Raw genomic sequence first — 230,562 nt, forward strand, 5'->3', positions numbered from 1 at the left:
GTAGCTGTTGCTGCTGCTACAAAAACCCAGCTCAGATACATCTATATTCACTAACATGGGTGAAGGGCCCCTACAGCTCTGAGTTTCAAGCTCCCCTTAATATATCATCTCTCTCTGTGGTGAAAGAAGGTAAGCGGGCTCACAGCAGTATTTTTCCTTATTTTATACTAAAGTTCAACAGCAGAAGAGGAGAAAGACCTCATATAGCCCTGACACACTTCATCACCCTCTGCAGTTCAATATATACACCGTAAACGCCTCACTGACTCTCTGAACGTTTTCCCTCTCAAATATATTCACATTCTGCATATTGCGTATTATAAAGCGCTATTTGAAATAGAGTTGGGTATAAAGGATTATTCTAACTTCAGACACACCCTTCCCTCTCATATTTTGGGTAACGTGTTTCCTGAATATAATCTCTGATCTGTGATTGTGAAATTATTCAGTGGAAGGGGATTATGAAGTTTAATCTTAACAGGGATTTTCACGGTGAAAAAATAAATTATTTTCCCTCCTTAGTTCATCAATGTAAAATGATTTGAGAGGATTTGCCACCTCGGAGTGAGACGGGTATGAATGTACATCTTCAACACTACAGAGACACACGGAGGCATCACTTCCTTTTCTCTCTCTGTGTTACTGTGATTATTTCCTGCTCTGTTGCTCTGTGCGCCTCATCAGTCAAAGCGAGGACGGATCCACCGCTGTGGACGCCTCACACGACCGTTCGCTCGGTTTGTTATGCGATCTGTCTTCAGCCATCATCGGGGGCTGTTTTTAAATGTCTTCCTCGACGGTAAATGAACAACACATTCATAACACAGCCTTAATAACTAATAGCAAAAATTATGCAGATTTTAACAAGGAATGAAATGATGTGTCCATCATGCGAACGTGTAATAGTGTTAAATAATTCACAGGCAGTAATAAAGAGGGGGACGTTCTGTACAGCAGGAATGAAATGCTCCCGAGGATGATTGATCTGTTTTTAAGCCTTTAACAGAACACATAACAACACGCCTCCTCTTTTTTTATATACCAGTCGACTTTTTAATCCGTCTTAAACCCCTCACAGCCCGTAATTATCATGATACACTGTACAAGATTAATAATTGGCTTAAACAAAAGTGTTTGATTTAATGTTTTGGCCATCAAATATTTTCTCTTTACTGAAGCGGATTTACAACCCAGAACTGATAACAAGAATTCATGAAGGTTGATACCAAATTATTATTCGAATACTGATTCTGCTGCCACAATGCCAGAGGTGAAAATCAATGTCATCTTTTATTATTCCATCTCTCTTATCATATTCGCTTTCAGAGCGGAGAAACAATCCTTTCTCTACTCCGTCCACGGTCCCAGAGCATCGTCAACGCTGAATGTATCCTGAGATTGTAGATACTGGATGTTACATTTTCTCTGGTCCAGACTCGTCAGAGCCGCATGGCCGCTATCCACATCTCCAGCTGACTCCCACAGGTTTGTTTCAGGCCCTGGCTGAGTTTGAAGCGATCTCTCTGGGGAACAGTGAGATTATTCTACAGCTGCGTACGCCCTCCCCTCCTGAGGAGCAACACAGTGCCTCTTCACGATGTCGAAAGATAACCTTCGTGTATCTGGGGAGCACACCAGAGGACTGCTCTGCAGATTGTCCTCGGTTGTATCTCCTGATCATACCTTCCTGTATCAGATAACCAGGCCGGTAAAACTCCCAGCAGAGACAGATTTTTTGCTAAAGTCACCTGGTCTGGACTTATCTCCGCTGGACCTGAGAATTTCTGGCCTTAATCTAAAACCAGAATCAGCACGGCTGCATAATCTCAGAGCCATTCTCAACGCAGAGTCAAAGACACGTCTCTAAAGAGCCCCCGGAGGAGATTCAGCAGGTGAAAATCCTGCTCCTCAGAGGGAAGTGTTGAATTTGATTCAGCAGGGTAAGTAGGTAGGACACACTCGCTGCATATTGAATTTCTCCAAGAATGTTAGATATAAAGAGACAAGAGAAGATAGAAAGGGTATAATTTTACTGAGATGGGAAAGGGGCTGGGTTTGTTGACCAAGCTCTTTTTTTTCCCTCCGATATCTATCCGGATTTTCTCTATAATCCTGTCTTTCAATTTAGGGCCACAATCCTGTGTTCACTGAGGTAAACAACCTGGCCAGCCACAATTTCCTCTCTGTAGCTTGTTACACCCACCCCTGTCATGTCCCCGCACGGATGGATGCATGAGAAGATTCATTTGGTCTGCATAGAAATGTCCCCAAACTTAAATTCAAGCTGTCAACAACACAGGAGGAAATGTTTTCAAACTTGTTTTTCATATAGTTATCTTGAGTCCTTAAAGCCCAATAACACCAACACAATCCTTATAGACCAGACATAATCCTAAACGCATGAATTAAGACGCCACTCCATGTAGATTTACTCAAGAGTCTGGATGCACAGTTAAGAACCAGGGCAGCACAGAGCTTCATTGGAACGCTGTTTTGTGGGTTAAAGAGTCACAAAATGTGCAGACAGAACGTATATCTGAAACAAAAAGTTTGTCCAGCAACAATAATGACTATTACATACAACTTCTGCTCATACAGTAACAACTTAAGTACGACAACTTATTTGTCTTCAGACACTTACAGAACTAAATCGTTGTACCACATGTATATTGCCTAATTAGAAGAATTTTACCACTCCGCCACACCACTTTTAGTTTTCATCGCTACCTCCAGCAGCTGGTTAGCTTAGCTTAGCTCAAAGACCAGAAACGGCTTGAAGCGCTTTCCGGCACCGTGCTAGGTGGCAGCCTGTTGCAGCAGCTCCCGTTGTGTGTTATTTTTCTTCAAACTTTTTTTTTTTTTGTGTGTGTGTTTTATTTATTTTCTCCTGTGCTGTATTCGCTTTGATAACCTGCTGCTGTAACGCCACAATTTTCCAGTTTGGGATCAATGAAGTACATCTATCTATTAGGGATAGACCGATTATCAGCGCCGATATTCGGCATTTTGACGCATATCATTTTAAAAAAATTTTTTTTAAATCTGACGGCCGATAAGAGTTCATTTCTTTGCAAATTTTATTTAACTTTGTTTTATTTACTTTATAAAACTTCAGGAAGATTTTCAGTTAACTTTATAAGAGATGCTGCTGACCCTGGGAACTCCCTGCACTTTTTGTTTGTTTGTTTAATAAACATATGCTTAAAGGCATTTAAACAAAGTTAAGTGTTGGAGTTTGTATTATTCAAAATTTTGACGCCAATATTTTAATTTTTACTGCAAATGAATATCGGCTCCAAATATCGGTTATCGGCCTCCTTCACTACTAATAATCGGAATCGGTATCGGCCTTGAAAAAAACATATCGGTCTATCTCTACTATCTATCTATCTATCTATCTTCTGCTGCACAAGGTTAACAAAATCTGCCCACTAGCACTACTCAGGTTCAGAGCTGAACATTTGAACTTGTTTAATTCATAAACAAGACTAGGTCAAAACCTAGTATGTGGCTGACCGCATCACAACTCTCTCTATGGCTGTGAAAGTACCGTCACTCACTCACTCAGTCAGTCACATACAGACCATGTGTAGGGCTGACCCCGGCGGTCAGCCAAAAATAGTGTAAACATATAAACTAGATGCGTTGTGGTTTTATTGATGGTTATGTGCTGGACCTCTTGGCAGGATGCACTTACCTCCTTGAGATTTGCTACCTGGCAACCCGCACAGCATATAGACAGTCCAGCACTCGGGCTGAGTTATCACCAATCACAGATAAAGAGCCACTCAGGTATCCCAGTTGTAAATCACTGTGTGGATTTCTATAAAATGTCACCAGTTTAGTGTCATATTCATAAGCACTGCTCATTAAGAAAGCAAAAGTATCAAGATAACAATAAAACAATGTTAAGTATGATTGTTTTTAATAGTTTAATGGGCCTGTAATCCAGCACCCCAAAAAACAGAGTACAAAATGTCCTAGGCAAAACAGAGAAATATTAAATTCCACAGACACAGGGCGGCCTGTGTTCATACATGCAGTGACTGTGTTTGCACATTTATAAAACAGGGACAAACACTTGGCTTTAGTTGGCAGTTATGATAAGTAGATATGCTAAGGTAAGCCAGGTCAGCACAATTACATCTAACTTGTGTATTCTGGCAGAGCGAGACACTGTGGGTGGGGAGTTTTCTGTCAGTATGAATTATACACAACGTGGTTACAACATGAAGACCCCCAGCTCATTCAGGATCCATGTAAACAGCTGGGAAATGTTCCTTTACAGCCGGCGGGTTCATCCAACATTCCTCTGAAACGATATCCAGTGGTATTTTGTTTATCACTTCATTTATCAGAAATTGCAACAGCTCCTGAATGAGATAGTGTTCAGACGCCTCAGGGTCAGCCACGTAACAACAAACAACACGTTACTGATGAGAAGGTTAGCCTGAGGGAGTAGCATCAATGTAGCTTCAAACGATCAACCTCCACCGTTTGTCTTGTGATACTGCGGATCAGAAATGAAGTAAAGTCAGGTTGGCTTTCAGTAATCACCTCCTGACTTCAGGTTGTTTTCTCTGAATAGACCTCAGACGTTCCCGCGGGAACTCGGTGGGAGTGGGGCGGGGCTCGCCGGGTGAAAGCTTGGCGACTGTAGCGGACTGCTTTGGGGTCACCTTTGTAATGGAAAATAATAAGGAATTTAAATCACACGTCTATTCAGCTTGTGCAGCCTTCACCCTGCATTTGATATTTTCTGTTGTCTTCCTGCTATTTCCACCAGAGCGTATGAAAGCTTTGCTCGTTCCAGCTCGACATTCAGGCTGAAGTAAATTGCAGGTGATGGTGGTTCTCAGCTAAATGCTGTGAGCTGCACTTATGTGGATGAAATAGGACTGTATGTACCATTACATTTTGCATAGTTATCTTTTGTGTAGTTACAGCAAAAAGTAGCTCTTGTGTTTAACTATATAGTTATATAACTATATACTAATTATACCGTAAAATAACTTTTGATAGCTACTTATTTTAATGCTTAACCATTATGCATATCTTATTATTGAATGTAGTAGCAGATGATTGAAGAACACTGTCAAATACAAAGACAAGGTTAGAAATTTCCGGACCCTCTTTTGTACTTGTCAAAGTCCCCATATAACCGCTAGCAAAGTGCTATTTGAGTACAAATATTGACGTGTTTCCTGTAAAAATCTGAACGCTAGAAGGGACTTATTTGAGTATGGAATGGAAGCCAATAGCACCCAAGTGTTTTACCAAGCCTAACCCGCCGTCCCCTGTCAAATATATAAAAAAAATACACAGAGACAACTCCTACTACCTTGCGATGGAAATGCTATTATACACCAGGCTAACGTTACCATCCTCTTGTTGAATCAAGGAGAAATGCGCTGATCAACATGTGATTCTGCTCTTATGTAATGAAAAACAGAGCCGATAAAACTCGACATCTCCATCTGTATTTCCGCCTGCCTCAGTTTGTGTGTGCAAGTTGGTATGGCTGCTTTTCTCTACTGGCTCTGTGTTAATACACATCTGACAGATATGGGGAATACGTATATGATTTGAAAAACACATAAACACGGTGATACTGTCAAGTAAAAACAATCAATTGTCCCCAGAGAGATTTGGAACTTTTATCATGTGGGAAGAAAATCCAGAGGTAAGCAAGCATGGGATGCCAACCCATTAGCTAGCTAGCGTTCCTGCAGTCTAAACGCTAACTGGCAGGATTTATAGTCAGGGAAGAGTGACTTAAAGAGCAGCTCCAGTCATGTTTTAGGACATATAAAATGCTCTGCTGGAAATAATAAATTTTCTGATGTGTTTTTTTCTGCAAAATACATTTAATTACCTTGTAAAAATCCTCCAAAGGCATCTCCTCCTTAAAAATTTCCCAATCTGCACAGTCCCCGCCCACTATTCAAACTGCCCCATCCGTTACACGCCTGTAGCTCACCTTCGACTCTGCTTATCAAACTCGCAAAGCTGAATGCTTGTTTTGATTTTTCTCTTTTGCTAGTGGACGTATCAGAATGGTAATGTTATTTATATATTGCTCTCTAACTTGTTGCTGTGTTACTGTTAGAAACGCAACGGCACAAATACTTGTTAAAACGTAGCTAGCTTGAAATTTAGTAATTAGTAGTAGTAACGTTACGTTAGCAGTCAGTAGTGAGTTTACAAAAATTACGATGACGGTTACAGCTGGCTCGCTCATCACCAAAGTGGTTGCCATAGGTTGCACATAATTATATGCATAGCATCACCCCGTCTATAAACGAGATTGGCTCCTTAGGTTTGTGACATCACAAACCCTGCCAATCTGAAAACGTGTTGTTCAGCCTGTCCTTGGTCCACTGCAGTTTAAAAGCAGACAGGCCCAGCCATGGAGATGACTGCTGATGTTGTCCCTGATATGTCTTGTAGCACATGGAAAACACCACATGGAGATGTTTACAAGGTTAAACACTTGGAGGGGGGCTTTAAAACGTGATGGAAATTTGCATGTTGGAAAGAAATTTTCATCCAATATTTTGTGACAGGCAGGGTAGAGATAAAGCCGAGGTTATTATGAGTCTTTTCACTGGTGTGTGTTAACCTTAAAATGAAAAAGGACTAAAACATTATAGAGGACAATTTATCAAACTCTGCCTTATTCATCAGTGTAGTTCAGAAAGACCACGGCTGGCTCATATTAATTCCTTTTTCTTTTCTATTCATTCTGGTTTTATTTGTGTGGCTTATTTCCTCACGCGGTACAACAGAAGTGGCTGAAAGAGAAAGACGAGACATTTTCTACATTAACTTCCATGTTTGAACTGATAATGAGTGTTTGGTTGAGTTTGGTTTCCTGTAGTGCCAACAAAAAAGCTATTAAAAGCATTCCGCAGAAACGACAGAGCCAGAGAAACACAGGTGAGGTAAGGTCTTAGTGGATGATTAACAGGGAATGAGAAAAGGAAAATTGATGACAGACTTCGACTGATAGCTGAAATGGACAGGAACTTATAAAGAAAGAGGGGAAGCGGCAAATGATAATGGAAGAAATGAGAATCTGAGACTGGTTGTATTAAATTAATTTGGACAGGAACAGTGTGCGGATGTTTCTGTGACGGCTGATGAGCCTGCTGCTATAGATAGCTGCCTGGGTGAATACCTGGTATGCACTGAAGCCACAGTCCTCTCGCTCTGTCTCCTCCTCAGGCAGGCCTTAGTCTGGCATTACACTGCTGTCAACTCAGACTCACACATAAGAGGAGCATTCTCAGGGGTCAAACACCAGGCAGAGTCGCCTGTCAGACACCAACAGGGAGCGTCACCATGACACGACGAGAGAGAGCAGCAGGTAATCTGCTCGGGGATCTGCACGGCTAAATGCCAGGTGACAAAGTCGAGAGGAATCCATCCATGTTTGAGCAGCATTTGTGCTTTCAGTGTGTGTGAATGTTGGAAGAGATTTTCCCTTAAGAATACTATTACAAAAGTTAAAAAAAAAAGTAAGATTTTTTTTGTTTGTGATTTTGCCTTTATTGATGGGACAGCTGGAGAGAGAGAGAGAGAGAGGAAATATGGGGAGAAGAGAGTGGTGAATGACGCTCCGTCAAGGACTGTAGCCTCTTTAAACGAGGCCTTTCTACCCACGAAGCTAAACTTGCGCCCCATCTTTACATTTTTAAGAATTATCTTTTGCACTTTGCAAAGTATTTAGACATTCTTATGAGCATAGACTGTATTTTAATGGACGAACCCCCTTGACATCATCCATTGATGTCAGGACTGCGTATATGACGCCTCCAGATCCACATTGGGCAGCTACCATGTTGTTTTTCCGGAGACAGAAGTGACCATATTTAGCTTGAGGGTGTCGCCTGAGAGGAGCGACAGGTTGGCAAATGCCACATTATCAAGGTACACCTGTAGCTGATTCATTAGCTGGCAAGTGAGCTAGTTAACCTTTGGGTTTCCCACAGAATGACAATCTCTGGTGGGAGAGCGGCGGATTTACATGCAGGGGTCGACAATGAGCACAATTTTCAACTGGCACTCCGGGCCAGTAAGTTTACAAATTCACTGGCCCTGCTATTAAAACCACTGGCCCTGAAATAATTTATTTTGATATTATTTTAACGTCAAATTTTGTTTCTCTGTAAGGGTTCTCATTAATGAATATGTGTTCAATTGTGGAACTATTATAAACTCATAAAAATAGACCAAAATAATCATATGGGTGTAAAGAGGCTTCTTTTACCGCTCTTGGTTCAGCAACTCTGACACCAGCATGACTAAGTAGTAATAGATTGATTGAGTGTGTTACCTACCATTACTGACACTGTTCAAATGTATGTTTAATTAGCGTGATCAGCCCGTGAGAGTAACTTTTTGAAACAAAATCTTACCGTCTCCTACTTCCTGTAGCTGTTAAACGTAAACAGTCCGCGGCACGTCCGCTCTGTCAACGGTCTGTTTATATAGCCACAGCGCTAACGTGCACCGGGACGAGGTGCCGCTGATAACGGGAGCGTGCATGTTTACAGTTTACAGACAGGTGACTGACACACAGACTCTGCATGTACAGCGGCCAGTTTACTCTGTGCTCTCTTTAAAAGCTGCACTATGTGATCAGATGGACTTTTCCTGTTGTTCTATATGTGGGAAACTCTGCCATGGGTGTTTAGTGGCTCATGAGCGTTGGGGGAAGTAAATCTCCCTCGCGTGTGTATGAAAACTAAAACGTCTGTGTTTATACTCGTCCGCGGTAGCTTGCTAACGTCAATTAGCGTGTTCTAGAATGACAGCTGATCTGTCGCGAGTGCAGCGAGTAGCGTGTAACGTGTTGTTGACAGCAGTAGGCAATCGGACTGAGATTACCACGGGGTTCTGCGTAGAAAGTAATTCGTCCCGTTCATCAGAACTGTGAATCTTGGGAGGGCTACTATATTGTGTACATTGTGGGCTTGTAGGTCCTACTGGCACACCGGGCCAGTTAAATGGTTGATCTACTGGCCCGGGGGGTTACAAACATACCGTCGGGCCAGTGCTTATGTCGAGCCCTGACATGTACCTAGTAATTTACAAGAGCCACTACAGTCTGCCATCTTCTTTACAAGGAAAAGTTCACTGAGGTTAAGGACTGAAGTAGCCGAGATGACACCTAGAAGACAGCAAAAATGGCCCACCTGTCATTCAAACAACCACACCACCAATTATGCATAACTTTAAGCCTCAATATTATTAAACGGGTGAGTTATTAAAAATTGACACCCCAAACAGTTGTCATGACTACAGAAATTGACCAAATCTTTTTGTGTACCAGGCTGTAAATGTCATCGATTTTGGATCCAGCCTCTAGTGGATAATGGAGGAACTGCAGTTTTTTGCACTTCTGCATTGGCTTACTTTTCAGCCCTGAAGGCTGCTTCTTGCTAATGACACGTTGAAAACCAAAGCCACATTTACATGGAAGTATTCGGCCCTCAGAGGAAAAGCCATCATAATTGAAAAGCCAGTCACATCTAGAATGAGTTCTGTTATCGTAAAGGGCAACATGTATGATGTGCTTTAGTTTTTTTTTTTATTGTTATCTAATCTTACAGCAGGACTCAATCATGTTCCACCTGCTGAAAATATCGCAGCTCAAAAGGGGATCAGCCGTTTTTAACTGCAACAATAAAAGCTAAAGGTTAAAGCGTTAGCCCTCTATCCAGAGAGCCAGGATGGAAGAGTATCTTGTTTATTCCCTGCTGGTATTCACAGAGAATTCAAAGCCTCTGGTATATCTGATAATTTGCCCTTTTCTCTTCTCCTGCCATTTGGCCCCATCCTTCTTGGCTGTCTTATCTCTGACAGAAAGGACTAGCACTCTCTCTCGCCATCTTACACCTTCAATCTTCTAGCTGCGACCTTCAGACAGAATCTCCATCAGCTCAAAGGCATGAACTATGTGCAAAATACCATTCGTTTTCAAAAACGAACAATGGACAAGGTAGTCTTACGTATTGATGTGCACAGGTTGAACATTTTCGTATTTTCTAGAGCTGAGTTCGAGTTTGAGGAAATAAATACATCAACTAAGTCTTGTTTTGGAATTGAATGGGTGGACATTGTCTCGCATATTGTCAGACAACAATATGGCTTCTGAGAATGTTGGCGTCCAGTATAGCCGGTGGTAATTCTGCCTGTACCAAATGTATTGGCAATGCATCCAATAGTTCATGTTTTAAACTTTGGTGCTCCTAACCACCAACCATTGTTATCCCAAGAGCCAACCCAATTGTATTACTTATATCAAGCTGTGCTGAAATCAAGCAACAGACAAAAGTTACATACTACCGTGTGCTTGAAGCTTTCAAAGAGAACTTGCCAGAGTGAAAGAGAAAAAGATTTCAGAGAGAGAAAGAAGGAGTCTGGTGGTCAGAGCCTTTGTGTTGTGTGTTATCAGGAGTCCGGAGAGTGCACATTCTCTTTCATCGTCTCACCTCCTCAGAAAGAGCAGGAAGAATGGAGATTTGGGGAACAATAACCGGCTCTTGCTGAATAATACAAAAGCGGAGAGGTCAGGTCAGGCAAGACTTTTAGTTAAGATCGAGTTGGAGTTGGAGGTCGGATCTGCAAAAAGGATCCTGCTGTTTAACTAAGTCAGAGAGACGACACCTCAGGGCAGCGGGTTTGACTGCCTTGATAAAGCCACAGTAACAGTCAAACATGCTATCACACATTAACTGCTGCATAAAGGTACTATACAGTTTGTGCAGGTGTAAGAAAGCCTGCACTGACGTTAGTCTATTGAATGTTCGCAAAAAGACATTAACATTCAACATTTAACATTCAATGATTTGAAAACAGTTTTTGAGTAAAATTAATGAATGCAACATTGAATTTGACTGTTAAAACTTCGAGAGAGAGAAAGGCCAAGTTCCAACAATGCTGTGATGACACCAACATTGCACATCTAGTAGGAAAGTGAAAGAATTAATTCTTTTCAACAGTATGTTTTTGTCAGCGTAACAAAGAACTGATAATGTCCTTTCCAGAAAAAGAGGCTGTTACATTTGCGGCATTAGTCAGCCAGAACCTGCAGGAAGGACAAGGTTATCTGTAGAATCACACGTTCCCAAAACACCAACTCTATAAAACAGTATTAACTCTCATTAGAAACAACTCGAGGGCACACGTTTTGTAGTTGACTTTGTCAAGGTTGTGATGGGAAGCTGTTAAAAGTTGTATTTCCTGCTGCTTGTGCGAGGATCTTGATTTGTCCACAGAAACTATGAACTCTCCATTTAGTGCAAATATTTAATTGTGTACCTTTCCATTCTCTTGCCATAAGCAATCAAGCATTGCCGTTAAACAAATAAATCACTGTTGCTTGCTAATGAATCCATTAGAATGCAACAGTAAAACCAGTAACACCTCAGGCCATGTGTGTGTTAGGAAGGATGATTAGTACTGATTTTGTACTGTACTAGAGAACGAGCTGCCGCAGCACTGCTCTGCCTTCAATATAATTAAGGGATAATGGTACAACAGTAATGTCTTACAAGCCAATAATGGTGGCCTTAAGTCGATAATAATTGATGTGGGAGTCACCTCATTAATGACTGAGGCTAAACCTGATGGTGGCTTTGTCTTGGAGAAAGTCAAGGCGGCAGACTTCTTTCAGAGTGAACAACATTTTAATGTACTGTAGACTGTCTGCTTATAAATCATGTACAGCACTTGTTCTGCATTGTAAATATCAATTTAGTGAAGAGATCATATCTGTTAGCGAGAGTTTGATTTGAAGACTGATACAGCTTACATGTTTAAAGTTAATACAACGCAAGCTAGCTAAGTTTAGCTTGAAGGCTGGAAACTTCTGGACAAAGCTAGCCTAGCTATCTGATTTGTTAGCCAAGAAATAGTCCGGCACACATATCTCCATAACATTTTTACTGTTTTTTGTATGAATATAAACATGTTAAGGTTTAATTTGTTGGCTTTATAGGTTCTGGTAGATGGATTTTGTTACCTTTTGATCGAGCCAGTCTAGCTTTTTACTATCTTTGTGCTAAGATAAGCTAACGGTAGCTTCATATTTAGCATATGCACATATGGGTGGTTTAAATTCTCTCATCTAATGCTTGAAAGTGAACTAGTCTTTAACCTTAAATATTAAAGTTTCTATTTTATTTACATTTAAGTTAAGAAATATATTTTACACAGAAGAACATTTAAAGTATCAGGACTGTTTATTCAAGTCTCCAAACTCAACCAGAAACCAGAAAATCAGTCAACCAGAAAATTATAACTTTTTAAATTATAAATTAAAGAGAACCGTTAGCTGTGCTCAGCAGGTACGACTCAGCTGTTGCACAAATAGTTTCACTGTCTCGAAACTTTTGAGGTAATTTTTCATGCACTGGTAAACAGGTTTATAATGTGGAGATGCATTATTCACAATGCTTGTAAGTCATCCAAATGTTGGTGCAGTCTCACCTCCTCACACTGAAACAAATGCTGTAAATTCTTGCAACATGATATCAAATATAACCATTCAACCAACGACAATTACCCCAGAAGCAGGACTCCTACGAACTTGCATTTGCATACTAATGCACCATGTGATTTTTGGCCGAGGCAACCAAGAGGAACCATCATTTAATGATTGCAGTTTGACATATTGTGTGGTTCTGCAGAACTCACTAATCCTCAGCATTGTAATTGTTGGAGGCACACAGGGTTGCCAGAGCATGGAAAGGACCTGATTAGCTCTCACCTTACACCAGTCAGCTCTGTTCACATGCATTTCATAGCCCTTTTGGAAATGCCTTCTCATTAGCTACACAGGAGACCTGAGGTGCTATCCCTCCATTTGAGCTGCTTATTTAACTCCTGAAGGGCCTCGTCCTCTTCAACGTAACGCCGCGGCTGCTTTAAACATAAACAAAGAACTTCTAATTGTAACAAAGCAGATCAAGCAGATCATTTGCCCCGCGGGTTATTTTTAATTGTTTTAGGGACGGATAAGATTATTTGCTGACGACATACTGTCATTAAACCTTCAGCCGACTCTACAATGGGGAGTCACCAAATAATTATCCATGGTAGGAAAATGTGTGAAACTTTCCTCGTGCTTCAGCTTCTCAAAAGGCACAACTAATGTGACTTGTAGATCGTATCCGTCCACTACCTATACCGCTGACCCTCAGGGGGGGCTGGAGCCTATCCCAGCTATCATTGGGCGAGAGGCGGGGTACACCCTGGACTGATCGCCAGTCAATCATAGCGCTGTCGATCGATTCAAATATTTAATCGCGATTAATCGCATGGTTGTCCATAGTTAACTCGTGATTAATCGCAAATTAATTTTTTACCCTTTGTAAATGTACCTTAAAGAGATATTTTTTCAAGTTTTTAATCCTCTTATCAACATGAGAATGGACAAATATGCTTCCTTTATGTATGTGTATTATTACTGCAACATTCCAAAACAATTACAAAAACTGTCCAGAATATTCTACAGAATAGCCTCAAAGGTACTGCACGCTCGAAAAATATGCTTAAAGCATAACATGGCAATCATCACATGAATCCTGTGAGAAGCACATCACATGTAGACTTACTCAGTCTGGATTACCCTCTTTCTAGGTGCTTATTTCTTCCTTCCACAGCCTACTTGTAATCTCTTCTTCACCTTAATTCACGTTTTAATTCACAAACTACTTTAATCTGATCACTTTGCTTTGCTTCAGTCCCCCCAACACACCTGCACCTCTGCTCTCTGCACAGCTGCTGGCCCTGCCCCCTCTTTGTGTCTGTCTCTCTGTCTGCTGTGTTGACTGTCCTTATCAGCATTCTGTTTAAGTCACAAAATTTAAATATTTTCTCTTGCAATTCAGTTCTCACAGCACGTGAGCCACGTGTGCAGGAGGGACTTTATTAATGACGAAGCAATCAAAAAGATCGATTGTTAAAGAATTTCATCTGCATCTTTTATAAGCTTTATAAACGGCGACAATCAATGCATTTACCATAGGGACATACGGAGATATACAGTCGGAGTGTTTACATTGCGTTACAGAACTGCATATGATTGTGTGCGGACAGAGATCCTGATGTCCTATGACTCCTGTGCTCTTCCTCAACTACGAGAGCGGGCAAACCACCGTTCATTTGGAGCGTGGTCGTTTAATTGCACAGAAATCTGAAGCCGCAGCGGCGCCACAGCAAAATGTATGTAGCGGAAACACTGCGGGTGGTAACTCAGTTCACATTGACAGTAAATACAAATAACTTTTGTGTTGTCCAGAGAACCATCTAGCAGGGCTTTGAGGCTGAACCTGCCATTTAAAAGTTTGTTTCTGCATGCTATCCACAACATTGCGGCTGCATCGCTTCCTGATTTCTCAAACTACGGGGCGGGCGGAGGGTCATAATAATAGAACGCACGTGCATGAATCGCGCGTTAAAATAATTAGTAGCGTTAAAGTGAATGTGCATTAATGCATTATTAACATTGTCAACTTTGACAGCCCTAGTTTTAATGCAAGCTGCAACCTCCCGGACTGAAAAAATGAGGCCAACATGAAAGTGCCAACAACTGCAGTTCCTTGAGTCTCCACTTGAGGCTGTTTCTAAAAGCGAATCAACATCCATTTGGCCCCATAAGGCTCCAGTGAATTCTAGTGTAGCGGGTAACGTGTCTGAGCTCTCCATGCCTGGCTTGTTCAGTGTTTGTCATACAGTGAGGGATTGATTGGCGGCTGGTGCATAGGAGAAACTTTTAGATGATGTCACAGTCGTATGTCAATTATTTATACAGTCTGTGTATAAATGACACTCATTCTGAGAAAGGAACGCCTTTTCACGAGAATCTGTCCTTGTTCGACCCCATCAATTGTCAGAAAGAATAGTTTAATTGCTTTTGAAAAAAACACAAATTAAAATGCTATTTCTGACCTTTCTAACTTGTTGGTGCTGCTGCAAAGGTCTTTTCTGACTCACCACACCGTCATCTGTACTGTTAGCCCGATCCATGATGAATGTGAGACTGCTCCGACTTTCTCTGAGTGCCACTGCTTGTCAGCCTAAATGGTCAGGAAATATAAGGCCGCTGATAGAGCCTGAGATTGCTCCTCTGAATGGCCACATTAACGCAGTGAACCCACAGACACATAGTGGAGCAGGCGGTGAAACTGCATCGTATCCTTTGTAGTTATTGGTGAAAGGGCAGCCATCTTTGTCATCTCAATGTCTTTATCCACATGAAATAATAATGTCCCCGCTGCGGCGCGTTGGATGGAAATATCCAGAGGATGCAGACTGAGCTGTCACAAAGCTAAGCAACTCTAACTATGCTGCTCACAACACAGAACAACAGGAAGAAGGGATTAAAGCAGACCACTGACTGCTCTTGGTGTATAGATTAACAACAAGATGCTGCTTTGTGTGCATGTGTGTTTATTGTCTTTTGAAGCAGAGACGGACTGTAAATCATACGACTGTGAAAGAATTTTGTGTCAGCGATTTCCAGCCATTAGACGGCCTTTGACTGTTCAATAATAGATAAGGCTTAATGGCTTCTTTGCTGCTGCTCCTGGCTGTGTCTGACATGTAGTGAGATAATGAATGTAAAAGAATGCCGGGGACACGGGTCACATGGTTAACATCCTATTTTTGTGCTGAAAATGTCCCCTTATTTCCTGGTATGCTTTGTCTACCACCTGTCTGTGTTTCAGCCTGTCTGTGTGTTTCACCTGAAGGACAATTCACACACAGAGGAGGTTTGACTACTACCTGTCTGTGTGTGCAACATTTATAGTGTATTTTATAGAGCTCAATATACAGATAATCAATGAGTTAAAATCTGAACCTGGAGCAGCTTTTAGCTAAGCTAAGAAAGCAGCAGCCTCATTTGAAATGTACATTTTTCTGGGGCTCAAACTTTGATAAACCACCAAGGCCATGTCTACACGTACACGGGTATTATTGAAAACCTTCATTATAAAAAAAGTACGGTTATAAAAAAATACCTGTCCAAACGACAAGACAAAAACACAACAGAAACGCTGTCATGAGAATGCCACACCAACAAGTGGCGATATGACCCAGTCATGCAAAGAAGAAGAATCGTGGCCAGTCAAAAGTCTGAAAATCTAAAATCTATCCTGACGCCTTTGTTCCTCAGTATAGTAGACGAGTAACTGTATATATATGTGTAAACATGTAAAAAGTCCTGTTAAGCATCACTGTTTTTGTCACGTCCGTCATTTTGCAAGAAATGTCGCGTCATTTGTGACGCTTCACAAAGGAGATAACGGCGAACAGCTCAACGGCACGAGCCAAAAAGCTGTTTACCCCGTCTACACGTCTCAGCGGAAACAGAGTTTCTAAAAGTCTTCACCCTGGCCGGAGTTCTACAAAAGATCCGTTTTCAGTGAGCTAAAACAGCGTTTGTGTGGACAAAGGGCCAAAACACAGAGAAAAATATATGTTTGAAAAATACCTGTGTACCTGTGGACATGGCCTAAGGCTTAGATGAAGTATTTCCCAGTGTCTATTCATTTCATAAACAATAAAAATATAAGTAGGCCGACAGCAATGCAGTAATATTAATCCCTCCACATGCATCTTAAAAATTTTAAAGCAACAAAAAGTCCAAATATTGCTCAAATCAAAAAACACCATGGGGCCTTGGACCACTCTTTGAGGATTACTGCCCTAGGGGACCATTTATGAATAGTCAGAACCATCAATATTCACAAAGAAGAACGGAGAGTGTAGCCAGAGGCCAAGACATCCGTGCTTAGCCCGACTAGAAACTCTGGGATTACATGACTGCCTCTTTTGCTCTTCACACAGGCTGTTTTCCTGAATACAGCCAAAGCCTGCTGAAATGCAAGTGGGCACAACTTGACTACAAGTGGAAACCAGAATGCTTCTGACACCAAAAATCCAACACCTTGAGATTTTGCTTTCATATGCAGAATCACACACACACCTACATCTCTGCTTTCTGCACACAGCAGCTTACAAAGTCGCCCAGTAAGTCAAACAGCGTTTTGAATGTATTCACCCGGGTCTCCGTTTCTCAGCAGCAGGTGAGTCGCGTGAGGACGTACCGTATAAAAACGTTCAATGTGGTGTTGCTTTTACAAGCTTGTAAAACGGGCATAAGTAGGTCCGTATTAAACCGACAGTCACAAGAAGGACGCACCTGAGGATGTCTAGGTGTGTGTGTTTCTCTGCAGAGCATGTGTGTATCCCTATTTTGTGACGGATACACAAGGGGTAGAGAGCGAGGAGAGATGGTGCGCTATGCAGTCAATCGCCGATTGCATCGTTCTCATGTTTACAAAGGTACAGTGGACGACTGTAAGCCAGGGGCCAGAATGGAGTGTGATTAATCTGCATTTATTTTTTCTTTGATGAATTAATTGACATTAACGTGTTATTTTTGACAGGCCTAGTAATAATATATGCTTCTAAACAATGCTTAATTTGACTGGACTCCTAAGAAGGTTACAACAGTGGCAGATTGAAAGTCTCCTTTAGGCTCGGAGCTTATTTTCTCCTCCAGATAAACCCGGATATCTCAGCTCTGAAACCAGGAAGAGTCTCCCTTTTATCACTTCCACCCGGCCCATGACTGCCACTGGCGTGTTTGGACCAATCTGAAAGGAGTTACAACGCCGGGCACAGACTCAGATAAGAACTGCAGTGAGCAAATCATTCCGAGCCACCTTATACCTGCTCCCTTCACAGCACAAGAACACACACTCTGATTTACTGTAAATACCTCCCTCAGCCACAGACAAACAGTGTGGTGACAGCTCTGCTTAGACTCTGAGCTGACAGCAGATCCCTGTCATGAAATCCAGGTGGACGGACAGCTTTGCAAACAGTCGGTGTGTGACATGTTCATATAAAAATACCCTCTTGTGTCGGTGTCACTTTACCTGCATGTAAGTGCAGAGTTTATTTAATTCACAGCTGACATGTTGACTTGTCACAGGTGTTACTAATGACATTAACAATGTCTCTGTTCTATACAGGTGTAGCAGTAAGCAATGACAGTTTGACAGTGAGCCAGTGTGCACAATACCAGGACTCTTAAACTGCTAAATGGAACCCAGCCATCATTCTTTTTATTATTATAAACAGCATCTTTTTTCTGCTGTGATGTGTCGCCATGTCTCGGTAAGTTCTCTTAACTTCCCAGTTTATTTGTCATCAAAACCTCAGGACTCTGACCACAGAGACCTGAGTGTGTTTAAGTTTAGACATCATAAGCACTTTAGTTAGGGTTGGAGTTAAAGCGTTACTTGAAGCTTTCCGTTTCATTCTCTTTACCGTTTATCGCCAATAGAGGAGCTAATCACAAAAACACTTCTCCTTTTTTTTTAAGATTATTTTTTTGGCTTTTTGCCTTTATTCGATAGGAAAGCTGAAGAGAGACAGGAAATGTTTGGAGTAGAGCGTGGGGGCTGACATGTACAAATGATCGGCAGACCGGGAGTCGAGCCTGCGATCAGTGCGACAAGGACTGTGGCCTCTGTATATGGGGCGCCTGCTCTACCGACTGAGCTAAACCAGCGCCCCACACTTCCCCTTTTTAACCAGATGTCTACGGTTGACTCCCACGGTTGTAATTCTGGATTTTCCTCGCTATCCTTTTTAGACTGTTTGCCTTCATCTGAGCGTCAAATTTGGCCATAGTAGATTACTGTTTACTCGCAACACTTGCAGAGACCGGAAAAGGCAGCCGCTTAGCTCCGCCTACCAGTGGTGTAGTCTAGTTTTATTGTAGTGGGATTTTTCCCCGCCCAGCCTCATGCACACCCGTCCCGAAGCGACCCCCCACCACGCTTATTAACGCATACAGTATGCATCCACACATAATTGAGAACACATTGAAAGACTGAATATTTGTATATTATATGTCCATTATTATCATTATTAATTATAAACATAAGACTTTAAGAGGGAGTGGTGTAGCAGTACTAACACCAAATATTCACACCATGGCTAACAAATGCATGAAGAGCAGACAAAAAGAGACAAATGTTTCACTCTTTCAATAGCTCTGATAACTAGTGATATCTAACATATCATATAGTAATTGAATTGTGTAAATGTCTGAAATTAATGCACCTTTAAGATGACCATGAATTAACTGTCCTCTCATTTGCATATACTAATTGACTTCATTCATTTCAATTGTTTATACTCACTTTGCATGTTGGCTGATATTTACCAAACTTTCTGTTTCTCCACTCTAACCAAGGATGCTTTTAAATTCCTGGGACTGACTCTCTCTCCACAGGTTGCATTCTGTTGACACACACACAGAGAGAGACACACACACACACCAACAACAGCATCAGCATCTCCTCCCTTCTCCCGCATTCATTCATCAACCAAACTAAACATGAGAGAAGTTAGCTCGCTCTCGATGCAACTCTATATACCAAACAATCCCTGCTGTTACAGTAACGTTAGCATAACTTAAATGCGACTTCCACTCAACAGGTACGACGACAGCATCACTATCACTATCACTTAACGTTATGGTAGCATCAGCCTTACAACAGGTATCAGGCTCCCTTTCTGTACTTTCCGAAACGTTAGCAGTTTCACCCAGAGCGGCAGTAGCTTCAGGGCCAGCGGACTTACGAGTCTGAGTTTGCTTTCATTTCACATCTCTGTGGTGATTCTACACATTAAGGTTAGCTGATTTTAAACGTGATACGCTACATAGCTACTGACGAGCCAGAGAAATCACCGCCAAGCATCTGTGTTGTTTCCTTGGTAGCGTAAGGTGACGTCATGTCACAGTTGATGGAAACCCACATGGTCCAAAAGTCCGCGCATCGTAACACAGACAGAGCACACAAAGTGAATTTTATGAATGAAAACTTGTCGTTACGTATCCTTGAGCATTTTAAGTGGGTGTAATCTGGGACCTTTCCTAGTGGGTATACGGCATATACCTGCGTATCACGTAGACTACACCACTGCCGCCTACCGTCTCTGGCAGAACCAACCACTGCTGGCTGATGGAAAACGCGTCACTAACCGAGCGCCGCTTGTAATTTTTTCCACGAATGTCGCTGCAGACACCCAGGCCATAATAATACTATATACTGCAAATGCAAAGGCTTTCATCAGTGGGCCATAGGCTCAATCACCACTGTATTACCTCATTCAGCGATAGATAGTGACTCAACAGACATTTATTTACATGAAAATCTTCGAAATGATATCTTTAAGGTACATTTTAGCCAAGTTCTTCTGTTGACTGCAGACTTTTTCAATATTTAACCAAGAACAGAATCTCTCCCCAAGAGTGTTTGACTACTTTGTTGCTGCAGTTGGAGAATAAATAAAACATAGTTAACTTTTTAATGATGGTATCAAAACAATTTTGTCACACAGAAGTTATTATTAAGAAAAATTTCTAACAAATATGCATAAAAAAATGTAGAACTTGCTCGAGCAACTTGTAGAATCTGTGTGGATAATTGTAGCCTTTCTACCAATAAGGAGACAATTGAACATACAGTCCCTCCAGAATTTTGTCAGCTCTTTCTTTGATTGTTGCAGCCTAAAATGCCTGGTTTCGCGGCAGCTGTTTTTTTTCTGTGCAACACATTACACATCCTCTGTGAGCGACTGACACAAACGCTTCAATAAAGCCGTCTATTGGCTGAGCCAGGTGTTTCTCTTCTGATATAGCTTCTGGTCGATCTCCGAGAAGAGACGCGAAATATAATGTGTGAAAAGCTAAAGTAAATGACCATTAAATGTGCATTTCTCTCAGAGTGTGTACATTATAATGCAATCATAATGTACTGTAATGTATTCACTCTGTTCTACTCTTTATTTCAGCTGCTGCTGGTGTAAGAGACTGGCATTACTATGTCACTGTATAAACACTCTGGGATCAGCGTGACAAACATCAGTAACAGTCTCTAGTTGGTGGAAAGTTTGGAACAAAGTCTCTGATTGGTCAATAGCCTCAACAAAAAGCATCAGGAAGTGGCTACGTGGAAGGCTAACAGTTTTCAACATGAAAACATGGATAAATAATCACAAGAGGACATCGAGTGTTGGATTTATATTTATGGATTCACTGGATTGAGTCTCCATAAAGACCCTGTAGTTGGAGGCCGGATTAGGTAGCTCATGAAAGTGCAATGATCACACAGGAGCCTCGTGAGAATGGCACAGCTGTCTACTTCACAGCAAAGCTTCACTAGCGTCTCTAGCATGTAGCGCTCCAAAGATATCAAAGAAACGGTAAAAGACGCTCTGATGTTTATACAACATTGCAGACCTAGAAGAAGTGGGTGTGGCGATGTAAAGGACTTCACACGCGTGGGGAAATGGGATGATTGGTAAAAGTTGCAGTGATTGTCTAAAATTCCAAGGTCGGGAAAAATGTGCGGCGACTTCCTGGAGGGACTGGTCATACTGTGCTAAGAATATCATTAAGGTTTTAAAGGATGATCTTTAAGCGTACTAGGTCTGAAATTAGTTTTGGCTCTGTGTTGTGAACAGATGGAATAATAACTTGTTCTCAAATAACCCAAACTTACAGTGTTTTCTAAATGTCCCAATACTCAGCAGCGATTGACACAAGCTCTGTGCCTCATCGATTTCCCTGCATTTCCCTCTCTCTGTGTGTACCTGTGATAAGACAGGAGCTTGTTAAACATGGCCGACATTAGTCGGGAGCTCTGCGCTGAGATTGAGGTGAGGAAGTATAAACAGATCTGTGTTAATGGCTCCGTCCCTCGGGGTCCGCTGAGCGCTGACGTGCCGAGATAGCTGCAGACCTTTCCCCATCCTCCTGGAACAACGCTCGGGGAAAATTAGAGGCAGATTATTGATGAGCGGTTTTCCTAGCTGAGAGTTTATTCAGTGCGACCACAGGCACGTTCAGGTTATTTTATCACTGACTGTGTAGTGAACAGACTTTACAACCAAAACATGTCAACTAAAAAATACATTAAGACTTTCTTCCGTTAAACCTTGGGATTAAAATTGTGTGGCGTTATCATTCAAAGGGTTTTACAGAGTGTTCACAAACATTACAAACTGCATTTCTTCAGTACTGATTAGAAAAGAAGAGAAAATACAAGCTTTACCTTCAAACATAAATCCAGGTATTTTCATCACAAGCTTTGTTTTCCTATTTTTTTCCCATCCTGACATTTTAATATATTCAAAACATCTGCATTCACAGCTCAGTACACTGCTCTAAAATAAGCTCCAATAACTGAAAGGTGTATATAAGAAACCTTTTCATCACGGCATTAACTGTTTGCACGACACGTCAGTCGCCTGTTACTCACACATTTCATACGGTGTCAGATGTCACTTCATTTTTATTAAAGGGTCTTTATTAAAGAGAATCAGAAGGTGTAAAGTGCTAACGTGATTTTATTTAGCAGCTCGTGTGAGAATGTGATATGACAAGAACATGACATCAGTGTTTTCTTCACTTCACAGTTAATACTGTATGTTTTATGACTTTGATAACTAAAAGCAGCATAAGAAAGGACACATTGTTTTACTTTCACTGTGTTTTTGGGTTCATTTCTCAAAGGTTGATGAGGCCTTGTATTTCCACAAAGTGTTTCTTACAGTTCTACAATGAAGTGATGTTTTTGATTAAATCCAAATCCAGGATCAAGAGGTTAAAAAACAAACGTCTTCAAAGGTGTAAACTGACTGGCTCTGTTTTTGGCAGTGCTGGTTTGTCAAACACTTTGGTCTGTTTTGAAGTATCTGAAATAAGTATTGCACCGATTGTATTTTGTGGTATTTAAAGGTCCTGTGAGGGACTAGGTTTGTGTTATATTTGGCGACACCTGTGGACAAATGGCTTGGTCTGACACCGCCTTCCCCTGTGTCAGCAGTAACTGGCATTAAAAATAACCTTATAAAAATAATCCATCTTATTCCTAATGGTGACGTTTGCTTTTGTACGTCACATAGAGGCATGAGAATGAATCGCAGTCTCTTTTATGATTAAAACTCATCACAAAAGGTTTCAGTTTCCACGAGCAGTTGGATTTAAGTCAAGCGTATCAACAACTGGTCGGATTGCCATGAAATTTGGTACAACCATTCATGATCCCCTATCGATGAATTCCAATAATTATAACTGTTAGTGCCCCTTTACTTTTCACGTAGTGCCAATCTCCATGGCAAAGTGGTAGCTTGTTAAAATGAAATCACCATCAGTCAAGGCTGTCATTTCTGTTCACTTGTGCTTAGCTTATTTTAGCATGCTAAACAAAGATTGTAAACATGATATACCAGGCCCCCCTCCTCTGGAACAATCTACCAGTCAAGGTCCGGGAGGCAGACACCCTCTCTTCTTTTAAGAGTAGACTTAAAACTTTCCTCTTTGATAAAGCTTATAGTTAGGGCTGGCTCAGGCTTGGACTAGCCCATAGTTATGCTGCTATAGGTTTAGACTGCCGGGGGGATCTGACACACCGAGCTCCTCTCTCTCTCTCGCTCTTTCTCTCTCTCTCTGTGTTTCTCTGTCTCTCTCTCCCTCCCTCTCCTCTCCCTTGTTCATGTAACAAGGACATATGTTGTTGTTGCTCTCTTTGCCTGTCTCTATCCTGCATCTCCTTCTATCCCATTATTCGGCCCATCCAGTCGAGGCAGACGGCTGTTCAACATGAGTCTGGTTCTGCTCGAGGTTTCTGCCTGTTTAAAGGAAGTTTTTCTGCCAATGTGCCGAATATTGCTAAGTGCTACTCATGGTGATTCATGTTGGGCCTCTCTTTAAATAACAAAACAAAGAGTCGGTCTAGACCTGCTCTTTCTGTAAAGGGTCTAGAGATAACTCTGGTTATGATTTGGCGCCAGACAAATAAAATTTGATTTGATTTGATTTGATATACCTGCTTAACATTAGCATGTTAGCATTGTGGTCGTGGTCATGTTTGCGTGCTGATGTTAGCATGTAGCTTGAAGCAGAACTGTCACAGAGCATGGCTCTGCTCTGTTTCCTTCACTCTCCTGTGCTCTTTGTTATGCTGAGCTTTTCTTCACTAACATGTTACTATAGAAATAATTGACATAAAAATTATAATACTCTTCTAATGCTACTTTTTTGATGTCTGTCATAACATAATGATTACCTGTAATTACTGGCTGCTCAGTCATTAGAAAGGCATCTTGACATCTGCCTGACAAACCCCCCCATCCTCACGAGTTCACTCAATTATGTCATCTCTACTTTGTCCAGTGGAAATCACAACCTGAGAGCGAAAAAACAATGTCCCGGCAGAGAAGAAGAAATTGCCACAAAAATCCATAGATCCACTTATAGTTAATGAGTACTCGAGGGGCACGGCGCACCTGTGCAACAGTGGGAGGAAACGTGTGAGGAATGGAAGAAGTTAAGATATTGGAAAGTAGGAAGAAAAAAAAACATTGCCGGATACACTGACGGTCTCTGTGGACGCTCCGCCGACAGCTGAACACGTGTGATAAGGAGTCAGCCGGGAAACGGCAGCAGAAAGAGAGGAACGAAGAAAAGGACGAGGGGAAGAGAGAGAGGGGGAGGTGCTCTGGAGCGTGATGCTGCTGTGATAGCAAACATGATATGATTCAATATTAACTCAAACAACAAGTAGAGCTTTGACTTGAAACCCAGGGGGGACATTTATATTTAGAATACGGTAAACATCTTGTCTGGTGTTTAATTAACTCAATTAAAAGGACAATTTGACCTTTGACCCCACATTTTTGGGGTTGAAGCAAAATAAGCTTTCTTCATGAAACGAGAGAAGGGGGAGGAACAGTGAGAGTTGACACTTTGTCCATAACAAATGGCTCTAAAAGTAATATTTTCCTTTTGCAGTTTTAGATACATGCTGGTCCACTGTGTGTGTGTGTGTGTGTGTGTGTCTATTTTAAGCATACATGGCTGCATTGGGAGTCAAATTGCTCCCGTTGTCAGTTAGCTCCTCTGCTCATTAAAGCACAGTTCCTGGACTTGTGCTCGTATCAGATTCAGCCATCAGGGTTTTAACAGAAATCACATTAATCCGCTCCTCCCTGGTGACCTGTTAGCACTTCCTTCAAATCTGGTGCCTTAACATAAATTTTAACCCTACATGACCAAGCGAGCAGCACCAAGTCGCCTCTGTTATTAGTATTCCAATGGCGTCGCTGCACCAAGGAGGATTACTGACTCTTTACTAATAACTCTTTATATTTGTAGTTCACACAATGCTGTAGTTTTGTTCTGACGGGTCTATCCGAAGGCAGGAAGTAAACAACATCCACAAAGTCGGCCCACAGGACTTCAATGTGGCTGCTGAGATTAGAATGCAAATTAATTTGAAAGGGCTTTTTGTTGTTCGCTCCCAATCTTCACCTGAAAAACTAAAACAGGTTTCTGGAGGTCTGCTCTATCTGTCCCCCGATGCTTCTAAAGGTGCACAACAACATTTTAATTGACTGGGTAAATTGTTACATTCGGCACAGGAAAGGGTCAGTTAATTTGAATATTTCTTCCTTTTGGGACCTCCGTAGAGTAATTTGTGCACAGGTGACTCAAAGTATCAAGCTGAACATCCAAATAATACTCTCTTTCCAGTAAGCACAGCAGCTGTCTGCGTCACTATGAAATAAACAAGAGCACAAGGAAAACATCCGGACCTGGCGCTCACGTCGATGACATCACAGACGATGTTGCACTCCAGTGTTCCCGTCTGACTCGGAGTGTTTTGATCCTCAACTCTTCCTGAGCTGCTTTGTTTTCATTAAGCTTTTCCCTGTGCTAGCTATTTTCACAGCTGCTCTGTTTTCCTGCAGCTCGGTGGCCGGCTGACACAGAAGAATGAGCCGTCTCGAAGAAATTACCTCGGATTGGCTCCATGGGAAGAAAAACTCTGTAAAAGCAGGAACAAAAGGAGTCCTTGCAGTTTACTTCAAAACGAGATATCATAATCCTGCACGGTGAATGAGAGAGACAGAGACATTCTACCTTTTCTTTTTCTCTTCCTCTTGCAGAGAAGGCCTCTGTGAGTCTTAATAGAAGTTAATGATGTCTGTTTCCAAACAGCAGTCCATTTGATCACCTCCAGCCCTGATTATCTCGCAGTCTTTTCATGTACCTGCCAATATCCTGTCTGCTGGCGTGTCCTCTGACAGCGCGGCTTGTCAATAGGACCAACAGGGGGGGACAGGACTATTTCTAGAAGACCGGGTCTCACAAGGCTGCAAAGAGATTGAAAGTTGGATCCATCCATGTACCACCTTGGGCCCGCACATATGTCAGCATGTCAGCACCATGAAGTTAACATACTTTCTCTAGATAAGAGATTCAGGAGTAAGAGACGATCAGTGTTTGCTGCACAAAAACACGCGATGTGTGAATATCAAGCAGGGTAAAGCTTTTTCGGTTAAATCCTTTAACAAATAATTGTCTGTTTATCTCCACTGGTGATCTGCAATTTGCAAACAATGTTCTGCTTTGATTCAGCAGGTTGTTTACATTTAGATCATGTTGTAAAGACTCTCACTACATTGTGAAAATGATCATTCTGCTGGTTTAGAACAATGTTAAACTTGATTGCACAACATCCTTCATTAAAAAATGTCCCCTCAAAAGCTTAGGTAAATACTTGTCCAGGTTCGATGAGTCACTTAAAAATCACGAGTAGCAGCTCTAAAGACTGGAAATTGAGGGAAACGTCCTTCATTTGTTCAAAGTTTCTACATTCAAACTGAAATATCAAATTATCCTTTTAAGCCTGTGTTTGATCCGAATCAAAGTCCAGTTTGGTTTGTGTTCACACAGCAGCTTTTACCAGTGGACCTAATGTTTTGATGCGCGAGGACGCTGCTTTCTGATTGGTCATAATTTCCACGTGGGAAACCTCTCTGCAGTAACTTACTATTAACCGACATTGTTCCACAGTTTGATCACTTCTCCTTTAGTTTTTCACTGAACAGTTTGACCACCTCTGTATTCTTGTGCGTTTCCACAAGCATTTGTGAAATTGTTTGGTCGGCCCAGATTTCTATTAGAGCCCTCACCTGGTCGCTCCCCCACGGTTGTCCTCTAATCATCTTGCTGCCTGGCTGCATGGCTCTCTGCAAGTGTCAACATCTGTTACAATGACAATGCAGTTTTTTGGGTCTACTTTAAAATAATAATCTTGAAGGTTTTCATTTAAATAAATGTCTGTTAAGTCACTATCACCGAATGAATAACACAATGGTGATTGAGCCCAGCGCCCACTGATGAAAGCCTTTGCATTTGCAGTATATAGTACAATTACGGCCATTAGGGGGCGCCCAAGACACCGAAACTGAAATCTTCAAGATTGTCAGTTTAAGTCTGATTTTGTTCTCACCAAAATTGGACCGGACCATGGTTCATTTAGAAACGGACCGAGTCCCGTCTTGTCTGGCGGACCATGGTGCGGTGGTTTGTTCCGCACCAAACATTAGGATGCTTTTTCTCACCTGTCCAAATGAACTTTGGGTGTAATTTCAGAAAGTCCGGACCAAAGCTGTCAGGTCTGAATGCACCCTTAATATACATTTTATCCAACTTCCAGGGGGTCAGATATGGGCTCCTGTTTATAAGGGCCTGTAATCTGATGTCGAACATCAAGGTGGGACTGTAAATCCTCGATTTCCTCACCTCCAGGTTCAGACCTCTTTCTTTCCCACTCATTGAGCCGCTCACTCCGTTCTGCCCTTGAACGTGACATTTATCCGTCTCCCGAACAAAGAAAACAGAGGGGAACATTAATCAGGAGGTGTTCGTGATGGCGCCGAACATGATGTCTCAGGTGTGAGAGCATTTCAGGCCCCATAGGTCTGACTTGATTAAATTTGGCCAGATGATGCATTCTGGCACTGCTGGGAAATCAGAAACCTGTTGCAGATTACACGGAGTGGCTTAATGGGGACCTGGAAATGTGTGATTTTAGAGAGTTAAGCTCATCCACTATACTTGACATAGGCTATTAATCGCTACATATCCAATCAGAAAAGATTAGTGGTGGATTGGTTGCTTTATTAAAGTCGTATCTTAGAAAATCGGGTCCATCAATCAGGTTTCTTCACTGTTTTAAGAAAAGCAAACCCTGTGTGTGTCAGTGAACTATGATAGAAGGTGTAATTAAACATTTTGATAAAAGCCTAAAGGTCATTCAGAAGGGGAAGGCGAAACAGTAGAAATAAGTGGATGTTTCCTGAAGTCACTTCAGTATTTGAACCAACAGGGCACCACCATATGTGACAGCAAGTACAGTGTTTGCCTTGGAAACTGCCTCCGTACGAGGGGAAGCGCCGTGGAAGCGATGAATAATACAAGGATTAATTATTTCTCACCCATAACACCAAGGGAGAATCCCCATATGGAGTTTTCAGCGAGTGAATTACACTCACAGATGTTTCAGCATCTGGTTGATCCTTTTGGCATTTGCCAAGGCAGGATTCATCACTGAGGGGGGCTGCGCGCACTCTTTCCCCTCGTTTATGCATGCACAATTAGGCACTTCAAAGGTCGAGCACTTAAGTCTGCACGTAAGCTAAATAAGCGCCTGAGGAGACCGCCTTCAGCTGGCTGTTAATACATACTGTTTACTGATTGGCTGCCAATCACATCACTCATACAGTAGGATCAAGGCGGCTTAATTTAACTTTGTCGGTTCTGTTTGTGATAAATAAGCAGAGTAAACTTCAACTCCTTTTTGTGCTTTGGTGGACAGAAAGTGCAGTCCAACGCTGGCCCATGAGTGAGCGTGGAAAGAGCAGTTCTTCTGGCCAATGGGAGGGCAGGAGACAAACTTGGACGCTTGAAAGGGAATTGCACAAGGATTGAAAATGACTGTGTTTAGACATAAATCAAAAACACACCGATAGTTAAGACGGGCAGCGGAGACGTGCTGCAGGAGTGAACACTAGTTTTTTTTTAATGGATGTTTTGACACTTAATTTACAACATGAAAACTTGTCCATTTTGCAATCCATTACAGCTGCTGTCAACCGAACCTGACTACAGCCTCAAATCTTCGAGGAGGACCAAATTACAAACTTTGATGTCTGAAGCATCCCTAAAATGAAAAACAAAATATCATCAGCTTTAATCATTCAAACTAAACACAAACAAAAACATGTCTATTCCAGAGCACACATGCAGGTGAATAAGCCTGAGAAGGTTCATATTCACTCTCACTATCCTCTCCATCTTATTGCCTTTATCAGAGCACTGTCAGACAGAGAGGGAGGAAGCATTTCAATGAGACGGAACGTGTCAAATTTAAGGATTCAGTGCGTGACCGCTCAGTTTTACGCTGGATTCGACAACTCTGACATGCCGAGCAGAACGGATAGATGAGGGTACAGAAGTCAAGAATGGCAGGATATGATGCTTTAAAGCAACACAGATTGTTTCCTTTCTTGTCTTTGGCTGGGAGATGCCTCACAGAGACAACAATGTTAGGAGCATGGTGTGAGGACGCCACAGCCAGCCAGGCTTCAACACATGGTCATGTTTTAACATAAAACAGTTTGTTGTGTTTGGTCCATTTGAGTTTATAATTCATATATGTGCACTAGGTAACATAACCTACATAAAGAGGCAGTTCAGAAACATTCATAATATCAAGAAAATATTATCAACCCCTAATATTGGTAATGATCTGCAGCACAGTGAACGTGTTGGGTTATTAACCGTAGCTGCGAAACCCAGCATGGATTAAGAAGTAATCCTTCTCCCATCACATCATTTAGACTTAATCTGAAACCATTTTCTTACACTTCCCGGGCTCAGCAGACCATGACTTCCTTTAGCTTGTGCAAATGAATTTCTCCATCACTTCAAAGGCGGTCTGCCACAGCGAGAGCTGCACTTTGCAACAGTTGTAGCCTGCCAGCATCAACAAGTTCAGTTAGAGGCTTACTCACACCCCGCGGTGATTCTCGGAGGAAACTTGTAAGCATTTTGAACTGTTTTGCTCTCCATGACTCTTAAATACACGACTGGTAAAGTGGCTGGAAAGAAGTTAAACAATACGCGGCTCCTTCTGTTTGTTGCAACAGAAAAACTATTTCCATACTTACTGTGGATGCTTATTTAACCACAGTTACACTGAGGAGTTTACTGAAAAGTCTCTGATCATTTTGGAGGCTGGATGTTTGTTAATATGCATCGGAAGTTTTAATAACATGAGAAATTATAATGACAATTAAAACTTTAGTGATTTTATTCAGTTCAGTCAATATCAATCAAACTGAATTGCGTGTAAAGTGAAAGCACCACAGAGCCTGACTCTAGGGGCTGAACTGTGAGACTACAAAGGTGATTAATGGATTAATGTTGCACTGCCTTACGTATGAACCTGGTCAGCACAGTTTTCAAAGGGATGACTCTTTGCTTTGTCCTGTTGTCCATTATATTAGATGTGTTTATTTTACATTCCAACCTCTTAACGCTAAGGATGAAAATATGTTTACTCTTTTTGATCCCTTAAGAGGTCCTTGAAGAAAGGAAGAGACAGAATGCACGTCCTTGGAAACAGAAGAAAGAATTGCATCCCTAATCTATGGTATGTGACGGTTCATTTGTTCCTCTCAGTGTTTGGCACTGAGATGTTTTTCTCCATGGCAAACATTCACATCTGTTTTGACCCCTACTTTTCAGTCCTAAAACTGCCGTATGTCTCTCGAGCTTTGCGTTCTTGCACGGGACAATTTACCGCTCGGAATTCAGTGTAATTTGTGAAGAATGTAAATCCCTGATTTCTAAGAAAAGATCACAAAAGCAGACTTCATGTTTCTTGCCAGCAACTGGCAGTTCTGGCTGACGCCACCGGCTGATTGTACCAGCTGCAGCTAACTGGCTAATTAAGCTAACGTTAGCTTCAGTGGTTGGTTTTAAATGCCGTCTCTGGCTGACTTTTAAGTGTTTCCAGCTTACTTACTTTAAAACCAGCATCCTGTTAAGAGGCCGTAAATATGTGCATGATGTCTACATACGAGGGCTGTCACATATGAAATCTGACCTTTGACCCCCTCAACAGAGCATTTGATTAATTATTTTGGGTGTCACATTAAATGAATTCAAACTTCCTTTTTATTGATCCTAATGTAAACCTTTCCAAAACTACATCTGCTCACCTGCTTTCCCTCAAGAGAGTGAGGGGAGGATGCCCACTAATTATTGATTACAGATGCCGTAGTTCTCTTTGACCTGTGTAGGCCGCCAGGTTTAGTCAATGTGTGGCAAACTTTATTTAAGTTTATTCCAAAACTACTACTAAAGTTATTATTATAGTTCTGATTCATGGTGTGGACCACCTTTTTACCTCTAGGTGTTGGAGCTTGGTGCTACCGTTAGCTGTTACCTGTCAAGAAAGAACAGGGCAACCTCTGCATCGCTCGTCAGCCCCTTACACTCCCACTCGTCTGATCCCTCTTCTCATTTAGGGCTCTCTTTTTTCTCTTCCATGGTCCTCCTTCTTTTTGCTCCTTTAGCAGTATATGCCGTTGTCGCCAAAGGAGACACAGGACATTAACCGCAAGTTGCTGACTCAACCTCTGCATGCACGCTGCTGACACAAGTCACGTGGAAGCCGGATGACGCTAGTTCGTACTGTGTCGCTGTGATTGGCTAGTCACGCGGAAGGCTAACCCTGATTGGTTGTTTGATTCAGACCGGACACATTTTTTCACAAATGAAATACAAAGGGGCGGGCACTCACAGTCACAGATCAGCAATCAACATCATTTCAATGTGTAATTGTTAGTGAAATGCAATGATCAAAATGTGTTATTTCAACCAAATTCTTTTGAAGTAATGTTGCCGACTGTAGCTTTAGGTGTAGCAGAGCTTACAAAGAATGCATTTGTTACTCTACTGATATGTCCTTCGTGTAGGTGTTATGTTTCAGCTGGTTTGTTTGTTTGTTTGTGAATGTGTTTTGTTGTTATGTGTCTTTTGTTACAGACCCATGACCACAGCATCGGCACGTTGAGAAATCCAAAGCTTGACGGGCACCATTGGTTACTCTTGCTAGGCCATGATGGAACAACAACTGTTTGGTGGAGTGGTTTCATCAAAACACCAGCGTCATAATTAACATTAAAACACCAACTGTGTGATTATCATTGAGAAGATATCAGCTCCATTACTCCCCCAGGATTACTTTTCTTTGTTATTAATAAAAACTATAATGATGAGGTAGCACTTACAGACAGTAAATATTCAGTCACAGGCAGATTAGAGACATTTCCCATTGGGCGAACAGCATTTGAATAATTGATTATCTTTTGTTACTGTGTAATTAAAGTGAAGTTATACAAAATGAGAGTGTTTTAATTCAAAGTGCTTGCTCCTTTGTTTGAAAAGCCTTTTTATTTTATGGCACAAACACATTAAAAAAGAGCTGGAGTCGACAAATTACATGGTTTTCATCAGATCTGCTTCCCCCTCGGGCATCAGTAAAAATCTGCGAGGGAAACCTGGAGTTGTGCGGTGTAATGTAATAGGCACAATTACATTGTGTTCTGATGTGTTTTTTGGTCTGTTCAGCGAAATTACTTCACCGCGGCCATCTGTTTGCTCTTTGTCTGTTTTTCTCTCTTTCCTACTCTGTGTCATCAAGAGCGGCTAATCACAAAGCTGAGATGTGGACAGAAAAATACAACATGCAATTCAACAGAATAAACACTGCTGGAGCTGCTTGTGTCTGTGAATGTGAAGTGCCCTGAGACATCCCGTTATTTCAGAATCCCCCAGCTTCAGGTAAGAGTACGAGATGGTGACAAGTGAAGCGGACTAAAAGTTCTTGTCGAAGGATTACCTAAATCAACTGTAAAGTACACCACACCTTCATATTGAGCTGTAAAAGGAGAGTTTGGAAATCAGCGCTTAATAATACAGCCTCTTGTTTTAAATATTCATCATCTAAGTTTAAGAACTTAAGTCCTCCTACCTTCTGGACCTAAATAACAATAAGAACAACAAAACTTTGGAAGACTGTAATGAGCTCCCTCGGTGCCTGAACAATCCATACAGTGTATTAAACACAAATGTGTGAGATGCAAGCGGTGTCTGCAGAGAATTATTACCTGAGTCTGCAGCTGCTTTCTCTTTTACAGAGCTGGACTCTGTTTCAGGTCAAACAAGTGTTTAATATAACAATATTAACTCAGCTCCTGTGAGGAGTTTTAGCTGGTTTTAAAACAAACTGGATTTAATACTGATGCCTCCACATGACCTGCAAGAGCAAACGTGCTGCCACCGTGTTGGTGTCAGACAAAGCGGTTAACAGCGCCCTGCCCAAACAGCCTTTATTTGTATTTTGTGTCCACTAATGTCGGGCTTTTGTTTTTGTGCTGGCAGAGCCCACAACCTCCATTTCAGAGCTCTTCTCACCAGCGCTTACTGTTGCTAGGTTACGAAAGTTGTATCGCGGCCCTTCCACTTCCCTCGGTAGTGATCGTTAAGTCTGTTTTATTTGCTCTGTGTGCTTAATATTTGATTTTATTCAAGTACATTTGACAAAGAAAATGTAAAAACACTGAAAAGGAACCGTGTGCTGGCATTAGCAGCAGCTCAACACCAGAAAATGGTTCCCTCAAAAAAAACGATAGGATTAGCTTCTCCTCCGCCACTGTTATCGATAAAGTTGATATCAGAAGTCCCGCCCTTTCTTGATTTTTATTGGTCGGTGAGGGAGAAGAGTCCCAGTGCCGACTCAACTCCTATTGGATGGAGAGTTCCTAGTTGTGATGAATATGTGAACAGATTCTTTCCATAACAATATGTTTATATAGATAATTGAATAGACACATTCTCACATGATTTCAAGCAAGACAAGTAACTTTTACTGTAAAGTGGTTGCTGCAGTCACACGTGGAAGTTACAGGACAATGGTGACCTGAATTACCTTTCATTTTCAGGTTTCTCTTAAGTCAGTTACATGATTTATTTAGGTGATGAAACCATATAAATGTGACAAGTTATATGCAAAATGTTAAAAAATAGTGTATCTGTAGCAGGAGTTAAGAATAGTCATGAAGTCAAGCAATGTTACATAAAATTAAAGTTGCGTTAGTGTTACGATTTCAGATTAAACCAAAAGGTGAGGACCCAGAAGCAGACTTAGGTTATAAGGTTTAATTAAATAAAAGGCAAAAATGCACAAACAAAATCTAAACTCCAACAAAAGAAAATCAAAAGACACAGCAAAAAACTTGGAAACAGGTAATCCAAGGGAACACAAGGAGCCACGGGGAAATCAGGGGAGGCACGAAGATAATCCAAAGAAGGCACGAGGGACAAAATCACAGCAGGAAGGTCAAAGACATAGACTCAACTCCAACAGGATGGACGACAATGAACTGGCACAGAAGGGTAGGAACACAGAGACTAAATACACACAGGGTAATCAGGGACAGGTGAGACTAATTAACACAGGTGAACACAATGAGGGCAGGGCACACAATCTGAAAGGTGGGAAACAGAACAAAGGAGGGAAGTAACACAAGACATGACATACAAGGGGCGAGAACTACAAAATAAAACAGGAAACACAAGAAACCAAACGCAGGACTACAAAGTAAAACAGGAAATTCTCTATAAAATGCACAACTAAACCAAACTAAACCAACACAGGAAAACGATATACTAAATACAAAACTAAACGATGAGAACTCATGACAAAAGACAAAGTGACCAGGTAAAACAGCAAACAATATCTGAACCCCCGAAACACAAATCAAAAACAAAACTAAACTACAAAACTCGTGACAGTTAGCTGCTCTATCAGAAGTCACAGCAGATGAAAAAGCTTTGGCTACAAACCCTTTAGTGTACTGACTTAATTAAGGCTTTTTATGGCTCATGTTGAACTTTTATTTTCTAGAAAAAGGACTGTTATTTTTTAAAAGACACATGCTTTTCATCATGCAGAATAACAGGTGAAACTAAACGTGACTCTGGGGCAGCGGTCTCGCAGTCAAGCAGAGTTCTGCTACGTTTTCTTTCTGGTTTCATTTTTTCTCTAATAAGTCAAAAAGCTGAATTTAAATTGGAAAACGCACTACAGGAATCTTTTGAATCAAAGCACATTATCTTGTTGAGCAGCTTCCTACTCAGTGAGAGATCTTTTCAGTAACTTAACCTTTTTGCTACTTTGGCTGTAAGGTAGTTAATGAATCATCCTCGGATGATAACTTAACCCAGCAGGAAAAAAATGCTTCTATTTCTGTCAGTTGCTCATTTTTCAGACTGTGGTGTGTGTTGTTGTGTAGTTTGTGTGTGTGCATATGTAATTGTGTGTGTGTGCACATAATTACTATACTTGTGCAGGTCTGTGTGTGAAAGCCTCCTGCCTGAAAATTGTACGTGTGTGTGTATTTACTGATCATTCTCAGAGGGTTCTGTAGAAATATAATGATTGCATGGCCAGGAGAGATAATATTATCTAGGTTGTCCAAAAGACCAGGCGATGTCACTTGGTGGGATAAGTGTGAGCCAGCCAACTGAAAAGAGGTCCATTATTGGCAGCCGAGGATTTCTGATGATGTTTGTGGAAGCTATTATAACGCAGAAATTGAAAGCTAAGGGCTCAATGCAGAGTGCTCTCTACCAGCTCCGGCTGTTTATGTAAAGCACTCCCCCAAGGATAGATAGCCATGCTGGAGAGGGGAGGAAGAAAGAACAGGAGGCAGAGATGTGCTTCACTTTGCAATATATGATTTCAATAAATACGACATCCTCCAACCTGATTTAAAACACTCCCAGAGTGAGATATGACCTGCTACCGCTGATGGCAAATCTGTCACTTGTTTATTCTCAATGTAGATCCTTTGTTTCCAGTGGCCGTGGCTTTTGTAAATTTTGACTCCTCCTCTGCTCTCTGCTTTGTTCGAACCACTTCAACAAAAATCTGCGTCTCAACCATAGACTGTACAAATAATGGACGTACCCCAACGTCACCCACTGGTTTCTCGACGGCATAAATGAAGCCGAAATATGGCCGCCACCATGTTGGTTTTCAAGAGCAAAGTGACCATATTTGGATGAGAGGGTGGTGCTGGAGAGGAGCGAGGGGTTGGCAACAGTCTGTGTCTGAGGCTGATCCATTAGCTCGTGAATGAGCTAGTTTAACTTTCTCAAAGAGAAAGACTGACCAAAGTTCTTTATTTATTCTACTGAAGAAGTAGCTGACACGCCGCTCGCTCGCGGGTGAGCGCCACGTACCGGGAAACGTGAAATAACCGATCTTTTCATCACTACGGCCCACCGTAATCTCTCTCAGGGAAAAGCCAACAACAATTTTTTTTGATTGTGACATTGAAAGAAAAAAAAGACATAAATACAAAAAACAAAATATAAAAACAATAGCATGGAAAGGTTACGATGAAAAGCTTACAACTCCTGACTCCTGTGCACTGGCTGACAAAGAAATACTTGTATGATAAACCCTGTTAGATAATGTTGGCAGGTTTAGACTCTAGCTCGAATACATTTGGTGTTGAATTATTTAAAAGAAATGCTACATTTCCAATGCAAATATACAACCTCATTATTCAGGAATAGCAAGAAAACATATATGTATGGCCTCATACTTCTATTTATACTTGAATAAAAGTCCTAGAACATTTTGCGAGCCGATTCAGCGGTACCAGACGGGATTCAGAAACTGGTGGGGATTTGTACGCTGACTTCAGCTACTTTGTTTTCATCTCGAATCTCAGCAGATTCAATTCATTTGCATTTAATTAATTTGTACAAAACACACCTGTTTTTCTCCATGGCAGAATATTCACTCTTGATGTCCTGTCTCTTCTCTACCATATGTATCATGACAGCATCCGTACGTGTGAGAATGTGGACGTAACGAGAAGAGGAGTCATGTGAAAGAAGAAGCAGTCTGTGTTTTTCCACTTGGAGAAAGGTGGAACTGCACACTTCGGAGTATAACAGCTCATGGGGCTGAGGAAGTAGCCTATATAAGTACAATACTGCCTTAATACGGTACAAGGACGTGATCCTTCAGCAGCTTCACCCCAGGGAACATTTACAGTTTTATTCAATAGGGCCGAACACCACTGCTGGGCATTAACTCCTGCCTTTGTAGTGCTTTTCCCCTGCACCACCCAGGTGCACCACCCGGGTGCCTTTACTGACTTTAGCAACTCTGCCTCAGGATAAAAAGGAGCACATTTGTACCTTCAAAACTACTTCACACTTTTACCGTTTATAAAAGGTATGTGTCAGGCACATTTTATGCCTGTTAGGGGGCATTTGTGAAAAGTATGCATTCAGAATATTCCCGTTTGGTTTCTGGCAAAGTAAAAAGCACTTCCTCTCATCTTTCCACTTCTCTTTACTGTACGTTTGCCTCACATCTGAAATTTCAACCCCTTCAGGCAGTGTGGTTATACATTACACGGGCGGACATTATAGCTTGTTACTGCTCAGTCGGGTTCTTCTATTGCTTTGAGGGAAGATTTGTGGCTTTAATCTTTTGCAGGCCGGACACACATTGACGGCACTCATGCATGGATAAAAAAAAAAAAGTAAAATTCCCACAAGATCTCACACTCATTCATATTCCTACAACCTCTAGGAAGAAGGGTATTAGTCACTCGGACACTGAAAGGCATGAATAAATACAGCTATGGGTGAATGGGTCCGAGGCTAAAGAGACAGACAGCAGTTTAACATCTCTCTGCCTCAGGTCAGCGTAAAAGGGCTTGGACGGAGGGACACCTTGAAGTAGCGTAGGACATATGAAAATCTGTATATTTTGTCATCTTAAACTCTGCTGCTTTAAAGGATTAAGTCTCTCAGTATCGTCCTCCTGCTCTGTGTAAGAATGATATGCATTCAACTTGAAGGCCTAAACAGGATGTGGATTAGCTAGAGGAAATGGTTAACAAGGAAGACGAAAGTATGGGTGCATCGTTACTTTTCAGCTTCTAGATCCAATTTATCCCCTAAAATGTATCATTTCAACCTTGAAAGTGCGTCCCATGAAAAGGAAAGTAAAGTGGGAGGCACTCGGGCATGAAGGAGACATGCACAGAATGCATACACATGTGTATAGAGGAACACATGCTTCATCATTTACACTACTTGCATGTGGACGGTGCAGTGTGAAGGTCTCTTTTATGCTCATTGTGTGTTTTTAAGGCCATGGGTCATTGTCTCTGAATGTCGTTTGCCGGGAATTTTTATAACACTGTCGGTCAACCCCATAAGCTCCAGGGAGGAGGCTGGGAGGAAGAACTCATCTTTGTATTAAAGCTATAAATAAAATCATTGGACTTGTGATATTGTTTCAAACCTCTGGGCTGCTTGCTCACCATGCTGCTGTGAAGGACAATTTCCTGGCTGTGACAGGTGTAAAAGGATTGTTGTGGACCCTCTAGCATTCTCGCAGAAGCTCTCTGGACGCGGGCTACCGACCAACTGGACCAACTGTGACTGAGACTTTGGCCTCAGATCAGGTTTGTCATCTCATCTGAGAGAGCATGGAGTCCGTTGTACTAACACTCAGAGTTAAGCAGCCCTGCAGCTCTGAGCCACAAGCAAACATGGTGATAAAATACAGTAACTGGGCAGAGTTCCTCAGCATACCAAAGCAGGTCAGCTACCAGCTGCTTTCTAGCCTTCAAGCATTTAGCTTTGTTGCTACCCACTTGATAAGGCCTCCAGTTTTAACATGTGCCTAAGAATATCAAGTGACTGGAAAATACTAGATTGAAACTTCATTATTCATAACCATGTGTTGGCTCCAGGAATAGGTAGACATTACACATTTCGACAAATATGAGTGAGAAGATACCACCAGCAGCTAGCTGCTAGCTTAGCTTACTGTAGCACAAAGACAGAGAAACAGAGAGTGACAATGCTACATATTGTTTGGAACGCTGGTATTTTTAAAGATGACACAAAATATGTTTATTTTAAAAAGATAAAACAAATTACAATCAATCTTTAAATGTGGTTGTAGGCAAAGTTTGTCATCTTTGGCTACAGCAGGGCTAGCTGTTTGCTGTCTGCAAATTTAAGCTAGCTTCAAAATCACATGTTTCCTTCAATTTAAGTAATTTCAAGTTACTACATATTAGATTGTAACTACATGATTTATAATCATGTGTTTGTTACAAGGAATAGTTAGACATTTTCAGAATACACTTAATTTTGTCTTCCCAAAAGTTAGGTTAGAAAAAAGATACCAAAGCTACCAGCAGCAGCCAGCTAGCTAAATTTACCTTGACACAAACACAGACAAACAGAGTGTTACACTGAAACGCATTGGTAGTTTTAGAGATGACACCAGAAAAGTTTAAATATAAACAGATAAGAAATTATTATCATTACGGTGGTTGTTGGCAGATTTTGTTAGCTTTGGCTAAAACTAAAACGGTCTGCAAGTTAAGCTAACTGACTGCTTCATAGTCACATTCTTCCTTCAATTTAAGAAAGAATTTAAATTGATCGGAATATACTAGCTTAAACTACATTATTTATAAACCTGTGTTCGCTCAAAGGGACAGTTAGACATTTTCTAAAGAACACTTGTTTGTTGTCTTGCTGAGAGCTAGGTGGAGAGACACCAAGCTGCCACCAGAAGCCGGCTAGCTGAGCTTACGTTAACACAGAGACAGAGCAACAGAGAGTGACACAGCAACATGTTGTTATGAACAGTGTTTTTTTAAGCTAATGTTAAACAGATAAAAAATTATAACCCATAATGTTTAAAGGTGATTGTAGGCATAATGTCTTTGTATTGGTTAGAGCCAGGTTAGCTATTTGTTGTCTTTAAGCTAAGTTAAGCTAAGTGGCTTCTTCATAGTTATCAAGAGATGAGGCTCATTTTCCCTAAATGTTAATGTCAATAACAAGCCAAGACATTGACAGTGATTTAAATGTAGCTCTAGTGTTCAGTCAGGAAGACTATATTGTGCATGCTTCTATTGTTCATAGTACCATTCTGCTCACACTCCCCTCGCGCATGCTCACTTTTATTTTCCTGCACTCATCAGCTGTTCTCATCACCCAGTCACATCTGTCCAATAGCACTGCAGCATAATGTCGCTGTCTTTTTAAATATGTCTTTTCTCTCCCTCTAGTTCATTCATGGCGTCCTTATGTGCGACCCTCCACCTCCCCATCACCGCCCAGTCTGCATCATCAACTCATCATTTAATCTGCCTCAGATGACATCATCAGCCACCACCAGTGTCTGGCCTCCATGGGGGGATAAATCTTGTGGCCACTTAGGGCCGACACCCTTCAATCACCATGTCTACCCGTAGAGTCCAAACGCCAAAGACTTCTGACCATGATTCATTATCATATCATCGTAAAATAAATGTTATTCTTAACTTCATTTACTGGTCTCTCCTGACTGAAACATGGCTGTCGTCTGTAACAGGCAGGAGGGTGTTCTGGATGGATCAGCAGCCACCATGTGGATCAACACTTGCCTTCCAAGCTGAGGACCCGGCTTCAACACCAGACAAGATTACAGGGGGATGTCTGTCTCTTGCAAGCACTTCCCATCAGCCCACTCTCCTCTTTCTGAAAAGGACTGTCTTCAGGTAAACTGTTCTTCAGAGTGTGATTGAGCCAGAATCACTGTACCACTTTTCTGTGTCAGCTCCATTCACTGCTCAGACATGTGAGCGTGATTGCTGTCTTTAAAAAAAATAGGAGGAAAATACAGTTTTTTTCTTGGTCATTATATTTTAACAGCGTGGTTTTAATTCAACACCATTGAGGAGAAGAGAGAGCATATGCTTTAGGAGCAGGATACTTTAAAATGTATGTGGTCTCTACTTGCAGCCACTTGTCCCTTTTAAGCATGAGGAACACCTGGGTACTCAACACCAGAATAGAGCAGACTGCTTGAGGATGAGGAAACTCAGATTCAACAGATGGATAGCTTCTCTTCTCACAGCATCCAGAGCAGATGGTGCATAACATCCACTCAAGGACTTTAACTTCAGCCCAGGTGGAGCACCAAACGGCCTGGATTTCATGTCAGTTTTTCTCTGAAAGTTTCCTTGGCTATTTGTTTGGTTAAACTTGTCTCCAATTCCTAAAATGTATTCACTTTGATGTTCAGACATTTGCACCACAGAGTCTCTAACGCTCTGTTTCTATGATGCTTTATTCAGAGGACTAATGGGTTGAGTCTATAGGGCCCACAAGCACAGGCGGCTGTGGGTGGTAAAACCAGAAAGATCAATGGATTTTAACATTTATGCTGTTCCTGTTAATTATACCCCGATCCTAATGGAGGTTTTGTTGGCACAGTCATAACAAGAGTTGTTTATGTCTTTGGTGAAGGGTCATTACAGAGGCCCCGGTAGGAGATCTATCCCTTTTTAATTATCTCTCCATTTGTAAAGTCCCGGTCACATAAGCGCTGCATCATGCTGTCAGCTGCACTGTTGAACTCTATGAGGATAGAGCAAGGTTAATGATATTATTATTGCAAGGTTTTAATATACCGAGTTAAATCTTGTCGAAAGGGGAGAAAAACTAAAATCCTTAGTCATTATATCTTCAGGATTATTCAAACTGCTTAACTCCTCACTGACAAACAACACATTTTAACTTGAATACCTAAAATAGTTTATCTTCTGTTTAACTTTTACTTTGCATATCCATTGACATCATCAATATTTTTACTTCCAATGAGAAAAAGATCTGTTATTCTACATCAGGTGTATGTGCATGTAGTCATTCTCCATCAAGGACAGATGGAGTAAGACTAAATACTACCAGCGTGCTTTTCAGCGTGACAATCATCCGTCTCCCTTTCTTCATTTTAATAAAGAAAAAATCACACTTTAGTAATTTTTTTTATGAAAAAAGCAATCGCAGCTGCAATTAGAGTTTCTAGGAATCCTTAATGGGATTTGATTCTGACGCCTTCAAATTCAAACCCACGCACTATTCTTTCAAAATAAATGAAATCTTTGTCACATGAATAGCCAATTAAATCTGCGTGATCAAAATAAAAGATTATCTTGGAAGTCGGGCTGAAATGAAAGCGCCCGTGTTGATTTCCCTTCAGACTTCTGAGAAGCACAAAAGAGCATTTACAAGTCATGCTGAGAGACGATTTTTGAGTAAAGCTAAAAGCTCCCCTGTCAGGAGCACGTAGCTCCGTGTGGTGTTAAGTGCCTCTTTCGAGTTTATTAAAACAGTTTGAGCCTTAATCATGAGCACAAAAACCCACAAAGTTAGTTTAATGAGACAAAATCCATTGTGCAGTGTGACTGTCAAGTATATTGTAGCATATATAATGGTGATAAATATACTGTTGGTCAAACAATGGAAACTAAAACATACACTTTTATAAAGATCTTTTTTTTCACAGTGGACATTTTGCCATGTCAGAGCAGGAGAGGCCCAGGTGTCATTAATAACATTAATTAGGGGCATTTTGCATGCTGGCCCGTCTTGTAAGGCTTACTGAGCCACCTGAATAGAACCAAGCCATCGTTAATTAACGTTATTAGTTACACCTGTGCTTTCCTTGTAATGGCAAGTCAAAATGTCGACAGTGAAAAGGGTCCATTTGCCATTTAAACAATTTCCTCACCTTGTTAAGCACTGCTAATACTCTGCAGGCTTACAGGGTTCTGTCTAAAGCTATTGACAGATGTGTGGGTTCTTGAATTATGATGGTGGTAATGAGAGCAAATACGTAAAACTGCTCGTATTTAACGATGCATTTATGTCTTGTTGTTCCTACAGTCTGTTTGGTGGAAGAAAACCACCACCGTCACATTTTCAACAGTTTAATAATACATGAGGCTGCTGAAAGTGACCAACAAGCACTACTCTAACACCAGTGTCATGGATGTAACACAGTTACAGCATGTTGCATCATACTCTAACCTCCTGTCTCGACCTTTCAGGTGATCTGTGATTTTATTCGCTCACTCGAACGTCGGCACCAAACACTGTCTCTGTAATTTGTGGCAGTTACAGGCCATCAGCTCCTCCACAGACCTGTGGATGTTGTTTTGGTTCCTGCAGTGATACAATGTTTATTTCATTTTTCTTGTAGTGTTGTTGCTGTGTCATCCCAACCAAATTAAAGTGCATGAATTTTTAAACAGCAGAGCTCGCTCGCTTGCCTTTGCCTGGAACAGAATCCTTTTTGCTCCACTTGGGAGTTTTGTGTTGCCTTCGACGCTCTCTGAAAGGTTATGTACCACACTTTTCTTTTTGGGGGCACAGCGGGCACCTTTAGTTGCCACTCTGCTGTCATGTCTAGTCAGAAATTACAAACAAGGCAGTAGTAATAGCTAGTTTCTTGTTGTTCACCCTTCTACCCCGGGGATAACTGTGTTACTGTGTAGCAATCTACGACGCCAGGACTCTGAAATGTCTCTCCATCGTGCTCTGTGTGGAGGAACTGCATTTCTGCAGCTCAGATTGAGTTCAAGCCCTCGGACCACATGCAATGATTCAGGCCAGCTCTTTATATTTCCCTCTGAAATGAGGAGCCTGTGTGACTGACAGGGTGGTAATGGTAAATGGATCAAAGCGGAGATGTTGTCTGTTCAGACTAAAGGAAACCGCCGCTGTACCCGTATATTTTCTGACAGCTAAAACACATACTCTCTGGCCTTCAGCATGTGCTCACAAATGGCAGAGATCAAGCTATTTAATAATAGTCATATGCACAGGTGAACAGCTACACGTAATACATTTTCCATCTGGATACCATTTGAATATTTCTTCGACCAAATTGACTGTCAGAGCAATTCTGACAATAACTGCCAACTTCTTCCAGCAGTATTGTGAGCAAATGATGAAGGTACAGCAGCTTTATGTGTGCACGAGCTTTGCTTGCCTTCACAATATTCTGGAAACAATTATTCCCATCACAAAGACCAAAATCTGGACAAATATTGATCAAATCATCATAATTATTGTGCGTAATTTCAGTGTTCACCACTGTACAACGTACACATTTACATTTATCTGGTTGATTAAGAATCGTAACATTAGGTTAATCAATACAACATGTTTAAGGAGGAGGATAAGCTCTGTTTTCTAAAAATTAAGTGTATTTATACAACTCATTTCTAACAGCAAATACGCTTGAGGGAAACTTAACGCTGACAGAATAACACTTTTATTGACATAATGCAGAATGTTGCATTATGCAAGTTGAAAGTTTAAGCAGAACTAATCAGTTTATGTACAACTTATTTCGTACATTTTCTGCCAGAATTGGCAATCATGCATTACACTATCCACTCACAGTGACTACAGCTTTATTAAACTTCTTAATGGTAAGGTTTGATACAGGAAAAAGTCAGCAGTGACTGAAAATAAACAGTTTTTAATAAACAAGAAATATGTTGATCTTTCCCCAAACCAAACTGTTTTTGTTCTCGAAACAGAAACACAAACCAGCTTGTGGAGCATAACTGTATAAAAAGATGGACGACATGACAGCTCCCTTAAAGTGAAGCCAAACCCTCTCTGTCGCCCTCTGTTTAATTAATTATTTGATGTTTTATAAAGGATGATTGACAGCTCTGTTGACAAATACGGCTCCTGCAGACGATCTGTTCTGGATTAGCAGAGTAGAGGAGGAACGATGAGAGGAGACGTGACTAAAACAATCACTACAGTCATTGAAGTTTACATACCTGTGAATGTTAACCTCATGCCAACACAAGAAGCTGTTCTGATGTTAAATACGCCGACATGCGGGATCTTTGCTGGGGGGTTTTTTCGCTAAGTTCAGTGTGTGTTTTGGTTAGCGGAAGTGGCTACCGTGGCTCCACCCGCCGATCTCTACTGCGCATTCTCCGGCTCCAAATGACGTCACCATCGCAAAATGGCAGCAGCTGTCATGGGGGCTATTTTGGCATCAATTTCTTACAATGAGAGCAGATGGAGACGCGTCGTCCATCTATATACAGTCATTGGTGTGGATGTGAAACTGGCGTTCTGGTGAGATGGTCCTTATCTGCCTGAACCTCCCCTTTTTCACTCCATCACAAAACACCACAATATACTGTAGAATTCACTTTATAAACTATGTCTGTGAACACACATCAAGACAGAAATGACTTTGTCACTACAACGCACTTATAGGACAGCCGTTTACTAACATACAAACGTATTTTATAAGGAGACAAGGTTGTAAAAACAGGAACAGGAAAAAGGAGATTATAAGGGATGCCATCAAGGTATTATCAAGTTTGACCCTCTCGTAACCCGAGGATAACGTCTGCATTACTTAATATTTGCACCCTATGCATGCACCCCAACATAAATGTGTGAGAACAGTTTAAGAAATACTGTCAGTGTTTTGAAGGATTGTACCTACCAGGACTTCACCCCGAGGAGACACTGTTGCTGTCACAACTCACAGCAAGATTTATCGGCAGCTCAGTGAGCGGGTGTATGATTCCCTCACACCTCTCTCCTGACTCAGGGGTCACTGACAGTGACTTATGCGAGAGGAGACAGAAGTGTCATCGGGAAAATATGTGTGTCAGCTCACATCAGGTCTGTTCTGCTCCCGAGGAACCTGATCACATCTGAAACAGAAAGAAATCCCCGACAGTGATGCTATGATACCTCCGAAACCTGCAGGGCTACTACAAATATGTATTTTTTAAAGGTAAGTAAGACCAAAACAAAGGATAAACTCCCGCGTATTTCTTACTTTATATACATTTATATCTATATCTATGTGTCCTTCATTTAAGATAATTTTTTTTTGTATTCCTAAGCAGCCATTTTACTTCACAAATGTCTCTGCAGGTTATGTTTTATCGGCATCTTAAGGCTCATGAAGATTATTTTAATGATCAACAGCTCTGACCTTAGACGCACGCAACAAGTATATCATTTTCATCAGTGTGTTCATGTTTACTGAGGACCACCCTATTTGTTGGTGCTGCTACACCTGTTCCTGCAGCTTTCAGTCAGAATAGCAGCTGATTTAACTGTCTATTATTATTTTACAATGGTTCTTGATTGCAGTCTGGCGGAGACAAAAACAGGCTTTTCTGTGTTTTTAATGTTTCCAGGCGACTTGTCATAAAAGGACCAGGCTTATTAAAGCAGTAGTAGCCTGGTCAAATGCACATGATGGCTGCATAATGATATCGTGTTGAGGCTTAACTCAGGCCAAAGCCGCAGGCCCCAGTAAAAAAGTCAACATCCTCAGTACTTGATGATGCATATAAAACACACAGGACAGGAGAAAAAGATAGTTTCTTATATCGTAGTGTAAAGCGGGAACGTCACAGCTAGTAAGACCAAACTTGTTTGATGCACCTTAAAAACAAAAAAGGTTTAGCAGCTTAGCCTACACACATAGACAAACAGATCACTTCCATGCTGTACTGTTTGTAATTTCAGAGTTTCACTTTTAATATCTTAAGAGAAGGCTAAAGACTTTTAGTTTAATGACTAGCTAAAGCCACTAACTTGAAAGGGTTTTTGGAGTCAAGACTTCCCCAATTCAATGAAGCACACCCAAGCAGCTAACATTGATACACTATCATCCAGGACCGACTAGCATGCAGTTGGAAAATTACAAAATTGATGAATAATGGGTTGTTCCCCTTTAGCTAACCTGTATTAAAACAGTGTACCAAATAAAATGCTGCTTGTCCTCAGACGTATTAATAGGCAAGGTTACTGCAGACCTTCTTTAGCTTGCTAACTGGACAAGCTAATGTTTTTAGCTTATGTATGCAGAAATACAAACTGTTTGCGCTGTTCCTCACACTTTTCCTCTTGTTTCCTGGTTTAAAAAAGGTCAAAAAATGACAGAAGCATCCAAAATCAGACTTTACTTTGAAGATTAGCTAATGTGTCAGCTAACTTAACATTATATGTAGTAGGAGTTTTTGGAATCAAAACTGCCACAATTTATTAAAGCAGACCCAATCCACTAACATTAGCCTACACTCTAACTAGCATCCGTGACTGGATCGCAAAATTTGTAACCTAAATAAACAGCATAGTTACCCAATGAAATGCTGCCTGACCCCAGAACTAACAAAGGGGAAGACTATTGCACATGGTTTTTAGCTAGTTATATTGACAAGCTAACATTTTTAGCTTATGTAGGCAGAAAAAAACAAACTGTTTGCGCTGCTCCTCACGCTTTTTCTCTCGTTTCCTGGTTTCAAAAAAGGTACAAAAATGACTTATCAGACTATAAGGATGAAGACTAGCGTGTGTTAGCTAATGTAACATTATATCTAGTAGGGGTCTTTGGAATCAAAAAGTCCCCAAATGAAGCAGACCCGAACCGCAAAGATTAGCCTACGCTCTAACATCCATGACCAGCTCTTAAAAAGTTGTAAAACACACATTTGATGTCTGGCTTTTAATGCATAACCTGTAACCTGAATAAACAGTGTAGATACCTAAATGAAATGCTGCCTGACCTCGGAAGAAACAATGAGGTAGGTTTTTGCAGGTGGTTTTTAGTTTGTTAACTGGACAAGCTAACGTTTTTAGCTTCTGTAGGCAGAAATACAAACTGTCTGAGCTGTTCCTCCCACTTTACCTCTTGTGTTTCCTGGTCTTAAAAAGGCTAAATAAAGACACAGCCATCTAAAATCAGCATATTGCTCTTGTGTGCTTCCCGACAAAGACTATGGAGGGGTTTAGCATTCATTTAGCAGCCAATTGAAAATCGTCCAAGCATCTTAAATGGCTAAGTAAATGTCCATACAGATACCCACACATGCTGTCTGTGGTTGCGCTCAGTAGCATTGACCGCAGACTGCATTAGAGCTCTGCAGTGCATCTAAAATTACACGTCCGTGTCTGCATTGGTATTCCATTATTGCAAAATCTTTTGTGTTTGTATCGCACAGCGTGATGGTTTGCGTTTGTGTTGACAAAAGGAAATGATGGGGTGCAATGTTTACAGAAAGCTTGGCTTACATCAGGAGGGGGGTTAACCGACAGCTGAGGAAGACTTGGGTCAGCTTCTAACAGTGCTGCACTGCTGTGGTGGAAAACACAAAAATGACCTTTACATGAGATTTCACATGCTCATATTGTCCCTAACAACAACATTCATAATCAATAAGATATCATCTTTCGGATCCTGTTTGTCTTAAAGCTTGTGCACTGTGTAGGCCTGTGTAGCCTTTGAAACCCATCACAGTGTTCCCATATGAATGCATCCCGCGCAGGAGAGTACACCCAGACTCTAGGCCAGAGATAAATCCTACTCATTTCCTGTGTTGACAGTCTGAGGCTGCTTCCTTGACTTGGTAAAATTAACGGTCCAGAACGTTATTTTCCCATCCAATATGCCGCCATCAATCATCCTGTGTGCCTTCATCACTTTCAAAAATTATGTGTCACTGTTTTTCTACAAAAGGCAAAGCAACAAATTTAGTCAGCAGGCAAAGGAGTGATGATAAAATGCACAAGTTTGAGGGGAAAATGAGTGGGAAGAAAAACTTCAGGGTGACAAGTATGAATTTGTGCCCGTACAGGGATGAAGATGTACTGCACAGCAATCAGTTCTGGGAAGTTAGGAGGCTTTAATGAGAGTGTCAGGAAGTTACCGCAGGATGAATGCTGCTCAGAAATTAGCTTGCACGTACCGACCCTGAAGTTAGAGGTCACAGGTTTCATCTGATCAACACCCCGACATGAGTAACCTCAGGATGTGACTGCAGCACAGCGTGTTCTGTGACTTACCAAGAAAAGACCAAAATGTTGACCTCTCAGAAGGGATGAAGTGCTTGTAAAGAGAGCGCTATTCATACTTCATCTGTTATATAAAGTCTCACTGGCAAGTATTTATAATTTAAAAAACTTGATCCTGGCAGAAGACACCAAAAGCTGCTCATTTCTCAAAAAGGAGACATAAAACTAAAATGGACTTTATTTGGGTTTTAGGCAAACATGGAGGACACAAACACGATATTTTCATCGTGATATCAAACAACAAATAGAAATATTTCTATGGGAAATGTTAGCCAGAGCTGCACTTTAAGATTACAAGTCAAGGTAATAAAAGTTTGAATTAAATATGATTCCTGTTTGGCAGCTTAATAGACAGAGAAGAAGGTATATTATAACTGCAGGCTGCGACTACTCCTGCGTAAAGTATGGAGTTTCATTGCAGAGCGGGAAATTGCAAGTGCCAGGGAACAGAAGTGAATGACATCAAGGAGGACGGGATGGTACGGGAGCATGTAAAGCGCATCCTCATTTCCCTGCTAGGCTGATGCTCTTTCACTCCCTGATCACAGCACAGCAAGGGCTGATGGGAGAGCGGATGGGTGGTGGGGGGGAATGTGATTTGAGGGCATCAAGTAGCGGAACTGACAGAGACGGATTCACTGCGGCCCAAGCATGGAATTGCTTTTCCTTTCCCCTGGAACTGAGCTGGAAGTGCCTGCGGCTGCAAACAATCTCTAAGCAGCAGCCTTCACAAAGCCCGAGAGCCAGAACCATGAAGGCTCCGAGGCAGGTGAGGAAACGCTGAACTATTTAGACGAGAAAAAAAAAAAAAAAAAAAACAGGTGGCGAAAAATAACTAAGCGCAAGCTCAGGTTTTTTGAAACTGTTGCGTCAACAGAAAGTCCTAATTTTAATATATTGTACGTCTCTTCTTTCACTATATTTGTGCGCAGGTGTCTGTGCAGAGAGAGTGTGACTGTCTCTGAGTGTGTGCGCACACAAACCGCTGTTGTGTGTGAGTGTGTTGTTGTCAAGTTGCACAGCTAATTACGCGGGCGTTGCCGAGCTCTAGGAAGGAAAACTTTAGCAGACAGGGGAGTGTTTCACTCTCTCAGCGTGACACGAAGACGAAGGTGAACTATTCAATTTACACCTTAACCCGAGCCGAGGTCTGTGTGGACTTCTGAGGAGTTTAAATCAGGTAATCCTGCTCCTGACAAATAGGAAAGCCAAGGTTCACAGCTGCTATTATGTGGCCTAATAGAAGTATCATATCTTTACCATAGTCACAGCTATCATCATGAATTAACACTCCATCTACATGCCTCAATAAACTGCAAGAGAGCGATGTAACAATGAAAAACATCATTAGAAGGCATTAGTAGAGAAAATAAAAGCACAGATTAATCTCATTTGAATTCACTGTGACAAATAGTTCCTTCTAATGACCCAACTGTTGGATCAGACGGAGCCCCTGTTGTTTCACCTCTAATGGTGCATGTCTGAGAGGAGATGAGGCATTGTCACACTCAGATCCTCGTCCTCACACAACCCTCTATCCATACTTTCCATCACTCACTCACTCCCCTCCACTCACAGACAACCTACAATCTCTCACATGCGGTCGATGTTGTCAACATGTCTGACAAGGTAAAAGCAGGTTGTGGAAACCAATCAGCATATTGAGCCCCGGTCAGTCGAAACCCACTGAACATGTTGGAGGCTTTCACCCCGTAAACTGACAGAAGCTGAACCCAGTTTGCTCCCAGTGGGACCGTGGACAGGCAGTCATGTGTGAGAAAGACGGACAGACACACACGGAGAATAATCCTGAGCCTCTGCCTCTGTTGTCCAACACGACTCAAAGTGTTTGTGCGGAGGGAAGACTATTACAGCCACCTGACAAGAACCAGACATGAAACTGAGTTTGACGTCACTGACAAATAATAGTTATGTAATCGTTTAATTGGTCTTTTATGCTTTTATTAGAGTTGGAGGACAGCATATAGTGTAGGAAACAAGGGCGGAGACAGTGCGGACGACACACGGCAGAGGGACGAGGGTGGAAGTCGAGCCGCATTGAGGACTGTCATCTCTATAGGTTTGTGAGATTTAACCGCTGAGCTAAACCAGCCCCTAATTTTGCACTAATAGTGGATAAATCCAAAGATAAGTAGGACCCTCTCATGTTGAAAGGACAATATAGGATTGTAGGATGTCCTTATCAACTGACCAAAAGACGAGAGGTGTTCGGATACCCATACCCGTATTGGAAATGCATCCGATACTACCTAAGCATCATGATCGAGTTTCTACGAGTCCGTCAGTGTGCACTGATCCAAAACCGTAATTTATAATCCTCAAATCAATTTTTTTTCTTTGCCGCTCCAAAACAGTAGCCTTCATAGCAAACTGCACTGTGCTGCCAACATAGTTGTATTATGGCTGCCACTGTTTAAGAGAAGAACAAGAAGAAGAAGAGATACTTTAGTAATCCCAGAGGAGAAACTCAATTTGTTCACTTTTAGTACATACTACACACACAAAGGCCCAAATTACACACATGCACCAACAGGAAGCAATGGACATGCGTTAGTGGAGAGATGTCAGAGTGAGGGGACATGCGCCCCAAGTAGTCGGGGATTTGGTGTCTTGCTCGACAGTGCCCAGGAAAGGAACTGGCACCTCTCCAGCGACCAGCCCCCATTCACCGCTTGGTCCGTAACGGGACTTGAACCGGCCTACCTCCGGTTCCCAAGCCAAGTCCCTGCAGACTGAGTTGGTATGATGGCAAACAACAACAGTATGGCGCTAGGTGAGAATGTAACATTAGTCAAAGCTACACTAAATAAAGCAAGTTCAAATTCATGGTCATGCTTTAGTGGACACAGCAGGTTCGAGGGGTTGCAAGCCATGTCTAGCTAATGTTAGCATAGCTTCTTAAAAGTGCTCTACTTGTCTTTATGTTCGCATTCCTCTTTTTTTAACCTCATACTTGAGGTTAATGGGAGCTGAATTAAACGCAGCAGTCTATTACTCGTGAGAGAGACGTGTCAAACAAATCTTTTTCACACTGTTCTGTTTATTCTTAGATTTTCTTTCTTAGTTATGAGTGTCAAACAGCAAAATAAAAGAAAGTTCCTTGTCGCGCATTCTCTGAGCCAGGCAATACAAAATGGTAGCAATCATATCACATCCAACCAGGGTTACTAGTATAAAGCTGCATAATCAGTAATCAGTATCGACCAATTCTTAAATTTAGCTATCGGTATCAAGAAGGAAAAAATTGTTTGGCAACATGTCGACTAAAGACACAGCATTTCTTACCTGGGTAAATAAACTGTGAGAGGACAAGAGAAGAAGAAAAGCTGCCTTCAAGGGACAATGATAAGAGGATCACACAACTAGCTTTTCTTCCATCTATAATGCAAGCATACATTTGCCCATTTGTGGTACTTACAATCAGTAGTTGTTACTTTAGAGACACATGTCAAGCTCAATGCCAGGTGCAGCTCGGGTCAATGTTTTTCCCATCTTTCTTCTCATTTCAGCAGATTACCATCAAACACCACGTTATGAATGCCACAGGGCATCACTGAACTCTTTAAATAACAATGCTAAAGCATAAAGAGCAAGTCCAGTTCACACCAAGGAGAGGACTTTTTTTTTTTATGATGTTTTCCTCCCTCTCTCTTCAACCACTCGACAATCAAAGTTAACAGTGAAGAAGCTGCTCTTCAAACAGAAGTGACAACACACAACAGATGCGTGTTACGCTGCCAGTATGACTGATTTGTGCCAGATTGCGGAGTCCTGTTAATGTAATCATGTGACAGGTGCAGAGTAAACTGGCTCTAACAGTGGGTAGCGTGAACGTGGCCCTCCTGAGAAGGCTGTTCTCCCATCTTTGAGTGACACAACAACATCAAAAACACAACCCCACAAAGTGTGTCGTGACCCCGTCGACCCGGTCACACGACACAGCAGACAAGCTGACAGGAGGGCAGACGAGATCTCCGCTCCGCAGACGCTTCAAGCAGCTGTCACAGACTCCCACGTCCACCAGCCTCCTCACCTGACACCGAACAGGGAGAGAAAAGAAGAGGACAAAGGAGCTTAAAAGGAACGAGGGAGCGAGGGCTGATAAAGAGGATGTTTACAAAAAGGGAAACAGATACAGGGTGGAAGAAAAGTGAGGAGACGTGAAAAAAGAAATGCAGGAAATTGCAAGAGCAGGAGTGAAATTGATAATAGGCTGCAAAGAAAAAAAGTAGCGAGACAGTAAAATCTAGGGAAAATAGGGCCATGAATTATTCTGTTGTTATCCTGTCTGACAGCACTCTCCAAAGACTTTTTTTTTTCCACACAAGGAGGTATTCTTCCGGTACAGACGAGCAGCCCGACCTGTGCGATGAAATATTAAAGAGTTCACATCTGCATGCATGTATATCCAAGGGCCCGGCCTACATGACATGACAGCATAATCCCCGGTGCTCTGTGGTCCAGGCACAGAATTAAATGGAAAAGAGATGAAGAGAAATGGCTCCTTCCTCCCTCTAATTATGTTTGAAGGTTGTGAAAGAGCCGAACATGACACTGACAGCTGCTGTCTCCGGGCAAGAGACAAGACTCTTAAACCCAGAGACCAATTTGTAGCCAAGTCAGTCAGTCTCGCTGACCTGCATGTGGATACGTTAAAGTAAAACCAGTTTGTCTCACTGAGGTGGCGAAAAGGTCAGCCAAGTACGCCAATTTTTAATAAATTAGATGCAGAATGAAGCAAATACTCGCAGAAAAGTATAAAAAATAAAGTATAAAATAAAAAATTTGCAATTTCCTATTTGCCAGACAACTAGCAGAAATTCAAAGAAGTCACTGCTCCTAGCTAAAAGAAAATAGTCCCAGTACAACAACCCCTTCTACTGCAATGTGTTGTTTTTACACTTCCAATTTTTGTACTCACTAAGCGAACCAAATATAAAGTGTTCCATTTAGTGAACTTGGGGTTTTTGGTATGTAGCTACTGTTTGTTACGGTTGAACAAAGGCAGGGTAGCCCTTTATTGCTAACCTAATAGCTCCAGCTACATGTTTCCTGTGCGTGGTATCAATCTTCTTATCCAACTCTCGACAAGCTAGCAAATAAGCGTATTCCCAAGAATACAAAAGAACTCACATTTAGGCTTCCTTACTCAACGAGCTCCTCGTGTGGTTACATTTAACATTTAATTACATTTCATCTTTTGAAGTGCTTTTGTGAGCCTCGTCTTTAAACCATACACACATTAAAAGTAGTTAGGCTAAAGCTAAAGCTAACACAGTCTGTCCACAAACAGAACATCACAAGGAAACCATAAAGTGTTGTTGTTAGTGAACTTGGGGGGTTTTGGTTGGTACATTTTATTACGGTTGAACAAAGGCAGGCTAGCTCTTTATTCCTATTTTCTGTCTGTATGCTAACCTAAGCTAATGGCTCATGCTACTTGCTTCCTGTGTATGGTATCAATGTTTTTATCCAACTTTAGACAAGTTAGTAAATAAGCGTATTCCCAAAAAGTCAAAATAGCTCACATATAGGCTCCCATTCTCAACCAGGTCTTTGAGTTAGTCATAGTTTTAATGTTTCAAAGTTATACGAGTGTCCTCTTTGAAACCTTACATCCATTAAGATTGTTTTGGCTAAAGCTAAAGCTAACACAGTCCAAACTGAACCAAATATAAGGCATGCATTTTAAATACTCTGCTAACACTTTTGAGAATAACAAGGTTTAGGGAGCGGAAACAATATAACACAAGTTTTTCATCTTCTACTCGTCCTGCTAACAAGTAACAACATTAGCATTCTTTTAGAGTCATCTTTAACTCCTGAGGGAAATGTCTGACTCTTTAGCCAAAATGTTTACTTGCTCGTCCCTACCTTTCCCTGTGTGCTGTTCAGTGTTGGGCTGCTAGGATACTAACTTTTTTTTTTCGCCACCTATTTCTGGAGACAAGGTTTATGAGAGCAGTGAGAAAAAACGAAACAATAAAGCTGTGGCATGAATATCAATGCTTAGACACTGAAACCCGTCACAGAGCTGTGGGGACCTAGGGTTGGCTGATAATGCTATGGGTTTGTTATTACGAGAAACCCCTTTCACATATGTAACACCTAAAAACATCAATTGTTTAAAGCACCTGTGTGACTTGGAATGACAAGAAATTAAAGTTATTGCGGTTCTGTGTATTCGTGTAAATATAGACTACAAGAATTGAGGACATTGTACTTTACACTGGTGTGAAAGACAAATGGCTGCAAAATAGTTGTGTTGTGGGCCACATGTTCATTGAGGATGCAGTGAACTGTTTCCTTAGCCAGCGTAACATTACTCAGCCATGGCAGCGGGAAGATATGTCGCAGCTACAGGGCTGCATAGACCGGAGGACGCAGGGCTGCGGGGATGTCAGATGGAGAACCGGGGTTACGGCAACCTGCACTCGGGGGGTGTGGAAGTGTGGAAGAGCGATGAGGAAGTAGAGGACGACTGTTGTTCTCCCCGAGGTTAATGTAGTACTATCAGTTGTGCAACCGTCCTCTCATGGCTGCATCTATTTCCACAAGTGCCGGAGGAGAAGAGGGGAAAAAAGACGGAGAGAATGAGGGAGGTAAAGACAGGGAGGAGGAAGGACGAGAAACCTGGAGGCCATTCAAGAAAATAAACGCTGTAAGGAGTAGCTGCAGTCTTTGCTTGTTGTTTTAATTGCCTTGCAAGTTGATAGCAGGATTTATTTACCCAGTCCTTTCTTTGAATAAGGGTTTAACAACACAAAACACATCTTCTTTAATAAGTTGCTGCAATAAAAATGCAGAAATCAGCTAAAACAGTGACGTGTCTTTCCTTTTTCTACACTGGCTAAGATCTTTGTGTAGCTGAAAGTGAAATGTCACACTTTATTGACCACAGCATATTCCCAGAGTCTGTCCACTACCCTTCAAGTAAATCCAAAACACTTCTGTTCTTGTTGAAATTTGCCGAGGATCACACTGAAGTATGATTGATGTTCGCCGTCGAGGGTGGCCCCATTTTTCTGCTCTAAATAAAGCGAAGGATAAATCCAGTTGCTAAGCCAGTCCCTCAAAGCGCTGACCTTTTGATAAGCCCATCTCTCAAATTCATGGCAGCTCGGAGATGCTTTATTGCCACAACCTAGAAATGGCTCATGTTGACATAAGATCATTTACAAGCTCCTCCCCAGAAACCCTCAAGGCTCAACATCTCTATATGTACCAACAAACGGAGATTATCCTTGGAGCAAAATAACTCCGGCCTCTGCTTCACCTGAGATTGTTTGGCTATAAAGAAACCTTGATATTTGATCTGGACATTTGTCATAAAAGTGATGTTTGTTTTAGATGTATGTTACGGCCCTGTTTGTTTTTGTTATCCGTGTAGTTTTCCTTTGATTGGCGTGTCTGTGTTTGAGTCCGAGTGTGTGCTCTGTTCTTCGTGGGGATCTTCAACTGTCTTTTTTTTTTTGACATGTGTTTGAGTCCGAGTGTGAGCTCTGTCGTCTGTGTGGATCTCTGTCTGTCAATCTGCAGGTGTCACATCCTGAGTGGCTGGAGTCGTGGGTTCATCCGTCACTGGATTGGTTCATCCAGAACAGCCCAGATTCAAACAGACCGGGTTTCCAACAGCGGAGCTGGCATCAACTCACAGCAGTAACTCGCTCCGCCCTCGGCCTCCAAACCTTTGAGTGAAGTTTGTATTAATACTTAGCGCTCGGTGTTTTTGCAAAGGTGTTTTTGTGAGCTGGGCTGAACTTTTTATTTGAGTCACTTTCGTCCTGTTTCTGCTTCGAGTCACAGAGTGGGGTTTGTTAAATGTCTTCTGGTTTAGTTTGTTTCATTTAGAGCGAATAAGCAATTTAAAAGAAGATAGTTTTCTTTTGTTTGTTGTGTTGGCCTTTGTTCACCCTGAGTTGTATTTGGTTATTTCATTTTGTAATAGATATTTTCTATTAATTAGAATTTAGTTTCAGCCTTTGGTTTGGGGACCGGGGAGGGAACGGCTTTTAATAATTTAATGTTGCGCGCCTACCCGCCCAGACTGGGACGTAACAATATTATATTATTCTTAATTCACTGCATAATTACCAAACTAGACAGGCTAAAATTGCCCATCTTCCTTTGTGTAAAACTTCCCTTTGTCAGTTCTCAATCAAATATCGGGCAGTTATTGTGTGGAATGAATATTTAATCTGTGTCATTGTTCACGTAGAAAAACAAATTCTCTGCTGTCAGATTCATTTAATTTGGACCCATATAAGAAATGAGTGGTCATGCCACGAGTACGACAACATCTCGTGATTCTTTACATTTTTTACCTCTTTTAACCAAAGTTCTGCACTTTTTCTGATATTTATTTATTGTTTTGATGATTTTGTTTGCGTGCTTTTGGGTGTGGTTTCCATATAACCCACTTACACATTTCTACCAACCACACATGCTTCCTTTAAAGGGGCTATATGTAAGATTTTACATGTATTCATCAATCAAACAACATTTTTTATTGTCAATATGTAAAAGGAAAGTAGAGGAACTGAAAAATTGAGACCTTCCCCAACTTCCTCCACTGCCTCTAACAGCCTGTGGGCTGATTTCTATGTAAAGCTTCGGGACGGTTTTTGCCCGAAAAGAAGAGGATGTGACGTCTCTGCGCGCTTGCAAGTACCTCTGTCTAGAGCTCATTGTCCGCCCCTTCTGTCAACAGTGTGCAACACGAGACAACACAAGCTGAGTTCCAAGACTGAGCATGCTCAGTTTTGTGTGTCCGGCAAAAACCCCGGATGCTCGTTTGTGAGTGCGAGTGCGTACAAGAAGGTTGACTGCAGTTTCCTCAACGGCCGACCGTGTCGCTAGGGATGGGGATTTTCTGAAAGTTACATTTAGATCCTTTAAGTGCAAGTAAGTATTTCAGCTCTAAAACCTCCACAACTTTATTCCTTGATAGTATTTATTGGTACACATTTAACACCAACAATTTTGTTTCTCTCCAACTGTTGAATTCAAGGCCACAAGCTGCTACAGGTCAAAGCATCTTAAGTAAAAGGCAGCAGGTGTCTGTGGTGGCAACAGACTTACAGGCAAAGGTGAGAGTGATAAAGAGGAAATAGACGGTTGGGTCGCTCATGTGTCCTCTGATTCCGGTTATCTGTCTCCGGCTTCTTGTTTGCCTGAGTGATCTGGGCTGGAACCATCAGCAGCTCCCTCCTGTCTCTCTGCCCCCTCGTTCACGTGAACCGTGACTTGCACTGAGCTGAGGGCACACAGCAGAGATAAGGGCCGCGGTCTGACCGACTGTGGCGACGGAACCGGAGAAAAAACATGGTGGACGGAGCCATCTGGCCGGCTTCTCTCCGTCCCCGCTCTGCTGAGCACGGAGCTGGAGCCTTCTTCTTGTCTGCTGCACTTTCCTGCAGAAGTTGAGAACAACCAGGATGGTGAGACGAGATAAGGTGTTTACCATGTGCATTTCAGGGGAAAACTGCACACATAGAGGAGAAGACTTTCAGCCTGTTTACAAGCCTATATTATATCTTAGAAATCATCTCACACACATTGATCCAAATGCTTCTGGTTCCTAAAAGCCTCCAACACTATTTCTCTCCATGTAAAGGATATGCATCTTCTCTTTCTACTTATTGACTCAGGCTTTTGCAAGGTCATCCACAAACACTTCTGTGACAATATTCTCCCAGAGAATATTGGATTTTATCTGCATCTAATAGAAAAGCGTTTGACCTGAAAGAAGAAACATTTAACATTTAGTGAGATACACCACTGTGTTATGAACAATGACATTCTGCCAACGCTGAAACCTTCCAGGAGCCTTTTCAGCCTGTATCATGTCTCTGCGCTGAGCACTTTATTCAGTAATTCTATTAGATTAGATTCTATTATTGTAAAGTAACTCTGTAACCTCAAAAAGTATTCAAACAGTTGTGTTTATCGACAAAATAACCATCCAAATATACGTCCTGCTCCAACCATAGTAAGTTAAAACACCTGAAACCAATGACTGTGTATAAAGATGGACGACGTGTCTCCGTCTCCGAACCCAAAATACCTCGAGGTGGGCGCTGCCATCTTGTGCTGGCGACGTTATTTGGAGCCAAAGCTGCGCAGTAGAGAAGTGTAGCCGCTGTAGCCACTTCCGCTAACCAAAACACACACACACACTTAACTTTCTGGAAAAAAACCCAGCAAGGATTTCGCACGCCGACGTATTTAACAGCAGAACATCTTCTTGTGTTGGTCTGAAGCAGCGTTCACAGATATGTAAAGTTTAATGACTGTAATGATTGTTTTAGTTACGTCTCCTCTCGCCGTTCCTCCTCTACTCTGCTAATCAGGAACAGATCGGCTGCAGGAGCCGTATTTGTCAACAGAGCTGTCAATCATCCTTTTGACAGCATCAAATAACTAATTAAAAATAAACTTGTCAGAAAAATTTACACTTGGATAAATCAGCATGATAAGAACTATAATGACAGAAACCATGTTTGAGAAAAATGTATTTGACGTGTATTTTGATTTTATAGTTTGACTCATGTCCCATCTGTTAACATGGAGGAGGCGGGCTTTATGACCTGTACTGCAGCCAGTCAGCAGCGGGCGATAGAGAGGTTTTGGCTTCACTTTAAGGGAGCTGTCATGTCGTCCATCGTTTTATCTTTTTATACAGTCTAAAAAAAGTATAATAACTTCAGACAATTACCTTATATTGATAGATTAACACTTAGTTAAAAGTAATTAATGATGTACAAACTAGTGAGCTAAAAGTAGGCCTACCAAATAAATGGTTTAATAGTTGAATAAAAGATCAAAATACATATTGTCAAAGAAGTTATCCAAAGGTTCGGGGTAAAAGCTAATTGTTTTCTAAAGCAATGGATATAGAAGTTAATATATTTAATGCCTAGAGAGGGTGGCAAGGTGGTGTAGTGGTCAGCACTGTCACCTCACAGCAAGAAGAAGGTTCCTGGTTCAAACCCCCGACCTACAAGAAGTTTGCATGTTCTCCCCCTGTCTGCGTGGGTTCTCTCCCGGTACTCCTGCTTCCTCCCACAGTCCAAAGACGTGCTCGTTAGGTTCATTGGTGACTCTAACACTGCCCGTAGGTGTGAATGTGAGCGTGAAAGGTTGTTTGTCTCTATATGAGTCATGATGTGATTGACTGCCAATCAGTCCAGTGTGCACCAATCCTCTCACCCAATGACAGCTGGGATTGGCTCCACCCTCCCTGTAACTCTTAACAGGATAAGCGGTATAGATAATGAATGACTGATAGTGTAAATACTGAGCTAAAAGTAAAGAAAATAAATGTTATTACTAAAAGGTCAAAGGTCAAACACAAAGATTTTGTTGTCTGGTGGTTGTCAGATGTATCAGGCCCTTCGTCCTTACATAAGCTGACACAGCGAGCTGCTGGACCTTAACACTGCTTTACAGAAAATACCCATGAGAGTGAATCTAGAGCGAGACTCACCAGGGAGGCCAGGGGAGAGGCCGACATCCATCCAGCCTGTCAGCAGAGGAATATAAGACATGAGGCCCGCAGAGAGAAGACAAAAACCAGACGGATCTTGGCCTTAGTGATAAGTTACCTCGCACTCTGCAGTCATTACACCGCCAGAATTAAATGATAAGATTCCAATTACCTGCTAATTTAAACCAGCGGTCAAATATGAGGAGCAAAGGATGATGGAGCCTGCCGCTGAGGATTCTAGGCTGTAATAGCTTTCTGTGGGTGAGGACGAAAAATGAGAAAATCTTGCAGGTATTGAATCAGGCGCTGTAAATGACCTGCCTCCTTAAAAAGCTCCTTATCTATAAAATGTAACATTTCTAATGTTGTTTTTTTCTTTACTAGATCTTAAAGTTTGTTTTTAAGATATTTTAATCCCTAAAAAATATAAAGTTTGTCTACCGAGCAGTGAGGGGGTCTTGTCCTCTAATTAATCCGCTTGTCCCTCTGCTAAACACTGGATCTGTTTGCAGGGCTGCTGCATTATTCAGCACATCTGTGGCTGAAAGAGGAAGTCTGCGGTCTGGAGTCACCTTACTCTAGGCGAAGCGAGAGCGATGGAGAAGGATGAGAGGGAGAAATGAAAGTGATGGAAGAGGAGTTGAGGGGAGGCGAGAGGAGGAGAGCGGGTGATGGTGGGGAAAGAAATAAAGTGAGAGATTAAAAAGAGGGCGAGAGATCAAATGGTGGATGTGGTTCAAGGCGAGGGGAGCTGCTAAAAGAACACATCCGTATGAGAAGCCGCAGGAGGGTCACAGGCTTATAGACAGGAAGTCCACGCCCAGCTGTCGGCTCTCCGCTTCTGCTGACAAACCAATTAGAAAAACCTCAATGGATCTTCTCGCCGTGTTTGCATTCTGGACAGAACATCCGATGATGAGACGACAACCACACATCTCTTTTTTTCCCCCTTGTTCTTTTATTGTTGTTATTCTTCAGAACAAACCCCCATCCTGACCCCAAAATACATCTGTCTTCTCTGTTTCGCTCTCATTAAATACACTTCTTTTTCCCCCACAAATACAATGGTCAAAAACACAGTAGTCATTTTCCGTCGGTTCATACAGAGACGCACAAGTGAAAGCTACGGGACTCTCGCGGCAGCTGCCACCGCTCGGAGAGAGTAAAAAGCTTTGGAATGGTAAAAGTACAATGCACTCACACGGGCGCGCCTTCTGGAAACACAGCGGCTGAAATAAAAGATGTCGATTTGGATCTTGTGAAATGGTTTGTGTGAAATGAAACGGATTCAAACGTGCGTCGACACACTGCTGGAATGAACACTCGGTTGGTTGTTAAAAGTTCTGGCAATAAAACTCACAAAATGGTCATTTACAACACATTCACCGTGGTGGTTATGTAGTGGTTACTTACTGTACGTCTTTACTCTCGGCAAACATATAGTATATTATTCACATAGTATTCACATAACATAATATACATCTGTATGTACACTTCCCCTTCCACCCTCCAGAAAAAGTGTCCAGGCACTTCCTCCAGCGATTCTGCGTCAGATCAACGACTACACCGAGCCTCCTCATGACTTCATCAAACACGAGCTGCTCTGTCAGTGAACCTGTGGGAGTCTGCTGACGTCCGTGTACTTTTAAGATTCCTCTCATATTCCTCCACCTGAACTCGACTGAGAGCTGCAAAAAGTAGCAGCAGAGTTCACCCGGCTGCCTCCTCTAAGAGTCTGCGGGCTTCAAGGTGTCTGTCCTTGTTTATTAGGGCAGGTCCGGGAGAGACGCCCTCCCTGAAAACCTGCACTTAAAGGCGTTTCAGGGGACGTGGTGGAGCATAGGATATTTTTAAGGGTAATAATGGAGGGTAGGGAAAGTATTTTCTTGGGTCTGGAGGAAAAAAGTAAAAAGGACTGCTTCCTGTGTGTGTTGGGGTGTTTTTAGCTGACGCAGATCTGTAGCTGACATGCTAACCTGCCATTATGTTCAATTGATGAGGCAATAACAGCTACAACAGTCTCCAGGCAATGGCCACTAAATAAAGAGGGTGCATCTTTCTTACTAAAGCTCCTGTTTAAAATACCAGTTATTTAAGAACCTAAAAATGAACACCAACGTAAAAACACTCGTATGTTCAGTGGTGAGAGGTGACTCATAGTAGCATATTTTCCTTCTGCTTAATCCTAATGCCCCTTTTTATTTATACATCTTTTTTTATACTACACCGCTCGGAACAGCAACTAATATTCATGTCAAATTGTCCGATCATCCCCCTGCCTGAAAGGGTTAATAGATTCTTGCGTGGACACGATTACAGCACAACCAAACGCCTCAGACAATAAGGACTAAAAGGAGACTGTGACGCAGCACTGGTGTCGACACTTCACCACAGCAATAATGGAACATCGTTTGTCACACCACCCTGCCATGTCAGTTTCCCCTCCTTCTTCTTCTTCTCTCTCGCTGGGTATAAAACACAATCACTTCAGAGCGCGGTACGTACTGAATGTTTGTAGGCATATATCGAGATGAAGCAGTACAACAAAGTAAAGAGAGGTTTCAAGTCAGTCAATGGGATTGGCACTGTGACAGGAATGAGACAGGAATCTCCCGCGGTGGCTCAGGGCCCAGCGCTGCGGTCCCTGCAAACGTCCACCTATAGCACACACGGTAATCCAGCACAGACGTTATGGCAAAATACAACACGTTTGCACGACTGTACAGTTTCTGCATCAATACTGTTGATCACGGGGCTCCTGTTTAAAATCTCTCGCTGCTGTTTGTACACCAGTATGACAACCTTCTGAGGAGTAAATCAGTCCTAGCATCGGAGAATAAGGCAGTTTATGGTATGGTAGATAAGTCATGCCACAACCACAGTGGACCGCTGTTGTATGTAGCTCTTAAGAGAGAGGAATAAGCTTCCACCTTTAGATTTATCTGTTGAAAGTCTGGAATTTCATCCAGCCGCGTTGCAGTTTGAGTGAAGAGATGAAACACAGCCGGGGTGACCCCTCGTCAGAACAGACAGGTCCGTTCTGTAGCGGGCAATTTTGTTTCGCTGCCACCAAAAACCTTCGACCAAAAAGAGCTGTAGTCCGGAGGCAGAGAGGACCGAGAAAAGCACAAAAAATATCAAAAGAGATAAACATCACCAACAAGGAGGAAATCACAGCTGTACATTAAAGGTTAAAAGTTAGAACCATGACCATGTTTTCTTTTTCCTCTCCTGCCTTTGCAGTCCTGTCAGTGCCGAGTCGGCAGGTCCAAACATGAAAGTAGAGGGGTCACCGGGTGGCCTCAAAATCCAATCTCCAGCGCGTGGGATACTGCCGCTGTGGTAAACATTTAGTTGCTATCTATCATCAAAGCAGTCCAAGTACTCCAGGACGAGGTCGTAGCAGAATCGATACTGGTCCTGCAGAAAAGCACAAGATTCAATTAAACTGTGAAACATGAGAATATCACAGAAACATTCTTGCCTTTTAAAAACACGTAGCTTTACTTATTTCATAGTAACTGACTCTCTTACCAGGGACTCCACCATGTTGGGTTTGCAGTTGCGTAGAGTTTTGACAGCGTAGAAGATGTCCACCATGTTCTGGTACTGGATCATCTCCAGGAGGATGTTGCAGGCACAGAAGGAGCCGCTGCGACCGCCACCGTTACTGCACAGGAGAAGAAAGGTGGTTTTATATCTTTTTCATTACAATGAGAATAACTGCAGTAACAGAACCAGGGCAAACAAGCAAAACATCCATGGTCGGGACATCTGCATTTGCAGTTGCAACCAGGATGAGGCAGCTTTTAGTTTCTACGCTCCTCAGCTGTGGAACGATCCAGCAGAGTACCTGAGGCTTTCTCCATCAGTGAGCTCCTTTAAAACTGTTTACCGCTGCGTTCCCATCACTTCTGATCGAATTTTAGTCTTTTAATTTATTTGATATTTATTTACTTTTAATTGATCTTATATTTTAATCTATGACTTAATTCTTTTAGCTTAATCAATATTTAATTACTTCTATATAATTTTAAAACAAAGAGGAAGGTTGGATATTGCAACAGTAAGAATCTGGGACTCCAGGGTCTGGGACCCAAGAGAATTCTGGGAAGTCTAAAAAAAAAATTTGAACTGACGAGTTATAATTAAAGAGAAAGAATTAAAGACTTAGGCCTAAAACAAAAGAGTTGTTTGCATTCAGCGATTCAGAAAGAAAAGGGTAGAATTAAACCAAAATGAACACAAAGGTTAAATAAACAAAATATTATTTTTGTGTGATTGTAACAACTCCAAGGGTTTGTAACCCTTACAGGAGAACAGGTGGTTCTGGGAATACCTTTTCCGGGTTTGGAACCCGCAGATAGAAAGTGCTCTGCTGAACACGACTAATAAGTTTAAATAACGAGTTAAACCTTAAAAGGCGTTTCTAATACTTTACGTGTTAGACAGCGTCCTTAGGGAAGTAAGCAGATTCTGTTGTAGTGTTGTGACCGGACCTGAACTTGTATCTTTATATATTTGGGGATTTTTCGGATCTATGTTTGCTTTGTGTCACATTTCTTTTAATCCAGGTGACACATAGGCTGACATGAATGCACATTTATGTTCCCCCCAGGATAAATTGTCATTCATATTATGATCCTCAGATATCAGCCTGTTAGCATTTCCTTGTGCACGTTAGCAGGCTGATGCTAGCATTTAGCTAAAAGTAACCTAAGTATATCTCCCCTGAGCCACTAGCATGACCGTAAATGCATCTAATTTTAATTTCTGTAATAATTAAAAGCCTTTGTGTTTAAAATATGCTATATTAATATGTCCCTTGGAAGCATTTAAGGTTAAGAAATGGACAAAATGATGCCATCCTAATCCTATAATTCTGCATTAACAGCAGAGTATGTACGGCTATTTTCAAAATAAACAAATACATCTCTGTCTCCGAAGGGAATAAGCCTCCTAATGTGTTTAAGTGGAAGACAATAACACAATATAAGCAGGACAGAAAATGTGTAATCTGATAACAGTGTTTTTGTGCTCACGCTATCTCATAAAAAACAACCATTTGATACAGTTCATGCAGCACGCGGGCGCAATATCTCGAGACAGAAATAGCAACATGAGAAAAGCTGCAAGGTAGAGAAAATTGAGAAATAACAGCCCGATGTGGCATTTCCTCCGAAAGATTGTCCTGGTCATCATAAATGAAAGGCAGTATCAATAAACCAGAGGAGGACAATCCACTTCCTGTCTCCTGGGACCAATGCAGGAGAGGTGGGCACGGCAGCCTCCGCAGCGTATACAAGCAATATTAAGGTAATCAATCGTCGTCAGTGCTTTGGCAGTCGCGGATTTACTGTAGTGAGAGCCATCGCATTTTGTATTAAGCCGTAATTGATTTGATCTCCATAATCTCTTTCCTGGTTGTCGTGGGTAACACTGTGTGACAGCGCTGAGTGATGTGCTTTCGGACGGGGGCGGTGGGGATAAACGTGTGATGGGTTGGCAATGAGCTGGACGCCACATTCATATTCATCAGCGGGTGTGCGCTCCGGGGGCTTAGGACAACAGAGGAGCGCACACCATCACACTCTGCACAACACCACTATTTGATTTTATATGTTACAAAATAATAATACTACTGTCATCGCACCAAACCCCATTCAAAAAAACACTGAAATAAGAGAGGACAAAGTCTCCGCCATCGGACAGTCAAACTATTACTTGTTTGTGTTTTGTTTGTTATGACTTCGGGCTGTTTGGGGTGTTATCTAGCTGTTATCATATTTTCTCATTCTATGTATAGTACATCAGTATGGCTCTATATTTGTATGGTGATTTCTGTACCATTTTTATTTGTCTTGTTCCCTGCTATGTTTTTATTTCAGGGCTTTATTGGGCGATGTCTCAGCCTTGTCATATCCTCTCACTTTATGCCTCCACCTTTTTTACTCATGCGCTCAGCAATAAAGGGTTTAAAAAAAGTCTGTCAACATCCATCAGATTCAGTCATGCTTTACCATGTTTTAACAGACATCTTTGTGATACTCCCCTCTGTGAATAAGCTTTCAGTTTAAAACACACTTTTAAATGTCACTCTTAAACAGCACCAATTCACCGCCTCTCAGAGAGTCTTATTTCTGCCTCGTCTCCTTCTCTTTTTAATTTACAGCACACGACGCATGTTGCAAACAGATTACTCACAGGCAGTGGACCACAGTGCGTCCCTCTCCACACTCCCTCTGCCACTTGTGCACTTGCGCCAGCAGGTTGAGGAAAGCCTTCTTGGAGTCGGGAACATCACGATATGCCGACCAACGCAGGAACTGGAACTGACACACCACCAGCTGGCCCTCTTGGAGCTTTAAATGCAACAGAAAACACGTGGAACATGAGTGTACGGTACTGTTGTGTTACATTTCCCGGTTGTTTCGGTATATTCTACGAGTGCCAGTTAACACCCGGGTTTGAGTGCTCCCCAGGCTGCGTGCTGGCACTCTGAGCTGTGCTCGCTCAGCACACTGACTCAGATATATGGGCTTGCAGGTGTAAGCGAAGCCCTGGCTGTGTGTGAAAGAGGTCCCTGTGTGTTCATAACCTTGTCCCGCAGAATCTCACCCAATACTTAAGGACCAGCGGAGAACTGTAAGTCATGCAAATTGGGCTGGCAGAGACACCAACGATGCATGGAGGAATTGCCTCAGCGGAGGTGGGATTTACACAATGTACTTTTTTTTTTACTGCTCTCAAACCCACACATACATATGCTTACAGTGCACTTCCTCTGACTTTTACTCCCTCTCCTTGTATATCATTGTCACACACAGGAAACATACACACTAATGCACTGAGAGAGGGGCAGAGAGAGGAAGTGTGTGATTTGATTTCTCCCATGCTGTGTTAACTTGCCCTCTCCTTGACTGCGGTGTGCGCCGAGTACAGAAAAAGGTGACACAGGTAGAAGGAGGAAGGAGGAGGTCAGTGGGAAAAAAAAAGGAGGTGAGGCTGCCAATCAAGACGGAAAGTTCTTGTCGCGCTGCCTCTAATGGCAGCAGGGGAAACGCCTTGCATACAGATTCCTTTAATAATTGGTTGACAGTGAATCCTGAGCAGAATGCATGCATGTGCTTATGCAAATCCCCCGGCGTCGACCATATCTGCATACACACAATCAACACTGGCTGAAGTGTTTGAGAGTGTGAAGTGAAAATAATTGTGTCATACATATGCACACATCTCGCAAAGAAAGTTGCAGAAGGACCCGACTGATGTCCCCTGTGCTCTCTTTACCCCGACAGAACTGTCACTTCCTATATTTAGCCTGTTTCATAAATCTCTGCATGCCAGGTACCTTTTTTATAATGTCTGACAATGTTTATGAACGTTACAGAAGAGGCTATGCTTGGCAGCCGGAGAAGTCCCCGCTTTAATATGCCAGCAGGCGCCTGAGAGGAGGGAAGACGCCTTTCGAGGTAATGACAAGAAGAAATTGAAAAAGGGAGAGACTGACCTTTATTGCATGCATGTCAATGGGCTCCTCCTGCATGTTTTCCGTTGAAAGTTCTTTAAATATGTATGACTCTTATGGGACCGTCTTGTGATAACAGTTGTGGTTCAGTTTTCTGGACCGCTGAGTATCAAAACAATGAGGTTGTAGCATGTATGATACGGTCTATGAATATGTTTATTAATGATCTGCCATAGTGCTCAGCACAAATACATCTCCAGGCAGCGTCTTTAATTTTGAGTGTATTTCTTTGACAGCCTCAGAGGCACACAGTAGAGTAGAGTCACTCTGTATGCATAGGAAAGCTAGATGGACATATTATCAACAATTCAGTGGCACAAACTGTGTAGAAATCAAGCATCCACTGCAGCGATTTACGGCAATTTTCCAGCCGAGTCAGTCTGAGTGCTTTGACGACTTGTGTCAGGTTTTTAGATGCACATTACAGCTGGAGCTTCTCAATGTACTGTAGGTAAAATGGCACATAGAGGATCACAGCTAATGCATTTGTAATGAGGTTAAAGTCGTCATTTGTGAAATACCAGCGAGTGGCACAACATGTCCCGTGCAGGTGTTTGGCTGAGAGCGCAGTGACTCACCCTCGTTACGTTCTTGACCCGGAACAGACGAGTAATGACATCCTCGTCGGCTGACATGGAGAGAAACTCCACTTCCATGGGCCCGTACTGCTGTAAACCCGGCTCCGGCCAGTATTGAACACACGGCTACAGGTGGAGGGGAGATCAAGGAGAGAGAGAGGAGAGGAGGAGAGGGGGTTTATGAGTGATTCAATGTGGCACATGCAGTACGTCATGCATTCATCAGTTCAGGGCAAAAACAACCTTTGCTCAAAGAAAAGCTTTAAGAATGAAACTGAGTCTGAACATGTGTGCAAACATGTAAAACAAAAAAACAGGATATAACACAAACGTTAGACACTATGGCAGCGATGTGTGTGCGTACACTGAGCAGAAGGTGTTGCACAGTGATGTTAATAAGGGGAGAGAGGCAGCCCGGGGAGAAAGGGATGTAATGTGCTTTGAGAGATTGCAACAAGAGGGAGACAGAGTACTCCAGTGCCTCGAATGAACTCTACTCCAGAGTTCATAACAAGATCTCGCAAAGAACAACTTCAAGAGGAGATAACTCAATTTTCAGCGAGACCTAAAAGGAACTGTGATGCAGCGGCTGAAACAAGACGGGAAACATTAAAAGGGACGTGGCTGAAAAGTGGGATTGAACACAGGTACCTACAATGTCTTTCTTCAGACTACACAGGGTGTTACAGAAGTGCATGCTGGGAAGCCATCAGTGATTAATTTCTCATTTTAATGAGCGCATCATACATAATGACCCAAGATAATTAGTTTATATTGTTCCGCAGTTACAAAGCCTGTCAAGGTACTTAAAGGTCATTGAATTACTGTGAAAACTGTCAGCAGTGACCCTAATGCAAGAAGAGCATGACACAAGAGAGAATGACTCTAGTTTGTAGGGTGAATCAGTTTATTTATAGGTATCCGGATTTTTTAACTGTTTTTGCTGTTATTATGTTTTAATTGGTGGTTTGTACCATCCACATTGTGAGCTCTATAGACGAAACACTGACGGAAATCAGGACTTATTTTACAACCATCCCAGGTAGACAAAAGTATATTCATAATTAAGAGAAAGCACCTGCTTTCTGAGGCTGTTATACATATTTCAAATGGTTAATATTTATAATTTGACTCTGCAAAGCTTGTAAATCTTGCATTTATGCCCAAAAACCAAAATCTACATTCTGCATAAGCGATTATCTTACAAATCCCCTGCTTTGTGATTCATGTAAGATTATACATAAGCACTTAAAACTGCCCTTCTGAGAGAAAGCTGATGTTACCTAATGAGCAGTGCAGAAGTCTGAGCATTTGATACGATAAAATGTTTTTGTTTAGAGGTTCAGGAATCAATTGGCTTTTATCCCTTCTTGCAGTCAGCGTCCCTGAGTGGCGTTCCACAAAGACCCGTTCTGGGACCACTGCTATTCTCTTCTCTTTTCATGTTTTCATTTGGCTACTTTGAAAGACAGCAAAACATTCCTTATGTCTTTCAGTAATTATGCTGATGATTAAGCCGTACCTGCCCCAAAAGGGTTGAATTATTCAGCAGCTTTGTCATCTCTGCGCAGCTGTTTGTCAGCCATTAAGGACTGGACGCCTGCCAATCTCCTTCAGCTAAACTCCAACAAAGCTGAGATGTTAATTATTGGCTGAACACTTACCTTGTAAAGTTGTGCCAGCTTCTGGCTCTTTAACAGAGTATGTTGTTCCTTCGGCTAAAAATCTGGGAGTTACATTTGATCTCACTGAGTCTTAATCTGGAGCCCTACATCATTTAACCAGGAAATGTAAGGGTTAGCTTAACAGTTAGCTGCCTGATTCGTGACAAAAACTAAGATATGAAGACATTTGCATATTTGCCGATACTAGGAACAGACTTTAGGATGCTTTGCTATCTTTTAAAGCCATTATCATTATGGCACCATATGTGATAGAGCCCTCATTTACCAGATCATGCATTGCTGTTAGAGCTCCGACTGCATGGAACAGCTTTCCATAGCGCCTCAGGATGGGACGAGCTTTAACTACTTTAAAATCTCCACTTAAAAACGAATTTATGACATCCATTTAATTATTTGTTCTTTGTGTTCCTTTGTGTTTTAATTAAATCTTGAGCTTGAATCTTGTGTTACGCTCCTGCTCATTATTGCAGCTATTATTGTAAGTGTCAAAGAGAGAACAGAGTGTATTGCAGTGCAGAAAAGAGCATATGCTCATAAGAAAAAGTGGGACGCCAACAAAAAGAACCCTGAGATGTGGCTGGAGGGTAATGCAAGCCTATTCTCCAGAGATGTAACTTTAGGAGGGGAAGGAAAAACTGGGGCGGGTGTTATCTAGCTGTGCCTTGAGATCAATGTGGTCAGGGATCAAAGCACGACAAAATGGCATGAAGGAACTAATCCTGAGCACAGAGAGATAGTGAAAAAGTGAAGGCGGGGTATGTCAGGAAAAGTCTCAAGTAAAGTTCAGATAACCTCAAGGCTGAAAGTAAAAACTCTTACAGCAAACAGTGGCGGCTGTGTGAGTGAACTCAAGACATTCACTACGTCTATTTTCTCATAGTGTCAACCAATCAATGGCAATAAAACAGTATATAACACTTTGACCTTACCCAGGCAGAGTTGGACTGGTTGAGTTGGTTGAGCATGACCACGGCTGTGCAGCCGTAGTCGAAGACCAACCTCCAGAAGTCGGCCGTGGTGCCCGGCAGAGGGTGAGGGGTCACAATGAAAGCCGCTTGCCGGTGGAAGCTGTCGGCGAGAGCGGCGTTGATGTAATTGTTGCTTTCCCCCTCTGTCGTAACCAAGAAGGCCAGGGCGCGATCAGGCGGCAGAACGTCCATGCTGCGGTTCTTCTCTCGGTTTCTGGGCAACAGAGCGATGCTGCACTCTTCCACATCCAGGTGTGGAGTCACAGAGTTGAGCGTCTGTGAAAAAAAGAATGTTCGAGAGGTGAGATGAGAGCGAGAGGAGGTGGAATGAAAATCGAACGGAGCATTTAAAAGATGGAAGGCTTGAAGAGCGGTGAGACGGAGCGCAGGAGTCAAAGATGGAGGAGGAGGAGGAGGAGGAAGTGAATCAGGCAGAAGGAGGGAGGACTGACACGCAGAAGAATCTAATACGTTTAATTGTAAGAATCTTAAGTAATCCGAACATCATGTTGACAAACTGAATGAGGAAATCTTGCATACAAATTTTTCTTTGATGAACTCTCTGCTCTCTCGTTTAGCCGTAACTATATTTGGATCATTAATACACAGCATCAATAATAGATCTAGACTTGCTGATCCCAGTACCACCAGTTGGCTGTTTGCTGTCAGAGTAAAAGGCTAACACAGAGTTCACTGCGCGGGCGAGTTCATAGAAGCTTTAAAAGATCAAAGCACAGACATGTAACATTCTCCTTAAGAGGAAGTGAGAGAACAATTCCATATTATTTCGCATCTCTGAGCAGTAGATCTCTGATAACTGATATGTAGAGTGTAAGGTAAGACCGCATAAATTCAAAGGATGGAGCATGGTCCTTTTCCACTTTTACTTTGAAATGCTAAACCTGGAATCAATGCGGCTGCCGGCTGAACAGCACAGCAGAGGGAGGTGGATGGGGCAGGTGAAGCATGTGGGAACACAGCTGGCTCTCCTCTCTCCTCATCAACATCTAATAAAATGTTCTGAGAGCGCATTCCCACAAAGCAGCAGGCACAGGATTTCAATGACAGTCACAGGGTATCAAAAGGGAAGGGAATAGCACATGCCGCACATATGCACACAAGCACGCATTTATGGATGCACGCACGACCATTAGTCTACTTCTCTCTGTTGATTTCAAAATGTCTGCGCTGTGGAGGACTTCATTTCCACAACAGAGGAGGTGCAGTCTTTGCTTATTGTTTATGTGGCTGTCTGAATAGCAAACAGCCTGCTTAATGCACAGTGCAGGCCAGAATATATGCAAAACATATATGCAAATATAATACAATTCATCATGTTAACAATGGATCATCGGTATGGTTCCCTTTCTATGCAAACCATTGGCATTAAAACACCAACAGCCTTTAATAGGGCGACTGCATTACTGTTAGTATTAGTGGTAGTACTAGTTCAAGCGGTTCTACTTCTAGGGAGGAATTCACTAAAGGATCGCGTGGCTTTTGCACCGGCTGAACCCGTGCAAGTGACACAAAAAGACTACGCCTCATTCTGGAAGCACAGGCAGAGGGTTGAATGCACCCCAAAGTAGGCTGCAGAGCAAACTGTGCTCTGGTCGTTTGCACGTATTTACATAAGACAATATGCAGACATACTGGGAAAATTGTTCTGGAGCTGTTACGCATGGCGGGGATTATTATATCTGGAAGAGCATCTATATCTACGCTTGTTTAAAATAATGAAGCTGCATTACAGTTAAACTCCCCGCTCATCGTCGATCTGTGCATGGAGTTGAGATCGGTCAGTGTGTGCTCAACGCGCAGCAGAGAGTCGAGGTGCAGACAGCTTACACACAAAACAAGAGCAAACTGCACGGACCTGCGAAACTGTATGGGTGCTTGAATATCGTCAGTGCAATTTGCTTTATGAATCGGACCTTAAGTCGGAGCAGATAGCGAGTGCAAATAATGTGCAATTTATGGAGCTATCAGCGGCCGCAATTCATCCTTAGTGAATTCTCTCCCGAGTATTAATGGTAGCAGCGTAGGTATGTGCAGGGTGTTATCAAAATGTATCAATGGAGGTTGATAATCATTAGTTACATCATAGTGGCGTTCATAGTAGACAGCAGTATGCGTTGTATTAGTAGAGGTGATGGAAACAGTATTATATGGTTGTTAATGTAGCATTAAAATGCTAGAAGGCTCCATTAGAGTAAATGTGAAACTTTAGTTGAATATATTTAATACATGCCATTATAAATGCTAATTACAGTGTGTGGGCTGTGTAATTCAGAATATGTGTCTGCATGTTCTGTGTTTCAGTGGCTGCATATTTTAACTAAATGAAACTGTGCTTAGTAATGGACCGAGGTCACGACGCTGACCTGAAACTCCTCCCGGAGCTGAGAGGAATTACTCTGCGAGTCCACCCGCAGCATCTCTTTGTATGTGACCGCAAACTCGTTCACCAAGATGGCCGTCTCTCCGCACAGACAGGCCTCCAGAATGGCGTCGTGGATGAAGATGTACTGCTCCTAAAGGGACCATAGAGTACATGATTAAGAGCTGTGTATGTGCACACGTGGGACTGAATATGTACTCTAAGATACAATCTGAAAGTTTGTTCAAAGTCAGAGAGGCATGTTAATAACATATGTAGATTCCTCATAACCTTCTCATCTTGTTCTGAATCAAACATGTGCTTAATGTTGGTTGTGGATCAAAGCTGCAGGAGAATAAAGAAAAAATATTTCTAAACAAACACATGGGCTTTGCATCAATTAGAGCACCCCTGCCAATAAGTACAAATGTAATAAACAGCTAAGTCAATGTTGGATTTACATAATAAGGGCTGGATATGCAAATTATCTCCACATCTAAAGAACAGCACGTGCCTACGCAGCACACTGAGAGACAATGTGAGTCTTTTCTCTCAAACTATTGCAATGACCTTTACATAAGTCCCAGAGGGGGAGTATGATAATACACCCCCCCACCCCCCTCGCTCTTTGAATTTCCAAACAACAGGAGGGAAAACAAATGTTTAAAAGCCTAATTCTTCAGAAGTTATTCAGTGTTACTATGTGACAGTCATTGATATAACCTTCTTATTGTGTGCAGGAAACGTGAGATATTTGACTTGAATATGAAACCGTTCCCCGGCTGCACGTTGACCTCACCTCTGTCTGGATCATATTGATGCGTCGTGAGCAGAGCGTTTTCACACAGTTGTAGATGTCCACCACGCCTTCGCATTCGGCCATGTCCAACATGACATCGAGCACGATGTAGCAGCCGGTGCGGCCTGCCCCCACACTGGAACACAAAGGACATCTTTCATGAGGAGTCGTGCAGGGTTGCAAAGCATTAAATCATCAGACTTCTGAGTTAGTAAAAATGTTCTTTTTTTTTTTAGGACACAGCACGTCTGCTCAGGAGAACAAGCTTTTAACACTACAGGAAGTGTTAAACAATGTTAGAGTCTGCAGGACTGCTACAACATACAAGGACAATCAAGTCTGCTATGCTAGCGCTAGTGGTCAGTGTGTAAGCTAGGCTACACTGTGCTACATATTATTACACTATTATCTTGAAGTGTGTGACTAGAGCTTTATTTGTAATTACTGATAATTTGTCTTTTTTTCACTGCATTATGTTTTGGCTGTTCCAACACTCCTGTGGTTTTGTTTCAGTCTGTTTATTCAAATGCAACCAAGAGAATACTGTACACAAGTTAATGAAGACACACTTAATCATTATCTTGCCTGGAGTTAGGTTTAATATCACTCTCAAGCCTGTACAGTAAAAGTAAAGCAACAACCAGTAGCATCTTAGCTTAGCTTAGTATAAGGACTTGAAACAGAAGGACATAGTTAGCTCGGCTGCATCCAAAGATCCTGTGAGGTATTATGTATACCGAATACCAGCTATGAATATTCAGAATATGCTATTTTAGTAAAACTATGACTGCTTTATCAATTAAATATTTGATTTCCTTAATAATTAAAAGTTATGTTTCCTCAAATATCTATCACAGTCAAGCTTTGCCTGTCGAGTCTTAATCTAACATCTTGGTTGTTTCTCTTCTGATGAATCACAGAAACAAGGCATAGTATGTTGAAAATTGTTGTTAAAGAACACATTTTTGCAGCACTCTGTTTAGCTAACTTTACCCATTCATTCTGTGAGAAGTAGCTCTTGTTTCAAGGGTTTTTAAAGAGAAGCTGCTTAGCTAGCAGGGCTAAAGCAAAATAGCATAAAAAAGCTAATAGCTACCTCCATCGATCATGTGACCCTCACTTTGCACACTAGCGGTCCTCTGTCTTCCAAAACAAAATGCTATCTAGTTATTAACAATAACTTGTCATACTCTGAAAAAATGACACTCATATTTACAAAAAAAAGCAACTGCTGGTTTGGTTTGAAAGCACTGCAGGTAGCGGCAGTTGCTAAGCTACACATGACTACCTGCAGTGGACCACAACAGGGCCAGCGTCAGGAGGTGTAGAAGCTTTCACTCTTCGTATAAAGGCCAACAGACCGGTGGCGTGATAGGGCACGCCGTGCTCAGGCCAGGATGTGAAGTGGAACTGACGCACCTCGTGCTTGGTCGAATATCCTCTCTGTCACACAAACACAGCACACATTAGCATTACATGGAAAACATTACAGTTAAATGGCATTCACTCTAACTGTAGTAGCCTACAGGGCATTTTCTTCATCCATGACGTGCTCCCATCTATTAAACGACATTCCCCCTCCGTGATAGATGTGACTGATTTTTTAGTTCAGTGTAGGGACAAGCAGGACATTATTTACGTGGGGTGCTAGCTCTTCTTGGACAGTAAGGCCTCTGGGCATCACATGCTCGCGAACTGCAGAGTGACAGGCACGCAGAAAGGAATTACTGAGGCTCTCTGAGCTCGGGGAGAGCTGGGAGGTTTCTCCTCTCTACTGGGAGGCTGCTGCAGTCACACAGCAATTTCTTCGTCTGTACAGCGATGACAAAGTAAAGCAACGCAAAGCAAAGATTTGTTGAAGAGAGAAATCCAAAAAAGGAAATAAAAAAAGAGCCATGAAAAACAAGCTGTCACCAGCTTCTAAATTTGTGCCGATTTGAATAAGCAGCAGCAGCAGCGTGTGCCTGTGGAGAGCGAATGTGACAGTGTGATGATAACGCTGTTTTTGTGCCACTGTCAACAGCAGCGCCGCTCTGAGCCCCTCCAATGAGAGATCCCCAGGAGATTGACAAGATGAAGGCCATCCGGGGCACAACACTGTAACAGCTATGTTGAAGAGACGGCAGGGGCATTCACACGGCTACTAGTGTTACTTCCTCTCAGTTTAACATGAGGCCCTCTACCCAGCAGCAGTAAGTCCTGTCGAGTATCTAAGCCGTACTTCTAATTTCAAGAACATCATAACAAGTGTTAACAAATGCAAAGAAGGGTAGACAACATGTAAATGGTAGATACACTCACCCTCTCCAAGGCAAAGGTGCGAACTGTGTATTCAGCCAGCGTTTCTGTCTTCAGCAGCGTGATTTTGATGTCGCCGTACATCTCGCTGTCATCAGGCCAGTATTTACAGCATTTCACCTGTTTTAAAAACAGTGAAGCAACAGAGTGAAACCTCCGGCTGACATGTGTGGACAATCTGCAAAACTGAAGTTCATGTAACATAAATAAATCTGTTTGATAGAGAAGGCTTGTGAAGGTTGAATCTCTATTTTATTTATCCAGCAAAACAATGCTCTACTGTACACACAGTATGCTCCAATCTCCTGATATTAAAGCGCCTGTGCAGAGTTTTTTGATGGTTATGAAACAGACTGAAATTAATTCTCTCTATGACCTACAAAAGCAAACCAGACCATCAGCGACAAGATTGATTATTTCTATGTAGTTATTTTTAATGCCTGAAACTGCTGGTGGGGAGTAGGTGTCAGAGGAAGCAATTAACTGCACGCTGCCTTTGTTTACCTTTTCCAAGGCAAAAACTTAAAGTTAGTGATACATATGACGGTTAAACAAAGCGGGATGAGATTTTTTGTTAAAAACCACCACTTAAGCAGGTACAGGACAAAATCAGCAGAGAGATGAGAGGTACGGCTTTGTCCACAGGGGGCGCCAAAATTAACACAAACCAAAAGTTCCTCACAGGTGCTTTGAGGATAACCAAACAAGAAGTTTCCATACTTGAATAAAATTTTGGATTTTCTTAATAAAAAAATCTGTTCATTGACAGAAAAAGTATCCAGAGAACTAAAACCTAGATCCTCATTCTAAGCGCTCCTTTATAAGGAGCTGTTCTCCCCTCTCTTTGCCAAAATGAATCTTTAAATGTGGATCTAAGGCCAGAGACCAAAAGAATAACTTCTATAAATAAAATATAAATGTGCTGCAAGGTCAAGGTAAAACTGTTGAACAAGTGACACTAGATGATCTGTCCTATAAAGTGTAAATGGTGACAGCTAGCAGGTTTAACTCAGGGTTCATTAGACCTTTCCTGAGGCCAGTTTTGGATTCTCAGAAAGCCCTTTTCCTCCCATTTGAATCGAAGCATTAAATTAAGCGTGAAGGACGACACTTTACTTTAGGAAATCATCTGAAAAAATAATTTTTCAGCAAACAAGATCAAATAGAACCCGTGCCATTTAAATTCAGAATTATGCGATTATAATATAAATAGTCATTTGTTAGTTTAACTAGAACAGAGGAATATCGGTGTGGCATTTACTGAGTTGGGAGCGTGCAGAGGTTACGCTGCGGAGAGAACAAAAACAACCTGTTCCTCTGCAGATATTTCATCTCTGAGGGCAAAGAAAAGAAAGGCACAATAATCACATAATGGTGGGAAGCATAATGAACAGAAGGGCAGCAATCTTTTGCACTAACACCAGGCACAAAGCAGGCAATTTTTTTTTATTTAATGGAGGTGTTATTTGGATTCAGCCGCACAGACCAGTCCTCGTTTGTTGACTGTTCCCAGAATTGTTAGGATGGAGAACTAAATTGGATGTAGGAGAACTGCAGCTAGAAAAATGGTGTCATTTTAACCATGCACTGAGGTAATATGTTTCTCTTGCCTAGACTGAAAGGGATGGGGTGCTTAGTGCAGAATTTATATACTAGGGGTATTTATGTGAGCTGGAAAATAGCAGAACTACAGAACAGCCATTAAAGCTGCGTAGTCTTACAGTGTGTATGTGAAGTTAGCCGCCATAGATATGTGGATCAGACGACACTTTCACACGTCTCAGGTACTTTATGGCACATTTTATAGACTCTATAATCATTCAAGTCATGATGCAAATTTCTATAAAACACCATCACAATTTCAGGATGTTTTCAAACCTCACAAATAAGGGACAACACGTGTAATGATCCTATAAAATGTGTGTGTTCAATGAATAGTACTCAAAGACTTTGTGTAGCCTTTCCTGTGGTTTTGATGCTCTCTGTTATTCAATTGCAATTCTGAAGGTTCATGGGAAAAGATTTATTCAATATCTTGTTTGCAATTATTTTTGATGCAAACAAACAAAACATAAAGCTACATCTAATAGCTACTTTACTTAGCTTAGCTTAGCATAAAGACTTGAAACAGAAGGAATTAGCTAGCTTGGCTGTTTAATCAGTTTAAGAAAAGGGTGCCGGGACATGTGGATTTTATAGCTGTAAATTTACACAGAGCTAGCTCTTTGAAGTATTTGTGTTAAGCTAACCAACTGCTGGCTGTACCTGCATACTTAAAGATGTTATCTCGAAGATTTCAGTTTCGTTCTCTTTGGCGGCACCTATGGCAATTAACGGTAATTGCGGAGGGACTTCCCAGTTTAACCGGACGTCCACGGTGGGCTCCGGTTGTAACTCTTGATTTTCCTCTCTGACGGTCGCTTTCCTTTTTAGACTGTTTGCCTTCATCTGAGCGTCGAATTTGTTTCTTTTTCTTTGGATTTTCACTTATTGTTGAAGTTGTATCTGTAGTCATCGATCTTTTCTTTGTTTGTTCAGCCATAGTAGATTACTGTTTACTCGCAACACTTGCAGAGACCGGAAAAGCAGCCGCTTAGCTCCGCCTACCCTCTCTGGCAGACCAACCACTACTGGCTGATGGAAAACGCGTCACTAACTGGGCGCCGCTTGTGACTCTTTCCACCAAAGTCGCCACAGACACCCAGTCTGTAATACTGCAAATGCAAAGGCTTTCATCAGTGGGCCATCGGCTCAATCACCACTGTGTTACCTCATTCGGTGATAGATAGTGACTTAACAGACATTTATTTAAGTGAAAATCTTCGAGATTATTACTTTAACAGATAGTGGACATTTAAAGTAGTGTCCTTCTCTCCTGTAACGTTCAGATTATAACTATATATATGAGCAGATTTCCAAAAATGTTGACTATTTTTTTAAATTGAGCGCACTGCTGCAGGTGCAGCTTGTGGTTTGTGCTTTCACATAAATGCAGGGCTACTATCTACACCTAAATGAGCAGCTTTTAGGCTGTCAGTCAACATTCTGTGAGATCTATACTTATGAAACACATGATAGCCTTTCTGTATGTTCCCTTATGGAGTATGCAGGATGGGTTGTAACAGAGGGTGGGGTGGGGAGGGGTGCACATCACTTACCCTGCCAACCTCCACCAGCTTAGTGATCATGACGATGCTGAAACAATTTTCCTGCCACACCATCCTCCAGAAATCATACAGAGTCTCCTGCTTGGGTCCTGGTGGGAAGAAGGAGAAGAGACAGAATCAAAGCCCGTGCTCTCAATAAGAGAGTCCTCGCTGTTGTGGAATCTCATATTAATGCGACGTAAGTGTCCTTCCTCAGACGACAGGGTACTGATCTCTCAAGATTGTGCCGTTATTGAGAATTCCAGGCAGGAGGGAAAAAGGGGCGCCGGGTGACAAAACCACAGCCGTGGCTGATGATGAAAGCCTGGAGGACCATCAGTCATTCATTGTCATCTGAGGAGGAGACGTTTAGGAGGCGAGATACAAGTTTAAAACAAGGATCACGTAGGAAAGAAACGCTCAGAGAGACAATAACACTGCTGACGTCTTTTTTTTTTTTTCCTCTCCTGCATGTTTCATTTCTCCGTCTCTCTTACAGGGGGAGAAGGAGGAGGTGCTGGTGCAAGATAAGCAGAAGAGCAGACCTTGAGTGACTTTGTGACGGGTGCTCCCTGGAAACTGACACTCCTCCGGGTAAAGAAACAGCAGTGGGGGGATTTTAAACAGAAGCGCAAAGTCCATCCAAACAAGCGAGCTTGTATTTGAGCGATGGAGGACGAACTTAAAGAATCCCTTTCCAATAATGACACCCCGCATGCCACTAAGATGGAGGAGCTATAATTAAGGTGCTTAATAATTCACCCTCTCTAATAACGAATGAACAGCCGACACAGGTTTGTAGTCACAACATCGCCTTTGGATTTGCTCGAGAGATGCTTTTGGACAGAGCATGAGAGGGCTCATTGGCTGGATCATCATCCATTTATTACACCTCCGCAAAAGGTACTCACCTTCCTGCACGCACACACACAAACACACACACACACGAACACACACTACAGCCTTGCCGGGATACTCACCCTGAGTGGCGATGAAGTGGTTGGATCGATGGTAGCCCTGAAAGAGAGAAGAAGGATGACATGCTGAGTAAGCCATCTGCGCCTCAGGCACAGCTGTACGGGAGGGTGTCTCTCTTGCCTCACCCTTTCCCCTCCCCTTTCGTCTCTGCATGCTGACCCGCTCTAAAGTGAATTTGTTGTATAATTTTGCAGCTCCGTCTGACCTATTTCGGACTGCAAAGCACCTTTTGTGCCCTCAGAGACTCGGCTGAGTAAGGAGCAGTCGAGGCAACACGGTAAATAGATTATCTTTACAAACTGCTGATAAATCTCTGAAATGTGAGACGGAGCAGCTGGCTGATCAATGGCTGAATCCGCGTGAAACTTAAAGAGAGATCTGTCCCATAAAAGCAAATCAATTTCCATTGACGATGCGATACAGACGATATCGAGGAGGATGAACTCACAAAGCAAACCCACATTTATTTCCCCCGCAGAAAACATCCTCCTTCGATTCTTCCACTCATGTTAAATAAATGGAAGAACATCTTGAACAGGATTCACAAAATCATGACTAAAATGTTTTCAAGGCAAAACTCTGATGTGTGCGGTGAAGCATTCTGAGATCCTTCATATCAAAGCGCGGGGCAGCCTTTGATACAGATGGCAGACATTTCCACACGGTGAGTATGAGGTGAATATGGATGAACGATGAGATGTCACCTCTACAGCCTTCAGGGGAATAAACGGGACAAAGACCACCTGAGGGACTTTGAAGCACGAACACTTAGAAGGCGGGGAAACTGTTCAAAGAAAGTGCTCCTGATTATAAGTGCTGCCTTTCCAAGCTTTCAGGTAAAGGAGACACCTGTCGAAAAGACACATCACCTTGGACGTGTTGGTTTCAGTTTGAGACGAGGAGCTGGCAGGATTATAGATCCTGTTATTACCTCACATGACTCTGTGGAGAGGCAAACCAGGACTTAAATGATCTAAATAAATACATTTTTATCTCCTAAATATGTCGAGTTTCTCACACTGATGATTTAATGCATCCAGTCACATAAGCACGGATATGTTTGAAATGGAGATGGATGACCAGTGCTGTGAGGCCTGCTATCCACAATTCCTCTGGCTCTGGCCGAACACCATCAGCACTATCAAAGCTACCACTCCTCCACTTAACATGGTCACTATAGCAACTAAACTTCCAGAGTCTTGGCCACTTAAGAGAGATAACAAAGACAGCAGGGTCTCTCTACCCGGGGAGGACGCATCTCCTCGTGTTCGTTTCAAATCATTAGCTAAAAGGACATGTTTTCTTTTTTATTTTGTTTGTCGAATGTGCACAAACTTGAAACACACTGACCTTTGAGCATTTGTGGATAGAGGATAGTGGAAAGAGAAGAGGGAAGTGGGTTTAGAAGAGAGGGGAAGAGCAAAAATAGAGCGATGGCAGGCAGAAGAACGAGCAGTGAAGTACTTACTTCCCTGTTTATCCGAATCTACAGGGTCCAAGGTCGAGGAAGTGGGGAAGGGGAGTAGAAAAAGAAGACATATAGGCTAGTTAATGAAAGAAGCTTTTGGTAAGTAGGAGTTATGGTTACAGACAGGTGGGGAGAAGTGTGTGTGTGCATGTGTGTGTGTGTGTGCATGCTTTAGGTAATAGAGTACTCCATTTTTTGAGGGGGGGGGGGCATTTCTTACTCCAATCTATTTCATGTTTTTCCAAATCAAAATTACATTTAGATTATTTACTGTGATGTTTGTTTTGGGTGTTTTCTATGAAAGAAAGTAGAGAGAGAGAGTCTGCTATGTTTCCCATGTATTGTGCTGCTAGTTGGAAAATGAGGCAGGATCACTGTTTCAGAAGTCCAAACAGTCTTTGCATTTCATTTCATGTTTAAAGTGTAGTAAGTGCACACTACATGACTCACCTATGCCCAAGAAAACTTGGTTTCTCATTTTTAAAGAGCCTCACCTGTCTATTTAGCATTAAAATAAATGTCTTTTTATTCCACACTTTCATCTTCCTTTTCAAACCCCGGTGCCAAAAGCAGCTAACAAACAACTCAACCGCTGATCTACAGCCATCCATTATCTATACCGCTTGTCCTGTTCAGGGTCGCGGGGGGCTGGAGCCTATCCCAGCTGTCATTGGGCTAGAAGCGAGGTGCGAGGACTGATCGGCAGTCAAGCCTAACGGAGTACCTGGAGGAAACCCAGGAGGCATGAAAACTCCCACTTTGTCTGAACCGGGATTCAAACTAGAAACCTTCTAGTTGTGAGGCAACAGCGCTAACCACTGCACCACCGTGCCAACTTTTTGATTGGATAGCCGTGTGTGTTATGCTAGTAGCGGCTAATGTAGCCTCGAGCCGCTATCCTCAGGAGGTCTGGTAAGCTCACGTCCTTCTATCTCCAAATCCCAAGGGTTTTATATTTAAACACATAATTTTCAGATCCAGCAAATGCTCACTCAAATGACATCACTTAAAGCAATTTATTAGACTGCTGAAAGCCCCCTCTGGAGCCACAAAACGTTTCATATAACATTTCTTACACATGTTGTAGCCCTCCCTGAGACCTAGTAACAGTCTCTGATACTCTGGTGGAGTTCTTTCTCCTCTAAGCCTTTCTAAATTGTAATTAATAACCATGACTGAGTAAGCAGCTATGAAAGTCACAGGAAAATGTATTATTCATTGATCCTCCATCCAGACTGTGTAGGTTTAGATTAATCAGATTTGACTGGTGATAACCTGGCAACAACAACAAACAACCCACCAACTGTGATGGATGAAATGTGAAATTCGTGTCATTATCTTTGAACAAGTGAGCAATGCCAACCTGCAAACCAGTCAGAGAAGCAAGAAACCTCTTGTGTGTTTATGTAAGTCATTACTCAGAGCACAAGCCAAAGTAAGTTAGGTATATTTAACATCTGATTAACAGTATGGACGTGTGTGTCTTTATATGTATGAGTGTGTGTTTGTTTTAGAAGCAGATTAAATGCCACAATGTGCTGCTCAGATACAGGTAGCCTTCAAACAAATGCAAAGCTCTGCACCTCTCTGAGTAACACACAGCATAAAGCAGAGACTGTGCTATTAAGTGACAGAGAAAGAGGAAACAGAGAGCTTGCACTCTCTCACCTCTTTTTTTAAAAGCGTAATAATGTCTCGAGAGCAGAGAAACTTTTTCCATTTAACCTCTGGTGAAATAATCACAGGCTGTCCAAAATATGCTCCGCTGTGGCTGAATAGTTACTATTCAGCTCGCCGGGTCGCCCTTCTCGCGGAGTAACATCAGTGACACTGACACCGTAGTGGCCGCTGAGTGGTGTTTTCCCTCTAATGCTGGCACCTCTGCGACCTAAACGCTAATGGAGACCCTCACAATAACTACAGCCCTGACAGCAGGCCAGGTTTTTAACGCCCTCTCATTCTAATGAACTCTCTAAAAGCATCTCAGCACCGGCTGATCTCTGCAGAGAAATAAAAGAGAGGGGGAGATGCCCAGTAGTGTCAAGCAGCTTTGATTATACAGTTTAGACCAAGAAGGAATCCACCCTAAATCTGACACACCTTGTAATTTTCTCTCACTGGTAAAAAAATGTGTAAATTTTCAACATCAGCGTGTACCAACTTCTCGCACAGCGCTGTGTAAAGTCAGCAGTAGTCCCAATGAGGGGCGAACAAAAAGAATCTTGTGGAATAAAGAAGTTACATCTCTTGTCATAGCTGCTATAAAAGGCAAAAACCGTCAGAGCAAATTCACACAGGGACCAAAGTACAAGTTTCTATCTGGTAGCAAAACCTGTTTTAAATATCTTGGTCTGTTTCCTTTGTTGGCGACTTCACTGCTGCCGTCTTTACCTACGCTTCTGCTTTCTGCGTAAACACAGCCTCCTCTAGTTTTTATGAATGGGAACACGTATGAATGAGACTGTGTGAGACACGTTAGCAACATAAACATGTATTTCGTATGATCAGTGAGAATGTTGCCGCGGAGCTGCATGTGTGGCCAACAGTTAAGGTGAACAGTGGAAAGGCTCATCTCCTCCCGGCCCCCATCCACAGATTGAATAACATCAATCACGTCTATTTAATTTAGGGGGATTTGTGGCATCTTACAGAAAAGGGTTATCTCCTCTCCAAGGCATTAAATGCATTTATGGCACTCTGTTTTAATAAAAGTGATAGCAGAGTTATTCTGGGTCAGGGATTCAGTGCAGCAATTGACAACCGCGGCATCTGGCCAAACACCAACAGGAAGGGTGTTTGATTGGATGAAAGCTTCCAGGTGAAAGTGGGCCAGCAGACTGGTGAGCTTACAGCAATGAGAGAGATGGACTGTGGCGTTGCACGGTGTGAGAGAAAGAGTCCCTATTTGTTTCCCATGTGGAGCTGAGGCACAAAAACAGGATTAGACTTACGTCAATGTAGTTAGCGTTAATGTAGTCCGAGTTGGGGTCTCCCAGGAGGGGGTGGAGCTTGACTCTGTGGCGGTCATCTGAGGCAGATAGGAATAAAAGAGCAGAGGAATGTTAAACACAGAGTGAAAACAGTATTTTCTGTTTTCATGCAGCAGAAAATGATTTCTGATGACTCACATCCCAAAAGGGTGTCGTTCCTCCCTTTGGTTTTGTCCTTCTTCTTTGTGCAGTCCCAGCCATCAAAGAAACTCTGCAGAGAAACAGAAACACTTGTTAGAATGTGAAGGAACCAGGCCTCTCTTTATCAAACCATTCAAATATCTGTTTTATATGTGGGAACAAAAACTGTTTTTATGGTTAGCATAACAAAAGCGAGTGAGCACATCTCTAAAGAGTCAGGAGAGAGGTTTGGTGGTTTATGCATCTGATATCAGAGTCAGTACCAAACCAAGAGGATCGTGTAGTCCTTGTCTGATCCCAGAGCCCTTATGAGTCGCATCATTAGAGCCCCCTGCATCACAGCTTATAGTCAATACCCAGGGGCTATATGTGTACTGGGTTAAAATGTTTGTGTTTACCATCAATGAGACGGATCATGAGAATCTTGAGATACATAAATCAATCAGAATAAAACACAAGCTGCTCATTGTAATGGTAGTCACATCAGTCATTTTGACCTAACATCGATTATCCGTAGTTTAGCAGCTTAGAGTTGGTACTTCAGGTGTGTCAAACTGTGGCTTTCACAACATGCAACATGAGTTAAGAGGGCTGTGTTATTTTTTTGTTTTTAATCATTTTCTAAAACCACAAACATAAGAGAAAATATGTGAGGAATGCATTATAAGAGTGTTTTAGACTGCTGTAACCTATAGCAATAGATAGCATGTAGGCTAGCTAGCTAACTACCTACAGGAGTGTAACTTGGTCTCAGTTGCTATCAGAATATAGGCTAACATAGGCAGCCCTGTCCTGGTCTTCATTGGAAGAAGTTTGCCCTTTGGTTCACTAAGCTAACACTGGCCAAGATAGTATTATGTTTTCAAAAAGTAATGGTTAACTGTTTGTTTTTTAAGCCTCTTCTCTTAGAGTGAAAACACTTTGAAAACATACACAGCGTGTCAGCTGGAAGTCAGCTGGCCAACTCCTAGAGCTAATGTTAGCTTAACTAGCCAAGCTAACCAGAGCTGAACAAATCTTCCAACAGCAGTTGTTATTTCAGAGGGCAAAATCAAAGGCTAGAAATAAGAAGCATGATGTTGACTAATTATACCCACATCAAGGACCCAATGTTTTAAAAATTACCACACTCTCTAATAGAAACACTGCCATGTTATCACTTTAAATGATGTGTGCTTTAAGAACAAAAATACACAACTAAACAAATGGTAGCCTCTTAAATGATTTTTGGTTTAGATGAAATACTCATAACAGTAGGCTTAGCATCAACAGATGGTAAGTGTTGTGTAACTAAGTGAATGTTTTCACTATACTTATCACTGTATGTTGCCTGCCTATATGCCTGGTAATTAGAGGGAAGGCAACAGTCTACCACCTGCTTGGTGGATGTCTGCTCAGCCGTATTATAACACATCACACTCAGTAAAACATCTCCTCATTCCCTATCATACACCTGTCTGCATGAATGCACTTGCTAACTCTTTCATATGCGTCATAAGCTACTTTAAGGCGTCCACTGTAGGGCCAAATTAAGCCTGCAAACAGCCCCTTCACATTAACACACACAGACAGACACACATCCATAACAGTCTACCCCCTGTAGTTTCCAGCCACTAGGAGAATTTGGTGAAACTCTGCCCAAGTCTGCATGCTGAGCAGGGGATTACAACGCAGTTCTCCCCACAGAGAGCCAAGAACCAGCCAAATCCTGCCTGGGATTACACCCTCCTCCTCATTTTTCCCTCCTCTTTCTATGCACCCTCTCTCTCTGGATCTGACTCTCTCTGAATCCATCGTTCCCTTTACCTCCTTCCAACTCTCTTCATTACTTCCCTCCCTGACCACCTCTTCCTTCTGCCTTACATTTTTGACACTAGACCTCTGCTGTCTTTGTTTCTCCGCTCCCTGGACTCCTCCGCACAAACCATCTTGAGAGCAGACAAGCAGGGAGAGAAAAAACACACAGTGAGACAGTGGCAGGATATCGAAGAGGAGGGGAGCGAAACAACCCAGACTTGTGGAAGATCGATTGGAAACCCTCGTTGGCAGGGATCAGAAGAGGATCGTATAAAATGAGTAAAATGTGATGAAGGAAATAATGTCACAGTCAAGTCCTGAACTATTGACGCCACTACACTTATTAAAGTGTTTCAATTTTATCCTGTGCTACCGACATTCAACTAGGTTTCATTATGTGAGTTGCTTCCCCTGAATAACAAGGACAGGATCACTCATTCAGTGTTACATAATCTCGCTTTGACCTGTCATTTTTTCACTCGCATAATTTTTAAAATGCCAAAAAATAATGAGATTTATAATCCCAGCGCATTCAGACTAAATCCAATCAGAGATTTCCATTTCATGATATAATAACTAAAGCAAAATTGAGTAGAATAATCTGGTTAAAAATACCGAAAACAAGCGTGATTAATGCAATCAAAAAGGTGGCATGAGGTAAGTAATAAGTCATTCACTGCTGACTCCATCATCCCGGATAACCTCAGCCTCAAGGTGCGGAGTTGTACAATAAGTTTCTTCTAACGCTCTGTTGTTGTGTCTCTGCAGTGGGACTATGACAGCAGTGACAGCACCTGCCACACATACAAGCCCCCTTTACAACGCACTGTAAATTCTTGATCACTTTCACAGAACATAGGTAGTCTTCAGGGAAATAAAAACCTATACCTGCGAGGGGGAGTGTAATATGATACTGCTCATCATTTTCCTTTATAATGGAGAGAGACACTTCATCAAAACACATACTCCGGCACAGAGAGGGGGGAAAAAATAACAAAGAGGTGTGTATTGATTTTTTTCAGTTGAGTGTGTTTTGCCCGTGAGGGACAGTTTAATGAGTCTACAAGCAGAGATCCAGAGGGGGAAACTGTGAACCAGAGACAAAAAGATGTTTTCTCTTTTTCATGAATGCCATAGGCCGTGGGTGACCGCGATGGACCCCTCCCTGGGGTGTGATCTCAAGTCTCAGCCACAAAAGCTACACTATGAGGAGGATTCAGAGATCCGGGCCCTTTATTGTGTGACCTGAAAAATACCACTAGAGATACCTGCCAATGCAAGAGCAGCAAGAAGCTGATACGTATTGTTCTGCAAAACAAAACAGCTCTGTACTTTGGGTTCAGTTCAGGACTAAAGCCCTGCAGTGAATTGGTGCAAACAAAGAAACTGACTGAGCAGTGATTGTCCAGTCCAAGCTCAACAACAAACAATAGTTGTGGTGCAAGTAGATTCGGAACAATTTCCAGAAAGTTCCCGGAAAACGACCTGGCTAACATCAATCATATGTCTGATTAAGTTGTAATGTCCTTCACGACGGATGCAGAGCCACAGACTAGGGGACTAGGCGATTATCGGCGCCGATATTTGGCATTTTGACGAATATCGGCATTTTTTTTTTTTTTTTAATCCGACGGCCGATAAGAGTTCATTTCTTTGCAAATTTTATTTAACTTTGTTTTATTTACTTTATAAAACTTCAGGAAGTTATTTATTTATTTATTTAAATTTCCAGTTAACTTTATAAGAGATGCTGCTGACCCTGGGAACTCCCTGCGCTTTTTGTTTGTTTGTTTAATAAACATATGCTTAAAGGCATTTAAACAAAGTTAAGTGTTGGAGTTTGTATTATTCAAAGTTTTGACGCCAATATTTTCACTTTTACTGCAAATTAATATCGGCTCCAAATATCGGTTATCGGCCTCCTTGACTACTAATAATGGGTATCGGTATCGGCCCTGAAAAAAACACATCGGTCTATCTCTACCACAGACCTCATTGAATGACAAGACATCTGTTCTGGACATCAGCCGGATCATTGTGGAGAATCATCCGAGCTCTGCTATGTGGGGATCCAAACTCCTCATCTCACATCTTGGGGGAAAAACAAGCATTCCCCAAGGTTAAGAGAATCCTATGCCTCGCAGTCTAATGGTTACCTTTGGGATTACAGAGCATTTACGTTGTTCCATATGCTGTACAGGGTGGTAAAAACTACCATTGTGATGGGGAAGAGGTTATTTGGAGGTAATAGTGCATGGGAGCCAAGAGCTCTCCTTCCTATCCTTTCATTCTTTTCCCTTCCCACTCAACCTGCGAGACTCCCCTTTCCCTCTCTTCGCTCTACCCTACAATCTGTCGGCAGTGGACGGGGGACTCGCAAAGCTAGAGAACCTCCAGAGACGTTTAACCTCATCAGGCCTGCCGTCATGACAGAGGTCTTCTTTGGACCCAAATGAGGATGATTTATTCATACGAGTAGCAACAGAGTGATCCAGATGCCTTTTTAACCCCGTTAATTAATTTCAGTGGGTGGTGAGAAGGGCGCACGAATAATGTCAGAGGAGGATTGATGGCCTCCCACGCCACTCTCTAAGAACTGCTCCGGCTAACATGGCCTTTCTAAGCTAGCAGTTATCTATAACATGGAGTAATTAGACATGGCTCTCCTTACTACTGACTCACAGCCATTAAAGGTAACAGAACTACTCAATTGTTAGGTACTTCATCAATCGTATCTGGAAGGGATAAGCCTCAAAATGGGAATTGCCAACCCCTACCCTTTTGTTTTGTCTTGATGTGTGTCTCACAAAAAAGACCCATCCTTTCTAGAATCCAATGCAAACCCAGAAAAAGCTGGACTATCTATGTGTTGAGATACTTTTTTTGTGCCTTGGTCAAACACTCAACAGCAGTTTCACAAGATACATTCGAAGTTGTCTTCAGAATCCACCAGGAGGATTAGCAATTCTCAGTGACATGTCAGTTATCTGGGATAGGCTTTAATGTGATCCACTTTTCTGCCTCCAGGACGACAGACTCTGCACTGCTTTCTTGTAAGTGAGATATCAGTCTGTTCCAGCAGCAACACGTCTCACGAGTGTACCTGCCTCTGCAGAGTATAAAACGACAAACGCCTCAAGAAACTTTGAGCTCTTCCTGAAGCTCTGAGGGTTTGTCTTTAAGATTTAGATGTTCGTCAAAATAGTCCTTCTGCCCCCACAACAAATTAATTTGAACACTCCTGATGAGGAAAGCCCTGGGCGCTGACCTTCCTTCCTCCCTTGAGCACCAAGTAGCGCTGCTTTATCAATAACAATGATTCTTACACCTTTAAGTACTAAAACAGGAGCCTTTCTAACTTTGTCTTGGTTGTGTTTGGAGTGCCCAGGTTAACCAGGCATGGATGTACATCAGTGCAGCCATTGTACCGGACCTTACGGTGAAGAGGGAGCTAACCCACAAAGCACAGCTTTATCTTTTTGTCTTTGCTACAACCTTTCCTACGGCAACAAGCTCTGAGGAGAAGATGAAAGAATGAGATCAAGGATACAGAAAGGTTGAATATAAGCTTTTTTCCCACATATGGTGGCTAGCGTCAGCAGGGCAAGGAGCTCAACAAACTTGAGGGAACTTGGTGTTGTGCTGCTGCTCTTTCAAACTAAAAGGAAAGCTCTTGGTTACTGGTAAAGAAGGCCTCAGGTGACAGGTTTACAGGTATACTGGTACACTGGACTGAGAAGAGTCCCAGAACAGGATAGATCAAGGACATTGTAGAGAAGTCAAACCCTCCAGCTCCTGTTGAAACATCTAGCAAAACCTCTGACTGTTACTTTAACCTGGTTGGGCCGAACTGCAACTGTTTGATGGATAGATAAATGGATGGATGGATGGACTGTCGACTTTTTGTTCTAGATAACTTAGCTACTGTACAAGTTACAATAAATCACCTATTATTCATATACAAACCCAGCTCTTAGGCTGATGTAAAACTGTTTAATGAAGGATGGATGGATGGATGGAAAGAAAAATGGATCGATTGATGGATGGATGGATGGATGGATGGATGATGGAATGGAGAATGGATAAATGGATGGATGGAAAGAAAAATGGATCAATAGATGGATGAATGATAGATGAATGGATGGATGGACAAATGGATGGATGGATAGATTGGTGGATGGATAAGACAACTACTGTATACGTAACAATAAAGTGCCTATTATTCATATACAAACCCAGCAGTTGGGCTGATAAGAAAACAAGATAAATGGACCTAGACAGATCTAGATAGACTACTCGAACTAGATAGATGGATGGATAGATAAATGAATGGATGGATTGATTGGTGAATGGACTAGATAAGTTAGCTACTGTCTACGTAACAATAAAGCCTCTTTTATTCATATACAAATCCAGCAGTTTCAGTGAAGACGGTGACCTTGTGCATCATTGAGGAAAGCAGGGAGAGCTGCTTTATTCACAAATACTACACAGAACACTCTAGAATAGAGACTTCACAGGAAGTGTGAGAAACAATGCAGGAATCATTCCTCTTCCCATGAGAACTGAGGTGCTTTAACATCACTGGCAACCTCACTTCAGAAACAAATAAGGCTTTTGATAGGTTACATAAACACGGAGGTAACTAGACCCGCTTCTCAATTGCGGCATCAAAATGAAAAAGAAGGTGAAAGAGCCTCCAACTGTGACATTGGATTATGTATATCACTGCAGTTTGAGTGTTCTCGCCTCTAGTTGTCCCACTCACAGCACTTTAACAACAAACGGACCAATTATAATCATGCTGTTGAGTTTACAGTGACGGTTGATCACAGTGTGAATGCATACATTTTAAATAACACTGTGCTATAGAACAGCTCTGATATCTCTTTTATAATAGTCGATAGCACTTGACACTAGTGCATGCTCATTTCATGCTGTCAGAGTAAAGTGTGATAGCTGTCTGTGTTGTCAGAGAGTAAGTGAGGAGTTTAATAGTGCCATCTCACCTCATACTCCTGTTTAAAGCCGTAGCCCTCGGCTGTCTTCATCTGGTTGATGTGCTGGAGAAGGTCAGCCACTCTGACGGCGGGGTGAAGCTGCCCTGTGTGGTAGGGCGAGCCTTTACGTCCACACTGGTGCCTCGGGGAGCCTCCCAGCAGGCTGCTGGCCTCATTCACTGAACTCCGAGCGTCACCTGCACCACACACACACACATTTGTAATTTCAGAGCGACTCAAGCAGAAACTTTAAAGAGGGGGTATTATGCTGTTTCCCATTTTAAGACATATAATGTTACAATGTTGGATGTCCAGACTAAACGTGGGTGAAGTTTCAAATCTGTAGGTAAAAGTATGTTGGAGTAATCCCCAGGCTTCTCATCCAGTCTGCAGGCTGCTGTGAACGCCAGGTTTCATACAGTTTTTTCTACATGCTGTACTTTGTGACATCACAAAGTGCAGCCTCAGCAGGCTTCAGAGAGCTGGCCAATCAGAAGAAAGTTGGGGCGGGGTTTCTTAAAGGGACAGAGCTGGCCGTATGAGGGCCTGCACAGAGCACCAGTGTGAGAAGTTTTTTTAACAGTAAATTATGCTAAGCTACTCCACAGATATCACAGAGTGAAATACGAAGCTTGAAATTAGCATAACACCCCCCCTTTAATGAAGAAGGTGGCTTATGATATAAAACATTTAATGAGTTCACTCAGACTTCAGGGACCACACTCACTGGTTTTACTTTTAAAACATCTAAACCCCATGCGATGTCACTCTGCCTGCTGATACTGACACATACCGCTGGTATATGTTACAGCCGTGTCACTTTGATAAGGTTTGTCTGGGCAGATGTATCTTCATAACACATCTAACATAGATGTGACAGCAGCCCTGTCTCGACTGACGAGTGAAGCAGACCAAGATCAGAACCAACTTTAGAGTAAACACATCTGTCTCTCCCTCTCAGTGACACTGACAATACAAGAAGGGAGATCAAGATGAAATGTGGTGACAAATCATTTCTTTTGATTCATTCAAATATGTTACTTCACTTGTTCAAAGTGTGCGACTCTTCCTTTTTTGACAAGTCACAGCGCAGACTATTTTCCACACATGACGATAACTATCTCTCAGAATGATTCAGATATTTATGGAGTGAATGAGCGACGGACAACAAGATCATAAAGTGAGCGGTGATGTATGCCAGGTTTGAAATTGCCTTGTGTGGCTGTGGTAGGCTGGTGGGTTTGTGTTCACTCTACTGTACGTGTGAGCCTGAGTGCATTTGTCTTACTGCGTGTGCCGCAGGTGTGTGCATCCATGAAGGAAAGAGCCATTCTTTCATCCTCCTGTAGGGTGCTCTGATCTGTGAAACTGCGCTCCATGGAGCCCAAATGGCTCTTCTCCTGCCGGTAGGTAATGGGCGTCTTATTCATGTTCACTTGTTTCCTATTGGGGGATAAAGAAAGACGAGGAGGAGGGGAGTATTGGGATACAGGAGGGATTGTAATGGAGAGAAGAAGAAAAAGATAATGCTATTTTTAGCGAGGATTATGGAGGTAAATATTGAAAGATATAAGAGTAGAAATAGTGTGAAAGAAGATCGACTGCTTTATTGTTTGCATTCCAATACGTATGATTGACAGCCAGAGCACAAGCATGTTTATGATGAATCACAGAACGATGGAAGTCACTTACGGATAGTAAGAGTAGTAGTCCCTTCTGGCAAGAGTGCAGGAGAAGAAAAAAAACCAAAGGAAGAAGAGATGTGAGATGAAAGCAATGTCAGCTGAGAGCAGAATGCATTGATTACAGTGAAAATGAGAAGCGTCCTCCTGCGTGAGCGCGGCGGCTGTGCAGGCGGGCCATATGACACATGCAACATACCAAGCAGGTGCTGACAGACCGAACCAAAGAGAGGCAGAAAAATGTCTGTCTGTCGGATGTGTCTCAAGGACTGGGCCGCAAGGTTTCCTGTCGCAGCAAATTTAGCAATCAATTCTGCCGGAGCGATCTTCATGGTGGCTCGGCAGTGGAACCCCGGCTAATGTGCAGAGAGGGCGGAGACTCTTAAAATCAACATGATTCAATATTAGCCTGGACGCTGTGTCGGCCATTTAATAATGATTGCTGGAGCTCTGGGTAAGTTCCCATTTGGCGTGGCAGGTTCTTTAGATTAGAATAAATCTTATCTAAGAACGGCAGGTTAAGCCTGATGTGAGACTTTAACTCAGTGCTGCTGAATAAAAGCAGAGCCAGAGGTGTGGATGATCTCTGGTAGACCTGTGGGATCATTGGCTAATAATCTCTAAAAGCACACCTTTTCTCTCCCAATTAGCATCTCATTTAAGGGTCAGGCCTCTGCTCAGTGTGCGTAATTAAGTGGTTAATTGAATTCCATCCGCCTCTAATTAAATACTTCACACTCAGATAGGCTCCGCAGATGAGACTTGTTTGGTCCCTCTGGTGCTTCACGAGGGAATGAAAACAGTGCGGCTCAGGCTGCCGGTCCAGCGTCTCCCCTAAACAAGCCTGACCTTTCACGAAAGTTCAGCGAGCATAAGAACGTTCGGAAGAAAACATAAAGAGAAAAAACAATGCGGGAGAAGCGGTGTGTTTGTGCATAATGAGGCATGATTCACGCTCATCGGTTATCAGCAGAAGTTTACCCTTTCTTAATGATGATGATGACGGCTCCCAGCAGGAGGATGAGGACGATCAGGCCTCCGGCACACACCCCGAGAATCAGGCCCATCTCCTCCGAGTGTTGGGACACCTCCAGGGCTTTGCGGTGATCTTTGCAGGCCGCTGAAGCAGAAAGTCAAATACACATTAAACAGGCACAATGCAAACACGGAACATAAAGGAGCTAGGTGCAGAGGAAATGAGGGGAGTTTAAAGCAAAGAGCGTAAAAATAAATTAAAGCTTACAGCTTTGGAAATCTTATCTTTCATGCACATCCATTCTCACAACACAATGCAGGCTTTCACACTGCATATCCACACTTCTGAATTATAACTTCTTATTACTGCCAACACGACATTTCAATGCTATTTCCAAAGACACGGGGATAAGTGATGCCTGAAGCGACGCAGGCAGCGATTATCCGTGTTGTCCGACACAGCATAACTGCAGCGCTCAGAGATCTGCTTTGACAAACTTAATGATTGGCTGGCATGTAGAATAAGAGTTTGGTTGTCTGAAAGGCTTTCAGCAGCTTATTTGGACTGCTGAAGACATATAAGGATGTCTACAAAGAAGGGATGGAGAACACGAACAAACGCATGGCTATAAATTGATGTAGAAGAAGAAACTAAAGTTTGTAATAAGCCAGCTTAAGGACGGAAACTAATTTGCTAAACCCGATTAGTCATGTCCAAAAAGGCTTGTTCTTCAATCTACTGCTAATCTTGAAGTTGGGAATGACATTGCAGGAATAATCTGACACCTTCTGATGTTTTAATTTTACATTTCTGTGCTTAGAAACATGTTCTATTCAACAGTGAATAACACTGCATATTCCTCAGTCACAAGTCGTCCACACAGCCCCGCAGTATAATCTCAAGGTGCCCCGGTGTCTGTGAGCTGCTGGAGAGGTCGTTATCATAATAGCAGGTTTTCATTTCTCTGGCATAAAGCTTCATACTTATGTAAATGCTCCTGAGCATCGGGCCTGTCTTTGTCTTCTTGCAGGAGCCCACTGATCCACTTTTTCTTGTGTGTGTGTGTGTGTGTGTGTGTGTCAGCCTGTCCTCCAGGCCCTGACAGCCCCGAAACTAGCCCTTCTGAGCCTGCTTGGAAAAAGCACAAGCTATCTGCGGAGAGGCAGAAAGTCAGAGCGGGCCCGAGGACAGCGCTCTATCTTACAGCCTGCTGGGGAAGAATCAGATCTGGGGCAGGGAAGATGAAAACAGAGCCATGTTTCAGCCCGACTATCTGTAGCCGTGAGCACTTTGTGTTGGCGCTTCAGAACCCTCATCCCAAATGAAGATGAAAGTGCGACAAAATTATTTAATCATCGGGCAGGATTTATTTAATCAATGATGTTTGGCAGATCTGAATGGAGGAAATGAGTCACTGGCTTGATATTAGAAAGGAACTTTTCCTCCTTTTAAATTTCTCCCTCTACATAACGTGTTGTTCCAAAAGTGTGACATTTCTGTGTGGGCTGTTCAGAGTAGAAGCACTACTTCTGATACACTCATACTTTACTTTGCAGCAGTGGTGGGAGGGGGTTTAGTCAGGCGGAATCAAACGCTCCTCTTTGTGCTTTTTTATTCACAAACTCGCTAAGAAGACGCCTTTGTGTCTGCGAAATGCTTTAACTGCAAACATCAGAGATCCCATCCCCGTCTCAAGGTGCTCCATTCAGAAACACAGCCTCAGCCACTCGCTGTTTATTTCATGCTGCGACTTCATTTCAAACCGCATGAACACATGAATTACGGGGCGACTTTATATTGGCTGAAGATGTAGATGAGGAGGGGAGAAATCAATTTCACTTTTCTGACATTCTGGACAGATGCGGACGGTTTTTTCGCCGCATTTAGCCGAGAATTTTCTATTAAACCAAACACGAGCATGAAATAGATTTCCACATGAATCCGTGCACCTGCCAGCTGCCCGCTGCTGGAAATTGGCACTTAGAGGAGAAATGGAAGTCTATTGTTGTGTTGAGCCTGCCAGAGGATCCTTAATTAAACTGTCACCTGGAAGTTGAAATGTAATCTCCAGCTTTGTTATCCAAGCCAGAATCATTTGCCTCCACTTTGCTTGCGATGGGCTGCTTGATAATAACGGCTTAGGAGCCGATGATGCAGAGACTATGTTAATGGTAGAGGGATCACAGGGATTCGAACGGGGACGGGAAAAAACCTCTGACCTGTCGCACCTTGAAATTGGAGATTTTTTTCCGCATCAGTTTGCCTGTAAGGTTTTTTTCCGGTTACATCATCCCGTATGAGGATGATGTAATGCTGCGAATAAAATAAACATTACTTTCTCTCACCGTCGATTCTTCTCTCTCGTCTTATTTTAAGGTTCATATTTTGCCGTTCGCCTTATCTCAATTATCCGTTTTGACTTTTAGAGCTCCGTTGTGAATTCCTTTCCTCCCTTTCCTGCTCAGTGTGAAAGAAAAGCGGCGAGCGCAGTGGAACGCTTTGCTGTGAGAAAGCATAATTAATCAATGCCCATGCAGGTGTCTGTGTGGGGCAGATGGAGCGAGACACTCAGCTGAAAAGGCTGGCCTTGCCTTTCAGTGTTATGCTTGAGGAGCGCCTCAACTCTTTCGTGTTTCGTTCACAAAAAGAGGCCTTCACTTAAAAAAAAAACACGCCAAGACGATTTTACTACTTGCGAGGATTTGCTTACTGTGATGATAACTAGGAATACATGACTTTTATTCACCATGATCCTACTCTCGGGCTCTCCTGCCATAAGGACTTACAGTCCATTTCCATGCCCTTTTCATGTGCCTTTGAATCCAAGAGCAGCAGAGTGGGGAGGGGCAGCGGGGGGCTTTCTCATTCTGATAGGCCAAGGTAGCTCCATCTGCAAGTTTTGATCTGGAGGACCCTTCTGGACCGCGCTGAGGTCAAAGCCCTCAGATGTAGCCATCTATTTGGCTGCTGATGAGAACAAAGAGACTGCCTTTGATATACTGTGTCCCAGCGTCTGCCCCCAAACAAACAGGATGAAAGCCTGACCTCTAATCCCTCCCTGCTTGTTGCCCTTTTCTCAGAGGCCCACTGCTAAACAACCGGCGCCGTCAGAGGAAATTTGTCCAGATCCCCACCTTTGTGCTTTAGAGAGAGGCGGAAATCGCTGCAGTATCGACCAAACTAAACAATACTGTTCCGATCACACTCTTAATTTGCTGTCTCGCCACGAGAAAGCACACACACACACCGAGAAGTGAAGCGGGGAAATCAGTCAAGGTCGCACAAATATTCATGTTGAGTTTACCTTTGCGAGCGATGCGGATGCAGTTTATTCTGGATTCCTGAAAGAGAAAGAAAACAGACATCAGAGGGGAGGGAGCTGCTTTGCATTCAGCATGAAAGAGACGCGATGAAAGAAAAGAGGATGATGTGAAACACCGAGATGAGATAAACACATACATCACGTAGAAATATGACCACAGCGGATAAAAATACCCTCGGAAGGAACGACACACACCGAGGTAACCACATCTTGAACCTGAGTGCTGCTTCTCCTTCTTACTTTTTACCGTCTGATTACATATTCAGATGTACTAAACATGAGTGGGCCGCACCACTCGTCTCTAAAATAGCATCATCTACTTTGTGATGGAGCCACAGTTAAACTGCAGGGAAGTGATTCAGACTAAAAGGACAAATTGCCACTAAGTTAAGAGTCCTATTGACGACGCAGTATCAGCACGCCGAAAGCTGCGGTGAAGTGTTGGAGGAGAAGGTTAGAGCTTCTTGCTGAAGGAGAAAAGAGTCGAAAGAGAGCGTGCATAATTAAGAGGAGGGTTTCAGACCAGTGCACCGCTATGAAAAGGAATTAATTTTATTCAAATTTCAGCTGATGACATCTCGGTGTTATGAAAAGGACCTTTGTCAAACAGGACTAATGAGATCCAGGACTGTAATCCAATTCCATCCTGCCACCTCTTGGAGGAGATGCATTATCAAATTAAGATTTACAGATGCTAATTCAGGCATTATGGGACAATTATGCTAATGTGCCCGTTCGGAAATGAGCAAAAAGTGCTTTCCTCAAACTCCAGTTAAATTGGTTTTGCTAAAATTGAAAATCCATTTCAGGCTGACAGACACTTTAACAAGCTCTTAACCCAATAGTTTGATGTGAAAACACAGAGGCAGACTGCAGACAAACATGTTGTCTGTCAGACAGACTGTCATTTCATTTCCATAAACAAACCGCTCTGATTCACAGACTGACAGGACGGATGTTTACCTTCTGCAAAAGGTATCAAATCCTTCAGCCGAGTTTAAGTCCCACTTTCGTTTAGCACGCTCTCAAAGCAGCTTCAATTATGGATGCACGTTTTCGTTTTCAGAACAGCAGGGCATATTTTAAGATGGAAATTCATTAGAGGAACATTTGCAGTTAGGGTTTCAGCATGTATGTATATCATAGTCAGCAGGGCTGCACGATCCTGGAAAAAAGTGACCCTGCAAAAACTTTTTGTTCTGCGATATCTATTGTGGTTTTAAAAAATACAAGAAATTATACCAGATAAAGTGTGTTTTTATCAATTTATGATCATACTTTTCATTATTTGGGACTTTTGAGTCTATATTCCTCTAACAAAACAAAACCCCTCCTACTTTTACCACTGTTGGTTCCGCAACTCTGACACCCCCATGAAAAAGTAGAGAGAGTACAAGTGAAGCGACACCTTTCCTATGAAAGAATACAAGCAGACTTGTGGGCTGCAGTTGTGTTACTTATACGGTATGTCATCTACCATTTCTAACGGTGTTCAAACGTATGACGAGCCCTGTGACGGTAACTTCTGGAAGCAAAAGCTCACCATGACCCACTTCCTGTCGGCACACACAACCTCACGGTGTTTGTTCGCTGCAGGTGTAGCCTCTAAAAGTAAACACTCCGCGGCACGTCCACTCTGTGAACGGTCCTTTTATGTACAGCTGTAACCAGCACCGGGACAAGGTACCGCTGATAATGGGAACACACTCAGTTATAAGCCACCTCGAGTAACGGAGTGTCGGCCTCGATCATCCTGCAGCAGCAGCGTCGCATGCTTGTTAACAGGCAGGTGACACACAGACTCTGCAGCTCAGTTCACTCTGTGCTCTGATGTGGTATCAGACGGACTTCTCTTAGATTAGTGATGGAAAACGAGGAAATGCCGAGTTTTTTATTTTGCACCGAGCAACAAAAAAGTAGCAGGTTGACGTGTTTCACTTAATTTGCCTCACTGTTGCACGTCCTGCGATGTGACTATTGCACATGCGCACATCGCAATCGCAGCCCTAATAGTCCCCAGCGTGTTTTAGCATTCTGGTTTGCATTTGATAATAAGCAGTAAACACAGGATACAGCTGGGGCTGATGGGAACATCATCCTTTTTAGAGGTACTTGCTCATAAACCAAAGTCCTGGGAACATGCACTCAAACCACAAATGTTAACCTTGTTGTTGCACTAGAGGAACTGTATTAATGTCAGTGTTGTGACCAAGAAAGTCTAAAGTCATTTGGTCCAAGTCTAAAGCACGTCTCGAGTCATTTTTTCTTGGGCAAGTCAAGTCAAGTCCCAAGTCAAGTCTTTTTTTCCACCCAAGATGCAGCACTCTTACCTGTAGTATCCGGTCTTTATAAAGAGAAAAGACAAGGTATTAGTAGTCCGTCTAATAATGATATTATTGGCCAATTGATATAACGAGTTCAAAAAGTAAGACAATGAATTGTATCTGTATTATCTTGGCTCAGACGCAGCCATGATGATGGTCTGGTCTGAGACCGTATTTAGTAGTAATGAGTACGACTGATGAGGCTTCTCCTTGGGGGAAAATCATCAGGCAGCTGGGAGCTTGATGTTGCGTGTTGCCATAGCGAGGAGTTTGACTGACAGCCAGTCATCCAATCATGACAATCACATACCGGGGAGCTTTTTGAGTCGTCCAATCATGACTCCCAGTTTGCGCTGCGTACATACCTGATAGTTAGACAGAAACTTGACAACATTGAATGTTATCATTTCATATTTAACATTCAAACTTATGAACACACATCATCAGAGTCATCATGCCTCAAATCGAGTCTCAAGTCATTAACTTGCAAGTCCAAGTCGAGTCTCAAGTCATTTATTTTTCATCAAAACAGTGACTCGAGTCGACTCACGTCCAAGTAACCAAGTCTCAAGTTCACATCTCTGATTAATATCACCAGTGAAAGTATGATTCGTCCTCTGGGCAGCTGGGTTACAAAAAACCCTGCTGCCCAGAGGACCAATCATACAGTTCACAAGTTAGTAGTTTTTAAGATGCTTCAGACACTTTAGAGGTGGGTGAAAAGCACGATGTCTCGCCGAAGCATTGCTTTTTGTATGAGCTACTCTGATCTTAGCAGCTTATTATTTATTGGTTTCAATCGATGATCAATATTCACATTGTTTAAAGTTGCATCCCTGCCTTGCTCCTTCTATGTGTGCCTGGAAACGCTGACTTGTGACTTTGCGCCGACTCAATTACAGGAAATATTTTCCATCAAAAAAAGGCTGATTCATCTGAAGCAGCCTCCTCTTACTGAACGCTCAATCACGACAAGCTTTGGTAAATTAAAACAGAGTACTTTTACATCCATTTACTGCAGATAACATCTTGTGATGTATAGAATTCCATTCTGTAACACGCACGTCTCGTTCATTGTGTGCAGCCTCAGCAGAAGAGTTAATTGGCGAGCTCACCATCGCGGGACTCGCATCACACGTCTGGCTGTGCTGCGGCGGTCACGCCAGAGGGGCTGCCGCTTCCTGGAAGATCTACATACAAAACACAAACGCCAACATGCAACACCGGGGCAGCGCGGCACACACTCGAGGTTCGAAAGTGTTTGTGTGTGCGTGTGTGTGAAGCTGGGGATAAAGTGTGGATGTTATAGATGATTATGCGATGGCCTCAGAGCTACAGAGTATCCACAGTCTTTCAAGTACCTCTTTAGATGAATCAATCACAACAATTAGAGAGGCCTGACAGCCACTCTGCGGGTAATTAGCATGGGTAAATGCCAAATATTATGGGTGTCTTATACTGTGCAAACTAGTCCCATGGCGGCCACTGTTGTAGAGGACTGGGTGCAGTGTTTCCCCTCTACAAAGACATTCAACACAAACAGACCACACACAAACCCGGATTTAACACACTAAACTATTAAATGATAAAAAAAGCAAGGGGACTATTTTGTGTGTATTTTAATGAGGTGTTCAGTCTGCTCACACCATAGACAACTGTGTCCCTCCTCCTATAGGCAGAAAGCCTTATCAGCGTTTGTTCTATCCCAATAAATATGCAACTGTTTTCTGATGTTTCTTTCCAAAGGTAGAACGCCTTTCACTGCCAGCTACCCTTTTAGTTCAAGAAGAGGTACAGTGTTTTTTTTTTCCTCTTCCAAAAATGAGTCGGCACAAGGTAATTATGCTTCCCTCGTTTGTACACAGTCCAAGAACCACTATAAAAATATCCCACAGTACATGCATAAGCTGGATGTATTCATGCCTGTGTACAAAAGCACATTTACAATGCTAAAATTCTCTTTCTGGCTTCATTTCGGTGACAGAGTGAGCAGTGTGCTAAAATGTAAAAAAGGCCTGAGAGGCATAATTGCACACGGAGAAAGCAGGAAGACAGAATGCAAAAAGGGTAATACAAAATATATTTTGCAGAAGCCGAACCTTTGGAGAGCGGACAGGCTGCAGGAGCCGAGCGCTCACATCTGCTTTGTGGTTTTAATAGACTTTTGCATTTACACTGGGATGTGACGGCTGACAAAAGACTGTGAAATGCAAAAAAAAAAACTGTTATGTTAATAATAACATTAACAGGGAGAAGAAGGCATCAGTGTCATAATGTAGTATTTGTGAGAGCTCAAATTGCTGCGATGTTCTGCTCTTTTATTTGATCGTCTTTCATGTAATTAGCACTTTTTCGGCTACAGGCCTCGTGTCTCGGTACATGTTGCCATAACCCTGCTGCGACATGTCATCTCTGCCCTGCTGTTGACTGGTTTTATGCCCGGAAACTCGCCGGCCCTCGGCTGTGCTGCTCTGATTGAATTGAGCTGAAATCATCAGCTTTAGCTGACATCCTGAGTTAAAACCTCCATGAAAAACAACTTCTTGAAGAGGAAACATCATGCCCACAACAAAGATTATGCATCGACGAAAGTCTGTGTCTGAAACACTGACACTTGAATAAAGCGGAGTCAGTAATTATGAGTTTGCAGCAGTACGCTTTGTTGAAAATCAAGTCCTCGCATCACTTGTTTGTTCCTTCAAGAGGAATTGTTTCAGTCCTGCAGCAGCGACGCAGGACTCCTGCCCAGATCTCGACAGTGACTGCGACTGTATTTCCAGGCGAAGGCAAAGGCAGCGAGGTTTGAAAGACTGGGGACAGTGTTGGCAGTGGGATTTGGCACCGCGCTCCACTCATTGTAGGTCATGGGTGCTGGCCCCCTGCCAGGCAAAACAAAACCTAATCCCATCCGCCGGTAAAGCCAGGCCTCCCCTGTCTAATCCCGTGCTTAGTAGCCTGGTTGTGTAGAGTGCTCACACTGCAGTCCCTCCGTGTGTTTCTCCACCGGGCTGGAAAAAGATGCTACCACCCAGCTCTGTTCATGGGACTTTAAATGACATGACCACAAAGTAACCACTAACAGGACCGAACAGAAGAGTCGCTCAGCTCACAGGTATTTACTCTGAGTTGATGATCACAGAAGGCTGCGTTACCTACAGCAACATGCCTCAGCTTGGTTTCCAGTCTGTGAATATTAAAGCAGCAACTCTCTACCTCTGATCATCTGCACCTGGGCCCAATTATCCCTAAGTAATTGCCTCACCCAGGTAGCAGCTCTTCCTGTAATGGAATTTGGAAAGGTAATGTGATGTCCGCTGGGTGTGAGTGGAGACTGGAGGGCTTCGATGAAACGGATGGAGACACAGCAGTGTGAGAGAACGCGCTGCTTCTCGACTAACAAGGTCTACAACAAAGGTTCATAAGGGGCTATGTTGTGTGGACACAAGTGTAGACATGTTCAAGCCTGGTTACATTGAACTACCTTTCAAAGATACTCATGGTGGCTATGGTGCTTAAACACAGAGCGGAGGCGGTAAGGACAGCAATGAAAGGAGCATTGTGTGAGGGACATTAAGTTACAGGACAAAGAAGAAAGGAGCAGGACAGACTTGGAGAAGAAAAGAAAGTATAAGACGAGTGAAGTGAAGTACGTTATTGACTCTGAGTAATTCCAGCTAATCACGGCTTTGCTAGAAGTAAGTAAAGCATGCAAGTAATTCCCTGCTTCAGACATGCTTTGTTTGCAAAGAATCAAAGCGCTTGGATATAAGCATACATCATTTCCAAGTACTGCCAGCTCAATACGCTTTCATCCAACAAACTCTCACCCCGCACAAATACTCTTTCAAGGGTTGTGAGCCCAGACAAAGCCAACTGTCCTACAGCGTCAACCACAGCATTAGCAAATACAGATACTAATTACCCGCACTCATCACTGGCTCAGAATTATTCAGAGCACTAATGTCTACAACAAGTCGATGAAGTGCTGCCAGATCTGTTCCTTCGCGGCTGGGGATGTTACAATCACTCACCCCTCTGAAGTTGCTCATCGCCTGGAAGTAGACAAGGTAGCTTTTGCGTGGGTCCAAAGGGCTGTTCCAGTAGCCGTTGTAAGTGTGGTTGTCGCCCACGGTGAAGGGGCTGGCCTCCGGGAGGCTGCTGGGCGGCAGCTCGGCTGTGTAGTAGTGCGGCGTGCCTCGAGCCTGCGCCTCGCCGTGAGACATGGGCAGCGGGAAACACTCCTGAAGCCCCAGCTCTCTTTTCACCTTCTTCCCCGTCTCCTCTTCAATCACCACCTGGTACGTGCTGGAAAAAGGATGTGCACCTTTAATAACCCATGTTTAGTATTAAAGTGATAACCTCGAAGATTTTAATTTGAATAAATGTCTGTTCTATCGTCACTAACTTTTGAGTCACCAGCTATCGCTGAATGAGGTAACACAATATAGATTGAGCCTATGGCCCACTGATGAAAGCCTTTGCATTTGCAGTATTACAGACTGGGTATCTGTGGCGACATGCGTCACAAGCTGCGCCCAGTTAGGGAGAATTTTCCATCACCCAGCAGTGGTTGGTCCGCCAGAGAGGGTAGGCGGAGCTAAGCGGCTGCTTTTCCGGTCTCTGCAAGTGTTGCGAGTAAACAGTAATCTACTATGGCTGAACAAACAAAGAAAAGATCGATGACTACAGATACAACTTCAAAAATAAGTGAAAATCCAATTTGACGCTCAGATGAAGGAAAGCGACCGTCAGCAAGGAGTTACAACCGTGACTAAGGGAGACAACCGAAGACGTCTGGCTAGATTGTACTGTATCTTTAAGAATAATTCTTACATGTAGATAAAGGATGATTTACTAACCTGACAGGAGCCCCTCTGCCTTGGGCGGGGCGCAGCAGGACAGTGATGGTGCTCTCTGTTTCACTCAGTGGGGATGGCATGTCTCCGTAATCAAATGTAGGAGCTGAAAACAGAAACACTATTATATGTCCAGAATAATGAAAGCACATACATGTACAGAAACACCCATTGCCTCACCTAGGGTTCAATGAGGCCACTTTAATTTAGTTAAAACAGTCTCCTTCCACATTAATATATTCATCCCCTCAATCTCAGACCTTTTAGAGCGATCCCAGTCTTTGCATAAATAGCTAACAGTGCTAACATAACTGACACCCTTATCGTCATATTCAGGACGCTGTTTGAACTTCCTTTCTAGTTGTCTTGGATACAAGTCCAATTAAAAGTCACGGGCGTGAGGCTAAATTAAGTGGGATTCTCATTTGAAAGGATTTGGTTAAAGTCGTGCTCCTCCCGGCGACGACGTGCCGGCACATTTCTCTTTAATAATAGCTGTCAATTAGTGCTGGGAAAGAGAGCCCACTGCTCAGGTGCAATTAATGATTATCATATTAAATAGCGCTTGCTAAAACCTTAGCTTAAAAGGGCTGACATCATTAAAGGGAATGTTGCATGTGCTTTTGTTGACATTAAAGGTCTGTTGTGGTTTGTAGAACTAAAAGAGGGTTTGACGCCTGCTGCCAGATAGACTCTCTTTGAAGGATGGTTGTGTATCAGCCACAGCGGCGCACTCGCCTGAGTGTGTGTGTGTGCGTGCGAATGAAGAGATGTGTGTAGCTGGATACTCTGCGGTGGGTATTGCTCGGAGATGCTGACAGTAGTAGCTGTTGAAGGTGTTCAGTGTTTGCTAGCTGTCAGAGCAGATTTGAGAGACGCTCAGCGTAAGTGAATGTTCTGCACCGTGGGCCAGTGGAGGAGGTTGAGGATGATCTGCAAAGACTTTTGGACTCTATCTGCGGTCTGGCTCTGTGCCAACGCTCTGCCTGACGCACAGCCAGTAAGCAGTGATTGTGCACTAAATCTATAATTAAACAAAGCTGGTCGCTCTGTAAAGAGATAGGGGGCAGAAGGAGTGAGAGAGAGTGAATGTGTGAGCAAACAGGGTGGGAGTGGCCGTGTTGTGGGTTCCTAAGAGGGGTAATCCCATCCCTTAACAGGCGCAAATGCATCATTAAAAGAAAATAGAAACACCGAGGCTGGATTTCTATCACCAGTAATAAGCTCTGAGACTCTCAGAGGTGACATCCTGGTCCCAGGAATGTACTGCATCTTTCTTTACACACAACACACCGCAGTGTCCCCTCTGTGGTGTTTCTCTGCTTCCTGCGACTTAATTTATGTCCCGAGGACTGCGAGATGACAGTGTGTCGGTAGTTTGGAGAGGCAACAGAAAATAGCTCTTGCACTGTGGGAGCAGCAGTTTTGCCTCGGAGAGAAAAGAAAAGATGGCGAGGTCAAAAGAGAGAAAACTTGGATCCTAATTATAGCTCGCCGTGGGGTGAAGTCTGCTGTTGTACCTGTGTGTGAGAGGCAGTGACGGCACAGACAGAGGATACCTGACAATTTGAGCTTTCACACTCCGTTAGGAGCACCGGATGCTTGTTCGGTGAGTGTTCCTGATACCTGAGATGTTGGTGGTGATTTCAGTGAGGGCCGTCTGACCGAAGCCCTTAGCTGTGCGGGCTCGAACCGAGATGAGGTAAGTTGTTCCAGGGTGGAGGTTGGAGAACATGTGGTAGGTCTCGTTCTTCAGCTTGGACACGGTTCTTCTCGGTCCCGGGACATTGATGCCTGGATCGGACGACTCGATGCTCTGGTAACTGATCTGTTACAGGGTAAAAAAAGAGGATGGTCTTAGTGTAATATACTAACATTCAGAGGCACATTGTCACTGATTTTATGAGTCATTATTGTGGCTGAAGTCAAATTCCAAGAGATTCATTTCCAAGTTTAGTACCGATCAGCAGAGGTCATTAACTGAGAGCACAAACGGCTCTGTCATAATTAGTAATTTTGATGTTTGATTGATACGATTCAACTAAGCCAGGAATAAATCAGCTCCTCTACACAGCGTGTTAATTTCTCTTATAGTTTTAGATGAATAGGACTTGATTGGCATTGGCTCTCATAAGAAAAGGTCACAGAGGGAGCCAAGAGTTTTTTAAAAAGTACTGCGAGTGGAAAATCATTTTCTGACTAAGTAATGCATTATGAAGGCCATGGACTGAGGACGCCTCACAGTAAAAAGTAAATTAAAGTGTTGAAATCAATATTGCTAAGTGTTTATGAGTTCAATTAAAGTTCGTTAACTCTCAAAAATGACTGTGCCTAAGTGTCCTTTAAAAGTGAAAGTAAGTTTTTCCTCAAGAGGTGATTTGCCTCGCCGGCACTGCACTCTCATGAGAGTTTCCACTTATACTCTTAGGAATAGTGGAGAGCTGAATGAGCCGACCTTACTGCAATCAGACAAGGTTGAGCGTATTAGGATATACATTAGAGCTGCAAGACATCGACTCCATTGAAGGAAGGACGCTCGTATGCATGTGCACACCACACACACACTGAAGATGCCACTCAGGCCCAACCGAAGGCTTTGCTGATTATCATAAGAAGGGCTTAATGCCTGCTCATGCCTCCTTAGTGTGAAGATAGAATTATGAGCCATCCTGTTAACTAAACACAGACGGACCTCTGTGTTTCCTCCACAAAGGCGGACATAAAAGATGTCCAACAGAGCACAGAGCTGAGAGGAGGGCTTGCAAGACAGCGCGGCGGCCGATGGGCTCAGGCAGAGTGGTCAACGGTTTAATCTGAGAGAAATGAAGAGGATTTCTTCAGCTCTGTATACGGCTTTCTGCCTCCGCCGAGGGAGATCAACACACCACAGAGAAAAAAATCCTGTGCAGCCTTCGCTTTATATGTCAAACCGCAAATCCTATTTAATAATATCCTTGAGAGGACAATCGCAAGAGAGGCCAAGGGAAGAAGGCTCGGAGAAAGGTAGGAAGGCCTACTGATAGCTTACCACAGGCTGAGAGTGTACAGTTAATCCAAAATCATTATCCTGTTAAATGTGAGGCCTACAGCACATCAGTGAGCTATCCATTAATGACACAGGGCTCTTTTTTAATGGCACAAACCAGCGTTGCGTGCTAGGCCATGTGCATGAGGTCAGCGAGAGCGATCCAAGCATGTAAGCAAAGCTCGCCATGCGTAAAAAGGTTGGGTGAAGAAGAATAAGTGGTTTGGTGATTGAGCACATATCTGTATCGTGCCAACAGTGTGGCCCTTAAGGAAAAATGCTCATGTAATGAAGAGGAAAGTATTTTTCTTCACTGGGAATGAAAATACCAAAAGAACAGGCACATTTCAACTCCAGGAAAACGCTACAACTTTTAAGAGATGATTGAGAAACTGTGAAAACTGAAGTTGATGCAAAAATCTGACCACAAGGTCCGATTAGCATCTGTTGTGGAGCTTTGTGTCATATCACACATCTTCCTCAGCAGATGGAGTTTGCATCGTTGTCAACCGCAGATGTTCGAACTTCATCGTTCTGTGCACCTAATGAGCTTCACATTAATGGTGGCTTAAAAGTTGAGATTCATTTTTGTTTAAACCAAACAATAAAAATTAGAGCTTCTACTCAACCCCTTCTCCTAACCATAGCTTAGCAACAGAGGCTAACAACAGCAGGTCTGTCTAGCTTAAGATGGCTCCTCATTTTAAGCAGCTTGCATTGTAGAGGCTGAGTACATTTACATTTTTCTACCCTTTCCAAAGCCAAAAATATAATGGGAAGTCTGAGGAAAGGATTATACAGAAAGTTAGTGAGTTTATCTGCTCCAACCAAAGCTGCAAAGCTAGTGCTAATGCACGTCTGGCTAGCTCTACCTACAGTCACTTTACCAGCATTTATCCCAGCAGCCTTGGAAGCAGCTGAATCTGAATGCTCATGTTTTATTTGCTCAAGCAGATGCAGCTGGTTCCCCTAATGTTCAGACAAAGCTCATTCTGACCTGATTCCAGTTGGGATGATCACAACAATTCATCTAATGTGGGGTTTAAGTGCCGCCAAGGCATTTTTGTAAACAAATAAGATGGCTGCCGCTGATGTGAAACATTTTGAATCATTTGCAACTGCATTGGCATTAACAAGCTGGACGGTAGATTGCATTACAAACAAATGGGATGTAATGGATACTAACTCAAATCCTGCCAAACATCTGTTTATTTGTTCAACTAGAAGTGATGAATTTGGTGTTGGGACTAGTTACCAAGGCAGTCTACCAATTTCCACAAGTTTCATGGCTTGAAATAGCTGTAGTGTCCAAAGGCATTTTGTTCTGCAATCCTGATAAAGCCTGTTGGAAATCGAATAGAAAAAACTACAAGGTTTTACACTAATTAGCATTTTAGAACAGGTCTGGTAAGCAAAAATAAGCTATCAAAGAAAAAGTGTTTAATTTGCTCCTAAACTAAAGTTAGCCTTAACCAACATAAGCCTAAACTAACGTTAGCCAACTGTTAGCCTTAACCAACTTAAGCCTAATCTAACAGCCTTAACCAACATAAGCCTAAACTAACGTTAGTCCTAACCAATGTTAGCCTTAACTAAAGTTAGCCTTAACCAACATAAGCCTTAACTAACGTTAGCCAACTGTTAACCTTAACCAACTTAAGCCTAATCTAACAGCCTTAACCAACGTTAGCCTAAACTAACGTTAGCCTTAACAAACTTAAGCCTAAACTAACGTTAGCCTTAACCAATTTAAGCCTAAACTAACATTAGCCTAAACCAACGTAAGCCTAAGCTAATGTTAGCTGCTTTGTCCTGTTAGTTATGCATAAGGGTGGGGAAAAGTAACCATTAAAGCTAGGAATCAGTCCTCATCCTGAAAGCCTTTTCTTTTGTACTGTTAATCTGTGAGCAACAAAGCATAAATCTAACATCTGTTTAGCTCATCCATTATGTAAGCTAAGCAAACATTTAAGCTAAGAACACAAAGGGTTTTATAAGTGAGCGTCAGTGTCTCTCTGGGCTTACCTCATATTGTGTAATGAGGCCATTGGGCTCGACAGGCTCCTCCCATTTCAGAAAGATCATGTCATCCAGCGGGGTGAAGGTGAGCGACTCTGGTGCAATGCCTCCAGGAACTATAAGAAATTGTCAGAACAAACATTTGTCGGGAAAATTGAAGTGCTAATCCCACAGTGAGCCTCTGCTGTCAACATCACAGGAGTGAATGTCACAGCGGCTCAGAACAATGCACCACATGAGACAGCCTGAGAGCAGCACACAGAGAACATCAGATAAGGACACATTTAATTTATGAACTGCATCACTTATGTAACCACAACATAGACGGGAGAATGAAAAATATGAAGAATATGAAGAATATTAAAATTTGATATCAATCTTCAGTCAAAGTTGAAAATGTATTGATGAAATTGTCAGACGCTTGCTGGTAAACTTGTTTTTGAGTGGCAGTGAGAGGACTGTGAATGCCTGAACATTCGATATGACAGTGAGTTAAGAGTTTTTTGGGCCATTCTGTTGCAGCTCGGTCCCTATAGTCTGTGTGAGCGCTGCACAGAGAAAGACTGTTATGTGAGATTCATGCCTGAGGCTACAGCAAGCCAGCCAAACAGCTGAGTCGACTGTTATTTTTCAATTGAGTTAGTACTGAGGACAAAGCTGCTTATTAAGGCTTTTTGGAAAAAGCACTGATAATTGACATATATACTGTATGTATATATACATGTATTCATCTTCAACTACTTTAGAGAAAAACTCTCACTGCCTCTTTATCGCTTTTTTCTCTCTCTGAATATATCACTTTCAGAAAAATCTTGTTTGTTTTGATTTTTTCATGGCAGAATTGATTTCTCCCTCAGCCGGCATGCAGACGATGTGCTACAGCACAAAGGAATAATAGGAGATAAGAAATAAGCACAAAATCCTATCTCTGGGCTGCCAGAGTCTTAGATATAATGTTTTTCTTTTATGTTACTTTCATCGGAAAGTCAAAAGGATCTTTTGTAATGCTGATTCAGCCGCAGTCAGATGGTCACACTCCCTGTGTAACTCTGTTAGAGGAAGACAGAGGAGCAGGCACAAGTGTTAGAAGTGTTCTCTACATAGAAAAAGTGACTGATACATGAATTTGTATATTTTAACCACATTTTGTGGACTTGATTTATGTTGGAATACACCTAAAAACATGATAACCCTGGATCTCTTTAAATAAAAGTGTGCAGACGGGGCATTTTGTAAGACAATTCACAACCAACATCGCTGAACATTATGACATTATTTAAAATTTTACAATTTAGTTCTTAGTAATTTAACAGTGATTAACAGTTTTTGTTTTACAAAATGAGATAGTAGGTGACAGCAAAAAGCAAACTTAACACTCTTTATCACAAAGATGAAAATACAAAGGTATCTGCTTATTGTTAGCTTGCTAGTATTACGCAAGGGATAATGTATAGAGAGCAGGTTGTTATCGCCGAACTGAACCTCGACAGGGTGAGCACCTGAAGGTGAGACAAAACCTGCTTATTACACGGCTTTTTACTTACAAAATCAATGGAAATTATTTTATTCATTTAAAAATTATTATCTTTCTGTTTTTAGTTAAAAATAATTTGTTACACTCACGGTGAGAGCTGCGTCCATGGCAGCGGTTAACTTTGTATTCTTAAAATGAGCTAACCTAGCTGCTTTCACTCACATTAAATGGAAACATTTCCACTGACGGTGAAGTAAGACACGGTGAACGGGACTGAAAGAAGCAGCACTGTCAGAGTCTGTTGACATTTTCTTTTCCATTCACCGTCTTTAAACACAGCCGAATCCCGTACTGTGTTCTATTTAATGTTGACTTCATGTGCCGTGTTCAGCTTTGTAGATCTCTCTGTCTCTACAGTTTTTGCTTGTTTTTACCTTTATTGCTTTCTCTCTGCTGTTTTGTCCCTTTTCTTTTTTTTTTCAAATTTACTGGACTTCTTTCGGAGAATTTATATGATTACCGTTAGTCCTCTGGATTGTTTGATAAGAGCCGGATCCCTAGCAACAGTCTGTTCTTCTTAACAACGGTCTGTTATCAAGAAATAGCACACCTCGGAATGTGGTAATTAACCAATCAGAATCAAGTATTTAACACAGCCGTGTAATAATGAAGTATACTCAATGTTTGTTGAAACTGTTAACAGGAGTTGATTTAGGATAATTTGGGGTTTCTTTTTTCTTATATATCTATGATGATATTAAACTTTCAGTTAAGTGAATATTTATGTTCAGCTGATACTTGCTTTCAAATAAAACTTTGTTACATTTCACTTTTTCTTTCCTCTGTGTCTATACTTTCTATTTCTGTGACCTCCTCCAGAGACTTACTGTCCTCCTCGGTCTGGAAGGTGACCTCCCTGCCCTCTTTCTTCCCCTCCGGGTTGGCCAGTGACAGTCGGACATGGATGCCGTGGTAGGGTGGCAGATCACGCAGCGTGAAGCGTGAGGCGTTGTGTTCCACTGCCAGGCACTCGCGCACCGTGGTGTTGTGGCCTCCACCGCCTCCCGCCGTGGTGTAGCGGTAGCACAGGGACACTGAGTAGGTGTGGCACCGTGTCAGGTTGAACGCCAAATTTTCCCACTGCAGGGACAACTGCCTGGGCTGGATGTCTGTGGCGGTAAGGCTCCGCAATGCACGCATCGGCTCTGAGGGGAGGGGGAAAGAGTGAAGAAGAAACAGAAAGAGAATATTGAGTAATAAAATAGCGACAAAAACAAGCAATGTCATTTAAAAAGTCCTGAGGGCACAAAAAGGACTTTATCATAAAATAATTTGTGCAGAGGACTTAGCAAATGACATCGTGTCCCAGGACTACCCTGGCACTTTCTTACTTCCACTCCTCCTACATGCGGCCATTTTGCCCCATCACAACATGGAGGTCAACATTTTGCTGCCAGCACATCCCACCCACATCCCCCATGGCGGAGCAGGAACTCATGCCAATTGCGCTAATTAATGGGACAGGCTGCGGGTTGCTGTCGCACTCCCACCAGTCCAAGCCTCGTGTCACTGAGAAAATTGACTATCCAGTAGTTCTACTTCTTTGCCCTCAGGTTTGAATCCACACACAAAAACTCCAGAGCCGTACAAGGGCACTCACTTCCGCTGGTCATTTTTACTGCTGGGTCACCGCGATGGCCTGCTGCATATTTTTAGAAGGCACCGAGTTAATTCTGGTCACTGCCGGGGTTAACCCTGACTTTCACTGACTCAGACCAAAGAACAACAGCTCTGTCTGTGATATCCAAATGTAATGGCTGGCTGAAAGATACAGAGAGCCTCTATACGCCGAGGCACAGTGCAGCCAGTGTTCAGGAGGACGTCCGAATAAACCGAAGAGAGGCTGAGTGAAGCCAAGGACATCCTCACCATCAATGGGGGCATTTATCAGCGGCCATTATTAACACAATCAATGCCTTTTTGTCAAGCAATATGCTCCATAATGTATTATATCGCTTTATTCTTTTAATAGGGCATGTTGAGTAATGGGCCGGGGAGGCAGGGAATGACAGCAGAGATATGGGGTACAGGGAGAGATCAGTGGAGTTTGAGGTTACTAGTCAAGGTCTTCATTCGTTCACTGGCTCACACACTCAGTGGGATTCTCTCCGCAGCTCAGATTAGTGCAGCGAACTTAAATAAGGCTGCTAATGCATCACTGAGCAGCGGCTCACGAACTAAAACAAGAATTATTGAAGAAAATGGATTTGAAAGGTGCTCTGCGGTTGTGCAAGGACACTCTTACATACACACATTAGCTGTTTAAAGTAATTACCCATCCTTATGTCTTCATCACTCCCTTTTTATCTCTTTTCTCCTCTCTCTCTCCATCTTGCACGTTTTAACAGCTATAACTTAACATGCTAACATTAAGCACAGCATGCCTAAGCCAGACGCTCTTATTACTGCCTGTGTAAGACCAATCTTTTAAAGTGAAATTTTCTGACACTTTCAATTTACACTGAAGGCCTCTGCAGTCGCCAGCCTTCTCTTTTAATTTGCCGTCTGGCATCTCATGCTAGATGGAAATATGACCGGGGCATTGATCTGAACCTCCAGACTAATGCGGCGGCAGATAAATGGGTGGGCACAGTAATCGCAAAGTAGTAGACTGCACCCAGCAAGAAATTTTAATGTCCCATTGTTCAGTGTGACTGAGGATTGTCTTAATGGTGCAATTGATAGTCTGCACAGTCTGAGAGCTAAATAAAGAGAGGCATTTAACCGCTGAGTTGATGAAAGGGCCGCCAAAGAGGCCACAGTGTGCTCATTGTGGCTTTTCTCAAAGTGGACATTTGTGCCAGCCCCTTCCCCTTGCCTCGTCTTATTTGTCAGTCTGCCACGAGCACCCACCCATTCTCCTGCACCCTGTGGCGTGAAAGCTGCAGCCATCCCAACATGGCCTAAAGCCCAGAGCACCATGTTGATCCTCGGAGATTGGAAGTCAGAGTGGATGTGACAGGTTCTGGTTTGTTATCGCCCCAAAAACTGTGACATGGGACGGCAGCAGGACAGAGCAGAGCTGCTTTAGATGGCATGCATGCTTGGACAGGATCTGGACTGACTTTGTCAGAGGGGAAAACCTCATTTGTACGGACATGCAGGCCTGTACCCGAGTGCAAGCAAAAACGCAAGCACGGACAGATCCAAACACCCCAAACGTGAACACATAGGGGACTCTGGCTCAGAATGGAGGACGTGATGAACGACATGCCAAAATAGGCAAATCACTTGTGCTCCTAATGCGGCTAATTTTAGTCATGCTCCAGTGTTGTCCCCCGCTAACAGAGCAGGAGCATCATGAGCAGAGCTTTCCAGAAGGTTCAGTGACCCAGCAGCAGGCGGAAGCCCATTAACGTAGTTTGGGGACCACCTGCAGTACAAATGCTCGCCTCTCCTCTGTGATTTACTTGAGGGGCTTCAAGCTGTGCTAATGCACCGTGCTGATAATCACAGCAATGGCTCATCAAGCACACCTGGATGGCCATCAGAGCCAGGCGGAGACCATGTTCACATTCACGGCCATTAGTTTTACAGCACTCGGCCCTGTGAGGAGGTGTGTGCGCACGGGGTAGCCGGCTAGCCGACGTGTTTGTGAGGGAGGGGGATAGTCAGCACGACCGTGGAAGAGTGAGATTAGTCACGGTGGAAAGACACGGCTTCTGGAGGGGAAATTCACTTTTCCTTCTGAGTACAGGGAGGGTCCAAATATCCTGTCTGTTCCCTGCATAGTTACCACCTCCTTGAAATCAACACAACAACCCCAACAATGTCTCCTTCTTACACTTAATCAGGCCAACAGCAAAGGAGGGCAGGCAGGACTCAGGGGTGGAATGCAGGGTCGGGAGGGGAGGTGTAGACCAGATGGTTGGAGGTGGGGTCAGGAGAGCTCTCCTGATTAGACTCTCCTACGCATTCAAGAAGGTGAGACACACCAGGTGGAGGTTTCCACTGCTGCAGCTCACTGTAAACTGCACAGTAATACATCAACACACCCAGGTAAGAGCTCAGATCGAGCCACGCAGGTGCAGCTCCAACTCTGAGACACACAGCAGCCCAGGGGCAGAGTACGACACAGACACACTGGCAAAATTAATTTCACCTATACTTCCCGTGTATTGAACTAGTGCTGCATCTAAATGCCCTGTTTAACAGCTCAGCAAACACCGCAGTATTACTTATCCCACACATGGTTGAACAAGCTAATGTCACAGTGGTTGAAATGTAAATACATCATTAAAGGCTGAGTTTAGCGACTTTCACAAACACCGATACCAGCTACTGCGAAAGCAATTTCCGTACGCCGCGGATCCTCTCTCGCTTCACCTCTCACACATTCACTCGTTTCATTTTTCCCTTTCATTCTTTATCCTCTCTTCCACACACACACACACTCCCACACCGCAGCCTCCTTTCTCTTGCCATCGACTCTTTTTTTTTTTACTTCTTTATTGTGAATTTTCTGTGTCTCTTGAGTTGGGTCGCGCAGTGCAGGGATTGGTGAGCTCAGTCATGGTGTCTGATGAATGGGGGGTGTCTGTGGCTGTTGGGAGAGGAGAGGAGCTTTAATATGTCATTGGAGAGGGGGGACCGGGGAGCTTCTGCTGGAGCCGGGGAGGGGTATATGTGAGGGATGGTGTGTGGCAGGAAGAGACCATTGGGCATAGAAAGAGTGATGACCATGGAAGACACGAATCCACAGACCGCCTTTGGGTAACACAAAGCTCTCCATTTTATGTCACTGCTGTGCATACATTGCAGATGCAGCGGGCGGTAATGACTGCCCGCATCTCTGTGTGCATCTGTATCAAAACAACTCTCTTTGTGCTTTTTTTTCCTGTATAAAAAAGTAAGCACGGGTGTGGCCCGCTGGTGTTCTGCTCCTCTCCCTGGGTGTTCTGTCTGCACGGTGACAGATGACAGGGGTGCACAGATTCAAGCAGTGCAAAGTGTGTAATTGGAAAAAAACAGTGATGAAATCTGAAATCTGCATTTCTCTGCTATGTAGTTCTAAGTGGAATGACCTTTTTACGTGATGATTAGAAATACAAACAAAGAGGAAGCAGAAAGCTGCCTAACAGAGCTGAAACAATTAGTCTTTTATTAAATGAGTTTAGCGACAGAGAATTAATTATAATGAATCTATTTTGATAATCAAACAAAAAGGAAACATCTTGGCTGATTCAGGGTTGTCAGATGTGAGGATTTGTTGCTTCTTTCCAGCTTTTAAGCGTGTTTTTTTTCCTGTTTCTTTACAGCTCTGACATGAAAACAAAATATCTTTGAGATGTAGACAAAACAAGACATGTGAGGGTGTCATCTCGTTCTTTTAACAAAAGTTAAAAAGACATTTTTCTGACCGAACAACTAAGAAAACATTGTAGTCAACAATGAAATAAATTGTTAGTCTACAGTGATTGCTATGTCTCCTCCACTGTCACCTACAAATGCGTGTCTATTTATTGCGCTTGCCAAATAACATTTCCATCCTCTTCATTAGATACCACAGTAATGTGCTTTAGGCTAACTACTGCAGTCAGCCAGCTGTTATCTTTTATATAACCGTCAAACCAATATCGCCACGCTCGCAGCGAGAAACTCTCTATCCTCAGCTCCAGAGTTGAGAGCCAGCAGTGATAGCAAATGTCCCCTCTCTTGTGAGATAAGTGTATGCGGTGACGGAGTCAGAACTTGTCTATCAGCTGCTTTCTGATTGAATTTCAGCAGATTATCGTGACAGATGAGGCCCCGTAATTTAAGACTCTCTGAAGTTATATTGTTTGGCTGCTGGGCATCAGGACTTTGAGCTTTGGAGCTTTTATGTGATTAATTAATTTGATGCAAGGAGGACATATTATCTATAGGTATTACTTTAATATAGATAGTATACTTAAGCTTATACAATTACAGAGCAGGATCGTTAATCTCTATTTACAGACGTGGGACCGGTGTCAGAAGCATTCTGGTTTCTGTTTGTACTCCGAGTAGTATTGACCAATCACGTATCAGTAAGCTCGAATGTATGCAGGAAAAACAGGCCTATGGAGAGCAAAAAGGGTGGGAGGCAATCCGGCGTAATGCAATCCCGGCTCCCGCTGACGGGCATCAAAGAAATAAGTTCTGAGACGTCCTATCTCAACTTCAACTGCATTCTCGCTTCTCATGTTGCTCGTCACACTCACAGAATATATAAAAAGATGGAAGACTACTGTCCGACAACTGAAGCCAAAACATTTCGAGCACCCCCTGCTGACTGGCTGCAGTATAGCTCATAAAGCCCGCCTCCTCCATGTTAACAGATGGGACATGAGTCAAACTATAAAATCAAAATACACATCAAATAATTGTTTCTCAAACATGGTTTCTGTCATTACAGTTAGTTCTTATCATGCTGATTTACGTCCAAGTGTTGTCTGACAAGTTTATTTTTAATTAGTTATTTGATGCTGTCAAAATGATGATTGACAGCTCTGCTGACCAATCCGGCTCCTGCAGCCGATCTGTTCTGGATTAGCAGGGAGGAGGAGGAACGACGAGAGGAGACGTAACTAAAACAATCACTACAGTTATTGAAGTTTATGTATCTGTGAACGTCTGCTTCAGACCAACACTAGAAGCTGTTCTACTGTTATATACGCCAACATACGTCCCCGGTAAGTTAAGTGTGTGTTTTGGTTAGCAGAAGTGGCTACAGCGGCTCCACCTGCAGATCTTTACTGTGCAGTTCCATTGACATCACGAGTGCATGTTGGCAGCGCCCATCACGGTGGTATTTTGGCTTCAGTTTTGTACAATGAGAGCAGATGGAGACTCTTCATCCATCTTTATGCAGTCCTTGGTCAGATTGTATAGAGCAGCGCATGGAAAAGGAAGTCCTTTGTAGCTAACTGCTGGCTACACCAGAAGGCCTGAAAAGTTGGCCATGGCTTCCAGAGGCTGACGGGTTCAGAGATTGAGGTTGCATTAAAGCAGCTCCATGCATGAGGTTTCTACTTAAAGGTGCTCAACACACTGTATTCCATTATCCAGGGCTCTGGGTCGCTGCGTCGCCTTAACAGTGCACACTGTAATTCCCCTAAGCATTACACGTTACATAACGCGTCCTTTCCGAGGACTGTCTCTGCCCTAACACAAAACCCCTATGGGAACAAAGTGAAGAGACTGCTGTAGCCTACATCTACAAAACATGACTACACACTACAAGATTCAGAGAGAGGCACTAATTCCTGGCATGGAAACGAAGTAAGTGTTAAGGTAAACAATACTCCATGATTCAGCTGAAAACAAACAACATATGGATAAAAGCTGGGAGGTGGGCGAGTGTTTACAGCTTTCATCGCAGCAGCAGCAGCGACTGGCCAGTGAATAGCAGCTTTTAGTGGCAATAGCACCTTTATGTTTAGAGTCAGGCGTTAAAACACACCACTCTGTTGTATGAATGAGTGTAGATGATGATGATAGCTTTGATTGTGTTACACTTATCTCAACCTACACTCTTTTGGATTACATAACCTGGACTCAAATAATGCGTTATTGGTTCCCTGCCTGAGGGTCGTAAGATAGAGGGGTTAAAAGTAAAGACAAACTTTCCTGTTATGCAAAACTTTGTTCAGTTTTTTTCAGAATCTCACCTGCACACTTTGTCCTGCTCACAAGAGGCGGTCCAGGTGGGCCAGTTCCACCTTCTCCAGGCCGAGTCAGCAGCACGCTGATGTGGTACTCCGTGTCTGGATCCAGGTGCCACAGCTTATAGGTAACCATGTTGACTCCGTGCACCTCTGACCACGGAGACTGGCTGGCGCGGTACTCAATCTCCTTCCTGATAATGGGGCCATCTCCCAGGATAGAGTTGGTGTTGAGCTGGATGATCAGGTAAGTGGAGCCGGCGCGCAGCAGCTGGGGCGGCGCGATGGGGGATGGAGGTACTGTGAGAGGAAATGAAAAGCAGGGTTTATGTTTTCCTCTTCCTACACATGTCTGTGAAAGCAGTTGCTGGAAGCCACTTACTACCTCTGCACATATCAGGGAGGTAAGGTTGTGGTATTCATTTTATTAATTAGCTGTATCCAAACAGATTTCTCATTACATTAAAGCCCACTGGGTCTTAAATGAGTCCCTGGAGGCTGCAAGATGTGAGCAGGTCAAACTGTGTTCAAATAGCAGATTAGTCAGGGCTATTAAGAAGGCATTTACAGCCTTGCATACATTTGAGCATTGAGTGAAGAAACAGCTGTGCATGCAGTGCATTGACTGTGTATGATCTTTGTAACTGAAGGATTAGGTGCTCTTTCTCTCTAACTGAGTGTGCTGTCCTCAGAGGCGGCCACCAATGATGAAAGAGGAGACTCTGCATCACTCTCGGTAAAGATTGCCAAACCAAAGATTAATTCCAGAGCCCATCGGTCAAATGTCACTTACTGGCAGATCCAAGCGACTGAACAATTACACGGGCAGCAGTGTGAGGGAGGGAAGGGAATGCAAAAGAAATGAGGACAAAGCCTGAGAAAAGATCAGAGTTAGATCTGTGGCTGTGACTAATCCTTCATTCCCGCAGAGGCGCCGCTGTCTTTTATGGCCCTCCTCTCTGTGGGCTTTCAACTTAACCAGCACCTCACCTCCACTCTGCAGTGCTTCCCTCCGCCTGGACTTAGCCTGAAGCGGCTCATCATCTGCATCCATAATTCAAGGTTAATTTAGGTTACAGTGGGGCCAAAGATAACAACTCGATTAAATTCTCAGCGTCAGAGTTTTTCTCTTCATTAAGTTTGTTTATTTTACAATGTTTTAGTTCTAAGAATATTATAAGTCTTCTTTTTCCTTTGTTTCCTCTGCATTCAGAGTTATTCTCAAACTAAACAGCTCTCTCAGAGCGACTTTCTGTTTAATTAGGGATTTCCCTGTACTGAGATTTATGCTTAAACAAGCTGCAGATCCCTGAAAACACATCTTCAAATGTGCTCAGGATCAAAATACAACAACTATGGGGCCACAACAAAAGCCAGAGGCACATCATACCTCAAGGAGAGAGATATAATATTTTATTCATTAATTGGACGTATTGCTGTCCTCTGGGGCAATACGGGGCTTCATCATGTTTCCTGCATGGTATCTACAACATAGAAATGACTGGATCCAACTCATTAAGGGGATGATTAGACGTTTCTCAGTGGAGCAGAAGGGGGAGAGGGATTTATGAAAGTCTCGTTAAAGACTCGTTCCCTGCTCCTGTGAAATAGATTACAGAGCTACAGCCAGTTGACTTGAACATGACTTACAGCCGGCCATCACATCGACTCGAGGCGCAGAATGAGCTTTGCCAAAAAAACCCCATCTTTGTCCTCATTATAAAAAAAGAAGCAAAGCAACAACCATGCAGATAAAATAATACTTATTTTCTGACAGTGAGAGCACACTAAATGGGATTTCATGGCCTTCTATGAGCGCATTCAGTGACTCCTCATTTACTGGCAACTGCTGGTGAGAGGGTTTAGTAATATGTTGGCAAAGTAGGCTCCATTTTCGTACTGTAGCAATCGACCTCTATCACAATACTAAACTGAATCCTTGCTTTATATAAATCAAAGGGATTCACTTCATGCTTTAACATAACAAGACTAAGAGTAAACAGCCATGCTAGCTGCTCTGTGAGGCTGTCACAGGCACAGCAAAATGCTAACAGCAATATGCTAACACTGATGCTTAGTAGGTATAATGTTTACCATGTTTATCGTCTAAATTTAGCATGTTAGCATGCTATTACTAATGTACTTCATATGAATGTGTCATTTAGCCTAAATAAGAGGGATCTGCTTCTTTATAAAACAAGACTAAAAGTAAGCAGGCATGCTAGTGATTCCTTGAGGCTGACATAGTAGCGCAAAAAATGCTAACACCAGCATGCTAACAATGATTCTTAACAGGTTATCATGTTCGTCATCAAAGTTTAGCATGTTTGTATGCTAGCATTAACTTGCGTCATATGAATGTTTTATATAATAAAGAGGGATGTTTTTCATGCTTTCACAAATAAAAAGTAAAAGAATAAGAATCGCTCTGCGAGGCTGCCACAGGCACGGCAAAATGCTAACAACAGCACGCTAAAACTGACGCCAAGCAGGTTAAATTTTTATCAAATATCATCTAAGTATAGCTTGTAAGCATGCTTACATTAACTTGCTTTTATAAATGTTTCAAAATACCGAAGGGATTTACTTCCTGCTTTAAAAAAGGGTAAGAGTAACAGCTATGCTATCTTTGTGAAGCTGTCTCAGGCACAGCAAAATGCCAATACTAACATGCTAACGCTGATGCTAAGCAGATATAACGTTTACAATGTTAACCATCTAAGTTTAGTGTGTTAGCATACTTGAATTAACTTGCTTTATACGAATTTAAATAAAAGGGGAATTACTTGATACTTAACAAAACAAGACTTAAAGTAAATAGCCATGTTTGGCTCTGTGAGGCTATCACAGGCATAGCAAGATGCTAACATCAGCATGCTAACACTAATGCTAAGGAGATATAGTTTTACCTTGTTCACATTTGAAGTCTGGCGTGTTAGCATGCCAACATTGAGGCCTACTTATTAGCACTAAACACAAAGTAGGCTACAGCTAGCATTTAGAAATGTCATTAGTTCAGCAGATATTTGGTCATAAAACAAGACAATGGACAAACAGAATTTTTGACCTGATCAGAGTGCGGGATAACCAAAGTATCTAGGATTTATCCTCCAGAGTCACGGCATTTTCATGGCAATCCTTCATAAAGTTGTCGAGATATTTTAGTCTGGACCTAAAAGATGGACAGACCAACAAACTGACAACTGACCACCATATTGCCGTATTGTTAATAATAATTAATCCTCTCTTTTGCCCTTGCATCAGTCCTTTAAATAACATAAGAAAAGGACGAGCATACAGTAGAGGAATCTTTCACATCCTTTCTTTCCCCCTCTCGTCTTCCATTCGCTCAAGGCTGGAGATTGTTATGCCATCAAACCATCCCACAGCCATGTCATTACTATGCTGTCAAAGCAGTGTCAGGCTGGGGGGTTGAAGTGAGTAATGGGAGTGAGGTCACCATCTGTGGTACATGATATGACAGGGTCCGCAGGAGTCCAAGTCAAGTGAGCAGCTTTTTGACAGAGAGCTGAAGAGCTGAGTATGGCAGCCTGTTTGACAACTGCAGCTCAGAAAACAACACATGACAGCGAGATAGTGGTTTGCCGTTCGCACTGCCTTCATGTGTGGAGGAACCTAAAATTTGTGATAAATGCTTTCTATTCATCAATTTGAAAAAGGTGTCTGTGATTTCCACCATCATGAACAAATGATGTCCTATGGGTTATTTAAAATGTGTCCACACTCAACGCCATCACAGCTCGTTAGGATCAATTTCATTTTTAGCTCTCATTTAAATCACACGCAGTAATCCACTGTGACCAACAAGAGCAGGAATTTTACATCAACAGCAGGCACACTGACGGTTGGGAAGAAAGTATCAAAAGAGAACAAAAAGATGAGAGAAAAGAGAGTGTTTACCTTTGACTACGAGTTCAGCAAAGTTTGAGACCCCGGAGCCCCTCGGGGACTGAGTGACACAGCGGTAAAGGTCTTGATCTGTTCGCTGGACGCTGTCTAGCTGGAAGGATACCACAAAGCGCCAGTGACTCAAGTGCTTGACTGAAGCCGCTGTGTAAATGTCCCCATTGTGTCTCTGGAAGGCAGAAAAGGACAGGGTCAGAGAAAACAGGACGGGTCATCGTGTTCCTTTCTCTCTCACACAAACACAGGTACATGTCATCTCATACAGTGTTTGATGTGAAAAAGCCACAAACACACACACTCACAGGCCACTGATTCAAATACACACAGTCATAAAAAAAGAAAGGTTGAAGCAGCAGAGGCAAAAAATATCTTGACTGTTACTGTAGTTCCTGGTATGAGTTAAGCTTTCCAACCCTGGATTCTACAATTCCCATAATGCAATGCCATTTTACCTTTTTATTAGACCATCCACTGCCTGGTAAATGTCTTTAAAACTCCATGCTCCAGTTTGTAATAAAGCTGCTACATATAGTATACTTTATAAGACAAACTGTTGTTATAGAGGAGACGCACACAACATGTACATTAAACTGACAAATTTAAAAGTAGTTTATTGATTAAAGGGGGGGTATTATGCTCATTTTCAAGCTTCATATTTCACTCTGTGATACTTGTGGAGTAGCTTAGCATAATTTACAAACTTGAGGCCATTGTTAAGTCTCTGCCTGAAACGAATCAGTCAGCTCTGCCCCTTTAACAAACCCTGTCCCTACGAGCCCACTTTCTTCTGATTGGCCAGCTCTCCTGCTGAGGCTTCACTTTGTGACGTCACAAGGTGCAGCCTGTAGAAAAAAACTGTGTAAAACCTGGCGTTCACAGCAGACTGAGCTGAGGAGCCTGGGGATTACTCCAACTTTTACTTTTACCTACAGATTTGAAACTTCACCCACATTTAGTATGAACATCCAACATTGTAACATTATATATATGTCTTAAAATGTGAAACAGCTTAATACCCCCTCTTTAACTGAAACAGTTTCCGATCAAATATTGTAATGTGGTTCCTGGATTTTAAAGGAAAATTACAATACAACTGAAACCACTCGCTACTGACAGACATTCTGGTGTGATATGAATAGACCCAGCTATGCTCCTACACTTGGCCAAGACATGGTTATATCATGGTCCATATGTTGCCCGTGTTCATGCCTGGACTGCCTGTGGACCAAAATGCAGCGCTGTATTCACAACGAGAGTGAGTGGGCTGTGTGGATCTTCACTTGGCTTCAATTTTGCTCTGAGAGATGTTGAGCCCGTCAAGTAAAACTACCTGGAGATTTGGGGCCAAAACAAGAATGAATACTAACAGCATGGATCCTTATGTTTATTGTTAGAGGGTATTCATGCTATGGATTTATGCGCACAAAGTTTTACAAAGAAAAAATAAACTTTTTTATAACACTAGTCCCCAGAAATGTGTTTTATGTGAGGGTGAATATCTGTATGTAGTTACTTTATGATTGTATTTCTATTGATCCTACATCCTGTATTTCTTTCCTTAATATTCCTACTTCATCTTTCCATCCTTTCTCCCCCTTTCTGTTAAAGCATTCTTGTTTTTAATACTGTGATCATATTAGGTTTGTTGTTGTATTACATAGTAAGAATATAAGTAATAAGAAGTAATTTTGCACGCCCCATAAATTCATGTATTTTTCATTTAAGGGTTGCATACACCGTCCAACCTCCCCCATTAACACACACACACACACACACACACCCTCATTACCTACAGTGGTCGTTGTAAGCAGTTATTGCCCAGTGAACTCCTGAGACACAAAGCTAATAACGTAACAAACACGCCTAAATGATGCTATCTGGGTCAGTTTTTATTAGAGCTGTGTCATTTTAAAAAAGGAGGATTCTCCAATTGTGTGCAATTTAATTAGAACGACAGAACCATTTCTCTGATGTAATCACACAATATGACAATCAGACATGCTTTAATAAAAACAAATGCAATCTTGTTAAAATAATAGTGATTAAGGGGGTAATACATGTCATGAGTGTTGTCTCTTAATGAAGCCCATCTACAACCTCTGTCTTCCTCAGTGTGCAGTGTTATTGAACCAAAACATTCAGTGCTCAGCACTTCGAATGGGGAGGCAGATGGGCTTTAATGCATTAAGGTTTAATCAGTTTGGAAAAAAGGCTAATGGACGAAAAGCAGCATGTTGACTTTGTGTTTTGGTGTAAAACAAAATAAAGCAGAAGCAGCGGTTGAGAGGCTACTGCTTGTTTTAGTATAAAGAAGAAGCTCTCAGCAGGAACAGAACATAAACAAAAGTGGGTTGGGGCTGAAAGTGAGAAACAGAGGGAGGGAGTGATCGTGAGTTCGGCTCATATGAATGTTGCATGATGCACCTTGCTGTTGCACCGTTAGAGGCATTTCTCACATTGTTACACATCATTAAAACCACAAGCGTCAACGCCACGTAGCCTCAACACAACTCATTGAATCCGACAGGTTTTTCTCATGTTTTCAGGCCATTCTCTTTGTGTGAAACGGTGGAAGTTATACTTGAAACTCATCCCTTTCATCTGCCAGTTTTTATACAGCATCATGTGCGCAAGCAAGGACTAGCAGGGAGGCCTTTGGTTTGAGCTCGGCTTCTGTCCTACTTCTGATTCGGGCCTTCAAAAAACCCACAGACCACACAAACCTCACGCAGGGCCTTTGCAAACAAACACATAAACACACACCCGCTGATTAGGGTTAAGCAGGCAACAAATCTTGTGACCGCAAGAAAGAAAAAGTCTCAATTATGCATACACTCCTACATCCTCTGTGTATATTTCATTTTCATTGCCTAGCCTGTGGATTGCAGAAAGCAGGGGTAAATCAGGATAAATCGAATAAGCTCGAGATCACTTCATGTAACGTAAACAATCTGGCGTTAGCTAATTGGCGAGGAAGCGACAAAACGGTCTGTTAATCTGGTGGGCGTGTGCAGCCAAGACTGTGCTGCAGCTGGTACGGCAGAAACTATGAAGACAAAAGGGCACGACGACAGAAAACTACAGTGATGTGAGTTCATATGGACAAGACAGCTCAGACAGACACGTGTGCAGCAGAAGGAGCGGACAGATGACAGTAAAAGGTAGAGGAGAGGCTTTCCAGCGGCCTGGAGAACTCATTACAGCCGGCGCCTGCGTGGTTGTGCCAGCTAATTACCAGAAGCATTTGTCTTCATCCTTGTGTTGTGACCAAATGGGAGGTTTGATAAAGCGTGCAGAGCGGTGGGAGTGAGGAGGCTTCAATTACATAAATCACACATCTCCCGGTTTCAAACAATACAGTAGGTTTGCCTAAGGTCAACCATGATTAACACTGGCTGGCTGTAGTGGGAGGTAAGATGTTGGCAAAGTAGTGAGTGTGTGGCTGCGCATTGTAATCGCAGCATGAGGAGAAAAAAAAAGAGCCCTACAGCACAGTGATGTTTGGTCCTTTAATCAGGGCTACATAAAGAGGGGGGTCTTAAGTCCCTTGGTTATTCCCAGCTGAGGTAAGGACTGTATGGCCTGCCTGACCTTCACAGAACAAGTCATTCGAGATGAAAAGACGGCTATCTAAAGCGCAGCTCATGATCTGAATACAAACAGGAGGCAGTGAAGAAAGCAGAGAACACTGTGATCTTTTAAGCAGTGTAACTTTTCAAAGGCAGCGAAGTGAGGAGGCGCCAAGGCCTTCATGGCCTTCACAGCATGAGAACTCCCTCTACTATCTTTATTTAACTACAAACACGTCTGAGACACTTAATGACACGCAAGCAGAATAGACCTTGTTGCAATGATTATATAAGATAACACTCGCCTCACCTAACAACGCAGTTAAACATTAACTCTGAATAAAGAGTTCAACTAAATGATTAACATGAAGCATCGTAAAAGGTATCAGTGATCAGTGAAGGACTACAAAGAGATACAATACTACAACAAAGGGACAATAAGTGACAACAAAGAGATACAAAACTACAACAAAGGGACAATAAGCGACTACAAAGAGATACAAAACTACAACAAAAGGACAATAAGTGAGTACAAAGAGATACAAAACTACAACAAAAGGACAATAAGTGAGTACAAAGAGATACAAACCTACAACAAAGGGACAATAAGTGACAACAAAGAGATACAAAACTACAACAAAGGGACAATAAGTGACAACAAAGAGATACAACACTACAACAAAGGGACAATAAGTGACAACAAAGTGATACAAAACTACAACAAAGGGACAATAAGTGACAACAAAGAGATACAACACTACAACAAAGGGACAATAAGTGACAACAAAGTGATACAAAACTACAACAAAGGGACAATAAGTGACAACAAAGAGATACAACACTACAACAAAGGGACAATAAGTGACAACAAAGAGATACAACACTACAACAAAGGGACAATAAGTGACAACAAAGAGATACAACACTACAACAAAGGGACAATAAGTGACAACAAAGAGATACAACACTACAACAAAGGGACAATAAGCGACTACAAAGAGATGAAAATGACAACAAAAGTCATATTTGTAAACAAAAAAGAGACGCACAACGGCTTCAAAGAGATGCAAAACGATCAAAAATACCATGACGCAAATAGACGCAAAAATAACATCAAACACGTTAAAAAAAAAAACTACAAAGAGAGAAAATGATGTCAGTTTGTGTTTTGGGGTGTTTTGCTTCTTTATCAAAGGGGTTTGGAGCCTTTGTCAGAGATCACTGTTTCATGATTTGTCCATGACCTTAAGTAACTTTGAAATATAAAGGACTCAGTAGCAAAACCAGTTTGCATTTTGTTCTGTAGACTGTTTCTGAGGTAAAAATGTCCGCACTCATCTTAGTCAGAGACACAGGTGATTTTAGATATAAAAATCCACCATTAAACCACTGACCTCCAGCAGGAACTTCTCCGCCTCTGACGCCCTTCCAGCAGCAACACATTGAAAAGTGGCATTTTGCCCAGCGTTGACCTCCTCGTCTCCGAGTCGGGAGAAGTGCGGCGCCTTATCTATAGAGACAGGCACAGAGAGAAAGGCAGTGAGATCAAAAGACTCCATTACCTTTTGCCCTTCACAATGTCAATAAACTACACAAGGCACAATTAAACAAGGCACTTATTTTTTCAAATACATGAGGGTCAGGTATATCAGCTTGAGAGAAAAACAACCTTTGTCCAGTGTTCGTTCTTAATTAGTTCATTATAACAAATATAAATGAAAAACTTAAAGCTGTTACAGATTTTTATAGAGTTTGAAGCAGCAGTACATTTGAGAACTGACTTTTTAAACCCATTTTTATGAAATTCACTTTGCTTTGTTTTAATGAATTGATGCATATTAATGCTGTAAATCTGTTTAACGCAAAAATTACATGATCAATTTTCAACTTGTGCATTTCTTTTCAAACTTATAAATGAGACTGCAAGAATGAAACAACAAAAAGCTTAAAAGATTAAAACGAAAGAATTAAATGAATCGTTTAAACAGTTTATTTTCATTTTCTTCTTTTGGCTGTAATTTGAGTCAATTGTCTTGACAGCAGAGGATAAAAAGTTTTTTGCATATTAGGAATTAACTTCCAGATTCTTCACAGTACTGAAAAAAAGAAGTGTTGTTGTGAATGTCCATCTAAACATTACTGTAAAAGAAAACTGTTAGAATATTAAGTTCATACAGAAATTGTGGAAGAGCCAAAATGTACGTGTTGAAGGGGTGATTAAGCGCCCGTTACCATAGACACAAATAACATCAGATTAGAGTCAATCTATAGCAGAATGTGGGAGTGAATCTGCAGACGAAAAGCCACTGAGTGAGCATCAGTCCTCCACATTTTGACTAATAATGTCCCAGCATGCTGTGCGGTGCTACCAATGAGTCAGTGTGTGGGAGTAGCCCTCTCACCCAACTCTGTGATTAACAATAGAGAAGTGAGAAGCGGACCCCTGCAGAGTGAAATCACTGGGTAAACGCCAGCAGCACTGCCTGCCATCTCCAAGAAATGGGGTAGGAGAAGTCTGCATGTCACTCTGGATGATTGACAGGAAGACATGGCAGAGCAGCAGTGAAGCTGAAGCATTAGGCAGAGGAGGATCTTTGGGTCTCGCACATCTCCTGCTTGGTTTTTTGTTGCTATCTAGCAGAATGGGGAGATAACAATGTGTTGAGCTTGTTTGTGTACAGTAGTAAACAGAGGGTGTTCACATCTGTACCCCACAGGCGGCAATGTTTCCTTTGAGTGACTCGCCCTCCTAAGGTTAATTCATAATTCATGCCTGAGAGCCGAACATAAACAAACACGGAAATGAGTGTGAATGGAAGAAAGAAAAAAACTGCACTTGGCAGGAGCCGTGGTGTTATACAGCTAAATGTGTCAGATCTTATCCTCAGGACTCTTTAGCGTGATAAATATTTCATTGGGGTGCAACACTGGTTCCAAAGTCAAAGACTACGACTCAAGAGGATAAAACAAAAATGTCAACCATGCTTTATCAAGAATTCACAAAAAAGAACTTGTTGAGCTTGTATTTTATTTTTTATTTTTTTTATTAACTCTGCAACACTTCCCTCCTGTTTTTCACTCCTTCTCTCCACACAGTTCGCTGCCAAGTAATGCAGGCTGGCTGTGTGCCACATCATAAGGCATGCTCAGGTCTTGATGAGAGTCTTAATTATTTAATGGCCACAGTGGGAGAGTTTAGAAGATGCCATCTGCCGTCACAGGGAGAAACAGGGTGGCTTACTGGGTGGTACGCAAGCAGTAAAGTTATGTACCAATCTCACAGCCAGTGTCGTTTAATAAAATAACTTGACGTATTCTCTGTTATATGACACGCTTGAAATGTCAGTCTCCAAACACTACCGACCACATTCACACAGCAGCCATTTCTTACTTCGTTCTTTGGGTGGCTAGCTTTAATGCTGTGACAATGCTTTACTGCTGTGTTCCAGGTTTTAACTCAAATAAATTAGGGTATCTGATAAATTATCAACGTTTTATTAACACTTAAAAAATGAAAAGACGATGAATTGTGAGACTCTGTATTCCATATTTGGCCATATTTCAACCTAAAAGAACCTTATACTGCCTCCCCTGTTAGTTAGCTGTTAACAGTAAACAGCCACTTACTAGCTAACATAACTTTAAGCTAGGAAGTGACCTAGCGTTAATATTACCGTTTGGAGCTGTTACAAGATACATTAGGAAAGGCATACATTCCTAACTAACATAATGTTAGCCATGACTTTACTTCCTAGCTAACGTAGGCTAACTTTAGCATTTATTTACATCATATAAAACAAAATGTTAGCTAAGAACTGATTGAATGCTAATTTTAGCTGTTGTCCAACGTTAGCTTGAATCTTATCTTACTGTGCTTTAGAATATGGCACAATGTCAGTGAAATTATTTGCCAGGTACATTGCCTACATTTATACAACTCGGACATCAATACAACATTGTAGCATTTTAGCTTCCCCACTCTGAGCGTGAAAACAGTGTTTTGTGACAAATATAGGGGCTATGTAAGTAGTAACAGGCAGATAACTTTAAATCCCCATGAATGAAAAATATCTTTTAAAGCTTGTGTCAGTTATGCGAGTCACTAAAAGCAGTGTGTAACATGGTTGTTAAATGTGCCACTAGCACTTGTGTTCAACAGGGGCTCGTATGGGGAGTGTGCATGTGTCACTGAGAGAGTTTGTCCAGGTATTAAACTCAAGGGCCTTAGTGAATATGTTTTACATGTGGTCCTCAGGGGCTGACAACACACTGAACTGCTACCCTTACTTTTACACCACTGACACAAAAAGCCCCCGCTGCAGGGAGCCGTCATTTACAAAAAAACACACCCTGAAGAGAAGGCATTTTCATAGAGCTTTGAAATGTAGCACTTTTTACAAAGTGAGTAAGGACAAAAAGCAACATAACACCTTCAGTCAGGTTAAAAGTGTAGACGCCTTCAAATGGAGACTTCAGGATTTTACAAATTAACAAATACATTTGGCTGTCAAATGAGGGCAGAGGCAGGACGGCAGGTGTGTTTTCAGGTGAAAGGAAGTGTGAGCACTCAGGTGTACCAGTGTTTTTATAGCACTGCTGTTGTGTCAAGATGCCTGAGGACAACATGCAGCACTGATAGGAAAGGTTGCTCAGCCATCACTAGTCTCCTCATCTTATTCATGTTTTATGCTTAGAAATACATCTCTTCACAAAACCACTAAACCTTCTTCCCTTTAGCACCTCCTATAATTGCAATTCATTGACAGAAGTGGCACTTACAGCAGGGATAGTTGAGCACCATGATGTCATCTATGGCAATGTAGCCCCGTCGTTCCCTGGAAACTGTTGCCTCAATCAGCACCTGCAAAAGTGAAGTGAACACAGATTTAATTCAAAATTCGAGCGGCTAAAGCATACACTTGTGGCTAACCTACCGCTCCCAAAGCTAAAACAAAAGAGCAATTTTATAAAGGAAATGAAGCGCTGTGTGAATTCTATTGCTCTTGTCCCCTTTCAGTGACAGACGCATTAATTACAAACACACCCATCGCCACATTGTTGCACATCTGTTGACCCACATCAAAAAGCCAGACAATGAGAGAAATAGGGAAAGACAGAAGCATAAAAAAAACAGAGATGGATCAGTTTTTTCTGGAGTCCGCAGGGCCAGGAGAAATAATAGGTTTATCAGGAAGCACACAATGTGGCGCCTGAGTCATGAGCTCTATTCTACATTCAGGGCGCAGGCTGCTGTGAAGCCATAAGAGCAGATAATACAGCGTGTACGGGGCCACGGGACTCAGGGGAGGACAAAGCTCCATACCATACCGTCCTACAGACAATAAGCTGGATGAGCAGCGGGCTCTCATGAAACCTAATCAATATCAAATCACCATCCTCAGTAATAGTGAACGAGTTATGAGACACAGGGGGGATGTTTGTTTTTGCAGCACCAAGGACGCTCCTCCATCCCAACGTTTGATCGAAGGCCAGCTTTGAGTTATTGTTCCTCATAATCCTCCGAGCAAATGATTACAACATGGCTCCCATCACCGGGTCTTGATTTTTACTGAGGCGTCGCACACACACACACACACACAGAAGCCATAACTATTGTATCATTCAAGCTACTTTAACTGTGTCTGTCTGATGTCTGTGTTTACACGCATTACGCAAGAATGGAGCTCATTTTTCTCAAAGTCAGGACAGGTGCAATCACTTCTGGCAAGGTTGGAAATCTTGAAAGAGCCTGAAAGTGGATGTTGAGTTAAATTGCATCAGCCTCAAAACTTAATTGCATCAAGACAGGTTAAAGTACCTCTTTAAATGTCCTATATTGCTGCTAATATTATACTTTAGTTTTAGTCCCCATACACAAACTAAAGTGATACTTTATTAATTCAATTTGTTCACTCTGTTTTTACAAACATAGGCCCAAAATACACACATGCACAAACAGGACTCCAAGGACATGCACTAATAGAGAGATGTCAGAGTGAGGGGGCTGCACATAGACATGCGCCCCCAGCGATGGGGGATTCTGTGCCTTGCTCAAGGACACCTCGACGGAGCCCAGCCCAATTCCACGCGGGTCCTGACATACTGAGCTACCGTCTACCCAACTATGACTGTTATTTTAAAGATGTAATTAATTCTTGATGTCAGAGACAGTAAAAATCTCATGCTCTGCGTCAGTGAATGAAGATTTTATATTATCTTGAGCGTGATGATGATTTTGATAAGGTTGAAAGCTTTGGAAAAAGAGAGTAGATGGGCCTTGAATAAAGATCGTCTGATACTTTTGGGGAGATCTTAAACACATCTCACAGTATTTAGAAGCAGCATGAAACAGTTAGTTTGAGGAATCATTTAAAGATTTCTTCCTATAAAATCCCTCTTAAATGATTTTCTGTGTTTTACTGCAGTATAATGTAACAGCATGCACGAGGGTGTCAATTAAAATGTTTGATGTTTCTCGCTTTTTGAAAAAAAAAAAGCCATTTACATTATTAAATACTTTCAGTGTCAATAATTCAGTGTTATTTAAAGTGGACATATTTTAGCTATGCAATCAATTTTCTATTTTTCAAATGTGTCTTTGACTCACGCTGGTAAAGTTTGTTTCGTTGTAAAAATCATATACATATTTTAATATCTATTCCCCCACGTGGGGGAGCGGCCGCACTGCACTGTCACTCCAAAGTTGTAGAAAACATGGCTGCTCTAGGATCGGTTATTCTGCCTTATATGTGTACGAACCAGAATCGCCAAGAGGTACCAGAATGGTGAGTTGAAATCTTGACAACGACTTGACTACAAGAAGGCAGTCTGAGGCGAATGGCGGTAAGTGACGATTGGTCGATTTCAGCGAAAGCAAGGTTCTACGTAGAAACCTGCAGCTGTTCTGAACGGTCCATTTCAGAGGCGACCTTTTTAAAAATCTGATTCTGGAAAAACATGAAATTATGCAGTTTTCACTTTTTCACAGTGAACAATAAACACCCAAAAATGTGAAACCCGTGCAGAATATGAGAATATCCATTCAAAAGATATGGCCCCTTTAAGAAAGCAGACATTTAAAGTCACCTTTTGGTATCCAGTATTTTTTTTTTTCATTTCATTTCATTGCTGAAGACACATTTCACGCAAAAAGGACCAAATATCCGAACCCTGATCAGTGGGACACGAAGTTAATCCTCCCCACCACACTCCACTTGTGTTAGCACAACTAATTTAAGAGTTACAACAACATCTTCAGGACCTCTGGCCCAAACTCCAGCCTTCCGCAGTCAGCACGATAGAGATAGTCCACCTCCACGGGCTTGGAAAGGAAGACGAGTGATTACAGCAACAATTGGTGTGACAACCACCCGGGCCATGCACCGCCCCTAAAGGCACCTACGTCGACACTTCATGATGGGATGTGAGGAGATTGGGGTCAGCTTAAAAACTCCTGACAGAACGACACGCAGAAAGCCAGGTGTGCGGAGAGAAGAGGGCAGGCCGGAGGGGGACGGAAGGAGAGGTGGAGTGTAGAGGAAGGAAGGAGGAAAAGTACCGGGCTGCTGGGTCTTGGTATTGGAGTGTGACCCTGCTCTGTCTGTAGCCTGCTGCTCTTCTCCGGCTAACGGAGGAACACTGAGGCTAATCTCCTCCTGCTGGAGTTTATTTTTGTGTTTGTTCCCAGACACTGCAGGAACCTGAGCTGGAAGGTATCACCTTAAAAAAACAGGATACCAACATTTCCTGTTTTTATCATTCCCACTTTTCTCTTTATTATTTCTTTTCTTCAAAGCCTGCGCTGGATCTTTACTCTCATTTCACCCTCTAATGTTTTATTGTCTCTCTTTGTTTCTTTTCCCTCTCTCTCTCTTGCCTGCCTCCTAGTGTGCACCTGCAAACACATACAGTATTTACAACAGTCATTAAAGCCAATATTCTCCACTATGCTGACCTGAATTAGCTGTGTAAGCACACACTGGCACTGTTGTTGGGCTAACGTCAAAATTAGCCAGAAACACTGATTAGGCTTAATGGTATACAAGGAAGAAGGAAAAAACTGTCCTGAACGGCTGATTGAAGGCGTTATTACTCTTTGCTGCTCTAAAGCACTCAACAAAAGATTGATTACTGGTTAAACCTCAGTCTTCTTAGCCATTAGGGTAGGAGGTTATTAAGAGGGAGACATTCGGTGCATTTATTTCAATAAACAACCTCCCCAGATTTTTATTGAAAGCCACTTTCCCAATGAAACTTCCCCCGTGCCCAAACTTTTTTCTAATGAATGGCTGCTTTTCTTCCATGAGATTAAAATGCAGGAATCATCTCCTGAGGAAAAAAAGAAAAGTGTGACGCGCAGTGATTTATGACTAATATAAAACGCACATTAGGAGAACATATTACATTACCCTGTAAAATTGGCTTTTAGAGGCAATTGTAATGTATACAAATCAAGAGATGATTTATCCAGGCCCATAAACCAGCTTCTACCTTTTCCACTCCAGGCGGGAGACACCATTAGGCTCAGAGGGCCTTCACTCACCATTACACGCAGTCATAGATAAATAACTCCTTAACTATTCACAGACAAAAGGTCACATGCTGAAGTAAATCTGTTGAGGTGGAAAATGTCAGAGGATAACAGTCTGTGTCTGAAAATATGGTGCAAGTGTTTGGAATCTCAATACAGCTCTACAGTACAGTGTCTGACAAAAAGCCCGCTTCCATAGCCACGGGCTCAGCTAGCAGGACTCTCAGCAGGCAGCAGCGGGACATAAAGGAGATATTATCAGACAAAGATGTGATTATTCTCTTTTACAAGTCTTTGATGTGCCCACAGCTTTCCAGTTTGTCTGTTCTTTTCAAACAAAATGAGTCTAGTAGGTAAACAAAAAGGCCTCAACGGGAATGTTATGATTCAGCTCGGGTGAAAAGGTCAAGCTAAGGCTAAATTGGAAATCTGTATATTTATGACGTACAAATGTTATAAAGGGAACTAAAGTGTTTTGAAGAGAGTCACCATTTGTGTCACTTAACTTATTTGCATTATTTCACATACTGAAACAAAAAGAGCGAGGCATATCACGTGTCATAGGTTAAGTTCAAAGCTGGTTAGCTTAGCCTAGCTTAACAGAGAGGCTAGAAGGTAACACGGTTTATCTTAAAAAAGAATACGCTGCCTGATAACCTGACTGCAATGACAAGACATTAGGAAGTGAAGGCACCTGGCCAGGAAATAGTCCAGCATACACTTTTTTTACATGTTGGTTTTCTACTATATTAAAGCCCCCCTCCAGTGAAAGCGTTAAATCTTGTAAACATCTCCATGTGGTGTTTTTTATGTGCTACAAGACATATCAGGGACAACATCAGCAGCATGGCTGGGCCTGTCTACTTTTAAACTGCAGTGTACCAAGGACAGGCTGAACAACACGTTCTCAGACTGGCAGGTTTGAGACATCCCAAACCTAAGTGCCAATCCTGTTAACGGACGGGGTGACGCTATGCATATCATTATGTGCAACCTATAGCAACCACTTCAGTGATACGCGAGCCAGCTGTAACCATCATGGTAATTTCTGCAAACTCACTACTGACTACTAACGTTAACATTACTATTGCTAATTACTACATTTCAAGCTAGCAACGTTTCAACAAGTTGCCACTAAACAACAGCAGAGACGTGTTTTGTTTTCAGCTGTAATTTTACGATGAAGCTTTCCGGTTCAGACATGTTTGGCCGAATTACCCCTGTATCACCACTTGCCACTGATTTGGGTACAGAAGCTAACGTAGCAAAACAGAAGCATTCAGCTTTCTGAGTTTGATAAGCAGAGTCGAAGGTGAGCTACAGGCGAGTGACGGAGGGGGCGGTTTGAATAGTGGGCGGGGCCTATGCAGATTGGGGAATTTTTAATGAGTTAGAAGGAGGAGATGCCTTGGGAGGATTTTTACAAGGTAATTAAACGTAATTTGCAGAAACATATCAGTAACATTATTACATTATTATTTCAAGCAGAGCATTTGATATGTCTGTAACATGACCGGAGCTGGTCTTTAAATAAACATAATACATGACTGCAAAAACACAAGGTTCAGGATGGGTTATGTGCGGGACTATTTCTGGGAAGGGTGCAATGACTTCCTTAAGTTTTGTTGTTTTAGTGAGTTTATCTGGGGTGGATTTGATTTGCGAGGCAGCACATGCTTACTGACATTAAATTGGAGGGTGTTAACTTTCTTTTTAATTTAATATAATGACATGGATCAGAACTGGTCAACTTCATGTCAAAATTGGCCGGGAGACTGAAAACAGAAACCATTTTGTCAACAGTACAGTCCTATCATTTAGTTGAGTAGTTGTTGGGTGTGCAGCAAATCTTTGAAATATTAGATGATATTGATCTTCTCCGTCTCTTGGGAACACAGCTATTAAACATAGTCCCCAGAAGGAAAGAGGTTTTGGTTGCAGTAAGAGGCAGTGAAGATAATTCTCCTTTGTGTTTGAATACTGTAAGAAATAGTCGACAAAAGTCTTCGTGCAATATGAAATTACATTCAAAACTTCAGTTTAACTGATTTAGACTTTTAATGATCGATTTAGCTTCAGATTATCTAATGAACATTTTCCAAGAACAATGACTACTAATCTGATTTCTTGTAGTGTAGCCTTACAGGGACAATGCCGTCTCCTGACTGACATTGACACAAACAAACCGAAGAAATAACTTTCATAATGCGATCATTGTATTTATACCACAGTTCGTTCTGAGTAATCTGATTGGACAAGAGGCATTTGATGAGACTTTTAACTAGGTGTATCACTCCGCCTCAGGTCAGTAACATTACATCACACACAGCCATGCTGTTATTCAGTAGAACAGAACTCCCTCTCAAGTGATATTGCTTAATTAGAAAGACTGGGGGAAAAAATCATGAATCGAATATCCTAATTTTTTTTATATATGCGGCAACATGTGGAAAAGTACTGCAATAGAGAAGAAAGAAAAGTCGGGGTGAAATTCTTACATTCGGAAAAAGACGAAGTAGAGACAAGAAAGTGAGAGATGGTAAAGAGGGGAGGGGGACACGTCTCTGTCTCTAGTTGTCAGTCTTGGAGGGCTGGATAACATCTTTAATATTTGATAACAAGGTTCTCCTGGTTCTGCAAACACTTCTACCAATAACAGGCAGAGAGAAATATGGCAATGTACACCCCCTCCCCCCCCCCCCCCCCCCCCCCACACACACACACACACACACACACACACACACGACATCTTCAATCCAGACATGTCAAGGTGATCTTACACTCTGAGATTCCCTCCCCAAAATCCATCGAACTCCAAATCCCAATCTCCCCGCTGTAATAGGAGGAAGTGATGTTTGTGTGATGCTCGTCAACCCTGACATTAATATAAAGTGCAAACTGATCAGAGAACATTTCTGAACTCGTGTTTCGGTGAGAAAAAATGGTGATGTGGACGTGTTGAGAGAGAGTCCCGCATGAATGATAACATGTTGACAAGCACAGAAGTGATGTGAATGTAAGTGATCAGAAAATATGTTTTTAAATCAGGTGGGTGGGCAAAAAATATTTGGTCGGGTTAAGTTTTCAGAATATTAACTCTCGTAGTATTGGTGAATATTAGAGAATAGAAAAATGAGGTTTGTATGAAACTAAACAGCGACTGTGTGTGCTGTAAATAATTTCCCCCCCTAAATCTGATTCTTGAAACGAGCCCCCTCGAGCGTTATCTCTTACATCTGTATCTGTGCAGTGCAAAAGGCTACGCTGACATTTTGTGTCCCTGCGCTAAAGGCAAGGAAACAGGAGCTCCGATATGACCTGAAATCTAATAAGGCGGAAAAAAAACCTGTGGATGGAAAAGCAACTCCGAAAAGAACGATCTTGGGATTTATATTACCCAAGAGACAATGATAAGGAGTGCCTATTCTCGACCTCTGCTTCAAAAGAGAGCTTTGCTGGTTTAACAACAAGGTAAATCTGGCCGTCTATCACTTAAAATCCAAAGTGATTGAATTAAACTTGCCATAGAGCTGATACAACCCAAACCCTCTGGTAGTTAAAGTCACACAAGAGGCAGCTAACGTGTTTTAAATCCACAAGTCTTGTTGGAGTGTTGCAGCAGACTCCCATTGTTCCCCTTCTTTGTGTTTACCTATCTGTTTTCATTGCATGCTTGCTGGCTAACAACAGAGGACAACAGCATTAAGATGCTATTAAAGAAAACATTCAGCCCTACACCCCTCTACCCTTTTCTGTTTAGTCTGTGTAACAGGGAGCAGCGACGTGCTGCGAGGCGAGACCCCGTGTCATTCCACAGTGATGAGGTTTTTGACTGCTGGGGGATTAGCAATGTAAGCTGTGGTATATGTGACTTTGAGGGGGGCAGTTTGTTTTGCTCGCTTTGTACTGGGAATAAGCACAACTCGGCTGCGTATAAATAAAACGCTGACATGCTGCAAGAAAATACTTTTATTCTAAAAGTGCATATACCTGCCCCGACACCCACACCCCTTTGTTAATCCACATTTGGTCATTTTTACACATTTGGATGTAGTTCTGGGAAATCCATTCAAATGTTGCCTTGAAAAACCGACACAAACTGAAATGTATCAGATGATCCTTGATAGCAAAAGATTGGATTTAAAGTAATAATCTTAATAATATTTTCATTCAAATTAATGTCTGTTAAGTCACTATCTATCGCTGAATGAGGTAACACAATGGTGATTGGGCCTATGGCCCACCTTTGCATTTGCAGTATATAGTATTATTATGGACTGGGTGGAAAAAATCCCAAGCGGAGCCCAGTTAGTGACGCGCTTTCCATCACCCAGCAGTGGTTGGTCTGGCAGAGAGGGTAGGAGGAGCTAAGCGGCTGCTTTTCCGGTCTCTGCAAGTGTTGCGAGTAAACAGTAATCTACTATGGCTGAACAAACAAAGAAAAGATCGATGACTACAGATACAACTTCAAAAGTAAGTGAAAATCCAAAGAAAAATTGGAAGCTCAGATGAAGGCAAACAGTCTAAAAAGGAAAGCGACCGTCAGCGAAGAAAATCAGTTACAACCATAACAAAGGGAGCCAACCGAAGGGTACTCCCACAATTACCGTATATCGCCATTGGGGACGCCCAAGAGAACGAAACTGAAATCTTCGAGATTGTCAGTTTAAATCTTTCTGCTTTTGAACAACATGAGCAACAGCCTGGGTGATTTAATCGGATAAATTTGAACACCGTGTTTTCAGCCACACAACATGAAAGGCCATAAGCAGTTTGAACTGCTCCATGAAAGGCTGCACCGTCAATACTTATTTAACCGTCTCTCCTTCTCCTACACTAAAGCCCCTTTCGCACATGTACTGTGCTCCTGAACATTTCCTGACATTGTCCGGGTGGGCTGCATGTGTGAACGCAAACGCCCTGACTTTCTCCTGCCGGCCTCCTAAAAAAAGGTCAGGGGAAAGTCCGGGTCAGCCGATGTGTGAACGCAGCAGGTAATACTCAGGAACATTCACAGCAATATGTCACCTTATTTAAAGACAGTTTTATCATAATGCCATTATAACTGTGCCTCATTCTTCTCCACCATATATTAGTGTTCGCTCATAAAACTACTTTAATCTGCTCACCTTGTTACTCTTCAGTTATTTCTCCCCACACACCTTCGCCTGCTGTACCTGTATCTGCTCTGTTGACATTCATGAGCTGTGCGTTTTACAAAGTCGCCCCAAAAAACACAGCTCAGAGTTTTTACACCATCAAGCTCGTTTTCACAGCAGCAGGTGAGCCACGTGTGAAGAAGGAGCGTCATTAAAGACGTTGCATGTCGAAGCGATTCACAGGTCCAGCGACTAGTGAGATCGACACTACACAGCTGCACTTCAAATCTTTCACAACAGAATAATAAGATCCATTTTTAACAGAAGACGTCGGATCTCAATCAATGCATTCACAGGAGGGACGTACCAGCCGGACGTCTGTTCAAGGGGAGAGCGGCCAGTAAGTTCATCGATCGTGGATGACGGTCTTTTTGACAGAAAAAGAAAGAAAGAATGAGAGTCGCCAAATACACTTGCCCCACTCACCCTCTCCCGACAGGGAAAATCTCCCACTGTGAGGGACATGTATGAAAGGGCAACTCTAGAAAATGTCGGGGTCAGACGGCCCTGAAATTTTCTGTAGAGGTCTAGAGTGTGAAAGGGGCTTCACTGTCCAATTTCAGAGTCTTCTACTCCTAATACTCCCAATTTATTCCTCCTCCTTCTGAAGCTGCTTTACCACTGGTCAAAAAACCCGCTAGCACCCGCTAACACCCGGCTTTTTTGCTTAATGGGACAGGTTACAATCGGCATTCAGACCTAGGTCAAATGACTGAATCTCCGCCCCCTTTCCGGTGTGATGCTAAGCTCCGTCGGTGACTTCTGCGACTCCTTATTATCTCAGCTACAAATTCAGCCCGTCTCCGTCCGAGCAGTCCTCGAACATAGTTCCAAATTTGTCGGCGCCGAGTTTAATACACAGACTGAATGACTAACAGATACAATAAAGACCTAACCACGTAACATCTTCACTGTTTACTAACCCTGTTTCAGGGACGTTTGTGACGTCAGGCAGAGACGCAGCAGAAAAGAGACCGACAGGAGTATACTTCACTGGCAATGGGAACAGAGACAATCAGTATCTATAAGCTGGTCTTCCTGGTCTGAAAAAACTGCATCAACCCAGTAGTTTTGGTGGGAAAGGGGTATAACTGAAGCCTCTCATTGGAAACATCAGGACAATTCTGACTCACCTGTGAGCATTCACTCTGTGCTGGGATATCTACATGAATGTGAAGCAACAGAGAGCAGCACTGCCAAGTACACAGGCAAATCCACTCTCTGCTGTCGTACTTGACAGAGAAAAGAGAGGGCAGGATAAAACTTGTCATTATTACAGTCATGACTTATCAGTCCCGATGTGGTGGTGATAGTGCAGGATGGTTGTCAGGGAGTCTGTTTTATAACACAGAGATCACAGCTCGGATCTCACAGCACCCATCAGCTCTCTCATTGTTAAACATTCCGCATGAGAGCAAGCGCTTTTTAAAACATTTAAAAAGGGTGTTGTAAAAGTAATGATTTCCTCTGAAAACACAGGGAATTATTTGTTAAAAAACTGAGCTGATGAACAGTTTCAGTGGCAGGAGTCCTTGCTGGCTCGTGTTTGAGGCGCGTTCCTGACAGTAGCACTGATTGTTAGAGCTCATAGTCATTTTTAAATACTGTTTTGTAACTACTGAGATTTCACCAAAAATATAGTTATAAAAAGCCAATTGTAGCCTCAATATTCTCTTTTTAAATAAAATAGTGTGAAGAGAATACTTGATTATACAAACACAAAATTTCAAGGAAATTTCGACCTTCTGGGAAATACTCTTAAAGAGGGGGTATTATGCTGTTTCCCATGTTAAGACATATTTGTTACAATGTTGGCTGTCCAGACTAAACGTTTTAAATCTGTAGGTAAAAGTATGTTGGAGTAATCCCCAGGCTTCTCAGCTCAGTCTGCTGTGAACACCAGGTTTCACACTGTTTTTTCTACATGCTGCACTTTGTGACGTCACAAAGTGCAGCTTTAGCAGGCTTTGGAGAACTGGCCAATCGGAAGAAAGTGGGCTTGTAGGGGCGGGGTTTATTAAAGAGACAGAGCTGCAGAGTCGTTTCAGGCAGAGTCTGTATGAAGGCCTGCACAGTGTTTCTTTAACTGTAAATTATGCTAAGCTACTCAACAGGTATCACAGAGTGAAATATGAAGCTTGAAATTATCATAAGATTGACACCATGCTCCGGTCTGTATGCTAAATATAAAGCAAGAGCCTGGAGGTTATTAGCTTAGCTTAGCATGAGGATATAATACCCACCTGGCTCTGTCCAAAGTTGCAGTCGCATATGAAGCTCACTACTATTGTGTTGTATCTAGATCTGTGATGTACAGATGAACCAAATTTAGCTTGAGAGGGCCTGGAGTAGATTTTTTTTACTTCAGATGGAACCATGCTTTTCTTTTAGCTCTGTTTCCAGTCCTTATGCTAAGCTATGCTAAGGCTTTCTGGTGTTAACTTCCCAACATCCAGATATAAGAGTGGTATCAATCCTCTCATCCCACTCTCGTAAGAATGCAAAGAAATATATTTCCCAAAACAGCTTTTCCATAACATTTCTTATATTGAATGTAAAACAAAATAATCTCCATTTTACCTTCATCACTGTGAAAAAGATCCACAGTGGGCAGACGCCTGTTCAGTTCACAATGACTGCCTATTGAGAGTAAAGCTTTTAACTCTTCGTATGTGTCCTTGTGCATTAAGCAGCGACAACACTTTTATTTAAGATGTCTGAGTGCCTCTGTTTGTATACCTCAAGTCTATTAGTCCCTGTTTTTTAGTGTGTGAGTGTCCCCCTACATGTACCCCCCTGTTTGTTCAAAGGGCTATTATTTACATGGTGAAGGTCAGATCTTGCAGGGCCGAACAGGATTTAATTAAGTCTGGGGGATTGACAGTTCTTGATAAAATGCACACTACTCAACTTAATTGCTTTTTGACAGCTCTGCAGAGTTTGCAGAAAAAATAAATTGGATTAATTGATGGATATCCATCGTGCTCACCTGAATGTGCCATCTACAGACCACAGCACGGCAGGCAGCCTCAGGAGATGCCAGTCAATGCCCGTCTACTGTAAGTATCTAATTACATGCCATGCTAACCGCTGGGGATGAGTGAATACTCTGTGCACAGGCCTCAGAGGGTGGACTCTCTACCAGGCGGGACTACAAGAGACCAAGTTAGGCTCCTCTAGCGCTAACATCGGCTACATTCACAAGGGAATCAATGCTAATTAAATTGCAAATGCAGGTAATTAGCACCAGATTCAGCCAGAGGCTAAAATGAGCGGTGATCAACAGAGCCGAACTGTGTTACATAATTCAGCTGTGTAAGATGTCGGTCAATGGGTCTGCTGAAACTGAAACCTCTTTAGACAGTTTAGAGTCAGAGAAGTGTGTGCGTTCATAAACACATCATCAAACAAAGTCGTAACACAAAAAGTTCGTACCTGGTATTCATTGGGCCAGAAGGTGCTGACAGCCAGCTCGACCTGGTGCCACTGCTTGGCGTGAGACCCCGACGTGTTCCACACCGGACTTCCCATCGGGCCGCCGTTGACTCGAACATACGCCCGCAGGGCCCCTGGACTGTGGCCGTCACGACTGTACAGGAAGTAGCTGAACTGGACGCAGTGCGTGTCATTTTCACTCAGCGTCTGCAGCAGCAGCTGAGCACGGTGACCCACGGCGTGCTGGGAGGAGTTCACCAACATATAGGACCCTGAAACAAACAGAAGGAAGTCATGAGTTATTTATACTATAACAACCTTTAGAAGCAGGCTGTCTGTTTTTCATATATTTGTCCATTTTAGATGCTAAGCTAACTCGTGTGCTGAATGCTGAATATTAAAAGTTATTAAAAGTTAGGATGCTGGCTCGTGGTTTTGAAGCGAATCTATGTATAATTTAACTGGTTGGTATGAGCTATTTTCCAGCTCAAATACATTGTAATCTTTGCTTTATTTGAAATAATAGAGTTCCCTCTGCGCCGGCTGTCATATATGCATTAGAAACATATCCACAAGTTGTGGCAGTGAAGCATGAACTTTATAAAGTTAACAAGCTGCTAAATCGCCCGCAGCAGTGAATCATTTTAAATTGGAAATTAAAAGCTGCCAAACAGACAATTGCACTGTCTGCACAGCTCGTCTTTCCACAGGCAGATATAACAGCTCACTTTTTTTGTCAGGGATTTTTTATATTCATGTATTTTGTATTAAAAGATATTCATGTTTTGTCTTTAAACATGAAAGGAAGACTGAGACGCAAAGTACTACAAGTGTGCACTGTGTATTAAGTAGTGAGAGCTACATATCGGGAAGAAGCTGTATCAGAAGACGCTGCGCAGTGAAGTAAAAATAATGTGCATAATGTAAAAATATACACCCATTCTTTCACATTCACAGTCTTTATATGAATATGTCTATAGCACAGTTTTTCTGAGTGGCGTAGATGTGCTGGAGGTCTGTGTACGAGCCACTGAGGGATTTGAGTTAAGCACACTCATATGAACCAATGCAAACATGTCACAAAGGAACAAATTCACTTTCAACCACTCTTAACAGGGTGAATCCACAAGACGAAAAATGAAAGTATTCTCCCACAACTCATTGCAGAGTGTGTAGGCGGTTGATAACAGGAAAGAAATGTGCCCTGTAGAATAAAAAGACTGAAATTGGTGCTGGCTGAGGCACTACTTCCTGTGAATACTGGAGAGAGATACAGAGAGATGGAAGAAAAAGCCGCCAGCCTGAGCGAGACAAAGAACCAGCGGCAGTTTTCCCACTGCAAGGTGATGCAGAGGTAGGAAACGAGATTCACAAACCCCCCGAAGCCTCCTCTAATCAGGATAACATAACCCCATTGCCCTTTGCCTAGCATCTGTCCTGCCTCGAGTCTGCGCCCGCTAACGTGATTAGCACAGCAATGTTGGGAGACCTTCCTGTGTACTCACATAATCAAGCCTGTTGTCTTTGTACTCCAAGGTCTTTCTGTTCTCCGTCAGAAATGAGCCCAGGAGAGCAGACAGTGGCAGACATGGCGCCAGGTGTCCTGAAGACATTTATTCTGCACTCAGATGTAATAGCATGCGATGCTGAATAGCCAGACAGAGAAAGAGTTCTTTACATCCCACACAGTCTGCACCTCTGAATTAAGAAGCTTTCCCTACAAAAGAACGATACTCTTCAGTGTTTTACACCTTCAATCAACTCACCATTCAAACATGAACATAAATTCTTTGTGCGCAGAAATAAAAAGTTGCTTCTGTCTTTCTTCTAATTGACTACTTGAAAAACACCTGACGGACTCATCTGCTTTTCTCCAGCACCGCCCAGCTACTGAGAAAACACTAATTACCTCTTTAAGTGCAAATAAGACAGAAAGCCTAAATTCTCCGGCTGATGTTTTACATAATGAGATTGAGATTCACAACCCTTGGCCCCGAGCTATAAGGAAAGTTAAACCGAGGACCACAGCCGAAGTAGAGACGGTCGTTATCTGCAGGCGAGACTTCGGCCTTTCCTGCAAAGCCCCATTGCCCTGCAGCCGGCTGTCAACAGCCCCTGATTTGTGTCTCATCCTGGGCTCCAGATCTGGGCTCTCTCATTTGGCTCTGCTTAATTAGATCTTTCAGAATCCGTCTCCTCTCCTGCACCCTGCAGGCCCACAGGGGACTCATAAAATAAAAGCAAAGGGCTGAAGTGTGGCAGCCGTACTGTCCTCACCGCTGCTCTTATCCTGGATGTGTTCCCTCTCTTTTATATATTGAGGTTATTAACACCGTTCTGTTGACTTTGCAATTTACTGTAATGTCACGTGGGGACGCCCGGTGCACTCTAACCTCCTCTGAGATTCATACTGAAGATAGGTGAGGTCATCTTTTTAATAAGGTGCATATGAGTTCATTTGATGCATGAAAGGGAAATGTCCATGAATTACACATTGTGACAAATCAAATTCAGAACCAGGACACATTATGTAGAGTGATGCCGATATAGTGTGAGATAATGCACGGCAGCAATGGACATAATTCATCATTTTACTTTCAGTTTGGCAAAGTCTTCTGAAGCTGGACATCTGGAGCTTGGTATAATAATCTTTCCATCTCAGGGTAGAAATAAGGATCATAAATACAGAGATAATTTACTTATAATAAAAAATGTATGAGAACATGTTTTTTATGTGTATATTAGAGAATATAGCCTCCCCTTTTGGTTTAAAAAAACTTGATGAAGAACTTTTTAGGAGTCCGAACCGTAATTGAACATATTTCTGTCATCTCAATGACAGCAACAGATGTCAAACAGATAAAAACGTGCTGTGGTTCCACATGCACATATTAGTGCTGATCGTTTACCGTCTTCCTCCCTACGCATGCCGGCCTATTTACCGTCTTTCTCTGACATAGGTTCAGCTTTACTTTCTCTTTCACTCTCTTGGGGTCAATGGAGAAGTGTCTCACTGCTGCATCTCCTGATCGTTGTGCTGCAAACTAGAAACTACTCTTTTCTCAGTGTTGCCACGGCGACCTGTAAATGTGCCGTGTGGCGTTTGGGTGAAGGAAAAAATGGTTCTTCACTGCTAATATTGGGCCTTTTATTTTTATTACGTTTTCACATTTTATTTTAGTTTCAGTTAAATTATTGAACCTGGGATTTAAGTAGGTAAGCTCAAAAGCGGTGATGATGGTTACTGGGTCCACCTAGCGGTTGGCTTCACTTTACCACGGTGTTGTGGTCATGCGGTTACCGTCACAGCCCTTGCCACATGTTAAAAATGTTGATCAAAAGTGTACCTCAGTGATGGAATAATAAAAGCTGTAGTGCAGGACTAATGCAATAATCCAATGATCCAACTACTTATCACACAAGATCATGCGATGCTTATCCAGACTATCACAGCCAGGTGAATCTCTCTGTGTATTAATACACCAGAGTTTTTATATCTGACTTTCCAACATTGGCGCAACAGTTGTGAAGTGTTTCATGTCAACCAGCATGATTGGTTTGCCAAAGCTGAAGTGGGGAGCAGCCAGAGCGATGGAGTTGGCGACAGCGTGGTGGAGTCTTTGGAGGGAAAAGTATAAAAAGCATCCAAGAAAAGTTTCTGATACTAAATGTAAAAAAGAAACTTGGCGTTTAGAGGGTGAATTCCTGTCAGTCTGCAGCAAATCAGCATTCATCATAAGCACACGTAAAACAGTGTTTGTGTAACTACTCCCACGCCCAGAATAGGGAGTCAAAAGTTCGGCACTGCAGCTTTAATATTAACCTCTAAAGGCCGCTTCACACGTGGCGTCTTCATTTGAATGTTACATGCATGAAAACAGGTCACTGCATTCATGAGTCGTGCGTGTTACGCCAACCATCTAGAGAATAGGAGACTCGCCTATCTTTCTTGGCCAAAATACACTATAAAAACTAAATGTGAAAAATCTTGATGACCTTGTACCAGCAATATCAACATCTCTTCCTGTAGAATATGTCACTGGCATGGAAAGTAAAATATGTCAACACTTCTGGTACGCTTTTTTAAAGTAAAGCTCGATCTGATATGGTTGTTTTCACCGTATGTTAATTCAGGTCCTGTTTCTAATGTAAATCAGATTATCTGATAAGACCAACCCCCGAAACCTGGATATGGCAAACAGACAGGTAAAGAGAAGAGTGATTAATGTATATTTTTTTCAGCCTAATTATTATTTACAGTTGAGCAGACACCTCTTCACTCTATCCTGTATAAAATAAATATAAATGATTTATTTATTGAGGTTAAACTCATGTAGAAAGACCAGCTGAAGGTAGCCGACATGCACCCAGTGTGAACACCTTGACGGCGTGAGCCAGAGCCGTCACACTCTGCTCATGCTCCCAGTCTGAATGAGCTGTAAGGCCAGTCAACTGAGCTTGACCATGAGATGGGGGACACACATTCATACGAAGCTGGGAACATGAAGAACTTGTTAACTTGCCTCCAAGTTGTTATGGAGAAGTAAAGAAGAGGTTGGAGCCTTGACCACACAAAGTTATGAAGCCACTCATGGAAATCCTTGGATTGATCTGAAAAGTACTCCTGGACTGGAAGTTGGCAGCTTTCATTATAAAGAACTTGATGATTGCACAGTTTGACCTTCAGTGTGTCATCGGCACTTCAGCCTTCATTTGTTTGTCTAACAGGAGACTTTCAGTGTCTTTGTTCTGCAGACTGGAGTCGTTTCAGCTGTCGCTTCACAGCCACTTGAGCTTCCAATATGTTCAATTTCCTTCTTATATAATATACTCTTCAATGGACACATCATACTGGCTGTGTAATGTACACAGCTTTTACCTTTTCATGATGTTTTAACTCTATGTCCACATAGACACTCCACATATTAAAGCATGGATCGGTCCAAAGAGACTGACTTTTGAAATCAGCAACATATAAACATTTGACACAATACTACCGCACCAGTATCATCCTTTATATGACTTTTTGTACTGCCTTTTTTCCTCGTTAAATGTGCAGATCACATCCGTCGTGTTGTACTTATTTTATTCTGTTTAATTATCTTTGTTATCTTTTGTTATCTTCTGATATTTTAATTGATTTTCTCTGCTTCCTTTTCTGTTTTCCATGTAAATAACTTTCCATGTTCACGGGGTTTTTATTAAAAGGCTAATGCTGGAAAACAAATAAGAGCTAATCAGATCAAACTGTAGTGTTTAGTGCTACCAGGCATGACCAACACACAGGAGACAGCATCTTTCATGAATTATACTCCAGAGCGCCGTGAAATCTGATAAACTTCCATCCATCCATTGATGCCCCTCCCAAGGGCAAAGGAACATCCATAACAAGATTAGGACCGATACAGCACGCCATAATTCATACGGAGCACTGCTGGACCTCCACCTGCTCACGGGCTGGAGGTGACACTATCTGAGGCAGACGAAGAAAAATATGAGGATGACACACAGACGGGAGGGGTTGGGTTGTGAAGCATCAACTCAAAAATAAGAGAAAACAGTCAAGAGTTCAAATAAGATGCGGTGATATTAACATTGGACATGGGGGATAATGCCTGGCGAGATGTCCTTTAACAGGTTTTTATGGAGTCTGAGCACAGTGGAGGAATGCTGCTTCTGCTGAGTTTCCTTGGATAAAGCTTTGTTGTATCTCTGTTTCCTGGTAACGCCTGTGTGTGTGACTAATACCTGAAAAAGTGATCCTCAGCCTATTTCAGCTGAAATGGAATCACTACTCCAATAATTAATATGTATTTAGCCTCTACTTAGCAACGCAAGATATTTCTAGTTGCCAGCGCAGCTCATGGAGTGCATCGGCTAAGCTAACATCCAGAAAGCTAATGGCATGCTAGCAAGATTAAAAGTAAGTTTGAAGAAATACATTTGATTTTAAGAAAATGTAAATTGACAGTGTTTCATGATCCAACATACTAGCTAACCTGCCACGTCGTTGTTCCCAAGTAATACATATTTATGAACAAAATAGGTTACAGCCGGCCTAGAGCAGCAGGTTGAAAAGCGAAAAGGATGTTAGATGAGCATTTATGTTAGTACCAGTTCCTTCCTTCCTTCATTCTGTTTTAAATGTACCAAGCCTTTTATTTTGTGGCCAACACAACAAAGCAAAGCTGGAGTCTGAGAATTCTTAAAAACAAAAGAAACTAAGGAGCCCAGATGTCTAGTAGTAGCGAAAGCTGCGTGTTAGGGTTTGAGCCGCGTCCTTGATGCTGCACGCTGTATCATCACTGGTCTAAACCCTGGCACGCTCTCAGCAGATCGGCCTTCATGCTCGTCTCTTCACCAGGTGCCTTTAATTCTGCCCTGCGCTCTTTTCTTAGAAGGTCATGAAGGATTTCAATCTCTGAGGGTCCGATGTCCCCCCAACTGTTTATTTGCTGCCTTTCCGCAATAACCTTCAGCACAAAAATAAATAAAGTGCTGTGGTCTTTGGTGTGAGAGGAACATTAGTGTTCTTCCCTGGTGTCTGGTCTGACTGTGAGAAAATCGGCTCACAAATGTAAAACTGCCTCATCATGTAGTAAAACCGTTCACAAAGCACTAGGGGCTTTCAATGCGAGACATAAATGCCTTGTCGCAAACATCAGACGCTAATGTGTTTATTAGCCATCACTGTCGCAACAACAAATATAGTTATTCTTTGATTTTTGGGGATAGTTTTTTTCCGTCTGACCTTCTGGATAATTCGAAGCAAGCCTGGAGTTTTGCAAAAAACATTGATTTAGGCATTGATAAAAGGAAACCCGTGGAGAGGATGGACAAGTTCCCTTCCTAATGGAAGAACTCACACAGGGACAAACCAATAATAAGACACCACACAGACTTAATCAACTTATCACAATGACAAGCAATGACAGCGTTCCTATGAGGAGGCTGAGACCTTATGCTCCAAGAGGAAAGCAACACAACATTCAGCAATCATTTTTGCTGAGAATAAAATCTGTTTCCACGACAACAACTCGTGTTAGCGTACTTTTTCATTTACTGGAAATATACCATCTTCAGTGGGGTGTTTTCTTCTTTTATCTCATTCTTTCCATCCTAAAGTGCCTAAATCTCAATTATGTTTTGCTATATTGTGTAAAAAGGAACTCTTGTCCTTACACTCCAATATGCTTTTAATTCTGACAGTTAACTGTTTGCTAAGCCCAAGGACCTTAAAAGTTGCGGTCGCTACATCTGTCAGTAATTTATAAGAAACAATGTGTCCTTGATTCATACAAAGTTAGACAAAAGCAGCTTCACATTTCTAGAAGGCAACCTCCCGTTTTGCCGGCAGAAACAAAAACTGTGCCCAGCAGATTTAGTTGTTGCTAGCCTGTTATTTATGCTAACGTTAGGTCTGTTGGAGACTGAAGTGTGGCTGTTGTGTTTTGGAAATCTTGAAAAGACACCAACCTCAAAACTTGTTGTATGCAGTGTGTCTCATAAAGACCTCAACAACTACAGAAAAACAAAACTTGTGACCAGATAGCCGCTACCCCGGTAGCAGTTTAGGTAACAGTCAACTCTGTGATGTTAGCAAAGCAGCAAATATTCAAACCTATAAATTATGGAACCAAAATAATAACTTGATAATGTTAAAGGCAAATGTTAGCTTCACATTTCTAAACGGCAACCATCACTTTTGCCGGCTGAAATGACAACTGTCAACAGATTTTGTTAGCTGTAGCTAGCTAGTTATTTAAGCTAACGTTAGCTCCATTAGATACTGAAGTTTAGATGTTGTAGTTTTGGAAAGTTAAAAAATGTTAATGTCCATATGTTATAATGATCTCACAGACACTTTTTAAACAAAAGGAGAATTCCAAAACTTGAAAGACCTGATGTGTAAAGTGACGGTTTTTAAGCTACGACCAGACAATCGCACTTTAGGGAATTCTGTGATGTTACAAAAGCGGTTAGTATTCAAACCTGTAATATGGACCCAAAGTAATTCATCAATAATAATAAAGGGAAGCGTTAATTTTCAGTATTATGGTTTGACATTTACAGTAATAGATCACATGTCTGCTGGCACACACACAGTAATGTCAGACAAGTGAACACGTCGCTGTCGGCTGTATAAGAGCCGTCTCCATTGCAGCTAGATCAATAGCTCAGCCTACAAGCTTTGCATCAGCGCATGAAGGACTGACAGCTTTTCCATTCCCAAGGCTGACACACCACCTGAAGAGAGGAACCTAATCTCATTTTCACCCCCCACTCGTTCTATCATTCACAGCTCCACCTCTGTCATACTCATTCTCCCTCCTTCGTCTCATTTTTCATTATCGCCGCCGTCATCCATCAAGCCGCTTCTCTTTCTCGCAAAGTTTAAAATATTCAGATCAGTGTAGGGTAGGTATTGACATTTTCTGTTCTTTGAAACTATCCGCCCTCTGGCTGTGGTATTTCTCACTGACCAAAGATCAATTTTAAATGACATCTCCTCTGTCATTTTGCTTCTAAGTGTTAATAATGGAACAGCTTATCATTTTTCATTTGCACACCGTCTACTCAATAGACATTACTTTGAAGCATTCTGAGTCACTCATTTAAAATGCAAAAATAGACCAAAAGGTGAAGGACAGTCTAGGATTAGCCTGTGCCATGGTGCACTCTTAACTTTCTTCCACTGCTTTTCCTTTGTCTCCACTCCAAACAACTCATCCCCACTTTCTTCTCTCAACTTTGCCTTATCTTGTCATTTTCACCCAGAGCTGTGACTGGTTTCTCTGCAGGTCTTTATCGCCTGAAGTAGAGGACCAGTAGACCATTACAAACGCCTCTGGGGACATCCTGGGAAGAAATGGAGAGTGCCAGAGTAGGGGGTCTGCCGAGGACTGATGTTCGAGCTGAAAACAAATGAAATACAAGCGGTGCTTTTGTCGAAGTAGCCCGTGCCTCCAAGCATTTGAGAAAGATAAGGCCACATCAGCAAGTGTTGTTGTCTTCTTTCCAAGCAGAGAGAGGGAGGTGGGGTGGGGGAGAGGGAGGAAAGGTGCATTTTCTCAACAGTCTGCTGGCGCTGACCTTTTGAATTGTCCTCCAGGCAGTTCAGGATCAACTGCCAGATTTGCCCAGGAGAGGCGGATGAGCGGACACATGAGAAAGGAGAGGGAGGAAGGGAGGAGGATGTGCACTCTTTGTCTGCCTCTGTCTCTTTATCCTAATGCATTATAACTCTAAAAAGGCTCACTGTCTAAGTTGTTCTAGTTCTCAGGTAACTGAGAAATTCCTTATAAAACTCAAATTGTTATGGGCTTTTTTCAGAATAACTCCCTCTTTCATTCGGTAGGTCCTGAATACAGTAATCAACACTCAGTAATTGTAGTAGTCATCAAAGTGTAGTAAGTAGGTGGACACTACAGTGGGCCGTAAATTTGATATTAGACTCTGAATCATCGTCCTTTCGGGTCATCACTGACAGATGCAATTTACATTATATTCCTGGATTGGCTTCCATACTGTTAGTGTGACCAATGAGTTGATTTAAGTGGGGCCCCAGGGGTCTTAGTGTTAATGTACCAATGTACCTGAACTGCTGTTCCAGAAACCCTTAGAAAGCCATCATTTTGACTCCCTAATTTCTACGTGGAAACTTCCACCGAGCACGTAAAGGCAACACTCCAATAGAGTTCACTGATTGGCTCCTCTTCAAAGCTTGAGAAGTGCGCTAATCAGTCAAATCCCCCACTGTGGCCTGCAAACTCGCAGCACTGCATGGTGCATGATTGACCATCCGTGCTGTAGACTAAACCATATGCAGGCCTTAATAAGCACTAAGCATTTCGGAAAGAAGTGTGGAACTGCTTTTTTTCACAGTCAGAGCCAAATCAGCGCAGGAGTCACTCATAACACGGGATTAGCGGAAACATTTCCTGTGCGGGCATGAGCGGCTCCGTGGCACCAGCTGTCCGTCCGAAACCACCGCCAGGCTGACAGAGGTGATGTCTGCTGCGGTCCGGGAAAAAAAGTCTGGAGAATCCTGCACATATTTACCCAGATCTTGACCATATGAATGAAATAAGTGGCTCATTAAAAAAGATTAGCAGCTTTAACTGCCAGAAATGCTAATGGACAAAACAATTTGTCCTTTAATACATTGTGGACTGGTGAGCAGGTATATTTCGTTTAATTAAATAGATATCCATCCCCTTGCTTATTTCACAGCAGCCGGGTACCTGCAGTGTCCACCTGCAGCCTTTTGTTTCCCGGTGTGCTCTATGATAGTGTGTGTGCTCTCTTGACAACAAGATCACCCCTGTGGCTCTAAAGGTTGGTCAAGGATGTAATCAACCGTGCGGTCAGGCTGTAACCTCTAACACAGACAGACAAACAAGATAACCGTGCGGCCCTGATTAATTTAGTCTCCGTTCCATCTGTAAGGAAAAAAATAAAAAGTTTCTCTGCAATGAGCCATGCATCACTATTAGCTGTCCGGTCAAAGTGCGAGCCCACACCGCTGTTCTGCAAAATGAACATGTCATCGAGGCCTTCAGGGCAGCAAAAAAACCCACTGCATTAAGCCGATTGAGAGTGGCTTCATTAATAAACTGCGTGATAATTAAAAGAGAAGTGTTTATAATTGAGACACAGACAGACGATGAAGATTGAAGCTCTTTTTGCTCCAGCGATCTGCTGCAAGAAAGCAATCACCTGCAAATTCCTTTTTCATTTGCATCTGCTCCTGCTCCTTTGAGGGGATTTGTTGCCCATGTGCAGCTGATGTTGGGGGGGCTCTGATACACTGATTAGTTCGGCTCCTTTACCTGGAACAGAACGGTTCCAGAAACGCGCGGTATGAATGGAGGGAAAGAGGCTCGGACCTTGTTGACGTCCTGCTCGGCTGTGGCTCCCGGCTGTTGGAGAAATCCATAAACCTGGCCTTTAAGCGCTCAGCAGCACTTTATCAGCCGCGTCATCCCCTCGGAGATCCCATCACACGGCCCGGAGAGACACATTCTCCCCCTATAGAACAATTAGCCGGGGGCTTCCATAACAGCAAATACAATATTGATAAGTGCTATGGGTTCAAAGGTCTTTTTATATCACCATCAATCACGATCAATAGATACAGATAAAGGGCTTCTCTCTATTAGGTAAGTGAGATATTAAGTGTATCTGTGAGGCCACTCGGACGTTAAGATTCTAATAGACTTTTAAAATTGTCAGACTGGACAAAAATCCAGGTTAAAAAGCGTAAGCGGGGACATTCATAATTTAGCATTTACATGACGTCTGATCGTGTTAGATTAAATGCTAAGCATATGTTCGCTTGTAACTCAGGTGCAGCTCTCCGACTTTACGGCTCCAGACAGTCCACATATGGCTCTCCATGGCTGTCCTACATTTAGCTCCTACGGGGCATTCGCACATTCCTCTGTAAAGCCTGCCCATTTATTTCACCGCAGCATCCAGGCCTTGAGGGCTTCATCCCAGTTAGCTTTTCCCCTGTGGAATACTGCCACGAACTGAGACGAGAGAACACATTGTCCCCCATCATGACAGTGCTACCATATGCAAAAGTCTGGATTTCCATAACTGTTGCACGAGTGTAGGTTTAATGTTAGATATTCAGATCTATTTGACCTTCTCTGCAGAGATGCTAAACACCTTATCTTGGCCTTAGCGTTGACCTAGTCTTTGTCCTGCTGCTCAACACCCCAGGAGGAAGAAGTTAAAATAGAATGAATTAATGGGGCTCCATTAATTCATTTCCTCTTCGCCCCGTCTTACTAAAAGCTAAATTTAACATTGCTGCAAAAGAAAGACAACCTGTGCTTTTAAGTCTTTTTTTAGAACTTAATTTCAGGCCCCTAAGGTTATAAAAAGGACTAAATGCATGCATGAATATTCTATTTTCCCAGGATGACAGTGCAAATCTCAGTGGGCACAGAGGAGAGGCAGAGCGACATTCAGAGAAGGAGAAAACAATCCAGCGACGGGCTAGTTTTCCGATTAAATTTTCATTAGCTTCTTGTTATCAATGACTGATCCCATTAACATGTTAGCATGGCGACATGCCCCTGCGGTAAACTGAGAGGCTTCCAGGGATGGAGGGCGCAGCCGCATAATAACGCACGGCATGGTTTGGTCATCTGTCCTGACACGGAGCTAATGAGCCAGTCACGGGAGGGAATGAATGACAGGAGGCGAATGCTGACGTGCTTTAAAGTCCAAAGCACCTCCTGACATTATTTATTACCATAATTGTCGTGCTACATGTACTTGAAAGATATTTGTAGTTTCTAGAGCTGCACTCAAAGTCAACACTGTAGTGATTTAATTGTATGGCTCTAGGCACATGATATCCCAGGATATTCGAGTCAACAGTGATAAATCAGCATAATAAGCCATTCAAGCAAAACAACCCTATATACAGTCTGCTCCTTTCCCCTCCGCACGAACTGTTTGCTCACATAAACAGCTAATCTTGAAATTCGTGTCACAGCGGTGTCGACAGATGCAGCTTAAATGGCCTTCAGCAAGCTTTTTAGTAATTACTCAACTTGTTTAAAAGAGCCTTCAACACTGGCATCAGCAGAGTTGTCCACCCACAAAATCGCTCCAACAACACTAAAGTCCCAATAAACTCTGCAAGCTTCCCAACAATAACACGATGTCTCTCCGGCTCTGCAGATTCGCATTGTTGGGGCACATGCCCAGCATTTACTTAGTTGTAGTCACTGAATGAAGAATGCTAACAATAGCGTTGCCATGTGGCAGCGAGGTGCTGTGCAGGAAGAGAGATTGTGTCCGTCGCGTCACAGGAGGGCTTTAGAGGGCTGATGGATGGACAGGTGCCAGGCTGGGCCCAAGACGAGGCCACAGTCTAGTGGCTGGTAGATAAATCTGAGGCCGACACTGATAGGCCGCAGAGTCATCATAATGACAGGCAGGCTGGAGCTAGAGGCAGGAGGCTGCAGTTCCGCCCATCCCCGAGGTGTAATGTGCTTGTGATTAACTGTCAATCCCCCCTGTTTGGTGGGCAGACGCTCTATTGCAGGAAGAACCACTCATCATTGTGACAGCTACTAGAGCCATGACCTTGGCCCCCGCCGAGAGGGCTGAAGACACTTTAATGGGAATTTCCAGCGATGTAAACAATTAATATAAAACCATCAGACATTTGTTTCTTATTTGAGACACATATACGAGCATTTCAGGAGTGACAGAAATGCAGAGGTACAGTCAGGTACAGCTTCCTGCAGGAGGTAGGGAAGTGCTATAAAGTGCCTTTTTATGAGAAGGAAGGGCACAGGTGTTAATAATAAAACTAATTATTGCTGAATTTCAAGTGGCTGTTACAGTTTCAGATGCAAGCCGACTTTGATTACAGCTTAACTTCTAGACTTCAGATGGATGTCAAGTCTTTAATTGAATGTATTTGCTCCTGGAAGAAACAGTTACAAGACATTTTATGATACGGTGTGATACAATCTGGTATGATACGGTACAATACGATACGATGTGATATGACATGATACAGTACAATACGATACGATTAGATACGATGTGATACGATACGGTGCGATACGGTACGGTACGATATGATACAGTACGGTACAATACGATGTGATACGATGTGATACGATGTGATAGGATACGATACAATACGATACAATATGATGTGATACGATAGGGTACAACACGATACAGTACAACACGATACGATACGGTATAATACGATGTGACGCAATACAATACGATATGGTACATTGCCCCAGTAAGGAAACTTGGACTTGTGTGCTGCATATATTAAGCTGCGTTCACAGTATTATTAATGAATTTTTAAAAAAACATTAAAAAAACAAGTATAAACAATCCCCATGTACACAGAGAAGCACATGCCAAAGACAAACACAAACAACACCAATAACTAATTGCACATTACCCATATTGCCAATGTTCCGCAAAACATACATTTTGCCTCCAGTAGCACAAAATCTTAGCTCAGTGCACACATGTAGCAAAACTAAAATACTGTTGCTTCCTAATGTGGCAGAAATCAGAACTTCTGCTTACCTAATAGTCGGAATAGTTTCCTTGCACAAAATGATTGTATTTTCTCTCGGTAATGCAGTCTCTAAAAACTCCCTGAGCTAACCACAAACTGTGATCCATTAGCACTACCAAAGAAACCGCTTTGTTCAACAGATGAATTTCGACGTCTACATGAAGTCTGCCTATTAGTCTGATCAAAGCCACAGTCAGAGTGGATCTTTGTGACAGCAGCCTCTGTTACTGTGCACGCTGGATCCCTGTCACACTGTCTGAGCTTACTGGCACACTTGGAACAGATCAAAGGCATCGTTAATGTTATTGGTAACACCTGTGCCTTCCATTCTGACTAGACAAAATCTCTACTCTGAAAAAGGTCTACAGCTTAAGTGTCTATCACATACAAACCCGATGTCAAGGTTACTCTTAATGAGAGACTACTTTCTAAAGAAGGAATCCTTATAATAGTTTAATAGTAGAGTTATTTTTCAAGCTCTGAGCTATACAAGCTCTATGAACAAAACAACATTTCTTGTCCAGGTTTATTTTTGCTTCTCAATGACTAACAACTCTGTAGCATTCCCTATAAATGTGCTATTTTATCCCAGTAAAAAAACAAAGGTACAAAGTTCCGCGGCCAAATTGCCTCTTTGTGAGGTAGCAAGACAGAGGTAGGGGCAGTAATTTGTGCATGAATAGATCAACCTTTTCCGGCATTTTGGCCTTTATTTAAGAGCCCGCTAGAGAGGCAGTAAACACTGGGCAGGAAAAGGAGGGTGTGACAAGCCACCGAAGTCTCCTGCAGGAATCAAACCATGGTAGTTATGTGGTTTTTGCCTTAACCATTAGGCATCAGGGCAACCAACCGGATCTTTTTAACAACGCCTCTGTTTTAAGTGCCATAGCAGCGAGACAGCAGGAATAAAGCTCGCGCCTTTGTTACTGACAGCCATTACCAGTCATTAATAACACCTGTGCTTTTCCTAATGCGACATGTCAAAATGTGTGCTGGGAAAAAGACCTTCAAGTTAGATTTCCTCGACCCTCGTGGGGAAATGTCTAAAGCCTCACTGCTGCAATTTAAGGCCATCCAAAGACTGCAAGCTGTAAAATATGTCCCTGCATATGCAAATAGTAAGGAAATCAATATTCATAGTGTAGAATTAGTGAGATAATTTATGCATCAAGGTGCCATAAGCAGTGCTCAGTGACTGTGGCTGTCACTTGATGAGAAACGCCTGTTGTCTGGAAACAAACACCTGCCGTGTGTCTCCGTGCTCGCGTGGAAAGATAAAGGAAAACTACGGAAAGTGTGACGACTAATTACTCCGGCAGGTTTAAAACAATCAATGCTACACCTGCTTTCATATCACATATCAGTATTCTCCACTGCCGCTAAATCACATCTGTGTGCACCACAAAAGCAGAGGCACTTTTTTTCCCGCCACGAAAGTGGTTTCTGTCTTGCAAAGCTTGGCAGAAAGTGCGCTTTTCTTCCTCTGCGTTTTGTTTAACGTCCCATCGATTACTACCTCTGCCGGCTGAGAGCAGAGTGGATTTTTTCCCGGCCCTCTTTGTGGTGCCTGTCTGCCGTGTGACATCCTCGTCCTGACAACAAGAGTGTGCAACAGAAAGAAAAACCTTCAGAAAGAGAGGAGAGAAAAAAAAGTCCGAAATGCAGCAAAGCAGCACAGCCAAGTCCTCTCTAAGCCTTTGTTTTCAACACACTGCCTTAGGTACGCAACTGTGCACACTAAACACAATGAGGAGTGATTAAAACAGACGCAGGGGGAACTAATTTGGAATCCAAATTCCACAGACTCTCCTGCTTTCTCCGCCGTTCGCTGGATATAATCTGTTGCCCTTCTGCTTTCCTTCCAGATTTGTCTTTTTAATATTCCTCGCCGAAGATTAAATTCAGATTTTCAGCCTTTTTCTCTTTTTCTTTCTTTGTATCTTAAGGGGATTAATTAGAGCTGGTCACACATGACGGGCCTGTCTGTCCTCCAGCGTGGCGCCGGCCTCTCGGACTGGATATACGTTAAACGCATGGAGAAACAAACTGTTATTTACTTAACCTGCATTGGATTACACGGTCTTCTTTGAAAATGGCCCTTAGAGAAATAAGGAACAACTCACTTTGAACACGACTATATTACATTTCTCTTGTATTGTCAGAATTTTATGTTGTCAGCGAGCCATGGGGGAATTGAGCCCACGCAAACGTTGCAAATTTAAACAATGTCGTTGTAGCCATCTCCTGCATATCTGAAAAGCCGCTGTAGTTTGTACAAATCCACTTTAGAATAATCAATAAATCACAGCACACAAAACATTTTCTCCCCCCTCCAAAAAAAGCTCTCCCAGTTTCTAAATCTCCACGGACAACTCAGACTCCACTTCTCGATGTCTGCCAGGGCTTTATCTCATGCTTAAAAAGGATCAGAAACTGTCAACTGCCAAACTCTGAAGAGCAGCAGCACGGCCATTAGGCAGCCGAGGAGACTGCTGTGCTCGCTTTCAGAGGGTTTTGCGAGGGAGCAGCTCTGAAAAGCCCTGCCAAGACCCGGCCTAAAGGGAGCTCCTCCGAGCGCAGGGCCCTATTTCTGCCTCCACATGCAGGCTGCGCTCATCAGCCAGTCTGTCTGCAATCAACAATAGAGCCAGATGGACAGAGACCCAAGGATCCACCGGCTGACTCGGAGGTATCTGCAGCCAAGAAGTGTTGTGCTCGGGAATAACTTTGTTAAGCTGTGAAGACCTGAGTTTCACAGGTTTTAACAGGTGCACACGTAGGGCGAGATCTCACCTGGTGCTTAAAGAGTTTGTGTCTAACCTCTCCTGGTGGTTCTTCTTTACTTCAGGTGATGGCCCTTATTCAAAAAATGGAGGACTTTTACATTTTCTCAGCCGGTGTGGAAACTTCCCTCCGTGTTTCCAGGCCATCTCCAGGACTTTAATAAGACTATCTACTACGTGGTACATCATTTATAAGTGAATATGAGATTTAACACACTTTAAATGCAGTATTTAGCCATTGCATCATGCAGACATCACTTCTACTGTAAAACATGGTTTTAAATCTGATCTTCAAACAACTACCGTGTGAGGGTGAAATTAAACTCTAAAATGTCACATGTGGAACAGCAGAGATGAACTGTTATTCAAAATGAATAATTAACTCGCTCTGTGTGTGAGCTTGAATCTAGCACAAACCTGACTACGGGACATTTAGAGGAGCGGTGGAGAGAGAATAAAACTACAAAGTTCAATCTGTTCTATTCTCAGATTCATGCACCGGACAGGGACAGAGGTGAGAATGTGTCCACTTGTGTCAGGTGAAAATCACAAGAGCCCCGACAATACCATGTTATCCTGAACGTATATCACAGTCTGCATCCCCTATTAAACTGAATGCAAGCGTGTGCACTCTACTACTGTACTATTAAAAGGTCCTTAAACAATGCAACATGTACAGAACAAGTAGACATATTTTAAGGTGACTTCATGTGTTTTTTTTGTTTGATGTGCATCTGCAACATAATGCAATTGAGTAATATTCTCTCAGTGAAAGTTTCCACTGATGCCTGGGTACATCTGACTTCAAATGATGTGACAAACTCCTACTCACTAAGGGAATGTATTCTGAGGTGGTGGATAAGCGACGAGCCTCCCACAGTCACTCAGTGGCACCAGGAAACATGTAAAGTTTTACCTTTTGAAAGTCTAACTGCAGGAGTGAAGGGGGACGATGGTTAGTTTGAGAGAGCATGGTCAGCCTATCTACGTTGGAGTCCTAGGACCCCTGGGGATCCACCAACCATAGCCCGAGGGTCCGAGAAATAATTATAATTCATTTATAAGAAACTATAAAATTGTGCTGTATCATTAAAAACTGCATGTCTACAGTTGACAACCATTTGCGCCAATGAAACAAGCATATTGCGTCCATTACTCCCGCCCACATTAGCTGTGGACCAATAGAAACTGACATGATTTTGACACATCAAGTAGATCTGTCGTGAATCACTAAACTCACTCAGGTCACAACGCACCGCTCCTGCAGCTGCCTTGCTGCTGTTAATCTTCTGAAAGCTTTTAAGAACAATTACTCGAAAAGTACAAATGCACTCCACAAGCAGTTTGAATAAAATGAGCCTCTGTTTAAAGTATATAAGCGGTGTTAACACGATTCAATCACTATGAAACAGGTCTCAAGTATAAGGTTGATAAGTTTGACAAGACAAATAGTTCCAATGGCGTCTAAGAGTGCAGATGGTAGGAAGCATATGCTTAATCGGTGTTACGGTTATGAATGGGTCCTTGGAAAATGTTCTCCCCTGTAAGGGGTCCCTGGCCCCAAAAAGTCTGAGGACCCTGATCTGAGGTATTTACCACCATCTCTTCTGAACATTGTAAGAAAGGGGAGATATGCTTTGGTTTGGAGTAATTCCTCCAGAACTTAGGTGATCTACTGGCACATGGGATATAAACGTATTGTCTCTTAACTCTTCTTCCATTTCTTTAATTTTGATTAGTTTTTGTGTTTTTCCCTCCTCTTTCTCTCTGGGGAGTGATGGTAGGTTAGGGGCCATCAAGGGACACAGGGGCAGGAGGACTTAGCTGAGGAGGGTCCCAGCTAGCAGGGAAAGTTCCCATAACATCGGCTAACATTACCGACAAGTTCTAATTACGTTTGAAGGAAAAAAAGAACGTTTTAAGGATGTTTATCATTCAAATAAACGTTCATATAACGTTAAAATTTAAACTAAGACAAAACGTTTTGACTGCAGGTATAACATGCTTACTGCTTAATTCTGAGGATCTTTGAAGGATCCTACACAGGAAAACCCAGGAAAAAATTAATATAAATCTTCCATTAAAAAAAACAAACAATACTTGCCGTCTATGCACTGACATGATACAGCTACACGTTGTATCGTGGTATCTGCGTGTATCGACATCCTCAGTCTCATATAGACAAAGATTCATCGAAGCTTTATGAGCTCATTTCCTGTTTGAGTGAGACACACACGCCTGTGAACCGCTACTCAACTCTTGTGGGTCATAATGACAGCAGATTCATGTTTCCTCGAGGGTTTTGCACCATATGCTCAGGTATCACTTCACTTCCACTCAGTGCGTAATAAGCTATGACTGTTCAATGACAGCTGCTCGGTTAAAGCGCTCTCTGTCGAGATTCAGCCACTGATCCTGAGCGATATTCCACATATACGCTCCTTCCCAGTGACCCTTGGGCTAAAGTCTGTTATAGCCTTTGCTCGACTTTGTCATAAAAAGAAATCGCACCAGCCCCAAAGTAGATGGCTTCCTAATGACCCAAACAAAGCTTCCCAGCCATCTGCTTGCTTGTGTGTGTTGCGTTTAAAGAGCCCGAGGTCTTATGAGACCAAATGCCAAGAGTGCTCAGAACAAAGAACGCCGACTGTACGTTTCTGTGTGGTGCTGCGACCTGCCAAGCCTCCCAGGGCGAGAGGTCTCCATGAGATGAAGCCGAGCAGAGCGGCAGAGGGGGGGGGGAGAGAAAAAAAAGAGAACAGAGGACGAGGCCCCGAAAGCCAGCAGCATTAGAGACGAGCCTTTGAACTGTGGAACGGGCTAAACCTTCACGCTTAATACGTCAGAGGGAAGATTTACAGCTGCAGCAGGCCGCTGGAAACAGCCCGGCATGTGTCCATCCATATATATATATTAATAATAACTCCTGCAGGGTTTTAATCCGACACTTTACACACACATACTCGCAAACAGACACAGAAACAACACACACTCTTAGGGGCTGATTTAAGCCTTTCCTTATTCCCCCAGTCTTTGAAGTGCTCTTCCTCTCTTCTTGGTAGTACAAGGAGGTTCGACCCGCTAAAGCCCGTGGAAACAGGATTAGTCCAGCCCCGCTTCCTAATTAATTGCGGGGCTGTTTGGCTAATAAATCTTGGTTATCTGGCCCTCTAATCGTAGCAGGAAATAGCACGACTCTGACCCAGCCGCTGCAATCTCTAACAGTGTTTGCTCCCTGTAATCAGGCTCGGAGAAATGCGGAGGGAATATCTGCTTTATTTTGCTCCTCTCCTAATTCAATTAAACAAGATAGGCCGCTGCATTGTGGAAATTGTTGTGCATCGTTAGATTAGGCTCTAATTGGCTAGCTGTATTCTGCAGCAAGTTGTTTCTGTGTGTGTTTTAAGGAACTTTCTCCAGACGCAGGATTACAAGGAGAGACAGCAACTTCACAAGCGTAGTGAAGGATTGTCTGACTGAGGAGCACCTGAACTTCGACTGAGCAGGTATACATTGAAGCGGGCTGCAGATGGAGAGTCTGGAGACTGACACACTGGCAGACATGTGAGTCAATAAAAAACGACGCACTCACAGCCAGAGGCTCACAAGCCGACAGCGATGAGAGCAGGTTTAGGGTAGCGGGAGCTGGTGCTTGGCTGCTCCTGCCCTGCCGCAGACAGCTCGTTTCTCCGGAGAATAACAGCAGAGATCTTAGTCTGAGCGAGTCGGCATTTATGATGCTCAGGAACAGGACTGCAATGTCATCTCATTCTCAATATCATGCTACAGGCGGGTGTGAAATAAAACTATAAGAGCGAGGCGGGGATGGATTATTTGGGAAGAGAGTAGAAGGTGAGAAAATAAGTGAGAGATAAGCTGTGGAGGATGGATACAGGTGCAAGAGTGCACTTTGAGGACAGACTGAGACTCAGTGAAATGGAAAAGCGTGCGAGTCTGTGTCGGTGTGTGTGCGTGTGAGCCAGGGCTGGGACGACTACACTACTCCCAGAGAGGCCTCAAATAAATTAGGTTAAGCGGAGTGCAAATCCCGCAGCTGTTTGTGGGAGCGTTTTGCAGCCGTGCGAGGGGCATCCAGCTGAGCAACACAGCCCCGTCCCCGCCACCTCAAAGAGAACACATCAGACGACGAGGAGAGCCGCTTCGCCTCCCTGCAGGAGTCATGTTCAAGAGGAGGGCTTTGAAACGTTACGTTTCCCACAAGTTGGATTCTGGAACTCCCTGTTTTCTCTGCAATGAAAAACATTACAAGCAGAGCATATAAAAGAATATGAGTTTCTCCACTGAAGTTATGATTATGGCTTTTTCTATTGCTCCCTTTAGAGAGCGAGGCCCTTAGCAAGGTGACAGGAAGCGGCCCCACACAGCAGTGGGAGCTGGAACTTCATAATTGTACTGTCACAATAAAACTGATGCGGAGCTTCCAGATTTCACTTTATGGCAACGCCTCAAAACTCACATAAACAGACACGGAGGCGACGCAGCCGAGCGTGGCGCTCTCATGTTTCCTTACATAAATTAATTCCTGTATGTCCCGCCTATAAGTCTGTGCATCCGGGCACCCGTGCCAGCTTCTTTCACACTCGTGCTGCTTTCTACAGCGGTGGCATTGTCCTCGTTCCCATATTCTGATATTAATATGTGAGCACGCGCTGTCAGACGGCTCCTCGTGGAGACCCCAGCAGTCATTAGCTGTAACAACCTGGGAGTGTTCCTCGGAGGGACGTGCTCCTCACTCCGATTACAGACAACACAGAGAAACGGCGGGGCCGTGGTGCCATGATCGAGCTCCATCGCCTCGTCTCGGAGGGTTTTTTTGTAACGCTACAAATACTCACATTCGCGTGAGGCTTCAAGCTGCGGCCCGCGCCGGCATCTGCAGCCACGGTTTGATCATAATTGCGAAAGACAGTCGCCTTTTTATGCCATTCACACACTATAATGGCAGTCGATATTTCTGAAGGTAGGAGGCACTGACGGGATTTGATGGAGGGAGTAAAAACTGAAATAACTGCGACTGTGAAAGAGAAGATGGGTGTAGTAATCCTACAGACGCCATAAAAGGAATATGTCTCATTCCAGAGGTCGCCGAATCGACCATCCGAACACTTTGTGATTCAAGAGTGATGATTTATTTAAATCTTAAAAAGTCTCGACTTCACGGCAGCTAATTCATCTTTGTTTTAGCCGACTGTCCCGTCGCCACCCGAGCCCTTCATATAGTAATAACTCATCTGAGGGGCAATAAGCCTTTCATATGTGTTAATGGAGAATTAGAAAGTTTGGTGGAGCTTGAGAAGATAATTGTCGGCGGTCTGTCCGAGAAAGACGGACGGCATATTAAACAGAGATGGAGATATATCAAACACCTCTTACGCAGAGAATATCACCATCCTTACACATCACACATTTTATTTAGTCTCACTTCTGCAGCTCCTATGCATCCCATAATAATAAAAGTAGGGAGCATGAGGACGGTGGGAGCTGCCAGATGTGATCCAGGCTGTTTATATCCAGGACGATCCCAGTGAAAGACAGGCAGCAAATGCCGACAGAGCAGAGCCCCCCTGAGACTTGACATAATATATTACTTATTGTGTATAATTCAAATACCCATCCATCTCCAGTTACTCATTCTGCTTGCATCAGGCCTTTCACATTCATTATCATATCAGTTAACACAATTTAATGCAAATGGCTCCACCCAGAAGCCGGGCCTACATATCAATTACTGACAGGGTGTTGTGCACGACAAGAGTTATTATGGGAGCGCTGCTGAATTAAATTACACCTGAGAGGAAGAGTGTGAACGAGCACGGCAGCAATGGAGGAGAGATTAAGCGGGAACGCGAGGAAGAGGGGTAAAACGCTTCGTGCCAGCGTCTTTATTTTTCTGAAGGAGCGTCTCGGCTCTTTAGCGTCCGACCAGATGCCGACCTGGAGAGGATGCTACATCTCCAATCAATGGTGCTCCCACAAATGGAGATGAAACGCTCAGAGCCCCTCCTGGCTGCTGGATTGCCACCTCGTCTGCAGAGGAAATACACTGAAATCATTAAGTCTCACAGCAGAGGATCAATCACTGCATACAAATGCTGCTCAACATGTGCAGGGACGTTTATCTTTGCCGTTATCTCAGGGGTTTTTTTTTTTACGATGAAGACACTTGGAGCATACAGTGCAGTTTCACTCCTACAGGATGCATCCATAAAAGTCTCAGCCAAAGTGACAGCTGATGTAGTATGAGTTATTCCTCACGAGGTTTAAAAGTGAAATATGTGTTAAAACAAAGCCTCATAAACATTTTTATAAGTCAGACATACTTGTTACCAAATGCATTATGAATGTGAAATTTAAAATGTGGAATAAATGGTGATGTTGATGCTTTCGAGCAGCTGAGGACATTTTGTGAATCCTTGAACGTGTAACCAGTCGTCCCAGGGGGACCTGTAATATATGAATAATGGTCCCAGAGGTACACGGGGCACTGCATTTATAAGCAGCTGGCGGCTGCTTCACGCTCCCACAGGAGAACACTACAACATTTTATTTCCCCTCAGAAAAGCAGTCAACCTGACTATGAGAATAAAGCGTATGCTGGGGAATAATGACATTCATATAGCAAGTCAGCAAGTTGGCAATAATAAGTGCAGCGTTGTGATCCCGTAGCAAAATGAGTTTAGTGTTATAAGGGCTCGTTTCTGTGTGGAATTTTAATAAAGCGGGATGACTCGAGTTCTGAACTCACTTTTTCATTACAGAACTTCTGCTCTCTCGCTCTCTCGTTCTTCTTCCCGCGCCCACTTTTTCAGTGTGGGTGTTTCCATTTTGTTGATACCACAATGTCATGATTGTCAGCAGGAGTCGAAACCTGAGCTGGAGCAGCCAAGTCATTAAACGTTGTAATTGGGCAGTTCTCCAAAACCCTGAATTATGTCCAATTAAAGGGTTTCTGTTTTAATGGTTGTTAAGGAAACACTTTTTGGACTAAAGTGGCTGAAAATGCTTCTTAATTTTGGACGACTTAGTCAGTTAGGGCCTGTGTCCACTTACGGTGTTTCTGCAACTTCAATTTCAGAGGGCTTCTCACCGGTGTTTACTGTTGCTAGGTTACGAGAGTTGTCTGGTGGCACCTCCGTTTCCCTTGGTAGTGACTGTTAAGTCTGTGTTAAATTGCTCTGTGTGCTTAATAATCGCTTTAATTCAAGAAACCGTATGAAGAACAAGGCATTAGCAGCAGCTATACACCTGGAAGTTGTGCTGTCGCAAAAAAACGAAAGGATTAGCTTCTCCTCCACCGTTGTTGTTGACAAAGTTGATATCGGAACCCTTCTTGATTTTGATTGGTGAGGGAGAAGTCACGTTGACGAGCGCGGCGGTGTTCCAAAAAACGCAGTTAGTGCACAAAGGCCCTTACACTACATCCTGATTTAGCACTGACTGTTGAAATTGGTGATAGATGTGCAATGTAATGCAGAGGCATCCAATATGAACGGGAGCGCACAAAGCCTAGGAGGCTGTCCATTTTACTATTTGTAAATCAGTGGATAATCTTTATATGCAGAGCTGCATGCAAAACGTATCTTTACATCTTAGACAACATCAAATCAGAAGTTCTGTACAGATAAAAGTGAAGAAAATAAGTCAAAACATATACAGGATGCAGTCCGACAACACCATACTGTCAGTATATGACCACAACTTGATTAAACTTAATCCTGTATCAATGATATCCTCATTATATCAGATCAATCCTACGTATGACACATCAAAACCAAATGTTTCTTTTATTATTCACACAAACGGTGCACTAACAGTTAAGCTGATTTCATAATCATGCAATCAATCAAGCATTTACAGGAAATGAGATACTTAATGGTGAAGCACTGCTGATGTTTCAGGAAAAGACTATTTACAAGCTTAGGTATTAATCAATCACTGCTATTTTTTGATTCGGAGTCGTTTAGCTCATGATTAATTGCAAGGAAATGGGTCTTGGTATGAAAATAAGTATCAGGGCTACCATCTCTAACTGCTCCACTTTGAGAAAAATGAGCCAAGAGCGCTGTCAAGAATGTGAACATTTTTTAAATTAATGAACAAATCTGCATACATCTTGTTCTGACGTCTCAACTGCCTGCATTTGAGTGCTGACAAAACATCAGACGCCTTTTCGTCAGACGAAACGAATGCGGCGCAGAGAGGATCATGAATGACTTATTGTGGATGTGAATGCAGAACTTTTTGTACATTTTCTCTCTATTTCTAATTCATGCGTATTGAGAAAGCTAAACGCAGACTTATACACAAATAGAATTTTTTAGAAATACTTGGAATCTGTGTTCTGGTTTCACACGTCTCGCCAGGGCCCAGAAGCCTGTGATGTGCGAACATTCAGAGCGAGCTGGAGCAAAGAGGGGCGCAGGGGAGTATGGTGGAGTGCACAGAGGTTGGGAAATATCCAAACACACATACTGAAGCTCTCCACAGCAGGCGCACATACAAAGCTTATTCCAGCCTCATGATCACCAAAGAGGGAATGTGTGATTAGCAGGAAAGAAGAGGATATCAAAAGAAGAAAGAAAACTTCAAATATTTGGAGAACACGTTCAAAGCCGGCGGGAGTAGAAATGGCTTTAAAGTTAATTCAAGTGTTCATTTGATCACAAAGATGCTTTTAACTCGGTTAATCTTTTGCTTACTAAGAATGTAACAGAGAGCCTTAGATGGATTAGACGATATTAAATTGCAGACAGTTTTGCCAGCAGTCCTGTTACCAAAGATCTGTGCGCTGGGCTTTACACGTCGGTATTTGCTGTACACACATTAGAAGCTATAAGAAACATTTATTATTTATGGTTTGTAATGGCAACAGATTAGAAGTTAAAGCAGCCTGAAAATCGGATAGATCTTTGGCACACATCTAAATTAAGTTTATGTTTTTCTATATGCAAAAACTTTAGTATCATCTTACATCTTATTTAATTTAACATTAAATTCATTGAACAGTTACATTGCTCTGTTGTTGGCTGAAACCATAACTTTTAAAAAGTGCAGTTGGTCGGCAACAACCCAAACACAATCTTGCTCTTATATTGACCAGCAAACGTTTTTAATCATTCAAGCTAAACGGCTCTCTGGATGGTAATGTTGGTGTCGGTTGCTGTTCCACCACTTTGGTCCAGACTGAAATATCTTAAAAACCACTCCATGGATTAGCGCCAAATTTGGTACAGCCATTTATAGTCTCCAGAGGACAAAGCTTACTGACCTGGGTGATATGCTGGCACTTCCTCCTAGTGCCACCACGAGGTTGACCTTTACGCTTTTCAGCTGAATTACAGGCTGGATTTGCATGGCATTCTGAATAGACAACCCTGGTGTTCAAAGAATGAGTTGTAATTACTTTGCTGATTCATTGACTCTTCCTGTAGGGCAAACAACAGATACATTGTGCACTTATCTAGTGACATATCTCAATATCTTATTGCACCACATTTATAGTTTCCCGATGATAAATCCAAATGACTCTTGGTACAGACAGTCACTCCTCTATTGGTATGAATTGCTTTAATATTGGTGATTTCCCGACCTTTCATATGGCACCACCATCAGGTCATAAAATGACTTGGTTGGACTTTGGTTTATGACCAAATAAAAGAAACAGCATTCCCATCAGCCTCAGCCTCATCAGCATATGAGCATTGTGATTATGAGCATGTTAGCATGCTGACCATTACAACTAGCTCGAAGCTCTACCTTGTCAAAGTACAGCCAAAAGCCACTAGCTTGGCCGTACAAATGTACTACTTTTTCCACAAATGTATTAAACATATTGAAAATCATTTATATATTATGTTTGCAATGTTCTTCCCCCTCCAGAAAATATGAGATAAGCTAGATTTCTCAGGTGCTGATGTTCTCACCCTCCAGGTCAGCTCGCTTTACTTTTCATTCCCCTACAAACTGTGCTGAGATTGCTTTAACAGCAAGACAAACAATACATCTCCATCTGCTTGAGTCTGTCAAATAAAGCCAATTATGTGGGAGCAAAATACAAAATCCCTAGCATATGCAGCAAAGATGAATTAAGCTGCAGCTAAATTGCAGTTGTCACCAGCGTGGCCTTTTTAATGAGCTGAACTCTCATGCTTCAAGTGACCGGCCACTTCATCTCACCTGGTGATTCACCTAGTAAGTCTTTTGGCTACAATCCCGAGTGTGCTTCCCGAGCCTCAATTATGTTGTTAAACCTTAAACCTCACACATAAAAGCTCTCGAGCTGTCCCTCTAAAACGACACTAATTAGCCGGAAACTACAGGCAAAAAGGGGGCTGCATTACCATACCCACCTATCATCTGGGTGTCATCTGGGTGTCTGAGTGTGTGTGAGTGTGCGGGTGGGCGGAAACAGAGAATATAATAAGTGTTCACGGAGTAAACTCTATTTAAGCTCTGGAAACAATGTGTCTCTATCATTCACACAAATGACTTCTCTTTACCTTGTTGAAAGGGCATAAAGGGAGCCGATGTCCGCTCCCCTGAATAACAATTAAATTAATTTGTTGGATTTAAATGCTTGTGTGTGTTAAAAGGCATCTCAGCAATGCATTAACAGTAGAATGAGCCCCAAGATATTTATATTACACATCAGTGATCAATAAATATGATCATCCTTGTATTGAAGTAATGAGTCATAAGCAATTATCCTTGTGAGCCGCTGGTGTCCGGTCCTCTGAAGGCTTTCATTCCCAACAAATACTCCAGCTGCTTATGTCGCTAATTAGTGCCTCCCTCTCTGACTGAAGGTGTGTTGATTAGTGAAATCAGCGGGTGGAACGTTTGGCTCCAACAAAAACCACACACACCTCACTTCAAGGAAACAACTGCTCTCTGTAACCCAAGTAAAATGAGAATGATGCGGTAGCTCTCGAGCAAGAAGAAGTTTCTTCTCTTTTCAGGAACAAAAGGTTCAATACCAGCCCTGAAAATAAACAACAGACAGATTTTCTTTCATTTCTAATTTCATTCGTCATCCCACGGTTTGATCCTTGAAGCCAAGCCTGTTAAAGCTGATACACTGCTTAAGCTGTTGCATCGCTTTTTATTAAGATTTACTCATCCATGACTTCAAGCTCCATATAGCTGCTCGCCTTCACAAATCCTCACAAGTATTTTTCTACTTTCAGTTGAAGTTGAACAACAGTAATATACACCCCTTTAGAACTGGCTTGAAACATAAAAGGACATCTCAGGCTTTCGGAGAAACAAGTCCCAAAGCCATTGTTCTATAAAATGTTGTGATGTAGACATGATCAAATAGAGTAAAATATATAAAGACAAAATTCAAATTTAAATCCCTGAAGTTGTTTTACTTAGGGCTTACATAATTGGGTCATAAAAACGTTAGCATATTAGCTGTATCAAGATTTCATACGCTACGTCTTTTTAGCTAGCAATTACTCTGTGACTAATTAACATTAATTCTGTGAGTTGCAGAAAATCCTACTGTCTTTTGCCTGGTTGATATGTTCCCGCATTTTGTTTGAAGATTGTTTTTTGGTAGAGACAACTTCTTTTTTACAAAGGCTAACTGATCTCAGTGATAGCCTATAGCCTTACATTTAAGCTAGCAGCTAGCTTGGAAGGTGTCAACTTTGAACAACGGAGAGTTGGTGGTGACTTGTCCGATCTGTCAGCTAAACCTTTAAACACATGATAACTCTGTTTTAAGCTTCATAAAATCGTGCCCCTTGGATTCAGAGTAAAGAAGATTGTGCTGTCAATTTATGAAGCTAATAAATTTAGCTTAAAGCTCCTGTGAGGAGTTTTTCACTGGTTACAAAACAGACTGAAATTGATTCTGATGCCTCTATATGAGCTACAAAAGCAACCCAGACCATCAGCGACAAGATTGATTCTTTTTAGTTATTTTAATGCCTGAAACCACTGGTAGGTGGTAGGTGTCAGACGAAGCGATTAACTGCACGCTGCCTTTATTTACATTTTCAAGGGTAAGTGAGTGATGCATATGACTGTTAAAGAAAGCAGGATTAGATTTTTTGTTAAAAACCACTACTTAAGCATGTACAGGACAAAATCAGCAAAGAGATAAGAGGTACAGCTCTGTCCACAGGCGGCGCCAAAATCAACACAAACTGAAAGTTCCTCAAAGCAGCTTTAAGCAGTAAAGCACGGAGCAGTCGAGCTGTATCATTTTGGCTGCATTATTTCAGTTTGTCATTGTTACCATGAGTGAAAGCTATGCAGATGTAATCAATAAATGCCTCTTTTGAATCTTATGATTATATTTTAATATCATTGTTTTAATATTAATGTCAGAGATATCAATAATGCAACATCCTAATACCTTGTCAATATATAAAAAATGCATGAGCAACTTTAAACGGAGACTTTTCATTGTCTGGCTGGTATTTTAAAAACAACATGTGCTTAATAACTTACTGCAAAATTCATACATATAAACAGCCTAAATGAATAATCTGAATACTGATGAAGGTTCATGCATTTATATTGTTTAATGCATGACTTTTTTTAACTGCACTTGCCTTCTCCGAATTAAATGAAAATCTACAGGCAATAAAGTATATTACGCATCGAAAAAAAGACCAAAACTAACCTTTTTTGAATCTACCATTGCGACCTTTAAAATGGGATTATATATTATATAGATATGGTAAAAGTAGACTTGCAGCAGGGAAAGGTGAAGGAGGGCAGTGTAACAGGGTATTAAACCAGTGAGGACGGCTGGTCAGCTCTGATAACAACACGCTCCTACAGCAGATGTATCTGTCTCCTCGCTCTGCCTCATCCTTTCACAGACCCAGATGAATCTCGAGCCGCTGTCAATGACACACACGCACTCATGGGCAGCCGGTCTGTGGTGTGTACGCCTGGGGCCAGGCAGGGGTGAGAGGTGACGGATAATAAAGGCCAGAAGATATGACAGTGTCCTCCACAGCCGACTGGTAGAGGAGGCTGGCGATACAGATGGAGGACTGTGTGTTTTACTGTATGAATTAACTCTGTTAAGGTCATTACACTGAGCCTGCTGCTACAATATGTCCCGATTGACCAGGCTCTGACCCCTAGATAAAGCTTAAAGCAATGCCTCATGTAAGTCTTAACCTTTTTGAGACCCCAGGTCCCATCCTGCAGAAGTCCCTTCATGTCTGAGGGCATTTCTTTGAGGATATATTGTGCTAGCAGCTAATAAAACAACCAATCAATTAACCTTGTAGTACCTAAGATGTACAAACACACAGATGGAGCTAGATTCAAGCCCGCAGCAGAGCCTTATTTTGAAAGTTACCTTCACTGCGTGTGCGTGTTTGCAGGAAACGTTTAAAATGAAAGATAGGGAGAGGGGGGGATTTGCAAGATTAGCATGCAACACATGGTGATAAAAAAGCAGTGGCATATTTCAACACTCTATTTCAGAACTGTCAGAGAATTTCTGTATGACTCAGCTGGAAACTAAAGCCTCAATTTCTGCACATCCGCGAGACATTTTTTGTCTGCTGAGGTGGATAACTGAGCCAGATTTGTGTCCTCACTGGCACAACAACAAACAGACAGCAGAGAGTTCAACTGGGAGCCTTTCCTAGCTCACGTGTATGTAAAAGTCTCTGAAATCAAAGAGTAGGCGCACAAATTGTTCTCTAAAGTCTTATGAACTACTATATGTGTGAAACAGCTGTACAGCCTTTTGTGGCTTCAGAAGGAGCTGCACTTTAACCTGCTGAAATTACTCCAGTGATGTCACTTAAGTCAGAGTCAGTTGGGGTTAAAGACTACAAGTTTCAAAATGAAATAACATCTGGGGTTGTGGAGTTACAAAGAAGTGAGCTTACCAGGAAGTGCAGCCTGCTCCTCACCTCTGCTTGAGGGTATTAGCTTGAGGCTAGCCGCTACTAGCATAACACACCTCATTCTCTGACCGAACTGTTAGCTGTCAAGCCGCATCGTGGGCAATGTAGGCATCAGGTTTTGACAAGGAAGAAGAATTGTGTCCCCAAGTCCAGCTAGTGTCAAGCTAAATTAAGGCTGTGACATTCAAGAAGCTAATGAATTAAGCTAGCTATTGTACTTACTGCAGCCACTTAGCTCAACTATCTACACTGTGGATGTGTGTTTTTGTTATCCCTTTAATTCCAATTTCGACAGATGAAACCACAGTCTAAAATGAGTTCCTAAGCCATCGTTTGTGGGTCTAAAAAAGGCTTTGTGTAGCACTTTCCATAGGCCATTTACTCTTTACACTGGGCCTGTTTTCATGGACAAGTGCTCTTGAGATTACAGTCTCTTCTTCTGCCTCTTCATGTCTCCTCTGCATGCATTCAAACATTCACAGTTGTGAAAAGAAAAAGACAGCTCAATGATTTTGTGTGTGAAAATGGAAAAATATTCAACCATGCTATAACCTGTTTTCCTCTCTAATCCCAACACTACTCTTCATGTTGTTTTTTAAATAGAGTTGAAACACAAACAGGAAGCCTTTAGTTCCTGTGGCTCTCAGTAGTACCAGGAAAGGGTTATTAAAACTGAGTTCTTTCAGCTGTACGCATGTTGGCAGACACAGCAGGCCAGATACGAGTTGTTTGCTTCTGATGGGCTGTTTATGTTTAAACCTGAAAAGGCTGCTTTCAGTCTTCATTGTAGTTAAGCTGGAAATGCATGTTTGACCTTTTTCTTTTAATAAGAGTTAGAAAACTACATCATTTAACAAGGTGGACGAAGACAGCAAGATATATTACCATAATCTCTTTCTGTAAGCTTTTTCAAGCCTTTAATGGATTTTTCATTTAAGGCCGACCTGATACTCTGTAATGGATACCGCAGCCGGCCTATAACTTTTCAGGCTGATAAATCTGCCTTTCAGAAGAAAAAAAACGAGTTACACTTGACATGCAGACACTCTCTTCTTTACAAGGTCATCATCCTGCAAGCTGAACTTCATTAAACCAGCGAGAGGAGTGAAGATTATCAATAGCAACCAGACATCTCCGATGTAATTCAAAATAGAGTGTTAAAAATGGGCCATTCTTATTAAGATCTCACCGCATTTTATCTCCCTTTTTTCCAGGACCATTTTCGCTTTCATGGGAACGGCAGTCTGTAATTTCTCCTGGGAGCCACAAGCTGCTGCTATCTCAGCTGTGTTTACTAATCTTCCCTCGACACCAGTTTCTCAGCCCCACAAAGTTAATACTGGTCCAATGTAAATAGCCTTATCTCATAAACTCTTGTTATCCCCCCACCTTGGCTGCCTAATGTGATACATGGTTAGAAGTCAACACAGGGGGATTAATTCAGAGAGAAGGGCTGAAAAACAGACAAGAAACAACACTTCCTGTGCCAGTGAAAATGTTATGATTTAACTAAGGAAGGCAGACTCTTGTCACTATCCAATGACACCAATCAGAGGAAGAACACGAGTTTTACGCTGCTTCTAATAAATGAAACTGAATTTGTCTCCTGCTTCTCAGAGCTGATCGATCGAGCCGTCTCATCATGTGCAGGTTACAGTACCTGCCTCACTCCACCTGTCTCACTCCACCTGTGCTACTCTGCTCCACTGGAGGCCCCAGATCGCTTTAAATGCCATGGCAGTAAGTTTTAATTAAACCCAAAGGGAAAAATATTAATTATCCCATCGCCTGCCGAGAATTGGCTGGCTGCTGCAGGCGGATTCTCCCTCGCATGCCGATGATGTGAAGGTGAATGAGGTGCGGTTTAAGAGTTTATGATAAAAATTTGGGATTTATCGAGTTCAGAATTATAATTTGATAAACGCCCGAGGACAGGAGGGAGTTTTAGTCCTATAAATCAAAATTACATCCAACACAGTTTTTTTTTTTTAAATCACTGTTTATCCCTGCAGGACATTTTTGACCATTTTCAAATGCTACTCGAGTCGATATTTACCAAACGGATAGAGTATTCCCAGAGGCCTCCGTGTATTTCTTTCTAAATGATCCACCATAATTGATTGTATCCCATCTCGTCATCTGTACTTATGTTTGTCTAAGCTTATCCTCTTTTTTAAACTGTCAAATTACATCTTCAAAGCACAAAAAATTGCTGCAGCCATTGAAGTTCTTTCTCTCTTTCATGGACAATGAACAATGAAATGCCTGCGTTTGTCATGGATTGGTCAAACTCACATTACCATATCATACACTGACAACAAAGGGAGCTCTGTTCCTGAATCACACTGCAAATTTTGAATGTAAAAGTACTTCAGCAGAGAGCCCACTGCTGCCACTGGTATTCCTGCTGAGGAGCTGAAACAGCACTCTTCTCTTTGTCAGATCCCCGTAGGTATTTGTTAATGCAGAGATGGAGGAGCGCCTTATAAACTATGCATGCCATCTCCCTCTGGCAACCAGCAGCAGAGAGGATGATGGCAGGAAAATGCTGGTTTCCATTAGTCCTGTGAGGCTGGTTAACATAAAATTATCCTTGGGGTTAGCGGGAAGCAGACAAATCTGGGGTGAGTGCTTCATTAAAGCTGATGCATAATGTACGCTGGACATCTATAAAGGCTGGTTCGCACACGGCTGCGATTTTTTCTGATATGTCTGCCACACTGCTTCATACTAAAGTCCATTTGTTATTTTAAACAAACAGAAACACAAACCGGCTGCAGGGATGCCTCAAAAATAGCTTCTGTTCTTGTGCTGCATGAACTCTTTGTGTTTAAGGGTAAGATTTTATACAGTAAAGTTCAAAACTGTGGGAGGGAGGACACTCACCCCGCAGGAGGTCAGAGCTGGCGTAAGGTGAGCTGTACGTCCGAAACAGCAGCCAATCAAAGTCATCCTCCTCCCCCTGAGTGAAGTCACACAGGTTGGGGTCTGAATCCTCCTCGAACGTGCAGCCTGCCGCTGAAATAAAAAGTAAAATGAAAACATTAATTTAACAGAAATCACAGTTTTTATTTTTTACCAACTAAGATGTCTTTATTTTGAACTGAACTTGAACCACTGCCAAACCAAGCCAGCCACGATGAAATGTGCCCTACAGCCACATCGACCACCTTCCCACTCTGTCAGACCAAAGCCACGACCTGTGTGTACTACTAAACGTTTTACCACCAACAAGACATCAAGGCCTTGAAATGAAGCTCTGACCAAGGTTTAACATTAATCATATACTGTTGAGATGTTGCCCTGCTGTGGTATGTAAGGCTGCACAAGGGTTGCCATAAAAAATTCATCAGTCAAATTCAGTCATTGACACTGGTAATGAGCCCTGTCAGACAAATATTCCACTGTGATTTTGTTTTCAGGTGATGATACAAAAATACTGCGAAACATTTACAACAGATTGTCTGCACCAAACACTGAATCGGACAAGCAAACATTATCAGATCGAAGGAGCTATACAAGGTTTAAGGCTTTTAACAGTGTCAGTAAATACCGGGCATTACAGTATGATACAAAACGAAACGAAACGATATGATCTGGAATGATACGGAACGATACTTTATGATACAATACGGTACGGTACAATTCTAAGTGATTGGATATACTTTATTGTCCCTGTCAAAATTGTACAAAACAAAATATGTTCTCTAATAATATAATATAATATAATATATATACCATTTATGCAATGAGCTCTAATAACTCCAGACTGGCACAATAGAGCACAAACCCTGGCACAAACAGTAATTGCCCCTGCACCTGAGGAAAATTACCCCATCTCATAAAACACTCACAAACAACACTACATACCCCAAACAAATTCACAAAGGCATACAAACAGTAATAACATTTGGGGGAAGCGGGCCCCCTGGGGAATGTAGTGATTATCCTAATACCTCACAACCTGCTACTCCATGCGCCAAAAAGCTAATTTTTTCAAATGATATTTAATAGCTGTGGCTTTAATGGCCCTTGGGTCCTGAATAATGTGCTGCAGTCGCTGCTCTCTGCATCTGTTGCCATATTTCACATTAGTCCATCGGTGTGAGAATTACAGTGTAACAGTGGGCAGTTTGAACAGCCCAGTCATAAGACCGGAGCCTGTGTCAGTAATAATGGGAGTAGGACAGCAGGAGATGCGACATGCTAATGATAGGAATAACCATGAGCAAGCCCTGAAGGTGACCCCTGTGGTCTGCAGCTTTATCGCGGCTCGTTCTTTCCTCTAATCTGCTATTAAACAAATGGTCTCAATATGACGGGCTGCAGACTAAAAAGGGGGGGATTTATAATTCACTGTTTTACTGCCGGTGCATAAGCTTTCAATCATTAACAGGTTATTGCGATTGTTGCACTGGTTTGGTAGGTTTGGAGGACCCAAGAATAGAAGAGTATGGGAGCAGCAATCCTAAAATGTATGGCTGCATAGTTTGCATGTTAATAAGCCATTCTGAGAAAAAATAATCTAAAGATGTTACAGAGTTTGCCCCACATCAGTTTTTAAAGTTGGCCTCTAAAAAAGCTGCTGTGCGGTGCTGCTTCAGCTTAGCTGGTGGAGCAGACGCCCCATATAGAGAGGTTAAGTCCTTTGGTGCATGTCTACCCCACTCTCTCTTCCCCATTTCCTGTCAGTCTTATACTTTCTATTAAAAAGGCCAAAAGGTCAAAAAACAAATCTATAAATAAAATAAATGAATAAAGCAGTTATAAATATTAATAATACATAAAATATGATTAAAATTGGCCAAGTTTTTCCGCTTTTCTGATTTAAATGAGAAAATATCTGACTAGAAAAAAGTGAAAGACCAAGAATTCGATACCAATTCCAACAGTAGTCAATGCTACAAACACATTGTGGTTGAAAAGTATCAAGGTGAAACCCAGCTCTTGTTTTTGGCCGTCACCAAAATGCTTATTTTTGGTAACAGAAAGATTAAACAGTAACAGTTTCCTTCCCCAAACCTGGCTGTGCCTTCAGACCATGTGCTCTTGCTGTGCTCTGTGACAATATGTCATCAAGGTAAACACAACCTTTATACCGTGCCATGCTGCTCTATGGAAACACATTTGCACCTTGCCAGAAGGCAGCACGAGTTACCAAAGAAAATGAGCAAAGTTGTGGCTCTTTGGTTTAAGTTGTTACATTTGGTCTGAGGTGTTGAACTTTTTCCAGACGCTGCGTTCACTGCAGCACACAGTGTGCCCACAGCCAACCTATTAACTCACGCTTGCACCTCGAGTGATGATACGATAACAGCGGTGAATATCCACCATCGTGTAAGCTCGGTCCGCTGGGTGATAGCAGCAGCAGAGGAGGGAGTGTGTGTTTCTCCCTCTGGGTTTGATTTATGGCCCCGTGCTGGGCTGTTACTGCACAGATCTGCTGCTGGGGCCAGGGGTTAATTGTCCCGCACTGGGGTCTATTTCTAATAGAACATCCAGAGATATGGGACCTGACACATCCAAACGCCGGCACTATATTATTCCCCGCTGCTTCGGTAAATGAAGCCTGCAGACTCCTCCTCACAAAAGTCTCATCATCCAGAAGAAGGAAGGCAGGACGTGAGGCCGGAGCTGCAAGGGAATGTCATCTCCTCACAACGCGGCGGGACAGATCCAGCTCATCCATCATGACAAACACACTCCCTCCTCACCTCCTTCACTGGGCCAATGGGTGTGAGGGGGTGTCAGCAGCCATTTTTTACCTGAATAATTACAACATCATTTAGTGCAACGACCAGGGCTAAGAGAGTTAGCTGATATAAATGAACCCCCATTTATAACACTGATAATCATTAATTTTATTGCTTTTAGCTGCCCAATGTAACTTCTTTGTTCTTAAAATGTTAAATTCGTTGTTAAAAAAAATACAATTTGACAAACAAATATATTAAGTAAATGGAATCAGTAGGGTCATTTTTTAACAATACATAAAAGATATAAATATGACAGGTAGGGTGTACTGAAGGCTTTATGTATTCCAAATATTCCTGAGTTTGCGCCCATGTGTCTTAGAATTAGGTGTGGTCAGGCAAACGGGTGGTGCGTTGCTATCTTGAGGACGCAGAAAGCAACTGCACCACAGACCAAGAAAAACCTGGTCTAAAGTCTCTTGTCTATAGCGCAATATGTTTCTGCTAATGAGAGGGCGCATTAAGGGCATTTATCGGCAAGTTCACGCAAGTCTCTGCTTGTCACTCACACAAGGGGGACACACAGCAGCGCTTCAACTCATAAGGAACAAGCAGTGTGTTTGCAGATACATTGAAATGTTTGATTCATGTTACACCAAAAACACACCTAAGAGTAATCCAGGGATTTAAGCCAACCTCGTTGCGCCTTGCGCCTCTGTTTGCACCTTGATTATGCGCCACATAACTAGCAAAAGTGGGTCAGACAGGCCGTAAATCACTTAGCGCCATGTGCTTTAGACCGTGTGCTGTGCGCCATCCGCCGCTAAGCCCTGGGCCTTGATTGAACTCTAAATATAAATATTTTACCCAACAGAATAAATTTATTTATTATCTACGGGCAGTTTTCATTCAGGAAACTTATAATTTAAAATGTAAAACTTCGAGAAAGATTTTGAGTGGCTTCTTTGTTCTGTTTGAGACATCACCTGGGGAATAAATGAATAAAGATCCCAATAGACACAATTACTATTAAAGTGTTTGTGAGACGACTAGTGTCTGATCTCCAAGCCAGGTTTGTGAGCATGTTGAATGTTTAAGGTCGGCCTGCAGAAAGAACACGCTGTGACTGTTTTCAGAGCGAAAAAGAAGACGCGTTAATCAGATTTTAAAACCAGTCAGGAAGCACTTCCAATTTCAAGGATGCGAGAGAAGGAAACAAAGCATCAGCGTGCTATGGTTTCCAGTAGATGATGAAGATGATGATTTACAGACTCGGGGAGAAGAGATTTTTGTCACTTTGTGGTTTAAACAACATTTTAACTCATAAACCAGAACACCTTCAGATCCACACAGTGGAAGTGGTGAGCCATACTTTGTCAGACGTCGGATGCAGTCGCTCCTCTTTGACTTCATAAAGAAGAAAGTGTTTACCAGACACTCCAATTTGCCACCACAGTCACACAGATACATAAGAATAAAAAATGTTCCCCTACTTTTATTTGTGCACTTAATCAAGGCGGTGACTCTCTCTGTTGGTATCAGTTGTTACTTGTAGCCCTGTGTGTTAGAGTTGGTATCTCTCCCTCTGTTTACTTGTATAATCCCCTTTCCTTGCCATCTAATTAGAGTGTCAGCTATGCACAGAGAATACTGTCAAAGTCTTTGCTTATCCCTGTATTTGCATATGTTTTAAGCATAAGGACCCTGGCTGAAGCTTATTTAAGATGCTACTACTTTGACAACTTTCCTCTTGGATAAATCAAACACAGCACAATAAAGTGAGGATGGATTTAGAGAAGTGTCTGAGAACTACTTCAACAGTGTCAACAACAGTTAAGGTAACGTTTTAAATTAGAGCCTCCGTGTGAGAGTGGACGAAGTCTAATCTGAGAATAAACTCTTTATCTTATAATATTTCAAAGTAAAAGACCGATTCGTCATTAAAGAGTAATCATTTGATCTGAAACGCTGCAGATGAACTTTAAAAGATTGAGCACAGTGAGCGAGCAGGAGCAAACAGCAGTCTGACACCACAGGCGAGCGCTTATACAGATTGTAAATTAGTAGAACTTGTTTGAGGACCAGCGTGTTTTACAAACCTCTCACAGAGATCATGAAGAGGAGGAAGTGAGGATACTGGTGTAAATACACACTAGTGATATGAATGGAAGTAAGTATTGTATGTAAGTGACTGGCAATTCTGGGCCTGTCGACGAAAGCTCACTGGAAGCACTGATTCAAGCAATATCACAAGAGAGGGAGGGATGTACTGAATATCATCACGGCTGTGATTCGGTATATTCAGTACAACATCACAACCTCCAGTGTGATATGTCTTTCACACAACAGTTATACAAGCAGCAAATAGTAGTAAAAAGTACCACCACCAACCCAACTAGTTCCACAACTTAACTGACACTGGGCTGTTGCCAAGCAACACAAACATTCTCCTGCACTCTGTGCCTACATGTTACCACAGATCAGCTGTTTTTTATCATGTACATTTATCTGTAGGTTTTTAGTGATCATCAACCAGTGAAATAAGAGTCTGCTGTGCGATTCAGAGGTACCAGCTCGATTAATGTAGACACACACGGTCTGCTGTAACGTCAATGAACAGTATTCAGAACACCTGGCTGAGGCGGAGTGATACACACAGTGAAAAGACCCAGTGATGTTGTTCTCTATATCAGCACTCATGGAATGCCTCTAGTAAAATCAGATTACTTGTTACTGTTGTATAACAATAAATATATATATATATATATATAGTCCCTTATATGCCTCTGCCCCCATATAAAGTAGGGCTGCACAATTAATCACAATTACATTGTGTGAGCATTCCCAATAAACACATTGCAAAAGTCTGAATTTATCCCAATGAATGAGAAAAACAATTTTATGTAAACAAGATATGCTTTCTCCCTTAGCATGTGTACATTGACCTATTGAGCCCTGGGTGTAATGACCATGCTTTCACACCTTTTGGTTTGTGGATCGATTTTGGATTCATGTTGCAAACACAGGTATTGTATAAACAATAGAACAGCAGATAGAGAGCAACTAGAAGAGTACACTGTAATATTTGTATTTATCTGTATATTGTTTTTGCAATATTGAACAACGTGATCGCAGAGTTTTCTCACATCGCGCAGACCTCGTAGAGTCCAGAGCTGGAATATGATTTGAAACAATATAAATGATCTGCAACATACATTAAATCCACTATAAGAACACTTGACACAACAACACTGATATATAAATGTCCTTAAAAATGCCAATAGAGATCATATCCATGGATTAAATAACAGAAAGAAACACAGCAAGTGAAATACAGATGTTTCATCACATTAATGCCAAAACCATTTTAAAAAATTGGCATGAATCGGTCCAGCTCTTTGATTTGCAACATTCTGCAAAACATTAAAGAAGAACTTTAGCCTAATCTCTGGTGGTGAGCAAAAGTTTATAGTCTGAAATGAGATGAAAAGTATTCATAACGTTCCACATGCTGCTGTTGTTCTTTGTGTCATTGTCAGCAGACTCCTTTATAGTCCCGTTATATAAAGCACCGTGAACAGTTCAGTGCTGATGTTTAGTTTCAATTGACAATCAATAATGTTGTGCTTTTAAAGGAAACTTCAGACTGCTTTCAACTAGAAGTTTGGCTCCACTATAGAGATTCATGTCGCTCTTATTGACTTGCACTGCACCTGCTGCAAGTTACCAGCAAGACTCTCAACACTTTTAGAGTGAGAGGGGTATTTGATAAGTCTAACCCATTCTGCATAACGGTTTTCATTCATAGACAACTTTTTTAAACTGAATAAAACAGTAGATTTATGTATCGAGCTGAATCCCAAAGCTGTTGGGATTCGTTCACATCCGCTCTCTGGTGTGTGGTTGAGTTTATGTTAGTTGTTGCAACATTTCCAATTTTCCTTTGTTATTTTCCTAATTTGCAAATGAGTCGTACACTGAGCTGGCTACACGCTAGCTTGTAAACACTTACATAACCACCATGACGAGCAGGAAGTGTTGCACGATTTGTCCGCCTCCTGTTACTCTTCTCCATTATGTTTTGCAGACAAATATCAGAGCGGTAACAATCGTGTAATGTAACTCTTTGAATGGAAGCACATCAATTTAAACTATTCTTTTAACACAGCGGTATCTTTCCCGTGAAATTTCTCGGCTCTGCGGCTGCAGTCGGTGTTTGGCACTGAACATGAGAGGTTCGCATCAGGTCTCAGCGGAAAATAAATAAATCAGACAAAGTGTGGAAACAAGTGATGAACACACAGCTGTGCACTCTGGTGGTCCAGGAAATCAAATCCTCCTGTTGTTATTGTCTGAAATTGACAAAAAAAAAAGAACTGGAAATGCCTCCAAATTCCAGGCAGAGAGCGAAACACTTCCTTCATCTCATTTATTACAGGAAATGTAAAAGCTGATGTGTCTGCAGCAAGAAACCATCCACAACCTTTGCTTTAATGTCAACAGCCTGTGCCTTTAATTATGTGGCAGTCAGGCTGGATAATGAACACCTGAACCTGTGAAGTCACCTGGGAAATGTAGTGCGATGATGAGGCACGGATGCCTGTCGAATCATCATCAGCAAATGGGAATCAAAGCGTGCTGGGAAGTCGGCCCGTACCTGAAAGCCTCTTCCACTCCGCACAGAAAGCCTCGTCTGAGTCGGGGGTGACTGAGTACCCTGCTGGTGGGGGTCCAGGTGGGAACGGGTGAGTAATACTGGAAGCAGTTAGGGGGAGGAGAGTGCTTTGATTTGCATTGCAGTGAGTGTGGTGCGATGCATCAGCAGCACAGACAGGTATATTTATTCTCCACAGAGGCTCTCCTCACCAGCACTCCCCTGGCTGCCTCTGAAAGCCATCCATCCCCACACCTGAATACGCAATGAAATCATCTCTCGGCCTCCTCGGGCATTAATAACTCAACCCTGCTGCCTGGCTGGATGTGCCCGGTCACACAGACAGAGAGCCAGGGAGCAGATTGATAAAAAAGAAAGAGTTGGGGGTGGAGAGCGTGTACAGTAGAGGTGAGGAGCTCCGGGGAAGACGACGCTGAAATATGCCGGAACAGAGCATCTGGAGGAGGAGAAATACGGGACTCCATGAAAATTAATGGCATGAGGAGGGGAGAGCAGACTGAACCTTATGGTTCCCTTTTTTTAAGGTAGGACCCTCCAAGCGATATAAATATTATCTTTAGAATCTCCTCTATACTTAAAATAATGCACCCTAGCCAAATGTCTTTAATAAATAGGACAGTTAACTAAAAGAGTGTGAAATTACCGTTTGATTCAACACTCATTGTCACATTCCTGATGGGCCTTTTTGTTTTTGTCAGCCGAGGGAATCATCTTGTTCATCCCATGCTTTCTTTTTCTTGTCAAAACCTGCAGCCTACATTGCCCACAATGCAACTCAACAACTGACAGCTGGGTCGCAGATTTTGGTGTGTTATGCGAGCAGCAAGTAACATAGCCTCAAGATGAGGAGCGGGTTATCGGTCTGTTAAGCTTGTTCCTTCAAATGCCAGACACAGAGACAGAAAAGTCGCAGACTCTAGTGACATCACTTAAGGCAATTTGTGACAACGTTTTTCATAAATACACAGCAGAGCAGCTGTTTACAGTTAACCTGTAGGCAGACTTTAAAGCGTAAAAAGTTATTAAAAGTAAAGTAAAGTAGTAAAAAGTAAAAAGTAGTGGGCCTTTCTTTGTGGACTTTGCATGTTCTCCCCGTGCATGAGTGGGTTCCCTCCGGGTACTCCAGCTTCCTCCCACAGTCCAAAGACATGCTCGCTAGGTTCAATGTCGACTCAAAAATTGCCAGTAGGTGTGAGTGTGAAAGGTTGTCAGTCTGTCAGCCCTGAGATTCACTGGCGAACAGTCCAGGGGGTACCCCGCCTCTCGCCCAATAAAAGCTGGGATTGGCTCCAGCCCCCGTGACCCTGAACAGGATAAGCGGTATAGGTAATGGATGGAAACTGTAACTTACATACATATATTAAGGTCCATATCCCAAATCCCAGATTCTGAACTGTATTATTCTATTTGGTCGTGTGAATAAAAATACTGTAAGAAATGTTAGCTGTGTCTCAATCCACGGGCTGCAGCCTTTGAAGGAGGCGGTCCACAGAGGATGCTCCATTCATAGCCTGCCCTTGCGTCACCAAACGCTGCTCCTGTCGCCTAGCAACAGGTAGTTTGCGGGCTAACTAGCTAGCATAACTAACGTCGCGTAACTTAACCTCTTATTTTAAAGATAATTTGTTTCGAGGGCCCTTTAACCAGCCTTCAACGCACTTCTGTGACGCAATCAGCCTTCAGATGCGGCTTTAGAAGGCTGCATCCCCTGGATTGGGACACAGCTTTTATGTTCAAAAACAAACATGGCCACCTCCCAGTGACCCCCAACTCTCTCTTCTGGAGGAATTTAAACAACTTTCCAAGCAGCTGTTTGACCTGTTATATCTTTTTTACTTAATTCTGCAGGTTTATTGATATAAAACTTTAATAATGTCCAAAAAAATCATATATTAAGAGTTTGTTTACTGTTGCAAAAACAGAGCAGGGCTTCAAAAAGGAGAAAATCAATGCCTGGGTTTTAGAGGGTATGCAATGTTTTCATATGGCACCCAAGTTGAACAATAGAAGTAGAAATAGCAGCACAAACACATTAGCTCATTAGCTCTTACACATTCAAGTACAACCACACGAACTCTCAAACTTAAGGTGAGAGCTACTAATGAGAAATAACAGACTGTCCGCAGGTGTGATGTTTTATTCTTTTAAACTTAAATCAAACTTTGGGATGAGAAAAGTTTCACAGCCTTCTCCCCTTTTTGACCCTCATCTCTTCCCCCCCCCCCAAATTTCATATTGTGAATCAAATAGAGCTCCACAGTTCAGAGACATTTCCCCTTTCATCTTCAGAGGGTGAACAATGACACAAAGGCTTCCTGCAGCTGTAATCCTAAGATCCCCGTCAGCTGCAATTCATCTTGAAATTAATTTTTCCTTCACTTTAAAGGGCCGGCGTAATATTTCATCCTGGATGGTGAGGAGCTGATAAAAGTATCTCAGATGTCAGAGGAATAAGAGTCAAAAATATTGTTCTTCTGATGCGAGTCTCTCCGTGCTATTCTGAGGGCAACACGAAGGGAAAACAAGGGCGCTAAGACGAAAGCAATCTGAGCTTGTTGTCTCCTGTTTCTGCTTCTCGGAGAAGAAAGAAAACATCAATTATTCCGCTCGTCTGTTCCTGTGGGGTTCGGGGAGGGGGGAGGGGAAGCCTCAGTTCACACCGCTGATAAGGAGTTCATTTTAATTATCCTTTTTTTTCTCTAACTGTTGATCTATTTTGAGTTGGTGACTTTTCTCAGGTATAGGACTGCATTTCTGAGCGCGCATCAATCACATCAGTCTCCACTCTGCGTTTGCCTTCACCTCCACAGACGGTAAGATGTGAGACACGAGTGGATCGTAACACAGAAGTTTCAAGGGCAGAATAACGAAGCGGTTTCATTAGCAGGCGGCATTTAAAACATCCGTTTCATTTTAAGCTCCAGTTCCATAAGTGCTCTTTTACATTTGAGAGACATAAAGGAAGTCATTCGCTAATGTAAGTTCAAAGCGAGGGAAAAAATAATCGCAGTGTTTCTGTAGAGCCAAGTGAAGGACTGTAAGACGCGCGTCTCTTTGCTGAAACAGTTTTTATTCCAGTGGAGGACTGAGACACTGGAAGCTTTGCATGATATATGACATGAATCATGAGAAATACTATATTGTATGGATGAAGCATATTGCTTAAGCAATTAATCACTTAGTTGATCACCTTTAAGTTGATAATTGGTTAAATGTTCTGGTACATTTGCTGCGTTCAGCCTCTAAATTGTGACTCTTTGTATGTTGAGTTTGGGTTTTAGTCTACAGTCCGATAATGAATCTAGAGTAAGGATTTTGCACGTTATTGTCATGAATAAAAATAAACTGAATATCTTAACTGATGGTCAGAAATAAAAGGATTTTGAGGAGGCCATCTTTGGCTTTTGGAACCTCTGATTGATTTTTTATGGGATTTTTTTTGCCGACAAGGGCAATCACACTGCAATGGCCCAAACACTTTCCATTAGAAGAAATGCATTAACAACAAGCGCACTGCAAATACAGAAACATTGCAAAATCATAAACACATAAAAACCCAGAAAACACAACGGAAGTGCTCCCGGCCAGTAGGGGGCACCAATTTGCAATTTGTTTTCTGGGTTTGTGTGTTTATGATTTTGCATCGTTTCTGTATTTGCAGCATGTTTTTTCTTCTGCAGCGCGTTTCTGTCGTCCTTTGTTTTGAACTTTTGCATGCGTTTTTAAATTGGCATCTTTTCTGAATTTGCAGCCTGTTTCTACAAATGGAGATCGTTTGGGCAGTTGCAGCGCGATTGCCCTCGTCAGCCACCACACCATCAAAACCGAAAACAAAATCACACGTATCAAAAACCCAAGATTTTGAGGTTTGACTATTTTAATTCAGCCTTTGCAACCTCTAATGTCTCCTTAACTTGAATTGATGAATATACTATTTATTTTGGATTGCTTCTAAAGCTTTATGTAACTTTATGGGAAGTTCACTCTCAGACAGGAAGCTGATGTTTGTTATTTATTCATTTATTTATTAGTTGCCTTATTCAGATCTGAGATGATGATTTTTGCAGGCTTGCAGCCACTTCCTGGTTAAGATTTTTCTTCTTTTTTTACAAAATGTTTGCCTGATGAAGGCCTAGTACCGAAACGTTGCCAATAACTGTATTTTACAAGTTAGACAGTGCAGAAGTTCGATTGCTTCTGATGGATTCATTCCTCTCCTACGCACGTCTTATGAAATAGATGTGTCAAGGATTTCTGCACTTTCTAAAAAGTCAGAAAAAACTGCAGATCGATAAATAAAGACAATCATTAGTTGCAGACGTGTTTTGGACAGACATGCAGTTTCAAGATGTGACCTTGAGTCTTGTGATGGCTGTTTACACTGAGAAACAAACGCAGCCTGCACAGCCGGAAAGACTTCAAGATTTATAATCTGAAAGAAAAACAAGGCCAGAGCTACAAACCGAGTTCTCTTACACTTCAAAGTTTTTTAATTTACCAAGAAATAAAAGTCACTTTCCACCACTCACCTATTCTCTGGAATTTCTATTTCATATTTACAGATAGTTTGCTAACAGCTTCTTCTCCACAGAGCACATGCCAACATTGCTTTTAATCCTGACTCTAGTGGTCCTGCAGCAGCTCGAACATATTTCTAAGTGTTGTTGAATTCATGCCATCAGAGTTATGAAAGCTACAAGTTTTGTTGATGTGATCTAAAATATGTATCTTCGACCCGTTGAATGCAGAAGAGAAAAAAATCCAATAATGGAGCCTGGTGGATTTCAGATATTTGCTGTGAAAAACTCACACTAACAGGAGATATGACACACGCTTGCTCAAGAAATAATTGATGCCTTTAATTAGATACTGATGAGTTATGACCTTATAGTTTTGATTCATATCCAACCTCGTATTATGAGCCTTATTATTACATTCCCTTCAGTGCATATGATGTAATTCAAGTGTGCATATTTGATGGTGAATGTATTATTTAGAAGCGCACCAGCACTGGCTCCAGGTCCTTGGTTAAAAAGGGGAGATTGTGAAACGGTGTTGACTTGAAATGTTCCACCTGTTCACACTTCTCGTGCGTTGTTGAAACCTCACAGCTAAAGTAAATATTTGATTCGTTCACAGGCAGCAGACAGTTAGAGAGAGAACAACTTCCTGGTCTGTATCAAACCGCCTGCAGTCTGGTGATTATGAGCATGAAGGGACGACCTTAACATTAATTTAAAAGTCATGAGTAAAGTGTCTGCATTCAGTTTCCAAAATTATCAGGCGAGCTAACAATCTCCCACACAAGCCTAAAACACAGACTCTTATTCTGACCTCACAACTACAGCGTGTAACCCCTGACCAGCTGAGCCGACTCTATTTGACTGTGCATCCTAATCAATCCGCCTGTATCGTCCCGACTCGCTGGTGTCTATCAACTAAGCTAAACCACATACTCCATAGCAGCTTCACCGCTCTGCTGCCTGTCAATTCAGCTAACACAAAGGCAGCCAATTGCCGTCTCCGCAACCTGCAGCCTTTCAATTCCTGCAAGCCACATATAGGATCACATGAAGGGAGGGATTCAGGGAGTATTTTCAGTTCTTCCTCTTCTCTCTTCGTCTTTAATCCATTGTTCCTGTTGTGCCTGTAGCATCAGACTCGCATGCTTTTTCGTTCTCTCATTCTTTCTCCATTTGGCATCAAAGAGGAGGAGACAAAGGGCACGTAATTGTACCCTTTTTAAAGGACCTTTCTGGGTAATTAATCCCCGATCTGGAACCAGTCTTAAAAGGTTTACTCAACTGAGAAACATGACCTTTGTTCTACGGTGTTCAAACTGCTGCTGCGAGCACTTAAGAAGAACAGAAGTCATCCGCACAGCAACAACACAGGAATGCATGGCTGATATAGTAAAATACTGTTTCTGTTGTATATTTACGGCGTTGCCTCATGCAAAAATCCTGCAAGCTGCGTCGAGTGCAAACACCAGAAGTGAAAAACATGTGAAGCACTTGAAAAATTATGTAAACATTGAAAATCAGGAAGCGTTTACAGGCAAGTGTTCCTCCTAAAGCAGCCAGGATTTTAATTGCTGAATTACCAGCTGACAGAGAGAAGGAGGCGTAGCATCATGTCTGATGAATCTTTGCATTTGTGTGGCGTATTCTGAAGCCCCTCACACTTAGTTTAAATTTTCAGGTTTTCTCTTAAACTATTAAAAATTCATGACAACAGAAGCAGCAATTAAAGCTTAAGATGGGGGAGCTTGCACATTTATAATTTAGTGCAACACTTAGAAGCTTCACCTGGACATTGGGGGTATGACAGCAGCACATTTGATTTGGGCACCAATATACATGACATCACCTTTTCTAAATTAGCCCCACTTAGGCTGCCACGAAACAGTCAAACAAACCATCAGTTTTCAATCCACAGTCGCAGAAAAAAAAACCCTGAAATTCCTGCAGCGTTGCCTGCCGAGACTTCCCCTTTAAGAAAGACGGCCTTGTGTGTAATGTCTGCATGTGACGAAGGTTTGGGCAGGTTTGTTATGGGAAGAGAGTCTCTCTAGTGGTTGGCTAAAAGATAAGTCCAAGAATGGACAGCGGACTACACACCACATATTTTCCATGTGTTAAGTAGAAAGATCCAATGCAAGTATAGAGGTTGTAAAATAGGCGGCATTGTGTTTGCTTTACTGTAAGTATAAAGCACCTGTTTTATGAAAAAATGCCAAGACGTCTCACAACCATTCGTCACCAGTAAGTTAGTTAGCTTGTAAGCAGCAACAAGCACCGCTTGAGCTAACTGAATCAATGTTAAAAGTTAACAACCGGTTAAGTATCAGTGAAGTTTAATTTAACATGCTAATCTATCTTTGATGCTAACCAGGATAATGTAACAGACATTGGTTAGCTTGTTAGCAGCTACAAGCCATGCTTAAGCTAACTGTATCTGCCTAAAGAAACCAGAACTCTTCTAACATGGATTTGAGGAAGCAGAGCTTGAAAGGTAACAGTAGGCTAAGTATCAGTGAAGGTTAAAGATGTATCATGCTAGCTTAGCATTGATGCTAACCGGTATAATGTGAACAGACATTAGTTAGCCTGTTAGTAGCTACAAGCAAGGCTAAAGCTAACTGATTCAGCCTAAAGAAACCAGATCAGTGAAGGTAAAAGATTTATCATGCTAGCCTAGCATTGATGCTAACCAGGATAAAGTTGACAAAGACAGAGGAGTCAATGATGGTGAGCTGGGCTGAACAAAATGGTCTCATTGCTGGTTGTTTCAATACATTCAGAATCACTGCTGCTTTGGCTGTTAGCGTTGTTGTTAACAGGCAGCTAGTTTCATGTGTGCGCTAGTCAAGTTTATATTTTAAAGGCTCATTATAACGGTTTTATATTTCTCAGCGCAGTGTTAACGATTCTCAGACCGGGAACTCAAGCCATTGTGCAACAGCTAGTCTACTTATGACTTAAGGTAGGCTAACATCTACTAGTCAGGGGCAGCAGTATGCCCCACACACTTCAAACCAGTGTGAAAAACAAAAATTCAAAAAATCTTCTTTCTTTGTGTTTGTGTGTCTCTGAACACAAGAAAAATTAAAACACGTTTTTTCTGGGCATTTAAGGAACAAATACCCTTAAACTTGGCATTTATGTGCCTGCATTAGCGATGAAAGGACAGGACCGGTTTTAACTACAACTAAGCTATTCTAATGCTAACTGACAGAACATCCGCCCCTGTAAATAGATCACATTAATTAAACAAGAAAACTGCATGGCAGCAAATGTCACAATCAAACACGGTGGAACATGTTGGTGGTTGAGTCAAAAACATGCAGTTAATTAATTAGACTGCACAATAGTCTCGGCTTGTCACAAGCTGAAAAGTATACAAATAACTCTGGTGACTTCTCAGTTAGGAAGACAAGGGGCGTCCTCCCATTTAAGTCTGAAATTTGAAACGGATAATCGGCGTTGAGAGAAAGTGTCACCTGTGCTTCTGGTGCACAGAGAGGGAGCCAAGAAGTCATTTAAATTCAGTGAAAAAAGGAGCTAAGTGTGTCCAGTGTTTGTGGGAGGATAGGGTTGTGATCACTGAACTGTCCAGATCGAGATCACAAAACTAGCCCAGAGAAAGGTGCTTCGATAGAGATGAAAAAAAACATATTTAGTGTGGACCTTAGGTAATACCTTGGCTTTGTCAAAATCCCATCAATCCCTATTTACTGTAAAGTACAGCATGTTACTTCCTCCATTTTATGTGCGCACCTTCTGAGTATGAAATGGAAACATTTCAATAGGGCCCCAAAAAATTCCCACAATGAAATGAAAAAAAGAAAGTTTCTGGCATGTGCTTTTTTCTTCTGCTAACAATCAATGCAACACAGCACATTTTGTAGATGCCAAAAAGCCTTTGTGCAACTCTACAATGGTCAATAGCTCAATTTCCATCGAAATGTAGCACATATTCTGACTGACTTTTCAGAAAATGCAAATGAATGAGCACTACCATGCACTACCTTTTGTGGCTGAGACGATGGCGCTAATTTTCATCTTGTTGGGCAATAAAACCAATAAAGACTCGCTACAGATGTGAAGTTCTTGTCTCTTCACTGGAAGTTTTAAAGTTACATTGAGATTTTCTTCCATTCCAGTTTCCACTACAGGGAAACACATTTGTTCTGGTATTTCAGGCTTTTTTCAATTTCTACATTTTCAACTGACAGTTGAAATAAAACTGTCGATAAAACCAACACCCATCTTAAGATGCCAAAAATGATAATGACCCAAGACGATACAAAAGTTTGCTGCTCACTATGGAGTATATCTTAAGTTACTTTTTAGGAAGTAGAGAATAAGTTAACATGGCTGTGGTTTTGGAAGTAGCTCAAAGGGTAACGTCGCATTCTTTAAGTGGTGCTGTATGAGCTATTGATCAATAGTCATTGTATTACCAACAGTTGATGGTGGTCAGCATTGCCCATGTTTAGAAAAGCTGGCTTGAGTATCGACATGCAATCTAAGCTATGTACCGCTGGGGACTTGGTTGAAACAAACCACATATCAGTCAACTAATAAAGAAGCAATATCAGTTTAAGTAAACACTACCTAAAACTTTATTGTTCCTATGATCAGTACAAATCTGACTTCAGAACATCCAACCTTCCATTTAACTAGTGAAAAAAAGACAGAGAAAACAAAGGAAAGGAAACTCAAACTACACACGTCTAGCTGCTTGTGTAAACTGACACAGAGGGACCAGCCTCAGTTCCTATAAACAGACAACCTGGTACTCCAGATGGCTCTGTGCACTCAGTAACTGTCCTGTGGGGCAACTTCTGAACAACAATGCTAATCTGACTGACAACAGTGTCAACAAGCACAGCAGCAGAAAAAAGTGAATGAAAGAGAAACTGACAATAAAAGGCTTCGGAGGGCAAAAAGTCAAACCCAAAGTGAAGCGACTTATTCACCTTTTAACAGTTTCCTTTTCTCCTTCCTGCTTCCACCTGCTCCGTCACCCTTTCTGGGCTGCCACCCAGCCAGCCGTCAATGTCCACCTGATCGTCTCGTATCCGGGCAGCTCTTGGTCCTTTGGCCTGCTGCGAACCTACTTCCTGGTGCAGCTGCCACCTGCCCAGTCGGGTGGTGTTTTGCATCAATCTCACTGTGGCTGGAGCCAAGTGGCCAGTCCAGTGTGTGCTCATATAGTCTTCATGTGTGCCTCTGTCTGTAAGCATTCATTTATATGTGTGATACACGCTGCTGCTGCTTCAGAGACACTGTGCAGACAGGCCGTCACTCAAACAAAGATGGACGTGTGGGGAAATGGGAATAGACATCCAGCGATCACACATGAGGATGTGCTTTCACACTCAATCCTAGAAGAGATCGTAACAGAGACACCAGATAAACCCAAATCCTGAATGTCCCAACTGTCATGGCCCATAAACCCTCCTGTCTCTCTGTTAATTCGTATTCCTTCCTCCCTTCTTGAGAGGTGAAGAAGAGAGTGACTGACTTTCAGGGTTCTATAAAATCTCCCTGCTTGCCTATGAGGCTTTCGACTGTTACTGGTGTAGTGCTTGACCACCTAACCAACCCTGAACCAGTCTTCCTGCACAGTATTGCTGATGTCTGAAAGATCCAGACTGAAAGAGAAGACGTTGCTGGTTCAGCCGGTCTTTGGAGCAGATGTGGAAGGTGTACAAATGAGAGCTAAGGCCTGCGATGGTCACCTACAAACCCACCGGTACTACACATCAATCGTAGTTGGAATCTTTTGAGCCCTGACAAGTTCCAGTTACACAACGAGACAAACCCAAGCTTACTGGGTCTGATTTCTGGGTCACTGCTGCTGTGTATTTCCAAACATAACAGAGAAGTGTGCACGAGTGTTTCCACTGGTCTCTTGGGGACTAATCAGCGAGACTCTGACTGTCTGCTGTCGATACCGTGTGGAGAGAAAGAAAGGAAAGGATCGGGGTGCAGAGAGCCGGCTGGGCGTGTCAGTGACGAGGGGAGAGACGAGATGAGGACAAAACCGTGTTCCAGCCATGTTAGGCCAAGTGGAGACGGCAGGAACAAAAAGCCTTGTTTAAAGTGATTAGCCATGCCTCAGTCACAGCACTTTGAAGACAGACTCAAAGCTCTCTGGGTGGAAAATACCACTTTGAAAAAAAAAACTACATTTGTATTCGGTCCCAGCGGGTTTGGAGTCCTACACCTCAGACAGTCAGTTATCAAAAAATCCAATTCATCTGGAGAAGTGGTATCGATATGGCAAACAGGAACCTTATGACACAAGATATATTCAAATATCATCGATATAAAAGTTGATATTCTGCAACTGAGTGCATCTTCTCCATTGAGAACAAGAGAGTGAAGGAGAAAGATCACACGGAGAGGCACTGTCACTGTCTATTGGACCTCAGCCAACCAGTAGGGGGCAGTGTTTTAGGTGTGAAGTCCTGTGGGGATCAGAGAGAGGGAATGCTGCCAAGACTCGCTGTAAGAAAGCTAATTAAACTATTGGCCCATTGTGAGGGAGGTGAGGGTTGAAGAATGGGCTCAAGCTCACCCCAGGAAGCACCTCTGTAGCTTCAGTGCGGCCGGGATCACTGAAGCACATTTTCCACTGAGTCATACAAACGGGCCGGCGATGGCGTTTCGATCCCTCCTCTCTGCGTCTCTGCTGATCACCGTCCGCTCTCTCTCTCTTTCTTTCTCTTCCTTGGGTTTGGAATTAGCTTTCGCCAAAGAAAGCAATTTCAGGAATCCCTCTGCAGCTTCAATTACGGTGCCCTGTGTGAGCCGTGATGAGTTCCTCATGTGTGAGCAAGACGTTAAAAAGAAAACATAATGTGCAGAGAAATCGGTGGCATCTGTGTTTTTATCCTCTGCTTTATTGGACAATGAAAGAGGGAGAGTGTACCAGAGACTGACGGCTGCAGCTTTCATGCTTTGAAGAAGTGTCACAAGAGGCCGTAGATGAAATAATTTGATGACTTGTACACTTCTTTTATTTGCAGTACTCTTACTTCCAAACTCAGCACTCAAAGAGAAAGTTCTACAGGAAAGAGCTCAGCACATTTCTCTCAGCGTTTTGCACAACATCAAATTCAACATAAAAACACTCCAAGAATACAAAGAACGGTCCCTTTGGGCCGTGCAAAGCATTGGTCCCTTAACAATACATGTCTTTGTAATTCTGCTCCTGAAGGAAACTTAGAAGATGCAAGAAAAGTCGAAGAAATCTGCAGAATGAGAACATTTTTCTGGCAGATGTAGAGGCCCACTGCTGGAAGACGGTGAGCGAGGGGTTCATTTGTTATAAATGGCTGCCGGCCAGACGACTGAGGGCCGTGCAGACTAATGTGGACTCTGACTGCACATCCAAATTCCTTAAAACATTTTTCTTCCTCAACTGAGTGTTATTGTTAAGGTCGTCTAACACTGGCTGTGCCTCCTGAATGCAAAGGAAAGGCGTTATATATTAGATATTTCCCATTTCTTTTTCAATTCAAAGCACATACCGACATTAAAACACCTCCTATGCTCTGAGGTACACATTTCTCACAACCTGAGTGCCTATTTTCAAAGGAAACATTAAAACCACGCGTACAAGTTCTGTGATATTAGCAATGCAGCAACAAACATTTCTTAGATATTTCACGCCAGTGGCAAACACTCTGATGAGCTGTGTTAATGCAGAGTGCAACCTTAAGCATTAACAAAGCCAACAGAAGAGCATGCACAGCCTTCAGATATATCTGCGCCGCGCTCTGCCTACTTGTAATTCTGCCCCAGTTGGTCAGCTGATGTAAGACCCTAAAGGCGACTTCCATCTCCTCCTCATACACGGATGTTGGACCAATAGGAAAGCAGACATCATGCATGTACAGAAGGCTGCGAGCTCAAACTCGCTGTTTCTACACACAGACGAGAGGATGTTTTATCACTTCTGGACTCCAACAGAAGCCTTCATTAAACACGCTTTGACAAAGGGCCAGCTTAACTCTGCATACAAGACATGTCTTTACTTAGCAATTTATCTGTATGGATCTATTTTTCATTCTACAGCATAAATTCATCTGAAATGACCCAGTTCTTCAATATTCTCTTTGGAGCGTCGACAACAGTGGACATCAAACACCAAATGAAGAGCCCGAAATCAAATATGTAGCATATCGAATCATCCAAGTCACACAAATATGACTGCTGTGTTATTTTATCCTCCGAAGCCAATCATTTTAAATTACACTTGTTTCACATTTGCTACATTTTCAAAGGAAATCAGGCATTAGGGAAGAAAACTAGTAATTTTTTCTTCATGTATAAAGAGACTTGCAGCGGAGCAAAAAGCTGCCAATTGCCTCCCAAAAACATACGTTTCCAAGGCCGACAGAGTTTTTGTGAGAAAAAAATGAATCAGAAATCTCTTTGCCACACCTCGGCTTTAAAGAGGGATCATTTTCCACAGGTTATAAAAGCACCTCAAATACATTTTCATGGTGGCACATTGTGAAAGGTTTTAGCTGCTTTCAAAGACCAATGTGATTTAGCAAAAGGTCAGGAAATAATCCGCTCCTTTCATGAGGTGTCTACTTGCTGCTTTTCTTCTTTCACAACCTTTTTATAAGAACTGCACTTTTGTGTAATAATATCTTCCATGAAGGTGGAAAGTTGTGTCTGTAAAGCTAAAGGCGAAATGAACTGTTGGGAGAGGAAACATTGTTACTTTGTGAGCCTATAAATGGTGGGTCCGTCCTCGCTGTATGTATACTTCCATCACAGGTGAGATTAAGAGCATTTTTCAAACATAACATACCGCTCACCTATGGAGCCATTTTTCTACCTATTATCATATTAGGACTTCATTACACAGCCAATGTAAACTGAGTTAAGGTTTTCCTCAGGGATCAAGTAGTTTCAGGCCTCTCTCTGAGAAGATTAAAGGTGTAAATATCGAGGGACACGTGGTATTAGCCTGGAGACGGAGGGCTGAGCTTGTTGTTGTTTCTCCAATATTTCCCCTGTTGTCTTCTCTATAGGCGGAGAGTCACATTTCTCAGCATGCGTCTGTCTAACTTATTCTCTGGAAGATTTTCTGAAGATCCATTTCTCTCCTAATTATAAAACCTAATTATGCTGAAATTGGGCGGCTATTGTAACGTCTGGTGAGTTCAATGAAATTGCAATTTCGCTCTGGACGCAGGTGTTGATGGAAAGTATCTTTCACAAAGCGCAGGAATCCTTAGGAGCGTTTGTGTTAATTGTTTATGTCCCCTGTGCTTGTGCGCCTCTTTCCTACCAAATAATGTGCGTGCGGAGCCTGGGGAAATAATTAGCTGTCATTAATGGCACATCGATACACATCATACAAACATCACATCTCAGATCCAGTCAGCTGAAAAAGCAACACTTTGAAAAAGTTCATCCAGAAGCTGATAAATATCTTCATGGTTTAATTATCAGAGCCAACATTGGGAGAAAGGAGCAAAGGCCAATAACTTCCCGAGGGTTATCTCGCAAGGTTAATTGCTTGAGGAACTGTGGGAGCATGTCTTGTAGAGCATGTCTTAACATCACATTCATTTGCTTAAACATATACGCAAGGCTCCGGGATGAACCCATTGCTCGATAAATGTAGAAGCGTATCTCTAAAAATACCTTCATGAAAGCAAAAGGAATACTTGTCAAGCTTTCTGGAGGAGTCAACTGCTCTGATAGGTGAAAACAAGCACCGATTGGATCTCCCCAGACAGCTCGAGCCTCCATTTTAAGCAGGATGCAGAGTGATAGGCCTAACGCTATGTCTTGGGACTGAGATGTTTCCATCATGATGTCCTCTGACAACATAATTATGCATTGTATCTCACTTGGCACGGCTCGCCAAACCACATCAGCTGCAGCTCAGACTCCGGCGTCCCAGCAGCAGCAGGGGTAGAGCTGAGGGTGAGGAGGGATGAAGGGGAGAGTGCAGAGCGGAGATGAAGCCCGGAGCCTGAAGCTAAGAAAAGGGAACGCAAAGGCAGTAGATTGGAGACCAGGCACAGAAGGGGCTGAGCGGGGATGTCGGAGGAGCGCCAGTGGTCTTTCACTTTGCATCAACGTCAGATTAAGAGTGCTGGAGAGAAGAGCCCCGGCACCGAGGGGGGAAAGGGTGGCAAAAGAGCGAGGGGAGCAGGGGAGGAGAGTGTTGATCTTGAAGCCTGTTCTGCAGCTGCACATAACCGGAAGGCCGTTTCAAGGACCGTCTCTGATGCGGAGGAATCGGCCTCTACAACAGAGGGTTGGGCTTGGACTGATAACCACTATATTAAGTTAATAACATAGAGTTTTCAACGATAAACATTATAATGGGTTCAAGTAGAAGGCCAGACCCAGCAATACTCTTTAGTGTAGGAGCCACATGTCTGCTATAAAGAAGCAATACATTACTGTGACGCTGAAACTGACCCGCTCTGTACGCGGCGTCTTCTTCACCTGTCATTATATTACTGCACATCATTTATATATGGCCAAATCCTAACAAGAGTTACCTCAGGACACTTTACATAAAAAGCAGGTCAAGACCGTACTCAGCATTAGTGCACCAGGAGAAAATAGTGGCAAGAAAAACGTCCTTCATAGGTCATTGGTGAACATTCGCCTGCCGCGACTGGGTGCAGAAGTCACCTTGTGTTGCTTTAAAAGATCATGATATTGTCCGTCACTGCCTCCAGAATAACACAAAATAGCTGTTTTGTGATCTGATGCCCCAACTTGAATAAGCGTCCTTGTCAGTGTCTTCAAAAACGGTACAAATACAGTATAAGAGGATTTTGTCTTCTCAGGAAAGGCCTGTGTCCACTAATGGCGTTTGTTGCCTCCTTTGTCGCTGCGATCACAGCGCTTAGTTGAAAAAGAGAAGTTGAAGCTAATCCTTTCCTTTATTAGAGGGTACAATTTCCATGTCTAGAGCTGCTGCTAATGTCAGGACACGATTCCTTCCCATTGTTTTTATTGTTTATTTGTTAAATTTTCTTGAATTAAATCAAATACAGAGCGATTTTAAACAGATTTAACGGTCACAACCAAGGGAAGCGGAAGTGCTGCGATACAACTTTTGTAACCTAGCAACAGTAAACACCGGTGAGAAGCGATCTGAAAGTGAGGTTGTGGGCGCTGCCAGTGCAAAAAACTCTGTTAGTGGACACAGGCCCTAAAGTCAAAAATGTTATCGGAGTTAGGGAAGCATTATGGTTTGAGATAAATGATCTACTTTGTAATGGTTAGGGGGCCTTCATTGTCATAATTCACGGTGAAAAGGAACGAAACATATCTATCAGTAGGTAACAGGAAACAGGAAACCAACAGCAGTCTAAAGTTTTGTTGACTGATCCAACCCAGCCAACTTCCTCATTCTGCAGACTTTAGTTGCAGCTCATGCTCCTTCATCTTGGCTGAAAGGGGTCAAAACTTCTATGACGGCACAAGTTTGAATGAAAACATATGCTGTTATGGGGCATTTGCAGTCATGTTTCTTGAGGGGTCTGTTGTATTTCACCGCAATAGAATCAAGTTTTAAATGAAAAAAATGATGAATATGGATGAAGGCTAAACGACAACTTGAACAAAAAACAGTCAAAAAACTAAAATTCACTGGTTTGGAAAATTCAATGTTCTGAACTCTGAGAATAAAAGAAATAACACCAAGAAAGCAAACAATGAAAAGACATCTGAGCTGTCAAAAAGGCAAGTGAACGCTCCGCAGTCACCACCTGCAAGAGTGTCAAATGTCTCACTGTTCACAAATGTGTTCTCTCACGCTGCATTTTGTACAGAAAATTGAGAAAACTTATTTCAGACAGACAATTCCATGAAACTTTCTGTCTCCACCAAATGGCTGAGAATTATGGAGGTAATATCCACAATTCAAAGTGTGATAGTGTCGAGAATGAGACACTCTTTCCAGGATAATCTCTGGTCCCCCCCCGCTGTACCAAACCATTTCTCTTTAGTTGTGTTCTCGGGGTTTTCTGACACTTTGCCTGAAAGAGAAAAGAAAACAGACTCGCCGGCAAAAGCGAGTACTCTGCAAAGCCAAATGAAACATAATATCACGCCCAATCTTGACAAATGGTACATCGCTTTTGCTCTTTTATCCTCCCTTAAGGAGACAGCTTGCTTTTGCCACTCTAAAGAGCGAATTATCCGCTATGATCCATTTGGTCACTTCTTCGAGGTCACTGCTTTGGAAGTGCGGGTGGCCCATCAGTCCTGCCGCCGCCAATAGGGGATGCTAGGTAAAAGGAGGTGGGGGCTCAAAAGTGGCTCCTTAAATCTCCACCTCCATTAATCACACTTTGCACGCCAGCGGCCCACCGAGCAGTGTGACAGTGACAGCACTGAGAATGATTAATACTTAATGCAGCGTTTAAGAGAATGATTTATGCCATCTGTTAGTGGATGACATGCTGCAGAAGTTGGCCGCACCGCTCACACACACTTGTCGGCGAGGATTAGGAGAGTGATACATAACTTAATCTCAGGAGCAGCAGGTCACCTCCAAAATTAGGCTGATTTTAGGCCACGAACACGAGGGGGGACAGTGGGTGTGAGGGGCGGATAAAAGGGGGTGCGTGTGCATAACCTCTGCTTCAAATTAATTGGAGATAGTCAGGAAGACATCCATTTTCTGCCACTTATCAAGGCGGGCAGAGGGCTCTATGATTTCATGATGTCATGGGAAGGCACGAACGGGATGAATCAGAAAACATGGAACTCAGTAAAAGTTGGAATGATTAAAATGTATTTAATGGGGCTCTAAGTATTGGGGGTAAACTTGTCCATGTTCCCAAACTCTTGCTTGGGATCCTGAAGAACCAGAACCACATAGCATCATCCCTACAGCATGTCGTAAGTCTGACCTAGGGTCACCAGTTTTACGAGACTTGAAATCCTCAGCATTGTATTCAGGTGCTGAACACACCACCTACCTCTGATACCTTAGAGTGAGAAGGAGCGGCAGTCGTTCTCCGAGCTCCTCTGAATGTCCATGTTCCTCAGTCTCTCTCCGAGGAAACGTCAGCGCCTCGGATCCATGATTTATATCTGGATTTATACTTGACCAAAAGGTTAAAAGCAGCCGTGCCATAAATACCTCCAGTGTGGGTGAAATAGTTCAACAGATGTCACCTGTTGAAATCTCCACAGCAACACCTGACAGATCTTACAAGACATGGTCCTATCATGCTCTAATTACAATCCCCTCGCTGACTGTTTGCATTCTTTCATTAACTCCTGATGAGGTGAGGGCTACTCATCGACTTACAGAAACTATTAGTGGCAGTGATCACAGGTACAGAAAGAGTTAGCTTTATTTGTGAGTTAAGGAGAAGGAGAAAATATTGGACGCAACTTCTTTCTCCAATTCCCCAAAATGATCTGTTCCTATCAACATCTCCTCCAGCGTACAAAACTTGTGAGAGACCCCCCAAAGTGCCCAAAACTGGCAAATACAGTTCTTGCAGTCTGCAGTTGTTGGTTTTTTTTTTATTATTGTGGAGGTTCACGTTAGCCACAGGGCAATCTCAGAAGCCTTCGGCTATTGTCTGACGACATCAAGATGAATAACCTGTACGGAGCAACAGCCAATATTCGCCTTCCAGTGTAGCCGGAGGTTACAAGACTTTCTTTTCCGTGGGCTTTTCATAGTTTACAGCCCGACTATCAACATGAGAAATAAAAATGGAGTTGAAGTAGACAGAGGACGCTTACTACCGGATTGTTATCTGGACGTCTACGTATGAAGATGCAGAATAAAATGCTAAGTCATTGTCAGGCGACAGTCGATGGGTTTTGGACTTGCATTACGGTCGATGGGTTCCACTTCTTCTGCTCTCCACAGAGTGTTAACTAAACTAAATCCTAGTGGATGACACCACTTGGGGCGGCTGTGGCTCAGTGGTAGAGTCATTCGTCCCTCAATCGGAATGTTGGTGGTTCGATCCCTGACTGCTACAGACACATGTCGAAGTGTCCTTGGGCAAGACACTGAAATCCAAATGGCTCCTGAAGGCACAGCCATGAATGGGCACAGATACTGATTGGAGATTGGCACTTAGGCCTTTGCCGTCAGTGTGAAAGGGTGAATGTGACATGGAGTGTAAAAGCGCTTTCGGTGGTCAGAAGACTAGAAAAGCATTATATAGGTACAGTCCATTTACCATTTCCATTCACTTGCACTACCAAAGGAAACCAGAATGCTTTCTACATAAAAAATATTCTGCATTCCTTAGAAGAATCTGTTTAGAGAGATAACCCACGGTAGTGAGAGTTGTGGGATCTAAACGCATAACAATTCTGTTGGTCAAAATCCCAAAGCTAATGACCAGTGAGGTGACGTATGAAACATATTTGAACCGATAAATTGAGAGCTTTGCCTTCAGTGTTCAGAGTTTAAAGCTGCACCAACACACCTGTGGATCTCCAGATTTTACATCCAAACGGTTCCAAAGGTGTAGGGCTAAAATTCAGAAAAGTTTAAAGAATGATGCATCTTGGACAGATTTAGCCAAATAATCACTAAAAGAAAATCAACTGAATTTTCCGGGGTTACTTAAAGGTTACGTGTTTCCAACAAGTATCATCAAATCTCAAATCTTGATTGCAAATGAGCGGCGTTATCTCTGCCTGCCTTCCCTCACTCGCTTCCCTCAGTAATATTTACATATTCAAACAAACTGTCAAAGCCCCAAAACAAACAATTTGTTATCCACCAGAGTTTGCATGGTTAAAAATACTCTGCATCTAATCTGCATAAAAAGTATCAGACGTTCGTCGGAGATTAGCGGCTCTCCCTCCTCTCCTCCTCTCTCCTGCTCGCTGCTTCACAGAGCTATCAGATGACAAGGTGAACACAAGGGTAATCACTTTGGTCACTGCTTTGAATCTTTTTCATTCTGGAAGGTTACACTCTCGGCTCGCGTTTGAAGTTCCTGCTGAGAGTTAATCGACAAAATCAGTCCTTCAGCCACGCTCGGATCTTAACTTCACCCAATAAACAGCCTGTGTCAAAACTTCACTTCAGATTAACATTAACATGGTGCTTTCATAAAATAAAGCAGCCAGTGCTTCATAATCTAGATCAAAAAGAAAAGACATTGCTGTATTCAAATGCGGGAGAAAATTTGTCCTTGGGTTTTATTATTCAAACACAACCCTCCGGGGAGCGGAGAGGGGATGTTTGTCAGTCACGGGCAAGTACAGGCGTGCCTATCAGCAGAGTGGTTTCGACTGCAAGAGCGTGGGAGCCAAATGTGGAGGAGAAGGAGCTTGATGCTTTGATAAAAATGCACTCCAAAATGAATAAAAAACACAACTTCACCTTCTTGCATATTTATCATCACGATGTTGCTTTCACAAAACTCCAACAAATTACTAATTTAATTTTAAAGGAGGAGACGAAATACAAACTGAGGTGTTTAATAAACCAGAAAATACTCCGTGGTTTGTTGGAGAAAGATATTTAATCCAATTCATTTAGGGAGGATTGAAATTGCTCTGCACCTTAATGTTGTTAGAATGTGGAGCTGTCTAAATTTAAATATATTACACCTATTTATAAGTGTACAAGACTCGTTTTCCCTCGGCCTATTTAACTCTGCTTTCAAGTTGCACCTTTGCTCCTGCCGGTGTGAGTGCCTCCTGTCTGTCTACAAATAAGAGAGGACAGGAAAAATAAAAATAACAAGGTACTTAAAGCAGATTTTTATGAGACACAATCGCACCACAGGAATGAACAGCGGGAGAGATTTTAAACAAGCGTGGATATGTCAAACAAAGCAACCTCGGATGTCTTATTTTTCCAATCACAAGCAATAGTCATGTCTCATTATCGTCCGATCACTTCCCGAAGTTCTCGCCTTTTTTTCCAGCTATCGCGGAACTGAGACATCATCAAGGTACGTCTGCAAGACTGAGCCGCGAAGCAGCTACCCCACCTCCACCTTACGTGACATCTTCCCCTACAAACTCTAATGATGTGAGGGCTGTAAAACTACGAGGCAGAGCAGTCTGAGGCTCTCTCTCTCTCACACACTCTCATGATTGATTGATTGATACACAGTGGTAAATCAAAGAGCGGGGTGCCTTTTCAATCACAGCCAAAGTCTTTGAACATAAATAACAGCTACCATCTTGCCTGTGGCAGTTTCAGCTCACGATAAAAACAGCCACTTGGCAGTCGGTTTGAGAGGGAGACAGAACTCTTCACAAATGGAAATTTATGTACACCCATTTGACACTTTTCACTCTTGATTGGTTTGTATTTTGCCTCCTTCTTTTTCCTACCCATTATCACAGATGATTAGCATTATTTCGAAGCCGGTAGGGCAGGAGGAAGACTACCGGTGGGAACAGGGCCTAAAAAAAAAGCACTGCTAGCAGTGACTAGTACCCTGCATTCGCTGACAATAAAGCGCCACTGCAGCCGCTCACCTGAGACCTGAGCCCATCACAGGTAGAGTCAGAGGTAGCGTAATAACAGATAAGCTAGCGGCACATTTAAGAGCGAGCTTTTCTCCAGAGGCAATTAGCACTGAAGCACTTTTCTGCTCTTTTCTCGTCTGTAATTTTAGAAACAGCTATCAAAATTACACAGCCCAGGAGAAATTACTGCAGAACTTAACAGCAATTTATTGATGCTCCCGGATATAAAAAAATAACAGCCGCATTTAGAGCATTATCACCGATGTTTGTCCCGCCTTTGAGCTGTGTTCTACTTTCAAGGAGGCATTTATGTGCGCCATCTTGAGAGCTATATCTCAACATTTAAGAAGATGACAGCCTGCCAATTCTGCCATTAATGGGCCCATCAGTTCTGAAAGCACAGCCAGAGAAAATTACTTCCAAACTGTTCCAATAACACAGGATTGTTGTTTTTTTTCAAATATATTTTGACAAAGCTTTTCAGGATTCTTGCCAATACCCCAATATAAAAGAATAAAGAACACTCTCTTATGAGCAGGATGTTTTTTTAAAGATAGCATTCACGCACGAAAACTTACAGAGATGCTGCACAGTGCACACACTTGCATAATGCGGTGTACGTAAAGCATATATAACTTTGAGAGGCTGCAGGAGAAGATTGGACTAATAATGATACAAATGTTGGTCAGAAACTTCTTCCTACTGAATTATGCAAAACTAGTTAATGAGCAACAGTTTTGTACAACTATTTGCACATTTAATGAATCCATTAGCATGTCAAACGAGGTCCAGATTCCCTGAAAATGTCGGAATCTTTTATGTCATCACTATTTGCATATTTCCCAGCTTCCCGTAAAACTGATCCACAGTCAGTTATCACTTCATTGCCTTAAACTGGGTCAACATATCTCCAGGCACAATTACAGCCAAAACCTCAGCGAGACAAATTTGCTGTCAGTCGCCGTGCCACTTTAATGTATGAATAGTGAGCTGTCAGCAGGACAGGAGGAGAGATAAAAAAGGAGAGAGAGAGGGCGGAGAGGAAGCGTTGTGGATCACATGGCAGGCCTAACAGGTCGATGGGAGACAAACGTATGTCTAATAAGCCGATGATGAACCCGGAGTGGTGCCTCTTGTGAGGGCCGCGCCTGCTTCTAACAAATGTGTTATTGACTTCACACGAGCAGCCAGTCATAGAAATACTCGATGTATCCGAGAGGGAGGGAGAGAGTGAGGGGAGAGACGAGAGAGGCTGCTGCAGCGGGTTAAACTATCGATCACACAATCCTGTTTATACCCTCCGGCTAATGACGAGCAGGAAGTAATTGACACGCAGCAGCGTGACAGTTTAAGCATTTGAGGAATCATTAGAACAATTCAGCACATATTAAATGGACGTGTGGCACAGATTCATATGAGGTAAGTTCCTAATGACCGAAAATACAATTAGAGACAGTCCAATGTTTTACACAATGGAAAATCGATTGTCATAACAGGCTATTTGAGCCACTTTCATCTGCTGGCATTTACTGAATAAAGGGTGTTGCTACTTCTGTACAGTGAAGCAGGGCTGCAACTGGAAAACGTAATTTATTTACGCATATTGAAATTTCACATCTTCAAATGTCTTCTTCTGTCCTCCAACAGCCCAAAGCCCAAAGATAATTCATTTAAAATAAAGCAAGATGCAGCAAATCTTCACCTTAAAGAAGCAGGACATTTTTGTAATCATTGCCTGCACAACGAAAATGAAGCTCAGCTCAACACTGAAGGACAAATAGATACTGGTAACTAAAAACACTCCTTAGCTGATGTAAATTACATCAATTGAATGATAAGTGCTGTTGTAGCATATACACTTATTCTTCAATGATTTGCAGATAATGGAGACAACATGGCAAAATTGCTTCTAGTAAGATTGTTAATGTGTTGGCTCAGAGTAGAAATGTGAAGTGCATTAGCTTTCACAGTGCTTCTTAGAGGGTTATCACGATCCACCAACAATAAGTTAGGACCACATTAAAGCCATTTCATCTGCAGTTATTCATCAAAGTGATTCAGTAATATTAACTACCGCTACACAGTTGCATGCCGTGCATTATGAATATGACTTATAGAGCTCTGAGGATGATTTACACGCGCATGCCACAGAGTCCAGTTAGTCAGACGGCAATGGGCCTGGCTGGATTTCACCTGTGTGTGTGAGTGTGTGTGTGTGTGTGTGTGTGTGTGTGTGTGTGTGTCTTTGTGTATAATGTTGTATCTAATTAAGCTGGTTACAGCTTGTTGTTCATTTTTTCATTAATTTATTTTCCTGAAAATGTTTCCTCGTACTTAACTTCAACATCCCTGCTGCAAATCTGTATTGAAGTCTCTGAAGTGAAATAAATAAATAAGTGCTTTGTGTGCACGGACTGGATAATGAGATTAATTTACAGTCCTGCTTAGTAAACACTCTTGGCCTTGTGCTTATTTTATTCAATTTTTATTAGCCAGTAAAAGAGTGACACGAGTGCTAGCCCACTGCCAATTAGGCTTTAGGACTAATAAATGCTAATGCTAATTATAGGGTTAGCTGCAGTTTCCAAAGCTGCGGTTAAAAAAAGAAAAATGTATCAACCAACTTCAATAACCGAGTGTGCACCTAAAACAACTTGTAAAAACTTTCATATAATCACCTTACGGACTTGTTACGTTGCGCATGTCAGCAAAGACTTTTGCCAATTCAAACATCCAGCAGACGCAGAACAACATTAACAAGCATATGGAGTCATGTTGTGTGGCCATGTGATAAATCTAAAGCATCATATAATCTCTCTGAGCTCTATTTTTTCCTCCAACTACTTGGGAAAGTTGTCTTTAGCTGCTAAATGCTTCCCTGTGTTAGCTAGCTAGTTGCTGACTTCGCTTTTTAGCATCTTTATCCCATAGTTTTGGTTGTGCGGCTTCAACTTCAACTTTAAGCTTTTAGATAATTGTTCTAAGAAAAAAAGAAAAAGAAAAGAGAGAGGAGCCACCAACAAAGCACCAAATGGCAGGCATCCTAATTTAGAAACTAGCTAACGTAGCAACTAACATAGTAAAGCATTTGCAGCTAATGAGTTAGCAGCTAATGAGCTGTTTCCCTCTAAACAGAGCTGAAAGAAGAGCAGACACTGGACTTATACTCGCAATGAGGCAGAAAATATACCTACAAATTCTACAAATGCTGTAGTGTCTGCTAGATGTGAAAATAAGCTAATCTTTGCTAGCAAGTTTGAAATATCAACTTTATGTCAGTGTTGTGGGGACAGCTTGAGCTGCCAGAAAAGTGGGAAAAAGTCAATACTGGTTTAAGATGTTAACAAGCACACACACACACACACACACACACACACACACACACACCATTATATCCAGCTGCTGTAATTCATAATTCTTTTTAAATAATGTGAACACATTAAACATACAACTGCCAATCCTGACAGCTCCAGATAACAATGAATGACCCCTACAACCCCACAACTCACTATGTTCCCTCTTTGTTTTGCTCTGCATCTCTCATTATGGAAATTTGTGTATATATGTGGGGTTAGCATAGAATAATAAATCCACAAGGGGGGCTGCTATCTCACGTATTATAATTATTTCTCCCTCCACACATGCATGTATATCTGTGTTTGTCTTTCTGTGTTTGCGTGCAGTAAAGATATGAGCTCGCCTCCATGCTGTGTGGGGTTGCAGGATTGAGGTGGAGTTTGTGATAAATGTCCTGTTTGGTGCTGACGGAGCAGGTCCTGGAAAGCTATACGGTCCCAGGGGCGGGAGGCTAATCATAGTGGTTTCTCTGGAGCCCTGGTGCCGCTGAATGACAAACAACTGTAACCCCAGCTCGGGAAAAACACACACACACACAAACACTCATAAAAATGATTTCATTTGGACTGTCCCGAATGTTGATGATTGAGTTAAGTCACTTCAATTTGTCTGTAAAGCCCCAGAACAAACATGTTTATCACAAAGTGGTGGGAGAACGAAAGGAGCAGAGAAAACCGGATAAGACAATAAACCTGGTCACTCTGGTGCAGTCACGACACAAACATACAGCTGATAATAAATTCATGCAGAGATTCAAGAGCATCCGAGAGGCCCTGAGACAAAGTAAAGAGCTTTTCATTACCTGGGATTTAATTACCTTCAACCACTGGAGTAATGAACGTACATGGAGGCTTTGTTTAGTGAATTGCGAAGCATTTTGAGAGTTTTCCACGCTTATCCTCTTGACAATATTTGCATTTGTGATCAGAGCTGATACTGTGTGTAGACACAGTTCTGTTTAACAAAGCATTAATTATGTAAACTCCACAAAAGCAAAGCTGGTTCCCCTGGCCTCGGTTTTTCCTCCCTCTCTCCCTCTCTCTCATTTCCTTTGTCTCCATCCATCCCTCCATCCTGCAAATCATAAACACGCGCTCAGACACACACAAAGTGCAACGAAGCAGAACGCATCTGGCTACACAGCCCGTCAATCTCACGCTGCTGTGTGGCCTTGCTGCAGGATGACACTGGCTCTGCCCGGTCTTGCTGCTGGTGTTGATGTGAGGCTTCACACAGGACAGCATGAGATCCTACAGAGCGAGGGCTGGAAAGATGAGAGGAGAGGAGAGGAAGAAAGGAAAAAGGAGAGGAGAGAAGGGAAAGAAAAATTGTGGGAGAGACGGAGCGTGACGACAGAGGGATCTGGATGATGCTCTTGTGCCCACCGAGCACCTCTTGTTCAGCTCCGGCAGCACTAAACACATGCATATGAAAAGCTCTGCTTGTGGTTATTGCTGCGAGACTCCTGGAAACTCGTCTGAAGCGTGGCGCTGTTTTCTGCAGAAAAATGAAACATTTCGTACTCAGAGGGCTCTGTGCCGTGGGCACAAAAGACATGCAAAGTTCTCGTTTGTGCCAAGAACATGCCATAGCACATCAGAAAATAAAGCGAGAGAAAAGGAGGCGGCCGTGTAAATAGAGGCCCCCTGTGAACATGTAGCCTAAGGATGTGTGTGTAGGGGGGGATTGTATCAAATGAATGGATCCATTCGATCAAGATGTGAATGCAGCATGGCGCGGAAAAAGTATGACAAACGGAGCCAAAGCCAGAACAGGCATAATAGCATTACCACCTCTGCTAACCCCCCGTGCTGGTTCCTCCTCCAGGTAAGAATGACTTTCTGCTGAGCACGGAGGAGCGAGAGGAGAGTTAAAAGAAGCTGTGAGACCAAGTGGAGACGCACAGTGCAGCTGGGAAACCTTCAGCAGCTGCTAAAGATGCACCGCACTATACAGTATGTCTTCATAATAGTGCTGCTTCTTCAGGCACAACCTGAATGTGCGGCTACACCATCGCTGGGATAAAGGCTTTCTTTCTAACTACAGTGGGTGTGTAAGAGACAGAGAAAAGGCAGAAGGAGATTGCATCAAAGTAGTTCTTCATTTGTGCTGGTTTGTTAAAATGTACTTATCAATGCACAATGTAGTATCACAACAGGGATACACTGTATGATAGTGTAGTGTAAATTAATTAGGGTAATTTAATAACCTGAAAAGTCTGTTTTGAGCAAATCAAGCAGAATAAATACCCGTGTGAGATAAACACTTCTTAGAAAACGGAATCATGAATATTCAGGTGCTTTTCAGAAAGCTTTATGGATTTTTACTGATTCATGTTTGCAATTTTCCTGTTTTGTGTGTTTCTTGAGTTTGTGTGTATTTGGCCTGTCTAGGGACCGGAGGTACAGGCAAGGTCAGGCTATAATTACAGTGATATGTGGCAGTGTTTAATGCTCTTTAATATCTCTCTTGACAGTTTTAATTGTATATATTAAGTAATTAATAATGTTTAGTCGAGTTCTCAAACTTATAAATGCCGTCCCCCAATTTTAAATCTAAAAACATCCCAAGGCTCGCGCAAACTTTCAATCAAAAACCTTGAGACTAAACAGATTATTGATTATCAACAGAGAGGTTCTGTGTGAAAGCGGGCTCAGTGCGAGGAAAAACAACCTTAAAGCTCCTGTGAGGAACTTTCTGTTTGTGTTGATTTTGGCGCCCCCTGTGGACAAAGCCATACCTCTTATCTCTGCTGATTTTGTCCTGTACATGCCTAAGTGGTGGTTTTTAACAAGCTTTCTTTAACAGTCATATGTATCACTCACTTTAAATGTTTGCCCTGGAAAAAGTAAACAAAGGCAGTGTGCAGTTAATCGCTTCCTCTGACACCTACCCCCCTGCCAGCAGCTTCAGGCATTAAAAATAACTATATAGAAAAAATTAATGTTGTCGCTGATGGTCTGGTTTGCTTTTGTAGGTCATACAGAGTAATCAGAATTAATTTCAGCCTGTTTCATAACCAGTGAAGCTTTAATAAGCATCAAAATAAATGCATATAAGTGAATAATAAAAATAATGTAGTAATTTATTGTAAACGACCCCTCTGGGCCCACCTGACGCACCTTTAAAAGGCCTACACGTCACTGGCTAAATCTATTTAATGTTATGTGTAACAATGTACCAGGGGGCAGTGATCGCATCAAACTGGTTATCTTCTCTGAACAAATTGAAACAAGGTTGTAAAATGACAACCAGTGAGTATTCACATTTAAAAAGGTATTACTGGCAAATATTTAGCATCATGTCTTGATTTAGATAAATTAATTGGTTGATTAATTTTTTGTGATGTGTCTTATCAAGTCTAATTAATTCATCAAGTCATTGTTTCAATAGTAGAAAACAGATCAAATCAAGATACTGCTTCACACTGGTGCAAAAATCTCGTATCTGAAATGGTTCAATACAATCAGAGATAATGAAGACATAATGTGGCTTCCTCAGTGGTATATAGCCATATGGGCCAACCCTGATAACCCATGTCTGTGAGAGATGCAGCATATTGTCCAGTAGCATGACAAACCAGAAGACCATGTGTCCAATCTGCTGGAGAAACCCTCTCTGTATCTCCGCTCTGCTCCGAACGCCACCCTGTTAGCAGGCAGTAGAAAAAACAATCCCGATCACCGGACCACTCCCAGTTATTTTTCATCATGATTACATCAAAGGCCTCGCAGAGAGGGCAGCGTCTCTCCACACAGGCGGCTGATCCGCGGCCCTGAAAAGGTGCCACAAACAAAAACAGGGCCTGCGACAGGAAGCTCTCCACCCAGCGTTCCGCTAGAGGCCAAAACAACATGAGTATAGTGGCTGCAGAGATAATAACGTACCATGTTGTGCTATGAGCTTTCATGTTGATGTAACCGCTAATGATCTACCTGAGTGGCTGCCTTTGTCTGGGTTTGTTGGTGCCTGGCGGCTCAACTCCAAACACGCGCCACACACAGCGCCACGATCACGGTGATGACTGGAGGAATCCGAAAGCTGTAATTTTCCTGAAATTATAATCTGCGCTTGTAAACATATACGTGTCCATGTGCTCATTTACCCTGCAGCAGAACAATCTGTCCTCGCTATCTTCTCTGAGCAGCTTCAGAGGAGAGAGAAATTAGCACGAAAAAGCTCTTCAAGCAGCGATTGCCAGGACAACTTCATTTCCACGAGGCAGAGGTTGCAGTCAGCTCAGTTTTCCTCATTTCCTGAAAACACTTTATCAAAAGCGGCAGCTCGGCAGAATCCCAGGGAATCTGGCCTGTCAGCTTGAGACTGACAACAACAGGGCGGCTGCTGTCGGCACAACATGTGAGAGGATGCGTTTTCTATCCCTCGTTCCCTCCTCTCATCTCCATGTGTCTGCGTTTCTTCAGCTTTAACTGCCCCCTCCCCAATCACACTTCTTAACCTTGACCGGGATATACATGACTGGGGAGCTGACAAGCCCGAGCATGTGTATGTGTGCGTGAGCGTGTTTTCTGAAGCATTTGTAGGTCAGAAAAAATAGCCTCGGTGGGATTCTGACAGAGGGCTCAGGAATACTTTTCAGTCTGGACTGGTGTTAAAGCCATTCTTATGAATTTTATATTACAGCGGTGTGTTTGAGGAATACAGAATCAAAGTGCGTCCACAGATTCACAGTGGAAACGTCCTGTTTCAACAGGTGAGTGCAGACACAAAGCCATAACAATGCATTACAGGATAAGAGGGGAGACTATTCATGAAAGTGGCCTTCACGACAACTCCCCCAAGAGATTTAAAGTGTTTAATCTGAAGCACGCAGCTTCATGCGGGAGGCTTAGACAGTTCTAATCTAACAAGCCCCAGGAAACTAAATTCCTCTATTTTCTGGTCAATAAAGTCTCAGAGAATGAAAGGACCAGGAGAGCAAAAAAAGGCTGTAAATATATGGCATTTTATTGTTTCAATGAACCGCTTCCTGTGAATGATACAAACTAATCTTGTTAAATCTATTGCTCCAGGTGCACCTCAGGGCCTCACCGAGCACAAACATATCCGTGCAGCCAAAACGATCCCTTCCTCTAATGTGGAGAGCGAAGTCAAGAGGTGCTGCGGATCAATTCAGGTTAAAAGAGGTTAATATTGTTTGCCCTCTGAGTAATGAAAGGCCAACGGTGTGACGATGCATGACTGCAAATCTTTGTGCATAATACGTGTAAAGGAGGTGTTGACAGATATCACAGAAGTAGAAAAACTGGTAGTTACCCTTTGATGTTGTGAAAGAGGACTTTCAAAATAAAAGGGTGTTGTTAGGATAATGGGCCCATGTAGAGAACGTGTTTCATAAGACAGGTGCGTGAGTAAACAAAACTTAGTTCGAGTTTATTTAGTCAGGAGGCTGATGGTGGTGATTGATTAATGTGTTTATTACTTTACTTATCGTGATCACACTTGTTGATTGGCTGCAAACACACAGCCACTCCCTACTTATGTTGGCCCCTGTTCACAAACTGAAGTACTGAAACGTTGCGAGCAAATGAATGTATTTTAGAGTGTGCACAACAGACTGTATGATAATGACTGTAGCTAACGTGTTGTCATCCATTTGTTTGTGGACTGCCTTTTTCAGGCCTCGAGTTTGGCATTGTGGCCGCCGCCATGTTGGTTTTCAGAACCAGAAGTGACCATATTTGGACGTTAGGAGCGAGGGGTTGACAAATGCTATAAAAGCTGTTGCCGATCCATTAGCTGGCTAACCGGCTAGTTAATCATCATATTTCCTACAAAACGAGATTCAATTTGTGGTGGTTGCTGACTGGAGTTATCGGGTGGTACGTAGCCGTTAGGTCGCTCACTCACGCAAGTCTCCGGTTTAAAGATTGGCAGGTAATCGGCCCCAATCAGGTAACCGAAAGCAACTGTTTCAAAGGCAACAACATCAAAGTCCTGGCTGAAAGGTTAAGTTCAGCGACTGAATAAGCTGAAGTGAAACCTAGCAAACAGCGAGCAGCACCCACTAGGGCAGCCAGGCCCCTAAACATGATTCACTTTCAGGCTTAACATAACTAACACAGATGAGTTCTTGTTTTAAATCCAGCCCCTGTACAGTTGTCAAGAGAAATAAGCAGTAGACACCAAAACCGTCTTTTGCACCAGGCTGTTACATGTTTATTTCTGCTTTAAAGTTTAGCATTTTAACATGGGGCCTAATGGGGATTGACTCACTTTTGGAGCCGGCCTCAAGTGGTCACTTGAGGAACTGCAGTTTTTTAGCACTTCTGCATTGGCTTGATTTCTCAGCCCCGATGGTTGCTGCTTAAGTGTGCACACATAGAGGCATGCATTAAAGTAAGAGTGTGTCTTCCATCAACCAAATTACAGAAAGGGGACTTGTACCTGCTCATTACCTGAAGATGAGTCACTTTGCAAATTACAGAGTAGCTAAATGTCCCAGGTGTATCAACTGACCCTCCTTCTTTCCCTCCCTTCGTCGCACACACCCGACCACACGTGCACGCGCACAGATACACATACGCTACCGTTCTCTTAAAGAGAAAATAAGGTGCACAGATTTGACTTCCAGGTGTGTCATTTGCACTCTGCACCACCGTCACCACTGAGACTTGGTTAGTATAATCAAGTTAATCTGTAGAGCGGGAACTGGCTAATGAAGTTACCTTCTCCCATCGCCCCAGGCTGGGAAATTATGTCTCAGTCGGGGGCCTTTTAACCTCCACATGCTCGCATGTTTCCCCCCTCAGCCTCCGGAAACACACACCTTCACACACCGGCTTAATGAGTGCCTGGGGAGGCAGGCAGACACACACTCACTCAAAGACAGGCCTGCTTTGAGCTCGCGCTCACCCCTGCCTGGAATACTGAACCCTTCCAGAAACACGGAGCGTACTGTAGATCCCAGAGAAGCCCCGAGGCTGAGAGGACAAGGACAAAGACGGAGAGGAAACACGGAGCAGGGCGGAACACGCAGAGGGAATGATGGAGCAGAGAAGGCGGAGAAATTAGGGAACAGGAAAGCACCTCGACAGGGAAGGATGTGATGTCTTGTTTTACTTCATGTCCAGACAAGAATCATAGGACCAGCTCCACATGGGGGACCATCAGAGAGTGCGCCACGGCTATTTTGACAATGAATGAATTTAAACACAGGGTTGTCCCCATTAAAACAATATTTAGATGTTTTAAATGTATTAAAAGCCCAGTATTACTCTTATTGATCAAAGCATCCCTAACATATTGGAGTACTTCTCTGAAGAACAAAAGCATCAGACAACAGCTGTGAGAAAGCAGATGCTTCCCATGTTTGTCTTCCGGTAATTCAGACCCCACGCTTTCTGCAGCTGCTTCACAATAAAAGCCTTCAAGAAAAACAAACAGATGCAACTGCAGCAAGTGTTTGACTACACTAAGTCAAATTAGCGGAGATATTTAGGGACTGCTAAAGCTTCGTGTTTTGCCAGGTAAACCAGGTAAATCTCAAAGTGGAGATTTAATCTGCAGTATTTTCGCAGGCATTTATCCTCCTGTGTACTTGTTGCGACTTTGTAGCTCTTTTGTTCATTAGGAAACCACTTCTCATGGACTGTTTGACCTCTGACCCGCTGGAGAGGAGCTGCTGGAACAAAATCAATTAACAACTAATTCAGATCAAACCACCCTAAGCAATGATTTACAAAGGTTTTAAACTGCAGGCAGGAAGGGTTTTTTTTACAACTTGGTACTAAACCTTTTTGGGATGTAATTTTAACTGTTCTATAAAGCTATAAAACAATGATAGAATATTAGGTACAACTTATAAAACCTTAATAAGATCAACTTAGAGGAAAAGTAGTTCCATGCCATCTAAACCTACCAATGGTTGGGTAAGAGCGCACAAAACTGTCCCCATTATGACAACCACATTTCGTTTCTGAACTCTCACTTACCCTTCTCCCATTATTAATGTTTAACCAGATCATTTTCACCACAAGTTCAAACTCAAACATTTATTGCCGGTAATAAAAATCTTTCCTGCCAAGGTTTATCAAATAACAGAAAGAAAGCGGGCAGATCCTTCAATCCTTCAGCGGGAGCTTTTGGCGCCACAGGGACTCACTGGACTGGGATGAATCCTCAGTTCCATGGTCTAAGCACAGAGTGAGCCCGTTCCCCCAGGAGCACATGTGCCTAACCAAGCCAACAGACAGCCAGTGAAGCGAGGAACCCTCCTCTGAGAGGTAAAACCTAGTTAATTCATCTGCCATAATGACAGTCTGAGCCACCATTGCATCTCTCCAAACCACCGCTGAATCCCAATCCAAAGATGTCTCGTGCTTTCTGTGTCACACTGTGGGCTCACAGAGACACCAGCTCCTTCCCATGGCCCTGAGAAGGGAATTAAGAAGTCAAGCTGTCTAAGAGGACTTTTCCTCCTTTGCTTTTCCAGTCAGGAGTGAATAAAAGCCAAGTTAGCCAGACAAACACATTCCTGTCTGCCTCTTGTTCTGGCAGCACTACCTCAGACATGACTGAGTTATCCCTCCATGCTGTGCACTCCCTCTGATGGGATTAGCTCTTAAAGACTGCGGAAAACAATTCCCTGCTCCCTCTCAACAAGGTCAAAAACAAAGCAATGCTGTGTCACGCCATGCGCCGATAACTCTGCCAACTATCCACCTGCAGGAATGTGTTCTAATTCAATAGAGGAGCTGATAGCAGGAGTAGAAGCACGGGTTCATTGTAAATAAGAGTAATGCGACGAATTAGCGACCTAACCTTTCTGTGTTTGAATAAACCCGCACCCTACATTGTTATTATTCACACTGGCCTGCTTCCACATCCTTTCTGAAGGGCAACAAATGGCGTCACTAGTGGCGCAGAGGCTACAAGCATCGGGTTACTTCTGCATGTGGACCACAATAAAAGCCTGGAATAAGAAGACAGAAGCTATCTCACCATTCTCTGTTTCACGTGCCAACACAGGCTATCCGTTTCAGCGGCCATGTTTCCGAAAGTAGAGGAGGCCGAGGACCCGAGGGTATCAGGCTTTTAGTTCTGCCTTGCAGCTCGTTCGCTCAGTTAATGAGAACATTAATTACATTCCAGAAAATATCTCAAAAAACAGCAAGCGTGCGAGTGTGTGCGCTCACAAGAGAGATGAACAATCACCCATGTTTCGTTTCAAAGGTGCTGGTGTAAGGCAAATGTGTCTGAACACTGCTAAAATGCCTCAGGGAAGAGTACAGCAAAATATTTCCATTTTCTAATTAGGCTGAGACAAACCGAAAAAGTTTGAATGTGTGGGGAAGGAAGATAAAGAAGGAAGGTGGAGAGCACACTGTGGGTAAACAAAGCTATCTTAAGTAAAGCCTATTAGCAAGGGATCTGAGCATCAACAGGGTTCTATTGTCAGTTCGCTCGTTGTCACATGATACCACAGCTAAGCAGAGTAATACCCATATTAACCACCATTCTCCTAATGCCTTTTCTCCTGTCCCCTGTGATCAGCCTACTTCCAGCCATAATCCCAGCCTAAGCTGATTCTTAATTACCCTGGCTGTCCTGACAGACAAAGGCCAGGGCCGACCTGCTCCGAGGTCTGCAACGCACCGTGTAGTCGACCTAGTCTCTAAACCCCGGAGCCTGTCTCTACAGCACAACCGGCTTTTTGACCCTCGCAGTGCAATGTATTTATCATCTCGAGAATATGTCCCTAGCACAGTATGCTAATTTTTTCATTAGCATTTTCCCACCATGGAAGAATAAAGCAAACAAAAGCTCCATAATAATCCACATGGTTATGATTTATGGAAGTTCACAATGGCCAACGGAGTTCAGCAAATATTTACATATAATCAGGTGGGAACAATCACCAATCTGCCCCCTTCCACATGCACAAGAAAAACACACCAGCACCCACCAGCATGCATACAAACACCCACTCAAACACCCACACGCATACGCACACACAGAAGGGCCGAGCAATTATTATAATCTTCTGTTTGAGGTTTTGAATTAAGCTCTTTGTTAACGACACCCCGTGGGCTCCCTGGACATTCTTGCATATTTGCGGTTGTGTGCTCATGTGTGACACGCAACCGGTGCACTGCCTTTGGCTGCAGAGAGTCCACGCTATTTAAAAATGGCATGAAGGCTTTCACGTTAGTCTTTCCAGGCCTTTCTCGGAAAGTTTGCCATTCATATCGAAATGCCAGAAACAATGGAAAAGTGCTAAAATCTCCTCTATTGGGCGTGCGAGGCCCCTCAGGGCAGCAGCTTTACAGTAGATCACATCACAATGGCGGTGTCAGCGATTCTGAAAGCTCCCTTCTCCCCTGTGCACAGTGTGAGACCAGCGTTTTAGGAATCATCCATGGGAGGCGCTTTCACAAAGGTCAATTTTCATTGCCAGCTTAGCATGGATGGCAGCCCAAGACAGAAGCATTTTCAAACACATCCACATTAGCCTGGATGTGGCCTTTGCCTGACTGTACACGGAAACCAGGCTTTAGGTCATGTTCTGCGTCCCACTTCACTCCCCCCATAAGCCCCTCTTCTCCTGGGGGCGTTTTCCTCCCCATTCCTAGCCTCGTTTTAGCTGGCGGGCAAAGTCATGCGGCCAAGCACAGGAACAAACAAAGGTCTTTCAAACGGTTCGAGGAGCTGTCTCTCAAGAAGCAGCTCGGCAATCAGCAGCCCGGGAGGACCTGCAGGGCCTTGAGTGCCTGGAAGGAAGGATTGTCAAGATTAGCCCACCTGACATTCAGGTGAGAGGAGGCTCACCTCTCATATGCACGCATCTAAAGGAATCTGTTTCTGGGCAACATTAGAAGAAAGAGGGCATGTATTTTCTTGGTCAGGAGCTCTCTGTTCATTAGTGTCCCCGCAGAACTGACTCGCACACACTCTCAATACACTGTTCATCTCTTTACCCTCAGGCAATTATACCACCTTGTCAAAAGACATGAATAATACACTGTTTTCAATTAATCAGCTGCTAATGAGCGACTTGAATCACGCATACCGAATAACGTGACACGATGTTTAAAAAAACAGCAACACCATGAACTTCTTGACCCTTAAATGTCTAATGCCACGGGGGAGGGGAAAAGGTACCCACGATCCCCAACTGAGCAGCTGCTGAAATAGCGGCACGTCAAAGAGAGGAGGACTGCGGCGGGAGGTCGTTTAGGATCGAAAGGAGAGTTTCAAGAGGAACCAGACAATAATCTGAGTGTGACAGGCCTTGTCTGAGAAATCAATAGGTCTGCTTTTGTTCTGTCTCACATTCAACACCTGAATCAGAACAAAGAGGACGAGTTCTCAAAGTCTCTTTACCGGCATCACTGGACAAAAGCTTCTGAAGCCGGCTGGTGGTCAGAATCCGGAGTGCTTCTATCGTATCCCAGCACCATCCCATACTCTGCATGTCCACTGTTTCTGTGTGCATTTTTATAAGGTTTAGATACAACGCCCTCGCAGTGGAGTGCAGAATAAGGATCCATACATAGAGGCAGAAAATTCAACCCTTTTTTTTCCTACAAGGGAATTTTCCTGGCTTGGAGCTGTGATGAAACTGCGCGCAACATTCACATCACTCGATTCAGTTTGGCTGAGTCTGATGTTCTCGCTTCAGCTAAAGATTTCATGAACTCCTTCTAAAACCCATTTGTGAACGCCAGCTTAGTCAATATCAAATTCTTGTTGATAAAAAAATCAAGTACGTCTTCATACCTGTTAAATCTGCTCAACAGGTCTGGAAGCAGTCACCGACGGATTTACCGCCAGCTGACACCTGCGCAACCACAGCTGCCATGACCTACCCATAACCCACCAGCAACAGCAGCTGTCACCGCCGAGTGTGCCATGCGACTGTGCGGCACGGGAAGAGGGACAAAATGCCGTCAAATCAACAACAAAGTGGGACGAGCAATGTAACCTAGAGGCTATAGAACTGAGCGGATTCAGCGTTTACTAAAAGGGCTCAGTTTTAGTGTGATTTCATGCTGTGAGGGCCTCAAACGCTCGCGCTCTTCTAGATCCACACAGTACACATTATCCATGCTCTGCTACACTTTAATATGCTTCATTTTCCACTGTCCTAATAAAGTTTATGTGAAAGGGAGTCTAATAAGCGTGGGATACATCAGGGTGATAAGTGGCTCGGGTTCATGGCTGGGTCTCTGTGGACTTCTTCGCCCAAAGGGACCACTGGTCAAACCAGAAATACCACTTCCCCTTGGAGAGCAGGCATCACGGCACAAAGACAACTGAAGCCTGCATCCGTTACACCACCGGGAAGAAAAATGTCCTGAGGAAGAGTGTTTTGACTTTTCGAGCAGTGTCAGCGGTTCAGATTTCACTGGGGGTTTCTTGTGCAAGGCACTACAGGCGGCTCGACAACAGGTCAGGTATCAACACCGCAATCCTGGCCTAATCCTGAACCCTGACTCGGGTGACCTCAGCATTTGTTACACTCTACACACACATCAGAGGGGACCGGTGAATCTGGCTGAAAGTTTGTTGACACAGGAGAAAGGTGGGGAGCTGAAACACGGCCAGTGGGCTAAATATAACCCGCTCAGGAGTCTTTCTCTCCTCTGGGTGGAGGATAAGGAGCAGCACTCGCAGCATCACTCTTGTAGACCCACTTTTTGCAGTCTGGAAGCTCGCTACCTCGGGGAAGAAAACACCAGGAGTGAGACGTCTGCAGCTCGCAGCCCTGCTTATTTCTTTGTTGGATAATTACACATCTGTGCGAGTGTGCTCGAGCTACGCAGTCTCCCTCTCCTCCACATTCAGGCTTTAAACACCAGCCCATCTGTGCTGAATGATACATTTTGGAGTCCATTATTCAAGTAAAACATATGCTTTTAAGTGATAATGAGAATAATAGCCCTGTCATTTTAGACCGGCACATCAACAGGATATTTTGGAGCTTAGTTGTAATAAATACAGCCTTCATATGGAAATGAGGCTCAGTCTTTCATGTTTGTGAAGATTTCTACTTTTTTCCTTTGCACACTGCTGCCAACGCTCCTCCGCTGCAAACCCTGCTCGTTGTACGCCATTACGTCATGCAAGTCCCGGCCGGCTGGCTGGCTGATCCCCACTCCACATCAAACTCGCAGGCCACAAGCGGGATGCCACTTTGATCAAATGTAAGTAAAATGGACTCGCCGGAGTTTGAAAGATCAATACCACATTAATAACACCTGGCTGAAGGAGCTGTGAAGCTGCACTCTGGCTGCTGCTGCAGAGCGGAAAGGAAGGGGACGGCCAAGGCAGGCGGCCGACTGTAAATCTCTCAGTCTTGGCATCTGTTCCGGGGTGCTGGAAGGTCTCAGGGTAACCCTGAAGAGCTCATAGTGGATCTCACTGGTCCCTGCTAGCATCGGTGTCAGAGCTGAGTCACTCAGTGCTGTGGGACCTTTCCTCAATGTGCCTCAGCTCTAACAGGCAGAGAAGCCACTCAGCATGGATGCAATTTTTTAGTTACTAAGAATAAAAATATTCTGTTGCAGTGGTTAATTTCAGGCTTCTTTGTTTGCCTGTGAGACCTGATATAAGGGGAGTACGGGTCACACAGCAGGGGCCAGGCTACATGGCAGAGGACACACACAGCAGGAACAACTCTGCCCTCCTCTCAAAGGCCACGACCTGCTCTTTCTCTTCCTGCCTCAGAAACACGACCGCCAACCTGAACGTGACCTTTAAGAAGAGCAAACAATCCTCCGCCTGAGTACACCGAAACTCGCAAAGCCTCAACGGAGAGAGAGAGAGAGAAGTAGGGGCTGATTTAGAAACGGAGCAAGTAACATGTGATAATTAAAACAAGAACAACAAAATGCTCAGCAGGATTAATTAAGCACAACCATCACGAGATGTGCGTGAGCTGCAGTGTAGCATGAAGGAATGTGTGCACGCTCAGCAGAACAGCTCAAAGTGAGGTGAGAGGCAACACGAGGAAATGAGGAATGAGTTCGGCTCAAGATCGAGGAGGCCTCTGATTGGACATGTGGCACTTTGCATTAAGCTGAACACATACAGTGGATATTTATGTTGCATCTTCCAGTCGTGTGAGATGAGCCAGCCAATCACGTGGTTCTCCTCCACATAGCTGCACATTAGAGAGGCAGAGGACTCCTCTCGGTGGCGCCCTGTTTAGGGCAGTCCTGCTCGAGTCCAGTCACTCTCAGCTTCTTTGAAATAAATCCTCTCCCCTCCCTCTCGTTGATGCAAAGTTTTCCATCTGCTGTCTGAATTACTGCCCGTGATCCCGCAAAGATGGAAATCAACCAGTCTTTTCAGGAGTTCTGATTCAGGCCCAATCCCTCCCGCCCCTCAGCCTCGTTCCACAGATGGTGGCCTCGCTCCTGCAGGGAACACTTCCACTCTGTGGGTTTGCTGCAACTCTGTGGTGCGAGGCAACGTTTTCTACATGACGGTTACATGTGTCATTTCCTACAATAATGCACGAATCACACTTTTTTTTATCAGTGAGATGCCTGGAAGAGATGTAATGGACACTCAAGAACCAGTAAAGCAGCTATAAATATAGGCCGTGATATGAATCATGTAAAAATAATGCTATAAAAAAGACATTTAAATCCCCCTGGGCCTGCTATTGCTCTTCTCGGATGTATCACATGAACACTTGTTCACTATGGACCAACATTATATCCTGCACATTTAGTTGATAATCGGCCGTAACCAGTGGTTACAAAAAGATGTCTACACAATGAAACATGTGACTGCACAGCTGCAACTGCGTCCTCTCAGAAGGACAGCAGTTACTAACCACTTCAGTTCGGACTCTTCTGGTTTATTAGTTAGATGTACATTTCTGTGGATCTATATAGGTAGGTAATTTATATGTCTCTCTATGTGCGTGTGTATGTTTATGCATATTTGGGGTGGGACAAAATATCGATACTGCAATATATCATCGGCCTGCCTTATGCAATGCAATTATTGATAGGCTGGCACCAAATATTGAATACTAATTTACAAATATAAGACGCTCTTCCCTGCGATTTTTTGACTCACTGTGTCACTACTTCACGGCTCCTGGCGGTGGTGATTGTGACATGAATGAGGGAAACGTGAACGGAAATTAATTGGCCAAAGAAACTGTTGACAGCGGGACAAAAGAAGATGACAGCTGGAGAAGATGCGCCCGCCACTTTCAAATCCTAAGTCCTAATTAGTTTTTACAGTTGTTCTAGTTCTGTGAGTTTAATTTATACAGACTGAAAACACACAAGTTGTTTCATCTCAGGTTGTGTCAAATTGCACCAAATTGCATAAAACATCAATCCTGCACTTTAACATATTAGAGGCATGTTGTACTCTTCAGTTAATCAGATATCGTGATGTATCATTATGTGATTGTCTTGCAATATATCAATTATCGCAGAATCGCTGTATCTTGAGATTATTGTTATCGTGGGCCACATATCGTATCGTGAGTTACCCTGTGATTCCCACCCCTAATGCGTCTCTATAATTACATGTATATATGGAGGTGTGCATGTGTACGCATGTATGTGATTGAACATATTTGTAGTCAGCAATGTGTAATTGGTGAGTGTTTGTGCTGCTCCTTTATGGGGCTGCTTCATCTATATCAGGATGTCGAATGAAGCCCAACCTCAGGTGATACTGTTTTCTTTTGTACCTGCTCATTGCCTGGTATCTCTTACATAACATTTAAACTAATTTTGTTGTCCCAAATTAACAATTTTGGTCATGTACTGAATAGATTTATCTTCTTTTAATGCCACATCTGTAAATCCTGTGTGCCCAGTGTGTCGATGCACCTGTCAATGCTCGTGTATCTCAGCGTGTTTTGTCTGTAAAACGTCAGAGTGTTCTCCATGTGTCTTGCTTTGCCTGACCATAAAGTCCAGAACCCAAAGATATTCAGTTTGTCACCACAATGACAAACAAATGCATCAAATCTTTCGATTTATGGAGCGAATATTTGATGACTTGAATTATGTAATTATTTAAATATCTTCACTTCCTTTAGACCTACATGTGCTGGTGGTCCAATATTACATTCCCCATGCATGCTGCCGATGCTGATGCCATGCTAACTTGAAGCCCTGAAGTATTACACATTCCATGCCATGCTTGAACTAGACGGTCTGGGCTTCGCAGTGCTTTTTTTCATCTGGCTCCAAATGTTACATATTCACTGAAATAAGCAAAAAGGATATTCTGCCTTAACTTTAGATCAAACTGGGAAATGAGTCATGAGACGGAGGATAATTACACCACTCAGTTGACAACATTTGCTGCTAATAGAGGAGACAGATGGTAAGTGAACATCCATTCAATCCCCATAAGAGACAACAGAGGAGTGAAACTGTCATATTGGGCTCTACACCATGAAAAAAACACCGCTCAGAGCTGCTGAGGGAAACTGGACTTTTATGTGCATAACCTCTTTGTGTGTGAGCAAATATGATGCGAATGTGATGGTTTTCCCCCTCACTACAGCCGGTCCAGTGCAGCAGAGAGCCTCCATATTTCATAGCTTCTAATAATTTCACTTCCCCTGAACTGACAGCCTGGACCGGCAGCGGCATAAGCAACAAAGAGTTATGGGAAATATGGATTAGATCGTGTGAAAAAGGCGAGAAATCCCCAAAGGAGTGCGCAGCTTTAACTGATATCAAGCATTCAAGGTTAAGGTGTGGTCTTCACACGATTACAGCAATACAGGCAGAGTGTTAATCAAAGGAGACAGTGTGAAGATTGTGGGAGTCAAGGCTGCGTTTATGCTCCGTAGATTCTCCTCCTCGGGCGAGTGAAGGGAGGCAGCAGGAGGAAACTAGCAGGGTTAACTATTAGCAGCTAATGGGAAAGTAAAAGATTGCACACTCTGGTTAACAAACAAAAAAAACGACACCATGTAAATTTCTGTTGACAGGCCCTCTCACACAGCCGTAGTCAAGCGCCACTGTTCCACTGAGCTCTTTTAATTACCTGTGTGTGATTTAATCCTTCATATGTCTCAGCCCATTCCTCTTAATGATCTGCTCCATTCAGCTCTCGACAAAACACAATCTGCTGGCATAGGTTTGTTGTTTTTCCCTTCCTGTTTTTGCTGCGTCTTTCACAGCCAGTAATAAATACAAGTGTTATACAGAGCAGGAAGGTTTTTCCACATTTCTCACGAAACAGAAGAGATGCAAGTGAGACACAAATATTAGCAATGAATAAGTCGTCTGATCTCAACATAATGAGGCTTTTCTTTAACATGCATGTGAGTAACACTGCGCCGCATTGTTATACAGAGCCTGCAGTGTAAATGTCATCAATATTACTCCCTTATTACCCTGGTTTTATGTGCTACGGGGGCAAAATTATGCATGTATGTGTGTGTATGAGAGTGTGTGACAAAGAGACTTGAAAAGGCCCTCGTCATTTTAGCTTTCAGACAAAAAGAAATGCCCAAAATGCAGCTCTGTAATAACATTGCATGAATGACTAATAGTATTCAGGGAATAAAAGCATATTTTGACAACATGAATATAAAAAGGTCTGTGTCAGATTCCTGTAAAAGGCTTTTTACCACTCTGTCTCTCTCTTTCCATTTCACTGATTGGTGGCTGATTTTTACATTTGAACAATAAACGTAACACTACATTGAAATTTAAATGGAAAAGTATATTTTGAGGAAGCAGCTTAAGAAATGGCATGATTTTGATCCTTTTATCAGCACACAAAAACAGAGAGAAATCCTCCTCTATCAACCATTTTTGAAGACATATTTGTGAGCACATGCACACGGCTCTTCACGTCAGGAGAAATATCCAGCAGCTGTGAGAATTTGGTCCAAAAGCAATAAGCATAACAATGCTTCAAACCTCATCAGGATGTATATTTTAAAGGAGTCATTATACAACTAGTCTATTCAGCCCAACGCCAGCATGGAGCAGCTCCAGGTTCCGGATTTGATCACAGATTGGGATCAGGCTGCTGGGATTTGGGAGGATTCAGGCTCACAAATAATGATTAAATTGCCTAAAGGTCGTAGAAGTGTACGAAGGGAGAATAGTCGCTCTGAATGACACTGATATCTAACTTTGAATCACAACGATACACCTTTCGGCTACCTGGCGCCTTTAAATATGCCTGAGCAATAATAAAAACAGCAGGAGCAGCCGGGGATTTTGCTGTTCTGGGACATGGGAGCTTTCCCCTAAACACCCAGACCCAGTCCCTGTAGATAACCAAGAATCTTCTGGTACTACGATAACGTAAAACATCAGTTTATAAAGTTATGAAAAGAGTGTCTTATTATTTTCAGCAGTGAGACAAACAACGTCCCAGTAGTAGAAATCAGCGGTAACCCGCAGATAAACGCAGCAGCGTGTTAGGAAAAGGGGGCACAAAGTTGTCATCTTCACCAGACTCGCTCTGCTTTTCCTTACAGCGAAGTTTCATCCACAAGTTAAAACTTCCCCACTGCGTTCAAGAGATGGAGATGGAAATGTGCCTTACCTGTTGGCCCCTCAATGCCATCGGCGTAGATCTGAACAGTCAAAATCAACAGAAAGGCGCAGGTGTTCATCGCGTCGCTGTTTTAGTCCACTTTAAATGTGCAGAAGGAATCATTTCATTCAGTCCGTGAGGTCCGGGCGCGCAAGTAGGTAGAGCCGAGCCCATCTACTCCCCCAATTCTCACTGAGAGGAGTTTCACAGACACCGAGGGAGACAGGGCAGAGCTAGTTCTGCAAACTGACGTCAGGGTAAACAGTTCAGGGAAGAGATTTCTTCTCAAGCCCACTTTCCTTTCCCAGCCTCCACTTTTCCTGTAGGACACTCAAAGCATGAGCCGGGCGCCTCCAAGCGGCCGAGTCCTGCAACGACACTGGGGTATTCAAGCGTCGACCAAGCAAAACCAGACTGTGTGTGTATGTGTATGTGTGCTCCCGTACTTGTATCCATGTGGGGACTATGGGGCGTTTCAGACGTTGAGAGGACCGTCATTTTTACCTGTCCTTTCTTCTTCAAATGTTTGTTTGAGGTCAAAACTGTACTTGAAAACAGAATTAGGTTTAACTTATAGAGTAGCCTTAGGGTTTTGGGGTTAGGGTTGGTAGATGATGTATGTGTGTGTGTGTGTGTGTGTGTGTGTGTGTGTGTGTGTGTGTGTGTGTGTGTGAGTGTGTGTGAGTGTGTGTACTTCACATAGAGACAAGAAAAACAGTTCAAACAGTCCCAATATAGGAACTTATCCCCACAAAAAAAATTGTATTACAACTTGGTTTTGTTAAAGGTACAATTTGGGTAAGGCTTGGTTATATATGTCGGGGTTATGGTTATGCACTGGGGCAAATCCAGGGAATTAATGTAAGTAAATGCAATGTCCCTCTAAATGATGAAAAACCAGTATCTTTATGTTTGGCTTGATTTGAAAGAGAAGTTACCTTATCTTCTACATGCTCTTGCACTTCTTGAGTTTTGAAAGTTTACCTGTCTACAACTTCTCACTTTTTGATATAGATAATTTCATTTTTAAAAAGTCTTTCTAACCCAGCTGTACATAACCTTTAGGCGGTACGTTCTGGGGGACGTTGACTTGAGCATCAAACATTTTGAATGTTTCCCCCAATGTAATGGAAAATATAAACTTACTGCTGGATTGACAACTTCACAGCTAACCTCTCCCTTTGCTCCACCGCTCTCTCTCTCTCTCACTCAACCAGTACACACTGCGCACTGCCCAACACAAAGAACAGCAGGTTAAGGGGAGAGATGTCAGAGCCTCCAGATGCACTCAATCTATTACAGTTGTTCCAAAAAGAATTCAGCCTCTGTACTAAGTTAGCAATACTTGTTGATTTATGATATGCTTTACAGCAGGCTATACTCGGGGTCATTCAGCCGAGGGAACCAAAAGGGCTAGAGCCGGCTCTGCTGACGGTAGTCATTCATTCACTCAGCACAGAGCGGTCAGCATGCTTTTACAGTTGCTCATGACAGGTGCAAAGCATATATCTCCATAAATTATGTTGTGTGCATTGAATTTGCATTTGACGAGCTTACATTTTCTTCTCTACCCACAGCTGGCCGTGTTTGTAGGGGGATACCTGACGGAAATCACTGTTGGATTTTAATTAAAGTGAAAGTAAAAGTAAACATCTCCATGTAGAAAGGCTCAAGAAGATACTGACATTTTGACACTTAAAACTACTTGACAGGTTCTCTGGCATTATTACGTTTTAAGCGATAGTTTAATATTTGATTATGAGTTGTTTGACTCTAGTCACATGCTGCAAGGTGTCCTCTGGTACATTATCACAACATTTCATAGGCGCCGCAACTTCACCTTTAAACTAAACATCTTGCACAAGTGCTGATGCTGCATGATCTCAGCTGGTGTTAAAACATGGTTTGGCTGGCACATTAAGCGGCGGCTCCAGGATTCTCAATTGGATCAAGATGCCATTATGCAGGCTATTCATCACTCAGTTGGTTGTCGTGTGTGAACATTAAAGTGGTGTATTAAATTAAAGGGGGCAAACAGAGGCATCTGATGCTTCCAACATGAGCGCACATCTCAGTCCCTAATGTTGTTAGCCCTGAATGACAGATGAACGATGGATTGCGCAGCAAATTACTTAATTTAACTAAAGGAGCTCAGCGTATGTCAAGCTAACACCTGTAATTACACCTGCTAGATTCATGCCAGACATTTTGCACCTTGGTATTCAAGGCACAGAGCAGCAATTTATTTAAAGTAGGGAGTATTTTGGCCTGAATCTGTTCAACTGCATGATAGTTTAATTTGTAGGAACAGGATGTTGCAAAACCCTGTTTGAATCCAACAACAGGACAGGCGTCAGCAGGGATGCTGACAGCTGCACTATGATGAAAGTCATTTTTATCAAGCTTTTTCTCTGCTGCCACTCACGACCCCCTCACAAACAAGTACATCTGCACAGGCCGTGTTGTGCATTCATTTATAATAACATATCATTATGTACTGAGGGGAGTTAGCTATCAAACTATAACTGTCTATCACACAGCCTCGGC

General features: G+C 42.5%; 1 protein-coding gene across 2 annotated transcripts; it reads right to left on the bottom strand.

Moving 5' to 3' along the window:
- Window positions 1-61,160: 61,160 nt before the first annotated feature.
- On the bottom strand, window positions 61,161-228,217 carry ptprub (protein tyrosine phosphatase receptor type Ub). 2 transcript variants are annotated; one of them, XM_069657126.1, is made up of 30 exons: window positions 228,025-228,217; window positions 177,674-177,805; window positions 144,015-144,286; window positions 131,670-131,751; window positions 128,285-128,400; window positions 123,316-123,490; window positions 119,401-119,694; window positions 112,597-112,914; window positions 110,242-110,351; window positions 106,818-107,019; window positions 105,195-105,297; window positions 104,367-104,640; window positions 97,994-98,030; window positions 94,695-94,833; window positions 93,320-93,474; window positions 92,041-92,228; window positions 85,232-85,304; window positions 85,055-85,131; window positions 82,104-82,121; window positions 80,638-80,674; window positions 79,670-79,767; window positions 76,515-76,631; window positions 75,502-75,656; window positions 74,214-74,349; window positions 73,419-73,568; window positions 70,996-71,310; window positions 68,382-68,507; window positions 66,480-66,637; window positions 63,810-63,945; window positions 61,161-63,695 (listed from the first exon to the last, which is right to left on the bottom strand). In XM_069657126.1, exons 1-30 carry the CDS (start codon window positions 228,092-228,094, stop codon window positions 63,633-63,635), a joined length of 4,326 nt encoding a protein of 1,441 aa, XP_069513227.1. In that variant the 5' UTR covers window positions 228,095-228,217; the 3' UTR covers window positions 61,161-63,632. The 2 variants fall into 2 exon arrangements, with proteins under 2 accessions (XP_069513227.1, XP_069513228.1); XM_069657127.1 differs by lacking the exon at window positions 82,104-82,121.
- Window positions 228,218-230,562: the final 2,345 nt, after the last annotated feature.

Source organism: Semicossyphus pulcher, unplaced genomic scaffold (assembly GCF_022749685.1).
Source record: "Semicossyphus pulcher isolate SPU_LCO1_2020_fin unplaced genomic scaffold, fSemPul1.0.p SCAF_9, whole genome shotgun sequence".
NCBI classification, from domain to species: Eukaryota; Metazoa; Chordata; class Actinopteri; order Labriformes; family Labridae; genus Semicossyphus; species Semicossyphus pulcher.

Bases quoted from the DNA above. Each gene is read 5' to 3' on its own strand.
- ptprub (XM_069657126.1), bottom strand. From the start codon at position 228,094: ATGAACACCTGCGCCTTTCTGTTGATTTTGACTGTTCAGATCTACGCC. The intron at 76,632-79,669 runs GTAAGTGATGTG...TTTTTAAAACAG, and splicing joins AGCTGGTGGAGGTTGGCAGG to GTGAAATGCTGTAAATACTG. The intron at 74,350-75,501 runs GTAGTCATGTGT...TTTGTGTTCCAG, and splicing joins CCTGTTGTGGTCCACTGCAG to TGTGGGGGCAGGCCGCACCG.